Raw genomic sequence first — 269,941 nt, forward strand, 5'->3', positions numbered from 1 at the left:
TGCCCCACAGCGCGTCCCCGTGCCAGGTCCCCACACCAGGTCCCCGCGTCACTGGGGAGCGACGCCGCCTGCCAAGCAAACATCAACAAACGTCTTTTCAGCCAAAACAGATTTTTCAAACAATGTGTAAATATTCATGAAAAAATGTTGGTTTTGGTGGAGATTTTCCTGATCTTCTTGGAACTGGTAATCAAAATAATGTTTTTAAAATTGCGGGGTTTTTTTTTTAAAATAACTTCTTTTAAGTTCTCATTTCAACAACTCTAAATTTATTCCATGAAAAAAACTTCAGTTAAAATGATTGGGTCAGAGCGGTGAAGGAGATGGCTGCTCTTCCTTGGCCGCTTCCAGCACGAGGCCTTTCAGGAGCTGCTGCACAAGAGCCCGAGCACTGGGAGGTCGCTTTTGCTGCCTGCAGCTTCCCAGGGCTGGTGGAGCAGTGTCCCTGTGTCCCTGTGTCCGTGTGTCCATGTGTCCCTGTGTCCGTGTGTCCGTGTGTCCCTGTGACTGTGTGTCCATGTATCCATTTATCCATGTGACCGTGTATCCGTGTGTCTGTGTGTCTGTGTATCCATGTGTCTGTGTGTCCGTGTGTCCGTGTGTCCGTGTGTCTGTGTGTCCGTGTGTCCATGTGTCCGTGTGTCCGTGTATCCGTGTGTCCGTGTGTCCGTGTGTCCCTGTGTCCCTGTGTCCGTGTGTCCGTGTGTCCGTGTGTCCCTGTGTCCGTGTGTCCGTGTGTCCGTGTGTCCCTGTGTCCGTGTGTCCGTGTGTCCCTGTGTCCGTGTGTCCGTGTGTCCCTGTGTCCGTGTGTCCCTGTGTCCGTGTGTCCGTGTGTCCCTGTGTCCGTGTGTCCGTGTGTCCCTGTGTCCGTGTGTCCCTGTGTCCGTGTGTCCGTGTGTCCGTGTGTCCCTGTGTCCCTGTGTCCCTGTGTCCGTGTGTCCCTGTGTCCGTGTGTCCGTGTGTCCGTGTGTCCGTGTGTCCGTGTGTCCCTGTGTCCGTGTGTCCGTGTGTCCGTGTGTCCGTGTGTCCCTGTGTCCGTGTGTCGGTGTGTCCCTGTGTCCGTGTGTCTGTGTGTCCGTGTGTCCGTGTGTCCGTGTGTCCGTGTGTCCCTGTGTCCCTGTGTCCGTGTGTCTGTGTGTCCGTGTGTCCCTGTGTCCGTGTGTCCCTGTGTCTGTGTGTCCGTGTGTCCCTGTGTCCCTGTGTCCGTGTGTCCGTGTGTCCCTGTGTCCGTGTGTCGGTGTGTCTGTGTGTCCGTGTGTCCCTGTGTCCGTGTGTCCGTGTGTCCGTGTGTCCGTGTGTCCGTGTGTCCGTGTGTCCGTGTGTCGGTGTGTCCCTGTGTCCGTGTGTCCGTGTGTCCGTGTGTCGGTGTGTCCCTGTGTCCCTGTGTCCCTGTGTCCGTGTGTCCGTGTGTCCGTGTGTCCGTGTGTCCCTGTGTCCGTGTGTCCGTGTGTCCGTGTGTCCGTGTGTCCCTGTGTCCGTGTGTCCGTGTGTCCGTGTGTCCGTGTGTCCCTGTGTCCGTGTGTCCGTGTGTCCGTGTGTCCGTGTGTCCGTGTGTCCCTGTGTCCCTGTGTCCGTGTGTCCGTGTGTCCCTGTGTCCGTGTGTCCGTGTGTCCGTGTGTCCCTGTGTCCGTGTGTCCCTGTGTCCGTGTGTCCGTGTGTCCGTGTGTCCCTGTGTCCGTGTGTCCCTGTGTCCGTGTGTCCCTGTGTCCGTGTGTCCGTGTGTCCGTGTGTCCCTGTGTCCCTGTGTCCGTGTGTCCGTGTGTCCCTGTGTCCGTGTGTCCCTGTGTCCGTGTGTCCGTGTGTCCGTGTGTCCCTGTGTCCCTGTGTCCCTGTGTCCGTGTGTCCGTGTATCCGTGTGTCCATGTGTCCCTGTGTCCCTGTGTCCCTGTGTCCGTGTGTCCCTGTGTCCGTGTGTCCGTGTGTCCCTGTGTCCCTGTGTCCGTGTATCCGTGTGTCCGGCCCCTGGCGCGTCCCTGCTCCGTCTGTCGGAGCGCGGCGCTGGGAGTGGGGCTGTGCCAGCCCAGCGTTCCCAGGTTCACCAGCTCAGTCCCACTGGCTCTGCCCCGAGCCCAGCCCCGAGCCCTGGGCAGCAGCTGATCCCCTCCACGCCCAGGGAGGACTGGAGGGACCCCCCGGGAGCACCACGGGCAGCGGTTCACGCAGACAAACTGCCAGTGCCACCGGAGAACACCTGCAGGAAGGACCTTGCCCGGTGCCAGGCAGCCCCGGGATGTGGCCCCGGGATGTGGCCCCGGGATGTGGCCCCGGGATGTGGCCCCGGGATGTGGCCCCGGGCTCCTCCAGCCACACTGGACACTGGAGGCTCTCTGAAGGCTGTCAGGGCTGCAGAGGGGGCGGGGAGGGGGTGCTGGTGGCAGGTCCCCACTGGCCTGGCACAGGCACACGGAGCCAGGCTCAGACCGTGCGAGGATCTGGCCTCGTTAGGGCGATAATGGAGTATTCCAAACGCAGCAGCATTAAAACCAAGCTGAACCTTCCCCTCCCCACGCCTCACCCCTGCCCTAAATATCCATAACAAGCTGCGGAAGGCAGCCGGGAGCGCCGTCAGCGGATGTTGACAGCCTTGATGTCTTGGCGGGCAGGATCCAGCAGCATCTCCCACTGCATGGCGCTAGATATTTAATAAAGTAAAACCCCCAGGATCAAGCAGGCTGCAATCCCTCCCAGCTCCTTTCTTCTGCCTTGCTCGAGCTCTTTCAAGCCTGCCTCCCGTCTCTCTCCAGAAAATCCTTTCATGCCTCCCTCACCAGACTGACATTTTGACAAGTTGCCACGAGTGACATCTGATTTGTACAAATTTCAAGACTAATAAATCTACCTGTCAAAGCGGAAACTTTAAAAGGAGCTAAGCCCAGCGGGTATAGTTTAACAGAACTCAAGTTGATGAAACTGTAGGATGGAGAAATTATATCTGTCACAATCCACCCACATTAGTTCTGTAGAGATGTTGGCAACTGAAACAAACGTCTTTCACAGCCTTGAAAAAAAGGGGGGGGAAAAAATAAAAGGAGACTGTTAATACTGTGAGTAACAAGTAACAGTTCTATTTGTAAACTAGCAAATTTATTTATTTAATTTTTAATTTGCCTGTAGACATGCGAGGAAGGGAGGGACCCTGCCTTACCCCACAGCCCTGGCCCGAGGTCTGGGGGCTTTGGGTCCCCCACTCTCTCCAGCTCCTCGCTGTAGTTGTGCCAATGTGAGGCTGTGCTGGGGAGGCTGCAGCTCCCACTGGGGCCATGGGACTCGGTGCTGGCCCACTGGATCCAGCCATGGAAGCCTCTTCTCATCCTGAGTCTGGTGGGATGTGTCACCCCCAGCTCTGCTCTGCTTTGCTGGCATTTTGCTGGTATTTTTTTGGGTTTTGCTGGTGTTTTCTCCTGTTCTTTCTGCCATGGTTCCCCACCCATGCTGGGACACTCAGGGAGTGCCTCTGCCAGACTCACCCCCATCAACAACCCCAAAACTTCCCAAGGGCTCCACTCAACCTTCTTCTCTGTCTGTGGCTGGTGTCCCCAGGAGCTGGGAGCACCCATGGCCGAGCAGAGCAGGGGCTCCCTGAGGAGCTCCGTCCCTCTGGGTGTGTGCAGAGGCGGCAGCAGGACTGAAGGAAAGGCAACACAAACCCTTCCTATTCCCTACCTTGGATCCAAGGATTCGGACCCCTGCTTGAAACTTTGTGATGGGTGTTTGAAGAGGAGATGAAGAGGCATCCAGGCACTCCAAGGGAAGGAAATGTGGTCTTGTACCCGGCTGAATTCCTTTTTTTATTGCATCTCCTCTTTGAGACACACAGACGTGAGCAGCCAGTTCATTCTGCCTGCTGGAAAGAGATTGATTTGGAAGTCACACATTGCATGAAACTCCTGTAGCCACGTCTGCAGCACTGAGAGTGTCTCCAGGTGGATCTAATGACTGAGTGAAACCTCGGAGCTGAATATTTATGACAGCTGGTGTGGTTAGAACTTGCCCATCTCCCTTCATTAAAGGGGAGGCTGCAGTGTGAGCTCTTTCCACTCGACTCCCAACTGGAGAGACTCCGTGCCTGCAGTGCTGCTGCCTCACCCAGCCAGGAGAGCACAGCCACTGCCTGCTGTGGGCTCAGTCCTGCTGCCCTTTGGCACAGCACCGGGCCAGGCAGGCCCAGGGCAGGTCCCCACCCACCAAAGCTCTGTGAAATCCCTCTCCAAGTGATGCCCAAACAGCAAAGGAGGCCAGGCTGTGGCTCCCAGGCTCCCCAGCATGGAGCACTTGGACAAATCCCTGCTGGGAAACACCAGGTTTGGTCTTGCTCCTGGAGAAATCATCCTGGAGAAATCAGCAGGAGCTCTCCCATTTTGCAGACTGGCATTTCCACCATGGATGAAGAAATTACCACCCAGAAAATCCCACCCCTCATCCTCCTGTCCACCAGAGCAGCTCCCAGCACCGTGAATCTCAGGGAGGTTTCTGAAACCTCAGTTCTGCAAAAGTATTTTCCAGCCCAGTAACAGCCACCCTGGGATCATCCCGGGCCATTCCTCACTTCCAGCAAGTCTTATTTAGCAATGTGCTTCCACGGAGAGCCAGTCAATATATTTGTTTTCCTGTAGATTTGCAGCTGCAGAAGCGAGCTGTGCAGGAAGTTTATTAAGCTTGGTTAATTTTCTAATGGCCGCAGTGCTGATGGATGGGAGCCACGCCGGCTTCCTGCTCGACTTAAAAGTCAAATAAAAATAATCACGCTGATGGGAAAATATGTTTCTTGTAGCTGCAGCAGATAATATATGAGATGTGAGTACCTGCCAAGCGTCTCGTCTCTGGTAACATTTCCAGGGTCAGGGTTCGGCCTGTGCTGTTCCATCCCAGCCACCAGGTACCGGGGATTTCAGTGTAAACAACCCGCCCAGGAGAGTTTCCAACATCTGTATTGTTTCTAGTGTAATTCCTACTGTGAGGCTCTGTTGGGATGAGGATGGGACAGAGAGGGTCTCTGCTGCTGGTAGCCAGGGTGGGCACCCTGAGGGTGCTGGGTTTGGGGGTCTCACCTGCAGCTCTCCCACCCAGGGTGAGGGGCTGGGTGAGGAATTTCCTTCCAGCAATCCCTGCCACAGACCCGAGCGCTCCCAGTCTGTCCCAGTCTGTCCCAGTCTGTCCCAGCTCTCAGAGGTGGCTGTGCTGGAGCCCTTGGCCCTCTCACTGCAGCTCAGCCCCAGCTGGAGCAGCCTCTGGAGCCTTCATCACTCTCCACCCCAGAGCCACTCATTTACATGGAAAGGCATCCCAGAATTTCCTGCTCAGAAAACCACACAGGGGATTATCCAAGAGGAATTTAACTCACTTCTCTGCGATAAACTCTGGTTAGGGAGATTACGGCTGTTTACCCAAGAAGTAAATATTGCTCAGTGCTCAGCTGCTGCCAGACACCAGGAAAAGGGCTCGTGGCAGGGCCCGGCTGCCAGGGATCCTGCAGCACCCCAGCCCCTCTGCACCCCGGGAATGGTGACAGACACCTGTCACCTTGTTAATTCCTGTCCCTCCTGCTGCCTGTCCTTGCCTGGCTGCTGCACCCTTCTCCTTGCGACAGAGCTGGCACATTAACACCACTCTGCACATCTGTTTGGGACAATAATATTGCAAACTTGTGCACTGCCCCATGCATGGAAGTGTCTAAGGCCAAGGATAGGACTTGGAGCAGTCTGGGCTGAGGGTTGAAATGGACTTTAGGGTCCCTACCAACCCAAACCATTCTGAGACTCTCTGATGTGCTCAGAGGTTTCTGAGCAAAGCCCTGTAGAGCTGTAAATCAGGCCAAGTTACCAGATCCAGCACTCCCAACTCCTGGTGCTGCTCTGAAGCCACCACACCTCCTCGGCTGTGACAACGGGGGCACAGCAAGGCACAGCTTTGGTGAAGAGCTTTTGCAGCTCCCCAGGTCTCTCCTAGAGAACTGATGCTGGGCTTTGTCCCAGCAGGGAGTGCCGTGGGCACAGGGCACTGCAGAGGCAGCAGGGACGAGCCTGCAGGGATGGCAGCAGAAGACAGATAGACCCCATTGTCTTTCTAATTCCCCCTCCCCTTGTGGTATGGGGGCTCCCCTCCTGCCTGGTGCTCTTATCTCCCCTCTAGGTTTCAAAGCCCCACTAATCAGATCCATCACAGGGCTCACGTTAGCCAGGCCAGCTCCGGGCTGTCACCGCCCTGCATGTGCAGATGTTCCCGCGCGGGGCCGGGTGATTTAGAGGGGACCATTCACGTTCACAGTCATCGCTTCAAATAAACAGGCTGAGAGTCTAATGATTTCAAGGTAAAGCTCTTTTATTAAGACAACACAGAGAACTTTTTTCAACCACAGCTGACATCACTATAATAAATCACCATCATGTCTTGTGGGATTGAAAAAGCCAAAATACTGTCAGAACTGATTTTTCTGGCTACTCGTGCCTCCAGAACAAACCATGTGTTTTTAATCAACAAATCTTTGTTTTGCATTTCTAAGACCCTAGCACTCTTTAAATAGTTAGCATTTACCAGAGGGATATTTTAAATTCAACACACTGCTTCCTTACTGGAGAGATTAGGAAACAGGACACCACATTACAGCCTTACCGCCCCTGTCCAGGGCTCTTGGAAATTTGTTTTTGTTATATCCGAGCAGCATGGAGAAGGGCTTTCCCATGCCTGTCTCTAGCTTCATTAGACCTTTTCTTCCCAAAATCAGAATATTTACTGCTGGTACGAACCAAACCATCTACTGAGACATCATGAAAACCATCTCTGTGCAAAGCTGGGAGAAAAAGTAATGGGAACACCACAAGATCCAGGGAGTCTCCAGCAGGCTGTGGGAGCCAGCAGCCATGAGAACCCCTTTGCCCACCATCCCACGGGCATCCTCACCAGCACTGCCCAGAGAAGCTCCTGCAGAGCAGGTTCTGGGCTGGTCTGAGCATTGCTGGGGCCATCCCCACTGGCACTGCTGGCCCGTGCCTGGGCTGTGCCAGGCGTTCCCACCGTGCTTCCCCCCACACCAGCGGTGTGATCCAGAGGGACTCAGCTCCCTGCTCTGGTTTCAAGGTCAGGCTGAAAGCAGAGACATTGGGATCCTGTTTCAGGCTGCACAGGGACCCCTCCCTCTCCAGCAATGGGGACATGCTCTGCCTGCTTGGCACAAATGTCAGGGCTGAGAATAGCCCAGGCCGGGCCCGGGGCGAGGTGCCCGTGGCAATCACAGGCAGAGGCAGCTGGCAATGCCCACAGGGAATGGCCACAACCCACAGGAGCAGCTGTCAGGGCCCTGGGGTGCTGCGAGAGGCCAATCTGGACCCGATCCCCTGCCTGTTTCCCAGTGGGTTTGGTCTGGAATCCTGCTGGGAAGGGGCTGGGCGAGCCTCGTCCCCACAGAGGACACCTTGGAGTGCTGCTGCCTGCCCTCCTCCTGGTGCCACAGACCTGGCACTTGGGATCAGGGTGTGGCACTCAGGGACATGGTTTAGGGGTGATGAAGATGGTGCTGGGTTGATGGCTGGACTGGATGATCCTGGAGATCTCCAGCCTTGATGATTCTGTGCCTTTGGTTGTGCCAGGCTGGTGACAAATGATCACGGAGCCAGCGGTGCAGGCTCTCAGCAGGACAGTGACAGCAGGGAGAGGTGGGGACACCACCCAGGGTACCCATTGTCTGCCCCAACCTCAGCCCACCAACAACCCTTTGGGCTGGAGCAGGGGGAGGGGGACAAGGTGACCCCTCGGGCCCCGCTGCTCTCTGCAGCAGTGACAAGGCCAAGCATCCCCACTGCTGGCTTGGACACCTTCCCCCAGGACAACAGAGAGTCCCCCAGGACAGCAGCAAGCCCCTCACACCCCTCGGATCGGGGATGAACTTTCCCCTTCGTTCGAACTCGGCTTGGCCCCGGCGGCTCCCGGGCTGACCCCGGGCCGAGCCCCCTCCAGCGCACGGAGCCCCCGCAGGCGGCAGGAAAGCGACCTGGGCACGGGGATTGCTCCAACACCCTCCCACAGAGCCGCCGAGATCAAAGGCTGTGCCGGGAATCAAAGCATGTGACAGGCAGGTGTCCGTCCCCTCGACAGGGCCGCGATTAATCACAGGGTCTGTCCCACAAGGAGATCAAACCGGGCCTCCTGCGGCTGCTGCTTAAAGCCTGCCTTCAAGTTACCCTAATTAAAGTTTTCCCCCGGCCTCCCCCGTGCTCGCCCGGCTGACTGCTGTCCCATGACCGCCCCTTTCACTCCCTAAAACAAAGGCTGCTCTGAGGAGCTCCGGGCCATGCTCGGCCGGCCCTTTCTCCTGGAGCAGCGGCAAAGCCGGAGCCTGGCGGGGACCCTTCCCCACCGCACCGAGCCCTGCGCCCACCCGGCCACCCGACACAGCCAGGGCCGCCTCGCCCGCCCTTACATTCCCCGAAATTCCGAGTATTTATTCCAGGTCCGGGACTCCCCACTTTTTCCTCCTGCTAAACTGGGACAATCAGCTGAAAAGCATCGTTCAAAGTACTTTCAGAACCCATGGAACAGCGGTGGGACCTCATGCTCTCCATCCCCCTCACCGAGATTCTCCTCTTGCCGTGACATCAATAGCGGCATTTTGATGAGAAGCAAAGGAATTGCTCCTCTCCAGCGAGGCTTTGCTTTGAAATGCTGCGGGGCCGCATAAAAGCAATCCAGGGGAGAACCAAACCGTTTCTGTAACCAAAAACTCGGCGAGGGGGGGTTAAATGCACATTTTAGACACGTCACGTAATGAAGTTTTCAAGTTTTCCTTTCCTCATAAATGTGTGCATTAGTTGGCTCACGCAGGGGGGAAAAGAAAGGGGAAGATCACACGGTTGGGAAATCAATCATCTCCATGGCAAAAACCGCTCCGAACATCTCCGGCATGGCCGGGGCTCGTCCCTGGCTGCAGCCGGGGCAGGGGAGGGGGACTCCCGCTGCCGCCCCCCGGGCCGGGCCGGAGGGACGGGCGTGCCCTGGCCGGGGCAGCCGGGGGTGCTCGCTGGTCCCAGCGGGGTCTCAGCTCCTCACTTGTGAGCTCGGTGTGGGCAGCTCCTCATTTGTGAGCTCGGTGTGGGCTGTCCGTGGGCAGCGGGGCCGGGCCGGGCTGTGGGGCCGCGGAGATGGGTGGCGGGGCCGCGGGGATGCGGGGATGCGGGGATGCAGAGATGGGTGGCGGGGATGCGGGGATGGCTGGCGGGGATGCGTGGCGGGGCCGCGGGGATGGGTGGCGGGGATGCGGGGATGCGGGGAGGCGGGGATGGGTGGCGGGGCCGCGGGGATGGCTGGCAGGGATGCGGGGATGGGTGGCGGGGATGCAGAGATGGGTGGCGGGGATGCGGGGATGGCTGGCGGGGATGCGGAGATGGCTGGCGGGGATACGGGGATGCGGGGATGGCTGGCGGGGATACGGGGATGGCTGGCGGGGATGCGGGGATGGCTGGCGGGGATGCGGGGATGCGGGGATGGGTGGCGGGGATGCGGGGATGGGTGGCGGGGTGGCAGGGATGCGGGGATGGGTGGCGGGGATGCGGGGCAGGACTCGGCCGCCGGCACAGGTTGACTCTGGCACCAGGACAAACCTCCGCAGCCTCCCCGGGACCGCTCCAGCACCTGCCCTTTGTTAACTTTCTGAAAAGCAGCGTTTGTTTCCGAGGCCAGCCCGGGAATGCGGTGGCCGTGGCGGGGACACGGCTCGGTGCCGGTGCCGAGCTCCGAGGGGCTCCGGGCAGCTCCGGGCCGGCTCCGCCGGGACCGCGGCTCCTCAGCCCGCGGATCCTCGCACGGATTTGTCAATTTGCACAGCTGCTTCTAATCCCCGCTTTGAAGTGCCCCCTCTCTGTTTTCCTGGCTGACGGCCTCGACGCGGGGTTCCGGGGGTCAGGGCAGCAAAAAGGGTTCGCGGGCGGGTTCAGGGCAGCATCCCAAAGTTCAGGCTCTTCCCAGTCCCCGGCACCAGCATCCTCCCCAGCGGGGCTCCTGCCACGGAGCCGCCGGGAAATTCGGGCAGGGGACTCCCCTGTTAAAAAAAAGGTGGGCAAACCAAGGCAGGGTTGTGGTACAGGTCCGTCAGCCTCACACACACAGAGGCTAATGCAATGGTGTTCTGGTCTTGGCCTTACATTATTAATAATAATAACTGTAAAATTCTGTTACCCACAATGTGGATTTAAGTAGCCAGATAAAGACCTGTGAGCTCCACAATCTGCTCCTGGGGGAGATTGTTATCTAAATAAGATTTTTTTTAAAAAAAGAAATGCCCAAGATAATAATGATAATGCTAATAATAACAATAATAGTAATAATTCCTCTTTTTAGCCTGCTTCAAGATCTAGATCTTATCCTAAACAAGAAAGTAATTCTAAACCCCAGAGAATGCATTGAGAATTAATATTGGTTATTAGGAATAATATTCATACTAGGAATGACATTGCAATGTCTAGGGAAAGGATTCCTCCAGGGCCAGGTAATAATCACGATCATATTTAGTGTCTGCGCTATACTTCGTGTCCTCAAACCTGATTAACCTCTTCTGTGCCTCCTTAATTACCCAGCGTTGGAGGCAGCAGCTGTGCTGGAACACCTTTAACTGGAGAACTCTCCAAACTTGAAACAGCTGCCCCTGCAGCACACCCCGGGAGGGCTGTGAGGGTCCCCAGGAGCCAGCAGGGTCCTGCTGCCCCTCCAGCCACCCCGAGCCCAGCCCCCTCCCCTGCTCCGGCTGTGCCAGGTTCTCCAGGAGACCACACAATGTGCCTGACATGCCATTTAATACAACACAATGAAATATTGAAAAGGCTTTCAAAACTCAACATGTTGAGGCAGAAATCTATGGAATATGTTTAATACTAATTCTATTAGGCATCTGAGTTAATGAATCACAACTGTAAGAAATCATGATAATCCAGCAGGCATTAGTGACAGATTAGCTTCAAAGCCACCATAAAAGTGCCATAATGCTTACCTAGCAGGGTGATTAATGCCAGCAATACATAATGGCATTATGAGGGATGGAGCAGCACGGGCTGACAGCCCCTCTGCTCCGGCCATCGCCCCGAGCACGGCTGTCCCTCAGCACGCACCTCGCTCGCCTCTGCCTGAAGGAGAACCCCCAGCTCTCCTCCCAGAGCTGTGGCCCACACAGTTCTGCTCTCCCCCAGCCCAGCAAGGGGCTGCTGCGGGTGCTGGCGCTCAGGCAGTGCTGGGGAGGTTATAAAGGAGCTCAGCAGCAGCAGTCCTGCTGTGGGAGCTGCTCTGGGGCAGGGCTGGGAGGCTCTGAGGGTCCTGGAACAGCAGGATGTGGTGAGGGAGGTGCTTACAGGTGGCAAGAGAGGCTCCTGTGCTGTGGGTGTTCCTTCCTCTGAGGCATTTCCAGCTGAGGCTCTAAAGTTTGGACTCGATAATCTTGGAGGCATTTTCCATCCTAAATGATTCTGAGACTGTGATTTGGCAAACCCTGCTGCTGTCTCCTCAGGAGCTCACCTGGGCCCAGGGCTGGGGCTGCCAAAGCTGGACTCATTCTCCATTGAGGATCACAGCAGCAGAGCTTGGATGGCTCTCGGTTCCCTGGCACCTGCCTGGGCACAGGACGAGCCCTCCCAGCCAGGCTCTGGCAGCACCACAGTCCTGAGGGTCAGCACAAACCTAAGTGGAACGAGTTGCTGCTGAATGGAACTCCGTGTCTCATTATGGCTTTTCAGGATTGTTTTCTTACATCTTTATTGCTCAGGTTTGCTTAATTCTAGAGTGGATGTCTGCCAAATTGTCTATCAAATTACTTACTGGCAAGTAAACCAAGATTAGTTCACTTGAGTGCGGCCCTCTTATATTTGACTTATAGCCAAGCAAAATATGGGTTTAATCAAGGGATAAATTGGACATGATGTTTCAATGAAAGATAGCAGGGGACTCTCTGCTCAGCGGAAACAGGGGAAGGCAGCACCTGAGGCAGGAGCAGAGGAGGCTCCACAGGAATCAGCTGACAGTGATGGCTCTGAGGCTGTGTGAGCAGCTTGGGGACACTGAGAAACTCATCCCTCACCCAGAAAACTGCTGGACTGTGTTGTCCCTCTTGCTTTCCAGAGCTCCTGTCCTTGGTGGAGGTGAAATGATGTGGGGACTCTAACTGGGCTTCCCAGTCATTTGTTGCCCACAGTCACGTGCCCTTCTGAGAGCCCCAGGATGCTGCTCCAGGTGTTGCAGCTGTGTCCTGCACAGGTCTGTCTTCCAGAAAAATCCCTCCTGTCCCAGGAGATGGGTCAGGAGCAGATCGTGCGATGCTGGCACAAGGTAGAGCTCAAGCAGGCAGAGGCTGGTGAGCTCACACTGACTCAGCCTCAGCTGTTCTGATTTGGTGTCTGAGGGAACAATTCCACCCCGTCCCTGCAGCCCCACAGCTGTGGGCTGCTGTTGGTTGGAAACCGAGAAAGGTGAAGCTGCAGAGGTCTGTGAGGACCATTTGGGGTTTGCCCAGGATGTGGGGCTGGCAGGTTTGGGTGAAATCTCCATCCAGTTTCTTGTGCTTCACTTAGAGCTTCCTGGAAGCAGAGTAAGACAGGGGGATGTTTCTGTGCCCCAAGAGCTGCTGGCTCTGGGATGGTTCTCGTACGGTGTCACTTTAAATGCCCAGCTCCTGGCAAGAGGAATGTGGGCACATTCCTCTTCCTTCTTCCTCCTCCCTCTTTAATTTTAAGCTGTTCTCAACAAGCTCAAAAATTTGATTCCTGAAGGCTAAAAACTGGAAGGTAAATAAAAATAACCCCAAAGTTAATTATATTCTTAACAAGTCATGATTTTTTTTAAACCCATCTCGTTCCTTGTGGGGGTCTGACTCATGGCTCTGAGCACTTGCAGTTGGCGATAATATCTTGCTGTAATTTGAATTAAACCACTTGTAGCAGCGCTCTGTTCTCTAATTTCATTTAGGCCCAGTGGGTGTCCTGTCTTCCTGGAATTTGTTGGCTATCTAATGAGAAGCAGCCCGGCAAAGCCAGCTAATGAACCAAGTCTGGTGGGGCAAGAGGGATGGGCCAGGGGCTGGTGGGGACTGAGGGAGGGGTTTGTGGAGCTGTTGATGGGGGCTCCTCGGGCATCAGGTGCTGGGTGGGCTGTCCCTGTGTCCCCACGGTCCCTCCAGCAACCTCTTGACCCAGAGTTGAACTCGGGCTAACCCTGAGCTCGTCCCTCTGGCTCCCGGCTCCAGAGGTGTGTTTGATCCTCGCCATCTGCCCGAGTTCTCCCTAAGACGGGAGCTCTTTGCTCCTCAGGGCTGTCCCTGCCATGGTGCTGAGGAGCAGCTGTGCCCGAGGGGCCACCAAGCCTGGGGGAGCAGGAGGACACACAGTCCTCCCCCCACAAACCCTGTGATGGCTGTGGGACACTGTGTGACACTGTGTGACACTGTGTGACACTGTGTGACACTGTGGGACACTGTGGGACACTGTGGGACACTGTGGGACACTGCAGGACACTGTGTGACACTGCGGGACACTGTGTGACACTGTGTGACACTGTGTGACACTGTGTGACACTGCAGGACACTGCAGGACACTGTGTGACACTGTGTGACACTGTGTGACACTGCAGGACACTGTGTGACACTGTGTGACACTGTGTGACACTGCAGGACACTGCAGGACACTGCAGGACACTGTGTGACACTGTGTGACACTGCAGGACACTGTAGGACACTGTGTGACACTGTGTGACACTGTGTGACACTGCGGGACACTGTGTGACACTGTGTGACACTGCGGGACACTGTGTGACACTGTGTGACACTGTGTGACACTGGGACACTGTGTGACACTGTGGGACACTGCGGGACACTGTGTGACACTGCGGGACACTGTGTGACACTGTGTGACACTGGGACACTGTGTGACACTGTGGGACACTGCGGGACACTGTGTGACACTGCAGGACAGAGGTGTGTGACACTGTGTGACACTGCAGGACAGAGGTGTGTGACACTGCAGGACAGAGGTGTGTGACACTGTGTGACACTGCAGGACACGGGTGTGTGACACTGCAGGACACGGGTGTGTGACACTGTGTGACACTGCAGGACAGAGGTGTGTGACACTGCAGGACATGGGTGTGTGACACTGTGTGACACTGCAGGACAGAGGTGTGTGACACTGTGTGACACTGCAGGACACGGGTGTGTGACACTGCAGGACATGGGTGTGTGACACTGTGTGACACTGCAGGACAGAGGTGTGTGACACTGTGTGACACTGCAGGACACGGGTGTGTGACACTGTGTGACACTGCAGGACAGAGGTGTGTGACACTGTGTGACACTGCAGGACAGAGGTGTGTGACACTGTGTGACACTGTGTGACACTGCAGGACAGCCCCGTGCTCTGTGCATCCTCTCGCTGTTCGTGCGGTGCAGCCTCGGCTCGGGGCCAGCCCCAGGAAGGGCCCAGGGAGGGGCTGTCCCCGCTCAGCCCCAGCAGCGCTTCCCAAAGGGCTCCTCTGTCCCCCCTGAGCCCCAGCAGCGCTTCCCAAAGGGTTCCTCTGTCCCTGCTCAGCCCCAGCAGCGCTTCCCAAAGGGTTCCTCTGTCCCCGCTCAGCCCCAGCAGCGCTTCCCAAAGGGTTCCTCTGTCCCTGCTCAGCCCCAGCAGCGCTTCCCAAAGGGTTCCTCTGTCCCCGCTGAGCCCCAGCAGCGCTTCCCAAAGGGTTCCTCTGTCCCCGCTCAGCCCCAGCAGCGCTTCCCAAAGGGTTCCTCTGTCCCTGCTCGGCCCCAGCAGCGCTTCCCAAAGGGTTCCTCTGTCCCTGCTCAGCCCCAGCAGCGCTTCCCAAAGGGTTCCTCTGTCCCCCCTGAGCCCCAGCAGCGCTTCCCAAAGGGCTCCTCTGTCCCTGCTCAGCCCCAGCAGCGCTTCCCAAAGGGTTCCTCTGTCCCCACTCAGCCCCAGCAGCGCTTCCCAAAGGGCTCCTCTGTCCCTGCTCAGCCCCAGCAGCGCTTCCCAAAGGGTTCCTCTGTCCCCGCTGAGCCCCAGCAGCGCTTCCCAAAGGGTTCCTCTGTCCCTGCTGAGCCCCAGCAGCGCTTCCCAAAGGGTTCCTCTGTCCCACCAGGACAGGCGGCTCCCGCAGCTCCCCGGGCCAGCCCTTGCAGCGAGCCTCTGTCAGCAGAACCAGAGCTGCTCGGTGTCCCCTGCGCTGCCACTGTCACACAGGTCCTGCTGTCACACAGTGCCACAGTCAGACCCCACTGTCACAGGTCCCACTGTCACACAGTGCCACTGTCACACAGACCCCACTGTCACACTGACCCCACTGTCACACAGTGCCACTGTCACACAGACCCCACTGTCACACAGACCCCACAGTCCCAGACCCCACTGTCACACAGACCCCACAGTCCCAGACCCCACAGTCACACAGTGCCACTGTCCCAGACCCCACTGTCACACAGACCCCACAGTCCCAGACCCCACAGTCCCAGACCCCACTGTCACACAGCCCCCACAGTCCCAGACCCCACTGTCACACAGACCCCACAGTCCCAGACCCCACTGTCACACAGACCCCACAGTCCCAGACCCCACTGTCACACAGACCCCACTGTCACACAGACCCCACTGTCACACAGACCCCACTGTCACACAGACCCCACTGTCCCAGACCCCACCAGTCCCAGACCCCACTGTCACACAGACCCCACTGTCCCAGACCCCACTGTCACACAGCCCCCACAGTCACAGACCCCACTGTCACACAGTGCCACTGTCACACAGCCCCCACAGTCACAGACCCCACTGTCACACAGACCCCACTGCCACACAGACCCCACTGTCACACAGCCCCCACAGTCACACAGACCCCACTGTCCCAGACCCCACTGTCCCAGACCCCACTGTCACACAGACCCCACTGTCACACAGACCCCACTGTCACACAGACCCCACTGTCCCAGACCCCACTGCCCTGCCTCCCCAGCCCTGCTCCCCTCTGCCCTGCTGTGCCCATCCCCACATCTCAGCACCAGCCCCATGGAGCTGCCAGCTCCCCATTACTTCGGAGGAAGGAAAGGGAGGCAGCAGCCATGTAGCCAGTGCTGTTCCTTCAGGGGGGAAAAAAGAAAAAGAAGGAAAAACATTTGGGTTTTTATATGTTAAAAAGAGCAAGGGGAGGAAAGGGAAAAAAAAAAAGGAACAGGCTTCCAAAGAGTTGCTGAGTTGAATTACGGGGGCTGGGGTCGGATGATTAACAACCCTCCCGCATTTCGGCATCGCAGTCATTACTCACTCCAAACCTGAGGCTTCTCAGTTACATACCCCGGCACAGCCCGACCATTTTTTCCATTGACTGAAAACACATTCTGACTGAAAACAAACTTTCGATCCCCGAGGCTTGGCACGCTGCGGGTCCTTCACCGTGTTTAATCAACGGGAAGCTAAACACTTTCAATCTGTGATGGCTCATTTGGAGAGGGAGCTCTGGGCCCTCAGTAGGTGCCAGATATAATAACTCTCCCCTTTTCTTTTCTGAGGCCTACTCTTATAATTTTGCTATTTTTCAATGTCAGACCCATCTTTTGAAGAAATTTTATTGGATTTCCTGCTAGACTTCAGCAAGGATTTTTCTTTCTTTGGCAGAAATATCAAGCAGAACAGGGGAAAAACTCAATCATAATCTTGGAACAAGGATTATTATTAGTTGGGATTTCTTTGTCTGTTTGCACAAACACATTATTTAAGAGCTCAGCAGGTCAGCAAGCCCCCAGCCCTGGGGCTCCAGGCCCTGGTGCTGGTCTCTGCTGGCTCTGGCAGGGTGGCAGTGCCTGTGTGTGCAGGGCACAGCAAGGGGAGGCTTGGCTGCTCTTCCCTCCTCAGCCAAAATGTTTCCAAGGCTTTAAATCTTTGCCCAACCATTCAGCTCTGCGAAAAGCAGGGTCTGGGGGCAGCCAGGTGTGTGGGGGGCTTCTCTCTGGGCCAAACTGCAGGCAGGTCCTGGTGGTGCAGGCACAGCAGGTGCTGGGAGCAGGGCTTTGTGCTGACCCTCCATTCCCAAGGGAGGGATTCGGGCTGAATAAAGCCCAGAGGATCTGGAGGAACCAACTCATGAGTTCTGCAAATGTCTCTGGTCACTGGACGCTTCTCTGCCTCCACCCCGGGTCCCTGCCTGTCCCAGTTCCCTGTCCATCCTGGTCTGGGGGGTCCAGGAAGTCAGGACAGCTTTGGAACTGGTCCTGGATGTGAGTGAGCAAACGCCACCCCTGGGCTCTGCAGGTGTGAAACCCACATCCCACTCCTGCTCCCAGCTCTTCCCAGCAAGCCCAGAGCGAGTCCCCGCTGCTGGACTGGGCTCCTGCCCTCTGAGCTGAGCAGCTTTTGCTGCCTCAAGGTTTTCCAGGGGCTCTCAAGGCTTTCCTTCTTTTTTTCTGCCGGTGTTTGAGGTTAAAGAAGAATGCTACAGGATTCAATAAATTGCTTGGCATGGCGTAGGCCAAAACAAGAAAATGTAATTCAGATTAAAGTCACCCTCCGGCTAAACTGATAGTTTATTAAATAAACTGCAGCGCTGCCAATCAACTCTGCTGGCAAGCAATCCTCTGACATTAATCTTTTCTGATGTGATTTAGGGTACACCTGGGCCTTTGTAGAGTATCTCCCATAATTTCTTTCCCATCTCTCTGGATCAAGCTGCTGTGCTTGGCTCCGTTGACAAATTCCCCAAGTAATCCCTCAAAAGATTGGAGAAATGCTCCAAACGCTCCATTAAATTTATTTTCCGTGCTTTAAGAGCCCCAAAACTATGTCCAATAAATAAGTGTTCGCTGTGATTTATTGAAATGCTGCTCTGATTTAGAGTTATAGGAGGGGGAAATATGTCACCCCTGGGAGCTGGGAGCCCAGCCCTGCAAGCGAGACCAGATGTGCCGGTGCTGGGCGGGGGGAGCCGGCTGGGCCGGGGGGGCTGCACAGCCCAGAGCTGGACCCTGCTCCCAAACCCTGGCCCAAAAGGGCCCCGCTTGAGTTTTCTTGCCTGAAAAATTTATTGTGGTTGTAGTTATTGGGAGAACCATCAAAAGAGTAATTCTGGCCCTTGTTTTTGCACAGGCCTTTTGATAAATATGATACTTAGAAATATGCCTCCCCCAAGACGGGAAAGCCATAGAGTTAAAATGAAGTAATCTGTCAGTAAACTCACTGGAATCGAGGCCAAACCGAAACCTGTGAGAGCAGGAGGGGGAGAAGGGAGCCCGTGCTCCCTGGATTTGTATCACTGCAGATAAAAGTGAGGATTTATGGCCAAAGGGCTCTGTTCTGGCTGCTCTGCTCGTGCTCTGTGTCCTGGGGCCCCCCACTCCTCCTGGGATCCTCTGAGTGTTCTGGGGCACGGTGCCCCACCCGGTGCCCCCTCACTTTGGGGGGCTCAGCCCGGGGGATGTCCCAGCTGGTTCCATGTGCAGAATCCCTGGAAGCCGGGCAGGAGGGAGGCAGGAGACACATCCCGCTCCCCCCGGCCGGGCTGGCTGCAGCACCTGTGTTTACACCGGGGAGCTGCGGTTTTCTGGAGCAAAATCACTTAAGGCAATCAGAGCTCTTTGGACAAGGGGAGCTCCGGGGCGTGGAGCTGTCTGACAGCAGCGATGGAGCCGATAACTCCAGGGCTGCTCCCAGCAGGAGGCAACACGAAAATCCAGTCTGGAGCTCCCGCTCCGGTGCTGTGAGAGGCAGGGAGCGCCTCTGATCCACGGCCAAGCTCTCTGGGTGGGAGGGCACGGGCTGCCTCCCCCTGCCCGGGTGCTCCGGGGTGATGGGCAGTGCCAGGAGAGCCTGTGGCTCTGCTGTCCAGAGCCGGGATCAGGGATGTGGGATTGGCCCCCGGTGCTGCCCGGGACTGCTGGTGTGGGGCACAGAGAGGTCTGTGCCCACCTGCAGCCCCCGCTGCTCAGGAGGTGCCTGTGGGTTACCTGTGCCCCAAAATCAGCATCGTGCCCAGAACCCGGCTTGTTCCACTCTGCTGTCAGCCAAAACAAAGGTGCCATCCATGAGTGATGAGGCCGAAGATGCAGAGGGTGACCTGAACCCTGCCTGGCACCCAAAACGCCCCCAAGTTTGCACCCCCAGGTTGTGCAGAACAGAGGACAGTGGGTGCTCTGGGCACCCTGACCCTGCAGGGGCCCACGATGGAGAAGGAAGGATTTGTTATTCCAGGCCTGAAAGGCCACAGCTGCCACACGGCCCCGGGATGCTGTGGAGCAGAGGGGACAGGGGGAGGGAAAGGGGGTTTTGTGGGGGTCCCGGGACCCTCCCCAGGGTCTGTGTCCTGGTGTGGGGAGAGGGGAAAGGCAACCAGAGGGGGTGAGCAGGGAGAAGGGGGAAGGAAAGGAGCGAGGAGGCGTGTGTGTGTGACTGTTCAGAGAAACAGGATTCATGGTAATTTCCTGCCAGATGCCTGAGCTCCTCCGGCACGCAGACGTTTCACATGAGAAATATCAAAGCGTTCCCAGTAACAAATGTACTTCCTGCAGCTCCTCAGATCTGCCTCGGTGCCAGGGAGCGGGGACGCCCGAGGAGCAGCGCTGCCGCTGCGGTGGGGTCCGGCCCCGGCCCGGGGGGATGCGGGGGATGCGGCTCCGGGACGGGATGTGGGGGGTGGAAAGTGCAAACCTCGATTTTTGGGAAGCGCTACCCGCACCTCCCCGGGCGCTTGTGCGCAGATTGGTCCTGACAGCTCGAATTAATCCGTCAGGGTGTGTGATCCGCGCTGGCCACGGCCCCTGACCCTATCAGCACCGGCTGAGCCTCTCCCGGCCTCAGACTGATGCCGAGTTTTATAAACATCCTGACGTCGGGGCAGGGAAGAGGGGAGGAGGAAAAAAAAGCCCTCACCACTGAGCTGGGATGGGATTTGAGATGGGATTTGAGATGGGATGGGCTCCCCCAGCCTCTCCGTGTCCCCTCAAAGCCACCCCCGGAGCTGTGGGTGCTGCTCACTGGCCCCCAGCAGCCCAGCCTCAAGATGTCACCTCTGTCCCCGCTCTCTGGGTCTTTTTCAGCAATGTTTCTCTCACAGTTTCCCAATTTTCTCTGCAATTCTTTTTAATGCCTTAAAAAGTTGGTTCACAATCCCAGTGTAGATAAAATCCCCCCCTGTGTACTTGATCTGTTGCTGTTTTTCAAGCTCTCCCTAGTCACTGCTCATGGGGAAGTGGAGGGTTTCATCTGATTTAACATTTTTAGTGTGTTGTAAGAGCTGGAAGATGATCCCAGTGTTCTTTCTCCAAGCAGTCAGCGGGCCCTGCCAGATTCCTCAGGATTTGGACCTTGCAGCAAACCTCTCTCCCTCCTGCTTGTGTCTCTCAGCACTAACGAACGTGGGAGCCTTGTGGGCACGGAGCTGCTGTGTCTGGGAGAAACTCATGCAAAAGACCCAAATAATCATAAATCAATATTAACTCTGCATTGCTTATTATTTTCTGTTTATTGTCTCTTGGCCCGAGAAGTTGGTATTGACCCGGTCAGAACAAAATGTCAATAACTGCAGCCCTTGAAGGTCAGGGAAGATTGATGCCAATTAAACTCCCTGGCCACTGGTGTGGGGCAGGGATGAGCCGTGGTGGGACAGAGGCAGCTCCTGATGGGAGAGGCTCAGGCACAGAGAGGCATCTTGGTCCTCTTTAGCTGTTTCAGGGAAGCAGAAAACCTTCCCCAGGTGAATGAGCAGCAGGAGCTGTTTCTGCCCCTCCTGTCCCGGCACTGTGTGGGACAAAGCCATCACCCATCACCTGCCCTGGGGGGGTGTCCCCAAGGTTCCAGCCCTCCCATGGACACTTGGCATGCAACAGGCCCCAAACTGGTGGGATCCAAGGTGAAAACTTCACCCCTTCCCTCCAGCCATTGGTCTTCTCCTTCCCTGCTCGTTCCTCCGTGTGTCCCCGCTGTCAGTGTCCTGCCCTCCTGCCAGATTTCCCAGATTTCCGCCGGTCCTCACAGCGACAGGATCACAACGAAGCGATGTGACTCCAAACACCTCATGTCTCCTTCCCATTCACCCCATCAAGTACAGCTCCATACGGGAGCTTCCCAGGGTGCTGAGGTTTCTCAGACAGGAGCCCCCAGCCCTTCACCACCAAGGGAAGGCTCAGCCACGGGTGGAGTTCCTGGTTCCACCCTGGTCCCAAGCCCTGATGACAGAAGCAGGAGGCTCCTGTGGGCTCGGGTCCATGGTGCCCATGGATCCTCTGTGCCCAGGCCGGTCCCACCACCCCGGCACGGAGCAGAGCCGGGCCGTGGCCCCGGCAAAGCCTCCTGCCTTCGGCCAGCCAGAGGATGGAGCTGGCGCCGAGCCGCCCCGGGAAGGGGGGGACGTGTCCTTGGGGACTGCGGTGTCGTTCCTGGAGCCTGCCCGCTGCCTGTCACGTCTGTCACTTCTCGTTAGTGGCCGTCAGCCGGGTAACACGAGCTGACTGATGTAATCGGGGCCGGCACAGCGGCAGAGAGGGGCTCTGGAAACTTTACACCACGCGCTTTCCCAGCCTGCGCTCGCCCGGCTCGTTCCTGGAAGCCGCCTTGGAGGTGACGCCGTGCCCGGCGCAGGGGACAAAGCGCGGCGATGCCACCACGGAGCTGCCCACGGAGCCCCGGCCTCTCCTCCCCGAACGGGCATCTCCCAGCAGCCAAGGGCGCTCCGGCGGGGCCGAGCCTGGCTGCACTCAGCCAAATAAATCCCCGCTGACTCAGGGGAAAGGTGCAGGCAGAGCCCGGCACTGCCGGCCCCGCGGAGCTCGCTGCGCCCTTTGAAGCCCGAGCTGCGCTCGCACCTCGCTTTGGCCCCGGCAGCTCCTGACGCACCGTCTGCACCATCCCGGCCCTGCGGCACACCTGGGGCTGCCAGCACGGCTGGATTTGGGGTGTTTCTAGCGTGGGTCTGGCAGGGAAGGGGGATGATTGAGTGGGGATTGCTGCCATCCCTCTCACCCCTTCTGCGACCCCGTGCCACGGCACCGGCTTGGGCCCTGGGAGCCCCGAAACTGCTTCAGCAGAATTTTTGCTGGAAGGAGGAATAAAGGCATTGGGATCTGGGCTGAGTCCCACATGTGTGGCAAAAGAAGGTGGGAGAAAACCTCCTCCAGCCGTGCCAGGTTGTGTCCGTCCTCTCCAGCTGTGCCAGGCACCATGGCAGAGCCACCCGGCTGGCTCCAGTCAGAGCCGTGCAGAGAGATGGGGCCAGCATGGGCTGTGGGAAGGGATCTGGGGGGCAGGAGGAAAAGTAAAAGGGGGCTGAGTCACCTGAGAGTTTCTGTGGGGTGGGGAATGGCAGCACTGAGGTCTCCCCACTCCTTCCTCCCCACCCAGGGCTGACAACTGCGGTTCCCACATCTGGAACAAACCCCAACAGACTGAATTCCATTAAAACTGCACCGTGTCAGCGCTCCCAGGGAAATCCCCCCCGGTGCTAGGGGCAGGATGGTGCTGGGGGTGTCCTGGAGCAGGGCAATACCCACCTTGGCACAGTGGGAACGAAGGGATGGCAGCCAGCGTGGGTGGTGGGGACAGCGCTGGCACTTCCCCCAGCCTTTCTGGATCAATTTACATGGCAGGTTTTGGTGGTTTTGTTTGCCAAAAATACTTGATCACTGGAAGTGTCATGGGTGAGGAGCGAGCGCATCCGGCACTTCGGGGAGATCGATACCTCTGTGGTTGTAAATATCCCAGGAAATCAATGGAGGATGTAAAATGGATTTCGTCCATTTTCACTTTTAACATCTCTTTGTAATAAAAATGCTATTTTAATAAATGGAAACGGGGAGATTCACTGCTGGGCTGCAGCAGGTCTCGGCAGCGCTGGGTTTTTGTCATTCCCTGAGCTCTGCCAGTGCAAAACCCCTGGGTGAGGTGGAACTGTTCCATTTCATCCTCTGCCCCTCTCCACGGAGCCAGAGCCTCCCACTGCCCTGCCCCAGCCCGGCTGCAGCAGCCTTGGCTCCCTCTGCTGCTCCAGGGCTGTTTCCTTGTGCGAAGCTCCGTGTTTCCAAACCTCCCAATCCCTTGGAGCAGGGATTCAGCCTCGTGCCCAGATGTGTGGGTGTCAGCCCGTGGCACAGGGTGGGGTTGATTCTCTCTGATCCCACCAGCTCTTCCCTTCCTTTCCAGGTGGGTCCTGACCCCACAGAATGAGGTGCACTGAGGCGGGGATGGGCCTAAACAAAATTTTTTTCTTCCATGGATGGAAAAAGGGCCCTCACTGCACCCTGGGCAGTGATGGAAATGGAATCTTCACCTCTTTGTAATTGCTGTGCAACAGCCACTTGTTAATTACAACATAAAACCTCTTACCATGTGAGAGATGGATTTATGGATGAAATTCCCTGATCAATATGCACAGCAGCGCCAGGAAGAAACGTGTAGCAGGGAATATTTTTTAATTCTTGCTGGTAATTATTTCTCTCTGGCTTAATATTTGCTGACCTTGGAGAATGTAAAAGGAAAGCAGAAAGTCTGAACATGGAGTCTGTCCCGTGGGGACCTGCCAAGGGAGATGCCCATGAAAGAACAAGACACCAAAAATCCCTTGTGGCAAAAATCCTCTCTCATTGCCCAAGCAGATGTGGCTGTGGAAGAGAGGCCAGGGCAGGGCAGCTCCAGGGTCCAGCCGCAGCCCCTGCTGCTGCCGCGGTCCCTCTTCAGGCAGGAAGGCGAGGGCTGTGCTCCACCCCAGGGCTGGATTTGGGAGAAGAGGTTGGGGAGAAGGAATCCCAAGGGAGCAGGCAGCCCTCTGGCATTCCTGTCCGTGGTTTTGGCATCGTCCCTCGCAGACCGGCGGCGTTCTGCCGCAGGGCCGGGGCACAGCAGCCACCTGGGCTGAGCCGCCGCTCCTGCAGCTCCTGCTTGCCTGGATAACAACCGCGTATTTGGGCGGCTTCAGGTGCTTAACCTCTTACTAAATGTTTGTTAACCGGATTTATCCGGTGGCTCGGCGTTAGCAGAGCACGGGCAGGCTGCTGGAGCAGGGAGGGAGCGGGCTCGGTCCCTTTGTCTGGGAACGCGGTGCCGCTGCCCGGGCCGGTGCCCGCAGAGCCCCGCCCGGCCCGGGGAAGGCACGGACGTGTCCGGGCAGGGTCCCAGACATTCCTGGAGACGCGCACCTGAGTTCTGGCAGTTCCCAGGGCAATTAGCATCTCTGTGCTAACCCTGGGTTTCTCCTCTGTCTAGGCAGCTCCTCCATCAAGGTGTGGATCTGCCGTGTCTGGGCGCTGGCAGTGACGCTCGGGGAGTTTAATTGGGGAGTTTAATTAGCGACTTGGCACGACGAGCCAATTCTTGTGCAGCCATCCCAGCGGCGAGGCCGGGAGCCCCGCACTGCCCCAGCGCTTCCTCCCCTGGAGAAAAGCTCTTGGGCTGCCTCCAGCTGTACAGCATCCCTGCTGCTGCCGCTGTGGCAGGGAGGTGTTCCTGGAGCCGGACAAACCCCAGGACACCGCTCCCAGCCCATTCCCAGCTCTCCAGACCCCAGCCTGAGGTGCTGGGTCCCCATCACCGCTGAGCCAGTGGCACCGGGCACAGACACCTCTCAGTCTCCAGGAGTGGAAGTCAGCACATGGATAATTACAAGGCAGAACATCTCCGTGCCCTGTGACTAAGGCAACATGTAGAGCAAAGGTAGGAACGAACCACCAGAAGAGCAAATAAATAAAGAAGGCAGCTTTAATAATGGGGTAATTACCCAGCTTAAGTACACAATCATCTCGCATTTTGCTAAACTTTATGACACATGATGACAAGTTAATAAATGAGATGTCTTACCAGCAGTAAAACAGCTGTTACCAGCCACCTTGTATGTCTGAGTAGCCCAGAGCGAAAAAACCCACCAAGCCAAATGAAAAGAAACTGGTTATTTCTGTTTGTGAAATAGCCTGGGTAATAAATCACCATTAATGATGCTGTCACTTATCAAAGGGAAAGCTCTTGTTGCAAAAGCCTTTGAAGTCATGGCACCTATAATTTCCTAACTATAAAAAGGTACCTTTGTGTGTGTGTCATACCTGGAGCCCGCAGCAGGCAGGAGGTGCCAGGAGTTCAGCACCGCCCTGCCCGGCAGTGAGGAGGGGGTGTCCGGGCTCGGGCTGGGCTGCACAAAGCCCCGGATCTGGCAGGGATCCATTAGTGATGGTTTAAAGGTGGTTTTCCTCTTCTCCCTCCACCTAATAGCTTGTTTACCCAGGAATATTAGGGTGGTTAATTCATATTAATTAACAGGGATCTAATGTGGTTAAAATAATCAACTTGACATTTGCCGTGGCGGGATGGGCCGGGATCAGAGAGGAGCCCCCTCACTGCCCAGCCCTCACTGACCCTCGTGGGGCAGCCCAGCTCTTCTGCCCTCCCATCCTCGTGGGGAAACACCAACTTTATTAATGGTGGCACAATTATCACATTCCAGTGAGAACCCTCATCCACACCATGTCCTGGAGACACAGCAGCAGCATCTGCTGGGCTCCAGCACCACTCTCCCTCCTGCCCCAGCCCTTCACTGCACAGCCACCGAGCCTGGTGCCGGGGTGACGGTGACAAACGTGGCCCTGAAGAGGAGCAGCCTGGCTGTCACTCGAGATGAAGTCCTCTGTCACCAGAGAGTGAGAGCACCTGAGCTAAAGGAACCTCTCTCGCTCAGGTGTGAGGAAGCAGCAGGTGACGAGAGGCAGAGCACGGGTGACAATCCTGTGTGTGTGCTCGGGGCCGTGGGGACACTCAGGACCCAGCAGGGCTCTGTCCAGGGCTGCAGAGGGGATGTGCAGAGCAGGGCAGTCCCTCCTGCCCCAGGGCACTCACAGATGGGGAAGTGGCTTCCATGGCAAGATCTCACCAAACTCGAGGCTGCCAAAGCTGGGCTGGTGGAAGCCCAAGGCTGAGCTCTCCCCAGCATCACATCCAAGAGCCTCCAGACAAGCCCAGCCGGGGCAGGGTGATGCACCCACGGGGTTGGAAGACTCGGGGGTTTTTGGCATTGCCAGAGCCAGCCAAGGTAAGTGGGGCGAGCCCCAGGGGGAGCAGGGTCACAGCTCGGCAGGGCTGGCTCTGCCCTGCCCTCAGCACCTCCAGCACATCCCCTGAACAAAGAGGGGAGTTCTGCTCCCCAGAACACCCCTCTCTTGAGCAGGAATGTGTTTCTTTTCTGGAGACTTAAGGAGGGTTTTTTCCCTCCTCCTTGACTACTAAATGAGGCAGCTCCTCTGTAGCTTTGTCATTTCTCTCCTGCTGAAGACACTTTCTTTTCTTCTCATCTGAGCGGCAGGCACCTCACCCGCCTCACAAGCATCTGCTGCAAGAAGTCTTCACCTGTCACCTCTTCCCAACTGACTTGAGAAAACAGGATAGGAAAGCTATAAATAATTAAGACCCATCCAACACAGGTGCAGCACTAAATATCAAACCTGCCTGAGCATCTCCAACACTCCCTTGATAGCCAAGGGGAAACTAACCTAGTTTGGAAGGAGGAGAAGAGAGGCAGGAGCCACACACTGAAATTGTGGCCAAACTGGTTCTGGCCCCGTCAAGGACTCCTGACCCAGGAATAACCCACGAGAGCTGGCGCAGTGCGGTGCACCAGGCCAAAGGTTCACATCATCCCAAAGGACCTGGACAAGGCATCCAGGAGAGAAGAGGCTGGCCCGGGGGAGGCAGCCTGCCCTTTCCCCTGGTGTCTGTGGGGGGAGAGAGAGGAGCCTCGTGCCTGCCTGTGGCTTCTCCCTGTTAACATGCACGATTTCCCAAGCCCATCCTCCAGCCGTCTCCGAGCTTGTAAGAAGTTAACATCAAAGCTGTGGAAGGGAGGGAATGGCAAGTGCTGGAGAGAGATGTCACATTAGTGTCTGGCTCTCCCAGAGCTTCTGCATTTTAAACTTTGCTCGTCAAGGCTTTGACTCCGTGGCCCTGCTTCAGGGAGGGAAGAGAGGCCACATACAAAGAATTCTCCTCCTGCTCGGGAGCAGCTTCAGGGCAGCCCTGGGATGGTCCTGGCCTGAAAGAGCTGCAGGGAGGGCAGGAGTGCCCCGGCCGGGGCTCCTGGGCGCCTCGGAGGCTGTAAATCTGCTGCCACCAGGGCATGACGAGGCTGAGGGCGAGATAGAAACTTCCCCTTTGGGCACTTCTGTAATTGTTGGTGAGGGCGGCTGCTCAGCAGAGCGTGATTGAATTCCCAAGTGAGCAACCAGGGAGATAATTAACTTTGGAACAACTTACCTGTGAGACAAAGTATCCATCACTCAAGGTCTTTACAGAGCAACCGATACCCTGCTGAAAGCTCCTGGAGGTGACCCCGCAGCCCAAGCGGTGGGAAATATCCTCCTGGGATTGGAAAACGCTGATTTACCTGAATCTAAATGATCTGCAGGAATACTCCTGGCTCCAACTGGCAACAAAAGATAGGTGAGCAGTATAATGTGCTGTCAGCCTGCCCGGGCCTGGGGACAGCAGGGTCACCTCGAGCCAGCGGCTGGGCACGCTCTGCTCCCCATCCCCAGGAGCCACTCGGCTGCCTGGGAAGTGACATTTCAGCTCTCCCACCACTCCAGCTCCCCACAGGCCTTTCCCCACCCACACACAAGCATGCCTGATATTTTATTTATTTTTTATGTTTGATTTTACCCTGGTTCAGTTCGAAATAATGAGCATTTTGGGGGCAGAGTGTGCTGGTTAGAGCTGGGACATCTCCTGTCGCTTCTGAATTCTGGGAGCTTGGGGGCAGCCTGGAGAGGTGGGATTTGTCTCCCCGTGTATGCCAAACACAGAACCAGCAGCGTTTCACCCGAGGATGAAATGCCCATTTGTGTCCATTTGTGTCTTGGTGGGAGAGGTCAGGCAGAGGAGCAGGAGGAGGCAAAGCAGCCCAAAAACCTTTCCAAGTTTTACTGCAAAACTGCACCAAGAAACGAGCTTGGGGCTCTCCCCACACCCAAAGGCCTTCTCGGCTCAGCCTGTGCTGGTCTGTGCAGGGAGGTGACCCCAGCCCGAGCCCCCCTGCCCTGCCCTGCCCTGCCCTGCCCGAGGGACCCTCAGCTGCCCAGGGAGCTGCTTTTATTTGGGCTCCATGGCACAGCCCTGGAGATTTACTGCGGGGCTCCTTTGATGTGGGCCCCTGATAAGCATCAGGAATATTTTGGTTTCATGACAATGTCAGCCCATGGCTCTGACTGGGGGGGTTTATGGGCAGCGATGTTTCCTGCAGCTATTGAGGCTGCCACATTCCTTGGGCAGGCCAGCCAGTAAAAGAGAATCGTAAAACCCCCTCTGGAAGGGTTTATAAACAGAGGGAAGCTTCTCCTTTAAGGGAGAGGAGCGGGGAGTATTTCCATTTCAATCAGGGGCATCTCTGGAACCAGACCACAGCCAGGGCTGCAGAATTTGTCAGGGGATTAGCTGAGGAACAGAGCAAGTGCAGGGTTTTTCCCCTTTGCACTCACTCGCCTGTTATTCCAAATTAGGCTCTTGGTGCCGGGCTTGGGGGAGGGTAACGAAAAGCAGAAGGGAGCTGGGAGAGCCTGGCTGGGGGACAGGGACAGGGACAGGACAGGGACAGGAGCAGGGACAGGAGCAGGGACAGGCGAAGGGACAGCGACAGGGACAGGGAAAGGGACAGGGACAGGAGCAGGGACAGGGACAGGGAAAGGGAAAGGGACAGGCAAAGGGACAGCGACAGGAGCCAGGACAGGGACAGGGGAAGGGACAGGGACAGGAGCAGGGACAAGGACAGGGAAAGGGAAAGGGACAGGGACAGGGACAGGCACTGGAGGAGCCCTGGTGTGTGCAGGGCAGCTGGGTCCTGCTCTGGTGGGGTCTGGCACACGAGGAGGACACGGACACCCAGCTCCTCTCCTTCCCCCCACGCTCCACTGGGAGCTCCTGATGGCAGGAGAAACCCCCAGCTGGGGCACTGACAGCAGGATGGAGGGGGGGTCCCCAGGTCACCCCGCCGAGCGGGGTCCCGGCTGCGGGGAAGCCGCTGTGCCCCGGCCATCCCCCCTCCGCAGCCTCGGCTCCCTGGCAGCTGCTCCCCTGATTTATTGGAGGTTTCAGCTCCAATCTGTAAGGCAAAACCACCGAGCACATTTCCTCCTCCTCCTCCTCCTCCTCCTCCTGGTTCCGCCCCCGCCCCGCCGCAGCTCACACCTGGTACAAACAACCATAAAACCCATCTGCAGTGGTTGGGCCAGGAGCACAGGCGTGGGACAGGACAGGGACAGGGACAGGACAGGGACAGGACAGGGACAGGGACAGGGACAGGGACAGGGACAGGGACAGGGACAGGACAGGGACAGGGACAGGGACAGGGACAGGGACAGGACAGGGACAGGGACAGGAGCAGGGACAGGGACAGGGACAGGACAGGGACAGGGACAGGGACAGGGACAGGGACAGGGACAGGGACAGGGACAGGGACAGGACAGGGACAGGGACAGGGACAGGGACAGGGACAGGACAGGGACAGGGACAGGACGGGGACAGGGACAGGGACAGGGACAGGGACAGGGACAGGGACAGGACAGGGACAGGGACAGGGACAAGGGACAGGGACAGGGACAGGGACAGGATGGGGACAGGGACAGGAGCAGGGACAGGGACGGGACAGGGACAGGATGGGGACAGGATGGGGACAGGGACAGGGACAGGACAGGGACAGGGACAGGACAGGGACAGGGACAGGGCTCCATCAGGCCCTTGGCAGCCTCCAGAACTGAATTCCCATTTCTCCAGGGATTTGGGGATGGATGTTGGGGCAGAAATAGGGACGCCTTCCTCACACACCCCTCCTGGACATGCCAAGTTTTCCTCCAAGGGTGGCAACCCCAGGCCTGAGTTCTGGGCTTTAAAGACAAATGATTAATGCCCAAGATGTTTGAAGTGCCCCGTGGTAGGGAGATTTATGCAGTGATGGTTTCCCTGAACTTTTCCAAAATACCACGGGGTGAGGGCAGTGGGAATAATTCAGTCTTTGCAGACAGTGAGAGCCCCTTGGCCTCAGGTCAGGGAGGAGGAGAGTGGCAGCTCCAGGAGTGCAGGTCACCCAGCCAGAAAGGGACTGGGCTCCATCCTGGAAGCACTGGAGGCTCCATCCCTCCATCCCCCTGCTCAGGAGGCTTTTCCAGAACCTCTCTCTCCGGATGATCTTCAGCTTTCTTGTCATTTCCAGCCTAAACCTTTCTCATGGCTAATTTATCCCCTTTGTCCTTGTGCCAATATTGTCCTTTCACTTAGGCAGCTCACCCCCTGCCTGTTGTTTACCCCTCTGTGTTTACAGGAGCCATCATTTCCCCGCTCAGCCTCTGCCCTCCTGGATAAACAACCTGAGCTTGGATGGTTTGCAGTTGCTCTTCCCTGGCACCACTGCCCCAGCCCCCCTGCCAGCCTGGCACGGGACGAGCCCCCAGCCCTGCATCCTCTGGGACCTGCAGCCCCCAGCCCTGCATCCTCTGGGACCTGCAGCCCCCAGCCCTGCATCCTCTGGGACCTGCAGCCCCCAGCCCTGCATCCTCTGGGACCTGCAGCCCCCAGCCCTGCATCCTCTGGGACCTGCAGCCCCCAGCCCTGCATCCTCTGGGACCTGCAGCCCCCAGCCCTGCATCCTCTGGGACCTGCAGCCCCCAGCCCTGCATCCTCTGGGACCTGCAGCCCCCAGCCCTGCATCCTCTGGGACCTGCAGCCCCCAGCCCTGCAGCAGCAGGGGACAGCTTTAGGGACAGCTTTAGGGACAGCTTTAGGGACAGCTTTAGGGACACTTTAGGGACAGCTTTAGGGACAGCTTTAGGGACAGCTTTAGGGACACTTTAGGGACACTTTAGGGACACTTTAGGGACAGCTTTAGGGACACTTTAGGGACACTTTAGGGACAGCTTTAGGGACAGGTTTAGGGACACTTTAGGGACAGGTTTAGGTGGGAAGGACACCGGGCAGGGCGGTGTGCCAGCTCCTGCCAGCACCAGGGTGAGCCCTGGCACAGAGAGCTGCACGAGGAGGAGATGGGACTCCCCGTGCTCAGAGCTTGGGAAGTTTCTTGGCTCCCCAGCAGGACAAACAGGTTTGGTGAGTGGCGTGGAAAAGAAGAAGGGAAGCTCGGCCCAGTGCTCTGTGCTGGGATAAAAGAATCCCAACCCAGCACTGGGGCAGTCACCAGCCGTCCTCTGTCCCCAGAGGTGTCCCCAGTGACATTTCTTTTTACTTTTCATGGGCTTTCCATGACTCCCATGGCCACAGGAGCAGGACAAGGAGGGGCAGAGCTCCCAGCCCAGCCTCCTTCTGCCTTGGCCCATATTTCACAGGAGGGCAGATACCCATCGGCCGTGTCACGGTGGAAAACCAAGAACTCAGAACAATTTTAAATGAACTTTCAAAATGATGAACAAAGAGCCCTTGTCCATGTTATACTGGAAATAAATCACACCAAACTGATAGTTGTAATTCCCAAAAGTACACAGAGAATTGATTTTCCGATGACATTTATCATGATAAACCGGTACGGCAGCATACAGGCACATCTTAAGCTGCAGCTGGCTGACTCCCTCCCATTTATCACCTGTCCCATCTTGGCCAGCCACATTTGCACTGTTGCACAAGTGATTATTGCTGCTCAGGACAGCAGTCCTGGGCCGGTTTCAGCTCAGCCTGCTTGAGCCCAGGGCTGGCTTTGCCTCTCGCCCCGCGCTGACCCAGGGCAGAGAGGCACTGCCAGGCTCCTGAGCGTGGAAACTCTGCCTGGCTGGACATGAACTGCACCTGGGAACTGCAGATCAAAAAACAGCTGGGGTGGTTTAAGCCTCCCTCCAGCCCTGGGCATTCCCAGGAGTGAAACCTCCCGAGTGAAGCACCTGGAGCAGCTGATCTGGACGTGGGGCGAGGGGCTGGAGGCTCCTGCTGGGACAGGGACAGGGACAGGGACAGGGACAGGGACAGGGACAGGGACAGGGACAGGGACAGGGACAGGGACAGGGACAGGGACAGGGGAGGGAGTGAAGGTGCCAGACTGCTCCTACTGCAGCTCAGCCCTCCTGAGATCACAGATTCATAGAATCATTCAAATTGGAGAAGCTCTCTAAGATCATCAAGTCCAACTGCTAACCTACCACTGCCATCCTCACTAATCCCTGTCCCCAGGTGCCACATCCACACATTTTTTGAACACTCCCAGGGGTGGTGACACCACCTCTGCCTTGAGCAGCCTGTTCCAGCGCTCACCACCCTCTCCATGAAGGGACTTTTCCTAATATCCAACTGTCACCAGCTGGGCTGATACCAGCACGAAACTGCCTTGCTCTGGCTTTGGCTGTGGCCAGGAAAGCCCCTGGGAATGTGCTGCAGTGGGGCAGGGCTGATGCAGAGCACAGCCAGTGCCAGGCCCCAAGCACCCCAAAAGGAGCTGCAGGTGCAGTTGGGCTTTGTAGTGAAAGCCAAAACTCTTCCCAAAAGCTAAGGACACTGTCCCAGCAAGCAAACCAGCTCAATTAGGATAACACTGGATCCCCAGGCAGGTTTTTAAATTCCTGGGGCCGTGTGTCTCCCTTTGTCAGAGCCTCGCCAGCCTCCCCCACTCACCTTAATTTGTCTGAGTGCTGTAGCAGCAGCGATGTATTGGCTTTGCTGTTCCACGTCATCACATGCCCAATTTACAGCCCCATACCCCAAAGAGCAGATGCAATAAAGGCAGCCCAGGAAACAGGGATGTCATAAAGCCGAGCTCCTCATCTGTGTGCAGGGAACAAAACATCACACACCTGCTTTGGGGAGGGGGAAAGCAGGGGGAAGGGGCTGCTGTGCTGGGGGTGGGGGCAGTGTGTCTGTCCCTCAGGGATGGGGTCCATCTGTCTGTCCCTCAGGGATGGGGCAGTGTGTCTGTCCCTCAGGGATGGGGCAGTGTGTCTGTCCCTCAGGGATGGGGCAGTGTGTCTGTCCCTCAGGGATGGGGTCCATCTGTCTGTCCCTCAGGGATGGGGCAGTGTGTCTGTCCCTCAGGGATGGGGTCCATCTGTCTGTCCCTCAGGGATGGGGTCCATCTGTCTGTCCCACAGGGATGGGGCAGTGTGTCTGTCCCACAGGGATGGGGCAGTCTGTCTGTCCCACAGGGATGGGGCAGTGTGTCTGTCCCACAGGGATGGGGCAGTGTGTCTGTCCCACAGGGATGGGGCAGTGTGTCTGTCCCTCAGGGATGGGGCAGTGTGTCTGTCCCACAGGGATGGGGCAGTGTGTCTGTCCCACAGGGATGGGGTCCATCTGCCTGTCCCTCAGGGATGGGGTCCATCTGTCTGTCCCACAGGGATGGGGCAGTGTGTCTGTCCCTCAGGGATGGGGCAGTGTGTCTGTCCCACAGGGATGGGGCAGTGTGTCTGTCCCACAGGGATGGGGCAGTGTGTCTGTCCCACAGGGATGGGGCAGTGTGTCTGTCCCTCAGGGATGGGGCAGTCTGTCTGTCCCTCAGGGATGGGGTCCGTCTGTCTGTCCCACAGGGATGGGGCAGTGTGTCTGTCCCTCAGGGATGGGGTCCATCTGTCTGTCCCACAGGGATGGGGGTGCCCAGGGGGTCCAGCCCTGAAGCTGCTGCCTGGGCAGGAGGTTGTGGGTGGCTCTGAGGGGTTGCCAGACCCAGGGCAGGCTGGGCAGAGGGGGCACAGTTTGGCACCAGACCACACAGAGGTTTCTTCCGAAGTCAAGTCGGCATTTTCTTGTTCTTAGTGCTGCACTGAGCCCTCGGCCCCTCTCTCCAAGGGGAGGAAAAGCGAGGGGGGCTCTTTGGACCCCCGAAACCCCCAGGCCCTGAGCTCTTGAACCAGGACATGCCTGCCAAGAAGAGTCGCCCAAAGCAAAGATTTCTGCTCTGTTATTGTGGGGCTGGGGAGATGGGAACCCTCGGAGGGGGGACAGGATAATCACGGCAGAGATGAGAAGCTGGCTGGGTCTCACCCGTCCCCGAAGGCAGCAGCGGAGATCAGCTCGCCTCATTATCAGAAAGTTTTTGTTTAATAACCCAGGGTAATAAAATGCACCTCTGGAGGGCTCTGCCCAGATAAAAGAATGTTTATGGTGATAAAGAGTTTTGAATTTAGCTGCCACAAAGAACGAATGAAAGCCCTTTGTTCCCCCAGGCTCTGCGGGTGACCTTGGCCGTGGCTGTGGCAGCAGCTGGGCCAGGATGGCTGGACAGAGAGCTCGGAGTCCTGCTGGAAGGACTCCAGGAATTCCTTGGGATCCCCTGGAGCCGGGGCCATGTGTTGGTGGTGACAGCAGGATGCAGGTGAGCATCTTCCAGGGCAATGCGATTTCCAGCAACGGCAGAGCCAGAGCTTTCAGAAGGGGCTGGAGAAAGCCCGGATGCCCCAAAACCGGCTGTGCCAGAGCCCTGGAGATTCCAAAGGGCAGGAGCAGGGGGACCAGAAACAGAGCCTGGCTGCTGCCAAAAAGAAAGAAAAGAAAAAAGGAGTGAACAGCAACAACAAAAAGTCTGATCCCAGATTTTAGATGTAGTTGGGAAACCGATGTTATGCAAATGAGTTCACTTCAAAAGCTAATCACTTTGAAAGGTCAAAACTCACAGTCATAATCGGACTAAACAAAAAGCTAATTAGAGGCCTTTTGTGTGCCTAAATGAGGCCGGGGAGTTCCCCCTGCTCCCAGGGGTGAGGGGTGCTCGGGAGGGCTCTTGGCAGGATTAGTTCTTCCGAGGTATTTGCCTCACGCCGGGTGAATGGAAATAATGATCCAGGAGCGGAGCAGAGCCCTGGGCTGGAGTCACATCAAACTCAGGGATAAACCGAGGGAGGCGGAGCTGGAGCGTGATGCTCTCGGGGTGCTGCTGACACGGGAGTGATGGTGCTTCATCCTCACCTTCATCCTCACCTTCGTCTTCAGCTCCATCTCAGCTCCCTCCTCACCTCCATCTCAGCTCCATCCTCACCTTCATCCTCACCTTCATCCTCACCTTCATCCTCAGCTCCATCCTCACCTTCATCCTCACCTTCATCCTCACCTTCGTCTTCAGCTCCATCTCAGCTCCATCCTCACCTTCATCTCAGCTTCATCCTCACCTTCATCCCCAGCTCCATCTCACCTTCATCCTCACCTTCATCCTCACCTTCATCCTCAGCTCCATCCTCACCTTCATCCTCAGCTCCATCCTCACCTTCATCCTCAGCTCCATCCTCACCTTCATCCTCACCTTCATCCTCACCTTCATCCTCACCTTCGTCTTCAGCTCCATCTCAGCTCCATCCTCAGCTCCATCTCAGCTCCATCCTCACCTTCATCCTCAGCTCCATCTCAGCTCCCTCCTCACCTCCATCTCAGCTCCATCCTCACCTCCATCCTCACCTTCATCCTCACCTTCATCCTCAGCTCCATCCTCACCTTCATCCTCACCTTCATCCTCACCTTCGTCTTCAGCTCCATCTCAGCTCCATCCTCACCTTCATCTCAGCTTCATCCTCACCTTCATCCCCAGCTCCATCTCACCTTCATCCTCACCTTCATCCTCACCTTCATCCTCAGCTCCATCCTCACCTTCATCCTCAGCTCCATCCTCACCTTCATCCTCAGCTCCATCCTCACCTTCATCCTCACCTTCATCCTCACCTTCATCCTCACCTTCGTCTTCAGCTCCATCTCAGCTCCATCCTCAGCTCCATCTCAGCTCCATCCTCACCTTCATCCTCAGCTCCATCCTCACCTTCATCCTCAGCTCCATCCTCACCTTCATCCTCACCTTCATCCTCACCTTCATCCTCAGCTCCATCCTCACCTTCATCCCCAGCTTCATCCTCAGCTCCATCTCATCTCCATCCTCACCTCGATCCCCAGCTCCATCCCCAACTCCATCTCAGCTTCATCCTCATCTTCATCCTCAACTCCATCCTCAGCTTCATCTTCAGCTCCATCCTCACTTTCATCCTCAGCTCCATCTCAGCTCCATCTCAGCTCCATCTCAGCTCCATCCTCTCCTCCATCTCAGCTCCATCTCAGCTCCATCTCAGCTCCATCCCCAGCTCCATCTCAGCTCCATCTCAGCTCCATCTCAGCTCCATCCCCAGCTCCATCTCAGCTCCATCTCAGCTCCATCCCCAGCTCCATCTCAGCTCCATCTCAGCTCCATCCCCAGCTCCATCTCAGCTCCATCCCCAGCTCCATCTCAGCTCCATCTCAGCTCCATCTCAGCTCCATCCCCAGCTCCATCTCAGCTCCATCTCAGCTCCATCCTCTCCTCCATCTCAGCTCCATCCCCAGCTCCATCTCAGCTCCATCCCCAGCTCCATCCCAGCTCCATCCCAGCTCCATCCCCAGCTCCATCCCCAGCTCCATCCCAGCTCCATCTCAGCTCCATCTCAGCTCCATCTCAGCTCCATCCCCAGCTCCATCCCAGCTCCATCTCAGCTCCATCTCAGCTCCATCTCAGCTCCATCCCCAGCTCCATCTCAGCTCCATCTCAGCTCCATCTCTGCTCCATCTCACCTCCATCTCAGCTCCATCTCACCTCCATCTCAGCTCCATCTCAGCTCCATCTCAGCTCCATCCCCAGCTCCATCTCAGCTCCATCTCAGCTCCATCTCAGCTCCATCTCAGCTCCATCTCAGCTCCATCCCAGCTCCATCTCAGCTCCATCTCTGCTCCATCTCAGCTCCATCTCAGCTCCATTCCCAGCTCCATTCCCAGCTCCATCTCAGCTCCATCCCCAGCTCCATCTCAGCTCCATCTCAGCTCCATCCCAGCTCCATCTCAGCTCCATCTCAGCTCCATCTCAGCTCCATCCCAGCTCCATCTCAGCTCCATCCCAGCTCCATCCCAGCTCCATCTCAGCTCCATCCCCAGCTCCATCTCAGCTCCATCTCAGCTCCATCCCAGCTCCATCCCAGCTCCATCTCAGCTCCATCTCAGCTCCATCTCAGCTCCATTCCCAGCTCCATCTCAGCTCCATCCCAGCTCCATCTCAGCTCCATCTCAGCTCCATCTCAGCTCCATCTCAGCTCCATCCCCAGCTCCATCTCAGCTCCATCCCAGCTCCATCTCAGCTCCATCCCAGCTCCATCCCAGCTCCATCTCAGCTCCATCTCAGCTCCATCTCAGCTCCATTCCCAGCTCCATCTCAGCTCCATCCCAGCTCCATCTCAGCTCCATCTCAGCTCCATCTCAGCTCCATCTCAGCTCCATCCCCAGCTCCATCTCAGCTCCATCCCAGCTCCATCTCAGCTCCATTCCCAGCTCCATCTCAGCTCCATCTCAGCTCCATCTCAGCTCCATCCCCAGCTCCATCTCAGCTCCTCCTCCTTTCCCCACCCCTCAGTGCCATTTGGTGCCAAGGTGGGGCTCAGCTCCAGGACTTGTCCTGGGTTTGGCCCCGGGCTCTGTTGGTCCTGGGGGCCCCAGCGCTGCCCCTGGGGACTCCCAGTGCTCCCAGTGCCTTTTGATGCTTCCCCAGGAGCAGCCCCCGGGCTCGGCCGGCTGTCAGCAGCACCGTCACTCCAGCTGGAGTCCTGTTGCCAAGATATGGATTTGGTTTTAATAACAGTTAGTGCAAACATTGTAAATTTACTGCTGCTAGAGAGACTTTTTGAAAATGTCCAACTCTGGCCATAATTTTTCACTCGCTCCAGCTGTTTGTGCTCTGCTCATACCTGACGTGCTGCTTTGAAATAGCAATCACTGTATTTATAAGAAGGGAAGGACTCATAAATATGTCAGGAGTGGAATATACAACGCCATATTTCACCATTTTCTATTTTAAAATTGTGAGTTATGGCTACAGAAATGTGGTCCCATTAAAGGTGATATGATGTATTTTGTGTCTTGTTCAGGAGCCCATCCATCACCCAGACAATAAAGAAAACCGCACTTACTTTTTTTCCCTGTCGTCTGTAATTTATGATGCCCAAAAAGCTGTAACCTTTTGGCAGGCTTTGCAGAAACTGCTGCACTGTTAGCAACTAAATAACCTTTTATAAGGTTTTAAATGTGTTGCTACAGTCTCAATGCACTTGCTGTATTGATCCAGAAGATCCTGCAAAAAAGGGGAAAGGAACATGATCTATAACAGGATCGATAACGGCGTATAGATTGTTGAAAGATGCTTCTAATGATTTTTGCCAGCCATCATCTTTCAACGTGCAGCTCCCCATCTTTGGGGCTTCAGTCTCTGCTCAAATTAATTAACCTTGCTCAGACTGCCTGTGCCAGACAGGGCTGGGGAGGATGCGCTGTGCTCCCAGCCAGGTCAGGCAGGGTGGTGACAATGGGTGTCCCCGGCAGGGAACCGACCCCAAAACCAACCCCCAGGCCCCGGTGCAGCCTGACAGGGTGGTGACAATGGGTGTCCCCCGCAGGGAACCGACCCCAAAACCAACCCCCAGGGTGGCAAGGATGGCAAGAAGTGGGGTGTGCAGGAGAAGCTCTCCCACAGCTCCCACTGCCCCTCCCCACTTTAGGGAAGGATATTTCTGCTTTTTCCCATTGCAGAGCTCTGTCCCTTCATGTGAAGCGTTGGGCATCCATCCTCCTTTGGGCATCAGAACCTCTGGAATGTCCCCAAACCTGGCAACACCCCACACCTGGGCCCGCTGGTGTGTGCCAGCTGCCGATGCTCTGGCTGGTGGGTGCAGGATTCAATCATTAATCCTCATCCCAGCTTTAAAAGTGCTGAGTGGAAAGCAATTCCATGGAGAAGTCGCTGTGTTCAGAGGGGGATTTAATGGAAAATCAAAGGGGAGGGAGCAGAGGCGGGAGGGGCACGGCCGGGCTCTGGAGAGCCCAGCAGAGCTTCCCTCCCACCCGGCCACCTCGCTCTGTCATTGCTGTTTCCCCCCAAAGCAGCCACCAAATCATTATTAACATTATAAATAAAATGAGAGGGCAAGTTATTAAATGTAAAATATGTGGAGTCCTCCTCGAACTCACTGCGTAGTTCATAAATATGATGGCTTAATTTCATCTGTAATCCGAGCGGCTGATGAAGCATTACACAGCTCCCTGTTAATTGAAGTTGTTAACAAAGCTGAAGAGGGAGATTATTATGTATAGACTTTTATCCTTCAGGGGTATCATCATAACAGATCATAAATGGAAATGAATTCATGGCTCCCACGTGGTTTAGTGCCAGGCGTGTGGCCAGCGCAGCCGTGGGGATGGGACACGGGGCAGGTCCTGCCTGGGAGGGTCCCCTGTCCCCTTCCACAGCCCCAGCACTGAACCCTGAGCCCCGGCCAGGCCGCCCAAGCTCCCAGCTCTCCTCGCAGCACCTTCAGGATGAGCTTCCTGCAGCCCAGCTCTGGGTTTGTGGAGCCTCTGGAAGCCTTTGGCTGTGATGTGTGATCATTGCCACGGGCTGGGGCACGCCATTCCTCAGGGGAGATGGAAAATCCATTCCCTGGCCGCTGTATCCCGGCCGGAACGCTCAGGTGCAGGAGGATCCTCTGAGCTGGGGCCAGTTATTTACTGTGGAGCACGAGGCAGCTCCTGCGAGGGCACCTGGGGCTCCATTCATTTCCCAGCTCCACGGACAAAGGGTCGTTACCATCCCAGACAGGAGCATCCACGTTTCCAGCACATTGCTTAAAGCAATATTTTCCTTTGGCCTCTGTTGGCAATGGGTTGTTTGTTATATGGAGAAGTGGCTGCCAGGTGTCAGAAGCTGTCTGGGAGCAGAATCTCCCTTCCCTTGGCATTCTGTGCTCACTCCTTGCACCCCACAGAGCCCTGGGAGATGCTTTCACAGCGAGTGGGTGCCAGTGCCCAGCGCAGGCCCCCGGATCACCCTCTGCCCAGCCAGGGGCTGCAGCCTGCGTTTCTGGGCTGTGCTGCTTCCAGGTGCAGTTATGAAAACACACAATGGTGTTTCCTTCTCCTGGACCCCATTGGCTTTTTCCACCCTGCACGTTATCCAGGAAATTCTCGTCTATACCTTAGAGGAGCTGCCGTGATTATCTGGAACACGTTACTTGCACACAGCAAATGCAAATTAATGTAGTCTTCACATTTTGCCGTGGCAATAAAGAGGAATGTTGACATCAGCCTGAAAGTAGAATTAACTTTTGCATGATGTGGTGTGAGCGCGAGGTGTTGAAACCCGCGGCCGAGACTTTCCAAGTCACAGTAAAGAACTGTTCTGGCAGCGTTTCCAGGAGCAGAGGTGAGCTGAGTGCTCTCTCTGTTCCAGCCTGGATTATTGCTTTGCCGGCCTTTCCAAACCCTGCCATTTTGTCTCGTTACCTCTAATGCGCTCCTTGGTTTATTGCAAGCTCATCTCCTTAGGAGGGGAGAGTTACGGCGCTGTCGGGCTCTGCTGCTCTCGGCTCAAGAGCCGGCTGCTCCCGGCAGCTCCGGCCTCCCCTGGCCCCCCCAGCATCCCGGGACCCCCGAAGCGGAGCAGGCAGGGCTGGAGGGCCGGCTCCTGCAGCCCCCGAATCCCCCCAGCATCCCGGGACCCCCGAAGCGGAGCAGGCAGGGCTGGAGGGCCGGCTCCTGCAGCCCCCGGCAGCCGCAGCCCCTCCGGATCGGTGTTAACACCTTGTCCTCGGCGGCGTCACCCTTAAATCACGGCTGAGGCTCAATGGGAAGGGACAGGGCTAAGAGCCGTATCGATCCCTTCTGCAGCGCACGGGCTCCCAAACCCCACGGCCACAGCAAAACCCGGCCTGGAGCTCGGGCTGCTGCCCCGCAAACGTGTCCTGGGGGCTTCTCAGGCTTGGGCTGAGCAGGGCTGCTCCGGGGCTGGGCTTTCAGGGTGTGCCAGGAGCCAGGAGAGCACCCACAGCAGCCCCCTCTGTGGGGAGGGGTACACAGAGCACCCCAGCACCTTTCCACAGCACCAGGGAGCGGTGGGAGCAGCTCTGGCTGCCCTGGGGGCTCATTGTGGCCCTTGGAGGGGTCAGCGCCTCCCTCCCTGGCCAGGCTCCAGGACAATTCGGGCTGAGTGGGCTGTAAATGGGGAAGAAGGGAAAACAAATGATGCCAGCAGCAAGTGAAGGAAGTGTAGGAGCATTATGTAAAATATTAAATTTAATGCTATTCCATTTTCCATCTCAGTTATTAAATTAACTGAGAACTATGCTTGCACTTAAAAGATTCCTGTCATATTTTATGCACACGATGATCTCAGAGTAATTCGTGTTAGAAATATGTCATGTTAAATTACAGATACCAATAAACCTTACTTAAACTCGGCATTGATCATGCATGGGAGATAAACTCCTCAGGGCCAGATCCCCCCAATCGTGCACCCCCAGCACTTCTCCCCTCCCTGGGATGGGACAGCGAGTGATAGAAGGGGAAATTTCCTCTCTTCCCTCCCCACGGCAGGGCTGGGGCCAGGCAGAGCCAGCAGGGCACGGCAGGAGCAGAGGGGACACGGTTGGTGTTCCTCTCCTGGGGACAGCAGCTGTTGTTTGATGTGCTGGGAGAGCCGAGGTGTGCAGAGCAGGTGAGGGGTGACGGCTCTCCCTGCCGGGGTGACACCGCTTATCGGCAGATTTGGTGTCACCGTAGCAAACGTGGCACGGTGACAGTCTGTCTCCTGTGTGGTGTCACCTCTGCTGGCACAGGCCCATGGTCCCAGCTGCTCCCTCCCCGCAGCAGCAGCCTCCATTCCTTTGCTGAGCTGTGGAAAGCCCCTCTCCTGCTGAGAGTGCTGCTTTTAGGGGTGCCGAGACTTCACCTGCTCAGAGACACCCCTGAGCCTGTAAACGGGGACACTGGGGCAGGGAGGGCACCCCCAAAACACAGCCCACGGCTGCGGGGCGAGCTCCCAGAGCCCCCAGGGCCGGCACGGGAGTGAGTCCCTGGCACGGGAGGGCAGCCCTGGCTTCCAACTCCTGCCCTGAGAGCGAGCCAGAGCTGCATTAGAGGCGCCAGGCTCGGTGGGAGAGGGAAAATGCTAATAATAGGTCTGGGCAGAAGGGGAGCACAGTCCCTCCCTCCTGCACAGCCTCCTGCAGCCTCTGGTCACCAGCCCCCCGGGGGATGCTCCTGCTCTGGGACCAGCTGGGCAGGGCAGCCTCTGTGCCCCCACAGCCCCAGAGGACGGTCCCCATCTCCACAGCCAGCACATGAGGACAGCAGAGCCCTCGGAGGGACAGGAGCACCAAACCCCTTCCCAAAACCCATCCGGCAGCGTGCCCAGGGCTCGCACCGCTCCCACACTCCATGGCACGGCCCTCATGTGATCCAAGGCTTGGCTTTTCCTTTATGAAAATCCTCTGCCTGTGCACAGGAATCACAAGCTCTGGCTGCCCTGAGGCTGCTCCCACGGCGGCTCTGAGGCGTTTCAGGGCAGTTTGGCTCCTGCCTCCCCTTGAACAGCACCGATTGTTGTGGGAGCAGGGTCCCGGCCGCCCCCAGCCAGCGCCGGCTGCAGCGCCCGGCCAGGACAGGCTCATCCCCAGGATGGACTGGGGCCCCTCGCTTGTCTTCACCCTGAGTGACCTGATGGGAAGAGCCAGTGTCCCTGGGACTGCTGCTGCTAATCCAGACCCAAGGAGCGTCTGAAAGCTCAACCCGTTGGTTCCTTTCCTTTTGAGAGTGACCCAGAGGCTCCCCAAGGTCCATCCCCGCTCTGGTCACGGGTGTAAATGTGACCTGCCCAGAGCCCATCAGGGCTGGGACCAGCCCAGGGTGACTGTCCACCCTCAAGGTGTGACTGTGGGGCTGTGTGAGGCCATCCCCGGGGACAACAGCTCCCCAGAGCAGCCGGGAGCCTTTGGAGCTGCTCCCACGTTGTGTCAGAGCTGACCCGAGCCGGGTGCTGAGCTCTGCCTTCCCCACAGCCGAGCATCCCTGGGACCAACACCAGGCAGAGCGTGCCACGACAGCAGCCACGGTGACAGCGGCTGTGACCTCGCAAAGCCGAGCTCCGGTGGGGTCCCCAGAGCCCCGGGAGCCCCGAGCGAAGGCTCCCGCTGCCAGGGAGTGATCGGGTGCTGCAGCACATGCTGCGGGGCTGCTTTCATCCTGCTCCAGGTGGCTGCAATCCAGTGCAGGATTTACAGTGCCCTGACCCTGAGCTGTCAAGAAGGAACAGCCAGATTAATGGGGTGGGCGGGTTCGTGCAATAATCGTTTGTTTGATGTGACAAGCCTGATAGGCGTTGATTTACTTACAGACTGATAGGCTTTTAATTGAGCACCTCCGTCCCAGTCACATCAAAGGCAGAGGTTGACAAGGGGCCCCTTTTACCAAAAGCTCCCAGTGACTGACAGATCCTGGATGCTAATTCTCCCGGGGAGGGGGTTCCCTCTTTTCTCTTGGTGGTTTTTTATTCTCCGGCCGGGCCGGGCCGGCGCAGAGAAAGCTCCTTTTCCTGCAGGAGAGGGTGTCTCTCCTCACCCAGAGCCCCCTGCACGACCCTGCCAGGCTTTTCTTTCCCTCCACGAGAGTTTTGGGGAGCCCCTGCCTCCTCCCGCTGCCAGGATGTCACAGGCAGGGGGGCACCCAGGGACAGGGCTTCCCTCCGTGCTGTCCCCAGCACCGTCCCCAACATGGAGATGTTGCCCCTGGCACCCACCTTGTTCCTGGGGTGCCCTTCCTCCACCCCTTCCCTGCCTTCTGGGCCTTTGGGGTTGCTCTGGGTCATTCCCCTCCTAAAGGAGAAGCCAGTGACCCTCTGGTTGCCACACAGGTCCGGGGGGCACAGCACCTTATCCCTGTCCCCAGGGCCAGCAGGGTGGCAGCCTCAGAGGGCACCACTGGCACCCACAGGAGCATCCCAGGCCAGTCCAGGTGGTCAGGGAGCACCTGCCCGTCACCAAACACACCTCTGGGTCCAGCTGTGCCACTGAATGGACAAGAGCTGGAAGAAATGAGCTGGGAAGCAGAGGCAGAACCGAGCCACAGCCGGTCTGGGGTGATTTTTGGTGTCGGGGTGCATTACCTGCCCTGCTGCTGGGGCTCCTCGTGGGTTACACACCAAGACTTTGTGAATGACCCTGGATGGGCACAGAAAGTCACCTGGAGGTGAGTGTGATCCTCTGTACAGAGCAGGTGTACAGACCCACCAAAGGGTCTGGAAATGCAAAAGCAAACCCAAGTGGCTCAGACATTTTGTGAAAGACTTATAGGGGATTATGCTCTTAATGGGAAATTTAAGGATGTGGGTATAAATCACAGCCTTTTCCTCTAACCTGTGGGGTAGCATTCGCCTGAGCCTTTGGGCTGGATTAGCTCTGTCTATTTATGTTTTAAAGACTGATGTGTTTTTCACTATCAAAATATAAATTATTTTTACTGTATCAATGATTAAATATTTTTCTTTGAGATCATAGAGTCCAAAAAAATAAATGTTTCTGAAGAGGCATTCAAAAAATTTAAAAGAAGAAAAAATCCCTCTGAGAACCCCTTTTGTCATTTGCAACCAATAAAAATGCCTATTGTTATGAAGGGCTCATAAATAATCTGATTTTGGCATGCTTTCATACCATACAGAAAATGAATAAATTAAACTTGATTTACAGCCTTTTTCATTTTTATTAGAGTTGCTCCAAACACTTTCTGTGACGTACGTGCCAGATGAGCTGCACTGAATGGTTTGAGGCTCTGGCCCTGGTATTATAGAAATTAAGTTGGTTTCATTTGCATAGTTTAATTAACTAATACTGGCAAAGAAAAAAAGGAAATGGGGGTGAAGGGGAATTTTTTTGTGGGTGTCTGAGGATTAATTGAACCCAGCGAGGCTGATCCCCCAAAGTGCCAGCACAGGGAAACGTTGGGATCCCCACATCAATTTTGGGGTTGGCAGTGCTGATAGTGATGGAGACTGGGGGGTCACCACCCCCCCCACTTCAGAGACAGGGAAACTGAGGCACGGGAGCTTGGCACGGCCCTGTGGCAGCAGCTCGGGGGTCAGCAGAGAGAACACCCCAAAGTGTCCTGCCTTCATCCCAGGGCTGTGCAGACCCTCACTCTGATGGCACGGCTGAAATCTTGGAGATGAACAGGTAAAGCCCCCCCAAAAATCCCAGTGAAGTGCCTGTGACCCCGGGACCAGCCCCCTCCCTCCCTCCCTGGTGACTGTGGGATGTTCTCCTCCCCCCTTCTGCAATTTATCCCGTCGAATTTCCCACCAGGAAACAGCTTCATTACATCAACAACAGGAAGACCCCACAGCTTTGTCACACAGAAAAGCAGCTCTTAGTCACACATCAAGGGAGCAGGGGAGGGGAAAAAACCCTTCACCTTTTTCTGCTTTAATGTTTGCAGCGTTAATGGCTCTGCGGAGGGAAGAGAATCCCGGCCATTCCATAACTAACCATCACCAGCGAGGATCACTTAATATCCAAGTGTCTTCCTGCTTTTCCTGCTACATGATTGCTTTGGAAAGAAAGATTAATTCCAACTTTAAAAAAGAAAACACTATTTTTATCATTGCCAGGAGTCTATACGGGCTTAAAAAAGAAAAAGCGCTTGCTTGTCGTTTTACATCTTGCAGTTTTGTCAGTTGTTTTAAAACATGTCTCCTGTAATAAATAAGATCATTTTTATGCACTTGTTCTGCAGCTAAAAGCAAGGCCCGGGCTGGTGTTGCGTGGGGAGTGGAGGCACTCGGGGATGGAGCAGGGCAGGGAAAACGCTGACTCGGGAGGTTTGCGTCCACAGAGCAGCTGAGGAGCTGCGGGGTGGGCGAGGGGGGATTTACCTGGGCACGGCAGGTGTACAGCGGGCACCGGGGGACAGATAAAGGCTCGGATTTAGGATGTGCCTTGGATCCTCATCCTGCAGCGGGGGCTGGAGCCGCCCCCAGCTCTCCCCACAGTGCCTGGAAGCTCCGTGGGACCCGTCCAGGATGCACCCAGCACGGGCTGTCCCCCTGGCCTGTCCCTCAGTGCCCTGCACAGCTGGGAGACGGTGCCTGCTGCCACACCCCACACACCCCCAGCTCCCCTTACCCTCTTTTCCCTTAAACTGTGTCCGGCAGCAATGAGGCAGGAGTGATTTATTCCGGAGTCAAAGCCCAGCAGAGTTACAGCAATTTAAATTCGTGCAGGTTGCAGTGCTCAGATGCCTCTCTCCATCCTGCCTGCTCTGCACCCCTTGGCACCCAGGATGCCGGGGCCAAGGGACAGAAAACTCCCTGCTCAGACTCATCCCAAGTTACTGGAAGGTCTTGAAGGTAAACAAAAACCTTTCCCTCTTCCCCAGCCTCGCTTCACAGGTCGCAAAGACGCCAGAGTCCCTGAGCCTCGTTAGGGCTCTGCACGGGAACTCGTCCTTGGAGAAATCAAACGTCCTCAGTGGCAGCCCAGGTGGGGCAAGTCCTGCTTAGGGATAAAAACATCATCTTTCATTGGTGAAAGTGCTCCCCGAGGCTTCTGGTCTTCTTTAGCTTTGCTTCTATTCCAAATGTTTGACTTTTCCTTTGGTGCTGGTGTTGTTTTCGTTGGGCAAGGGTCTCGCTGCTTTTGTTTAAACTTGTGCAATCTCTGAGCAGAGAGGGGTTTGTCACGGAGCAGATCTGGACACGGAACAGGGAAGTTTAACTTTCTCCCCTCTGCTTCTCCTTAACAAAAACAGGACCCTCGTGGGTTTTAGAGCAGAGGATCCAACCGGTGCCGGGAAGGGCACCAGCGTGGAGCAAGATTCATCATCACCCACAGCATCCCTCTGATGGAGCTTTAATCCAGCAAACACAAGCTGGTGCAGAAATGGTCTCTGTGTGCCAGCACCGGGGCAGGATCAGGCCTTGGGCATGACCTGGGCTTTGGGGAAGGATGAACGGCCCCGGGGGCATCGCTGCTCCGTGCCCTCGCTCCGCCCCGGCACCGCCGCTGCTCTTACGCTCTTGTCCCACCTGATTTTAGGTTACTCTGTGAAGGCCGAGTTGTTGTTGTTGGCAAACAACTCGAGGGACTTTGAGGAAAGCCTTTTTTTCTGTTTCCTCCTTCCCTGAATGGCTCCTTTGAAAGGCAGCGCCTCTCCGCTTCCATCCCGCTGTCCGGATTGAATCGATCTCGCGGTCAGCTTTGGGAGAGCGGAAAAAAGAGAAGAAAAAAGCCTCACAAAGAGGAGAAATGGACATGTCTGACCCTGGGTGTGATTGATAGTGGTTGGATAAGCGAGACTGGATGTCAGGCTGCGCTGGGCGATGCCAGCACTCACCGGGGAAATCCAGCAAAGCCTTTTTTCCCAGAACCCAGAGCAGCGGGCTTGGGGAGGGGTGGGCACATGAACTTAATAATAGCAACATTGTTGGAACATAAAGCATCTGTCAGGAGTTAATATGATTAATTAGAGGTGTCTGTCCTTCCCCCTCTCCCTCACTGGGTAGGCAGGAGGGACCTGAAACACAAACCCAGGGGGGCAGAGGTGGGGCTGGAATGGGCACCTGGCCCCACACTGCCAAAGGTCCTCAGTTCTCATCCCATCCTGACTCCCACAATTTTATCTTGTCACTCCACATCCCCATCCTATTGCACATCTCCCCTCAAGCCCCCATTCTCCCACCAGCTCCCACCTGAAGCCCAGGAGAGCCAGGGAAGGAGCTCTCACCCCACCAGGACCCCGCAGCCTCACATGCAGGAATCACTTGGATACAGCTCCAGGATTTATCCACGTGCCTTGGCTCCTCGGGGATAGAGCCTGGCTGAGCTCGGCTGGTTTTCAGCCCCCTGCAAAACTGAAGCCCCGGGGGATTTTGAAATTAATTCAAGGATGTCTGGAAAAGGTAACTAGAAATAGGAAGTTAATTGTTGGAAGTTAATTAGTTATACAGCAGCCTGCACTGGCACCTGAAGATTTTTAAGACTCAGCAAAGCAAAGAAAGGAGAAAATGCCTGGAGAAAAGGAGTTGTAGGTTCATAAGGGAATTGTCACTTTGTGAGAGCCCTGAGTTAAGGTCAGCCCCCTCACCTTGGGTGGCTCTGGGACGGGGCACAGGTGCTGCCTGCAGGGTCAGGGCAGTGGCAGGACACGGGCACTGGGGGCAGGAGCCACTGGCACAGGGGTGCTGAGCTGTGCCGTGCCAGGCTGTGCCAGGCTGATCTTATCGAGGCAGTGCCATGCCAAGGTGTGCCAGCTGAGCCGTGCCATGCCATCATCAGCCACGCTGGGCATGCCGTGCCAGCTGGGCCATGCTGTGCCATTCCAGGCTGTGGCATCTCATGTCAGCCATGCCCAGGTGTCTGAGCTGTGCCAAGCTGTGCCCTGCTAAGGTGCTCCAGCTGCTGTGCCAGCAGTGCCAGCCCATGCCATGCCACGGTAAACTGTGCCAGCAGTGCCAGCCCATGCCATGCCATGGTAAACTGTGCCAGCAGTGCCAGCCCATGCCATGCCACGGTAAACTGTGCCAGCAGTGCCAGCCCATGCCATGCCACGGTAAACTGTGCCAACAGTGCCATGTACTGTCATGTCATGTCATGTCATGTCATTCATGTCATTCATGCCATGCCAAGGTGTGCCAGCAGTGCCATGCCATGATAAACTGTGCCAGCAGTGCCATGCCATGATAAACTGTGCCAGCAGTGCCATGCCATGATAAACTGTGCCAGCAGTGCCACGCTGAGCTGTGCCAGCGGCACTGAGCCGAGCCGAGCCGTGCCAAGCCAAGCCAAGCCGAGCCGTGCCGAGCCGAGCCGAGCCGAGCCATGCCGAGCCGAGCCGTGCCAAGCCGAGCCGTGCCGAGCCAAGCCGAGCTGAGCCGAGCTGAGCCGTGCCCGTGCCAAGCCGAGCTGTGCCGAGCCAAGCCGAGCTGAGCCGAGCTGAGCCGTGCCCGTGCCAAGCCGAGCCGTGCCCGTGCCGAGCCGTGCCGAGCCGAGCCGTGCCCGTGCCGAACCGAGCCGAGCCGAGCCGAGCCGAGCCGTGCCGAGCCGAGCCGTGCCGAGCCGTGCCAGCCGCTGGAGCTCGGCCGGTGTCGCGGTTCTCCCCCGCGCGGCGGCGCGGGGCGGTGGCGGTGGAGCGGCGGCGGCTCGCCCCCCCCACCGGCGGCTCTCCCCGCCCCGGGGGCCCGGGCGGGCGGGGATTGGGGGGGGGCGGCGGCCCCCTCGGGGCGCGGCCGCCATCGGGGGGATTTGTTGCGTCGGGGGGGCCGGGGGAGGGGTTTGGCTCGCCGGGGGCGCCGCCGCCGCCGCTCCGCCGCCCGCCCGGCCCGGCCCGGCCCCGCGGAGCCCGGGCACTCCCCCCTTTCCCCCGCCCCAAATGAGCGGCGCTCCCGGCGGGCCCCGGCCGAGGACCCCGCCGGGCCGCGGAGCCGCGGCCGCCCCGTCGCCCCGGCCGCCCCCCGCCGACCCGCTGCGCCAGGCCAGCCGGCTGCCCATCCGCGTCCTGAAGATGCTCAGCGCCCACGGCGGCCACCTCCTGCACCCCGAGTACCTCCAGCCGCTCTCCTCCACGCCCGTCAGCCCCATCGAGGTCAGTGCCCGCCGCCCCCGACCGCGGCACGGAGCCCCGGATCCGCGCTCCCGGTTCTCCCGGCCGAGCTCTTCCCAGCCCGGCGCTCCCGGTTCTCCCGGCCGAGCTCTTCCCAGCCCGGCGCTCCCGATTCTCCCGGCCGAGCTCTTCCCAGCCCGGCGTTCCCGGTTCTCCCGGCCGAGCTCTTCCCAGCCCGGCGTTCCCGGTTCTCCCTGCCGAGCTCTTCCCAGCCCGGTGCTCCCGGCATTCCCGGCCGGCGCTCCCGGTTCTCCCGGCCGAGCTCTGCCCTCCTCGGCGTCCCCGCTCCCCCCACCCCGTTCTTTCCCTCCCCCGCCGCCGCAGCCGCGCTCCCCCCACCCCACCCGGTCCCTCTTCTCCCCGCCGGGCGCGTCCCCCGCCCCGTCCCCCCCATCCCCGCGCCCTGGCTCGCTGCCGGGCCCGGCCCCGGGCTTTCGGGGGTGGGGGGAGGCCGGTGCGGGGGCGCCGTCGGGGTCCCCCCCTGACGGGCTCCGCTCCGCCCGCAGCTGGACGCCAAGAAGAGCCCGCTGGCGCTGCTGGCCCAGACCTGCTCGCAGATCGGGAAGCCCGACCCGCCGCCCTCCTCCAAGCTGAACGCCGTGGCCGCCGCCGCGCCCGCCGCCGAGAAGGAGCCCTCCGCCCGCCCCGCCGCGCTGAAGCCGCCGGGCAGCGGGGACGCGCCCGCCGAGGACAAGTCCAGCTTCAAGCCGTACTCGAAGGGCGGCGGGGAGCCGCGCAAGGAGGGCGGCGCGGACAAGGCCGGCTTTCGGGTGCCCAGCGCCGCGTGCCCGCCGTTCCCCCCGCACGCCGCAGCCTCGCCCGGCGGCTCCCGCGGGGCCTCGCCGCAGCACCCCGAGCCCAAGGGCGCCGAGGAGAAGAAGGAGCCCGAGGGCGGCAAGCCCAGCCCCGAGGGGACGGGCGGGGCGCTGGGGCGCGGGGTGGTGGAGGCCGGGGCGCACGGCGAGCCCCCCTCGGGCCGCAAGTCGGAGCCCCCCGCGCTGCCGCCCGCCGGCCATGTGGCCCCCGTCTCGCCCTACAAGCCGGGCCACTCCGTCTTCCCCCTGCCGCCCTCCAGCATCGGCTACCACGGCTCCATCGTCGGCGCCTACGCCGGCTACCCGTCCCAGTTCGTGCCCGGGCTGGGCCCCACCAAGCCGGGGCTGGTGGGCAGCCAGCTGCCGGGGGCGCTGGGGCTGCCGGGCAAACCGCCCAGCTCCAGCCCGCTCACCGGGGCCTCGCCGCCCTCCTTCATGCAGGGATTATGCCGGGACCCGTATTGCCTGAGCTACCACAGCGCCTCGCACCTGGGCTCCAGCAACTGCTCCAGCTGCGTGCACGACCCCGGCAGCCTCAAGAGCGGATACCCCTTGGTGTACCCCACGCACCCCCTGCACTCCGTGCACACCACGCTCTCCTCCAGCGGCACCCCCAGCCTGCCCGGCCACCCCCTCTACACCTACGGCTTCATGCTGCAGAACGACCCCCTGCCCCACATATGCAACTGGGTGTCTGCCAGCGGACCCTGCGACAAGAGGTTTGCCACCTCGGAGGAGCTGCTCACCCACCTACGGACCCACACGGCCCTGCCGGGGGCCGAGAAACTCTTGGCGGGTTACCCTACCTCCGGGCTGGGCTCCGCGGCCTCCTGCCACCTGCACCTCCCGCCCGCCGCCCCCGGGAGCCCCAACACCTTACCGGCCTCGCTCTCCTTGAGGAGCCCACACACTTTGGGACTAAACAGGTACCACCCCTACGGCAAGAGCCACTTGCCCACGGCCGGCGCCCTGCCCGTGCCCTCCTTGCCGGCCGCCGGACCTTACTACTCCCCGTACGCGCTCTACGGCCAAAGACTCACGTCAGCCTCCGCTTTGGGATATCAGTAACCACCGCGGCCCCGGCCGGCTCAGCCCCAGCCCCCCGCGCCCTCCTTGGACTGTGTATTTATTACTGTATGTTAGCTTAAAGCTGGGAATATAAGTGCATTATACACCAATGAATCAATGGTATGCAAAAGTCTGTGTCCAAAAAAAAAAAAACAAAAAACCCGAAAAAAAGAAAAAAAAAAAAAATCCCTCTTTACTTTGCAGGTGTGGGGCTTTGATTTTCCCCTTCTGTTTCTTTTGAATTTTTTTTTTCCTTCCCCTTCTTAATTTCCCCCCTGAGAAATTCTTGCATGACTCCTGCCACACATGGAAAAGCAGAAAAAAAAAAAAAAAGGCATTTTCTTCCTCCCCTCTGCGTTTATCGCTCTGGGATTCTGTTCTCTGCATTTGTAACTTGCAGATGTAAATTTTTTTGTATTTTTTTCTTATTTTTAATCCTTCTGGGTTTTCAAAAAATTTTTTTTTTCATTTTTATTTTTTTTCATTATTTTTATTTTTTTTCCCCTTTTTGCGCTGTGTCCGGGGCCGGGGGAGCTGCGGACAGCGGCCGGGTGATGGTCCCCCCGGGCCGTGCTCCCCCCGGGCCGTGCCCCGCCGGGGGCTGCAGGACCCCGCGTGTCCCCCCCCCCATCCCGGGGGGGCGCCGGAGGAGCGGCGGGCGCAGCGGCAGGGCCGGCGGCCCCGGGCGGACGGACAAGCCCCGGTAAGTCTGATTTTGTTAATAAACGCCTCTTGGTTGTACCCACGCTCTGGTCTCGTCTCGTCCCTGCCCGGGGGTCCGGCGGGGGCCGCGGGGTCCCAGCACCATCTAGCGGTGGCGGCGGCGGCACCGGCTCCGGCTCTCCCCGGCTCTGGTTCCCCGCGGCACCGGCACCGGCTCTGGTTCCCCGTGGGACCGGCTCTGGCTCCCCGCGGGACCGGCTCTGGCTCTGGCTCTGGTTCCCCGTGGCACCGGCTCTGGTTCCCCGTGGCTCCGGCTCTGGCTCTGGTTCCCCGTGGGACCGGCTCTGGCTCCCCGCGGGACCGGCTCTGGCTCCCCCCGGGACCGGCTCTGGCTCTGGTTCCCCATGGCACCGGCTCTGGCTCTGGCTCCCCGCGGGACCGGCTCTGGCTCCCCCCGGGACCGGCTCTGGCTCTGGTTCCCCGTGGCACCGGCTCCGGTTCCCCGTGGCACCGGCTCTGGCTCTGGTTCCCCGTGGCACCGGCCCTGGCTCCCCCCGGCACCGGCGCCCCGGGTGCGCTCCTGGCGCTGCCCCGCAGGCTCCGGCCCCGTTCCCCTCCCCGCGTGTCCATGCCCCGGTGTCCCCACGTGTGGCGGCGGAGGGAAGGTTCGAGAAGGCGTTCTAGCGGGATGAGAGCGGTGCCCCCGGGTCGCTGCGGGGAGCGGGTGGTCACCCTGTCTCGGGGGTGCAGTTTTAGGGGTGGAATTGTGGTAGGAGCAGGGTCCCGGATCTCGGTGTGAGGTCCGGGAGCTGCTGGGGTCCGGACTGCTTCCGTTCAATCTTTGTGCCGGGAGGAGAATGATGAGTGGCTCTGAGATGGTCTGGCTCCATCCCCGCCGTGCTGAGGGGCTCTGCCCGCTCCCTGCCCCAAGGAAATCGCTTTTCCTCCAACGGTGGCACCCCCGGCCCAGCCCCTACTGCCCTTGAAACCCTCCGTGCCCCATTGCCCCACATCACTTATTTCTTTCTGCCTCGCTCCTGTTGCATTTCAGTGAGTCACGCAATTAATCCCTGTTAATTGCCTTCTCGATATTGCTTTATGCCCTGTGTTTAGATTCCTTTGTGTCCTTTGAGCTGAAAAATAATGTGCTGAGAACAGGGACTGCTTTTGCCGAAGGGATTTTTATTTCCCTGCCTGTGCCTGGAGCGTGGCTGCGGGCTTGTGGCCGGGGGGAGGGCCCAGCCGGGTTTTCCTGTGGCAGTGGGAGAGGTCGGTGGTCCTGGGGCCAGTTTGGCTCCATTCCGAGCTCCCCAAGGCTGGGGGAGGAGGTTTTGGGGGTCTGTGGCTTCCCCTCGCCCTGCACGGACGCGCCTGGAGTCCGGTTGTGGCCGTGGTGGGATTGCTCCTTGCAGGTGGGATGTTTGCTGGATGAGGGCCTGGGGTGGCACAGGGGGGCTTTGCTGCAGGTGTTTGCTGTCCTGGGGCACAGCAGGGAGGGGGTGCCAGGCCCAGGCTGGTGTCTCCGGTGTCTCCGGTGTCTCCGGTGTCTCCGGTATCCCTGCTGGATGCTGAGCCCTCCGGCGGCCGGTGCTGGCCGAGGAGCGGAATGCCATGGGCAGAGCGGCTCCGGTTCGTGCTCTCCGGTGCCACGGGAGGTATCCAGACCCCCTGGCCCTCGGAGGCATCGCTTCTCCCTGGACTTGGCCCCCACTCCCACCCGCGATGCCGCTCGGTGTCGGCCCCGCTCGGGCACTGCCAGTTCCCATCGTAAATGCTGCCTGTGACTGGGGCCTGGCACAGGTTCCTGCGCTGGAATTCTGTCCCACCGTGCCCGTCCCTGGCCATGGCTGGGCACCTCGTGCCATGGGGTGGGAGGACGATGCCGCAGAACCTCGAGGCGTGGTAGCTCAGTACCAGAATCGGCACACCCAGCACAGCCGCTCCGGGTGTCGGGGCTGCCGGGGCAGTGCCACGTCCAACCACGGAGCAGCCGGGGCAGGGGGCGAGGAGCTGCACAGCCCCCGTCCTGCCAGAGCCCTCTCCCAGGGCTGCCGGGTGCATCCCTCCTTATGGCAAAGCTCCCTCCCCCCTCTCCCCCGCAGCAGGATGGTCCCCGCTCCAAAAACGAGCTCGTGTGCCTTCCCTTCACCCACGGCAGGGCTGGATGCTGCCTGGATGAGTCCTGCTGTGCAGGAGGCTCCCTGAGGAATATTTTTCCCCTCCCTAAGGACTGCAGCAGCGGGGCCAGACCGTGTAAACACTGCGAGTATCATCCGATAGCGGCGGCGCTCGGGCTGGAGCTGCTGGGGAGCGGTTGCGTTGCCAATATATTAAATAATTCCCTGTGTAATGTATGCCCAGGTTATTGCAGAATTCATTTTATAATAAGAGCACTGGGATGCACTTTATTAATCATTCTGTCTAACAACCTGCACTCCACAGTTTCGGTTTGATTTGATTCAATCCTGTCTTTCTGCAAAATATATGGCTGAGTGGGTCGGATAATGTATGGCTTAATTTAGAGTTGTATGGGTTTGAATTACCATTTTCATAATGTGCTGTGCATTAATGTGTTGCATCATTTATACAGAAAAATGTGCAAGGTTTCAAACCTCTCCAGGAGGCAAAAGTCACCTAAAGGGAACACGGAGAGACAGAAAAAGACCTTTGCAAATCCAGCTGGGGCTGGGAGGACAGCGGTGGGTGTCGGACTCGGGGACAGCAGTGCTGGGGCTGTGCTGGTGGCTCCTTTCCCCGTGGCACAGCAGCACCTTCTCCAGCTCGCCCCGAGCTGCCGGGGACCTGCAGCGCTTGACTCGCCGGTGACCCCGGTGCTGGCGCTCGCCGAAGTCGCGGCCACCGTCACTCACCCCGCACCGCGAGGAAAAAGCTCTGATTATCCAAATACAGTCATTAAAGGGGAAATGTGTTTTTAGGACTGTCAGAGTGATTAATGAGGGTTAGCAATCCTTGCAAATGCACTTGTTTAGTCTAACTGGCAGCCTCTCCTCTCCTATTGATTTATCGTGGCAGTTGCCGGGGCCGCGGTGGAAGGAGCGGGGCTGCGCCGGGACTGTCGGGGCACGGCGAGGGGCCCGGCCGAGCGGCACGGCACGCTCTGCTGTGCCGGAGGCAGCCGAACAAAGGCAACATTATACCCTGTGCCGGGGAAGGAATGACTTGGACGCACACGCCGAGCCGCTCCGCGTGCCTTATAAATATCCCCGTCTGTAAAGCCCGAAGCCCAGCTGACCACAGCCACGCCGTCCGCCCAATAAATACGTGAATGAAAGAGCCAGGCCCTATTTTTTTCTTGTTGTTTTCCTTCCTCTCCTGCACAAGAATCCCCGATGTCTTTCAGGTGATGCAGAGGTGGCTGCCCGCAGACGTACAAGGCGTTTCAGAGTCCAGAGTGGAGCACGGCGTCCTCGAGGGCTGGAGCCTGCCCAGGGGTCAGGTCGGGATGCAGAGGCATGGGCCAGAGCAGAGCCACGGTGGGTGGATGAGAAGTTCCTCAGCTGCATAAAGCAGCTTTTCTTTCCACGTGAGCACTGGTGGAAGCCACGGAGAACACAGGCTCTGTTTGTCCTCAAAGCCAGAGTAGCGTGGACACCTCCTGTCCCCCGCCAGCATCCCCGTGCTCAGGGGTTTGCCCTGGGGCATACTTTGTGCTGCATGAGCTGAGAGCAGACCTGAAGGGACAGAGCCGTGCTTGGAGATGGCAGCAGAGGTCCTGTGCCGGGGCTGGGAGCTGGAGCCCTGCAGGAGGAGCAGCTGGAGCAGCCGGCGGTGGCACAGAGCGGCCGGGGCGGCACCGGGCTGTGGAGCTGCCCCTGGCTTGGCACCGTGAGCAGAGCCCCAGCAGAGCCCCACACTGCCCTGGTGTGGGGTTCACCTCCAGCCACCCCCAGCCATGGGACAGCACAAGTGACCAGAGGCCCTGGACGAGGTGAGTGGAGAAGGGCAAAGACCTCAAGGTGCCAAAGCCAGAAGAGTGTGGGCAAGCACCCAGGGCACTGCAGTGACCAGGAATGCCACGAATGGGACTGGACTTTCCTCTGGCTCTGGATAACAGCTGAAGAGCTGCTGCTGCCTCTGCCCTGGCCATGGATTGGTGTGTGGTGCAAATCCCAGCTTCGGCAGCGATACGCTGACATCTTCCTCACCACAGCAGGACACCCGGCCTTGGCTGGCCACCAGCCACCCCATGGGAAGTGCCCAGTGTGACCCATGGCCACAGATTCCCTGTTCTGCAGTGCCTGAGCAGCATGACAGTCCAGCACAGGCCCCTGGCAGGTGACAGGCCCCTCACACAGGTGGCAGTGTGTGTGGCAGTGATCCCGCTCGTCCCTGCAGGGTCACAGTCACCCCTCTGTTTATTGTGGTGAACAACTGAGGAGTGCTGATCCTCAACACAGACCTTTCAGCTGGACCTCACTGGGAGCACAGGGGACATCAGCTGACAGCGTACAGAGCAGGGTCCTGGAGTCACAATAACCAAGATTTACACTGTGTTGTCTGAAGGTGTTCCTGGAAGTCTCCAGGAGCAGCTTTGCCATGACTTCATCCCACCTTCCAGCGTGGTACGGGGAGACAGGACAGGAGGATGTGACCCATAGGAGGTGCCTTTGCCAAAGGTGACAGTGGAACGCTGACCCTGGGCTATCAGAGCTGGCCTTGATGGGCTGAGCAGAGCTGGACAGGACACCCAACAATGTGCAGGGTGCAATGTGACCTCCTCCAGCACCTTGTGGTCCCAAATTTCATGGATCACCCCTCGTGGCCTGGCAAAATTTAGAAGGAGATGAAGGATGCAGCATCCTGGGCATCTGGTGGCGTCTGGGGCTTGATAGACCCTTCCTGCAGACAGCTCCGTGGAGCAGAGAACTGAAATGGCTTTTCTGTGTCCCCCACAGCTACAAAGGGCGGCTCCACAGCAGCACTCGGGGCCGTGCCCACCACAGCAGCCCCTGCATCTCCAGTGGTGCATCCGTGGGAGAGGGAGATGATGCTGCACCAAAGAAGATGGGACCAGTGGGAGCCTGAGGTCCTGGTGCCACCTGTCCACGAGCAGCTCCTGCAGGAGGGGTGGCTGGGAGGCTCCGAGAGAGGACAGGAGAGCCATGGGGACTGTTAAAGATCTTTCTTGATGAACCCTCCCCATCTTCTCTGCACTTCCCTGAGGGAGGAGAGGGGAGACTGAAGCACCCAAAAGATTTGCTGTATTTTTCTCTCTGGGTGAGAAGGATGGGGCTGCTCATCACCGAGGATGGCATCAAGGCCAGGAGTCCTGGTCCTCTGGGCAGAGCTCCTGTAAAAGGGACTCCTTGTTTCTGCTGGAGCAGCTTTGCCTTTGTGGGGTTTTGTTCCTGCTCCCTGCACAACCCTGGTAACAGCCAAGGGGCTGGAGAAGGACAGTCCCCCTCGGAGACGAGAAGAGCCATGTTCTGGGCAAAATGGAAATGGAGCCAAAAGCCCTTCCTTCCTTCTGGGGTTCCCACAGCCTTTTGGACTCTGGTTGGGTTTTGTGTTGGGAACAACTGGGACGGATGGCGCCGGCTGGGTGCCCGCCCCTGTGGCTGCAGAGATGTGCTCTGTCCCCATTGCTGCCTCCATAATTCCCAAACTTTTCCAAGATGCTGTGCTGGCACAGAAATCCTGCAGCACTGGAGAAGCTCGGGGGGTTCCTACCTAGAGAACACCAGGATTTGGCAGCTCTCACCTGCTTTGGTGTGAGGCAGACCCTGAGCCCTCCTGGCCATGGGGGAAGCCCCCGGGGCATTGGGTCTGTGCTGCTGGGTTTGGGGTCTGGCTCTGAGCGCCGGGGCTGTGCACAGCACCCACACTCTGCAGGTGAGTTTGGGGGAGATGGAGGCCAGGGCAGGGCTGGCAGCTCCGGGATGCCAGCAGGGCACGGGGAGAGCTCAGCAAAGCCAGGGGGTGGCTGATGGGCGCAGCCCCCCGGCCTTTGATCAAACCCCAGGGCAGCGATGGGCTCTGGGGGGGTCAGGGGTGCTCTGTCCGTGGGGCCAGCGCCGTGCCAGGGATGCTGTTGGCACCCTGGGCTGCCCCTGCTCATCCCTCTCCCCGTGCCCTTCTCCCGCCGCCGGGAGCAGCCCTTTCATCTGGCGGGGAGGTACAAATGGAGCTGTCAGATGCCATCAGCCCCGCGATATGACAGGTTGTGGGGCCGGGGCCCCTCGAACAGAGCAGCCTTGTCTGTCAGAGCCGCCTGACACTCCCCATAATGGCCAGATGGATGAGACTCTGAAAGTAGGGCCCGGCGCGTTTTCAACTCTATTTTGGGTGAAAACACTTCTTGAAAGATCTTGAAAGGAGCTGGCAGTTTAGTAGTTCAAATGATTAATGAGCACTGGCTCTGCCGGGTGGATTTCTCGCGCTGTGCCAGCAGCTGGGCTGCTCCAGCGGGCCAAGACACGCCGCGCTCCCCCCGAGCCCCCCTGGCTTTCCGGAAATGACACCAACGCGACAGGCCCTGCATATGGAAAAAGTTAAATATAAATTACTGCTGAAAGAGGCCTCGCTGAGCGGAGTTAGTTAAAGATGTTTATGGATTCAGAAACACGGGCCTGCATATGTATTTAGGGATGACAAATGTGATTCAATAAGTCAGGAATTTCTCCGTGGGCTGAGGCGGGACCCGCGCGGCGCGGGCGCTGCTCTGGGCTCTCCAGCTCAGTGCCATAAATCCTGCAGACAGGCTCCTTGTTCCTTCCCTGCCTGCTTGGGGTTGATTTTCGCCTTTTCCCTGGATCAGACCAAGTCACAGAAGATGCTGTGTTTGGGATGTGACAGCCCTGCTCCCTCCACGGGTGTCCCCTGGGGCTGGTCTGGGGGCTTGGGAAAACTTGCTGGAGGATCCATGGGATCACTGGAACTGCACCATCCACACCACCCCCAGTGCCAGGTACATCCCTGTCCCCGAGCTCTCCGTCCCCTCAGAGCTGCTCCAGAGCAGTCAGCACTGCCAGCAGATGATGAACGAGTGACAGCTCCAGAACTGCTCGGCTGCAGGTTTGGGGTTTGAGCCCCTGCTTGATGAGCTCAGCTCTGATCCTGCAGCCCCTTCACGTGGGCAGCTGGGGAGGTCTCACAGAGCCCCCACCCAACCCAGCCCCTGTTCCTGCTGCTCTTGGGGTGCACATCAGGAACCACAACAAACCGAAGCAGGAAACCCCTAAACTGAACTCCAGCAGCTGTGGTGGGGGCCCAGGAGGGCTGCCAGGTCATGGCAGGGGTGCCAGGGCCAGGGATGCCAGGTCATGGCAGGGGTGCCAGGGCCAGGGATGCCAGGTCATGGCAGGGATGCCAGGGCCAGGGATGCCAGGTCATGGCAGGGATGCTAGATTTGGGGTGACAACCCCCAGAAAACCTGCGGCACAGGGCAGTGCAGGAACCACCCCCTTGGCTCCCCTCATCCCACACCTCTGTGAGGCTCAGAGGGAAATGCCTTTCGGGGGGTCAGCGCCCGGCCAGGCCTTGGACCCACATCCACATTCCTTTGTCCTGATTTTATTCATTAGCAACATTTGGCCTGGATATGGAGACAGCTAATGAGGGACGGAGTTTATTGCAGTTTGATTTTTCTGTTAAAACAATACAATAAAATAAATGCACTTGGAAATCTGGTCTGTGTTTGTACGTAGGAGATTTATGGCTCTGAAGGCTTCCAGAGAGACGCAGCCTTTCATTCCCTTCCTTATTGGAACAGATCATGTTGCAGAGTTTAAAGGCCTCTGGAGCTGTGATTTATTTGAAGGGAGAAATAAGGGAAATCCAACTATCTGTTCCCTGGCTCGGATCATCCAGTAACTCCCAGCCAAGGGGACGGATCTGCACCTCCTCCACAGATTTTTGATTTTTTTTCCCTCCTGTCGCTTACATTATCCCGCTCTAAATATATCACCAGACCAGGGATGACTCCTGACCTGGGCTTCAGCACCTCGCTGAGGTTTCCCCAGCCCTTCCCGGAATCCCACTAATAAATCTCCTAGAGCCCTCCCCGAGCTCCTCCACACCACTGATGGACCTGCGTGGGGCCAGCTGCTGCCTTGATCCAGATCTGAGGTAAAGGAGAGGATCTTGGGGTAATCTCTGGAATCGGGTGATAAACTCATCTCACCTGTTCCTGCTCCCCTCCCTTGCTGCTCTCCCAGGCAGAGAAGAGCACAGCAGCTTAGAACCAGGTCAGGAATTGTGCCTGAAAACCTTTTCCATGAACTTGGAAACTCAGCAGGATGATGCTGCAGCTCCCACATCCCAGCAGGACTACGCTCCAGGCTGGGGCTGCCACAGCCGCCTCCCTCCCACCCCCATGGATGGAAACTGTTTTTCCCTTCTCTGAGGTTTCCTGCTGCCCAGGGATGAAGCACCTGGATGGCTCATGCTGCTGTGATGCAGCCCAGCCCATCCCAGTTATCCCAGTGGATCCCACCAGCAGGAGCAAGGTGAGATCATTCCCTGAGCCTAAAGCAGATGTTTTTGAAGCATTTGGTGTTTACAGACCGGAGCTTCGTGGGTTCTGGTGTGACTCCTGCTTCTCCCAGGTATCTCTTGGACTTTTGGGAATGATGAGAGTTGGTCCCATCAGCACCGTCCATCTTTTGCTGTTCTCGTGGGAGGAGGATTCCCTTCTCCATCGTCACCATCTCACTGCAGGACAGGGAAGGAGTGGTTTCCAGCTGGGGAGAGGACCTGGCTCTGGTGGCCACTCTCCTCCTGTCCCAGCCCCATCCCAGCTCCTCCAGCCCACGTTTTTGGTGGGCTGTTCCCTCCCCCTGTGCACAGACTGGCTCTGTTTGCCATTAGCTTCCCCCCTCTGCCCCAGGAGCCGATCCCAGCACTAATTCTCACGCATGTTTCGGGTAAATCTACTTTCTTTCCCGGGATGAATTGTGGTTTCCAAGCACCATTAATCATTTCCCTTTAGAAAACAGCACTGGGGGGCTGGAAACACATTGCTCCTTTATTTACTGGGGGATGACCTGGCACGCTGGCACCCAGCCACGGGGCTGGCGCCTGCGGGACGGCAAGGGGAGCGCAGAGAAGCCTCGGGGAGAGCTCCCCTCCTGTGCTGGGAACCAGCTCCCAGTGGGATCACCTCCCCAGGACAGAGCCCCAGCTCCTGCTCAGGGGCTCACGGAGCGAGGGGATGGTGATGGAGAGGAAAACGCTGGGGAATGCCACGTGCTGTAAGGCTTTCCCAACAGCCTCCTCCCAGAGGGGCTGTTCCCTGGGAACTGGGTTGTCCCACGGCGAGGGCAGGATTGTCTCCCCACTCTCCACCAGCCCCACACGCCTCTCCCAAGGGAATGTGGGTCCAGGACCCTCAGCTCATGGCTTTGAGTGGGCCCAAGGCAGAGGAAGCCCCCCTGCCCCGCCAGCCGTGGGGAGGGGGCACGGCAACCACGTGTGAGCGGTTCCTCCTCCCAGCTCTGGAGTGTCAGGGGATGATTAATGGCCAGCGCCACGGAGCTGCCTGGGCTGCCAAGGGCTGCATTGTTAGAGCTGACACGGAACGAGCCCGGACAGACTCAAACACAATTCTGCCCCGTGATCGGCAGATAACGTTGGATGGACGGAATTCGGGAAGTGTTCCCCCCACACAGCCCCTCTCCCACCCCCTTCCCTTCCCTTCCCTTCCCTTCCCTTCCCTTCCCTTCCCTTCCCTTCCCTTCCCTTCCCGCACCTTCCCGCACCTTCCCGCACCTTCCCGCACCTTCCCGCACCTTCCCGCACCTTCCCGCACCTTCCCTTCCCGCACCTTCCCGCACCTTCCCGCACCTTCCCGCACCTTCCCGCACCTTCCCGCACCTTCCCGCACCTTCCCGCACCTTCCCGCACCTTCCCTTCCCGAGCCACAGCAGCAACGGGGCCAGCCGAGCACCCTGAGCCCCCCAGCTCCTGCCAGGGACTTCCCTTCCTGGGCTCTGCTGCTCAGGGACAGCTGGGACGGGATGGGATCCATGGGATGGGATGGGATGGGATGGGATGGGATGGGATGGGATGGGATGGGATGGGATGGGATGGGATGGGATGGGATCTATGGGATGGGATGGGATGGGATGGGATGGGATGGAATGGGATGGGATGGGATGGGATCTATGGGATCTATGGGATCTATGGGATGGGATCTATGGGATGGGATGGGATCGGATCCATGGGATGGGATGGGATGGGATGGGATGGGATGGGACGGGATGGGGATAGGAATGGGGATAGGAATGGGGATAGGAATGGCGTGGAAATGGAGATGGAGGCAGAATGCAGGACAGGGTTGGAGACAGGATAGAAACAGATGGAGATGAGAGTGGGGTTGGGGCAGGACTGGCAGGCAGAGTTTTCCACCCCACCACTCCAGCTGCACAGGTAACCTTAAACGCCAAAGCAGGAGCACGGGGACAGAGTTTTTCCAGCCTTATTCCCAGCTGTCAGGCGGTGATTAATGGCCAACAGCCTCGGAATTGCCTTTATTGCCAGCCCAGCATTGTTACTTGTGACAGCTAATGAGGGCAGACAGACTTCACACCGTGCCTTGTGCCGGCCCTGCCGGACCCTCCCCACACCCTGCAGGGACCGAGCTGGGCACGGCCCACCCGGGGCTGCCCAGGGGATCCCATCCCTGCCCAGGGGATCCCATCCCTGCCCAGGGGATCCCATCCCTGCCCACAGGGATCCCATCCCTGCCCAGGGGATCCCATCCCTGCCCACAGGATCCCATCCCTTTTCACAGGGATCCCATCCCTGCCCAGGGGATCCCATCCCTGCCCAGGGGATCCCATCCCTTTTCACAGGGATCCCATCCCTGCCCACAGGATCCCATCCCTGCCCAGGGGATCCCATCCCTGCCCACAGGATCCCATCCCTTTTCACAGGGATCCCATCCCTGCCCACAGGATCCCATCCCTGCCCAGGGGATCCCATCCCTGCCCACAGGATCCCATCCCTTTTCACAGGGATCCCATCCCTGCCCACAGGATCCCATCCCTGCCCAGGGGATCCCATCCCTGCCCACAGGATCCCATCCCTTTTCACAGGGATCCCATCCCTGCCCACAGGATCCCATCCCTGCCCAGGGGATCCCATCCCTGCCCACAGGATCCCATCCCTTTTCACAGGGATCCCATCCCTGCCCAGGGGATCCCATCCCTGCCCTCATCCTGACCCAGGCTATGCCCGGGATCCCATCCCAGCTCGGTCCCCACGTGTCTGGAGCCACGAGCACACAGAGATCTCCAAACTGGTTCACTGAACTCCACAGAAAACCCCGCAGGATATTTTTACAGGGGCAGGGGGATGAGGTGGGAATGAAGAAGCTGGAGAGAACTGGGTGCAATAAACCATTTATTCTTACAAAAAGCCCTGTTAAAATCCCAAGCGCTGCAGCACAGACACCGCTGAACGTTCCTGGCTTCGAGTCCAGCAGTAATGATTTTTTTTGGCTTTTTTTCTTTTTTTTTTTTTTTTTTGAGGATTATTACAAATAATATTTACCTTTGTGCTGGTTCACATCTTGATGCTGTTAAACACGTGGCCACAGCTGGTTTCCCGCTCAGGGCAGTGATATAGTGCCGGTGTTATGAAGCAAAACCTCTCCTGCGAGCCAGAACACCCCACATTTAAAAACCTATTACTTTTCAATATTCCATGGATGCATTTTGCTCCAGCTCAGAGCAATTTCCTAGTTTACCCTTATTAAACTGAGAGGGGCTGAGCAGAGGCTTGTGATTTATGAAACACATACTAGATTCATTAAAACCTTTAAAGATTTAATACATTTTATCAAGGCCTTAAATCTGGGCAAACGCCTTTAAAAAAACACCAACTACAGGGTGTTTTTCATCTCTGGCGCCCTTTTGCGCTTATTTAAGAGCTGTAAAATTTGGATTGACAAATATCGTGGATATTTCATTCCTTATTCCTAAATGGCACTGAACCCTCCTGACAGGGTTGTTATATATAACCTCGGAGATCTATCACGAGGAAATATCAAATCATTCTCCTTTATTGACATTTTATACATCTCTCCCATGGTTTTTAAGTCCCTTTCCAGGTTGCAGAGCTGGATGATTCCGGGTTTTCTGGCCCATCCCATTTCCTGGGATTGCACAAACAGCGAACGGGGATCCGTGTGGGGGCAATGCTGGGGGAGGTCAGTCAGGAGATAAAAATCGTGTGGCTGATAAAAATAATTGAAAGAGGGGGGATTTAGGCTGGGTGTTAGGAGTCAGATCTCCAGGAGAATTTGGACAAGGCTGTCAGGGCCACGCTGGGATTGTCGGGGTGTGCAGGGCCCGGGGTTGGACTGGACGGGCCTGGGGGCCGAGGATCTTCTGTGGGAAATGTGGAAATGTCCCGGGCTGGACGGGGTGAGGCTCGATGTCCCTTCCGACATTTACCATTCTATGCTGTGACCCCTCTGCGCCGCTGTCCCGCTCTGTCCCCCCGGTCTGTGCGGGGAGCGGGGCCCGGGGGCTCAGCGGGGATCGCGCTGCGGGCGGGGCCGGGTCTCGAACCCGCGACGTCCGGCGCCACATTCCCCGCTCCTCCATCGCCCTCTGGCGGCGGCGGCGCGGGCGCGCGGTGATGACGTCAGTGGCGCGCCGCCGGTGCCGCCGCCGGTGCCGGGCATGGCCCAGCTCGGCGCCATCGCCGCCCTCGCCCTCGGCGTCGCGGCCGCTGCTCTCCTCTCGGCCGTGCACAAGATCGACGAGGGGCACATCGGCGTCTACTATCGGTGAGACGGGCCCGGCGGGGTCCCCTGCGTGAAGGGGGCCGGGTCCCGGCCGGCTGCCGCCACCGCTCACGGTTCCCTCTCTCTCTCTCTCTCTCTCTCTCTCTCTCTCTCTCTCTCTCCCGTTCCTTCCGCAGCGGCGGCGCCTTGCTGACCTCCACCAGCGGGCCCGGCTTCCACCTCATGCTGCCCTTCATCACGTCCTACAAGTCAGTGCAGGTGCTGCTGGGCCCGGGCCCGGGCGGGGCGGGCTCGGGGAGCCCGGGGCTCACACGGGGCCGGGCCCGGTACCGGCGAGGGGCTCACACGGGGCCGGGCCCGGTACCGGCGAGGGGCTCACACGGGGCCGGGCCCGGTACCGGCGAGGGGCGGCTCTCGGGACGCTCCCGCTGAGCCTTGAGCGAGGGAGCGAGCGAGGCTTTGGAGGGTCCCGGGGACGTGGCTGTGTCGGGATTTGTGCCGGGGAAATCCCTCTCCTAAGCCTCTTTCCTTCAATCCCCTCCAGACCACGCTGCAGACGGACGAGGTGAAGAATGTCCCGTGTGGCACCAGGTGAGATGTTGAGCTCCGAGCGCCCTCCCAGCCCTTCACCCCAGCTGGAAGCTCCTCAGGGACTGAACTTTCCTGCAGCCCCCAAAGTGGAGGCACTGGGAGGCTCTGCAGGGCCTCCAGGACAATGAGCCGGTGCCCCCAGCCCGGGCACTGCGGGGTGCTGGGGTGGGTCCCGCAGCCATCCCCCGCAGGGGAGAGACCCCCTTGGGCCCCTCAGCCTCCAGCAAACGTCATTTTCTGTTTTCTCCCTTTGCAGTGGGGGAGTGATGATTTATTTCGACAGGATCGAGGTGGTGAATTTCCTCATCCAAAGTGCGGGTGAGTCAGAGTTCTGGCCGGCCACACCCCGGGGCTGTGCTGGTGCTGCGCTGACAGGAGGTGCAGAGGCTGTGCCTGTGTTTGGTTGGGAGCCAGGCTGTCCCACAGGTGTGCCCCGAGCACCTGGCAGAGCCCTGAGCTCCGGGTGGCACCTCTGACCCTGCTCTCCCGGGAATTTGGGGTGTTTTTTGCTCCTTGCTTTTATCAGCTGCGTTATCCCGGCCCCCCAAGCTTTGTGCAGCAGAGACTGGAGCCACAGGGTGTGCAGGGGGAGCTGAGGGGCTGTGAGCAAAGGCTCTTCTGCAGCCCAGCAAGGACCACCTGGGCAGCCTCTTCCCAAATCCTTTGGCTTTTAGCGTTGGAGTGGTTGGCTCAGCGGGGAGTTTGTGTGTTTGTGTGTGTGTGTGTGTGTGCAGCCCCAACACAGCCCGAGGCCTGGGGCTGCTCCAGACCCTTCTGTTCACAGAGCAGGGGACAGATATTGGTGAAAGTGTCACAAAATACCATCAGAAAATAAAGCTGCCCTGACCAGAGGGTTTGAGGGCAAGGGGGTGTCCCTCAGTTCACAGCTCCTGCGCTGGCACTGAGCTCCAGGGTTTCCCTGGGAGTGCTCAGCCTCCTTTCCCTGCTCCATCCCCGTGCTCTCTCCTCTCCCAGTGTACGACATCGTCAAGAACTACACGGCTGACTACGACAAGGCTCTCATCTTCAACAAGATCCACCACGAGCTGAACCAGTTCTGCAGTGTCCACACGCTGCAGGAGGTTTACATCGAGCTGTTTGGTGAGCTGCCCCTGGGACTGGTGGTTCTGAGGGTTCTCCCCGTGGCCTGTTGATGCAGAACCCCCAACCAAAGGCTTTTATCCATTAATCCCGTGCTGGCTCTGCTTGGAGCCAGGGTTGTTAGCCAGCTGCCATCGCTTATCCCTGTTATCTTTTGGAGCTGAGTGCTTCAATATGTTGTAACAATAAACTGCAACCCCAGCCCTGCCAGTAGCCTCCCTTTAGGGAAGGAAGCAGGAATTCTGTGGCGTTCTCTGTGTGTGCAGCAGCTGTGATGGATTGAGTCAGTCACAGGATTGTCTAATCCAGATGGAAAAGCCAGGCTGTGGCTCTCTGCTGTTACACAAAGTGAGCAAGCACTCTGTGGCCAGAGGTGTGATGAGCTCTGGGCCGTGCCCGTGGTACCCACAAACCATGAGCCTGCCGCCCTTCCCAACGGGAAACCAGGGACACCCAGGGCAGGAGAGGCCGAGGAAAAGCTGTGGTTTCTTGGTAGAATTGGCCCCATGGCTGCCAGTGCTGAGTGTTTTGTTTCTGGCTCGGCACTGACAGGAGATCCTCCTGGCCTTGCAGCACTCGGCAGCGCTGGCTGTGGGCACGGAGCTGCTGGGGATGGTTTGGGGGCCCAGCAGGACGGGGTTTGTGCCTGAGAGATCATGAGGTGTCTGCAGACTCCTGTCCTCTCTTCAGCCTGGGCTTTCCAAGGAGCCTGGCTTCCCCTTCCACACGAGCTGCTGGCCTGGGCTGGGATCTTCCCAGTTCCTGCTGGTGGCTGGACGGGTTCCTGCCGATGGAGGCTCCAGATGTCGGCAGCTGCTGGTGACAGCTGCTTGAAACGGGCTGAAAGCTCCTGCTCTGCACAGGAGGAACTTGTACAAACTCCCCTGGAACCCCCGGTCTGAGCTGGCTGGGGCTGGAGCTCTGCAGTGGGGCACAGCCCCTCTGAGCGGCCTCACGTCACCCTCTGCCCCCACATCTGCCAGCAGGTGCAGGGAATTGATAACAGCTGCTTCCCAAACACTGCCTGGGCTTCATTAGGAGCCTGAATTCCAGATAGGAAACTGGGACCAAAGCAAACAATCCAGGAGTGCGATGTGATCCCTCTTAAGGCTGTTCCAGTTTGATTTTCCCTCTGCACTTCCCAGCAGGCCCCAGCTGGAAGCACTGCCCTCCTTGGAGCTTTCATCAGAGCAGGGTTTTAGGTTGTATTTCCTTTTAAAATCCTCAGCTACGCTGGAGTTCTGGGACTCTTTGAGCCAGGAGACATTACTGATGATTTTTGCAGCCTGTTAAAGTAACTGATGCTGCCATTTCCCATTTCTGCCTTTCCATTTGCTTTCTGTCCTGCTGGCACAGGTGCAGGTCAGAGTCAGTCAGGATTTACATCGTCACTTCAGGATCTGGTTGGGAAGTTCATTGGGAAATGGGTTGGAGCTCAGATTCCATGTTGTAAAGATGCTGTATCTGGCTCAGGAAGATTCCAGATTGCAGGTTTGGGGAAACTGGAGGGTTTCTCTTCATGCCTGCCACGTTCCTGTGGTGTGTCCCAGGGTTGGTGCTGGGAGAGGTGGGGACCTGCCTTGGGGTCAGCCCAGCACTTCCACATCCAAGAATAAGAAATGTGAGCAGTCCCAGCTCGCTCTGGGTGCTGACAGCAAACTACCTTGAGGGCTGTTTCATTCCCTTTTCTTTTTTCCCCAATCAGATCAAATTGATGAGAACCTTAAACTGGCCTTGCAGCAGGACCTAACCACGATGGCCCCCGGATTAATTATACAGGTAATCAGAGTTTGATTGAGATACCGAAGGGGGAGATTGTGAAGAGGGGAAGGGGCTAAAAGGAAACAACAAGCTGAGATTTGTTTAGGAAATCACTTTACAACACATTTAACTTGAGGAGTGAGAACAGTGTCCTTCCTGTCCCCTCACAGTTCTGATGTGTTGAGTTTCTCCTGGAGTTACTCTGGCTGCTGGTTTGCCCAGGTTACAGTCTCCTGTCCTGTCAGGAGACCTTTCAGTGCTGTTTCTCTGTGGGGTTTGGGCACAGTTTGTGCAGCTCTGGTGGCAGAGGATGCCCCGAGTGCCACCCACTGTCCCCTGCAGCCCCAGGGGCCACTTGGCTGCTGGCCCACGTCCTCTTGTGTGTCTCTCTGTGCAGGCAGTTCGAGTTACAAAGCCAAACATCCCTGAAGCGATCCGGAGGAATTACGAGCTCATGTAAGTGCCTGTGTGCTCCCAGAAGGATCCAGAAGGACGGATTGACTCGGGATCAGGGGGATGGTGGTGCCCTCAGCTTCATGCTGCCCCTCAGGAAGGGCCTGGGGAGGAGCAGCACTGAGCACTGGCTGGGCTGGCACTTGGAACCCTTGAGCACAGGAAGGATTTGCCCTGGGGCTCCTTCCCCTGGGCACTGGCCCTGCATTCCAGAGCCCTCCTGGAGCAGTGGCAGAGGGATGGATTTCACCACTAATCCTCTTGTTTGACTGGGATGGAGAAACTGTTGATTCAACAAGCTGAAGACTTGCAAAGCTTTGAAATAACTTTCTTTGACAGCACTTGAAGTGCTGATCCCTGTGCAGTGCCCTGAGGCAGCCCCTGCTCCCTGAGCACGCTGCCAGCAGTTTGGTCAGCCAGGATAGGATCCCTCTCACCCATTCTGCTTCCCCAGCACTGCATGTCACCTTTTGGGCTTGGGGTAAACCCTGTGTGGTGTGGCCATGGCAGGAAGCCCCAGATCAGCCCGTGTTCCTTTGCCATAAACACAGCAGGACGTGTTGAGAGAGTCTCAGTTCCAGGGTCTCTTTCCTGACTAGGAGCAGAGCTTTTATTTATGTTCACACTTTAAAACTTCATTAATGTAAGTAAAAACCAGTAAGATAGAAAAGGCACCAGGGCAGCCTGCAGGGACTGTGTCACAGAGCCTCACTGGAAAATCTTCCTGCTATGGAGGGGAGGAAAGAATGCTTTCATTTAAGCAAAAAGCTCCGTGCAGGTACCTGCCCTGCCACTGCTGATCCTTCCTGCCCTGGACATGTACTGGAAAGAGGGAAGAGCCAGCAGCTCGCTCTGGGGATGTGGTGTGAGCCCCACAGCAGTGAGCTCCTGTTTTTAACTGGTTTTTCCTGCTCCCCAGGGAGAGTGAGAAGACAAAGCTGCTGATTGCGGCACAGAAGCAGAAGGTGGTGGAGAAGGAGGCAGAGACAGAGAGGAAGAAAGCCCTGATCGGTCTGTGTGGCTGGGCTGGGAGAGGGAACTGGGGGGACTGGAGCAAAGAGACCCCAGGGAGGGAGGGAGGGATGCACCTGCTTCACTCTGGGACCTTCTCTGATCTGAAACTTTCCCAGAGAAACTCAGGAGTTTTTCAGTTGGGTTCCAGCTTTGTTTTCTGTGGGCTGGCAATTCTTCCCACCGTTTATTTCCACCTGAAGTGAGTGATCAGTGAGGATTTTCCAGGGTGAGGCTGCTTCTGGTGTTAGGAAGAGGTGTGATGACAGTGTGGGCATGTTCCTGTTTTCATTTCAGAGGCAGAAAAGATTGCACAAGTTGCAGAAATAACGTATGGACAGAAAGTGATGGAAAAGGAAACAGAGAAGCGAATTTCAGAGATTGAAGGTGAGTGGGGGGTGGGCTTTCCAGTAAGTAAATCCTGAAGCAGGTCACCAAGGAGTTCTTCAAGTGTGTGTTGGCTGTTCTTCAGCCCAGGCTGACATTCACAGGGGTGAAGTTCCTGACCAGCGGCAGGAATGGGAATTTCTTTACAGGCTGTGCTTCTTGAAACTCCCTTTCTCCAGGTGATCTTCGTCAGAGTTTGAACTTGAGGAGATGTTCCCTCACCCATCTGATAAAATGCTTTTCTCAGACAAACTCCATGGCATGGAGAGGCCTCTGCAATTGCAGCTCAGGAATGGCCAGGCCTTTTTTCCCCTTGCATTCATTAGAGGCCCTGAGAAGCTTTGCAGAAGCCACTGAGGAGCCAATTAAGAGTTTTACAGATCAGCAGCTTCTCATTAAGAAGTTCTTTGCAGAAATACAGTGGGGTTTATTTCTTATAACTGTGTCAGCAGGTGTCAGCTCTCAGTCTGGGTCTGTGCTGGCAGAGGATTCCTGGTGACTCTGACTGGGACCAGCCTCTCCTTTTAGCCAAGAAAGGAAGCTGTGGGCCAGACCCTCCAGCTGTTTACAGGATCTTTGAGTGCAGCAGCTCCCAGGGCTCCCTGCTAGGGGAAGTAAACAAATGGTTTATGCAGCTCTCAGCCCCAGATGCTGACGTGGTGCAGTTGTGTGGCTCCGTGCCTTAGGAGGAATGGCAGGAGATGGGCCTGAGGATTCCACTCACTTTATCTTCAATGTGCTGGCCTGGCACCCGTCATTTTCACTGGATGGATGCAGAGGCAGAGGGGGAAGAGGAGTGCAGCACAGAAAGGGGAAGTGCTCCTTTCCCTGAGTGTCTCTGCCAGGAGTCAGGAATTTCAGTATCCACAGAATCAGAGCCTTGGAGCAATTGTTGATACAGCAGAGAAAAGTTCTGCAGCATCTGTGCAAGGGGCAGAGCTGTAAAGGTTAAAATCCCCCGCTCTGCATGCCAGAACCTTCATCTGCATATCCCAAATCCAATCTGGGAATCACATCCACAGGCACAGACCTCATCTGCGGGGTGTGCTGGGCTGGGCAGAGGCTGTGGGTAAATCCCACGTCTGCAGGAGAGCAGTTGCTGCATTTCAGCACCAGAGTCAGTCCTGGCTCGAGAAGAAAGGCTGAGCTCGGCCCACGTGATGGGGATAATCAAAGCCTGATGTTTGTGAAGTTCTTTGAGCTCTGGAGTTGCAGATGGAATTTGCTTCTTAATGCTCTCGTCCTGCAGCCATTTAGCTGTAAATTGAACTCCCATTTCTGGGTTTCCCATTTTGCTCCCTCTTCCCTTGGCTGTACCCTGTGCAGTTTAGATGTGGCACCAGCCACTTTCTGAGGAGTTAGCAGCTGCAAACGGTGCTGACATGGCTGGAAATAAAAACGTGACTCAGAACATGTGTTTGCTTCCAGATGCTGCATTTCTTGCCCGAGAGAAGGCCAGAGCTGATGCTGAGTGTTACACTGCAATGAAGGTGGCCGAGGCCAACAAGGTACTGTGCTTTCCTTTGTGGTGCCTCAGAGCAGGGCCCCTGGCACCAGGCTGTAGGGAAATACTCAGCAGGAGAGCAGGCAGTGATTGATGTTCTACTCAAAAAGCAAAACAAGGCCATCTCCTCTCAGCAGAGCTTTCATCTGAAACAATTAGTCAACAATTAGATCCTTATTTGAAAGTTCATTTTGTTTTCTGGACAGATCAGTGCGAATGTGAAATCTCTGCTCTGCCAGGTGCTCACGGGGCAGTGGCTCTCTGTGGAATATCACTTCCAGTGCTGCCCTTGCACACTGATCTGATGAGAAATGTGCTTTCATTCTAGTCTCAAGCTGGCAGGCAGTGGGAGCAGGGAGATCTCCAGGGTGACAGGCAGGGGTAGAACAAACCACAGTGTGGGGGAAGAACAAATGGAGCTGATCCCTGGAAGAGCCTCGGTATTGCAAAAGTAAAAACAACTAAAAATCCAACCTGGGAGCAGAAAAATGACATGGATAGAATTTCCAGGTGTGTTCCTGCCTGCAGCAAGTTCCCAGGACGTCCCAGCAGGAGGTTTCAGCTCCGTGGTGATCAGTGGGAAGGGGCAGAGGGCTGGGGTGTTTGTGCACAGGCTTTGTGCCAGTTGTTCCCTCCTCTCTGGTACAATATCATTATCTTGAAGGAATGAGCTCCTGTCACCCAGAGGCACTCGTGGATCTGCTCCCTGGAAAAGAGGCAGGGATATTTCCCTCCTCAGTAGCTCTCCTTGCAGGGGCTGCAGTGAGTGATGTGCTCTTGAGCACCTCCATCACATTTGGACTGAGCGTTTCCCCAGCTGCTCCCATCACTTTGCATTCTGCCGTTTGGTCCCTGGGATGCAGAGCTGCACTCAGCCCTGCTGCAGCAGAGCCTGGCTCTGGGCACCCCGTGTTTTCCCCGTGGAGGGCTGGCCATGCCTGCTGGGCTTGTGGAAGTGTGTGCCTTGTGTGCCTTTTCCCAGAGCCGAGCTGTTGTGACCCGTTCTCTCTCTGTGCAGCTCAAGTTAACTCCCGAGTACCTGCAGCTGATGAAGTACAAGGCAATCGCAGCCAACAGCAAGATCTACTTTGGCAAAGATATTCCCAACATGTTCATGGACTCTGCAGGGAGCCAGACCAAATCTGCAGAGGGACTGGCAGAAGGAATCCAAGAGGAGGATGGGGCAGGAGCCAGCGAGGACACAAAGCTACTTCATAACATCAACTGAAGAGAAAGATTTCTATTCGTTTTATATCAAAAAATCATGAACTGGGAAATTCCTTTTCGTTTTCCCCCTTTCCTGTGCTGAAAGAGATGCATCAGATTTAATCCTTTCAATCTTTTGTATGACAATTAGACACAAGGACTTTGGTATTTATGGGGTGGGTTTTCTGGTAATTTCTAAGCTCCAGGTGTGTTCTGTAGCTGCATCTCCCAGCTCTTGGTCACCCAGACCAAGGATTTGGGAGAGGCTGTCGGGGCTATCAGCTGGATGGGAACCTAATTTGGGATTGAGGTGGCTCATAGCAGTTGCAGGTAAAGAAATGTTGAGATTCTGGAGGGAGGGGAATTGCTGCTACAACTTGTTTTGGGGTTTTTTTCTTACTGAAAATTCCAAGTACTTCATTTCAATCCCCTCTGAAAATAAGGTGCTAGATTTTGTACACTACAAGTGGCTGCTCGAGGCCGGGGCCAGGGGCAGGTGGCTGCTGAGCCCACATGAGGTGACCCCATGAGGGACAGAGGCTCAGCTGGAATCCTGCACGTTCCCACTCACAGGGGGATCGAAGCCTTAGACCACATCATGCAGAGAGTGACCCAAACTCCTCATTTTCTGTGTCCTAACTCTGCTTTGTTTTCCATTTGTCATGCTTTTGTAGGGCACAGGAGAGTTTTGTCAGCAGTTCAGCTGCTGGGGAGGACATGGGCAGCATCCTGGAGTGCAGAGCTGGGTGTGATTTTCAGTGAAATGATGGAAATTGTCATAGAAAACCAGGGGGGAAAGAGTTTTTGTCTCAGGGACCCTGACTTTACAAAAGGCCTTGCTGAGGAGGAGCTGCTGGAGTGACCAGACAGTTTTTCAGCTTGTTATCTGCTCTGTGGGAGCAGCTGGATCTCTGTGTTTACAGTGTCTGACTAGAAAAAGGACCTTCAGGTGAGCAGAACTGAGCTGTGGGGCTGAGTGGACCTCGTGGAAGGAAGATTTTGTACTGGCCAAGGACAAACCATGATCCTGAACGGTCCCAGGGCAGAGAAGGGCAGCTCTTCCTCACCTACCCAAGGATGGATTCCCCTTTTTCTCTCAGAACAATGTACCAGAATGTCCCTTCCCCTCCAGAGAGCCAATCAGTTCCTCACATCCCAGATGCAAGGAGGGAACAGGGCTTTGTTTTCCACACATGCAAAATTTGAGGATAAAAGTTCAGGCCTAGAGAGAGCATTTTTTTTCCCCCTACCTAATCCATCTGCATTTGGCAGCAGAGCCTGGTGATGAATTGCTGATAGAATTTGAGGCCAGTATCCTCTTCTGAGATGATGCCAGGGACCAGCCTGGTGCATTCACAGGCTCCTGCCCCAAATTGTTGCTCCCCAGTAGCCCTGGTCTCACCCTTCAGTGTTAAAACCTTCATCAATCTGTGTTCCTGTGAGAGAGCTCGGATGAATCTCAGCTGCTGGCTCCAGGGTTTTTACAGCAGTTTTCCTTCTTGATGCTTGAAAATGCAAAATAGAAATTAAGCGTCAGTTTCTGCTGGAGAAAAGTCCCCTCCTGTTTGTATTTCTTGGAAAACAGGAGCTAAGGGAAATCCCATCTCCAGACCTACAGCAGTCACCAGCACCCCCAGGGAGGCTGTGATATTCCTGACTCGTAAATAGGTCTGTGCAGGCAGATTATAACAGGGAATAGCAGAAGAAGCCACGAGGATGAGCTCATTTGAGATTGTTCTGTGTTCATGCTTGAGGTTTCCATCAGAAACTAACACCTCCTTTTACACAAGTATTTTTCACTAATGAAAGGACCCAACTAAGCCAAAGTGGTATTATAAAGGCTTTTTTTTTAATGTGTGATTTCACAGCAAGAGAATAGCTTGGGATAAAAAGCTCTTAATGATTTTTTTTTTAATTAAAACTCTTGACTGCTGAAGTATTAGTGTAATTTTGTCCAATTGTACTGAGAGTAAAAAAGCAAAAACGAAGTTGAGTGAATCGGTCTGCACAAGCTGAAATCCATCGTGTCTTCATTCAGGTTTCTTCACTCAAAAATGTCCTGAATTTTCCAGAGTGGATCCATCTCTCCATGTAAACCTTTATCCCCTCTGTCTCCTTAACAGGCAAGCTGTACTCTTTCTATAGTCTTGACATGAAGAGCTGAAAAAAATCTGAACAAAGATCTTTAAACCCACCCTAGAGCAAAGGGAGCAGAGGTTTGTGGCACTGCTGATACCTGGGAGCACGGAAATGCTCTGCCAGCGCAGTCCTTGATCTTCTTACGTACTGAACTCAAAGCTTTTTATTTTGGTATTTGCTATGACAATAAAATGGCCTTCAATTTTGGAACGTTCCGATTTTAATGTCGGGGTTTGTGGGTGAGCTGTAGATGTGTTGGGTTTTCCAGGGGAAGGACGAGGCTGGGAGCTGTGGGGAGCTGGGGGAACAGCTGTGCCCCCGCTTCTGCCAGCGAGGAGGGGGAAAGGGGGAGAGGAAGGCTCCGTGTCCAGGGAATCTTCTGTCTGTCTGTCTGTCTGTCTGTCTGTCTGTCTGTCTGAGGAATCTCCTGTCTGTCTGTCTGTCTGTCCAAGGAATCTTCTGTCTGTCTGTCTGTCTGCCCGAGGAATCTCCTGTCTGTCTGTCTGTCTGTCTGTCTGTCCAAGGAATCTTCTGTCTGTCTGTCTGTCTGTCTGTCTGTCCAAGGAATCTCCTGTCTGTCTGTCTGTCTGTCTGTCCAAGGAATCTCCTGTCTGTCTGTCTGTCTGTCCAAGGAATCTTCTGTCTGTCTGTCTGTCTGTCCAAGGAATCTCCTGTCTGTCTGTCTGTCTGTCCGAGGAATCTCCTGTCTGTCTGTCTGTCTGTCTGTCCGAGGAATCTCCTGTCTGTCTGTCTGTCTGTCCAAGGAATCTTCTGTCTGTCTGTCTGTCCGAGGAATCTCCTGTCTGTTTGTCTGTCTGTCTGTCTGTCTGCCCGAGGAATCAATTGTCTGTCTGTCTGTCTGAGGAATCTCCTGTCTGTCTGTCTGTCTGTCCGAGGAATCTCCTGTCTGTCTGTCTGTCTGTCTGTCCAGGGAATCTTGTGTCTGTCTGTCCAAGGAATCTCGTGTCTGTCTGTCTGTCTGTCTGTCTGAGGAATCCTGTGTCTGTCTGTGTGTCCGAGGAATCTCGTGTCTGTCTGTCTGTCTGTCCAGGGACTCTCGTGTCTGTCTGTCCAGGGAATCTCCTGTCTGTCTGTCTGTCTGTCCAGGGAATCTCGTGTCTGTCAGCCCCTGCTTTGCTGTGGAATGAGAGAAAACCACAGGAACCGGCCTGGAGCAGCAAATACCTCGGATTTGGTAAAGTTGGCAGAAAATCCTTGTCATGTTTTACCAGACAAAGGGCAGGAACCTTCTGGGTGTTTTTACCCAGCTGTGTAAACACCGAACGTGCAGCGGGACAGCGGAGTTCTGCACATTAAGACAAATATTTGAGTTAATGTGTTGCAGCCGGCGGTTTCCCATTCTTGCCGAGTTCCTCCATGAAGCCGGGCATTGTCCGGGCCCTGCAGCTGCCGTGGGGCTCTGGCCCCGCTCCAGGCGCTCCCCTCACCCGCCCGGGCCCGCAGGACCAGCACGGCTCCCCTGCCCCGCTCTGTAATAATTCAAATTATTGCCTTTTTTACCGCAATAATTGGAATTCACACCCTTGGGGGACGGCTCCTCGTGCAGGGATAACAACCCCATTGTTGGGGGTCGGGACTGGAGCAGTAGGTCGGGCTGGGTGGCAGCGCTCGCTCCTGTTACTCGGGAATGATTTGGATTTGTCACCAGAGCCGAGGGAAGGGGACAAGCGGGGAAGCCCCGGCCGGGCCCCGCTGTGCCCCTGGGGCCGCCATGGCGCCCCCGACCTTCCCAACATGGCGGCCCCTCGCCCCGGCCCTCCGCTCCCATTGGCCGGCGCTCCCGACCGGAGCGATCCGATTGGCGGAGAGCGGGGGCGGGGCGGGTGTGGCGGAAGTGGCGGCGGGCGGGGATGTGGAGAGCGGGCATGGCCGCCGGGGACGGGCTGGGCCCGGCGCTCCGCGCCGTCACCGAGCAGCTGCAGCAAGCGGCGGCGCGGCGGCCGCAGGTGAGGGGGCACGGCGGGGACGGGCAATCCGCCGGGACCTGCGGGGCGGGGCCGCTGCCACGGCGACAGGCCTCCGTTACCGAAAGGACGGGCCCGCGCCCTGGGGCCGGGTCACCGGTGACCGCGGGGACAGAGCCGCGGTGCCGCTGGGACGGGCCCCTCCGTGGGCTCCGCTCACCGTGGGAGCAGAGCCTCGGTGTCCCAGGGACGAGCGCAGCACGGAGCTGGGTGTCTGAACCCCCCCGGCAAAGGAGCCACTATCGCGACAGGGCCCCTCTCGCTCCACCCGGCTCCCCCGGTCGGGGCAGCCCCTCGGTTCCCCCGGGGGTGCCCGGGGCTGGGGCCCCGCTCACCCCGCGCTGCTCCCGCAGGGGCTCCCGGCCGTGCAGCCGCGGCTCGTGGCCGTCAGCAAGACAAAGCCGGCGGAGATGGTGCTGGAGGCCTACAGGCACGGGCAGCGCAGCTTCGGGGAGAACTACGTGAGTCGGGGGCTGGAGAGGCTCAGAGGGGCTGGAGAGGCTCAGCGGGGCTGGAGAGGCTCAGAGAGGCTGGAGAGGCTCAGAGGGGCTGGAGAGGCTGGAGAGAGGCTCAGCAGGGCTGGAGAGGCTCAGCAGGGCTGGAGGGGCTGGAGAGGCTCAGAGGGGCTGGAGAGGCTCAGCGGGGCTGGAGGGGCTGGAGAGGCTCAGCGGGGCTGGAGAGGCTCAGAGGGGCTGGAGGGGCTGGAGAGGCTCAGAGGGGCTGGAGAGGCTCAGCGGGGCTGGAGAGGCTGGAGAGGCTCAGCAGGGCTGGAGAGGCTCAGCAGGGCTGGAGAGGCTCAGCGGGGCTGGAGAGGCTGGAGAGGCTCAGAGGGGCTGGAGAGGCTCAGCGGGGCTGGAGAGGCTCAGCGGGGCTGGAGAGGCTGGAGAGGCTCAGCGGGGCTGGAGAGGCTCAGCAGGGCTGGAGAGGCTCAGCAGGGCTGGAGGGGCTGGAGAGGCTCAGAGGGGCTGGAGAGGCTCAGCGGGGCTGGAGAGGGCCCCTCTGGAGGCACAGAATCCCAGAGTCATTCCAGTTGGAAAAGCCCTCCAAGGTCATTGAGCCCAAGCTGTGCCCAATGCCCACCTTGTGACCCAGGCCAGAGCTCCGAGTGCCACATCCTGAGTCACTCCTTGGGCACTTCCAGAGATGGGGACTCCAACGCTTTCCTGGGCAGCCCCTTCCAACGTTTAACAACTCTTTCTGTGAAGAAATTCCTCCTGAAGGCTTGGGCCAGTCCAGAGTGGGTGGGTGGCTCTGGGGGTGACAGCATCATTCCCTGGCCTCGTGTTTTTGAGGCTCAGGTTGGCCCCAAGAACACACGTCCCAAGGACACCAATCCTGTTCCTGCTGTGGGTTTAATGGAATTCTCCTTTGTTCTCCCAGGTTCAGGAGCTGCTGGAAAAGGCATCAGACTCCAGAGTAAGCACACAGTTCCCTTCATGTTTTTTAACCATGTGTCCTAAGAGCTGTTCAGTCAAAGTCCTGGGCTTGGTCAGGGATTTGGTTGTATCCTTATCTTTGCAGATAAGTGGTGGGTTATTCTTGGCTCTCACTGCCTCTGCCCCATTCCCCCTCCTGCTTTGCTGGCTCCAGAGGAGTCTGGGAATGCATCTGCCTTAGTCATGATTTGTCTGCTTTGCCTTTTGTGCTCTCTTTAGTAGAAGCACAGTTCTTGTTGAAAAAAAAAAATGTTAACACTCAGTTTGGGGAAAAGATCATTTTATGGCTGTTGCAAAAGAGCTTTGCCTTCGCTGTTCCCATGGACAGCATTCCCTGCAGCCACAAACCCATCCCTCTCCAGGCTCAACCTCAGCAACCACAGGCTGAGTCTTTCAGGGTCAACAAACAAAGAAATTGGGTGTCTGGTATTTGGTTGTGGGCAAACTAAGACTGAAGTGCTGCGTGGGGGAAGAGAGAATTGTTGTTCCAACCTGAGTGTTCCCTCTGCTTTCAGATTCTGTCGTCTTGTCCAGACATCAAGTGGCATTTTATTGGCCACCTGCAGAAGAGCAATGTCAACAAGCTGATCGGTAAATCCCAGTTGGTTTTATGTGGGCAGTGATATTCCAGTGTTCCCATGTGTCAGGGAGGCTCAGGCTGGAGATCAGGACAAGGTTCTTCCCCCAGAGGGTGCTGGCACTGCCCAGGCTCCCAGGGAATGGGCACAGCCCTGAGGCTGCCAGAGCTCCAGGGATGCCCAGGGTGGGGTTGTTGGGGGGTCTGTGCAGGGCCAGCAGTTGGACTGGGGATCCCTTACAGCTCAGGATAGTTCAGGATTCTCTGAAACAATAACCATGAACTCACAAATGCCTGTTGGAGCTACAAACAATCCCATGCCAGCAGAATTCCCTCAGCCTGTGTTTTCTCCCCAGCTGTCCCAAACCTGTTCATGTTGGAAACGGTGGATTCTGTGAAACTGGCAGATAGAGTCAACAGCTCGTGGCAGAAAAAAGGCTCATCCCAGAAGCTGAAGGTCATGGTGCAAGTGAACACCAGTGGGGAGGACAGTGAGTGGCTCTTTGTGACACGTGCATGTTTGTCCTGCTGGACAGGGAACTTGAACGGGCTCAGCTGCTTTGTGCTCTGAAAGCATTTCTGTGGCAGAGCTGGGCAAGGATCTCCCTGTTCTTTTCCAGGCAAGCACGGCCTTCCCCCTGGGGACACCATGGCTGCTGTGGAGCACGTCATCAACAAGTGCCCCAGCCTGGAATTCGTGGGGCTGATGACCATCGGCAGCATCGGGCATGACCTCAGTAAGGGGCCAAATCCTGACTTCCAGGTAAGATTTTCTCAGAGAAAATGTCACTGTGGGCTGGTTTCCTGTCACAGTTTGTCTGTCCCAGTCGAACCAGTCCGAGTCAGGCTGCCAGGATGTGGGAGCACCTTGTGCAGGGTAGTGCACAGCCCTCAGTACCAGTGTTTCTGCAGGGTGTTGCTCCCACCCGTTCTCTGAAGCTGCAGCCAGGATTTTGGCAGGGATTTTTGCTGCTACCTGTGCAGCAGTTGCTGTGCTGGAGCCCCTGGTCCAGGTGAGGTTTCAGCCTCGTGTGTGCTGTCAGTAAATCTGGGAAACCTCCAGATTCTGTTAAGGTGCTTCCGTGGGAAGTGTGGGAATTGCACGTTGTGTGTGAAGGAGACTTCAGGGACAGGCAGGAATCAAGATCTGTGGCACCCTGGAACGAAGCTGGCATGGCTGTCCAGGTGTGTGACCCTCTCCTGTCCCCTCGTGCCCTGCAGGTGCTGCTGTCCCTGCGGCAGGAGGTGTGTGACAAGCTGAACCTGCCCGTGGACAAGGTGGAGCTGAGCATGGGCATGTCCACGGACTTCCAGCACGCAGTAAGTGTGTTCCTGCCCCTTCCCTCGGGGACCAAACGTGCCTGCACCCCAAATTCCTGCCCAGGTGCTGCTCAAACAGGCCTCCCTTTGGATGGAGATCCCAGCGCAGCTCTGCTGGTCCTGGGGGAGATTCCTGGGATCAAAGCAGCCCCTGGTGTAGCTGTGGGTGGTGAGTCCGTGGGGAGCCACCCTGTGAGGGCCGTGGGGTGGTGGCAGCCCTGCCCTGAGCTGCTCCTCTCTGTCTCTTCCAGATAGAGGTTGGATCTACAAACGTCAGGATCGGGAGCACCATTTTTGGAGAGCGGGATTATTCCAACAAAGCCCCCGCTGGAAGTGGAGGCCAAACAGAGGCCGTGACAGTGCAGGGGCACTAAAGGAAAAGAAGTGGCCTCGTCAGAGGAGAGACCTCGCTGTGGGAGACCTCACTATGCATTTTACCTCCCTCCGTGTCGGTGCTCCATCCAGATGGTGGAGAGGGAATTCCTCGGAACAGAGGCCAGAAATGCCTCACAATCATTGTGATTATAGAGTACCCCTAGAAACTGGAAATCTTGATAACCAACAAATGACAAGGAAATTGAGGGTTGGAAGTGGCTGTGGTGTTTTGGTTCCTCAGGGTCATCAAGGACAGAGACTTTGGGGTAACAAACAAGTGTTTGTCAGGCTGGAGTTGCTGCTGAGGAAGGTGGGTGTCGCTGCAGCAGTGCTGCTGGTTGTTTTCACTGAGGACTAAATACTTCATTGAACACATTATGATCTTGCCAGAAACCTGTAAATGTTTCCCCAAACACAAGTTTTGCGCGTGGGGTGGTTACGTAGGAGCTGGGGCCGTGCTGTGACACGGGAGGGGCCATGGCCATGGAAAAGGGGTGAGAGACAGGCACAGGGGACTGTGAGGAGCTCAGCTGCCACTGTGACTTCATGCTGTGATGTTTTGGCTGCACATCACAAGTGTGGGAGTGTCCTTTCAGCTCAATTTTGTCCTTTTCAGGCTGACACTAACTTTTCCCATGGCTCTGTGACTGCCCAAATCTGGAATGCTTTCCCCCTTCCTTTCCCCTCCTCTGTTGTTGGGAATTATTTTCATCCTTCCTAGTAGTTTTGCTGCTGTTTTTTGGTCAGAATTGGGGTTTTCTGCCAAGCCTCTGCTCTGCCACCAGCTTCCTGCTGCTTTCCAAGGTGAGTCCCACATGGTTTGGTGCCTGTGCCATCCCCTTTACACCTGTGTGAGGATAACAGTGCTTGGCTCAGGGCAGCAGGGAGCTTTCCCTGGGAAAATACTTCAGAAAAGGAAATATTATTGTCCCACTGCATTCTGGGTTCCTGGAAAAAAACGTTTGGCCTCTCAGAGAGCTTTTAGGCTGTGTCTTAACATCCTTTCCTGCTCTTGGAAGAGGGAAATGGGACTGTCACTGCAGTAGCTTTCCTTCAGCTGTGAGCAGCTGCTCCTGCGTTGTTGTGTTGCTTGGCCAGCCTCACAACCCGTGTTACAGCTGATTTTTGGGCTTTTGTGTCTGCCAGAGGAGGAGAGCTCGGCTGCCAGCAGGAACATCCTCCCCAGGCTTTGCTCTGTGTGCGTGTGGTTAAATCTCGCTGTCGGTTTCACTCTCTAAAAGCTGAATGTAAGTGAAAAGAGTCAACTCCAACACCAACCTGTCGTAGCTCCGTGGTTTAGAAGCGCTGTGGGGTCAGAGCCGCCCTCCTCGCACTGTGCCATGTGTGGTTCATAGTCTAGTAATACAGTGGTGAGTTTTAATGCCATCTGTGCCAACTCAGAAGCTATTAAAGATGTTATTTTTATGTTCCAGCGTGGTGAATAAACGCCCTGAGCTGCCCTTGGAGCTGTTTCCCCAGCCTGGGGCCGCTCTTGGAGCTGGGGCGGAGGGAGGAGGGTCGGTGGAAAGGCAGCTGAGGCGAGGCTGGCCCGGAAAGCGATGCGGGTTTTGCTCGGGGAGGTGCGGAGTGGTGGTGGCGCTGGGCGAGATGTCGCGTGTCACCCCCGGGTGGCGCTGCCGGGCCGGGTCCCAGAACCGCCGTGCGCTCACCTGGCTCAGGTGCAGAGCCCCGGCAGCGCTCGGGGCTCCCTGCGCGGGGCTGGGCCACGGCGGAGCGCCCCGGTGGCCCCGGGGATGCGCTTTGCCCAGGGACACCTCTCTCCTCCCGCCGGGCTGGTCCCCGGGGCCGTCGGGGAGCAGCCTGGGTGCTGCGCTGGGACAGCCCGAGCTGGGCTGGAGCCAGGCTCTGGAGAGGAGCGGGGATCTGCGACAGCTTCTGCTCCTTCCTCTGCAGCTGCTTCTCCCACCCACGGAGCTTCCAACTGACTCTCCTCGTTGTGTCCAGAAGGTTTTCCACGCTTCCCACGCGTCTGAGCCTCCCCACGACCGGAGCAGAGGGAGCTGCCCACGGGCACCTCCCGAGGCGCCCAGCTGGAGCCGGGGGCGGGCGGCTGCGGACCGCGGGCTCGGTGACACCGGACACGGTGACACCGGACACCTGTCCGGGGCCGTGGGGCGCACACCGCCCGCTCCTCGCCAGAGGTCACCGGAGCGCAGCCAGCGGGCCGCAGATGAAAGATTGCGGGGTCTCTTCATGGAGCACATGCAGGCTCGGCCCCCCGCGCCCCCGCCTTGCTTTCCATCCATCACAGCCCCGGGCCGGGCTGGGAGCGGCGGCGCTCGGGCTCCCCGGCCCTGGCCCTGGCAGTATTTGCCTTGGAGCGAGGTGTCCGGCACACGCCGGGACTCTGCTGCCCCCGTGGCTTCCTGCGCCCGATGGCTCAGGCGTCGTCCCCTCTGGAGCAAAAGCACAGCCCCAGGATTCCCAGCAGTCCCCTGAGGTCACCCCTGTCCCCACATGTCCCTTGGGTGGGGCTGACCCCCCAGAGCCTCAGCACTTCACATGCTGCCTGGTGAAAAACTTCCAGGCGCCTTGGAGCGCATCCGTGTGCAGACTTGGCTGATCCTAAGAAGAATAAATCCGTTGACGATGCTGGACGGGGTGATTTGCTGCTGCTCCTTCTTCTCCGGTTCCTGGGACATGGGTCCTCCTCGGGGAAGTGCCAAAGCAGCAGAGATCAGGAGCTGGGGGTCAGGTGGGAGCCCGGGACACCCAGAGCAGCTCGGCCCAGGCGGATCCCAGTGCAGCCCTTCAAAGTGGAAAGTGTGTTTATTTCTGGGATATCGGCTTTCCGGCAGGAAGGACGGCCACTGCCAAGGTTTTTATTGGATCCCAGTGAAAGGAATTGAGAGTCTCGTGCTTGTTGTCTTTCCCTGCGCCTGCAGTAGTTAAGGAGGTTTTTTACCTTTGGGTGGGAGGGAGGGACGTAGGGATTTGGCATCCAGCACTGTGGCGATGGAGTTTCAAACGGGCTGCCTTGTCTCCCGGGCCAGAGGCATCAGGAGGGGTCGGGGCTGGAAAAGCACAGAGAGGGGCTTGGAAGCAGTTGAAAGAACCTCAACTCTCAGGCTCAAAGCATGTGGAAAGTGTTGCTTGAGCTCCTCTCCTCCAAGCGGGGCTGGGGCAGGGTATTCCACACGTCCCAGTTTGGACAAGGTTCTCACTGTTCTTGGAGGGAATTTAGAGAGTGAAATTCTGAAGAGCAGGCACAGCAGTCTGATTGCTTCAGAGTGTCATGGATGCAATTCCAGTGCTGCTACTGGAGCTCCTGGAGATGCAGATTTCTTAATTTAGGGTTCATCCAGCAAAAGGAGGTTGCTGAGCCGGGCACCCTGAGGTGTTTTGGGGTGTCCCTGTGTGGTGCTGTGTGCCTGAGACAAGGAGTCTCCTTCCTCTCCCTTGTGGGAGTGCCCAGGGGGAGCAGCAGGCTCCAGCCTGGAGGCTCATCCCCTCGGTGAGAGGGAGGGGAGCCCACTCCTGCTCCCTGCAGTGCTGAAAGCGGGAGGTTCTGCTCACCATGGGGGGCTTGGGAGGGTTCCCTGCTGTGCCGGTGCTCGAAGGATCTCAGGGCGGATGCTGGACACAGTTTCCTGTTGCTCTTCCAGCTTCAGAGGCAGGATCTGGAACCGGCACAGAATCAAATAATGCTTTGAGTTGGAAGGGACCTACAAGGATCACTGAGCCCAACTCTTGGTGCTGCACAGGACAACCCCAGGACAATCCCACCCTGTCCCTGAGACCCTTCTCCAGAGGCTCCTGGAGCCGGGGGTGTCCTGTGCCAGGACTCACTCCGGGGGCAGCTTCATTTCACGGTGCAGGATGGACCCAGGCAGGGAAAATTCTGCCCAGTGGAAGAAACGGGAAGGAAGAAAAAAAAATAAAAATAAAAAAGACGGAAATATGTGGGACAACCTCATTGTGCCGTTCACTAGCAGGATGATGCTGGTCTCCAGGGCTCTGGGGTCCCACAGCTGAGCCCCGGTGCCAAGGTGGGAGGTCTGGGAGAGTGTGACTGGCCATGGAACAGCCCTGGGGCCACAGTCCTTGTCCCTGCCCGGGCCGGGAGCTCAGCGGGCACCGGGCTCTGGTGCTCCCGAGCAGAGCAGCCTGGAGTGCGAGCTGAGCGGCTTCTCCGCTCCCCTGCCCCCACTGCCGCGGCCACGGCGTGTATTTATTTGGAGAGAGGAGTAAATTTCTCTTCCCCTCCAGGAACTATTGGTCCTGGAGAGAAACCGCATTCCCAGCGTCGTCTTGTCGTCCTTCCATGACCCTTTTCCTCCGCTCCCTGGCACGGGGTCCTGCAGACTTCACTGCCGGCTTTTGATCCCTTTTGATTTGACGCTGCAGAGAGCCGCAGCCCCGGAGGAGCCGAGCCCCGGGCGGACGAGGGCTGGAGTCAGGCGAGAGGCAGCGGGGACGTGGGAGGAGGGAGCGTGAAGAAAAATATTGAACTTGGTGTGAAAAGCAGTGAAGCAAAGAGGGAAGCCGAGAGGGACGAGCGCTAACTGCAGAGCGGAGGCTGAGAGGGGACAGAGCAGCGTGACCACGGAGTGAACTGTGTGACTTCGTGCAGGGAGTTCCTCCACGGCGCGGGGTCCCACGGAACTGCCGTGTGCGGAACATCTGCCGGGCCCACGTGTGTGTCACCACCCGCGACACGGCACTCCGTGCTTGTCACAGCCGGGATGTCACCCTGAGGCACCGCAGGGTGGCCACACGGACCTCTTGGGCTCTGACCCCACGCAGGGCTCCAGCCCGGCCCGGGGGTGGGAGCAGCCGGAGCCCTCCGTGGGGAGCGCAGAGCCCCAGCTCTGGTCCGTGGGGACCCCACGGGGCTCGGGCTCCTGCCCGCGGGGTCCCGTTCTGCTCCGTGCGGGTCTCCCCCGCTCCTCCGCGCCGGTGCCGTCGGGGGGGCAGGGCTGCTGCCCTCGGCGGGGGCGGGGCGGGCGGGGGGGGGCGGGGGGAGGCGCCGGGGCCGGCGGCGGAGCGGGGCGAGCGGGGGAGGCGGCGCCGCCGGAGCCGCCCCGGGGAGCGGGGCGGCGGCGGGCGCGGAGCCGGAGCCCGTAGCCGTGGCCCGGGGCCGGGGGCAAGCGGAGGGCGGCGGCGCCGGTGGCGCTGGCGGCGGCGCTGAGCGGCCCCGGGGCCGGGGCGCGGAGCTGCCCCGCGCTCAGCCTGGGCTGCAAGTGCGCGGCCGAGCGGGCCAAGGCGGGCGGCGGCCCCGGCGCGCCCCGGCGGAGGGTGGTCTGCAGCGGCGGGGGTCTCCCCGCGCCCCCCGAGCCGCGCCTGCTGCCCGAGGGCACCGTCACGCTGTGAGTACCGCGACCGGCAGCGTCCTGGGCATCGCACCCGGCGCCGAGCATCCCCCCCTGCCCCCGGCATCTCCCCCGGGCATCTCCCTCCGTTCCGGCGCTGCCGCCGCAGCGCTGCTGCCCCGGTGCGGGGCACCCTGAGCGGGACCAGAGCCCACGCGTGGGTCGTGCTGAGCCCTCTCCGTGCTGCAGCTGCGCTCCGGGGAGCCCCCGCATCCCCCGAGCCGGGCAGATGCTGTCGGGGACCAGGGGACGCGGGGACCGGGCGCGATGCCCCGTGGGGTCGGCAGCGCAGTGAAGTTACTTTTTCGTCTCAATAAGCGACTCTGCACCAGAGAAAAGTCGCTCTGCGCTGCGTAGCGTGGTTTAAATCGCCTTAAAGGGGTGTCGTGGCTCTGGGCTGGAGGGGACCCCGCTGTCCCCAGGGCGCGGCGGCAGAGCGGGGCTGCTGTAGACGTGAGCTGGAAATGCAGGAAACGGGCTCTTTCTCCTGCTTCCCTCCGCAGCGTTTCTGCGTGCTGGGGAACATGTTTTTGTTTGAAAGTGACTGCTGTCCCTGGAAATATTTCCTGAGAAGCGATCGGGAGCGGTTAATGGGTTTGGGGTTTGTGCAGAGGTTCTAAAGCTGCTGCTTGGTCCGTAAAGGCTCCTCTTCTTCGCGGCCCCCGTGCCGGCTGGAGCTGGCAGCCGTGTGCTGCTCGCTGCAGGGTTTATTTATAACTCCAGAGGAGATGTTTGAATTAAAATCTGGATTGGAGGCTGGGCTGGCAGCACTGCAGCTGGGGGGAGCGTCGCTTTCCCCCGGAGTATTGTCCTGTGTCAGCCTGCCCATGGTCAGAGCTCCCACCTTGCCCTCCTTGTGTGGGTTGTGTTGGACTCTGCAGAGGATTTGCTTTGGTGGCTGCCTCGTCCTGTCTGCTCTCATGTACCCAAACCCGTGGGTCGTGTTGCTCTGGTTTCCCAAGCTCACCTCACTTTGGGGTGATGGTGACAGCAGAGGTGACCCCGCTGGCACCACTGTCCCCATGTGCAGCGTGGCCATGAGCGCAGCGGTGCTACCGGATGGTGCCACGAGCAGGGTCTGGCTGCATTAAAAGCATAAATTGTCCCAGAAGAGCAGCACTGATGGGTGTCCTGGGCTTCCCTCGCTGGGGGACACTGGGGAGCCTCAGGCAGGTGGCAGCTGGGCTCTCTTCTGAGCTTTGCTCTTTCATGTCTTTCCTCTCATGGCCCTTCCTCGCTCGTCAGCCCCTTGCGAATACTCATGGGGACGTTTAGTCCTTTGTCAGTTTGTATTTGGGAAAAGCATCGCATCCCACTCCCATGGCTGCTCCTGTGCCCTCCCCAGCTGCTCCCAGCAGGGCAGGGGGTTTGTGCTGAGGGCTGCCTTGGAGAGCCCGGGGTGACCGTGCACAAGCATTAGGGCATTACACGATCCCACTAAAACGTGACATGAAACCTACAGGCGTAGGCAGAAACCTACAAATATGCGGTGACCCTGGCTCTGCTCTCGTGCAGTAAACATGATTTATTCCAAACCCTTTCCAGATGGAACAATCAAAACCAGAGGCTCCAACTTTGGGAGCGTCTCCCGGAGCCATTGGGGTGCGGGCAGGGAGTGCAGGGGCCCAGGCATGTGGCAAGGGCTGCACGTGCCTTGGGGACATCCTGCTGGGGACAGCCAAACCTTGAATTCTGTGGATGAGCTGGGTCTGAGCAGGGCTCCTACCCGTGCCCCAGGGTCCCGTCTGTGCCCTGGGGTGCTCAGGTCCCCTCTGTGCCCCAGGCTGTTGCCCCTGCTGCAGGAAATGTGTTTGGGGCAGTAACGCTTCAAAGCAGTCGTGTTCCAGCGCTCATCCGGCCCAGCCTGGAATCGGGAGTGCCTGAGTGCTGAGCACGGGGGAGGCTCTTCCCAGCAGCCGGAGAGACTCTGGCCCAGCGGCAGATCCAGCTGTCCGGGCAGTGGCTGGGGACAGGCGGGTGGCCAGAGACGCCTCAGTGGCTGGAGGAGGTCTGTCACCCTGTGGGTCCCTCATCCCGCCTCCCATTCAGCTTTTTCCCACACTCTTGCTTTATTTATCTTTAATTATTAGGCCAGTGCTGAGGAATCCTGCGCTGCCTCCGCGGCAGCTGCTGCACATTTACCCCCCGCGCCTGAGAAACACGCTGGCATCAACCCTGGGTGGGCAGGGCAGGGATGAGGGACAGGGGACAGGGGGTGAGGGATGCCCGAGGGACCTCCAGCCCCAGCAGATGTTTCTCGGTGTGTGCTCTCCAACACCCACCCCAGTTTACACCCAGCTTTTTCCTGTCCCCAGCTCCCTGCAGGGAGGAAGGAGGGTGCCCTTGGGTTGTCACCCTCGGCTCATGGGGTTGTCACCCCGCTCTGACTCGTGGCCCTGGAGAGGTCACCCGGTTGTTTTGGCAGGGCTGGCACCAGCGTGGCCCCAGCCCCATATCCTGCTCCAGTTAAGAGCAGGGGATTTGGCAGCTCTCGGGCCGTCCCTCCAGCGTGGCTGTGAGGTGCTGGGGGGCTGCAGACAGGGATTAACAAGGCTTTAATCCCCCCCAGCTGACCCCTGCGCTAATCGCCCGATGGAAAAAGCGCCACATCCCTAACGAGAGCCGGAGAGGCTCGGCCAGCCCCACTGTCACACGGGCGGGAGCCCAAACCTCTTCCAGATGTGGAATCCCAGCACAGGCCTCATTTATGTGCACAGCTTGATTGCACTGAAATTACAGATTGTCTGCAGGGAATAGAGGGCTTTGACTTATGACCAATTTCCAGTTCTACTTGAACTCCCCGCTCCAAGGCCGGTCTATCCTCAGCCCTGCAGATGGTTTCTTTCTCAAGCCTTCTTCAGCTTTTTATTTGTTGTTTATTGGGCTGCAGCTCCATCAGGTTTGGGTTTTCCGGGGGCTGCAGGTCGTGGAGCTGCCCGGTGCCTCGGAGCATCCCGGCCCAGGCTGGCTCTGGAGGCTTCGTCCTCTCTCCGGGGCTTATTTTTCCTGTGCTAACAAAAGCCAAGGGTTGGAACAATAATTTTCACCATCCAAAATAGCCCGGTGTGACGTGAGGCTGGAGGAAACGCCTGGGCACGGCACAGGGAGGGGAAGAGCCCCCGAGCACCCAAACAAAGCAGGGTGGGAGGGATCCCCCAGGTCTGAGGCTCTCCAGCCCCGCTGGGTTGGAAGATGTGGGGTCCCCTCTGGAATGTGGGTTCCCCCCTGGGATGTTGTGGGCCCCTCTGGGATGCTGCAGAGTCCCCTGGGATTCTGTGGAGTCCCTCTAGGTTACTGCGTGTCCCCCCCGTCATGCTGCCACCCCCAGAGCCTTTCTCACTGCCAGAGCCTTCAGCACCTCTCACCAGCCCCAGGGCCCCTCTTTTCTCTTCCCGAAATCCCTGTGCAGAGCAGCGAGCCGTGCTCGGGGCGCAGCCTGTGCCGTATCTGCTGCCGGCATATGCTTTGAATTACTGCGCTTGGAGAGCAGAGCGGGGCCGGTCCCGCCCCCAGCGCGGCCCCCCAGGAACCGCTGCCTCCCCTGCCCGGGCTGGGGAGCCACCGGCTCCCCGCGTCCTTTTTTGGTTGGGTCCAGAGGAAGTTTATTGTTTCAGCAGCCCAGTTTCTGGAGCTGTTATTTATCCAAGTGGATTCCAGCACGCTTGAAAAAACAATCTTGTTTTTTTCACTTTTGGCTCCTCTTTTTGAGATGAAAAAAGAGGAGAAGAAGAAGAAGAAGGGATCTATATCTCTCTGCCGGCAGCCTCGCGGGCTCCGAGCCCCCACGGCCCTGGCTCGGGGGGGTTGGAGCACGGACGCTGCACCCCTTGCAGGCCTGGATTCCCCGGGACGGGAGGATGCTCCTTGGGGCTCCCCCCCAAGCCCAGCACGCATCCCCCATCGTTTCCGTTTGACTCCACGCTCCAGTCCTTAATCCCCGCTTTGTCCAGAGGGACTTTTCCAGCCGCCGCTCAATTAGCCGATTATTGTCCCCGCGGCGGGGCTGTCCCCGGCAGGAGCCCCCACGCTCCGCGGCCGGAGGGTCCCAGGGCACCGGGCAGGGTGAGGGAGCCGTTTCGGACGGGAGGATTCTGGGGCTGAGAAGGATCCCCAGCCGGCCCCCCAAGCCGATCGCTCCGGACCGGGCTGGGGGTCACTCTCGCTGAGCCGAGGGGTCCCAGCAAACGGCTCCCGAGGCCGTGGCTCTGCTTCCATCGCCTGCCAAACCTGCAGAAGGGTGCGATGGGAGGGCACCGGGTCCCCTCTGCACCCCCAGACCTCGGTGAGTGTGTGGGAAACCACCGCAAGCCCTGCCTGGATCTCCCACCCCCCGGCAGCAGCTTGGCCTCGCCGAGCTGGGGGCGGTGGGTCGGCTCACAGCCCTGCATCCCCCTCCTCCCCTGCTGATCCCTCCTCCCAGGGGCAGCTCTCAGAGTCTGAAACGCAGTCAGGGGCTCTGGCTCCATCCCCACATGCTGACAGCTGGGCCTCCAGTGTGCCTCAGGGGCTGCTGGCCCCCGTGGACTGGGTCGGGGTGGCCTCGTGGGCACACCGATCCCGTTGTGTTTTGGGGGTTTTCAGTTAATATCCTCTAAGGGGACAGTGCCAAGGACCCACACAGCTCTGCTGCCTGTGGACATGTGGGAATGGAAAGAGCCGTGGAGCCTGATGAGAACTTCCTGGGGGAAAAAAAAACAACAACCAAACCCAAAAAAACCCAAACAAAAAACAATTTGGAACATAATATCCATGAAACTAAAGAAAACAAAACAAAGCCGTGTTGGAGGATGTGGGTTGTAACTGGGGAGTGCGACCCAGATGGCTTCTGTGGGACAGGGAAGGAAAGAGCCAGGATCCCTACCCAGGAAAAGTTACTGGGAAGAAAAGTTTTGGGCAAACTGTCACTGTCACCACAGCCTTTTTGTGCCAATCCCACCTTTTAGTCAAGGATCTCTTCTCCTAGAGAAAGGACAGACCTGGGCAGCAGCAGCAGCAGCTCAGGGTGCCCCGAGCCATGCGGGGGTCCGGGGGTTTTTCTGGAGGGGCTCCGGGGGTGGCTTTGCCCTGCTGGCTGCAGATCACAGGGGCAGCCGATCCTGTTGGAAGTCGGGAGCGTTGCCGTTTAGGGCAGGAGCTGTGGAGTTACGGCAGAGGTGCAGATGGTCCCGGGGTCTGAGCGAACACCCCCGGGGCTCAGCCGAGGGCCGCGTTCCCAGTGGGGTGCGGGTCTGGGGCTGCGGTTCTGCCACCACGCCGGAGCATGGCCAGGGCTGCATCCCCCGTGCCTTCGGTTGGGAAACCTCCTGCCGCTGGAATGGAAAACTCTCGGAGGGCTTGGGGACGGCACGGCCTTGAGCAACAGTCCCCAGCGATGCCGTGACGGGGAACCGGGGCGCGCCGCGGGGCGCTGGGGCCGTGCCAGGAGCGATGGAAACATCCCTGGAAGCTGTGCCCTGCTCTGGGAAAGGTCCTGGGCTGAGCCGGCACCGCCGCTCGCTGCTGGGGCGAGCCGAGCCCTGGCAAAGAGCGGTCCCGGCGGGGAGGAGAGGCTCAGGCGTGGCCCCGGCCGTGGCAGCTCCGGCCGCGGGCGTGTGGAAGCAATTTGCAGCTGTCGGGGCCGCCGGACGTTTCCGCTCCCCGCCGGCCGGGTCGAGGGCCCCGCGGCCGCGGCAGTGCCCGGTGGCGGCTCCTCATTAGCACAGGATGCGGGGGCTGCGCTGCCAGACTCCGGCCCTTCCCTCCCACCCAGCCTGCGGGGGGCTGCGGGTCCCGCTCCTGCCCCGAGCCGAGCGCGGCTCCGCGGGCAGCGCGTCCGGAGGGGCCGGGCTGCAGCACACAGCGGCCATTCAGCTCTGCCGCGGGGCCCTCCCGTGTGTAAACAGCCCCGGCCCGGCCCTCAATGAGCCCTTTTTTCCCCACAGCTCCCCCGGCCTGGGCTCCAGGATGCCCTCCCGGCCCGGCTGCCGCCTGCCCCCGCTCCGTCTCTGGCTCGCTTTGCCGGCGCTGGCGTTGTCGGTGCCCACGCGGCCGCACGGGAGCTCCGGGGAGGCAACGCCGAGAACCGGCTCTGGCTCTGCTAAATGCGCTGACGAGCTTTAATGAGCTCCTGGCTGAATCGCCGGGCGCTGGTGCCCTCCGTTCACTCCCGTCACCCTGTGAGGGGCCCTTTGGTCAGCAAAGCTGTTTATTTTGGGGTAAAATCTCAGTGCTGGGAGGCTCCTGGGATAGCCACAATGCCATGACAGTCAGGAGCTGGGGAGCCCCTCCCAGCTGCAGGTCCCGGGGGAGCCCTCTTGGTGCGGGTTGGGGGTCACCTCCTGCTCGTGGAACTCCCTGCGCCGAGGTGATGCCGCAAGAGCCAGCCCGGGGATCCCGTGACAGTCAGTCCGTGTGGTCCATGGCATGACAGACCGTGCAGAGCATCCCCACACGGCCTTTGCAGTCCATGTTCCCACCCTGCCATGCCAGCCTGTGCCTGGAGCTCTCCGCGGCCACCACCGCAGCGGCACAGCCGGGCCGTGGCTTCTCCTGGGGGTCTGCCCGACCTCACTCCCCAGCAGCTCCTGGGTCACCGGGCACGGCTGGGGGTCTGTGGCGGGTGAGGTAACGGGGCTGACCCTCTCTCTCTGCTCTTCCCACAGGCTGCTGGCCAACAACAAGATCACGGTGCTGGAGAACGGCTCTTTCTTCGGTCTGCGGGCTCTGGAGAAGCTGTGAGTAGGGGTCAGGCAGCAGGGTGGGGGCAGTGGAGTGCGGGCTGGGCTCCCATCGTGGATGGTAGCACCATCACTCCCATTCTGCTCCTGGCGTGCTGCAGCAGGACCAGCACTGCAGCGCAGAATTTGCCACTGGCACCCCCGGGTATCCCAGGGACCCCGGGAGCTGCAGTGGGGCCGGAGGCGCCGGGGGGGCCGCGCTCCGTGAGGGCCGGTATGAAAAGCGACATTGTCCCCCCGAACAAAGTCAACTTTCTTATCTCTCCATGAAAGGCATCTCTATGGAGGGAGCTGCGAGAAGGGGAGATTTATGGCCCCCATATGGGTTTGATCTGTAGGTATGCAGGCACGGGGACCAGCACTGAGGGTGTTTTGTTCCCCGCCGCGGCCCTGCGTGGGTCCCGTGCATTCCTGCGCTGTGCGGGCTCCCGTGGAAATCCCCACGGGACTGTTTTTGGGGTGAGTGGAAAGCAGTCACCTCGGGGACACCATCCCGCGAAGCTGAGTCCTTCCCAGCATGGCTCAAGGTGTGGGGTCACCTCCTGCTGCTGCCGCTGCACCCTCGTGCGGGGGTCGTGGGCCGCGGGGACGGAGTCGTGGAGCAGCCGGGGGAGGACCAGGGCTCCGCAGCCCCCGAGTGCCTGGGGTCCCCCGAAAGGTTTCCATATCCTGGGAAAGCAGCTGCCCCAGGCCACCTCCCGCTCAGCACGGGGTCAGAGGGGGCCTGGGGCGGGTGGGCAGCGCTCCCCCAGCCCGCCTGGCCTCATCGCACAGCGCCGCGCCTGATCGCCCTCGACAGGAGCCGTAATTGTTTTCATCGGGTCGCTTCGGGGCCGTGGGGCAGACGTGGCCCATGGAGAGCCCGTGCTGGCACGGCAGAGACACCGTGGGGACTGCGGGGCCCCTCGCCTCCCATCCTGGGGCTGGCAAGGCCCCCGCCCGCCCCGGCTGCCCACCGCCGGTGCTTTGGGGTCCCAGCATAACGGGGAGAAGCCGTTCCCTGAATGTCAGGGGTGCCCCCACGGACCACCTCCCCTCTGGCTTGGCATCTCCAGTGATTTGTAGCGGCGTAATGAGATTAATGAGTCTGAGCGGGGACGGTATGCGGCGGCGGCCGCGAGCGCTCATTAGCAGAGCCCCGCTTGGGAACGGCCCCGGGGGGATGCGGGAGGGCTCGGTGGGTGACAGCAGGGACAAGGATGGGCTCTGTCCACCCATCTGTCTGTCTGTGCTGGGCTGCAGTGGGTGCACAGGGAGTTGTGGGCTCACCCCACAGTGCTTCGGACAGTGAATCAGGGTGGCTCGGGTCCTCGGGGCCAGGGTTTGCTGCAGTGGGGGTCTCTGGGCACTCGCGGGGATTGGGGTCCCCACGTACACGTGGCACTGAGCCACTGCTGGCTTTCATGACTGCAGCGTCACCCCGCCCGGGCTGGCGGAGGAGGGGGCTCGGCACCGCAGGAAATGCAAAGGCAAACGCGCAGAGAAGAGAAAAAGAGGAGCCTTATCGGAAATCAGCAGCCGCAGCCCCGGCCCTGGCCCGCGGGAGGAAGTGCCTGAGTGAGGAAGGCTGCCTCTGGCCAAGCGCCAGGCTGGCTGCAAACCCCTGGGGCCCAGCACGGTCCCCGGTGGGTCCCATCCCCGGCTGCTGGTCCATGCAGCACCCAGATCCCTCAGACCTGAGCCGGGGGCCGCAAGTTTTGTCACTGGATGTGTTTTGGCCGGCAGGACGTGCTGGGGATGTTCTGGGGGATGGGAATCCCTGGGAAAGCCAGCGGGACAGGGGGCTGGCAGGGGCGGTCTCCCTGGGCACGAAGCAGGGCTCTGCAGGACGGGTGTTTGCGGGCTGGATGTCGGAGATGGGACTCCTGTCGGTGCCGGTGGCGGTGCAGGTGAGCGGAGCTGTTCCTTCAGCACCAGCGCTCACCTGTGCACACCTGCCCGCACACCTGGCTGCGCTGCCGGCCGGGGCAGCGCCAGGACGGGCGTTTGTCCGGCAGGAGCTCTGCGAAAGGCAGGCGTGGGCAGGGCTCTTGCATCAGCCGAGAAGGGCCGGGATGACGCCGGCTGCGTTTCCTCTCCCTGAGGGCCCCTCTCGTCTCCCCGGCGGGACTCGCCCCTCGCAGCCCGGCTCTGCTGGAAGGGGCTGCGCCTCTCCCCATCGCGGCCGCTGCTCTGCGGCCCTGCCCTGTCCCCAGGGCCACCGGCAGAGCAGAGACCCAGCGAGAGACTGCTATAAATAAACACGGATCCATATGGATCCCATTTCCTCTCCCGGACAGCGCCGGTGCTCAGCAGAAGTTGTCTCCCGGCTCCCGGGGGCTGGACAGAGCGGCCGATGCCACCGGTGCTCCCCGCTCTGCCGGCAGCCGCCCCGCGCGGTGTGTGCCAGGGGAGCCCCTGATTAGATGTGCGCCCGCAATCGAGCTAATTGCTCAAACGAGCTTCCCGAGGGCCGCGAGGCCCGTCCGGGACCGTGTTCTTATCCCGCACACGAGAGATAACCCGCCGGGATAGGGCTGCTCCGGAAGCAATGTGGGGCCCTGCCAGCAGCCAGTGCAGGGACACTCGATGCTCCGCGGGGCACCCAGAGCGTGCCCAGGAGCTGCCATCCCCCCGGGAGCAGCGGATGCGCCTTCCCTGCATCCCTCAGAGAGATAACGAGACAGAAATGGGATGGAAAACTGTTGATGAAGCCCTCGCAGGGGTTTGGCAGCACCTGGGGGGTGCGCAAGGAAGGGGATGGGGGCTCGGGGTGGAACGGGTGTGCTCGTGCCCCTGTGCTGGGTCTCCTGGAGATGGGGCTCCCCACAGCACACCCCAAGATCTGTGTCTGTCTCCCCGCAGGGACCTGAAGAACAACCTGATCAGTACAGTCCAGCCAGGCGCCTTCCTCGGCCTCCCCGAGCTGAAGCGGCTGTAAGTGCCGGTGCAGCCCCTTGGACCACCCGGGGCTGGCCCTGGGAACAACGGCGGGGACAGTGGGGCATCCCCAACCCTGATGGCCCCTCCTCTCACCTTGCAGGGACCTTTCCAACAACCGCATCGGCTGCCTGAGTGCCAGCGTCTTCCAGGGGCTCCCCAACCTCCTCCGACTGTAAGTGGCTCCCTGGGGACATCCTGGCCAGCCCTGTCCCCCGTCTCCTGAGATCGAGGGGGTGTGCGGGGCCTGGGAGGTGTCCCCTCTGCCAGCGGCTCCCTGACCCCCTCCATGCCATCTTTCTCTCCTGTTCTGCAGGAACGTGTCCGGAAACATCTTCTCCAGTCTCCCGCCCGGTGTTTTTGACGAGCTCCCCGCCCTGAAAGTTGTGTGAGTCGGTGCCCCGGGATTTCAGCGCCCGGGGGGGCCCTGCCGAGGGTCTCGGGGCTGGTGGGTGCCCCAGCCCTGCGGGTGCCCCGTGACACCATCCCTTGCAGGGACTTCGCCACCGAATACCTGACGTGCGACTGCAACCTGCGCTGGGTGCTGCGCTGGGCCCGAGAGCGCCCGGCGCAGATCTCGGAGCGGACGGCGTGCGCGTTCCCCCGGCAGCTGCGCGGCGTGGCCCTGCGTGGGGCGCGGGACGGGCAGCTCCGCTGCGGTGAGCCGGGGCCGGGGCGGGGGCGGCGGCGGCGGCGGCGGCGCGGGCTCACCTGTGTCCCCCGCAGCGGGAGCCCCGGAGCTGCACACCCACCACCTCATCCCGTCGCTGCGCCAGGTGGTTTTCCAGGGAGACCGGCTGCCCTTCCAGTGCACGGCCACGTACCTGGACAACAGCACCCAGATCCGGTGGTTCCACAACCGCGAGCCCGTGCAGGAGGATGAGCAGACGGGCGTCATCGTGGAGGAGAGTCTCATCCATGACTGCACCTTCATCACCAGGTCAGGGAGGGAGGGGGACTGGGATGGGAATGGGGATGGGATCGGGACTGGGATGGAGATGGAATTGGGATTGAGATGGGGACAGAGATAGGGATCGTATGGGGTCGGCGACGAGCACTCGTGGCCACGGGACTCACAGGTTTGTGGGTACCGAGTGCCGTGGGTGGGCTGCAGAGTGTGGGCACCTTTGGTGCTTCGTGGCGTGTGTCCCGATGTCCCCAAGCTTGGGGGATCGCTGTGGGGTAGCCCCGCCGTGCCAGCCCCTCTCCCGTGCCCGCAGCGAGCTCATCCTCTCCAACATCCACGTCTCCGCCAACGGCGAGTGGGAATGCGCCGTCTCCACCTCGCAGGGCAACGTCAGCAAGAAGGTGGAGATCGTGGTGCTGGAGACCTCCGCATCCTACTGCCCTGCCGAGCGGGTCACCAACAACCGCGGGGACTTCAGGTGGGGCCCGCGGCGGGGCAGGTGCCGCGGCAGGGGGGGACACGCGGGGCCGGTGCCGCACGGGGAGCGGGCGGTGCGTGCGGGGCCTCTCGCCGCCGGTGACCGCGGGTCTGGCAGCGATTACCGGCCGCGGGGAGCGCGGGAGCTTTTGAAGGGCTTCCCGTGCCGGCGGCGCAGCCTGGCTCCAGCAGCAGAGGTGTTGGAATTTCTCTGGCACGAGACGAAAGGTTCCGGGCGCCCGCCGTAACCCCGGAGGGGCCCTTACGGAATATAAATTACTGGCACAGTCAATGTGGCTTAAATTAGCGGTGCCCCCCCACTGCCCGCTGCTTCCCCCTGCGCTGCCGGAGCTGAGCGGGATACGGGGCTGGAGAGGGCGGGGGATTTTTTTGGAGCTTCGCACCAGCCTTCCCAGAGCCCAGGGGCGGCTTGCGGAGGGGGCTGCGGTGCCCGGGGCTGGAGCTGCACAGGGGCCGCACGGGGGGAGCTGCTCGGGCCGGGGCCGCTCGGGGGTGGCCGGTGCCCGGGGGTCACGGTGTGCGGGTGCCCCGGGGTCACGGTGTGCGGGTGTACCGCCGGTGCCCGGGGCCACGGTGTGCGGGTGCCCCGGGGTCACGGTGTGCGGGTGTACCGCCGGTGCCCGGGGGTCACGGTGTGCGGGTGTACCGCCGGTGCCCGGGGATCACGGTGTGTTGGTGCCGCAGGTGGCCCCGCACCCTGGCAGGGATCACGGCCTACCAGCCCTGCCTGCAGCACCCGTTCGCCGCGGGCCCGGCGGGCGGGGGCTCGGCGGGCGAGAAGCAGGCGTGGCGGCGCTGTGACCGCGCCGGGCGCTGGGAGGACGGGGACTACTCCCACTGCCTGTACACCAACGACATCACCCGCGTGCTCTACACCTTCGTGCTGGTGAGTGGGGGGCCCGGGGGCTCGGCTGGGCCGGAGGGGGCACAGCCGCTGACCGTGGCCCCACCGTGGCCGTGCCGCCCTGCAGATGCCCATCAATGCCTCCAACGCCCTGACCCTGGCTCACCAGCTCCGCGTCTACACGGCCGAGGCAGCCAACTTCTCGGACATGGTTGATGTCCTCTACGTGGCCCAGATGATAGAGAAGTTTATCGGCTACGTGGATCAGATCAAGCAGGTAATGAGCGCTGCAGGTGTCCCTGGCCTGCCCCAGCGCAGCCTGGTGGTTTTGAGGTGGAAAAGCACGAATCGGGGTGTTTCCACGTGGGACGGTGGTAGCTCTTTGCAGAGCTGCTTGCTGTCCCCAGCTGACAGACGTGATCGTGGAGATGGCCAGCAACATCATGCTGGTGGACGACCACATCCTGTGGATGTCCCAGAAGGAGGAGAAGGCCTGCAGCAGCATTGTGCGCTCCCTGGAGAGGATTGCTGCCCACACGCTGGGCAGCAACTCCCAGCACATGGCAGTGGTGAGGGGGAACACGGGCTGGATACGGGGAGAAGGGGTGGGTGGGCTGCTGGTGTGGGGTCTCTGGCTATGCCAGGGGGGTCTCTGCCTGCGCCAGAGCTGACGATCGCTCCGTGGTGCTGGCAGAGCTCTCGCAACATCGCCTTCGAGGCGTACGTGGTGAAGCCCGAGAGCTACGTGGGGCTGAGCTGTGTGGCGTTCCAGCGCTGGGACAGGATCCCCCCAGGACGTCCCCCCCAGGCCGAGCGGGGGGCCGAGCCCACGCCCGACCAGCAGCTCCGGCTCCGCTGCACCACGGGCCGGCCCAACATCTCCCTGACCAGCTTCCACATCAAGGTACAGGAACGCGGGTGGTCGGGGGGCTGGGGGTCGGCCCCTGCTCACCAGTGACCGTGCACCCGCAGAACAGCATCGCCCTGGCCTCCATCCAGCTGCCCCCCAGCCTGTTCGCCAGCCCCGGCCCGGCCCCGCCGGGGGCCGACTGCAAGCTCCAGCTGCTGGTCTTCCGCAACGGGAAACTCTTCTGCAGCACCGGGAACTCCTCCCGCCTCGCCGACGATGGCAAACGCCGCAGCGTGGCCACCCCCGTCATCTACGCCGGGACCTGTAAGGGCAGCACGGTGGGGTATTTGGGGTGCCCTGTGGGGCTCCCTGGGGCACTGTGCTGGTGTTCCCGCAGCGCAGGGCCGTCCCTGGGGTCCTCACGGGGAAATGGCAATGTGTCTGTGGGATATGTGCAGGGTTCCCTGTGTCCAGCCCCTCTGGGGTGCGGGTGGAGGCGGCTCCCTTGTCCTGCTGAGCGAGTTTCTCTGTGGCTGCAGATGGCTGTGGAGTGGAGAACTTGTCAGAGCCGGTGGCTGTGTCCCTGCGACACCCCGGGGAGGGCACCGACCCCGTGGCTGCGTACTGGAACTTCGAGGTGCTGGGGGGCATGGGGGGCTGGAGCGCTGAGGGGTGCCAGCTGGGCACCCGCGAGCCCAACGTCACCTCCCTGCACTGTCGGCACCTCAGCAACGTGGCCGTGCTCATGGTAGGTGTGGGGTGAGCAGTAGGGTGGGGAGCAGGAGGGAGCTGGGGAGGCTCAGGGGCGCGGGGATGGGTCTGTGGGGTCTGACGGGCTGTGCTGTGCCGTGCAGGAGCTCAGCGGGTTCCCCAGCGAGGCTCAAGGTGCTGTGGAGGTGCTGCACCCGGCCATGTACACCTGCACGGCTGTGCTGCTGCTCTGCCTCTTCACCACCATCATCACCTACATCGTCCACCACGGGTGAGGGAGCGTCCGGCGACTGTGCTGGGGGTCTGGGGGCTGTGCTGGGGGTCTGGGGGCTGTGCCGGGGGTCTGGGGGCTGTGCCGGGGGTCTGGGGGCTGTGCCGGGGGTCGGGGGGCGGTGCTGGGGGCCTGGGGGCTGTGCCGGGGGTCTGGGGGCTGTGCTGGGGGTCTGGGGGCTGTGCTGGGGGTCTGGGGGCTGTGCTGGGGGCCCGGGGGCTGTGCTGGGGGCCCGGGGGCTGTGCCGGGGTGGGGTGGGTGTCTCTGTGGGCAGCGGGAGGAGCTCCCCAGGTGCCATCAGCCAGGAGAAGGTGTACGGGGACGGCCCTTTAGGACACGGGTTCTCAGGAGTTGGCCCTCCAGGAATGTGCTGCCCGGCGAGTGGCCCTGGCTCCTGCTCCTTTGCCCGTGTGCAGGAACACAGCTGTACATCTCCTCCTCCAGCCACACTCCGTGGCCAGGGACAGGCTGTTGGTGCCTCCCCGATTTGTGCCAGAGGGAGCCGTGGCTCTCTCGGGGCCGGGCAGGAGCTCACAGGTCCCCGCTGTGCCTCTTGCTCTCGCAGCACCATCCTCATCCCGCGGAAGGGCTGGCACATGCTGCTGAACCTCTGCTTCCACATCGCCATGACGGCCGCCGTCTTCGCGGGAGGCATCACCCTCACCGGCTACCGGGCCGTGTGCCAGGCCGTGGGTACCGGGCACGGCGGGCCCTGCGGGACGGGCGCTGGGCCGTGTCTGCAGCATCCCCTCCCCAACCGCGGCCTCCTCCCGCAGGTCGGGATCATCTTGCACTACTCGTCCCTCTCCACGCTGCTCTGGATGGCGGTGAAAGCCCGGGTGCTCTACAAGGAGGTGACCTGGAAGGCGCCGCAGCAACCGGACAGGGACACGGCCCAGGCAGCCCCCAGACCCATGCTGCGGTGCGGAGCCTCCTTCCCCCCGCTCGGGCCCGCGGGGCAGCTCAGGGGCTGGGGCGGGACCTGCTCTCCCTCGGGCTCCAGGTGTGCAGTGACACTTCCTCTCCCCACAGGTTCTACCTGATCGCCGGCGGGATCCCCCTCATCATCTGTGGGATCACAGCAGCTGTCAACATCCAAAACTACCACGACAACAACCCCTAGTAAGTGTCCCTGCTCTACTCTTCCTCCCTCTGCCGCGGCCGGGGAGCTGGTGGCACTGGGAGTCTGGAGAGGTTTAGGAAAGTGAGATTTTTCCTGAGAGTTATCCATACACTGGGGAAAAAATTGTCCAGGCAGCCGGCAAGGCTCCACAGAGCCCGTGCCATCAGGGCAGGGGTGCCGAGCAGCTCCGTGCCGCCCCTCAGAGCCCCTCTCCTCCCGCACAGCTGCTGGCTGGTGTGGCGGCCCAGCCTGGGCGCTTTCTACGTCCCCGTGACTTTCATCCTGCTCGTCACCTGGGTTTATTTCCTCTGTGCCGGGCTCAGCCTCCAGTGCCGACCCTCGCAGCAGAAAGACATCCCGGAGCCGCTGGAGCCACCGCCACGGCTGGGGGGTACCAGCGACCTCCTGACAGACTCTGGGTCCATCTCAGTGACGCTGAACTCGGGGCCATCCTGTCCCGAGGGGGACGGTGTCCACTCCCTGCGGGTGCAGTTCTGGGCGCTGCTGGCCACCCACGGCCTGTACGTGGCCCTGTGGACGTTCGGCGCCATGGCCGTGTCCCAGCGCTGGTATCTGAACATCGTCTTCAGCTGCCTCTACGGCGTCACCGCCGTGGCGCTGGGGCTCTTCATCTTCGTCCATCACTGCCTCCGGCGCCGGGACGTGCTCAGCTCCTGGTTCTCCTGCTGCCCGTCGTACCGGAACGCGCTGCCCATGCAGGCCTACGTGCACCCCGGGCTGGGGCCAGAGGACGGCTCCCAGGTCTTCATCGGCTGCGACCCCGAGGCCGCTCGCTCCGGAGCCTCCTCCTCCCCCAGCAGCGCCGGCTCAGCCGGGGGCCGCTGCAAGCTCACCAACCTGCAGGTAGCCCAGAGCCAGGCGGACGCTCGCCCGGCGCCCTGCCCCGAGCCGGACCCGGCCGACGGGAAGCCCGTGAGGCACAGCAGCAACCTCCACGGCCGCAGGAGCCACAGGGGCAGAACTAAGCCGTGCCGGGACGGGAAGCACCACCGCTTGAAAATGCTGCGGGGCCCCTCGGAGCACCTGTCCAGCGAGAGCGGGAGCCTCCACAACAGCCACTCCGAGAGCTACCCCAGCGGCAGGACCAGCCCGGGCAGCGGCGGCCGGCCGCGGGTGCCGCAGGATGGAGAAGCGCTCCCCAGCCCCTCGGAGGGCAGCGACGGCGGGCGCCGGGTGCCCGAGCTGGCCGAGGCTCGCCGGAGGAGCGGCAGCCGGGACAACCTGCGGCCGGGCGGCGGCGCCGAGAGGGAGGCGAAGCGCCGCTCGTACCCCCTCAACGTGGGCAGCCACAACGGCGGCTTCAAGGGCAGCAAGTACGACATCAACCTGGCCGGCGCCGACAGCGTGGCCGGCATGAAGACCGGCCTCTGGAAGAGCGAAACCACCGTGTGAAGGTGGGGAAGGACCGACGGGCGCAGGGTTTTCCTGCGGGAGCCGCGGCCGGAGCTGCTCGGGGCACGGCGCTGCGGGAATCACCGCGTGCACTAGCAGGGATGGGCCGGGGGCTCCGAGCACAGCACGATCCCGAGCCCACCCATCTCCGCGGGGAGGCTCCAGGCAATCCCTGCCCGCCAGCAGCCGGGATTGCAGCCGTGCTTTAATCGCTCCTGCATGTCACTTGAGATTGATCCTAAATGCTATTTTATATTATACAGAGGAAATGTCTATTTTTCAAAGCTATATTATTGAATGTATATATGTATAGACAGAGCCGTAGGTGACGCGAGGGCCCCGCTCCCGTCCCTGTGCCACGACTGCAATATTCCCCGAGGGACCACTCCAAGTGCCCTATACGTCCAGGCACCGCAGCCCCAGCCTGAGCAAACTGCATCTGGAGAGGGAGCAGCTGCTCCCTCTGGAACGTTCCTACCTGCCTGCCGGCCCTGGGGGCTGCACGGTGCCAAAGCCATACTGCAAAGCCAAGCGCAAGGTAAGAGGAGCCTCAGCTCCAAGGTGAGGTGATTGTCTGCACTGCTTTAATGCCAGACACTAAAATAACGGCCAGAAAAGGCTCGAGGCATTAAAACCACAGCCAGAAAAGGCTCCCAGGCCCTCAGAGGCTCAAGCCATGCAATGGGGTGGGCTGGAAGATCTGTGCTGCTGCCGGAGCCAGGACTGACCCTCTGTGCCAAAGAACCAAAGAACCAAAGAACCAAGATGTGGGAGAGGCCCAGAGCAGCTGTGTCCTAAATCCAAGTGTTCAAGCTCAGAAAATACTTGGGTTTGCTCTCAAGAAGGCAGAGACCGTTCCTGGGAATGCAAGAGAATGATGCTGAGGAATGAGGGACCTTCCTCAGACAGACAAAAGGCTGGAACCTGGATAAGCACTTACTGTTCCCATTAAAGAACAAGTTTCCCCTTTCCCCAGCACATGTAAAACAGCCAGGCCAGAGAGGCTGCAGCAAAGCACAGGAGGAAGGTGGGAGCCTGGTACCTCCCCTGCCCTTTCCAGCCTCCCCTGCCTCAGTTTCCCCCGCCTGCAAACGAGTTTAATGACGTAGCTACCTCCGAGGGGTTGTGGGGTTGGCAGGACCACGAGCCAGGGGAGGAAAAAGCACTTAGTGGGGATTGGTCTCACCTGGAAACCTCTCACCCTAGGAGGCTGGGGCACCCCTGAGCTTAACCTGCCGCTCCCTGCCTGCCTCGGCTTCTCTGCCCAATGAAATGTTTAAATATTTCACTGTCCCTGGTATTTAACACAGTTTGAATTGTTACTGCAGCTCCTGCAGCCTCCCCAGCCTGGCTGATGCCCCGTGTCCTATTGCTTGCTGCATTGTGACAGTATTAGAGAAAAAGCTTTGTATTCCTAATTACACTTTGTTTTGTCTGTTTACAAGCGAATGACATATCAACAGAGCTTCCTGCAATATCCGGGGGGAGGGAAATATGCCAAAGAAATGTCTTTAAAGGGGTCTTTTTGCATTTTTATATGAATAGAATGTTTCTAGCAGATATGTTTTGTTTAATATATTAAAGATATGCCAATCTGCCAAGATCTACTGTTATTTCTCTCAGACTTCATGTTCAAATACAGCCTGGCTTGCAGTTTTTTGACCCTCACAAAGTCATTCTGCTGAAGAATGAGAAATCCAAGGTGAGGCTACCCCTGGAAAAACTGGCACTTGCACTTTTATTTATTTTTAACAGAAACGTAATGTGACCTGAAGCAGTGACTCCCTAAAAACCCCATTTTGGTCCAGCACATTAAGGAGGACCCAGGCTGCTCCCTCCCCACAGCCTCATTCCCTGGGTGCCTGTCTCTGCAGCACAATCACTCTGTCCCTGCTGGGCTTCACACTTTTGGTCCCCAAACTGTCCCTGGCAGCACCGTCCTCTGGGCCACCATCACAGCCAGGCCTTGGCCTTCCTGAAGGCGCGGATCTCGTCGGGGCTGCGCAGGTACTGCTCGATCTCGCTGTCCGAGATGGGCTCGTCGCCCGTGAGGGCCGAGGCCGGGGCGCTCGGAGCCGCCGGGCGCAGCCTCTTCCTCGGGTGGATGAGGCAGGGTGGGAGCAGCGGCCTCAGGGTGCCCCCACGCCGGGGCTTCCCTGCCGAGGGACAGCCCTGCTCCTGTGCCACTGGAGGAGAGCCCTGGCCTGGGGAATCCTGGCCTGAGGAGTCCTTATCTGGGGAGTCTTTATCCAAGGAGCCCGCAGGATCCGGAACTGGGGAATCCTTATCTGGGGAGTCCTTATCCAGGGAGCCCCCAGGATCCGGAACTGGGGAATCCTTATCCAGGGAGCCCACAGGATCCTGAACTGGGGAATCCTTATCTGGGGAGTCCTTATCCGAGGAGCCCACAGGATCCTGGCCTGGGGAATCCTTATCCAGGGAGCCCACAGGATCCTGGCCTGGAGAGTCCTTATCCGGGGAGCCCACAGGATCCTGGCCTGGGGAATCCTGGCCTGAGGAATCCTTATCCAAGGAGCCCCCAGGATCCTGGCCTGGGGAGCCCCGGCCCGGGGCCGTGTCCTGCTGCTCCTCCCCGTCCTGCTGGCTGAAGGCGTTTTTCAGCAGGAACACGCGGTGCTGCAGCAGGTCCCCGATGTGCTTCACCACCATTTTCTTGTCCAGGTCAAAGCCGCGCAGCCAGGAGAGCTGGGAGGCCATTCCCTGCAGGATCTCCAGCAGCTCCTTCAGCCTGAGGTGGGCCGGGGGCGGCAGATCCACCCCGGCCAGGCGGCAGAACCGCGCCAAGGGGCACGAGAGGCGCGGGCTGGGCCGCAGCGACTGCCAGGCCAGGAACGCCGCAGCCGTGACGATGGGCACGGGGTGCCGGCCCGTCACCAGCCACGTCTCGCTGGCCAGCTCCACAATGGCCATGGTCCGGGCCAGCAGCTTCTCTTTGTCCTCCAGGAACGGCACGGGGACGTTGGCCGAGGGCTGGAGCAGCCGGAAGCTGCTGGAGCAAAGAGGCCACGGTCAGGGGGAGCCTTGGGGACAAACACACCCTGCTCTCCCCACAGCTGCTGATCATGGCCAGCAGGAGGAATTGCTTCATGGAAAGGCCTCCCAGGCACTGGAATCGCTGCCAGGGAGGTGGTGGAGTCCCCATCCCTGGAGCTGGCACTCAGTGCTCTGGGCATCGGGCACAGCTTGGACTCCATGGCCCCAGGGATCTTTTCCAGCCTCAGTGACTCTGGGATTCTGGTTCCTCCCTGAGCACCTCTCTGCCCTCTCCAGACTGCGGAGAACGGGGCAGGGTGACAAGCACAGCCCAGCTGTAACAAGGGAGGGACAAAAGCCAGGCCAGCCTGAGCACACACATCTACATCACAGCTCAGCCCTGCCCAGGGCCACATCCCCGCCTCTCCACCCAGCCAGGGCAAACAAGGGCTGCCCCAGGGCTGGAAGGGATCCCATCACCTGTTGAGGTGCGTGGTCACCAGGTCTGCCAGGCTCAGGGCGGGCACCGAGAGCCCCAGCTCCTTCTGCAGGCTCAGGTAGACGCTGGCGAACAGGTCCTGCCTGGCGTACAGGAGGGAGCAGATGGTGCCCATGGTCAGGGGCCAGTTGTGCTGGCGGCACGTCACGAACACGCAGCAGCCCCCCAGCAGCTCCTTCTTCTCCAGGCTGACCAGGTGGAAGGCAGGGAGCTGCAGAGCCCTCTGGAAGTAGGACACGGCCGTTTCCTCAAACACCGCCGGGAGCTGCAGCACCTTGCAGAGGTCCTGGACCCGCCGGATCCCTGCGGGAAGAGGCCACCCTCACACACGGGGTCAAGGAACTTCTCCTGAGAACCCCAGCAGGCAGCATCCACCTGGCCTGGGCACAGCCAGCCCCACAGCTGGCACTGAAACACCTCCCAGCCCCACAGCTGGCACTGAAACACCTCCCAGCCCCACACACGGCACTGAAACACCTCCCAGCCCCACACACGGCACTGAAACACCTCCCAGCCCCACACACGGCACTGAAACACCTCCCAGCCCCACACACGGCACTGAAACACCTCCCAGCCCCACACACGGCACTGAAACACCTCCCAGCCCCACACACGGCACTGAAACACCTCCCAGCCCCACAGCTGGCACTGAAACACCTCCCAGCCCCACACACGGCACTGAAACACCTCCCAGCCCCACACACGGCACTGAAACACCTCCCAGCCCCACAGCTGGCACTGAAACACCTCCCAGCCCCACACACGGCACTGAAACACCTCCCAGCCCCACACACGGCACTGAAACACCTCCCAGCCCCACACACGGCACTGAAACACCTCCCAGCCCCACACACGGCACTGAAACACCTCCCAGCCCCACACACGGCACTGAAACACCTCCCAGCCCCACACACGGCACTGAAACACCTCCCAGCCCCACACACGGCACTGAAACACCTCCCAGCCCCACACACGGCACTGAAACACCTCCCAGCCCCACACACGGCACTGAAACACCTCCCAGCCCCACAGCTGGCACTGAAACACCTCCCAGCCCCACACACGGCACTGAAACACCTCCCAGCCCCACACACGGCACTGAAACACCTCCCAGCCCCACACACGGCACTGAAACACCTCCCAGCCCCACAGCTGGCACTGAAACACCTCCCAGCCCCACACACGGCACTGAAACACCTCCCAGCCCCACACACGGCACTGAAACACCTCCCAGCCCCACACATGGCACTGAAACACCTCCCAGCCCCACACAGGGCACTGAAACACCTCCCAGCCCCACAGCTGGCACTGAAACACCTCCCAGCCCCACACACGGCACTGAAACACCTCCCAGCCCCACACACGGCACTGAAACACCTCCCAGCCCCACACACGGCACTGAAACACCTCCCAGCCCCACACACGGCACTGAAACACCTCCCAGCCCCACACACGGCACTGAAACACCTCCCAGCCCCTCAGGGCAGGGGAGGCTCCGGCTGGATCCAGCACCGAGTGCCCTCCCCGGGCCCCAAGGAGCTTCTGAGGCTTTTCCAGCCCCAGAACCAGGTCAGACAGAGCGAGGCAGCAGCCAGGGAGGATCAGCTCGGTGGGAACTGCTCTTACCTCGCTGCAGGCAGCGGCTCAGCTGCTCCTTCTGGCCGGTGCTCTGGGAATAGGCGACCTCTGGAAAACAGGGTTGGATCAGTCAGTCCTGCAGGGAATTCTGCGGCAACCGGAGAATTCAATCAATTCCTCCAACAATCAGAGCTGCTGGAGGGCACTGATCTCCTCTGAGTCAAGGATTTCCTACAGACAGAGCCAGGCAACAGCCTCGAGGCTGCTCCGCTGCACTTAAAGCTCTCCTAAGAGATTTAAACGAAATTTGAACAATCTCTTTTAACAATAAGAGATTTCACAGTTTAAACTTGAAGCTCATCCCGGCTCCCAGCCCAGACCCTGGCAGGGAAGGGCCGCAAGTGCTGCCCTGTGATGGGAAATGGGGCTGGGGGACGGAGGGAGGCCTGAGCCGACCCGGCGGGCACAGCGCGGACCGGGCGGGCACAGCCACAGCTCGGGGAGCGCTGCGCTCCCCGGACCGACTCGGAGAGCCCGAACGGCCTGTTCCGCAGCGCCCCTCGCTCCCGGTGCCGGGGCCGCACCCCGCAGATGCTCCTCGTCGGTGTAGGTGGTGGTGAGGAGCCCCTCGGACAGGACGCAGCCGCAGGCGGCGCAGACCAGCTGCTGCTGCGCGTAGTGCGCGTCCTCCACCAGGGACCCCGAGCCGCACTCGGGGCAGCGGCCCCGCGCCGCCATCGTCCCTCAGCACTGGGGGAGCGCCGGGGCGGTGCACCTCCAACAGCCAATAGCGGCACAGCCCGGCCCGAGCCAACCAATAGCGGCACAGCCCGGCCCGAGCCAACCAATAGCGGCACAGCCCGGCCCGAGCCAGCCAATAGCGGCACAGCCCGGCCCGAGCCAACCAATAGCGGCACAGCCCGGCCCGAGCCAACCAATAGCGGCACAGCCCGGCCCGAGCCAGCCAATAGTGGTACAGCCCTGCCCAAGCCAGCCAATAAGCGGCACAGCCCGACCAGAGCCAGCCAATAGCGGAGCCGCCCGCGGTCCGTCCCGACGCCCGTCCGGCCGATGCACCGTCCGTGCACTCTGCGTTCCGGCCCCGCCGGGGATGCCCAGGGGAGGCGGCGGCGGCGCCGGGAGCTGCGGAGGGAGCGGGACCGAGGGGACAACGCGTCCTCCTCGGCGTGGAACCGCACATCACCCCGGCTCGGAGGCCCCGGGCCCATCGCTGCGGAGGATCAGGGCGATATCCGCGCTCGGCAGCCTCCAGGGAGCAGCGCCGGGGCCCTGGAGCGCTGCGGGCCCGGGGTCTCTCCCCCGGTCACGGGCAGGTTCCCGCACCCCCTGAGTTGTTCAGCAGGAAATTCCCGCAGGGATGACACCAGCCCCAAACACCTGGAGGATGAGCGGGGCACAAGGAGGGGACGAGGCCCTTTGGAAACTGCTCTTTCAGAACAGACACAGTGATCACAACACCGGCTTTAAGGTGTTTTTATTTTAGTGTTCCATAAAAGCAAAAGCTGTTTAAAAACAAACAGTAACCCTGGGCTAAAAGCAGAGAGTAAAAACAGGGAACATGCACTCAGATCCTTCAATAATAAAACAATACATTTGATTCTTAAGGCCCTTGAGGATGTAAAATGCCAGTCCCCTCACACCAGAGGAAGGCTTTAACGAGTATTGCCAATAAAATGGAGTTATGAGGGTGGGGTGATGCTTTTGGGGCTGAGGAAGGCGAGGATGAGGATGCCCCAGCGCAGCCACCCAGGGCACAAAAAGGCTGCCAGGGGAGCCTACTCCAAGTTTTAAGGCTTTATCTCTGCTAATATTGTTTATTGCTTTGGTTCTGTGCAGGTCACTCTTCCCAGCGGAAGACAGTCTAAAATGCAAGTTTATCAGAGAGGTGTGGGATCCTCTGTCCAGAGATCCACAGAGGCACGAGGAGGAAACAATCAATCCTTCATCTTCCTCGCTCGAGAAGGCACAAGAGGCAGCAGCAGCACCCAGAATCAAACCAGCACCTCCACCAAGGCCACCTTCAGAGCCTTCGTTCAGAGCAGAGGGGACAGGAGAGGAGAGAGAAGGCCCTCGCTGCTCAAGTAACACTAAAATGAGATAAAAGTACCTGAAGTCTTGCAAGACTCTCAGCTCCTAAGGCTTGTTTGAGGTCAGGCTGCCCATGAGATACAGCTCTGCCAGGAAAGTTCCAGACTTTGGTAGCAGCAATAGGTCAGAATAAAAATGTTATTAACAGAGTTTCTTGGATTTTTTCTAATAAATGTTTACATCTCTGTGCAAATAAATTAAGCTGCTCCTCCCTAAAGAAATACAGTATTTGAGATCTCCAGTAGTTTCCAGTGGTTTATGACAATTGTAAGCAGACTGCTCACAGGTGAGAGTCCATCCAGCCACTCCAGTCCCTCAATAAAGTGCTTTGCTGTAGAAAAACCGAGTTAGGAACTCACCCCTGAGCCAGGAGTGACCCAAAACCCCAACAGTTTCCAAAGGTAGGAGTGTTTATTTCCAAAGAATTAAGGCTGGAAAGTTTTAAGCTTTGGTCCTTATGAAGCTTTGGTCCTTTGCTTCCTGCTCTTTCCAACTTCCCTCTAAGCCTTTTACGGACTCTGTCTACCCTGGTAAATCCCAGAGGTGCAGAAAGGCGTCTGATTGTTTTGATCTTTGCCAAGAGCTCACCAAAATAAAGCCCCCTGTAGTTTCCAGTGGGGGCAGCTGTGGTGGCAGCTCAGCAGCAGTGAGCTGTTCCTGCTGGCTGACGATGGGGAGAACATCCCTGCAGCCACCCAGACACCCAGGGAGCTCTGCAGTGCCCAGCAGCCCTCAGCTACACTGCGAGCAGCAAGGAACCAGAGCAGGTGGGAGCCCCAGCACTCCCTCCCCTCTCTGGAGTGACAGGAAAAAGCACTGCAAGACTGATCACCTTGCAGGGCCCTTCAAGGTGAGCCCCAGCTCCAAAACACAAAGTACTTCTGTTTCCTGAATGCAGGGTAAAAAGGAAATGGTCACAGAACTCACAAAGATGTGAGAGCCAGCCCTGCTCCAGAGCACGGGGCAAAGCCAGGGGAGCCTCTGCCTCCTCTGAACAACCTCCAGAGCAGAAATTTTAAGACACTAAGAGAACAACTTCTGATTTAAAATGTACCTTTGGCCCAAACTGATTGATTCCATTCCTATGGTAGAAACGTCCTGTGAACCTCAATGTCTCCTCCTAAAAACCTGTAAACTTTCCCTTGAAGGACTCTTGGGAATATCCACATGGGGAGATGAACTGAGATTTGGTCAACTTATGGTCAACTTTCAATTAATTCCTTTAAAATTACAGTCCAGGCCTGAAGCTGGGACATCTTTGGGCTTCTCCAGTGTAGCTAATTATTATTTTAAAAACAATCAAATCCTCGAGCTCTACTGTACAAGGATTTATATTGCACTACAACTTCAGATGTGGAAAGAAAAGTAACTGATCTATCAAAGCTGCTACAAAACAAAACCATTTAAAAAAATCTTCCTAAAGGATCATCAGCGCCTTGCTGGGAAGCAAAACACATCAAAAACCCTCCTCCTTCCCATCTCAACTAGCCTTTGGATTAATGCCTGATCTTCCCAAAGAATGGGAAGAAAACAAAAAATAAATATGATAAGGCGAGTTCATTACAACACCTGATGGAACTATTAATCACTCCAAGAGTTGCTCAAGGCAGAAACAGGAAAAAGGTCATTTTGTGTGAGCAGCACAACCGGCACCACCAGCTCCTCACCCTCCTCTGGGGGAATTCAGTCCTTGCTCACCAACACCCCCAGACCCTTCACATCTTCCCAGCTTTTCTGTTGCCAGACATGGAAACACGGAGGATGTTTGGGGTTTCTTCCATGACTCTGACAAGCAGGTTGTCGATGTAGTCCTCGAGCTCCCGCACCTGGAGGTCCTTCCTGGTAATGGTATCCTTCTGTTTCAGCACCAGCTGGATCAGCTCATCGTGTGTCAGCTGAGCATAGGCATAGGCAGGGTCTGAGGGATCGTATTTCTTGGGGAGGGAGGGAAGGCAGGGTCAGAGCAGACACAGGACATTCCAAACCAGCAGCAGAACACACAGACCAGCACACTGACAGCTGCTGCTTAAACAAACCTGGTCAAGCTTACACTGGCTGCCTAAATGCAGACTGGTAAAGCCAAATTCGGGTTAAACAGCAAGAAATGCCCGCCCAGAGCTTTGCTGTTTCTTCCTATTTCTTTGGAAAGTCTGTTTTGAACCCTTAAACAGCATGAGAGGTACTGGGCAGCTTCTGCTGATTCCTGCTGCTTCCAGAACGCTGCCCAGGCAGGCTGTGTGAGCACAACAGGCTCCTGTGGGGCATCACACACAGTTTACGTGGAAGCAGAACACCACAACACCCACTGCAAGTTTTCAACCCCCTTGAAAGAGCAGTGTCAGTTTGAATCACTCAGCTCACACCAGGAGGCAGCACTGCTGTTATTTCAGTTCTAACTTCTCTATTTCCCCAAAAAAACCCTGTCAGGCAACAAGGGGAGCTGTGATTTTCCCTGCTGACCCAGGGATGCTCCCAGCCTTTGGGATCAACGTGGCAGGTAAGCTGTGCCTGAAGCCTGGAGATCTCTTTTGAGGCCAGGATTATGCTGAAAGCTCCTCTCAATCCCACTGCTGGTCCCAACTGCACGACTGTGCTCCAAGGAAGTGGTTGTGCCCAAGAACCTCCACAAAGCATGAGCCCCAGCTCTATTTTAGATCAGTTTGCAAGAAAATAAGCATTTAAGGACTGTTCCCTTGCTTGGGGGCAAAAGGAAGTTCATGTCCCAGCTACCTGGAATACACAAACTCTTTAATTAAATCAAAGCTTGGGCAGTGAAAGTGCCACTTCCCTCCATACCTTCACACTCATTTCCAGCAGCTTTTCATTCATGGTGCTGATGACATTCAGGTTCTTGCTCTGAGGCTTGTTTGCCATGGCATTCATTGGCTTCACAGGATGGAGTCTGCAACAGGAAAAAAAAGTTCCTGTTGTTTAGGCAGAAGATGTAACAGCAGCATGACACAGATCTTTAGACTAAGAACAAATACAGCAAGAAACTGGGGACGATTCCCTCCCTGCTCTATCTCCTGAGAGAAAAGAGATTCAGCTTCAGGAAGACAAGGTATTTCTAAGCCACAGGGGTTTAGTAAGTATTTTTCAGTTCTCTACTATCTTTATTGACTTAAGGCATTGGAGATAAAGGAGCAGCAGGAAGGGAAATACATCCTGTGTGTGTCATGGAAGAAAAGCCAGGTCAGGCTACACGAGGAGACAGAACACAGGGCAGCTACTCTGATCCCTCAGGAACTGGTATTTCAGCCTGACTTTCCTAATCAGAACATATTTGTGATCTTACAACATATCAAATACTTCTGCTGTCCTGAGACAAGTGTTAGGCTTTGTCCAGTCTGAACTGACACCACAAGCTGAGCAGGACTCACAGTACCAATTTTAACACAGGAAGAAAATTTTCCTTCTTTCAGCAAATGCTGGCCCAGAGGTGTCCTAGACCCCAGGCAGAGCTCTGCAGGTGAAGTCTTGAGAGCTGACAGGTCAGTGGCAGCAGTCCCACACAGCAGGAGCAGCCTGAGCTGCATCAGTTGTGATCCCTGAGGAGCTCAGTTCAGGCAGGGAATGAAGCATCCCCTTTCTCAGGGTGACCTTTCTCCCGTGTCTCACACACAGCTCAGTCCCAGGCCATTCTGCCAATGGGATGAAATGACTCCATTCCACCTGCACTGCCCCTGAGAGCTGTGATGAGCAGCTGCTCCCCTGGGCACCCTGAGGAGCTGCACAGATCCTCCTGGAGCCAGCAGCAACCCCACACTGGCTGACAGCACCCAAGCCCTGACAAATGCAGGTCCCAGAGGAAGCCAGGGCTGTGCGGTCCCGGTCAGATCCAGCAGCCAGAGGGACAGATCTGCACCCAGAGAGCAAAGCAAAGCTCACACCTGCACAGAGGTGCCTGCTGTGATCCCCACATGGTCTCACCTGTGCTTGGGAGACACGGTTTCACCACCCCATGGGGTTTGGTTAGGGAACGTTTCAGAGGGTGAAACCCGTGCCTGGAGAAGTTTCTTCTTGCCCGAATTTCCCGCTTTATCTGCGAAGCCCTCGGCTGTTGGCTTTTTCGGAGACTCTGCTCTACGACTTGGGGTGTCAGAGAGAAGGGAATGAGAGGAAGAGTGGGGCTGGCAAGGACTTGACAGGGAGGAAGAGAAAGCAGAAGGCTCAGAGAACTCACACTCTGCACGCTCCTCAACACCTGCACTCCTTTCCAGCTCTTGTTTCTCAAAATGACTGTCACATTCCCTGGAATGAGGTGTCACGCCTAAGCTTGAGTCAGCTCCCTGGACACAGACCCTGGGAGCACCCACTGCAGCAGGCAGCACAGCCAAACTCCCTGGCTGACAAGCACCAGGAATAGCTCCTCCTCCTCCCGGAGCAGCCAGGATCACCGGCTGCTCTCTTGGTTCTCCATGCAAAGGTGTCAAACCTCGGGGCTGCTCTCCAGTCCCTAAAACCCCTTTGTCCCCTGCAGTGACCCCACAGCTCTCCTGACAGTCCCCCAGCAGCTCGTCATCAGAGCCTCCCTCTGGGATCACTGGAAGACTGGCCAGTGCTGAGCCCCAGCCTCCGGGAGCAGCCATGAGAGACCTGACATTTGTGAGACTGACAGAGAAACCATCATCACCTTCCTTTCCTAAAGGCCTGTCACTGCTGTCACCCCTGGCTGTCACTGGAGGGGTGATGGTCTCCAAGGAGCCACCTTGAGGGAGGCACCCACGAACAGCTGAGGCTTCAGGGAGCCCTGGTGTGGATTTTACATCACCTGAAGCAGGAACATCACCCCTCAGCTCAGCCTGGGAAGTCGGTGGGGATTTCCTCAGCAGTACAGCTAGTCGTGGGGCTGGCTTTGGGGGGACAAGGATCTCGCTACCAGCCCTCCCTGAACCCCCTTCCTGCGGGGACACTGTGCAGGCTCTCAGGGTTGGCTGGACTTGAGAAAATGATTCATTTCCAGCAGGTGCCTGGGGCTCTAACATGGGCACACATCCTGCCCACTGCTTTCCAGTGCAGGGCTCCCTGAGCTGCTCCTCCCTGAGCTCGCTCTCAGGGAACGGTGCCTGGTCAGCCTCTGGCACGAGGCTGGCACTGGACTTGGAGAGAGACACAAAACCTTTGTGACCCTTGGTGCAGGGCTCAGTGCTCACACCAGTGACCTCCACAGCTGTTCCATCACTCTTCCAGGTGGGATGTGTGCTGTCCCCAGAGAGTTCTGTCGATGGGTCACCCCCTGCTCCCAGCTCATCCCCAAACCCTGCTCGCTCTCCTGCTGCCCCTGAAGCCATCTGTAACCTTCCCCTGGAGTCCAGGTGCTGCTCTCCACCTTCCTGCCCACCCAAACCCGCATCAGCTGGTGGAACACCCTGCCATCCCCCAAGGACAAAGGACACAGATCTCCCGTTGCCTGGCTCGCTGCTTTCCAAAGAATCCTCAGGCTGAAGCCGGGCAGAATCAGAGTGCAGCTCTGGAGCCAGCCCAGGGGGGGCAGGAGGGGAGTCAGACAAGGTGCTGAGAGGATCTGGCACAGCTGTGACATCACTGGTTACAGCCACTTCCACAGAGCCCCCTGAAGCACCACGGGCAGGGTGTCCTGCAGAGGAACAGTCCTCACCACCAGAAAGGCAAGAAGGGGAAGAACCAGCAACAGCCTGGACACCTGGCACTGCCTGTTCCCCACGCTTGGACACGAAGGGATTGTTGCCATTGAAACGACAGTCAGAGGGGACAGAAGGTGTGGGTGGGCCAGAGAGACCCCGGGAAGCCCCCATGCCAGAGCCCCCAGGACCCTGGCCCCAGTCAGCAGCAAAAGGATTATTGACCCTAGCAGAGACCTGCCCAGCAAGAGGTGCTTTGGGAACGGAGGCTGCAGGGTGATGGGATGAAGGGAAACGGGCAACGCTGTTGGGATCCAGGGCTCTGGATGCCCTGTCCCATCCAGGAGTAAAGGGGTTCTTGTCATTCCAAAGCTCTGCAGTTAACGCAGGAGAAGTGAGAGAGGCAGGAGAACTAGTGATGTTTTCAGAGTCTGGCACTTGGACTGTCTGCCCCACTTTAGAAATGAAAGGATTATTTGCACTGCTGACACGGTGCACAGAGAGAAAAGCAGGGAGGGGGTCAGGTGCAAGAGTGGGAAGCGTGGCTTTGGGTTCCTCCTCTGGAGACAGGCCCAGTCTGCAAAAAGGGACAAAAAACTCGCATGTCACTTGCGGATGCAACACGAGGCAGGAACAGACAAGCTTGAGCAGCAGCCTCCATCAGCTCTGCCACTGGAGATGAGCTATACTTTAAAGAGACCTCAGAGAGGTCCGTGAGACCTGATATCCTTAACTGCACCTTTACCAAACACTGGGCTTATGTCAGAACTCTTCTGCTGCAGAGCTTGTTTTTGCTGCTTTAAGCACCCCAAGCAGGTTTATTAGTATGTAAAACACTGCACAGGCAAGAAACTTAAACTTGAGAAGCACTGAAAATGAGGAGTTAGGGACACACACAAAACACAGCCGTATTAGTAGGACACACCTAACCCCAAACACAATTTATATATATACACGTGTATGGAGGATAAAGGAGCAGAATTTCCGAAAAAGCCTTGTGTACAAATCCACACAACATCCCTCTGTGCTGCTGTGAACGATGCCAAAAGCAGAAGGGCTCCAAGGCCACCCTTTGGAAGACCACAGCCAAGTAGGGAAGAGGAAAGCAGAGATGTTAGAACAGGCATTCCAGACCCTGGGGAGGCTGCAGCCACACAGCTCAGACACAGTTAGTTTGTGCAAGAGATCCAGCAAGAAAAATCACCCCACAGGTGCCTGTGCTAGAGAACCCCTATTTCAGCATTGCTTACGAGGAGCATCCCTACATCCATCATTTTTCCTACTGAGGAAGAACTCGGGAGTTGTTATTTGCTGTCAAAGCACCCAACACCAGGTACCCACAGAGCAGCACCTGAGCCCAGGTGTGGCAGGACACAGCCTACTGCCACCTGCCACCACCACTGCCCATCCCAACTCCTGCCAGCAGCTGGGACTCACCTGGGTTTCACAGCTTTGGTCTTGGCTGGTGCAGCTTTCTCAGGTTTCCGTTCCTCCTCAAAAGGGCTGAGCAGCTGCTTGTTTGTGATGGCCTCCTCCACCTCTGCATGGTGAGCATCTCCTGACGGGCTCCCTCTGCCCAAATCTGCTGGGACTTCAGGGCATTTGGCCTCCTCTTCACTCTTCTCTTCTGGAATTGTATTTTCCTCACTCTGCAGGGTCCTGTCAGGAATAATCTCAGCATCGCCAGTCTTCACCATTTCCTTCTTCCCAGTGACCAGGGAGAGCAAGGCAGACTTTTTGTGGTCTGTTTTTTTTGTCTCTCTAACAGCCTCTATGCTTGGTGGAATGCTGGTGTCCAGGTGCTCCTCACTGCTGAGCAGTTTGTATGACGGCAAAGTCATGGATTTGAAAGTCTCCAAGGACGTGGACCCGGAGACAGCCTGACCAGGAGAGGTTCTTCCCATCTCTTCAGGTGATTTAGTGGGCCTGGAGGACAGGTTCTCCTCTGAAGCAAAGAGCTGTTTCCTCCTGAGGTTGTGAGGAGAGGGGGACGAGGCTGGAGTCTTGTCCTTGGTTGTGGTCTCTTCCATATAGACGTGACTGCCATTGATGCACAGACTAGACTTGGACACAGGATCGCTTTTGGATTTAAGGCCACTGAACAAAGAGAGCCCATCCTTTTTGGTGTGGTTAGAGATTCCTTGGCTTAGCTGCCTACTGTCCAAAAAGGCTGGTTTACGAGATTTAAACAATGGAGAAGGAGCTGGCTTCTCTTCCAACGCATTTTCAAAGGATCCTGGAAAAAAAAAAAAAAACAGAGAGAAATTCAAGATGCAAAAACAACCTTTTCTCTGACACTACTGACAGCATCAGTGCCAAGAGGGACTTTCCATGGATTTGTGCAGAAAGAAGAATTTAACCAGTGCTGTGAAAAGCGTAAGCAACCCTTTGGAGGAAGGTTTTGTGCCAATACTCACGTTCTGAGGCAGGAGAGGTCTCAGACTCCTCCTCATCCCACTGCGCCTGGAAGTCACTGGGTCGCAGCCGAACCCTCTGGGTGAGGGGCTGCTGAGTGGGCAGCACAGACATGGACTGGGACAGGGATGTCTTCTGCAGGCCAGGCTTGGAGAACAGCGCTTTGAACTTGGATTTCTTCTTCTCCTTCTCGACTGCCTCATCCTCGCTGTCGGCAGGGGAGTGGGAGGTGCTGGGGACGATCGCCGAAGCCGTGTCCGAGAGGCCGCTGCTCCTCTTGCCCTTGAGCTTGTCTTTGAGCTTCCCAAAGGGAGAGCGGGGCTTGTCCTTCATGGACAGATCAAACATGCTGGCTGTCATGTTACTCCTCATGAACTGGATATCCACCTCGATCTCCCCTCTCTCCTTTTCCTTCTTCCCTGGTTTGGAGCGAAGCTTGTACCACCTGCAGCAACCAGGAGATTTCTTTAACCACCGGTAATTGAGAACACAGAGGGTGCTTATGGCTGAAAAATCAAATCAGCCCACAGTGTAGGAAAAGAAAGCCTTTAATCTTATGGTGACGTCACAGTCAGGGCCCCAGGTGCCAAGGAAAACATTTCTTATCGTAAACAGAAAGTTATTAGTAAGATTTGGTTTAAAACCCAGATCAGGAAGGGTTAAAAAGAGGGAGAAAAAACAGAAACACAACACCACATTCCTGTATTACAGCTCAGCCACCCTCCTCTGCCCTTTCATCTCTCCTCCTGACACTGGCAGGGGCAACGGCTTTGAAGTGGAGCGGGAGCAGCAGCCCCAGAGCTGCACGCGTCCCACGCCCTCATACCTTTCATTCCAGCTTCTTAATTCCTCTTAAGCCAAGGAACCCCTAATCAACGCCAGAGAGCCAACCCCAGCCTTACAGACCCTGGGGGATTTCCACTCACCTCTCCAGGCTCGTGACTGGCACGCACCAGGAAGGGCATTGCTCAGACAGAGCCTTCTCCCTCCCCAAACGCAGCTCCCGAACATCGAGCTCTGTGTGGGGAGTGCCCAGGGCACCCCAAACCACCATCCCACCTCCCACACGCTCTCAGCCACCCCTCTGTGACACTCAAACCACATCTGAGCCAGCAAAGAGAATTATCAGCACTGCACACCAGTACGGTTTTGTTTGTTGATGGAACCACGGAATCCCCGACCCCACAGAACCCATAGGAAAGGCTGCCTGGAAACTGCTTTGTTTCTTCCTCCTCACCAGCTGGAATGGGAAAATAAAGGAAGCAAACAGAGCATGCAAATGTGCCCTGCCATCAAATTTGCACTTCAACCTCCAAAGGTATACTGGAAGGAACAAAAGAGAACAAAGGAAAAAGGAAAAAGGTGATTTGCTCCAGTGAAAATTCAAAACTAATGGGGATAACCGAAGGAGATGGATTCAGGAATCTGCTACAGACACTTCAGAGGGAAATGCAGAAGAAATTCTTCCTTCTGAGGGTGGTGAGGCCCTGATCCTGGAGAAGCTGTGTCTGTTCTGTCCCTTGAAGTGCTCAAGGCCAGGCTTGAACCAATGGTCACGTGGAATTTGTCCCTGCCCAGGGCAGGAGGTGGAACAAGATGGGTTTTAAGGTCCATTCTGGGATTCTAAATGAACACTTTACCCAGTCCCTGAGACTGCAGCAGCCCATGAAATCACAACCCCTTTGCCTTTAACATGAGCCAGCACTGGGCACTTTTGTTCCAAACCTGTGATTTCTAGGAGCATCCTGTGCTCGCAGGGCTTCGGTGCCACAAACGATCCCGTGTGTCCCGGGAGCCACAGGCAAACACCGTGTTCAGCAAAGGCAGCTCAGCCTGGCTGAAAGCAGCATCCCAAACCACAAAAAATCTCATTAATGGCATTTGTAGTGTTAGTGAGCACCTGTCAATCAATATGTATCTATTTTCCAAATAAAACTAGCCCTTTGTGGCTACACATCACCGTGGCAGCAAGAACAAAACAGACTTCACACAGGAAACCGAGTGCTGGAAACAACTGAAAATATGAGAAATTTCCCCAGGAGTACCAAAGCTGTATTTTTGTTTCCTCTCCCCCTCAATTTTCCTTTGCCCAGACACAAAGGAACGCGCCCGGGAGCCCGAGGCACCGGCCCTGAGCTCTGCTGACCGAGGGGCTCTGCAGTGTAAACACAGCAGCGTCTGACACAGCCTTAATGAACCCACGGCCTAATTAAGCCTTGACAAGCGGGACGGCTCCGTCTCAGGTGAGCCAGGGGAGGAAGGTGACTCACCAGCACATTACAAGGCTGCTGACTCCCAGTAAAACCCTCCCGGGAACCACCCCTGGGTTTCACCGTGCCCGTGTTTGTGTCCAAAGCAGCGAGTGTGACACAGAGCTGGCGCTGGCCCGGCTCGGAGTCCTGCTGACAGCAGCGGGGTCAGCCCATGGAACACGGAATTATCCACCCTGACACGCGGAAAGTGGTTATTAGGAAAAACAAATAAACGGCCGCTCGTTCCCTGCTGGAAGGAGGCAGCATTCAGAGGACATCGGGTTTCGGGGGTCAGGCTGGCTGTCTGCTCTGTACAGAGCCAGCACTCACACGGGAACGTTTAAAAATCAGACCCAAGGACCAGGCAGGACTGGCTGGAAAAGCTTTCCCCGGGCCCCCAGCCTCTTCCAGGGGAAGGCACATCCCAGCCATGGGCTCACCCGCTCCAGGACGGACCCTGCTCCCAGCGCTCACCCCGTGGGCACTTACGGGGCTCCAGGGGTCCCTGCGGGGAACAGGAGCCCCCAGCAGAACCCCCCCAGTGCTTTGGGACACAGGGTGACCCCCAGTCCTTTGGGACACACGGATTCCCTGGGGGCACAGGGGTCTTCCAGCAGATCCACACGTGCCTGAGGTGCTCAGAGGTTTCCATGAGGAACGGGGACATCCCGTGGGGAGCTGGGGCTCCTCACAGCACTTCTCCCCTTGAAGAGCACCGAGGCACCCCTCAACCGCCTCCCCAGCCCCCGCGGGGCACAGAAACCCCCTCATCACCCTCCGTGGGGCACACGGGTCCCTTCCAAACCTCTCCTGGCCCCCGTGGGGCTGAGAGATCTCCCGCAAAACCTTCAAAACGCGGAGGTGCCTCTCCATGCCTGTCCCCGGTTCGGCGGGACGCGGGAGCCCTGGGGTCCCTCCCGTGAGGGTGTCCGGACCGCGCTCCGCGGCCCCGGGGGTCACAGAGCTCCCCCCGCCCGCACCTGCTGTGCCGCCGGCCGCCGTCGTCCCTCAGCGCCGCCAGCTCCACCTCGGCGCGGCCCAGGAACTTGTCGGCTCCGGCCAGGGCTCGGTGCAGCACCGTGAGGCGCAGGGCGGCGGGCCGCGCCGGCAGCTCGAACGTGGCCTCCTCCCGCCACAGCGGCTCGCCCCGGCACCGCTCGGCCACCGACGTGCGGAACTTGTCGCGGCCCAGCGCCATCACCGCGTACGCGTCGCTGCCGCCCGCCGCCGCCTTGGAGCGCAGCCCCCGCGCCCGCAGCACCGTCACCCGTACGTGGGTGGGCGCCCAGCCCGCGGCCGCCATGGCAGCGAGGGCAGCGGCGGGGCCGGGAGCGGGAACGGGAACGGGAGAGGGGCCGGGAACGGGAGCGGGAGCGGAGCGGGCCCCGAAGGGCGGCGGCAGCGGCTGCTGAGCCCCGCCCCTCTCGCGAGAGCGCGGAAAGGGCGGGGCCTGAGAGGGGCGGGGCCTGGGCTGTGCAGGTGTGCACAGGTGTGTATGTACAGGTGTGTACAGGTGTGTACAGGTGTGTATGTACAGGTGTGTACAGGTCTGTATGTACAGGTGTGTACAGGTGTGTATGTACAGGTGTGTACAGGTCTGTATGTACAGGTGTGTACAGGTGTGTATGTACAGGTGTGTACAGGTCTGTATGTACAGGTGTGTACAGGTGTGTATGTACAGGTCTGTATGTACAGGTGTGTACAGGTGTGTATGTACAGGTCTGTATGTACAGGTGTGCACAGGTGTGTATGTACAGGTGTGTACAGGTGTGTATGTACAGGTGTGTACAGGTGTGCATGTACAGGTGTGTATAGGTGTGCACAGGTCTGTATGTACAGGTGTGCACAGGTGTGTATGTACAGGTGTGTACAGGTGTGTATGTACAGGTGTGTACAGGTGTGCATGTACAGGTGTGTATAGGTGTGCACAGGTCTGTATGTACAGGTGTGTACAGGTGTGTATGTACAGGTGTGAGCATGTGTGTATATACAGGTGTGCACAGGTGTGCACAGGTGTGCATGTACAGGTGTGTACAGGTGTGCATGTACAGGTGTGTACAGGTGTGCACAGGTCTGTATGTACAGGTGTGCACAGGTGTGCATGTACAGGTGTGTACAGGTGTGCACAGGTCTGTATGTACAGGTGTGTACAGGTGTGTATGTACAGGTGTGAGCATGTGTGTATATACAGGTGTGCACAGGTGTGTACAGGTGTGTATGTACAGGTGTGTACAGGTGTGTACAGGTGTATGTATGTGCAGGTGTAAAGGTGTGCACAGGTGTGTACAGGTGTGTACAGGTGTGTATGTACAGGTGTGTATGTACAGGTGTGTACAGGTCTGTATGTACAGGTGTGCACAGGTGTACAGGGGTGTGCAGGGGTGTACAGATGTGCACATGTATGTATATACAGGTGTGTACAGGTGCGCACAGGTGTGTATGTACAGGTGTACAGATGTGTACAGGCGTGTACAGGTGTGCACAGGTGTGTATGTACAGGTGTGCACAGGGGTAGTAGTGTGTGCCTGTGTGTATGTACAGGTGTGCACAGCTGTGTACATGCGTGTACATACAGATGTGCACAGGTGTGTATATGTGTGTATATACAGGTGTGTACAGGTGTTCGCATGTGTGTTTGTACAGGTGTGCACAGGTGTGTGCATGTGTGTACATACAGGTGTGTACATGTGCGCACAGGTGTGTACAGGCATAGGTAGAGGTGAATTCAGGTGTGCACAGGTGTACAAGTGTGTACACACAGGTCTGTACAGGTGTGTGCAGGTACAGATGAATACAGGTGTGTACAGCTGTGCAGAGGTGTACAAGTGTGTACATGTGTGAACACATGTGTGTGCAGATGAGTTCAGGTGTGTGCAGGTGTGGGTACAGATGAGTTCAGGTGTAGGTACAGATGAGTTCAGGTGTGGGTACAGATGAGTTCAGGTGTATACAGATGTGGGTACAGATGAGTTCAGGTGTGGGTACAGATGAGTTCAGGTGTGTGCAGGTGTGGGTACAGATGAGTTCAGGTGTGGGTACAGATGAGTTCAGGTGTGTGCAGGTGTGGGTACAGATGAGTTCAGGTGTGGGTACAGATGAGTTCAGGTGTGTGCAGGTGTGGGTACAGATGAGTTCAGGTGTAGGTACAGATGAGTTCAGGTGTGTACAGGTGTGGGTACAGATGAGTTCAGGTGTGTACAGGTGTAGGTACAGATGAGTTCAGGTGTGTACAGGTGTGGGTACAGATGAGTTCAGGTGTGTACAGGTGTGGGTACAGATGAGTTCAGGTGTGTACAGGTGTAGGTACAGATGAGTTCAGGTGTGTACAGGTGTAGGTACAGATGAGTTCAGGTGTGGGTACAGATGAGTTCAGGTGTGGGTACAGATGAGTTCAGGTGTGTACAGGTGTGGGTACAGATGAGTTCAGGTGTGGGTACAGATGAGTTCAGGTGTGTACAGGTGTGGGTACAGATGAGTTCAGGTGTGGGTACAGATGAGTTGAGGTGCAGGTTTGGTGCAGGACCATGTGCAGGCATTTCAGGGTGCACAGGTGCCTGTGAGTGCCACCAGGTGTACCCAGGTGTGGGGGTAGCGCCTGTGGGGTACCGGTGCGTGTGCAGGGGGGTGTGTGAGGTCTTGACCTGTGCTGGAAACCCCCAGGTGAGCTGTGTCACAAATCCGCACAGCCCCCTGCAGCTCCAGCATCCAAATTTGGGTTTTTAGACCGGCTTCCCCACTCCCTGCCTGCCCCACAGCCGTGTCCGCAGGGTGCCCGCCGATAAACTCGGACACCGGAGTGCGACAAACTCGGACATGGGAGTGAGATAAACTCGGACACGGGAGTGCGACAAACTCGGACACCGGAGCGCGACAAACTCGGACACCGGAGTGCGACAAACTCGGACACCGGAGTGAGATAAACTCGGACACCGGAGTGCGACAAACTCGGACACCAGAGTGAGATAAACTCGGACACCGGAGTGAGATAAACTCGGACACCGGAGTGAGATAAACTCGGACACCGGAGTGAGACAAACTCGGACACCGGAGTGCGATAAAGTCCCCACGGTCAAACATGTGCTGCTGAACCCGAACCGCAGAACCAGCCAGAGCCCCGCTCTTTGCTCTGCTCAGGGGGGCACTGCAGCAGCCCAGCCGCAGCAGGGAATAAAAACAAACCAGAAATAAATCCCCATTCGCCACAACCTCCTCCCAAGATAATCCTCAGAGCCCACCTCAGCTGGGGGAAGTTTGACTTATTTTGAGCCATTGCAATTAACACAGTAACTGTGCTATTTACCGTGGTATAGGCGTTGAGACAGCAGAAAATGTAAATAATTAAAATGTATTTGGGGGAATTGCTTCCTCCTGCCCTTTCTTTGTTCCTGAAATAACAGAGGCTCAGTTGGGCACCCGAAGACCTTACTGGGGTGCTCGGGTCTGCGTTGTTTAATCCTCCCGTGATGACTTGGGTGCTCGTGGCTGAGCTGATGGGGTGCTCATGCATCAAATAATCGGTCACTTATGCACAAAAGGGCATTCCTGCATTTATTAATTGGAATTTGCCTACACAAAAAGGCAGGAGAGGCTGAGCTGTGCCAGGGGAGCTCTCAAGCAGAGAGGGGACAAGGCACGGCACAGTTTGTGTCCCTCTGCGAGGATGCGCCGCCCTTGGCACGGGCGCTGGCAGCTCCCAGCACAGGATGGCCCCTTCTCCACCTCACCAGCTCAGCTCCAGAGCCAAAGTCTTCTCCAATGTTCTATGAGGCTCCATCATCGTCCTCATCGCCCCTATCTTCCTCCGAGAGCTCTTCCTCGCGGGCTTCAGACACGGCACCATCTTCCACTGGGGCGAGGAGAGGCAGGGCTGCAGCAGGGGGGCCCCGAGACCCCGACTGAGGGTGAAGCGCCCCCGCTGCAAACCCCACCCGGGAGTGGGAACGCTGCCACTGTCGCACCTCATGGCCGCAGAGCACCGTGTCCATCCCCCCGAGCAGCCCCCGCTCCATCCCCGGGCCGGAGCGGCGAGCCCGGGCTGCCGGCAGCGCCCCCGGGGGACCCGGAGCACCCCCGAGTGACCCCAGAGCCCACGGCTTGGTGACACTCACGGGTGACGCGCTGCCCGCTGAGATAGACCGGCCCAGCTCCGCACTGGAGCACGAAGGTGACGGGAGGGACGAGCTCCAGACCTTTGAGGTTGATCTGCAAAGAACCGCAGCTCAGAGACCCCCGGCCCCAGGTGTCACCCCTGGGCAGAGACTGCGAGCGGGCTGCTCTTACCATAGGGAGCAGGGAGCTCCTCAGAGCCGCGATGGGCACCGGCCTGTGCTCCCCGGAGGCGTTTTTGGAATCCACAGCCACCACGTGCAGCTCGTCCCTGGCCTCAGCCCCCAGGCAGATCTGCAGGGCCGAGCACAGAGCCCGTGGCAGGGAGCCGCCGGCCCAAGCTCCGGCAGGGCCCTGCCCAGGGCTCGGATCTCACCGTTCTCAGCAGCACCAGGTGCTCCAAAAAGTCATCGTCCTCCTTCACCACACAGCTCCGGGCGCCCGTGGCCAGCCGGCAGCCTGGGAGAGACGGCGGGGTCTGCGCACGCACAGGCTGCCCCCTCCCAAGAGCAGAGGAAAGATGCTCCCCCCACCCAAAACCAGAAGGGAGGCTTTCTCCCGTGGGAAAGCGGGGGTCACAGCCAGCCCGGCTGCCTGCAGAGCAGAGCCGCCATCTCCCAGCTCATCCTGGGGCTGCCAGCTCCGTACCCCAGAGCGCAGCCACGGCCCGATCCTCTGACAGCGACCGGGAGAAGTAAAACGAGCTGTTCATCCTCCAAGGCAAATGCAACAGCCGAGACCACAGCAGCCGCAGGGCAACGAGCCCCCGCCCTCACAGCGGCTGCTAATAAAGGAAAGGGGGATCCCAGGAGGTGCAGGTGGGGAATACAGAGCAGGTGCGGGGAGCTGGGGGCAGCATCAAAGCACCCACCACCCCCTCACGTCCCTCAGCAGCACCCACAGCCCACCGGAGCACACTTCAGCTTGATTAGAGATGAGGCCACCAGCGAGACCCCTGCCCCCCGGGACCCCTGTTCTCTGGTACCCCTGCTCCCCGGGTCCCCTGTTCTCTGAGACCCCTGATCTCTGAGACCCCTGAGACCCCTGTTCCCCGGGTCCCCTGTTCCCCGGGTCCCCCGTTCCCCGGGACCCCTGCTCCCCGGGACCCCCGTTCCCCGAGCCAGCCCACCCCACCCACCGCTGCTGGTGAAGTCACCCGTGAGCACAGAGCTCCTGCGGCCGGATGAGCAGCTCATGGGCTGGGTTGGGCTGGAACCCTCAGTGCAGGACCAGCCCAAGGGGGACACGCGGGACCTGCTGTGCTCAGGGTCGGCTGCCGGGACCGGGGATGAGCCGCCCAGGTATCACTAGAGCCGGGTCTGAGGCTCTGAATTGGGAACACCCCGGAGCTGCATTTCTTCTCTTTATTTACTGATTTCATCGTTGCAGGGTGTTAAAAGCAGAACAAAGACCCTGCAGCATCTCAGGTCCAGTTCCTGTGCAGGAGCTGGGATTTCCCTGGCACCAGGAGGTGGCACTGGGAACCTCTGACAGTTCTGCCTGCCCTCCTGGGGTGCGGGCTTAGGGGCAGGGCTTAGGGGTAGCACCGTGGCTTTTCCCTGCTAGCCACAGCCCCCGGAGGGGGCACGGATCCCCCGAACCTCGGGTAGCCACCCGGGAACAGCTCATGGAGCGGCACCTTCTGATCTGGACAGATTTGGAGGCACTGCAGAGATCCAGAGGTTTATTTCACATGGCAGGGGTGACACAAACCAGGACAAAAATTGTCCAGGCACTGAACATACTGACACCGACTTGTGCCCAAAGGTGCTGCGGGGCAGGGCACGCGTGTGAGATGAGAATCCACCTCCCGTTCCCGAGCAGCACGGACACCGACATCTGTCCCAAACGAGAGGGAGAAACTGCCAAGAGATCTGATAAGGTCCTGATTCCCCGGGTTTGGAAGTCCTCCGTGCTCGGAGCTCCCCTCATTCCCCTGAACTTTTCCTTTGCTGAAGGCATCGCTGCAGCTCCTGGAATTGCACTCAGCCCTGGAATGCAGCAGCTGGGGCAGGGATGGAACCCCTGGGATGGGCTTGAGCCTGCAGGAAGCTCTTCTCTCCTTCTCGACAGACTGTCCAAAACTGGCCAAGCCTGGGAAGACAGGTTCCTTTGTCCTTCAAGAAAGCAGACCTGGCAGTCTCCACATCCCACTGCCAGCCGTGCCAGGAACACCCCAGACAGGAGTTTGTCCCCTGTGCACACATCCCTGAGGCTGTGCTGCCCCTTGGCGAGCAGCTCCAGAGCTTTTTCCCAGCTCCAGGTCTCCAGCACCACCGGCACGAAGGAGCTGGTATCGTCCCAAAACCACCAGCGTTCCCACAGGAGATCCTCCTCCTCTTCGGGTCGGTGCAGGGTCCCGCCACCACCGTCACCCCTGGTGCCGCTTCTCCAAGCCCGGCCCTGCAAGGAGAGGGTGGGAGGTGACACAGAGTCACCCACCGGGCTCAGCTGGGGACAGGGACCCACAGGCACCACCTCAGCCGGCACAGAAGGGATCCAGGAGCACCACTCGCGAGGTGTGCAGCTCCAGCGAGCCGAGGAGGCAGCAGCCCAAGGGGGTTCCAGCTCCCGGGGCGGTGTGGAGGTGTCGGGAGCCGTGGCCGGGCTGACACCGGACTCACGTGCCCGGAGCCGGGCAGCAGCCAGGGGCTGCGGTCCCCGGGGAGGGCGGCGGCCAAGGCGGGCAGAGGAGAGGCCGGAGGGGTGATGAGCCGGCCGGGGGACATTCTCCTCCCAGCTCTCGGCTGCTCCCAGTCAGTCGGACGGACCCGCGGGCGTCTCTCCGCCAGCAAACCTGAAATGGGGGAGCGCAGGGGGTGAGAGCCCAGCCCCTCCCACCATCCACCGTCCCGTGTTCCCAGCGTGGGTGAATCCTTCCCAGGGAGCACTTCTGGCACTTCTGTCTACGCATCCCTGCTGCCCTCGGGCGTCAGGAGGGAAACACGGTTAAAATCCACAGTAACCAGAATAACTCCAGCTTTGTCATACTAATTAAAAAAAACCTCAAGGTGGAAAAACCCCACCCTGCTATTTGGAGGTGTAAATCCGTGTCAGGGTGCCGGCAGGGCAGAGTCACAGCACGGCCGTCCCTGTCAGCCCCTGCCAGCCCCTGCCAGCCCCCTGCTCTGCCAGCGCGCTGCCGGCTCCGGGAGCGCATTTCCCGTCAAGGGACGGAGCGGGATGAAATGAATTCCCTTCCCAGATTTACACCGCTGGAGGGCAAAGCAAGCTGCAGAGCCCAGAGTGGCGACGGCAGCCGCAGTGCCTCGCTCCGGAGGGGGTCCCCGCGTTTTCCTTCTTTAGCAGCAGAAAGTGGGATAGGAAAGAGAAGGGGGGGAAATTCCAGGCTTTGGGACACATTCCCGCTCAGCTGGTTGGCTTCCCTGTTCACCACCCGTGTTTCCTTCACCCAGGAACAGCGGACCAGGTCCTGGCGGGCTGGAGTGGGACTGGTTGGGACTCCAGTTTTGCAGCCCAGTGGAGGGGCCAGAGCTTTAGGGGAACATCAGGGAAGAGGGCAGTGGTGCCCGGTCCCACATCCCAGAGCCTCTCCCGTGTACCCCGGGATCTGGCGGCTCTCCCAGCTCTGCACTGCACTGTCAGAGCACAGTCCCACCATTGACAGCCCCACCAGTCACAACCCAGAGGGACGGACCGGACCCCCCGAGCCCCTCCCGAGCAAACACCTCCAGGTACCTACTCATCCAGCTGTGAACTCAGCCTGCTCCGCGCGTCCTGCAGCCGGGACTCGCCCAGGGGCCGTTGCCGGTGGCCACTGCCCCGGGGCGGAGAAGTCTCCTCTGTTCTGCTGCCGCTGCTCCGAGCCTCGCCGTCCTCCCCGGGGCGCCCGGGGGCCGCCTTGCTGTCCTCTGCAGGCCCCCCCCGAGGGCTGAAGGCGCAGGGGCAGCGCTGCAGGTCCTGTGAGACGGCGTGGAGCCGGCGGTCGGCGCGGCGGGGGCAGCACAGCAGCTTGCGGAAGGCGCTCCTGAAGTCGGGGCTGCGGCAGTAGATGATGGGGTTGAAGGCTGAGTTGATGTAGCCCAACCAGTTGAGGAAAAGAAAAAGCTGGTCCGGCACCAGTGACCGGCAGAAGACCTTGATGATGTTGGCCACAAAGAAGGGCAGCCAGCAGAGCGTGAAGATGCCCATGATGATGCCCAGGGTTTTGAGTGCCTTGTGCTCCTTGATGGCGAGCAGACGGGAGGGCCGCCTGCGCCGGCTGCCCCCGGCCGCGGGGCTGGGGGACTCCCGCAGGAACCTCACCTTGTCCTTGCCAATGAGCTGGACGTGCCGCGTGGCCACGGCGAAGACTCGGATGTAGACGAAGATCATGACGAGCAGGGGCACGTAGAAGGAGATGGTGGAGGAGATGATGGCGTAGGTGACGTTGGTGACAAAGTCGCAGCAGCGCGGGTCGTCGTAGCAGCGTGCCGCCTGCTCGTCCGCCCCGTCCCGCCACCAGTGGTTCATGATGGGCAGGAAGGAGATGAAGGCAGAGATGGCCCACACCAGGCACACCACGGCCCGCGCCCGGCCCTTGGTCATCAGCGCCTCGTACTGCAGCGGGGAGGTGATGGCGAGGTAGCGATCCACGGCGATGGCACACAGCGTCTCGATGCTGGCCGTGACACACAGCACGTCCAGCGAGGTCCAGAGCTCGCACACTGTCGTGCCGTAGGGCCAGTGGCCGCTCAGCAGGATGGTGGCCCCTGGCGGCACCACCAGCAAGCCCATGATGAGGTCGGCGCACGCCAGCGAGGTGATGAAGACGTTGGTCATGGTCTGCAGCCGCGGCGTCCTGGCGATGGCCGCGATCACCAGCAAGTTACCGGCCACGGTGACCAGGACGGTGAGGCTGATGGCGGTCCCCAGCACCCACTGCCGGCCCAGGCTGCCGGCCCCGCTGCAGTTGCCGGAGCCCCCCCAGGCGCTGCCGTTGCCCGTGAGGAGGGGGCTCATCTCGGCCGGGCTGGGGGCACCGGCCCCGCGCCCCGCCGTGCGCTCCCCGCCGCGCTCCCGGCGCAGCCCTCGGGGCGGACCGGCGGGGCCGGGTCCCCTCCGCGCCGGAGGAGGAGCCTTTAAAGGAGCGGGGCGGCCCCGGGCTGCCCGCTCGGGAGGGCGAGGGAAGGGGAGCACCTCCTCCCCCCGGACGCGCTGCCCCGGCCTGCCCCGCTCCCCCCGGCATCCCCGCCGGACTTCTCAGACCCTCGCCGAGCCCTCCCGCCCTTCTCCGTGCTCTCCTTCCCTCCCTGTGCCCTCCAGTCCCTCTCTGAGTGCCCAGTCCCACAGATGTGTCCCTGTTCTCCACTCACCCTGCATCCTGCCGTGCTCGCCATCCCCTCCCCGTGCGCTCTGCTCAGCCTCTCCCTGTCCAGGAGAGACTGTCCCCCTCCCCCGACATCAGCACGGGCTTGGCAAGGTGACAGCCCGCTTCCAACCAGGGTCACAGTCACCATTTCACTTCCATATTTATTGCCTGAACCTCCTTCCCGGTGGATGGAGGAGATCTTTCTTGCTTCCCTTCCTGAGTTTGGGTGGGTGCTGGTGTTTGGAGACCCTCAGCCACGCTTCCTGCCCCACTCACTTGGCACTGGAGAACTGCCAAAACTCTGGGAGGCTCCACAGCCTCATCACTGCTCCCAGGGGCCCGTGGCAGACTCCAGAGTGGATCATCTTTCCCTATCAGTTATTTATACAAATACTGGAACTTCTAAAACAGACGGTCTCCAAATGTGGCAGTTTGAAGTTTCAGCCAAATGGGGGAATGTTGACAAAGACGGAAAAAATATGTGTAAAAATGATCTGGTTGGCATTTCTTCCCATTCATGAGCTACGAAAGCAGAGTCCTTTGGTTTTACGAGCTTGATCTTTACAAGGCTGTTTTGGATTTTCAAAGCCCTTGGCCAAAGGCTTGATCTGATCCCACTCAGCCATTTTCTGCTGGCTGGGACCGAGCTAGGAATTATTGTTCACAGAGCAGTTTGTGCTGGCCCCAGAACGGCCCAAGGCAGAGACACAGCGTGTGCAGGGGGCTGCACACCCAGCTGCAGAGGATGTCAGCACACGGGGCTGGATTTGTGTCCGAAAGTAAAGCAAGAGCATCCGTGGGAACGTCCCTGGATAATGAGGGCTTGGGAGTCGGCTGTGTGGAGTCACCAAAGGCCAGGCGTGGGGCAGGATGCCCAGCCCTGCCACCACCCTGCAGTGACCAGGGCTGCTGCTGGCTTCCCACCCTTCCCTGCGCTTTGCATCCTCACCTCTGCTTCCCATCCTTTCCATCCTCACCTCTGCTTCCCATCCTTTCCATCCTCACCTCTGCTTCCCATCCTTTCCATCCTCACCTCTGCTTCCCATCCTTCCCATCCCTGCCTCCTCTTCCCATCCCTGCCTCCTCTTTCCATCCCTGTCTCCTCTTCCCATCCCTGCCTGCACTTCCCTGGCAGCCCCAGCGGCCCTGCAGAGCTGGGCTGTGTGCTGGCTTCCACACACCAAAGGGGCTGCCAGACCCCTCCCTAGCGATTTTACAGCCTGTTTTCCTGCAGACGGTCCCTCACGGCATTTTCTGGCCTTCCTCACCCTGCCGTGCCCAGGAGGGAGCTGCCCCTGCATTCTGAGCCATGGACAGACACACTGCCCACAGCAGGACAGACAGCCAGGAGCTCCCGAGGGGCCAAGCAGGCCCCAGCCCCCCATCCCGACGGCTTCTCCCTGGAACTCACATCAGTGCCAGTCCCGGACAGGGCTCCACGTCCTGCCCCATTCCCAGGGATCAGACAGGACTGGGGAGAGGAAGGGAGAGTCCCAGGCCTCCCATCGCTGCCAGGGAAGTAACGTGGCCCCGTATCTTTGTCCCAGTTTTACAGCTGGAAAAGCTGAAGCACAGAGGTACCGGGTCTCACCCAGCCCTCAACGCCATCCCTGCTGCTCCAGAGCCTGGATCCAAGCCCCCACAGGGATGGAGACTGTCCAGACTGGGGCTCTCCCCAGGGGAAGCATCCTCTTCCCTTTCCCATCCCTGCCACGGGCCAGACCGCTGGCTTGGCTCTACCTGCACGGCCACTGGCAATGGGAGGGGCAGAGCCAGCCCTGGCAAAATGCCACAGGAAACCAGCAGGTCAGGTGTTGTTAAAAAAACTCTGGAAAAATATGTTTATGCCATGGATCAGTGCAGTTCCTTTGGCTGTTGCTACAGGATAAACAATGGGTATTTAAAAATACTTCTTTACACACAGAGAATCAGAATCATTTAGGGGAGATCCCAGCTTGGGGAGACCTGGGATGCAGGGAACAGACATCTCCTTGCTGGGCAGCACATGGAGCTCCTGGTGCCCACGGATGTGTTCAGAGAGAGGAAACAGATGCCTGAGCTGATCCCAGACACATCTGAGGGCACATGGACTCTGCTTGCTCACAGAGAGTGAGGCTGAGAGCTCAAGTAGCAGCTATGGATAAAACAAAAGCTTTTTATAGCTGAGAACTCGCTCCCTCGCTGGCATGTGGCCTCATACTCGCTGGTACAGGACACGAGATAAACCCATCACACGGTGGAGTCACGGTGCTGTCACTGCCCGTGGCCACACCGACAGTGGGGACACCAGCGTCCCCCTCTCCCCTGCTTCAGCTTCCTCAGCTTCCCATCACAGCAGAGGGTCCAAAACCAGCCCCAGTGCAGCAGGTGATGGCACCAAAACCGCCCACCCTCAAGGGCTGTCACCTGTCCATGCCAAGGGAGGACACCTGGGGGGAGCACAGGACGTGGATGAGGAGTGAGTGCTGCTCCTCGCTCTGCCTAAGGAGATGCACAGGGAGCAGCACTTTAGCCCAAATTCCCTCTCCAGGGCAGGAGCTGTGGGCTCACTGGGGTGGGCACAGGGCCAGGCTGGGCTTTGGGAATGGGTCCTGCCCTGGCTGTGCATCCACACAAGTGACAGACTCTCCTGGACTTTCGGAATAGTTTCCATATCAGATCCACAAATCTTGCTTTGAAGTTGTTTGGGATTCTCTGTCATCACATTTCCTTGTCAGCACATAAACAGGCTGTGATGAAGCTTTAACCCCTGGGTACTGTCTGTCCCAGGAAGCCTGCAGGAAGCTCCACATAAACTCAGGTCTCCATATAAACCCTTCTCCCCCAGCAAAGGCGGGCACAGCTCTGGGAGCTGCAGCACTGCCAGCCAGGGCTTGGGCAGGAAGTGAAAAATCTCTCTCAGAAAAACAAAAAATAATAAGTGTGCTGTTTCACTGACTCTCATGCAAGTTCTGGTTTTAGCACGCAGGTTACCCAAGGCATGCTCAGTCTCCCGTGGCAAATATCCCATGGGCACTGCGTATCCCACATTTACGGGGCTCTGTGCTGTGCATCTGGGGTGGTTCATACCCTGCTGCGTGTCCAGGAGCTCCCCTGAGCCGGCTGCTGTCCCAGCACAGCTCCCCCATCACCCAGCAGGACAATCCCAGTGCAACCCCAGTGCTGCCATCCCAGCCCAGGCCGAGCCCAGGATCCCGAGGGCCTCCAAGCTCCCAGGTCTCAAACACTCCCATCCTGTTTTCCAAGTGAAGCTCCTGGGAGCTCCTGCCTCCATGGTGATGGAAGAGGCATTGTGGGCTCCCAGAGGTCGGGGTTGGGGTCTCTGCTCCCTTTGTCAGCCCCTTCCCACAGTGGTTTGCCCACGGACACACAGCTTGGAGGAAGGAGCCGTGCTGCCCTTCAGGGGCTGGGCAGGGCTGGTGGGATCCCTCTCCTCACCTGGGGAGAGCAGGTGGGGCTGAGGGGAAAACCTCAATGGAGAATGCAGCTTGTGGCCACTGGCAGGAGATGGAGGCACGGGCTGGCCCCAGAGCCATCCTGCCCTGCCCAGAACAGGCAGCTGAGAGCAGGCACAGCTGCTCCTCAGGGCTGCAGCTCTTCCTGGGAGCATTGGGAGAACGAGGGAAAGGGGCACCGAGATCCTGAAACGCAGCCAGTGGCAAAGGCTGCACTAAGGCAACGCCAGGTCCTGCCCCCAGATCCCTGCACAATTATGCTTTCAAATTAAAAAATAAATCACAGTAAAGGTGTTTTCTTTCCTATGTTGCTGAGAGGAAAGCCTGCAACAGCAGCAGGGCAGTGCCTGCAGCAGTTATTCCTAATTTCTGACATTTTTATCAAGCCTTGCAGGTGTCATTTCTGACAGGTCCCATCTCCCTCCAGCTGCAGGTACCCGGAGAAGGGAGAGTTCTCATGCTGCCATCAGGGCTGCAAAGGTTTTAGAGATGTTTTCACAGCTCCTTTCCCATTGTTTCTGGTTTTCCTTCAGCTGTTGCTAAAGCAAACCGGAGTGGGGGAAGGAGGGAGAAGTTTGCAGTAACACGGGTCCAGATTTCACAAAAAGTGTGGGAAGTGTCGAGAAAAAACGTCAACAACAGAAATAACCTCAGAGAGAGCTGAGCTCTCAGGCAGGGCTTTCCGAGGGACAGGAGCATCCTGGCCGTGGGATTCCCAGCTGTGCCCCAAAGCAGGGTGGGAGGGGAAAAAGCAGGGTGGTTTGGGGAAACTGGCAGGGATGAGGAGCAAGTGCCAGCAGCCTCACGTGGAGCCGCCTGCCAGCCCAGCCCCGGCGCGGGGACACCGGCAGAGCCACCTGGCTGCCTCCCCTGGCCCTCCCCTGCCCCCTGCACGCCTGGGCAGCCTCTGCCAGAGCTCCCGGCTGTGCCCCACTGCCAGCAGCGCCCATCCCTGCTCCCCAGCCCCTCCTGGGGCTGCCAGCGCGCTGTGCTCGCTTCCAGCCCAGCGTTTGCAGGGAGGAAAACCAACAGCAGGGAGAAGGAGGAGGAAGAGGAGGAGAAAGAGAAGGAGGACGAGGGAGTCAAACTCTCCCCCTCTGTCTCTGGCCGTGGGTACCACGGTGAATTCTGTGCCACCGAGGCTGTTTCTAGCGCGTGTCAAGAGTAGGACCCAAAGGCCACGTCCCAGGGTTGTGTTTTGGGGTGCTGAGCACCCCCAGCACTGCCAGGGGCGTCCCAGCCAAGGTTTCCTGATGAGGGCTGGGGCCAGCGGAGATGCCCTTCCCAAAGGCAGGATGGGCTTGTTTACGGGGCAACTTTTATCTGCACAAGCAGCCCTCGGGCGGGCAGCAGGGATGTGGCTCTGTCCGGGTCTGTCCTTATCGCCAGCCGCCATCGGACGGGAATGTAAACACAGATGGATGGGGTGGAAATGCCGCGGCACAGCGACATCCTCACTGGGATGGGGTCCATCGTCATCCCGTCCTTCAGGGGGCTGCAGTGCGGTCCCCAGGCCTCCACGAGGGCTGGGGTGCAGAGAGGGCCGGGGATGAGCCTTCCCACGCGGGGGCCACACCGACAGGAGGTGATGGATGGGGCAAGATGAAAGCTGCCAGCCCAGCAGGCAGGAGTTTATCCTTCCCTCGGGTCATTTGCTTCCCGTCTCAGCAAACCTCCCCCTAATCACGGTCCAGTCGGGACTGCTGGGAGTGGGGCCGGTGATGGAGCTGCCCCTGCTGCCATCCCCCGGGGCTGCTCTCACAGGGGCATTTCACGACTTACAAAGCACATTTTCTTCCCCAGGACCTGCCAGCAGAGTGAGTCCTTCCCCAAAAGCCGCCCCTGCTCCCGGTGATTCAAACCAGGTCAGAAGCAAGGACAGTGCTGGTGGAGAGACGGACACCTCGGAGAGGCACTTCTGCTCCCGATTTAGAAGGCAATAATGCGATAACTTTGTATCACATGGGGATGACGAAGGGCTTTCCAGCCCATGGAACGGGCAGCAGATAAAATGCCCTGGAGAGGAACACGCTGTAACCAAAGGGTGCTGGCTGTGTGGCTGGAGAACTCCCGGTGCCCCTTCCCTGCCTGCAGGCAGCTCCCGGGCGGCTGGAGCTCTTGTCCTGGGGCAGGAGTGTCCCTGTCGCTATCCCGTGTCCAGCAGGCCCTGGCATGGTGGCACCGTGGCAGGGCTGGCCCTGCTCTGCCACAGGATGTGCCCTTAAACCCTGACCTTCCCCCGATCCTTGACCCCACATCGGTCCGTCCTCCAGCAGAAGGAGGAGGAGGAAATGGCCGTGGCTGCCTCTCTGGGTTGGGGGTCACTGCTGATGTCATTCCATGCCGGAAATGTTCTTTTCCTTCCCCAGTGCCCACTGATCGATTCAGCAGCTGGCATAGGGCGAGGGCTGCCTGCCTGGCACCACAGCCCTCCTTAGGGGTCCCACAGCCTGCCGGGGGCACCACAGCCCTCCTTAGGGGTCCCACAGCCTGCCGGGGGCCCCGCAGGACCTTGGGGGGCAGAAACACCCCTGCCCATATCCCACCCTGGCAGGACACCACTGCCCGGGACACCGGAGCGCTGCCCTGCAGAAAGTGCTCCGAGCTCTGCTGGGGACCCCCGGCACCCCAGGGCGGGACCGCAGCTCCGCGGGGACGGGGCTGGTCCCGCCGAGGGTCCCGAGCCGTGCGCGGCTGCCGAGCTCCATCTGTTGGAGCCCCGGGATGGTTCCTGCAGGCCGGGCTGGCCGTGTCCCACCGAGCCCGGAGCAGAGGAGCAGCCTCAAGCCCCGGAGCAGGGACAGTCACTGCCACAGCCTCGGTGACCCCGCGGTGCTGCGGCACAGGCGGGGCGCTGCCGAAACACCGCTGGCATCTGCTGGAAGCCAGCCTGGCTCCCGGCATCCCGGCCGTCAGCAGATGTCAGCACCGGCCCGGTGTCCGGTGAGGGTCAGCAGAGCCCCGTGGCCGCGGCTGGGGGAGCAGCGAGGGATGAAGGGCTTTTTCCAGAGGCTACTCGTGAGCAGGGTGCTCCCAAGGATGCTCGGAGGGGTTTCATCCCTGGATTCCCCAGCCTCCCCCTGCCCAGCCCGGGGGTCCCGCCCAGCCGACCCTGCGCCCCTCCCACCACGCTCCAGCTTCTCTTTAAATCTTTTCTTTAATAAAGTATTAAGACAAACCCTATTTTTCCACAACTTCGGGCAGCCCCAGGCACACGGCGTGGGGGGCGCCGGGCCCCGTGTGTGGCCCCCGGCTCCTCCCGCGTTTGTTCCCGGCCCCTCGGGGGGGCGAGGCCATTTGGGATGGGGGCTTGTCGCCCAGCCGGGCAGACATCTGTCCCTGCAGCGTTCCCACCGGGACCACCCGCACCTCCCGGGGCGCCCACCCCGCCCGGCCGGGGGAGGGCACGAAGGTGCAGCGCTGCCTCCGGGGACTCTGCGGGGTCCCCGCGTGGCGAAGGGCCCGCGGCACGGGGAAACGCCACCCCAAAATCGGGAGGAACAGGTCGGGGGTGCCCCGGGAGGTAAAAGGGGAGAAAAAGGTGGAAAAATACGGGGGAAAAAAGGGGCAAAAGGGGACCCGTGGTGGGTCCCACCCAGACCCCGCCCATTTTCCGCTAAGCCCCGCCCCTTTCTCGGGTTAAACCCCGCCCCACGGGGCTTCTACTGCGTAACCCCGCCCCCTCCAGCTAGACCACGCCCACATACGGTGCCAAACCACGCCCACCCCCCCGCTGCGAAACCACGCCCACCCCGCTGCTAAACCACGCCCACCACTGTGTATGCAAATCAGAGCCCCGCCCCCGCCCCGTGCCCGCGGCGGAAGGGGCGTGGCCCGGGCCGGAAGCGGCGGCGGCGGTAGCGCCGGTCCCGGTCCCGGTCCCGGTCCCGACATGTAGCGCCGCTGCTGCCAGGGGCAGACGCCCAGTCGCGACATCCCGGGCCCCGGAAAGTGCCTCGCCCTGCCCGACGGGGCCCCGCTGCCGCCCGGCGACTACAGCACCACGCCGGGGGGCACCGTGTTCGGGACCACGCCGGGCGGTGAGCGCCGGGCCGGGCGGCGGGGCCGGGCTGGGGGACAGCGGGGAGGCCTGGGGGGCTGGGCTGGGCTGGAGCCAGCTTTTGCGGGGCAGGGGAGCGCTCCCCTTTTGTCCCGGGAGGAGGACGGGGAGCCCCCGCCGGGTCCCGGGGCTCGGTGCGGGTTCGGGGGACCGGGACACCGGGACCGACCCTGCCCCGGTGTCCGTGCTGGGGAACGCGGCAGCGCCTCGGGAGCTCGCAGGGAGCAGCCTCCCCATGGTTACTGATTAATTCTAACCTCTAATATTTGCTGTTTTCTCTGGCAGTCAGCAAACCCTGGGGCTTTTTCTTTAATTTCTATTCCCAAATTGCTCCAAGTTCTGAAGGCACCGTGCTCTGCTGGTGCAAACACGCCCTGGGCTGCTTCCCTCTGTTTGCTGCGGGGTCCCGAGGTGCCAGAACAGCAGTCTGGAGGGGTTTGAGCCCTTGTAGGAGTAACAGAGTGATTATGCTCTGGGTGCCTCTATCAGAGGAGTTTTGTGTCCCCATCTCCCCCTTGGGAGTTCATTTTTGGCGCTGTGGCCGCATTTCCAGGGGTTCCACAGGGTCAGGGTGGGGAATTGCAGCGGGCTCTGCTGCCCCTGAGCCGGACCGTGGGCTGAGGTTTGTTCCACTCCTTGTGGAATTTCCCCCCGATGCCGCTGCAGATCGCTGCATCCCGGAGGGATGGATGTGAGCAGCGGGGTGGTGAAGCCAAAAAAACAGACTGTGGGAGGGGATGGAGGGACTGTTATCCCTCGGATGTACCGCAGGATTCCAGGGGTTAAAACTGGGAGAGAAGGGGAAGTGACACTGCTGACTCACCGGAGTCGGGGAGCGCAGAAAAGCTGAGGTTTGGCCTTGTTTTGGCCGTGTGTTCCCTCCCCCGAAAGCAGCAAATGCTGAAGGCTCCAGCAGCACCTGCAGGAACCGTGGCGAGGTGTGGGAGCAGGAATGAGCAATTAGCGGCACTAATGAGCCCTCCGGGGCTGCCAGCCGGGGAGGGAGGAGAAGCTGGGACGGGTTTGTGGCCGGGATGGTGACACCGCGATCTGCCCGGTGACACCCTGAGCTGCCCGGTGACACCGCGTTCTGCCCGGTGACACCCTGAGCTGCCCGGTGACACCCTGAGCTGCCCGGTGACACCCTGAGCTGCCCGGTGACACCGTGATCTGCCCGGTGACACCGCGATCTGCCCGGCCCTGCTGCGGGAGCCCCGCGCTGCTGAGGGAAGGGAACGTTCCGAGCTGCTGCAGGAGACACACGGGGCTGTGCGTCTGCCTTGAAGGGCTTGCAGGGAGCAGAGCATCCCGTGGTGCCTGGGTTTTCCTGTTGAATACACCCTGACAGCAGCGGGGAGCTGCTGGCAGCGCGGCTCTGGGCGTGTGAAGGAGCCTGTGTGACAGCCCAGGCTGGGTGTCCTGCCCACGGTGTCCTGCTCCAGCTCCCCTGGCTTTCGGGAGCTCTGGGCTGTTGGAGGAAGGTGGAAGCTCCGTGCTCCCAGTGCTGGTACACGAGCTGCAGTTCCAGGAATCCCTGTCCTCCTCCGTGAGCTTCCCAGGAATTTAACACCCCTCTCCCAGCCAGCTGACTGTTGGGTTGGATCCTCCTCCCGAAACAACTCGAGTTCAGAATCATTAGTGAAATGTTTTTCAGTGTTTGGAGAATTCCTCGGCAGAACCTCACTGGAATACAACACCCAGACATGTTATTTTATCTATTTATTTTATATCTATAGTGTTCAGACCAAAGGGAGTTGGTTGTTCCAGGACAGATGGTGGCAGGAGCTGTTTGCCCACACGTGTGTACTTTAGTTAACGCTTTTGGGGAGGGCACAAGGACAAGTCCCTTTCCCTCTGGCTGGAACAGGAGCAGAGCAGGACATCCCTGATCCAGAGGGGTGTGCAGCCTCCTGTTGAAAGCAAACACTGTTTTCCAGCACTTGTTGGGTTAAGGCTCTGGGCTGTTTGGAGGGATCGCTTTTCTGCCTGTGGTTTTTGAGCTTTTTCCATGAAATTCCTTTATAAGGAACAGGGTGTTCAGTGGTGTTCCTAGAAATCTGTGCCTGGAGGCTCAGCGTGGTAGGCTGGAGCTGGGTGGTTCCTGGTTAACCCTCAGAGCATCAACCATCTGTGTAAGCCTTGAGCAAGATGTGTGTAAGTGCTGCTCTGCCAAGGGAGGTGTCTGTGCAGGAATTCCCGTTGGGCAGCGCTCAGAGGGACCCAGCCCTGCCATGTCCTGTGCCCTGGTCTGTGCCCACCTCCAGCTTCCAGCTCCAGTTCTGGTCACGAGTGGAAATGGAATTTGATTTTCTGTTTGCTTGGTGAGCTGGTGTCACCTTGAGTGAGGTGGAAGGAGCTGGATCTGCTGCTTCCAGCCCCTGTCTGGGGTTTGGAGCCCTGTGCTGCCTCTGGCAGCGTTTGGGTACCTGATGTCTCACCTTTAGTGGCAGGTACGGTGTCAGTGCACCTGGAATTGTGGCAGGGTAACCCAGACCGAGCAGTGAAGTGCTGCATCACAGTGACCACTTAAATATCCAAGCCCTGAGTGTTTTGGGTTGCAAGGGACCTTCAGGATGATGGAGTTCCCTGGGCAGGGAGGGCTGACCGTGTTGCTGTCCCCCCTCAGGTACCAGGATTATTTATGACCGTAAGTTCTTGATGGAATGCCGCAATTCTCCGGTTGCCAAAACACCCCCCTCCGACCTTCCGGACATTCCAGGCGTTACCAGCCCCAGCGTGGAGGAGCTGAAGCTTGAGAACCACCATGTCCAAAGCTGTGAGGAGAAAGTGAGCGCAGGTAAGTGCAGGCAACAAAAAAACCCCGACAGCCTGTGAGGTGCACTGCTGATTCCTAGAAATTGCAGAGCTGGAGTGGAGCCAGGAGATTCCCAGGAACTGTGGTCAATTCTCCAATAACTTCTTGGAAAGTCAGAGTGGGCTCAGTGTCACAGGGTAACAAGGTTCTGGCAGTTGTTTGATCCTGCTCTGGGCCCCAGCAATGTGACTTTTGCAGTTACTGGGTGTAATGGGATATAATTCCCATTGATTCAGCATTTGGGAAGCTGCTGTTGGATTAGGAGCCCTGTGGAGAGCAGAGCAGAGGGGCAGCTGCTGCTGCCTCTCCCTGAGCTGGCCGTGCTGCAGCTGCTTGGAGTTTCAAGTTACAATTCAGAGCAGGATTTACTTGGGTTTTTAATATCAGCCCGAGTTGTAAATTCTGCCTGCCTGTTTCTGACCCCGTTTTGTGACAGGGACACTTCACTGAGGCCCTGCTGCAGCAACCTGAGCCAAAGTTGCCCCTGAAGAATTATTTTTAAAGTTATTTGAGGTTATTTCTTGAAGCAACCTGAACCTACTAAGTGCAAGTATTTATCTTCTCTCTAAAAATAAAGATCTGAATGCTCTTGTGTGCTTGCTCCAAGTAGAATCTCTCCAGAGTCAGGGTTGCCTCATGCCTGACACGCTTTGTGACCTGAGGTGGCTCACTGGACTCCCTGGCACCCTGAAATGCAGTCTGGCTGCTGGGCTGTGGCTGTCCCAGAGAATTCCTGTCCTCAGGAACAGCTCCTGGCTGCCCTGTGGTTCCTGTCAGGCTGTGGGAGCAGCCCTTGGGGTGATGAGTGTGAAATGTGCCTCAGTGTGGTTCTTTACATTCCTTGTTGCAAGGAAATCCAGGGGTAAGGATAAATCATTTAAAGGGCATTTTCTCTACCTCCGCTCTCGTGTGTCTGAGGGAGATCCCCCAGTGCTGACACCTTGACCAGAGCTTCACGAGATGATTTTCACACCAACCCTGATGCCTGAATGCAGATTTTAAGCCCAAACTACCCCATTTCCGAAGCACAGCTGCCAGATTCACTAAAATCCTTGGTATTTAATGTGGAACTCAGGACTCAGCTGTGCTTTTGTCCCTCCCAGCAGGTGAGGAAGAGCAGTTCGACATGGACATCTAACGCACCTGCCCGGAGAGTGCTGATCCAGTGAAGCACCAGGACTTGCCTTGAGGATTCCCACCAGCCAGGCTTACAGCAGCCCATGCCTTGAGTGCCTTCCTGCTCCTGGGAAGGGCAGATTCCCACAGGAGAGCAGAGCAGGTCCTGTTCCAGGGGCCGGGGCTCGGGATGCTGGAGGAGACACTCTCCCCCTTGGTTTCGGTTCCAGTTTTATGCTTTTGTTAATCATTTTAATACTGTAACAGTTACAGAAATGCAATATAAGGGAGAAATAAAAATCATGTGGAGTCTCCTGGTGTGGAGATGAATGCAATAAATGTGGCTTCTGTCCCTTATTCCAACAAGAAAGTGCCGACCTGAGGCATTAAAATGGTGCCCCCTGTGCTGCTGGGCCTGGGCCAAACTTCCCTGGTCCCACCTGGTCCTCTGGGGAAGTTTTGGTCTGCCAAATCTGCCTCCAGAACAGTGACAAAAACCATCCCCTGAGACCTTCCAGAAGGTTCTGTCACAAGTTGTGTTCTCTTGCCTGCCTCAAGGGCCAGGCTCAGGCTGCAGGTGGGAATATTTGGGATTAGTTCACCTGGAGGGTTCCTGACTGAGCTGCCTTCTGCCCTGCCAGGGAGAGGAAGGACTCTCCAGCTTCTCCACTGCAATTCTTTCTTTCCGGCGTGTGCTTGCCCGAGTTTGTGATCCATGGTGAAATTTCCATGCTGCTTTACCCCTGCTTCTCTTTTTCATCATGTGGTGGGCAGGGAGAAGAGCTTTGAGGGAGAGGGCTTCACAGGGAAGGTTAGAAACAAAATACCTGGGTTTGAGACAGGGTTGAGACAGAGAAGGTTAATTTCGCTGTGGGAAGATTCAGTTTGGGTCCCCAGAACAAATATCTTCATTTTTAGCCTCAGTGAGGTTTGATAAGTGTATGTAAGGCACGTTGCTGTGTTACTGCTGGGGGGTGGAGGCATCTGAGAGGAGGAAAATCCTTATGGGGCACTGCAAGCCTGAACTGCAGACTTCCCAAACCACAAGGAGTGTCTGTGCAAATCAGGTTTGGGAGATAGCATTTAAATATCTGCTAATGAAGCTCAGTGGTGACATTATGATATGCAAACCCTCAATAAAGAACAACAGAACAAAGCAATTGCTGCAGATAAACCTGCATTTCTCTAAGATAAGATTTAAGGGTTTCTCTGAAGCCTTAATGGGAACAAATCCAAATTTATTGCCTTCAGGTGTGACTTTATCAGTCTCAGCTGCACCAGTTAGGTTCTGAAGATGGTTTAGAGAGGAGCTGCTGCAGCTGGGACTGACTTTTTCCTCTGCTAAATTTGTGGTTTTGTTTTAAAATGGCACTGCTGGACTGTGGTGCAGCTGCAGTTTTTGGTTCAGCAAAATTTCCCATGTTGATGGTAATTTCCCCAAAGTTCCCCTGTTCAGGGAAGACTGAAATAGCCACGACAGGCTGGGTAGGGTTTGCAGGGACTGGATCCCTGCACTTGTGCTGGGGCTCGTTCTGCTGTGCCCTAACCAGAATGTTAGGAATTCCATGGGAATTCCCTGCTGTGGGTTTACAGTGGAAGGGTTGGATTGATGGAACCCTTGATGAGCAGGACAGGGAGCTCAGCAGGATCTGGTGTCACCCTCCCCTGAGCTGTGTGGGCAGTGTCCCTGTGTCACCCAGGAGTGTGGTTTCAGAGGGACACAGGGTGCTGGTGGCCCTGGGACGCCCCAAAGGTGCCGTCCCAAGCTGAGGGCTGCACATCCAGGCAGTTTGGGGAGAAATGAGCTGATTTCAGCTCAACCACCCGTGCCTGTTGCAGGAGCCGTGCGGGGTTGGGCTTTGGTGTCAGTACAAAAGCGGCTGCATGGATTTTGGGGTGGCAGGTATTGCAGGTAATGCTCCTAAATGCCATTCCCTCCCACCTGTAGGAGAGGTAACACGTGCTGGAGGTGTTAAGCACTTTGTCTGTGTCCCCCACCTTGGGCAGCTTTGCATTGGTATCTGCTGCTTATGCAGATCTGCGGCAGCATCAAAGCACCAGGTGCATCTGACACTGATAATTCAGAGGGAGGGAGGAAACGCTTGAAACACCTGGCCAGGTGTGAGCAGGGGTCCTGCTGGGTTCTTGGTGCAGGGCCCTGGGGCCATGGGGAGCGTTGTGGGGGGCAGAGAGAACAGTGACCAAAGCAGTGGATGTGATGAGGTGATGGGGACATCTGCTCTGCTGCAATTTGTCCTAAACCCGTTCCTTAAACCTTTTCACCCGTGGTGTGGGACCAAGTGGTCTCAGCATCCCGTTGCTCTGGTCCTTCCCTCCCTTCCCTCCCTCCCAGCCCCAGCTGCTGCATCCTTCAGCCAGACAGTTTTAGATCCGTCTCTTGGTGCGTTCACGTTTGCAGCTCCCCAAACTTCCCTGAGCCTTGCAAGGAGCAGCTCAGCATTCCAGGGCACATCCCTGCTTCCCCAGGGGGTGTTCCCCACCCGACACTCGCACTCCCAGGCCGAGGAGCTGCTTTTTGCACAGGCTGAGCCCAGTTGTGCACAGTGGGAGGGAGGGAGGCAGTCGTGGGTGGCTGAGGCACAGCTGGGATGCTCCAGGGAGGTCTTAGGACAAGTTGGCTTTGTCGTTGCATTTCCCATCCCAGCCCCTTTTTGTCTCAAGCAGGCAGAGCAGCACACACACGGTGTCCCTGTGTCTTGCCCCACATCTGTGTGTCCTGCTCTGTGTCCCAGTCACGGGACAAACACCACCTGCCCGGCCCAGCTCGTGCTCTAATGCACCATTTGTACAAATATCACCCTCGGCCTGTGATAAGCCCCCTCAGTCTGTTTGTTCTTGCTTTTTCCTTTTTATGTGTCCAAAGTAATCGGTGCCTGCAGTCCCCCCTGGCCAAGCCAGCCCTTTCCAGAGCAGAAACCTGCCTGCTCCCCCAGCTCTGGGATGCTGAAGGGGCTCAGGCAGGACCCCGTGACAGGACTGGGGCTGTCCCCCACTTTGTCCTGCGTGTCTGGACTCCTGTGTCCTCCAGCCGATGCAGATTGGGGCAGGAGCGGGGCCAGAGCTCTCCCTGCTCAGTTCAGGTCCTCCCTCACAGCCCGAGCCTGGCAGAGCTCGGCTCGCCAGCAGATCCTTGCCTAAACCCGACTTTATTGTCATTGTCCACACTTTGATGTTTTCCTTACAGCCCTGGAATCCCAGCCTTTATTTTTCCACCCTGCTCTTCCCAGGGAACGGCTGCTGCCTCCCCCTGCCCCGGCACAACTTTTGAACCCGCTGCTGGATTCCAAGCAGGCGTGACGGAGGGGCAGAGATGGCAGAGATACAGAGCTCGGGGGGGCTCGGGGGGCGCTGGGGGAGTGAATCCTCCTGCTTTGGAGCACTTTGTGAGGAGGAGTAACGAAACTGCGGAGAAAGAGGCAAAATAATGTAATTTTACATCACCCGGAGCGCAGATGTGCAGGTTCCTGCTTTGCCTCCTGCCGGGGGTCAGCCCCGCGCCCCCGGCCCAGCCTTGACAGCTGCTGCAAATGACCCTCGAATGACGGGCCAGCGGCGGTGTGAAAGCTGCTGGAATATGTAAGCGGCCCCGGGGAGGGTCTGCTGGGGCGGGGGAGCAGCAGACACGCTTTGTTTATCCGCCGGCCGGGATGTGGATTGGGGATAATCAGGCTGGGCTGGGATGTGGAGTCGGGGCTGCTGCTGGGGAGGGGCGGGATGGGGGTGGCCCTTGTCCCGTCCTGCACGGTTCCGCCCGTGCCCGCTGCTGCTGGGGACCACCAGGAGCTCCCCACGCGTGTGTCCCGTCCGTGGAGGCGGCTGTGAAGCGGGGCTGCAGCTCGGTCACACCCGGGGACTGAGCCTCGCTGCCTTGCGGGAGGACACGCTCGGGACCCCGCGCATCGCCCCCAGCCCCATCGCCCCTCCCGATGGGTGACCCAAAGGAGTTGTCAGCGCCACATGGCTTAGAATTCACTGCTCTTACAGGGCGCGGCCCTTCCCTTAGCGCCCGAGGGTTAATAAAGGAGGAAAAATCCCTTCAGCCTCCCCTCCCACGCCTGCAGGTGCCTCCCTTGCTCCCTCCCTCATCAGGATGGGAACAGCTTCGTCCTTATCTCATGTGAGCTTTGGAGCTTTCGAGCATCCTTTGCACTCCTGGAGGGACCCCCTTGCTCTGGTAGCTTCAGGAGCAGCCAGAGTCCACCTGCCCTCACGCCCTGGCAGACCACCAACATCAAAACTCAGCAGAATCCAGTGGGCACTTTTAATATATATAATTTATTGGTGAATTGTACAGCTGTGACCTTTTCGTACCACCCCATCCAGCGAGGGGGAAAAGGCTTGAGCAGAGCTGTGGTTCCTTGTTTGTAACAGCTGCCCACCTGGATCTGCCAGCTGGGGCTCTGGACGCTGGGTAATACATTAACTTGTCTGAGTTGCAATAGAAATCTGATAGTTTTAATAGACATATAATAGAATTCTTAGGAGAAATGCCTAAACCCTAGGGGAGATGGAAAATCCCAGTGGCGTGGATGTTCAGCATGGCCAGACACTGGAGCTGCAGGGTCCTGAGAACCTGTGGCTCCTGGTGATTCCCGTGTCTGGGAGAAGCAGCATTGCCTGAGCCATGGCAGGGAGCGACGCTGCAGTGCCCCAGTCCTGCCCCTCAGCTCTGCCTCTGTCCCACACATCTCCTCGGTAAACACAGCACGAGGCACCCACAGCTCCAGAGCTGCTCCTCTCACAGGGAGGTGCCTGGTGGCCTTTTCCACGTGGAGCCCGGATCCAGCCAGGCACTGTGGCCGTGCAGTGCTGCAGAACTGCCGGGCACCCGATCCTCCCCAGCTCCGGCCAGGGCTGTGCCAACCCCAGGAGCGCGGGCTTCAGAGACACCCTGCTCTGTGCAGTGCTCCTGCCTTGGGTGGCTGGTCCTCGGGGCACTTTTGGGCACAGATGTGCACCTTCCTGGCAGGGAGCAGGGTGGTCTCAGTTGCAGCCACACTCCTCGATGATCATGTCCTCGTGGTGGCGGACAACGATTTCACCCTTCTCGTAGTAGAGCATGGAGAGGGGGCTCATCTTGACTGGGGAGCAGGCGGGACACGGCACCTGGTTGGGCTTGTAGAGCTGCAGCAAACTCTGTGGGAGACACGGGAAGGGCAGAACATTCCTGTGCTGCGGGCAGGGGGTGTGGGGGATGTGGGGGATGCAGGGGCAGCATCCCCTCTTACCTGTATGTAGGCGTGGTTGGTGGGCTTGAAGGTCTCGTCCACGGGTGAGGGGCACAGCCCTTCACAGCGGTAGGCGTTGTACTTCTTGGGGTAGACGATCCAGCTTCCCCAGCCCGTCTGCTCAAAATCCACCATCATGTCCACCCGCCTGCACAGGGCCCTGCCCTGCTCCCGCGGGACGGCCGCGGCAGCGTCGCTCGCTTTGATCCTTTGCCTCTCCATCCTATTCCTGCGGTGCCGGCGCGTTCCCGCGCCCCGCGCCCCGCCGTCACGCATGATGTACTTGGAGGTCTCCGCGGTCCTGATGAGGCTGTGGTCCCCCGGAGACTTGTCTTTGGAGAAGACGAGCAGCAGGACTCTGTCTGCCACGTCCTGGGGCGGCGCTGGGTCCCCGTGGCCGGTGTCTGTCAGGGCAGCGCTGGCCGGGGCAGCCAGCCCGCTCAGCTCCCACTGCCCCCTTCCCGTGGGACTGTGGTGCCCAGCGACCGCGGCTTGGTGGAGCCAGGACCGCAGCAGGTTGGTGACCTCAAAGACTTTCCAGGAGGCCTGGGTGGCAGAGGGGCTGTCAGCCACGGTGCCCAGGAAGAGCTGGTGGGCGCAGGTCCCATCTCCCCGGCACCTGCGCCGCTGGCTGTGGTAGATGTCCAGGGACACGTTGTGGGCACGGGAGAGGCCGGGCAGGCGGACACGGAGCTGAGCCAGGTTCACCTCCTGGCTGCTGGAGAGGGAGGACATGTCGAAGGAGAGCGCCCAGCGGGAGCCGTTCTGCAGGGAGCCTGAAAGCCAAGGGCACGGTGAGGGGACCTGGTGCCAGGGGTGCCAGAGCTGGGGGTACGGTGCCCTCGCCCACTGCCGGGGAACCATCCCTGCCGTGGGAGAAAGCAGCTGGATCCACCTGAGAGCCAGCGAGAGCCACAGGCAGGGCTGGGAACAGGGATGCCCGGGACTGCGGGGATCCCTGGACAGGGTTTCATGGGAACCGTGCAGGTCCCGGGGATGGTGCTGGTCCCAGGACAGGGGAGCTCGGGGACAGTGGCAGTCCTGGAAAGAGGGACAGTGCTGATCCCGGAGACAGGGCTGCCCGGGACCGGTGCCCGTCCTGGGAATAGTGCGGGTCCCAGGACAGGGATGTTCGGGGACGCTGGGAGCCCCGGGGACGGTGGCGGTCCCAGGACAGGGATGCCCGCGGCCCCACTCACCGTGTGGGGAGAGGCTGAGAGCGGCGGCGGCGGCGGCGCGGAGCGGGGCGGGAGGGGCGCGGAGCAACTGCAGCATCAGCGCGGGGCAGCGCGGCGGGGAGCGGGCCGGGGCGAGGGTCGGTGCCCAGGGGAGCGCCCGGGTGGATGCTCCGGTCGGTGCCCAGGTGAGTGCCCGGGTGGATGCTCCGGTCGGTGCCCAGGTGAGTGCCCGGGTCGGAGCGCAGCCCAGGCAGAACAGGGCTAGGGCGCAGAGCGCCAGCGCGGGCACGGAGAGGAGCGGGACCCGCATGTCTGCCCGGGCCACCCGCGGCCGCCCTATTTGTACGGCGGCCCCGAGCGCCGCCCCGGGCGGCCCCGGCACCCCCCTCCCTGACAGCCCCCTCCCCTCTTCTCCCCGTCCCTCTTCCCATTCCTCCGTCCCTATCTCTATCCCCCCTCCCCTCCACCCCCATCTACCTCCCTGCCATCCCTCTCAGTTTCCATGTCCCTCGTCTCCCTCCCTACTCTTTCTCCCTCTCTCCTTCTCCCCATCCTTCTCTCGTTGCCTTCAGCCTTATCCATCATTCCATCCATCCATCCATCCCTGCCTCACCCCTGCATTCCTCCGGTTCTTCTCTTTCTCCCGGTCCTTCTCTCCCTGCGTCCCTCCCGGGGTCGTCCCCACCACCGTCCCTCTCTCTCCCTCCCTCCGTCCCTGTGGCCGGGGGTCGGGGGGGCCACCCCCGCCTGCCTCTGCTGTCCCCAGAGCCGCAGAGCCCGGGGCTGCTGGGGACGAGTGACCCGGGGGCATCCCCAGCCCAGCCCGTCCCGTCCCGTTCCGTGGAGAAGGGAGCGGGACCTGGGGCACCCGTGCGCCCCAATCTCTCTGGGGTGGGGGTGCCCACGCGGGGACCCCCCCGCCCGCCTCTCAGAGAGGAGGCGCTCGTCCCTCCCGGGGGGAAACCGCCTCCCGCGGGGCACTGGGAACCGGGGACCTGCTCCCGGTTTCTTCCGCCGCCGTCAGACCCGCGCCTCCCGCCCAGGCTGCGGCGGGTGACGTCACGGCAGTGGAGGGTGACGTCACGCCTCCCCGCGCTGTGCTCCCGGCGGCCGCCGCCAGGGGGCGCCCTCGGCCGCGGCGGGGCCCCCGAGCCCAGCGCTCCTCCACGCGCGAAGTCCCGCGAGATCCGCTCGCTTCTCGCGGGAGCGCGCGAACAGGGCGGCGGCAGCGGCGCCTGAGGGCCCCGAGCCCCCCCCGGAGCCGCCCCCGGCCCCGGAGCCCCCGGCCCCGCCAGAGCCGCCCGCCGCCGACGCCGAGACCGGGGATGTCCCTCCCTGGGCGGGCCCCTGGGACCCCCGCACTCCCCGTACCCTAAGGGCTCCGCGGGACCTGCCCCGTTATCAGGGGAACGGGGATGGGGGTCCCTCGGCCCGGGCGACAGCGGGTCCCGGCTGTGCCCCGCTGCGGGCTCCGCTCTGACCCGTGTGCCCTGGCAGGGCCGACGCCGCCGTGGTCGATGTCAGCGCGGGCCTGGAGACCGAGTCGGCCCACGGGAAGGAGCCGCTGGTAGGTGCCGTGGGCAGGGAGGGCTTGGTGCGGCCCCGACGGGAGCGTCCCCCAGCGCCAGCGCTGCCTCCTTAAAAACTTCTTCTGGAAATTAAATCTTCACCCGTGTGGCTCATCCTCACGAGCTGCGTGTACAGAACAGCTCCAGCCTGCTCGCAGCGAGGCCGTGGATCAGGGGAAAGGATTTATTCCCTCTGAAATGCCATCGTGGCACGCTGCTGCCCGAAGCCCGTGTTGCCTGCCGCGGGCACGCTTTGATTCCCAGCCCTGCTCCGCTTCCAGGACGCTGCTGGGGACGGCGCCGAGGCCATGGATGTCCAGGGCGGCTCGGGGGACGAGGAGAACGTGCGGCAGCTGGGCGAGATCGAGCTGCAGTGTGGGATCTGCACCAAGTGGTTCACAGCTGACACCTTCGGCATCGACACCACGTACGTGACCGCTGGCAGGGGCAGCACGCCGCTTTGGGAGCAGAAGTGGAGTGTTTGGAGTCTGAGTTCCCAAGGACCTGTCCAAGGACCTTGAAGGTTCCCAAGGACCTTGAACACTTGGGAACTGGTGTGTTGTGTAAATAAAGCTTTGTCCATGATAAAAGCACCCCCACTGAGCCTCTAAGATATTTCTGGTTTTAGGGAAGGAAGAACTGATTGGATTTTAACCTGGAATAATTAGTTTCTTAATGCAGTGTAGTACAGAATAATTAATTTTCTTTCACTCCAGGAAGGACATTGAGGGGCTGGAGCACGTTCAGGAAAGGGAACAGAGCTGGAGAAGGGTCTGGAGCACCAGGAAGTGCTGAGGGAGCTGGGAAGGGGGTTCAGCCTGGAGAAAATGAGGCTCAGGGGAAACCTTGTGGCTCTGCACAACTCCCTGACAGGAGGGGACAGCTGGGGGGGTTCGGGCTCTGCTCCCAGGGAACAGGGACAGGGCAAGGGGAGGTGTCCAAGGAATCGCTGGAGGTGGCACTCAGCTCTCTGGGCTGGGGATAGGGTGGGGATCAGGCACAGCTTGGATTCAGTGGTCTCAGAGGTCTTTTTAAACCTCAGAAATTCCGGGATTCTTTAACCTGATATAATAACTACGCTGTACCCACCCCTAACAAAGCTGCTTTCTCCTAGGTCTTGTCTGCCCTTCATGACCAACTACAGCTTCCACTGCAATGTGTGCCACCACAGCGGGAACACGTACTTCCTGAGGAAACAAGCGAGTGAGTTTGGGAAGAGCACCCTGGGAGATGTTTTGTGCAAGATCAGCCTGGGGGGGTTGGTTTTGTCTGAAGTCGGTGGGAGGGCTCTGCTGAGACTTTTGGAAAATGACCCAAAATCCCATATTTACACCCATGTGTGGCTTCTTCAAGAAGTGTTTCACTACTAATTTATGAGGTGATGCAACTGGTTCAGTGAGGGCTGAGTCAGGACAGAATTTGGGAGGTTTTGCAGTTCACTGTGTACACACAGTGATCTTCCCACCAAGTGTAACTGTAGCCCTGGGGTGTTTGGTTTCTCAGATCTCAAGGAAATGTGCCTTAGTGCTCTGGCCAACCTCACGTGGCAGTCGAGGACACAAGATGAGCACCCCAAAACGATGTTCTCCAAGGATAAGGTTTGGCTGTTTGGGAACCGCCCGCGGGCTCACGTCAGTGATGGTGTCAGTGAGGAGGAGCTCACACCAATGTTTTCTGTTCTTGCAGGATATTATCCCGTTTATTGATAAATACTGGGAGTGTATGACAACACGGCAGAGGCCTGGGAAAATGACTTGGCCCAATAATATTGTCAAAACCATGGTAAGAATTGAGGGTAAATCTGTGGAAGAATTCCCACAAATTTTGGGTTTCTGACGTCTGTGTGTGCTGAGGGCTGGGCTTGGAGCTATAGGGTGAAGATGCTGATGCTTCTTCAGCAGCTGATTTACCTAATACATAGCAGTAGGAACTGCTGGGATTTAAACTCTTGTTAATGAATTTGTTATGATGTTACCCTGTGTAACTCAAACTCCTCTGTTTTAGTGTAAAGAAAGAGACGTGTTCCTGGTGAAAGAGCATCCAGACCCAGGCAGTAAAGACCCAGAGGAAGATTACCCCAAATTTGGGCTTCTAGACCAGGTATGTGATGGGAGACAGGAGGAAAGTGGGGAGCTGAGAGGGGAGTGGGGGGTCCCTCTGGTAGCTCTCTGCTCAGTGAAGGGGAAGATCTCTGCTGTGAGCCTGTGTTGTGCCAGCAGTGGGTGGCAGCCCCGGTAGCTGGAGTGCCCTGCTCAGACTGGGAGTGTTCCCTTTGACCAAGGCTGTACAGCAGATTATTTGATCTCTTGCAGGATCTTGCCAATATTGGTCCAGCCTATGACAACCAGAAACAGAACAACACCGTGTCCACGAGTGGAAGCTTAAATGGCAAGTTCTTTACTCAGCAGGGGTCTGGGTATTTGAGACTATGCTGCATTTCCCATGGGCATCTGTGCAGTTAAACTGTTAAACTGTCCTGTGAGCTGAGCTTATGCTCAGAACAGTCTCACTGTGCCTTTTCATAGAAGGATTAATTTTATATCTTGGGAAGGTTCAGCTGTTTCTTTAGTGTGACCAGGTAAATCAAGATGCTCGCTGAAAGCTGAGCTTGTCACTTTGCTCTTAGAATGGTTTTAAATTATGTCCTTGAGTTATTGAGATTTCCCATCTTGCTGAGGGTAGTCAGGGCAGCCTTGCTGTAGTAAATGAACTATTAATGGGTTTATATATCAATAATCTTTATTGAGCACATCCCAGTAGTACAGACAGGAGGTATTTGGGTCTTTTTAAAGCAGGTTATAGATGGCTCAGGTGTGTTGTTTCCATGTCATGCACTGGTTGCTTTTTATTTCATTTCTGGGAGACTGACAAACATGTGGTGCCACTTCTGTTCTTGCAGGTGGAGCCTCTCTGGGAGGTGAATATTTACCTTTCAGCTTCTAAAACTTAAGTATTGCTGTTTGCAAAGCTTTCCTTGCTCGATTCTCTTAGAAGCCAAAGTCAATCAAAAATTAAAGCGTGCCCTGATGTGATTGCAGTTGGACTTCAATACAAACCAGCAATTCCATTCTTTTATCTTAGTAGTTAGAAGCTTTTAATTGCCATATTCTGCCCTACTTGGCTGGTTTTGTTTATTTATTTTACACTTATGTTTATTTTTTCTGTATCAATAGACCTGATGCTGTCATTCTAATGCTTAAACAATTGGTCTGAAATTTACAGTGCAATGGTTTGGGCAAGTCATTGTTGACAAACTGGAGATCCTGAATGTTTGTCTGCACTGAAATCAGGGCGTGCAGCTGGATCAGGTCATGTTTGTGCAGAATATGGCATTCCCTGGATGGTTTGGATCCCTTACACCATAAGGGAATGCTGGTGATGAAACAGCTGACTGGATTTTTAGTTACCACGCAAATGTGGTTCGTGAAGGTGTTTATCTACAGTACATGAAATTTCCATAGTTTTCTTTATAAATCAGCAGTGATATATCTTTGGAAATAGCAGGATGATATAATACCTGTATGATTTAATTAATTAAAACATGCTGATATTAGTTGAATTAAATTTAACTTGTAACCTTTCCTAACCTTCAGTTTTATAACTGAGTGCTGAGTTCAAACTGATTTGCTGCTCAATAATAATAATAATAATAATAATAGAACTGATTTCAGTAGTACTGAAGAGAAACACCTCTTGCTTTTCATTGTTCCTCAATTTAGGTGTGTTTTATTTTGTAGATGGAATTGAAAATTGAGTGCTTATTGCTGGTTGGTGTCAGTGTTCCTCCAGCACAGGGTCACTGGGTTGGTGGCTGTGCTCTAGGATGGGATTCTGCTGCTCCTGCAGAAAGATTTGGGCTGTGACTGGAGTATCCATTAATAGCAGTAGTAATAATAATAATAATAATAATAATAATAATAATAATAATGACCCTGAAGTGGATCCCTGTGCTGCTGCCTGTAAATCTTCTGATGACAGAAAAGATTCTTAATTCTCACCTGAAAAGCTCAGATTGAGCTTGTTTTGCTGCTCAGTCTCCTTTAGCTTCTGCTCCAAATTCAGACACCTCAAAAACTGACCAGAAGCCACATAAAGCTGTGGATTTTGCTGTGCTCGTTGGCAGCGAAGTCTGGTTCACATTAACTGTGGACAAAGGCACCTGAGCCCACGGGTTGATTTTGGTTTGGCTGCTCTGCCCCTCTCTGCCTGGAGATTCCGTGCGGGCGAGCGGCAGCTCCTGAGCTGCCTGCTTTGTGTGTCCAGGGGGAATGGCTGCCGGGGGCAGCGGGAAGGGCCGAGGGGCCAAGCGCAAGCAGCAGGACGGAGGGACCACGGGGACAGCCAAGAAAACCCGGAGGTGAGAGCAGGGGTGCCGTGAGGGGACAGGGGTGGGCACAGGGGTGGGCAGAAGGACAGGCACAGGGATGGGCACGGGGGTGGGGACGGGGTGGGCACAGGGATGGGCGCGGGGGTGGGGACGGGGTGGGCACAGGGATGGGCACGGGGGATGGGGACGGGGTGGGGACAGGGATGGGGACAGCGGTGGGCACAGGGATGGGGACGGGGATGGGTGCAGGGGTGGGTGCACGGGATGGGTGCAGGGGTGGGCACAGGGGATGGGTGCAGGGATGGGGACAGGGATGGGCACGGGGGTGGGGACAGGGGTGGGTGCGGGGACAGGCACGGGGGTGGGCTCGGGGCTGGGCAGAAGGACGGGCACAGGAATGGGTGCAGGGATGGGCGTGGGGATGGGTGCAGGGATGGGCGTGGGGATGGGGACAGGGGTGGGTGCGGGGATGGCTGCGGGGATGGCTGTGGGGATGGGTACCAGTCAGGGACAGCAGCACTCAGATGCTCTGAGCTGCCTTCCAGCTATCTCTGCCCTGGGGGGGTGTCTGGGGATCACTCCAAAGCCCTGTGATGTCACTGATGACATCACAGATGATTGATGAGTCACAAGCTATAAATGATTTGCAGTGGATGATTGTGCTCGTTTCACACAGACACGAGTGTGTGTCCCCTGAGCACAGGGACAGCTCTGCAGGGGGGTGTCCTGGGCTGGCATGTGACAGCAGCTGGAGATGCCAGCGTGGGGTTTCTGTGTTTCAGTGACCCGTTGTTCTCGGCTCAGCGCCTGCCCCCTCACGGGTACCCTCTGGAGCACCCCTTCAACAAGGACGGGTATCGCTACATCCTGGCCGAGCCTGACCCCCATGCACCTGACCCAGAAAAGCTGGAGCTGGACTGTTGGGCAGGAAAACCAATTCCTGGGGATCTGTACAGAGCCTGCCTGTATGAACGAGTCCTCCTGGCGCTGCATGACCGAGGTACAGAGCCCGTTAATCTGTGCAGGTCGTGTTTCCTCACAGAGGCGTCTCGGTAACCTCTCGTTACCAGGCAGAGCTGCTCTCAGAGGTGCAGAGGTTAAATCCACCTCTGTGTGTTCACTTGCCTTTTGACACCACCACATTAAAAATCACAAATGAGTGATCGTGTGCTCCCCTGCAGCTCCCCAGCTGAAGATCTCTGATGACAGACTGACTGTTGTTGGTGAGAAGGGCTATTCCATGGTGCGAGCCTCGCACGGCGTGCGGAAGGGAGCCTGGTACTTCGAAATCTCCATGGATGAGATGCCTCCAGACACAGCTGCCAGATTAGGCTGGTCACAGCCTTTGGGTAAATCATTCTCCAAAACACTTCTCAGTAGCTGCCCCTGCTACACTCCCTGTGTTCACCATGAAACATTTGTTTCCACAGGGAACCTTCAAGCCCCTCTGGGGTACGACAAGTTCAGTTACTCCTGGCGCAGCAAAAAGGGAACCAAGTTTCACCAGTCCATAGGGAAACACTATTCCTCTGGCTACGGACAGGGCGATGTCCTGGGATTTTACATCAGCCTTCCAGAGGATACTGAGACAGCCAAATCCCTGCCTGACACCTACAAAGACAAGGTGAGGTGCACATTCACTGTTGGATTAAGCATTGGCAGGTGGAAAACAGGAAAATGAGTGGCTGTGGCCTCACTCGTGCCCCTTTCCGTGCATCCTTCCCATCCTGCCTCTCAGTACCTCTGTGGTTCGTGGGGGAGAGGCCCAAAGTGTTGATCTCAAGAAAGGAAAATTCTCCTGGATGGGATTGCCCACATCTCCTTTCACCTTCCCCTCCTGGCTCTCAAATCTCTGAGCTGTGGGAGTCACTCCTCACAGGTACTCTGACACCAGGCATGCCTGGCCCTGAGCAGGGCAGGTGACAGGTAACAGTTCTTCAGGCTTGTTCTTGATGTTTGCTGCTGATGTTGTTTCAGGCTTTGATCAAATTCAAAAGCTACTTGTACTTTGAAGAGAAGGATTTTGTGGACAAAGCAGAGAAGAGCCTAAAGCAAGCCCCTGGAAGCCAGGTGAGTTGTTGCTGTCACTTCAGCACGTGCCTGGCCTGAGTGAAAGGGAGCAGGGACTAATTCTGTCAGGGTTGCTGTGTCCTCACAACCACCATCAGTGGGAAAACCCTTCATTTTCCAGATCATATTCTTCAAGAATGGTGTCAGCCAAGGAGTCGCCTTCAAGGACATCTTTGAGGGGGTTTATTTTCCTGCCATTTCTCTGTACAAAGGCTGCACGGTAAGTGAGGGGTCTCTGAAAGGGAATTCCTAAATCCATCAGTTTCAGTAATGCACAAAGTGTGGGCACTCCAGGAGTGTGCCAAGTGAAAAGGAAAGATGGGAATCACTCTGGAACAATCTTGCTGTTCACATGTGTAATGAGATTATCAAATTGCTGAAGTAACATCAGCAGTGTTTGTTCCTGTGGGCTTGCACAGGGTGTGGGGAGGCTCAGGAGTAGGAAGGGGTGAGGACAGAGCACTAGAGAAATTTTCCTAGATTTTTAGATTTAATGAAAATGTACATTCCACAGGTTTCTATAAACTTTGGGCCATATTTCAAGTATCCACCGAGGGACATCACTTACCATCCTGTAAGTAGAACTGAAGCTTCTCCCCCTGTCTGAGAGCCTCATTGTTTAAATCAGAGATATTTTGGGATGATTCATACCACACCTGTAACTGTCCTTCAGTCTCAGTACCTGGATAGTGTAGCCAAAAGGATCGTGTTTAAAAATATGTGAGGACAGATATCCGCATAAATCGTTAAATTTTAATTAAGTAATAGGTGCTGTTATCTTGTTCCTCTTGACAGATTGTTGCCTGCATTGGCCTTATTTGTCAGTAAGGGAACTGAGTTGTTGTTCAAGGAAACACTTGGAATTCCCCCCCTGCCACTACTGTTTTGAGGAGGGAAACAGCCCTGGAATGTCCTGGAACTGTCCAGGAGTGGAGCTAACTCTGCTTCCCTCTGCAGATGAGTGACATGGGCTGGGGGGCCGTGGTGGAGCACACGCTGGCCGATGTCCTGTACCACGTGGAGACAGAGGTGGATGGCAGGAGGAGCCCACCCTGGGAGCCATAAACGCCCACCACTGTGGATTTACTGCAGAGGAGCATCCATCTCTCTCAGTGACCAGCCAAGGACCCGACAGGCCGAGGTGGATGCAGCCCTGGCTGGCAGGTGTTTGTGTGTGTGTGTGTTCACAGCTCCCCACTGCCCCTGCCAGGCAGTTCTGGGGTGTTTGGTGCTCGTGTGGGGCCTTTCTGGGAGCCCCCAGTACCATTAGACTGTCACTGGCTGGAGAAGGGGGTGTAACAGGTCAGGGTGTAGCTGGACCTGCCAGGTGTGGGTACAGTGACCCCTGTGCTCAGGTGTGTTTGGCTGATGGTGACCAACAGCTCCCAGCCAGGACGGCTCTGTTGGAACGACACGGCTGCATGTTAGACTGAAATTTGGGCTTCTGTCCAAACTGTATTTTTTTCCCCACGGACTGGAAACCACTTTAAAAATAAAGGCTTTAACTCTTCTTTTTATTCTTGTCTTGTAAATTGTTACAAGTGACATTTGTACTTAAAGTAGCTACAGGTGGAGATCTTTCGAGTGCACAGGTGTTAATGGGGCCTCTTGCTAATGATCATCATTGCAGAGTTTGGGGTGAATAAATTATTTGACACTTCTTATGTGTTGGTACAGGAAAAAATAAATTAGAGCTGCTTTGAGGGGAAGAGAAAACAAAAATAAGTGCTGTGTTTGAGTTTTGGGAGAGTAAAATTTGAGGTTCAGTCAGGCCTGTGTTTGCCTCACTGAGGATGTACCTTCCCAGCTGTCTCCCTAATAACTAATTAGTCCAGAGGTTTAAATGTAGACAGCACTAATTATAGCTTTATTTATTCACTGAAAGTAATTAGGGAGGGTGGAGTTGGCTGACTGGGCCAGCACATGCTCAGTTAAGGGACTGCAGGAATTAAATTTGTGATCCTGCACTTACACAATGAGCTTCAATAAATAAACCTTTCTATTTACTGGTTGTAACTGTGCATTAATTAGTGGAGTCTGCTGCTCAAGGCCGTGGTGAATTGGAGTGACAGGGTTCCATACTTTGCCCCTGAAGGAAGCCCTGCACAGGGTGGTCAGCAGGTCACAGGCACCGGCCGGGCCAGGCGCTGCCGGAGGTGTTTGGCGAAGTCCACCTGTGTCTGGGACAGGACCTGGTTGATGATGGTCTTGGGCAGCCAGCCCTGGGGAGGAGCAGACACAGCCTGTGAGCAGAACCTGCCCCCCGGCTCCCCCCAGCCCCTGGCCCCAGCCCTGGCCCCAGCTCCCCCCAGCCCCAGCCCCCAGCTCCTCCAGCCCCAGCTCCCCCCAGCCCCAGCCCCGGCTCCCCCCAGCTCCCCCTGGCCCCCCGTACCTTGAGGTCGATGCTCAGCAGCCAGGTGAGCCTGGTCTGGGAGGGGCTGCCGGGCAGTGGCCGCAGGACCATGCAGGTGGGACCATTCTCAGCCCTGGTGGGGGAGAGGCCCAGCTCAGACCCAAACCTGAACTTTTCAGCCTCAGAACTGCACTTTGGGGTTCCAGCAGCAGCTCCTGCTGCCCATAGAAACCCAGCGACAGTGGGCCCATAGTAAAACCCTTCTGCCCTGCAGGAATCTCCCTCCCTGCACACACAGAACTGGACTGTGGTACCTTATGAACCCCTCCTGCTCGGGCATGGCCCCGTAGGTCGTGGACATCCCGGCCAGGACACAAGTGGAGCCGCGTCTCTTGGAGCACCGGACGCTCACGAAGTCCCGAGGCCCAACAATGTTCCCAGGGGTCGCGGCTGCCTTCTCATGGGTGATCACCGTGTCCTTCCCAATCTTCTCCAGAATCTGCAGTTTAGAATTAAACTTTCATTTCAAGTGTTTACTGCAAGCACAGATAAAAGCTGCCTTTGGTTACCAGGTGTTCATACAGGGTCTGACAAAGACTTGGTGTTTACAGTGACAATAATTCCAAATACTTGCTCGCCCCCAGGTGCAGAACTGTTTACAATTCCTGGGTGAAAAGCTATTCCCTTACTGCTTCTCTCATTCCTTGTGCCTTGGGGCTATTTCTTCCCCAGATCTGCCCCAATTTCCAGCAGAACTGGCTGCTCCTTGCAGGAAAGTGCCTTTCCTGCAGAATTAGTCACACAGAAGCTGCTCCAGACTCACCTCTGCTGCAGCAGCGACACAGATACCACAAAAACTCCTCTACATCTGCAGCAGGAAACAGAACACAGGCTGAGTGTGACAGGTCTGACACACATTTCCTACCCTGACTTCTTTGACGTTGGGGTTCCAGTCTCCCATCTGCTCCATGTTGTCCACCAGCTCTCCATACACTGTGTCCAGGGGCTGGTCCACCACCACCTCCAGCCGGAACACCTTCCCCACGTCCGGCAGCACCTTGCTCAGCACTTTATCTCCATTGCCCTGGGGAGGGGATGGCAGAGTGAGCACCAGAGCTGCTCACAGGAGGAGGGCTGCAAGGCAGGACCGCAGGGCAGAGCACCCACCGCCACCGTCTCCGTCTTCCAGTCGTCCTGGTCCTCAAGGATTCTGAGCGATTTCTGCAGCGCTTCCTCCCCTTGCTTGATGTAAGACATTTCCATCTCGCTGAAGGGTTTCTCCTCCAGCCTCGAGCCTGCCAGCAGCAGACAAAGGCAGGGCTGAGTTCAAGGACAGAATTGAGTGCCAGATGAGCTTTATCTACACCAAATTCCCTTCTCTGTGCCCAGGGGATGGGGATTAAACCCATTTCCCGCTCTGCCTTTGGTTCAGCAGAAGCACAGCCCACCCTCAAGCAGGTTTTTCCCCAGCTGCTCTCTGGAGTCCCAGCCTGTGACGGTTTCCCCACAGCAGGAAGGAACAGACCCCTGAGGTGTCACTCACTGAGCAAGGAGCTTCTCCTGCGCACCTGGTGGATCCAGGTGCCGGGTCCCGGGCTGCGGCTGGCCAGCCTGCTCAGCTCCTGGCTGATGGCCACGGCAGCTTGTCTCCTCAGACCTGGGGGAGAGAGCGTGTCACCCGCTGGCACCACCCTGCCCGGGCCTTGCCGTGGGCTTTTCCCCAGTTTAAACATGGACAAGTCCCTGCTTGTCACCATCTCGGTGTCCCTACAGGCACAGGGGGCAGGTGGATGCCATCGCACTGCCCTGGCACAGGTTGGCCTAAGCAATCCTGGGTTTGGTTCCAGCTCCGAACCACTCAGCAGCAAAAATACTGAGGAGCATCCTGCAGGTGCCCAGGAAAGAGCATGGAAATGGAGCACAGAGGTACAAACCCCTCACAGCCAGAGGGAGGGTGACCCAGAGCTGCTCACAGGGACAGGAGCCAGCCCCTCAGGCCCCAGTGACAGGTCTGGTAGCAAAAAGGGTTTTAGGGACAGTAAATCCCAGAACCCAACATGCCACAGAGTGGGGAGAACATCCCTGAGGTCCCGGCCACCACCCTGAGGGGTACAGAGAGAAAGAGGGTCCTTTCTGGAGCCTGGGACTCAACAGGAGCTTTTCTAATAAACTTTTGTCAGAAACTCCCTCTGTGCTGCCCGTGACAGCAGGGAGAGAATCCCTGAGCCCCGGCCTCATCCTGCCCCAGACAGACGGACAGGAGCTGTCCTGACCCCATCCCACCCCAGACAGACGGACAGGAGCTGTCCTGACCCCATCCCACCCCAGACAGACGGACAGGAGCTGCCCCGGCCGTGCTCACCGGTCATGTTGCGCAGGTGGCGGTAGGAGATGGCAGCGCAGAGCTTGGATGTGGCTGGCAGCATCTCCCTGTGGGGTGGGAGCTGTGGGCTGGGCAGTGGCTGTGGTGGCCTCAGCGGTGTCTGTCCGTCCGTGCCGGCGCTGCTCTGGCCCAGCCCTGCCGTGCACGGCCTTAAGTAGCGGGGGCTGAAGGATTCTGCCCCGTCAGCCGGGAGATAAGAGCGTCAGCCCGGGCTGGGCCCCGCGGGCCAAGGCCAGCCCCGGCTCCCCACGCATCTGCGGCTCAGCCGGGCACGGGGCTGGGAGTGTGCTGGACACGGCAGAGCCCCGGGCACCGGCAGCTCCCGGGGCTGGGAGTGTGCTGGACACGGCAGAGCCCTGGGCACCGGCAGCTCCCGGGGCTGGGGGAGGCAGAGCCCCCAGAGCCCCCTGTCCTGCCGGGACAGACCTGTCTGTGCCAGGGACAGACCGCACAGCACACGGACCTGGGCGCCCTCGCAGGGACCACACGCTGTGACAGGCAACATCCTCACAGTCACACCATCATCACGGCTGGAAAAGACCTCCAAGGTCATCGAGTCCACCCTTTGATGGGTAACAATGGATAATGAGGGGTAACAAGGGATAACGACGGATGGCGTCATCTCACAGCACAATCGTCGCGGAATAACGAGCCAGGCTGGGCCCCTGCAAACACCGTGTACAAGAACCAGAAGAGCCCACAGAACACTGAACATTAAATACACCGAGCTGCTGAGCCTGGGACTGAAGTGAGGGGCAGCCCCCTATTCCCAGGCCCCGTTATCTGCCCCAGGACACGGCAGAGCAGCGATAACGCTCAAGGCTGAAATGACATTTCTGGGATGAATTACGGCCTGGAGATCAGCAGCCCCAGGAACCTGTGAGTTACAGCTGCTTCCTTTGACGTCAGCCCCTGCACCCTCCTGCAGGGAGCCTGACCTTCCTCCCCCATTCCAACAAGCTGGCCCAGGGGGAGGTCACCCCCTCACTGTGCCAGCAGCCTGGCCCAGGGAGCCCTTTGTCTCCCCCCACCTGTCCCCAGCTTTCCTGAGATGATTCAAGTCCCGCCTGCCATGCAGAACGGTCCTGCTGCTCCCCGGGCTGTTCTCTCTGCTGCCACTCTCCACTGTGGGCCAGAAAACACCTCAGGTCAGCGTGTGGGGTTAGACCGAGGTGCTGGATGGACAGCAGGGAGCCCGAAGCTGCACTAACCCTTCCCAAAACGTTTCCTGGAAACCCCTCTTTGCAGCCATGCTCCCACAGGTGTGACTCCCAGGTGATGGCACAGCTCTCCCCATCTCTGTTCTTCACCCACCTGCTCCCCCCTCCCTGCCCACAGCGGGGAGGGAAACCCAGGGGGGTTTGAAATCCCCGAGTCCCAGCCAGGAGTGTCCGGCCAAGCACACGCAGAGCACTGAGAGCTCGGGGACACCAGAGACACCCCAGAACTGCCCCCAGCCCTCAGTCCCCCTCCCTGAGAGACAGGGGGACACCAGGGAACAATCCAGGACTGTTATCCCAGATGGAGCAGCCACTCCCAGCACAAGGCCTCGGCACAAGGACACGCACTTGTTTGTGAGGAGAGCCAAAACAACCCTTGCAGAGCTGCCCCTCTGGCTCCGGGCTGGGGGGCAGGACCCCATCTGTGCCCTCAGGAGGGGACACAGCCACACTGCCACAGCACCTGAGGAAACGCTGCAGGTGACCAGCCCCCAGAGCACGATACCGACCCCAGAAGGCACCCAGAACCTTCAGGGGGATCTGGCTGACTGGGACACCCCAGCCCCCCCTGGGACACCCCCAGGCTCCTGCACAAAGTCACCACACGGCCCCATTTGCATCCACTTAGCAGGGCCTGACACACAAACCTTCACAAATGCACAAAATGTACAAAACCAGAACCATGCCAACCAAAGGCACTGGAGATTCACCAGGGCACCTGAAGGACCCAAAGTTCCTGGGGCCACCACGGGTCCCCCACCCTGCCCAGCCGAGCCACCTTCGAGAGCATTCCCCTCCCAGCCCCTTTCCCATTGCAGTGCCTGGAGCAGGGGGCTCTGGGGGGTGGCTCTGTCCCTCCTGCTGCAGCACAGCTGGGGATGTCCCCCCATCCCACGGCTGCCTGTGGTGATTTGGAGAGTGCAGACAACCCACAGCCCCCGGTGCCCACAGAGGTCACAGCTGATACTGTGATAAGATAATGGGCTCAAAAGCAGCCAGAAGAGCTCCATGTCTTGACCCCCACCAGCTCTTCACAGCCCCCAAAACCCTGGGCTGCAGGGCTGGGACCCCACCTCTGGGACTGGCCCTTGCCTCTCCCCAGCCATCACTGCCCTGATCCTCCTTCACCCCAAAACACCCCCCAAACAACCAGGGACAGCAAAAACACCCCCAAAGAGCCATCCCCTCTTGACAGAGATTTCCAGCCACAGGAGCCAGCTCCATAAATGCTTTTTATTAAATTTTGTTAGAACAAGAAATAGTGTTTCCTTGTTTAAACCTTTGCTACTCCCAAACCCACAACACCCACTCAAGTCCAACGGGGCAGAAATGTTTCCCCCCAAAGTGAGTGGTCCCTGGGCCAGTGAGAGGGGGTCAGCACTGGCCACAACAGCTGTCAGCTCTCCAGGACAGTTTTGTTCAGCCCCAGCAAGCAGAGCTGGGTTTGGCCCCTGTCCCCCAGCACAGACTCTTCACCCAAAGAACTCCTACTGCCCTCAGGGGAGCAGCCTGAGGTTCCACAGGGATTGTCCCTGCCAAGGTTTGCCCTTCCCTGCCCACACCCAGGAGGCTCCTGGAGCCTGGCAGCTGCCCAAAGCCAGCCCCGAGGCCAAGGACTCTTCCACCTCCAGGAGGGCCGGGACACACCGGGGACAAAGGACTCTCCAACCTGACCCAGCTGTAGCGGCTCCCCCTGAGCACCGAGTGAAGAGGGGCTGGAGGTCCAGGCTCTGCAGGGCCCCAGGTGCAGCAGCTCTTCAGCAGCAGGTAATTAGTGGCTTCAGCTGGTAATTAGCAGGCTCAGCTGCAGGGGAATGGCACAGCCTGGCCGGGGGGTAGAGGCAGTCTTTGTTGGGGTACAGGGGTACCCAGGTTCTGCTGCCCCTCCCAGAGCAGGATCTTGCCACAGGCTCCAGCATCCCCTCGGAGTGAGCCCAGGGCTGGGCCAGGGGTCCCATCTGTCCCTGCACAGCACAAAGAGGGGACAAGAGCTGGCCTGAGGGCTGCTCGTCCTGAGAGAGGGGAATGGTCAGGACCAGAATACTGGAAAACCATCGATGTCAGGATCAAGGATTTATTTACATGTCAAGGAAAACTCTCACCCAGTCACGTGAGGAGGAGAAAGCAAACAAACCCAAGGAGCAATGATTTGCCTCCCAAAAACAAATGCTTGCACTCCCAGTGCGCTGGGCCCTCCTCGTCTCCTTCTCCTGAAGGAGACTAAAGGCATGATTTGTGTACAGTTACCAGCACCATGGAAAATACAATCTGAAAATGAAAACCTGCCTTTCCACGGAAACCTGTCCCTGCCCGGGCGGGTGACGGAGCAGCCGTCGCTCCCTGCGGGCGAGGGGCAGCAGCTCAGTACTCATCCAGCGTGTCCGCCCGCGGCACCGAGAGGCCCCGCTCCTTCAGCGCCTGCACCTTCAGCTTCTCTGACTCCTGCTTGGCCTGCTGCTCCACCCGCTGCTCCTCCAGGATCTCCTCGATGGACACCTGCTGCAGAGGTGTGTCGCTCTCCTTCTCCAGGTCCTGCAGGAGAAACGACCCCTCCAGCTCTGCACGGCATCCCTGGAGCGCGGGGTGCCTGTGAGCCACACACCTTCTGTGAGTCCCAGCAAAGGGTGGGGGTGACAGAAAACTGGAAACACTCTGAGGGGTGAGGAGCTGGGCAGGGATCCCCAGCACAGCCCTGGGAAGGGGCTCCTGGGGACCCCAAAGCAATCAGCGCTCAGCTCCTCCCGAGCCATGCCAGATGGTGTCCCCTGGTGCAGAGCCAGCAAGGAGGTAAGGGACAGCCAGCAATGACACTCCTGCCACACAGGCTGGAGCTTCCCCACAGCTCCCTCTGCATTGTTCTTTGTCCCTCATGTCATCCCAGAGGGGCTGTGGCAACAGGAGGCACCCCTGCCCTGCAGGCTGGCGTTTCCGTGATGGTTCAGCCTGAACCGGCCCTGGAGGCGGCTCCAATTCCAGCCCAGCAGAAGAGCAGACAGACAAACCACGAACACCCCCAGCTCAGGCCAAGACTGCAGTGGGAGCTGGGCACTTACAATTTCCCCCAGCAGCACCACATTCTCGCCCCTCACGACGAAGATGCCCCGAGGGATGTCCCCGTACTTCTTGCCCACGTGGATGCGCTCCACAGTCTGGTGCAACACCAAGTTTGCTGCAGCAACGAGAGAGACAGAAAATCACCGACTTTCTACTGTGAATTGCGGCTGAGCAGCGTCCCCCATCCCACCAGGCACAGCCCCAGAGCTGGTTCTCCATCCCTCGGTGGCTGCTCTGAGCAGGGTCACTGAAGCCACCGACACTCCCCAGCTCAGCACCCCCAGCTCCCACCGGGCAGGAGCTCAGAGCCCCGCGCCGAGCCCCCCGTGCCCGCGGGAGCTCGGAGGATGACGGCGATGCTGGTGCTGCAAGTTCTGGTCAAGGACCGAGCGCTCGATTAGAGGATGAACATCACCCGGCTGCTTCTGCTCCAAGAGCGATGCCGGAGCGCCAGCGCAGGATGCAATCGCGGGAGGGGAGCTCCCAGGCGTGGGAGAAACCTCCGTGAAGCACCAGCTCCAGGGGGACACGAGCAGGGGCGGGTGTTTAACCCCCAGCACAAGCACACTCGGAAACTCCTCCTGCCCGGCCGTACCGAACTGGTCGATGCTGCGCAGGAACCCGATGAGCGTCCGGCCGTCCCGCAGCAGCACCAGGTGCTTCTCTGCGGGAAACGAGAGCGGCGTGTCGGCCTCGGCCCCCGCGGCTCCGGGAGCCCCGCCCGGGGCAGCGCCGCGCGGGGCCGGAGCCCACGGGGGGCGGCTCGAAACGGGAAGAGGGGTCCGGGCGCCGCACGGGGAACCGCAGGGTGGGACCCGGGGGAGCGGGAGTCCGGACCCCGGGGCGGGGCGGCACCGACGGGGCACGGAGGGGACGGGCCGGCCCTGGAGCGGCGGGGGCCCGGCCGCACTCACTGTCGATGTCCTGGATGAGGCTGGCCGTGCCGGGCATGTAGTTCATGGTGCCGCCGCGCCCGCAGCGGAAGCGCCGCCATGCGCCGGTGCCGCCGACGCCCCGGAACCGCCCGCGCCGGGCGGGGCCCACCCGGCGCTGCCCTTTTAAGGCGCGCAGGCCGTGCGCGCGGGGCGGCCGCTGATTGGCCAGCGCGGGCGGGCAGCGGCCGCCGATTGGGCGCGGGGCGCGCGGGGGGGCGGCCTTGGCGGCGGCCATGGAGCCCCGCGCGGCAGGGGCGGGCCCGCCGGCGGCGGCCGCGCAGGTAACGGGACATGGAGGCGGGCCCCGGGACGGGCACGGCCCCCGGGGTGGGTGCGGCTCCCGGGACGGGCACGGCCCCCGGGGTGGGGGCGGGCCCCGGGGCGGGGCCGGCCCGCGGGAAGGGCGCAGCTCCCAGGACGGGCACGGCCCCCGGGGTGTCACGGCCGGTGGGGCGGCGCTCAGCCCGGCCCTGTCCCGGTAACGGGCGCACAGGACGGTCCCGGGTCACGGGCAGCGCCCCCAGCCCCGAGCCCTGCCCGCCGCCTCCCACGGCCGCCGGTTTCTCGTGGCTCTGCTCGCGGGCTCCTCCGGGCACGTAACGGGGCAGGAAGGAGCGCGGGGAGCGCTGCCGGCGGAGCCGCTCCGCGCTCCTGGGGCACGTGGAGAGCGCGGGGATCCCGGGAATGCGGGGATCCCGGAGCGGTGATCCCGGGAATGCGGGGATCCCGGGAATGCGGGGATCCCGGAGCGGTGATCCCGGGAATGCGGGGATCCCGGAGCGGTGATCCCGGGAATGCGGGGATCCCGGAGCGGTGATCCCGGGAATGCGGGGATCCCGGGAATGCGGGGATCCCGGAGCGGCGATCCCGGGAACGCGGGGATCCCGGAGCGGGGATCCCGGAGCCGTTTCCCGAGCGGCAGGGTCACGGTCCCGTGGCTGGGCATTCCCGGATCCGTTGCCTGCGGGATTTATCGCAGCTGGGTTTTGGGCTCCTGTGCGAGCTCCGTGTGACGGGAGCGGCTGTGCCCTGCCAGAGCCGGCTCTGCTCTCCAGCCACGGCTGTAGTTTGGTTTATCCAGTGGGACACCCGACTGGTCTGGCTCTTCCATAAATCCTGGCACGCAGGTTGTACAGTCTGCGCTCCGGGAAGCAGCTCAGGGGAAAAACTGCTTTGCCCTAAGGTACAGGGAGTCATTCCCTGAGCTCCTGAAATCCTGGGCTTCAGTATCCCCTCTGCAGTCAGGTGGAAACTCATGTTCCCTACACATCAGTTTTGGGATGGATCCAGGTAAATCCTCGGATGTGCCCTGGCTGTGCAGACCTTCCATACAGAGACCCACACAACCTGCAGCTCAAGGAGCTGAGCGCTGGCTGGTGGAGCTTGTTTGAATCGTGTCTCTGTGAGAATGAGCAGGAAAATGAACTTTCCTGGAGCGTTTTCTGTGCTCTGGTCGGGGATGCAGTGCTGGCACTGGATCCTCTGGGAGCTGCTCGCTGTGAGAGGCTGCACACCTGCCCCTGAACCAGACCTGCTTAAGCTCAGTGTTAGACCTGGTACAGCCAGCTTAGACCACGAGAGCCTCAAACTGGGGCAGATCAGCTTGAGGGCAAAGGAACCCCCTAGTTAAATACTGCAGGAAGGGCCAGTTCTCGTTCCTGGAGCGCCTGTGTCCGTGTCCGTGGCCCATCGCCTTCCCTGTGCTCTTCCCTTGTTCCCAGGCAATGGATTCTCCCTACGCCAACGGAGCGTACAGCCCCCCGTACCCGCACTACGCCAGCCTGCCGCAGGCACGGGGCTTCTGCTGCTCGGGGCCCCCGCGCAGCCCCTACCCCACAGAGCCCGCCGGCTTCTACCGGCCCCCATCGCCCGCTCCCGCCTGGAGCTACGGCCCCCCGGAGTGTCCCCCCGAGGGCTCCGCGCTCCGCAGGCAGCAGGTCCCCGGCTACTCCCCGCCACAGGTAAGGGGTGCTCCCAGCCCCGGCTCGGAGCCCGCGGGTCCTGGCATGGGGGGTCCTGGGGCCGTGGAGCTGGGGGTCCCCGTGGCTCTCGAGCACCTTGTCCTGCCTGGTTTTACTCGTAAAAAAACTGGTGGTCACCCTGTTCTCTGGAGACCCTGAGCTCGGGCTAGGAAAGCAGGAATTGGGCAGCCAGCCTGAGCTGCAGCTGCTTCCCAGAATCCCAGGATTGCTGAGGTTGGAAAAGACCTCCAAGATCCCAGAATCCAACCTGTGACCGGTCCCACCTTGTCACCCGGCCCAGGGCACTGACTGTCACGTCCAGTCCTTCCTTGGACACCTTCAGGGATGGGGACTCCACCACCTCCCCAGCCATAATGTTCCAATATTTTACAACCCTTTCCATGAAGAAATTCCTGATGTCCAACCTGAACCCCTCCCCTGGCACAGCTCGCGGCTCTCTCCCCTTTTCTTGTTCCTGGTTCCCTGGGAGCAGAGCCCGTCCCCACTGCCCTGTCCAGCTCCCAGGGCTGTCAGAGGGTGCAGTGCTGGGGGTGACCCCAGCTGTAATTCCTGTTCCCCCCATCCTTTCAGACCCCTGGAATGCCGATGCCGCAGTACCCGTACGGAGACAGCAGTGCAGGGCTCCCGGGGCAGGGCCCGGTGCCACAGCCCCGAGCCCTGGAGGACACGTGGGGCCCCCACTCTGTCTTTGGGGTGCAGCCGCGTTACGCCTGGCCCGCGGCCTCGGGGCACGGCAGCCTCTACGTGTCCGATTCACAGCCACCCTGGAGCGGCAGCGGGGCTCCTTCCCACCCTCCCACCTGGGAGTCACAGGGACAGGTGAGGTCCTGTTTGCATGCAGAAGGCTTAAATCCGTGGCTGTGATTCCGTAATGCACTGGAAGGACAGGATGTCCTGGGGTGGCTCTTGAAATGGGTCTGACAGGCTTTGTCTGGGTTGGATCAGGAGTTAAGAGACTCCACGTTTTTGGTCCCCAGGCAGCAGCAGCCCTGATGGGGGTTTGGGGGCTCAGACTCCTCCTCTGGACAGGTGCCCCTTGCTTTCTAACATGGGGACCAGGGCACAGGTTCCTGTCCCCAGCATCCCCAGCACTGTTCGGTGCAGGATGAGAGCAGAACCCTCCGTGTTTAAGGGAAATGCACTTAGAGATGTTCTCTCCCTCTGACTGCAGGACTCTGTCTACGACAGACCTGAGCAAAGCCCCAGCCAACGCAGTTACTATTCTGATGTCAACCAGAGGCACTCTGGGGTGGGGAATGAGCACAGGATAGCCAGGGCTGCCCCGTCCCAGCCGCGGGTGCAGTACAGTGCCCAGCCCCAGCTCTATGACCTCGCTCCACGGAAGCCCGTGGCCGGGAGCCGGGAGCTGGGCTTCAAACCTGCTGAGCAGCCTTCCACAAACCCTGCAGCCATGCAGCCCGAGATTCAGAGGATCCTCCATGTGATGGGGGAGGCTGAACAGCTGGAGGAAGAGGTGGAAGAATTTGTAGGGAAAAAGACAGATAAATCCTACCGGCTCCTGGAGGAGATGTTGACCAAGCTGCTGCTGGAGCTGGATTCCATTGAGACTGGGGGCCAGGACAGCGTCCGGCAGGCCAGGAAAGAGTCCGTCCACAGAATTCAGGCCATACTGGAAAAACTGGAAAGAAAGGGGCTGTGAAAGCACATGAGCCACAACACACAGCCTGTTGTTGAGGTTCCAAAGAGTTTCAGTTCTCTTAAATCTCAGCTCTTTCTGCTACGCACTATTGACAATGGAATAGCAATAAGCCCTGAGTTAACAAATCAATTCAAACCCATCAAAAATCCAGCCCAGAAGCCCAGCCCTGACGAACAGCTCAGCAAAGGACAAATTGCGAGAGGTTTGAAGCAGCAAAAGTATTTAATGAAGATGTTGAAGAGAGCTGGGCCAAGGATGGAGCCCTGTGGGGTTGTGTACAGTTCCCCAGAGCAGGCCCAATCTCTGGGTGTCTCCTACAGTCACAGCCAGTCTTTCAACACTCGTCAGATGTGCTGCAATGTGCAGCCAGCAACCAAGACTCTGGGTTTGTCCTCACTGCCTGTAATTTCAGCTTCAGCTCCCTTGCCATAAACCCCGTGTGTCCTCACAGGGGTTGTTTGGGTTTAGTGCACTCAAGGAGCAACACTGAGGTTCTGGAGGGAGGGACTGTGCTGGCACATGTCACCTTGTGCTGTTCCTCCTGTGGTGCAGAGCCAGTGTGAGGTGTCCCTGTGGGAACAGACTGGGAATCCCGGTTCTGCCACTGGAAAGGAGAAGTGCAAGTCAAGGAAAGAACAAATGCAGGATGCTTGCAAGTGATTTCCAGGTCACTTGGTTCAAAATCCCCTGTTGAATGTCCCTCTCCATCCTGCGAGTTTTGTGTCCCACTGTGCAGCACCACGGAGGGAACAGCTCGGCCTGTTCCAGCCTCCTGGTTACCACCTGCACAGAACTCACTGCTATGTGTGACACTTAATAAACCCTGACAAGTTTTAAATGTTATTTTGTAATTGAGATGTCTCAAAGCCTCTGTTTCTTTAAGAAGTCGTTGGGGAGGTTTTGTAACTCAGACTTAAACTCCAGCCCAGTTCCATTCAGAGGTGAATGGAACATCTGAGAAGGCTGTTTTGGGGTGCCAGGGTGCCCCATTGCCTCCCAGGCAGTGCAGATGCTCCAGGAGCCTCCAGCTGTGGCTCTAGGGCCAGTGGCTGAGTTGTGGAAGGGTCTGGAAGGGATTTAGGATGCCTGAGGCTGAGAGACCATGCACCCTGCTGACAGCCAGCCGAGGCACCCGGCAGCTCCCGCATTCCCAGCCAGGGCTGTGGGCACAGGGCTGACCTTTGGAGCTTGTTGGATGTGTCTGTGGTCAGCCTGCAGCCACGTCTGAGCTGGGGGGAGGTGGATGTCCTGGGACAGGGAAAGGCTCAGCTGCTCTTCCATTTCGTGTCAGGCAGGGAGCAGCCAGGCCGGCTATTCCATGCTTTTCCAGCCTGGAATTCCATCTGCCTCCTGGGGCTGGCTGGCTGTACAGGGAGATCAAAGCAATTCACAGTTCTCGGAGTGCTGCCTTGTCACTGTGCTGGTGAAGCAGTGGCCCAGGCCCTGTGAGTGCCACCCCTTCCCCCATCAGCTGAACCCATCCAGGTAACATTCCTGAACAATATTTCTTGTCCCTGCCTCCTTGGCAGAGGGTTATGCAAATGCCTAGAGAAAAGCACAGGAGAGAACATGAAGAAGTGGGCTGAAATGACAGGCTGTTGTTGCAGGGCGTGGGGATCCGAACAGCTCTGTGGTACAGTGTGGCTGCCTGAGACATTTTGGCATCCCTGGGTGGGTTTTGTGTGTTTCCTCCAAAGCTGAGCTGGGGTCAGGGATTAGGCACACGTCCCACAGCTCAGGCAGCAGGAAACTGCTCTAACTGCATCCCTACCTGCTGCCTCTGCCGCTTTCACACAGGACCAAAGAGCATCGCGGCTCGGCCGGGTGGAGATGGTTTGATGGGGGCAGGAGCTGTGTCAGCAGCGGCTGTGCGGGCTCTGCACGCTCAGGGTTTGCAGGTGTTTGCTCTCCAGCTGCACAACTGCAGCACTGAGCACCCTGAGCCTTCCCTTTTCCTCCCCAGTCCCTGCTGTGGCACGGTGAGCGCCGGGACAGAGTTCCTGGCAGCTGCTTTATCTTGCAGCATCCACCCACATCACAACACCCAAATTAGAAAGTCTGTCTCTGTTTATCGCCGGGCTCCTCTCTACAGAAACCAAACTCTTCCCTGGGGTTGCCCGTTGCTTCTCCAGCAGTGCTCGCCCTCGGCAGAGCGTTTCTCAATCGCCACGGAGGCTGAAGTGTCACAGAGGGACTGAAAAATAAACATTAAATCAGCACCGCGTGCTTTCTGCTGCAATCATCCCGTGCTGGAAGGTTTGTTCGTGCCGAAGTGGGCACGAGGGTGGGGTCTCCCTGCACCCCAGTGCCCTGCATCCAGCTCGGGGTCACAGGGACTCCCACCCGAGCCACTGCCGAGGGCAGGGAACACGAGCAGGGAACACGGGCAGGGAACACGAGCAGGGAACACGGGCAGGGGCAGGGAACACGGGCAGGGAAAAGGGGCAGGGGCAGGGAACACAGGGAGGGAACACGGGCAGGGGTCACAGGCAGGGAACACGGGCAGAGAACACGAGCAGGGACAGGGAACACGGGCAGGGGTCACAGGGATGGAACACGGGCAGAGAACACGGGCAGGGGTCACAGGGATGGAACACGGGCAGAGAACACGGGCAGGGGTCACAGGCAGGGATCGTGGCAGGGATGTGGGCAAAGGTGACGGGCAGGGATCGGGGACAGGAGCTGCAGGCAGGGCAGCAGTGGCAGGGCTGCAGGGAGGGGCTGAGGGCAAAGGCTGCGGGCAGGGACGGCGAGGCTGCAGGGAAGAGCCCCAGCGGGGACTGCGGGCAGGGACTGCGGGCAGTGATTGCGGGCAATCCCCGCTCCTCCCCGGCCGTGACGGAGGGGGCGGGCCGCGGGCAGCACCGCCCCGGGCTGGGCGGTCCGGGGGGCCGGAGCGGAGCCTGCGCTGCCGCCCGGGCCGGGCCTCGCCGCCGCAGCAGCCGCCGGGACAGCGGGGCCGGGGCCGCTCGGGGCCGGGGCGGCGGCGCACGGCGCGACCCGCGGAGCCCCCGCTGGCGGCGGAGCCCCGGTGGCGGCGGAGCCCCGCTCCCCCCGCAGCGGCCCCATGTCCGCGCAGGGGCCGCCGCGGCCGCCGCCGGCCCACGCCGAGCCCCCGGAGCCGGAGCCCGGCGGGCGCTACGAGCCGGTGGTGCCGCACTGGTTCTACTGCAAGGTCACGGAGCCGCGGGAGCGCTGGGTGCCGTTCAGCGCGCAGGACTCGGAGCGCCTGGAGGCGGCGCACGGCGCAGGTAGGGCGGGGGTCCCCCGGCAGCACCGGCCCCCGGCTCCCGCTACCGCCATCCGCCCTTCGCTTCTGCATCCGCGGCCCCGCTCTTGCACCGCGCTAAGGAACGGGCCTGGGGAGGCTGACGGGGGAGCAGCAGGTGTGCGCTTGGGTACCGGGGAAAAAAAAAAAAAATTCCCCGGACGCATCCGTGGCTTTCCAGCTGGGATGCTAGATTTTCGCTCGAGGAATTTTACATTGGGACTTCTTTGGCCGTGTGCCTGCTCCCAGTAACTGAGCTGTTTGGATGCATCAAATGGTCTGACCCCATTCAGCTGATACTGTTCTAAATTATATATAATCATACTGCAGAGCATCGTCTGGTGAGGCTGGGAGAATGCTAGCAGGATGGCAGGAATTCCGCTGGGAGAGCCCCCCACGGCACGGAACCGTGCCTGCTTTGGGAGCAAGGATTGGAGGTCAGCTCCAAGCCCTGTGCTGAGGTCCTCGTGTGCCACATGTCACCATCTGTGCCACCTGCTGCCACAGGCAGAGCTCCGATTGCCCAAGGCTTGGCTCCCGTCCTCCCTCGCCCAGGAAGTTTGGGATTAGAGGCTGTGCTCCCCATCCCCGGAGCTGCTGCCTGACCCAGCCTGGCACGGGGTGCTGTGCCACCAGCCCAGCCCGCAGGCAGACCCAAAAAGCACCGAAATTCACAGAGAAAATACAGAGTTTGAGGTCTGTATTGGGGTCTGCAGATTTCTCTGTTTCAGAGAGGAACGGCTTAGAGACCCTTAGGAGGCCCTGGTGCACCCCCACTGTTACACAATGTGCTTCCCAGGGCCACAGTTCCACTTTTACCCTCCAGGTGAGGCAGGGAGAAGCCACGTGAGCACGTGCCTGAGCTAGAGAGAAGTGTAGTGTAATGTTTTCATCTCACCTTCTGCCTCTGGGGGAAGTCTGACTTGGGGCGTCTCGCCCAGATGCCCCGGCACTGCTCTCTGAACTTGGGTACAGAGGACATTGGCATCTGCTGCCGTGGCTGTGCCCAAGGGGATGCTCCAGCCTCATTGCTCCAATGGCAAGATCAATGGGATCTTGCCATTCCAGGCCTCTCCTGGTTAACTGCAGGCCTCGCTTTCCCCAGGGAAGGAGCAGGACGGCGTGGTTGTCCCCACGTCGGGGGGCAGGTACGATGTGCACCTGCGGACGCGGCAGCGCGTGGCCGTGTACTGGGAGGAGGAGGTGGCTGAAGTGCGACGCTGCACCTGGTTTTACAAGGGGGACAAGGACAATAAGTTCATTCCCTACTCGGAATCCTTCAGTGAGGAACTGGAGGTAAGCACACCTTTCCCATTGGTTTCCATCTCAGCCTTTCCTTGTCACATACTGTCTCTGGTGTCCCAAACCCCATCCAAGGCCACTGGCACCACAGTCAGGCCTGAGGACATGAACTCCAAAGAGGCTTTGGCACAGCATTCCTGCAGCTGATTGATGTAACTGTGAGCACTGCCGTGGCCTCCCCTTCCCCTGCCCTCATCTGGCCTCGGTGCCTCCTTCCATGACACCTTGAAGTGCCAGGCTCTCCTTTGGGGTGAGATATAGATACAGAAAAATACTCATCTTTGCAATAACCTCTATTCTGATGTAACAAAATCATTCTAAGTTGATGGGGAAGTCTGATGCTGCTGCTGTCAAAGCAGGGAGTTCTTAAACACTCTCAGCAGGTGATCCTGGGATGACCCTGCTTCTCCTCCAGCTGATTTCTCTGCCTCTTTTGCAAAGTGTTCATAAGAGATTCTGAAAACTGGGTGGGGAATGTCCCAGGAGGTTGAGCATTGATGGGCACACTTCCAGCTGACTCACAGTGGGTGTTCTCTTCTGTAGGAAGCTTACATGATTGCTGTAACCCTGGGGGAGTGGAAGAGGAAGCTGGAGTCCCCCAACAGAGAAGTCATTATCCTGCACAACCCAAAGGTGAGCAGGGCCTGGTGATCTCTGTGGTGACCAGTGAAGACATCCCCTTGGGTCTCTTTGTGCCGGTCCCTCCAAATGGGTTTGTCCAGGGGAATTCCACTCAGGCTGCCTGTACCAGAGGAGAGGGCAATGGCAGCCAGGTCTGTCAACAGCTTCACATTTCTTTTCAACACCTCTCTGGGCAAAGGGCTCAGCCCAGCACAGTCTGGTACCACCCCGTGTCCCCCGGAGCTGCTGTGGCTGTCTCTGCTCTGGGATCACTGACAGGCTCTTCTTGTTCCCAAGCTGATGGTTCACTACCACCCCGTTGCCAGCTCCGACGACTGGGTCTCCACCCCCACGGAACAAGGTCGGCCCCGGACTGTGAAGAGAGGAGTGGAGAACATCGCTGTCGAGATCCCCAACGGTGAGCTTGCTTCTCTCCTCCACCATCCGAAGCCCTGTGGAGTGTTTTCCAACCTGATCGCTCAGAAAAACCAGCAGAAGCTCCCATGATCCTTGAAGTGAAGTGCACGTCAAAACATTTTGTGCCAAAAGGATCCAAATGGTTTCAGAAACAGCGAGCTGCAGCGTCAGTGAACGCGCAGAACTGCACATCCAGGGGAGAGTGGTGAGCTTCCAGCCCCTGTACAGAGACACAGCTGCTGGGAGCTCTGCAGTGCCTAAAATTACCCCTGAGGTCTGGATGTCTGCATTGGTACAAGAGGAGAGTTTCTTTCCCTGCTAGGCACACAGTGGTTTATCACTTACCTACGTGCTGGTGACATCTCTGCAGCCAGGTGTCAGCTCTGTCCCCTCCCACTGCCCTGAGCTCCCAGTCAGGCCTCAGGGAGAGAACATGGGGCAGTTACTCCATTTTCCGTGGGTGCCTGCCCTCAGGAAGGCGCATATGCAAACTGAGGTGTGTGGGAAGCGGAGAACAAGCCCTGACTTCACCTGTGGCCAGCTGGGACATGCAGCTCCACGGGGCTGATAGGGTGGGCTGGGCATGGGGCAGCTGCACTGAGACCTCCTGACCCTGCAATTCCCAGTGCTGAACAATCCCCGTGGCTGGGCAGGGATGAACTGCAGTGCCACCAGCCCTTCCTCCACTGTCCTGCTGGTCCAGATCCATCCCAGGCCAGGCAGCTGAATTTAGCAGGACTAAGAGAAGTGTGAGAAATGCCAGCACCCTTGAGGTGTAAGCCCAGGCACTACCAAGGGTTTTCATGGGCTGAGCGAGGGTGGGAGGCTCCGGTCCTGCACAGTCCGTTCCCTGCTGGGCTCTGTCTCCTCAGCAGCCTGAGCTCCCCTCCCCTCCTCAGGAGAGCCGCTGCAGATCGACCACCTGGTGTTCGTGGTGCACGGGATCGGCCCCGCGTGTGACATCCGCTTCCGCAGCATCGTGCAGTGCGGTAGGTGCAGGCTGGGAGCCCCGGCAGGGAGAGCCTCCCCTGGGAAATGGGAATCGCTGTCCCTGAGCCTCAAACCATCCCCACACGCTGGCAGGCTGCACGGCCAGACCTGCTGACTGTGGGCAGCGTGAGCAGAACACGCACTGAGCCGCCAAATCCCTCCTTCTGAAAAGGTTGAGGCAACTGCCGTTCATCAGTTTTGCTTCACAACAGTTCTTTTTTATAAATGTCTAAAAGTCCCTTATCCTGACTGCCAGACTAAAGTCCTGCCCTGTGAAGGAGGTACAGATGGGGCAGTGAAATCCAGTAAACACACGTGGCAGGACACGGAGCCTCCCCTGACCTGACTTAGGGGAGCAGCAGCAGATTAAAGACCCCGGTGGGATTTCTCCGTAATGATCTTTCATCGTATTAAGTGGTGTTGGTGCCATGGGCTGGCCCCAGAGCCTGGTGGATCTCCCTAAGAGTTCTTGTGTTTTGCAGTGAATGATTTCAGGAACGTCTCCCTCAGCATGCTGCAAGCACACTTCAAGAAGGCCCAGGAGCAGCAGCAGGTCGGCCGGGTGGAGTTCCTGCCTGTCAACTGGCACAGCTCCCTGCACTCCACTGGTGTGGATGTGTAAGTGTCCCTGGGCCGTGGGGATGGCACAGGCAGCTCCTGCCCTGCAAACTCCACTTCTCCTGGTGGGAAAGCAAAGGGAAAGCTGGGAGGGTTTAGGGCAGGGGTGAGCAGGACACACAGGGACCCCCAGAGCCCCTCCCCACGCAGCACACAGCCCGCTCCCATCAGCATCCTGAGGACAGAGGCTTTCCCTGGCTGATCTCAGGAGGGACCCTGGACATCCACACCTCGCTAAAGGCCTCTGAGAGATGAGTACCCAGTTCCTGCACTGCAGCACTGCTCTGCAGTGCCCCAGCGAGGGCAGAAAGCAGGCCAGGCTCCTGGGGAAGGAAGGACAGGCTCTTTATTCTTGGAATGGAAGAGCACAGGCTGTGCTTTGCCTTCAGTCTGGGCATAAGCTGGGGGTCTGGATTACAGCATACATCCTTGGAGACTCTGTCAATCCTCTTCTGAACTTACACTTCAGAAGCGTGGTGGGGTTCCGTGGCTTCCCCAGCTGCAGCCCCCACTGCCCTTTCCCCCGCAGCGACCTGGAGCGGATCACGCTGCCCAGCATCAACCGCCTGCGTCACTTCATCAACGACACCATCCTGGACGTGTTCTTCTACAACAGCTCCACCTATTGCCAGACCATCGTGGACACGGTGGCCTCGGAGATGAACCGCCTGCACCGGCTCTTCCTGCAGAGGAACCCGCAGTTCAAGGGCGGGGTGTCCATCGCGGGGCACAGCCTGGGTGAGGGCTCACACTCCTGCGGGTGTCAGCGTGCCAGGGGAGCAGGGAGGGCAGCCACACAACTTGGGTTACAAGGAACACCTTCCACTAGAGCCTGTTGCTCCAAGCCCTGTCCCAGCTTCCAGGAGTGTGGCAGCCACAGCTTCTCTGGGCAGCCTGTGCCACTGCTTCAGCACTGAGGAAATAATTTCTTCCTGACATCTAATCTAGCCTGTACTCTGTCAGTTTAAAGCCATTGTTCCTTGTCCTGTCACTATCTGCCTGTAAAAAGTCCAGGGTGCAGCTCTTCCATCCCACAAAGGAGGTGGCTCGGGCTCTTCCCCTCCATGTGCTGATCTCTGCCCATGCCTGGTTTCTAGGGTCACTCATTCTGTTTGATCTCCTGACAAACCAGAAGGCTGATCCCGAGGAGGACGAGCACTGTGAACAGGTATGGGAGGTCACTGACCCCTCCCTCCTGCAGCTGCGTGGGGATGGGGCACAGAAAACAACATGTGCAGGAGCAAACTGGTCAGCAGAAAGCATGATCCCTTCTGGGCCTGTTCACAGGGCTCCAGGGCAACCTCAAGCACGGGGGGTATTGAGGAAGTAAAAGAAATCCTGAAGAAGCTGGAGCTGTTTGAGTATTGTGATGTTTTTGAGAAGGAGAAAATGGACAGGCAAGCACTGGTAAGAAGTTGCCCTGTTTTACTTGTGACTCTTTGCTTTTCTTCCCCATCATCCCAGCACTGCACATCTTCTATTACTGAGTCACACGTGAAACGTCTCCGAGGAGGAGCACAACCCCAGAAAAGACACCTCACCACACTTCTGCTTTTGGACTAACACCAGCCTTGCTTATTTTCCAGTTCTTGTGCACAGAGGAAAACCTTAAAGAAATGGGAATTCCCTTAGGGCCAAGAATGAAAATACTCCATTACATCAGCTCCAGGACAGAGAGGAAGGTTTGTTTTCTGCATGGCTTGTGCTCATGCCATCACATCCCATTCCATCCCTCTGACACAAGGATCCCTTTGTGCTGCTGCAGGATCAGAGCTCAGCAGCTCCTGGGCACAGTGACCGTGGAGCCGAGCCAGGGTCCCCATCCCAGCATGGGGACGGCTCAGAGGATGTCAGGAGCTGCCAATACCGGGACGTTGGCTTGGGACAGGTAACAGCTGAGCTCTGGCTGCACCCACAGAGCCCTTGTAACAGCAGCACAGAGATTGTCTCATGAACCGATGTGAACATCCCCCTCTCCCAGGTCTCGGCAAACTACCCCCAGCTGAACTACAAGCCCACCATCTTCTTTGCCTTTGGCTCTCCCATTGGGATGTTTCTCACAGTGCGAGGAGTGAAGCGGATCGACCCAAACTACAGCCTGCCCACCTGCAAAGGCTTCTTCAACATCTTCCACCCCGTGGGTATAAGAGCCAGAGCTGTCCTGCGTGAGGCACGTGGAGCACGAGCCCTGGCCACTGTCCCCCTCTTGTGTGCAGTTTGACCCGGTGGCGTATCGGATCGAGCCCATGATCGTCCCAGACCTGGAGTTCGAGCCGATGCTGCTGCCCCACCACAAGGGCAGGAAGAGGATGCACCTTGGTATGGCACAGGCAGCCCCTGTCCCCCAGCCCAGGGCTGCTGCTGCAGCCCCAGCCCCACAGCCACCCCGTCCTGCCTTGCAGAGCTGAAGGAAGGGCTGACCCGCATGAGCGTGGACCTGAAGAACAACCTGCTGGGCTCGCTGCGGGTGGCCTGGCAGTCCTTCACCCGCGCCCCGGTGCCGGCCCTGGAGGCAGGGAGCACCGAGGCCGAAGCAGAGGCAGAGGCCAGCACTGAGAAGCAGCCAGGTCTGTGGTGGGGTGCACAGGGCAGGGGAGCCAGGGATGCGGCCTCAGGAGCTGCCCGTGGTGTGCCTGGACTCCCACAGCCACACTGCCCAGCAAAGGGATTGCCTTTGGGCTGTGGAGGCACCTGGCTCTCCCCAGATGCTGTGGCCTTCCCCTGTTAGCACCTGATGAAGCTGTTTTCTGGGGGGGGGTGTCTCAGCACACCACACCACATTTTGTCACCCCTGCACTGCTGTTTCTGAGCACTTTGGCTGCCTCTCCCCTGTGTGAGCTGCAGAGGGGCGAAGGGAGGGAATGGCCCTGCTGTTGTATTGTCATGGCTGCTGGTGCCCTGTGGCTGAACCACGCTGCTCTTCCTCCCTGCAGACACAAAGCCAGAGGAGCCCCCAGCAGCAGTGAAGGAAGAGACCGCCCCCATCAACGTGGGGAGGCTGAACGGAGGGAACCGCATCGACTACGTGCTGCAGGAGAAGCCAATAGAGAGCTTCAACGAGTATTTGTTTGCACTCCAGGGGCATCTCTGCTATTGGTAAGTGTCTGTGTAGTGCTCAGGGCTTCAAATTTACGTGTGCTGGAAGCAGAATGGCATCAGTTTCAAAGCCAGTGCAGTAAGGAAAGCCTCAGCCGATGAAGGGAACAAGATCTTCTCCTGTCTGTGACACAGGGTGGGCATGGACAGAGGGAGACTTGTGCTTCTCCTTGCCTTGTGCTCCCTGCATCTGCATCTACCCCAGCAGATGTCCTGACAGAGTGGAAGGAATCAATTCCCTTCTGATTCCCGTGTCCTCCTCCTGCAGGGAGTCAGAGGACACTGTTCTGCTGGTTCTGAAGGAGATCTACCAGACTCAAGGCATCACACTGGATCAACCTTTACCAGGAAGCCAGTGACCAACCTGTGCTGTTCTGGCTGTAAGTCACCTCTGCCTAAACCCCATCTGGATTTCTTAGGACACCTCAGAGGAGATCTGCTTTGTTTGAGAGAGTAATACCCAAGGCAAGGAACTTGTGTCAGCTTTCTTCTTTGGCCTGCCAGCACCTTTGGCTTCTCTTCCCTGCACACGAGCACAATCAGACAAGGAGGGTGCAGGAGGCTGGATTCTGGCTGCCTCACTGCAGCTATTCCTGTTCTCCTTTTGCTTTCTTAGGTGCAATCCCACTGAGTACTCACCAGGAAAGTCCAGATCTCTTCTCTGCCTTCCTCTCTCCTCTGCTGCCGTGTCCTGCATGCTGCTTCCCAAGTACCTGCTGCTGCCTGGAGATAAGGACGGATTTTCCTCCATTTTGGGTAGGGGGAAAAAACTGTCAAGGGAAAAACACTTCTGCTCAAACACACATAACACCTGTAGAGAGACTCCCTGTGGCAATGTTAACCCTCCACCTGTGAGTCCCCACACCAGCTCCTCCAGCACTGCAGCAGACGAGCTGTCCAGGCTCAGAACCTGGTCCTGACCCTGTGCCTGGCCTGATGAGGACACTCACAGCCCAGGACCTTGAGGAGGAGAAAAAGCCTTAAACACAGAGTGTGGAAAGAGCGACAGCAGCCTGGGAGCAAGGGAGATTTCTGACTGCTAACAGCAGCAGCCACGCCAGCGCTGCCGGGAGGCGAAGCCCAGGGCACAGGGTCTGACCAGCAGCCACCCCCGTGTCCCTGCACTGCTGCTGCACGTTTGTGCAGCCCTGGGCCAAGCCAGGCAGGGCTGCCCCGTGCTCCTCCCTGCTGTGGTGTGTTGGTAGTGACAGCTCTGCACCCTCACCCAGCCCGTGCTGGAACCAAGGGGCTCCGCACAGCACTGAGCGAGCCATGCCCAGCAGTGTCCCTGCCCTGAGGAAAGCTTCACCCCCAGCTCCAGCCAGCCTGGGGAGCAGCAGCTGCTGCTGGCAGTGCCAGGACAGTGTGAGCCCCCTGTGCCCCACAGGGACACAGAGCAACAATGTTGTCCCACAGGGCTGGTGGGTGAGGATGGAGATGTTGTGCTCACCACGCTCCAAGTCCTTGTTTTCAGCTTTAAATGTACAAAACGCAGCCAGCAGAGGTGGAGCCGGGATCCAGCAGGGTCTGGACACTGCAGGAATGACACCAGCTCTGTAGGCAGCTCAGTCTGCACCTGCCTTGAAGCTCTTTTTTGGGGGGAACAGGGCTGGAGAGCCTCTGTGATCCTTCCCTGGCCACCAAAGCCCCTGGGCTGGCTCAGTGCCTGGGCTGGGGCTCCAGTGCTGTGTGAGGTGTTGCTGTGCAGCCTTTGGAAGAGCCAAACCACTTTCCTTCCTGCTGACTTTTGCCCTGCATGGGGTAAGGAGCCTTTTTTCCCCACAGCCTGTTGGTTTGTTTTTCCTCCATTGTCTGTTGTTTGCACTATTGGAAGGGTTTTGTTTGCAGCCTCCATCCCTCCCTCCCCTCCCAAGGAACAGAAGCTGTTCTTTACCTGACTGCAGGAACAGCCAAGCTGCTCAGTCAGCACCTGAACTACTGCTGGCTAAGGTCTCATGGGAGTAGGAAAGGAAAGTCTTAACATGGGACACTAATGATCAGCTTTTTAAGTTACGCACTTTGTTTAAAAAAAAAGAAGTTAAATACATTTTAAATGTTAATGTCTTTTCCAGTAAAAGCCAAAATAAATAAGTAGATGACTGTGGTGTGTGCATGTCTGGGGGGAGAAGGAAGGGCTGGAAAATTCACATGTGCAGTTTTAGGGGAAGTGAAAGTGAAGCTATTTCTGCAATTCTGTTGAAGCTGCAGAGTTACAGAGGGTCCAAACTGCAGCTGATGGAGTTCACTACTGCCTCACCTGTGGTGTTTGCATGTACACACACTGGAAACTACAGCTGTCTTTGAAGGGACCAGTGACAAACTGCTCACAGAGCTCCTGCCAGGCAGCTGGCCCTGGATCTCAGCAGCTCTGCCCTTCCTTGTCTGAGACAGACCATGGGAAGGGAAATGAGCACCTGTGCAGGATGCTCTCACAGAGCTGCAGGGATGCTCTGACACCATTTCATTTTCTGCTGTCATCTCCTTAAAACTATACTACAGCTGCAAGGAAAGAGCACCCACCAGAAACCCTTGCAGACACCAGAGGAAATGGCTTATAAAGCAACAACCCAAGCCTTGAAATAAAGTTTTAGTACCACAGCTCATTACAAAAATGAAACTCCTTTATTTGGGAAATTAGAAAAACTCAGGTCCTGCATTTGATTTCCCAGGAGAAGGGCTGGGACATCTTGGCTGGATTGCAGGGAGGTGACCGGTGGTGCTTCCTAGACTGTACACAAGAACTCCCACCAGACTGGGCACACTGGGTTGTCACGTTTTCCCAGTTCCTGTTCAGGACCTTCAGAGCCCTGCAGGTTGGCACCCCGAGTGCCTCCCTCGCTCCACAGCGAGCCTCAAGAGGGGGTGGCCTACAAAACTCAGTGAAATGAAACACGAGGGCCAGGGCAGGAAACTCACCGGCTCGGCAGGGAACACCTGCCCAGGGGTTCATCCTCATCAGAGCCTGCCCCAAGCCTTGCCCTGCCCTGGCATCCAGGGAGCAGGCAGGACAGAGCTCAACACTAGACGTTCATGTGGAAGTTGGGAGCTGGAGGCTTCTCCTCATGTGCTGGCAGCGTTTTGGGCTTGGCCAGAGATGGTTTGTGGCACGTGGCGTCGGTCAGGGGAGGGTAGTACTGCCTGTAGCACAGGTACGCGAGCACCAAGCCCATCACTGAGCCAACCAACACATCTGTGGGTGAAAGCAGAGCAAAGTTAATGGCCCTTCACCCTCCCAAGCCCTGGGATCAATTCCTCAGCAGCAGCTTTTCTGCTAGATCCATAACCTGGCTGTAAACCCAAGCTTGGCAGGGATTTCAAAACCACAGAGCAAGGCATCAGTTCCCCACAGGTGGCACCAAAATTGCCACTGGAGGAGTAAAAAAAACAGAAACCCCAAGCTGCTCTTAGAGGCTCTGAACACTTCTGTGGCACCACAGCCCCCATGCCTGGAGTGCCCTGCTGAGGTGCTGAGCCCCCCCAGCAGATGCTCACCCACCTTCCCAGTGGTGCTTGTAGTCGCAGGTGCGGGACACGGCGATGAGGGTGGCCAGGAAGAGGGGGAGGAGGAAGGCACAGAAGCGCAGGGCCCGGCCCCCCCGCCCCGGAACGAAGCTGTGCAGCTTCCCCGCCAGGTAGAAGGCAGAGAAGGCAAGGCCAGCAAAGGCAACTGGAAGAGAACAGAACAATGTTGGTTCAGAATAGCTCCAGGCTTTGCTGCCAGACCCTCACCCTCTGCTGCTGCTGTGAGAGGTGTCTGTGTGTCCCCATGAGCCAAGGGAAGCACCAGCTGGGAGTGAGAGATCCTAGAAGCAGGTACCTGGCACACATCCCTCCTTCCAGGGTTACAGACAGCTTTGGACCACATTTCTCACCCCATTGCTTTGCAGAGTCCCCTGACCACGCCAACGAATGCAGCCAAAGCTGTGGGGTGCAGGAGAGCAAATGCAAGCTGCCCTCCCCACGGGTCCTGCTCCCCACAGCTCCCTGCCCAGGGCTGCAGCAGGAAGGAGCCATGGAGAACTCACAGGACGCGTGTCCGCTGGGGAAGCTCTTGCGTCCCTCTGTCACTCTGCGGCTGTCCCCCGCGCACAGCAGCTCGGCGTTGGCTCGACCGTCAGGGAAGCAGCGGTAGAAGAAGTCAGGCCGTGGTCTGGGACAGGGAAGTGAAGCTCAGGGCCCTGAGGTGTCAGCACTCCCAGCAGCCACGGAGCAGCAGGGAGCTGCCCGTGCCAACGCGATCCTCCCCAGCTCATCTGAATGATGGCTGGGACAGCTCCCCAGTGTTTTTTCAAATTCTAAATTGGCTTTACAGCCAGAAAAATGCACGTGTGCTGAGCACATCCAAGCTCAGCTCCTGGCCCTGATCTGGCTATTGCAGACCTGCTTCCCCCCACCCTCCCCGCGCGGCGCAGCTGGGACCCAGCCAGAGCTCACCTCCCCACAATGAGCTTCAGGGCATTTGTAAAAACCCCGTTCAGGGCAAGAGCAAGGCTGGCAGCTGAGAGAGAGCAAAAGGGTCACATCAGCACCATCCCCATCTGAAAGTGCAGCGCATTCAGGCACGGGCAGGGCTCAAGCTGCCTCTCTCTGGGACAAGGGGGAGCTCACCAAGGCAGGCTTCCCTCGAGTCCTCGCGGTCGGCACCCATGAACAGCCTTGCCAGGATGATGAGCAACAAGGGAGACAGAAACGCGATGAACTGCACAAAATGGAGAATTTTAGGTGTCAGTGAAGTAGGTTTAAGTTCTCAGCAGAAGACAAGAGCAGTTACTAAGGAGACTCTGAGTACATTTCCCTTCCCCAAAACCAAGCGGCAATCTGTCCTCTGCAGTTCCATCAGAACACAATCCCCCAGCCCCTGGATTTGCATCAGGCCCTGATCAGCCCAGCATACCCTTTGGTTCTCAGACAGCTCTTCTGGCAGAGTGCTGCTCTGGCTGGTTATTGGGGGTGTCCCCAGGCACAGCACCTCAGCTCTCCCCTCCCTGCAAGCCCCAGCATCAGCGCTCTGTCAGCAGCACCCGCGCTCTGTCAGCAAAAGCACCGGAGCTGCTGATTCAGAGCAGCCAGTTATCATCATCCCCATCTCAGCCCTGCGGGATTTCACCCCGGGACATCCCCACCACGGCTGCCAGGCTCCCATGGAGTCTGTTCCCACTTCAACTCTGGCACATGTCCTGCTTTACAATGCCTGTTCCAAATGCTATGCCAAGGTTTTGTCCTTAATGGTCAGCGGCCACCTCTTGCAGAAAATCCCACCTGCCCTTTGCCAGCTCAAGAGCCACAGCCCCTCACCTCACACCTGTGACAGAGGGAGCCAACCCCTCTGGCACACTGCTCTCTCCTGGAAATCCAACACAGAATTAGTCAAACTCTTCTAACCAATCCTGGAGCCCTTGGGAAAACATTTGACAATAAAATGATAATAAATCTCTGCTAAGAATAGCTGCTTGCAAAGGAAAACACTCCCTGATAGCGAGAGCTGTGCTATCTTCCAGGCACCCAGGAATTCAGACGTGGAATGGATTATGAACAACAGTGCAAAGTCCTCTTAGTTTATGAGCTTCAAATCCCAAAGGCAACCCTGGATGGGAAAGTCTCAAAATATGACAAAAATCCCTGTTTGTTCAGCCTAGTTGGTACTAACCTCACAGAATGGGTAGAAAGGGACCACTGGGGACCAGCAAGTCCAACCCCTCTGCTCAGGCTCCTCAGAGCACATCACCCAGGACTGTGTCCAGATGGACTGTGAGTATCTCCAGGTAAGGAGACTCCCACTGTCTGAGCAGCCACAGGAAAGTTCTTCCTCGTGCTGAGGTGGAAATGCCCATGGTGCAGCTTGTGCCTCTCCCCCACTGAGCAGAGCCCGGCTCCATCCTCGCAGCCCCTCCCTGCGGCTGTTTATCCACACGGATGCGAGATCCTGCACTTTCTGCAGCGTGCACTAGGAGCTGCAGGTACTGCAGCACTTCAGCCAGCAGCCTTGCTTTAAAAGGAGAGCTTGTCATTTGAGAATAAACCAAAGTAAATGCAGGACACACGGGCACAGGCTGCCCAGAGAAGCTGCGGCTGCCCCAGCTCCGGAACTGTTCCCAGCCAGATGGTGCGGGGGGGCTCGGGCTGCTGGGAGGGGAGCATCCCCCGTGGTGGGAGGGACAAAACGATCTCTTAAGGTCCCTTCCGGCCCAAACCACGGCACGAACCCACTGAACTTACAAACATGAGGACGGTGGGAACATGGTCCGCTTCGACGTAGGGGTTTTTGTAGAGCCACATCTCCTCGGGCTGCAGCACGCGTCGGAAGGGCGGCAGGAACTCCATGAGCCTGGAAGGAGAGCAGGCGGTGAGCGGGGCCGGGCAGGGCCGGGGGGGGCCCGGGGGTCCCGCACACACCCGAAGGTGCCGAGGAGCAGCGCCCGCAGAGCCGCCTCGGCCGCCAGCTCCGCTCGCCGCATGGCCACCGCCCGCAGAGGGACCCGAGCACCGCTGTCCCCCCGCCCCGCCCCGACACGGAACTGACTCATCTCAGCAGTGCAACATTCACAACGATTTATTGAAGTCAACCTCAAGCAAAAATTTCAGATCAGTGGAATGTCATTAAAAACCTTTCCAAAGGAATCCTCACGGAAAAGCAAATGGGGAAAAAAAAAAAAGTAAAACAAAAACAAAAGAAAAAAAAAAAACCCACCAAAACTCAAAACCCAAAAAAACGACATCTGAATTCCAGAGTATTTGTAAAATAAAATTAAAAAAAGGCAACATCTCAGTAAATAGAATGTACAAAAATTACATGTTCTACCATCACACACAGTCAGTAAGAAGCTAAAATATTACAGGCAAGTCTCGATACGCTCTACCTAGAGGACAGGAGCTATCTATGTACAGGGAACCAGCTTTACAGGCTTCACACTATGCAAGAGGACAGAGGCCAACACAAACCCCCCAAAATATCGGATATCTCAAAGTCTATGCGGCAACATCAAGTCATGATACAGTAATGCCCCGTGGAATCAGACACTCCTCGGTAGTGTCAGGGCTGCATCTGCGTCCAAAAACTCCTCGGTATCGACTTCGGTGAATATCGATGCTTTGCTATTAAAGACTCGAGTGATTTCCTTAAAATAACATTTCACAGAATCTACAAAGTTTGTTACAGATAAACAAAGTCTACAGAAATAACGACTCTACAAAGGTCCATCTTACAGAGCACGTGGGGATGGAGACTGATCCGTGGGGATCTGTGTTGTGCAACATCACTCGCGTGGAGACAGACGGCTCGGGGTCCTCGCAGCACCCCGAATGCAAACCCCCAGACCCCCACCCAAACGGGACAGGATCAGCCCGGGGGCTGCGGCAACACCACTGGGGACTGGGAAAGTGACACCAGAAATGAGACACAGATCCACCTGGAACAGGGAGCGGAGGGGCTCGTCCAGCCTGGTTAGGACCCAAAAGCAAGAGAGAACTGTAAGGTGGGGGCTCCAGGGACCCCACACAGCCGGGATCTCCAGAGGGACCCCAGGCAGCCGCCTGCCCCTGCAGCTGGCACAGGGAGGGAACAGCCCTGGGGCACAGGGAGTGGTGAATGGCTTTGGCAAATTCTTACACGTTTTCCCTTTTTTATTCACATTAATCACAGAAATCCCCTGCGCAAAGCACAGTTCCAGCTCCCTACCTCCTGCTCTGGAGCGGCGAGACCCCTCCCAGGGGAACACAGACCTAAGCTGCTCACGCAGTATCACAGTGAACAGCTTTGCTTTTCTTCCTGTTTTGCCTTGTTTTTTTCTCCTTTTTCCCTCAGAACAACACTGGGAACACATCCAACGTGTAGGAGTGTATCGTAAGTGCAAATGTTTTTGCTACACAAAGAGAAATGGTGGGGAAAGCTGATGGGAACGGGAAGCAGAGGGACAGCATCGCTCCAAGGTTGCCGTCTCCCACGCGACACCTGGTGCACCTCCGAGACAGCTGCTTCCAAACCCTCCTGTTTGCCACGGATCCACTGTACAGCGGGAGCAGGAAAGAACTTGGGGGAAGTCAAGGACATTTTCAAAGCAGTATACAAAAAATCATGTATAAATAAAAAAGCTGTAAAAGGAACCGCAGAGCTTCAAGTACATTAAACCCTGAATTCAATGAGGCAGAGGTTTCCATGTTAAAGTGACTTCTCCGTACCAGCGTCGGACACCCCCATCCCACCCTCCCCCCCACTTAATTCTGTAAAGTTTCAATATATACAGATTTTATGCTCATTGATAATTATGTCTAGTAATTGTGTCTTTCCCATTCTATCCTGAAATTAAGATAAAAGAAGGGGTTTTTTTTAGAAGAAAGGCCAAAAATCCACGTTCCAGCCCTATTACTCCATTTGAACTGATTCTCTAAGACCATGTGGTGACCAGAGAAGGTGATTTGCCCACAAAATTTCCTTCCTGAGCTGCAAACGCCTTCAACACTCTATGGACAGGACAAGTCTATACAATAATCTGACAGCTACAACAGCTTGCACTATGTGTTCAGGAATGGTGGAACCAGCCTCTGCACCACTGGAATCACAGAATCGTGGAATTCTTGATCCTAGATTCCTCTGGCCGAGGGCTGCAGGATGCCTGCACTGTGTCCAGGTGCAGCTGCAGAGGACAAGCTCCAGTAAACCACAAATGTTCCCTGGGCAGGGCAGCTCAGGCACTGCCCAGGTGCCAGAGCTGGAGGCAGGAGGTCACCAGAAGTGTGGGGCCACCCCAAAAATTTAACACAAAAGGGAGAAACGTACCGGTCTGTTCCCATGAAGGAACAACAATGTGCTGGGACAGCACACTGCAGTTCTCCACCAAAATCACCAGTTCTGTGGATTTCCTCTAGGTCTCAGCATGAAATGACCCAACTATCCAAGATTCCTTATTTTGGAGCCCACACAAATGAATTCAGCAGCTGCCTCCCACTCTGCTGAAGCCAATCCATCAGAACAGCTGTGCAATCTTTTCCTTACAAAGGAACTGCACTAAGCAACTACAATCTGGTTACGCTGTTCACAAAGACATGGTTAAAATGTGCATTTTAACATCTGAGTCTGGCGCTCAGCACAGCCCCTGCAGTCACCAAGATCCTCTGAACTGGCCTTTTCTCATCTAACATTAAAGCTTTTGGAAAGACTCACCTTCAGTTCAGAGGTTTGCTCACAAACTGAACAACCTCTCCTGTTTTTCCTTCTGAGTCCAAGCCCAGCTATTGGCTGCTATGAATCCTTTCTTGGTGGAAAAAAAGAAGCATCTCTAAGAAGTCTGAACACAAAGTGTACAAGGACAGCAGGTGGCACAGGAGCAGCAGTCTCTATCACAGCATTTGACAAGTTTTAAGCCTTCTGTGCCCTCCCTGTGCCCCGGCACAGCTCTGTAGCATGACCAGGGTGGCCACTGGCAGTCTGTGGCTCCTGTCTGATGCTCCCAAGGTGTCCTGGTGCTGCCACAGCACGTCCCCCTGCTCAGCAGGTCACCACAGACACGGAATGAAGGGAGCAGGTCAGTGCACTCACACAGCAGCATGATATCAGCAACATACCTGATATATATATATATACAAACACACACATATATATATATATAATATATCAGCTGATATCTGCAATATCAGAACGCTCTGACTTCAGAGAAAATCACTGAACATTATCAAGCCTAATATAAAGTGAACACCTCAGGTCCTACAGAGTGGTAGCAAGAGCTGTGTTTGGAATTTGAGAAGGTTAAACATCCTCAATAAGAGCTTAAAAAAAGACATTTCTCACACAAAACATTAAGAAAAATAAAATCCTTTTTGTAATTTTTTTTTTCTTTAAAAATACCAAAATCCAGCACTGCTTTCCAGCAGGGTTAGTGTTGGACCCTACTGGAGCGTGGCCCACAGCAGGAAGTGCTTTAGGGATCCCAAGAGCTGCTGCCCCAGGAGTGCCCCAGAACCTGCGGGTTCTGTCACCCCAAGAGAGGTGTGGGCAGGAGCTCTGGGCAGAGCCCACAGCACAGCAGCTGCTCAGGGACTGTAGTGTATCACTCTACCATTGCACACACAAAAAACTCCACCTTTACATCAATTTGAGGATGAGGACACCAGGCAGAGGCAAGACATTTTTGAATTCCACAGAGACTTTTTCAGCCTGTTTTTCTAGATCTGAGAAGTTTCCGTGTTCCCACAGGTTTCTGTAAGCAGTTTTCTAGAGAGAAAGTTCTTAATTCCAAGGCTCAGTTCAGCCAGATGCCAGCAACACTCAATTATTTTCAGTACCCATGAGCAAAGGCTGGCAGGGAGTAGCTACTACCAGTACACAAGTCAGAAGTACTTGCTATACCAGGGCAGGAGGGGAGACACAGTGCTTGGTAAGATCATGGGCTGGGGGGAAGAGTCACCAAAACTAGCTCCAGCCTGAGGACACCAGTGCCCCGTGGCTCCTTGCACAAAAAAATGGAGGAATATAGATTTCCTAAAAAAATTCTGGAGCGAGAGCCAACATAAGCCACTTTGAAAGCCTCACTGAAGGAGTCTGTCTCTCTGATTAACAGAGGAAATCCAAGACAGAACCACTCCTGAGGTATCAGCTGGCTGCTGGGATATGGCCCCTTACCCAGACACAAAATACCCTGTTCATTGAGGAAGTGCCAAGATGTTCCTCAGCTCCATTAACAATGAAGATTAAAGTTAGAAGCTCTCTCTCAGCAAGAAAATCTTAACATTCCATCGAAACCAACGTGGACATGGGTCAGGTCCCTCTCGTGCCCACGTCTCCCTGAAGCCAAGGGCAGCCTGAGAAGGCAGGACTGAAGAATCACACTCAGTAACTGCCACCAAACCAGCGCAGATGTGGCAGATGATGAACCCACTGGCAGGACTGACTTCAGCTGTGACTGAGGCTGGGAGCCTCTCCTGCTTGGGATGGGCTTTCAAAATAGGTGGGATAAAGGAATGACCACTGTGCAAGTAAACTCTGAATTTCTGCACGTGTCTGCAAACACCCAAGGCAGCTCTGGAGCGAGGAGCCACCGTTTTTCCCCACTGCCAGACCTTGTGTTATATGCACTTCCCAGAAGTCACACACCTGATTTCTCACAGGAAAAGCTTCACAATAATATTCGTAAGTAAACATGAGAGACAACCTACCTTCTCCAATGCCTTTAACAATAAGTACTGGAACAGAGGCATTTCAGAGCCACCTGGTCTGACACCCACACCTGTCTGTTTGGCATCTCAGTGTTACAGAGGGGGAGAGGCTTTGCTCTTTCCATAAACTAGACACAAAAGTTACGTTGGCTTCGCTGTTTTGTTTTTAAAGACACGATGACTGATCAAAGCCAGATCTTCAAAACCCTTTCAAAATTAAATAAATAAATATGTGGCTATGTTTTGCTTTCTACACCCAAAGAACATTATTTTAAACAGAATATTCTTTTCACTGTCAAAAGGTTTACGGTTTTCTTCAAAGGCCAAGATGCTCCTTGTTTCCAACAGTAAGAGCTGCTGTAGCACATTCAAGGGTAAAAGAAAGACCAAACAAAAACCAAACACTACTGCCTGGTCCTTCTCGCTCAGGTCAATGGTCCCGTTCCAGCTCACACGTGCTGGCTCCAAGGACAAGTGTGGCATTGCAATCTGAGTTCATCGCCTGTTGCCCCTCTTCTCTCCTCCCGTGTTTGTTTTTAACCAAATTCACTCCTTTGCCTCTTCCACAGCATTCTGTGCTTCCAATTTGCACTTGATCTTGCTCCAGTACTCGGGGGCCACAGGAGATTTGGGGTCGTGTGCGGAACAGCAGAGGCGGCCGTCCAGCGCCGACGGCACCAGCGCTCCCTTCTCGTGATCCTTACAGAAGGAATGGGGGCAGAACTCACAGAAGGACACGGCAGGATTGCTACAGATGTCACACTGGTGCCACGGACATTCCCACTTTCCTGAGGATGAGAGGAGAAAGAGGAAGGAAGCTGGAATTAGTGCACTTCACAGACAGCACCGGCCTTTAACCCTCACTCTGTGTTGGATTGCGCAGATGAATGCAACCAAAGTTCAGAAAAATCAACTGCTGTTTCTGCTTCTCATATACAAGAACCTGACTGAACACAGATCTATTTTGGATTTTCTAGGCCTCTCTTGGCCCAGAACATTACTGCATGCACAACCAGACCTTAAAACAGTCAGATCTATCTCCCTGGGTGTCAAGGCACTGAATGTCCTTGCAAGACAGAGTTTGTGTTGTACATTTTCCTGATTTGTGAGCATCTCACGTTGCCCTGCACACTGTGCTCCTCAGAGGGTATCTCCAAAGGAAGCTTTAGGTCAGCCCTACACATTCTGCTGACTTTGTCATTGTTTGAACTGTCATTTGCTTGTGCTAGGACACCAAGATGATGCTCACGTTTCAATCAAAATAAGAGGAAGTTTGACTCAAGGAGAGGAACAAGAACAACATAAACAATATGACAAAGCCTTTGCCCACTGGTTCCATTCAGGAACAGTCCCCTGATGTACTGCTAAAAGTGCATGGTATTGCAAAAGCAAATTTGGTGCATTTAGTGCAAATGAATACTGCATTTAATGCAAGTGAACACTGTATTTTATGTACGTGAACGCTGCATTTCACCTCCAACACTGTCTTGTAGCAGGAAGGAAAAGTTGAGCAGGAGGAGCCATGTGACTGCTCTTACCAAAAGGTGGTTGAGTCAGGTTAAGGCATAGGAGGTGGTATGCTTTGGGACAGTCCTTCTTATCACACATGACCAGTTCTCCCCCATCTCCACACTGGAAACAGTTATCTTCATGCATCTGCTTCTGTTCTGTTTTTATTTTCCGTTTCTTTTGCTTTAATTTTGCATTTTTCACCTTTTCTTCATTTGCCGTTGCAAATGCTGTCTAAGAAGGAGAAAATCACAACACAGAGTAACTTCTAAACCCCTGGCATTTAAGTCAGTTTTGGGTTATTATTTGCATGAAACTCTCCTTAAATGAGATTAATTTAAAATAGCTTTTAAGCTCTAAGAGCCAGAAGTGCTCATTCAGACGTTTCTGAATTAACTTCCCACCAGACACAACAGCATGGCAGGCCATGCTATAAAATCTTTGGAGACTTTCAAGGGTAAAAGATGTTGGATAGGTTAAAGAGTGAAATAAATCAAAACCCTATTTGCCCTATTTTTGATTAGGGAGGAGAAGCTCCAGTTTCATCCATGTACCTTGGGACGCACTCCCAGGAAGCCGCTGCAGTTTTCTGCTCCGCAGTGACACTCGGTCCTGCCATTGCCCAGGCAATCCAGGTTGTAATTGAATGTTAACTCCATTCCTAAGATTTAAAGAAAAACAATTCACCCAGAGGGACACTGAAGGAAGACAGGCCTGTGACAATGACATTTCATTAGCATTTGTTACCATGAGACCCCTGTGAAAACTGGAACCTTATGTATCATCTCCACTCCCATTAATGACAAAGTTCCTAAACATTTCACTGGTATTAACAACTTCAAAGCAAAAACTCTAATTCTAAGTGAGGAACTTGGCCACTGCAAGAGAAAAGCAAACATGCCAAATAGTGCCATCCTTTTACCTGCAGGAATGTCACAAAGAGCAAACAGTCCAACTCTAATGTCACCATTCACTGTCCACTTCTGTGTTTCACAGTTTGGGTTACAACTGTGGTTCATAAAACGAGAGTAGTTCCCCTTTGGGCCAGCATCTATTATTCGGTCCTTCAAGGAAAAAGACAAAGATGTGTTTATTATTTACAAAGCAAAGATATTTCCTGCTGCTGAGTGACATTTGCTATCGAACAAGACACGATATTCACCTTGGTTACAGTTAGCATATAAAAATTGGTGACACTGTTCTCGTGAGCACGTTTGATCCGCAGCCGGCACTCCTCCTCATCAATCAGCTCCCCAACATATTCATTCACAAATTCACCCTGCAGAAGAAATGAGAGCAAATAAAACTAAGAAATCTATGCATCCTAATCCCAATGATAAAGGGAAGCAGCATAGAAAAAAGCATTTCCTATAAAAAAGACTCTAATCATCACAAAAAGTCTTACACTTTACTGATCTAGTAGGCACAGTGTGAATACAAGCACTGGCGCTCTATTGGGAATGGAGAGAAGCAGGACACGGACTCCCTTGTGAGCTGAACAGGAGAGTGAGGTTTATCACCTCAGTTCTTCTTTATTGACCCATGCATGGAAGTACAAAAAGGTAAAACTCTTATTGGTCAATGAACTAACACATCACCATCACTGGTCAGTGGGGTGCACCACCCCTCCACCTTCTCTTGCAAGAAAACAAAAAACTGACAAACAGCACCTGCAAGGCTGTCTCCTGTCTCTGAGGGTTGTTTTAATTCCTCCTCATCATTTCTCAGGCCACCTTCTCAGGTGAGACTGAGACAGTTATGTGGCCTGCTTTCCACAGACACTGTGCTCCCTGCTTTTGCTCATATTTAACATCCACACATGCACCAGGTAATTGCTGCCCAAGCAGTACACCCATGCAGAATAAAAGGCAGCCCTGTTCCTGCATTCAGTACACAAGACAGTTGTCTTCAACCTTCTTTCACAGAAAACAATGTGACAATATTCATGGACTCCTCAGGAAACAGGAGCTGTTACAGTATTTTCGCTACATTCTTCACTTTTATTAGGACTTCAGTAGTCAAACTCAGAACATTTGCAGTAACAGTGTTTTCATGAAAAGCAGATTTAAAAAGTTCTGAATTTAATAAAATTAATGGCTAAACCCATTAAACTTAAATAGTTGAAAAGCAGCCCTCCAGATCCATAGTGTTTTCTAAGGAAAATCAGAAAAGCTGGGGCATATCTGACACCTCGATACCAGGTGACCAATGCATTGCACACTGCTCTGGCAGCTGCTGAGGTGTTAAAACACAGCTCATTCTCTGCAGGTGCAGAGTGCAATGCTTTCACCCAGACCCACCCTGATGGCTGCCAACAGCCTTGTCCTGGGCCACTCTACCTTTTTAATGCTCCTTTTGGTGCGGAGGCCCCAGCCGCGGCGCTCGGTTTTGATGATCTCGGCGTCGGGGTAGAGCCTCTTGGTGAAGCACTGGTTCTGGCAGCGCTCCCCAGCCGGGCACACCTGCGGGTGGCACTCGTACTGCAGCATCCTGTTGAGGCACTCCGACTCCAGCCCGCACGGGTTCTCGTCCGACGGCTTGCAGTTACAGCGTGGAATCTCCGACAGGTCGGCCACCTGGATCTGAACCTTCCCAATCACCTTGTTGGACTGGGGAACAAAGGGGGAAACAAAGGATGAAGACGTCGCACTGGGAACGCAGTCAACGACTGACATGAAAAGGCAAAAAAGCAATTATTTTATCCTGTGTTTTATGGCACTGTAAAACACAACACCAGATTAGTGAAAAGAATGGCAAAATGATTTACGTGAATTTCTTTAGGCTCCCACTGTTGAACACCTTGAACTGAGAATCACAGAACAGTGTGGGGTGGAAGGGACCCTAAAGACTGTCCAGTCCCAACCCCTGCCACGGGCAGAGACACCTTCCATTAAATCAGATTGCTCTGATCCCCAGCCAGCCCATCCTTGAACACTGCCAGCGAGTGGGCAGCCACACCTTCTCTAGGCATCCTTACTCATGCACAGGGCAACTTCCTCACACACTGAATAAAAATAAAAAAGAAAGAGGCCAACTCACTTTAATGTGTTTATAGGGTGGAGGTTTCCTTGAATTCCTTTCAATTTCCAATGCCTCTTTGCTTTCTCTTTGTGCTTTCAGTTCCTGGAAACGCTTTGCTGCTTCTTCAAGTGCTGTGCAAGGAATTCAGAATAGAAAGCAATCAACCCCAGCTGCTGCTAATCAAATATGTACTTGTACATGTAGCTATTTAATTTTATTTTTTTTTAAGACTAGGAACAGAACTCTATTAACAAAAAGACAAGCTAAAAATTAGTTATTGCAATTTATCATCAGGTACTTTCAGCAGGTACCAAAATACTGAACAATGATCCCATGCAGCAGAGCCCAAGAGCCATCTTAACATTTCCCCGTTTGTGGAAGCACTGAACTGGCCCACAACAACACACAATGAGTAGGCACTTAAACACATTTTTATCTGCAGTCAAGGGATCAACACAATGCTTGGATTTCACGTGAACACAGAACACTAGTCACATAATATTCCCATGCAGGTTAAGTGGTGATGGAGACACAAACACGTGGAATTTTTGTCATAAACCACTATAAACTTTGTTTGATTTTACCTTTCTTGAAGGTCTTGTTAATACTAGTTTGCCCCTCAGCAAAGCTTTTATCTCCTTCAACATAAGGGAAAACTCTGCCCTGGTGTACCCAATAGTAGTCATGTGAACCAAAGAAAAATACTGGGAAGTCCCCGATATCATGTTTGAGGCCCTGTATGTTGAGAGGCACAGACCTGGGATTGCAGATCTCTGCTGGCCACCACCTGCAGAGTAGGAGAGAAAAGAAGAATGTAAGTTCCCTGAACCAAAGCTTCCCAGTTTCCCTAATGGGATTGAGAAATAAAAGCCAGTTTTCCATTCTTAAGGAAATTAATTCCTCCCTCATGCAGCCAAAGTTCCCACTGGCAATGCCTGGGAAGCTCCATGCAAAACACAAGCAACATTCTTACTCCAAATTCTGGAAAAGCCTTCTAAGAACATCCATGGCCTGAGAGTGGGTTTCCAGGATCGCCTGTAAACACCTGTACTGCTGCAGCTGACTGAAGCAAACACCAGCAAGGACAGCTGGGCTCTACCAGCCCCTGCTTTTCCTGATCAAGCTCTGCAGAGCAAAGGTGTGTGTGCAATCCAGAGTCCAGCACTGCCTGGGAGAAGCAGCAGCATTGCATTTCAAGGGTGACATCTGTGTCTGACCCCAGGCAGAGGAATTACTGTGTTTCTAACTCTTGTTCATGATGATTGAACTGCTTTATCTTCCTGCAATTCCAGAGCACATTAAAACATCCATCAGAACCCCCAGAAGGTGAACTTGCCTGTAATTCCCAAGCTTGACCCAAACGATCTGCTTGTACCGCAGCTTCTTGCCAGCTTTACAGTCATTGCAATTCCAGCATCCCTCAGGCATTTCTATGCTGAGACACTCGGGGTGGAAGGAAGCTGGGCAGGACTCACAGCACAACAGTTTGCCACCTTGAAACAAAGAAGCCCTGCTTGGTTTGTAGAAGTCAGGATTTGCTCCCCCCGTGCACAGCAATTGACATTCATTTTAAATCATCCACTCCAGATTCTCGCTGCCCCACAGAAAAACGGCAGAAGAAAGGGATCAAGTCAAGCTTAACAATGTTGGTTAAAAAGGACTGTGCAGTGCTTAGTCTAAGCTGGGACTCTTAACTGCATCAGACAAAAAGGCAGCTGAGGACTCAAACACAAGGTGAGTTGGCAGGAGCAGCGTCGTTCCCAAGGGAAGCACTGCAGCTGGGAATAGTGCTACCAGCTTTTAGTACTTTGGTGATGGCCAAAGCAACCACAAAACTCCACAGGTTTAAAGAATCCTTTTCAATCAACATTGCTCTGACTGAACCCCCAGCGATCATTAGCGAGCACCAACCCCGCAGCCTATAGGTTGATCAATACTTTTCTGCTGCAAGGACAGGAAAAAAATTGTAATAAAAGTGTTTATTCCACAAAAAGTTTACCAGGATGAGCCCAGTACATAAAGCAGAATGAGACACACATGAGTTGTCCCCATCCCGAAAATTCCTGGTGCACAGAAGGAACCTCAGCGCCGGGGTTCACATGAATTTCTCAAGTTTACATTAATTTGGGCAAAAGTTATTTTGGTTGGTTCACATTTTCGATGATGTGTTACATGTGGAGAGCCACAGCACATCTCTAAGCCACCCTCAGCAAAGCAGCTTGTGTAAGATGACTTGATATGTTACACATACTGTAGTATTTTATACATGTAGGTATATAATACGTACACATATATATATATTTAAAAAATTAACAAGATTTTTTTGTCCCAGATGGAAAATCTGGGAGAGACTTGAGAGTATTCAAACCAATTTTCAATCACAGTATCAAAAGAAGTGCAGTCCATTTCAAACCTTTATCAGAAAATTTTGTCCACCTATAGACTTCCCAAAATACCACTGTATTAATTGATCACTGCATGTTACAATGAGCATTCCTTAAACAATTCAGTTGCAGACCAACACTGTATTTCCTCTGCTAAAACCAGTAAAATCCAGCCATATGTATCCTCCAGAGCTCCCAAACCCATAAGGAAATTTTAAAGTATTTTTTGCAAATGTAATTTCAGAGGAAATACAGACAAATTACTGAAACATTATCCAAGATGAGAAAAAGCCAAGAGATGCAAAAATCAAACAAAATCAAACACAAAACTGTCAATGCTAAGCAAGAAAAACCCAACATTGCTCTTGGGATGCATTAGGCAGATATGGCTCAAGCTAAGCACAGGGCTCAAAATAATTCTTGTTTTCAGGAATTACAGGACTACTGCAAGCCATTGATGTCACAACGCTCAAAGCGACCTAACTTGGGCTGGGTAATGGGGCACTGGCTCTGAACGCTCCCAGGGAAGCAAATTTCTGTGAGGAATGAAATATCACATCTGAGCACTGCACACGGACAGCAGAACTGCCTCGGGAGGGATGTGGAGAGCCCCAGCCCCGCTCAGCAGCAGCAGGAAGTGCTCCCTGTCCAGAGCTGCGGGGTCAGAGCCTGGCTGGGGCAAGGACCCGTCCCCACGGGAGGGGACAGGGATGGGGCACTGCTGCTTCGGTGGCAGAGCTGGGACACGAGGCCCAGGGGACACACACAGGCCAAACCTCACTGCTCCCTGCTCTGGAACCCTCCAGAAGGACACGGCACCCACCCCTGTCCAGCCCCAAACGCCCTCTCTTCTCTCAGGACCTGCACAAGATCTGAAGCAGCACATCCCCCTCCGCTTTCAGCCAGTTTAAGAAGTGGTTTTACATCATCCAGGTAAATACGGAACTGCAGCAATATCCAGATCCATTGGCCTCTTCTTCACATTGCTGTGCAAACAGCTCCCTGAACCTGGAACAGCCCAGGCCAGATAGAGAGTGACCAAATCTCTTCCAAGGAGAATTTAGTGACAGCAATTATTTTAAGCCCTTTTATAATTAAAAAAAAAAAAAAAAAAATTGCCAACAACATGAACACAGGCTCACAATAACCATGAGTGAAGGTCACTGAAAGCAGTCAGTGTGGGGACAAGCAGACATTTCTCCGTTGATTTAGAGAGTAAAATATAGAAAAAGCGAAAGTAAATTAAAGAGAAAGAAACTATTTTGGTTACCTTTCTCACATTTCTTTTTGGAAGCTGACGAAGGAGGAGGAATCATAGGTAATTTCATCAACTCAGCACGATTTGACTCATTCAGTAGATAGTGGGACTTATAGGCATAGGAACTGAACAGGGGGTCTGAATGGTCCTGCACTACCAGCCCTATACGAAACAAACAGAAAGAGATGAGCTGCAATGAAACTACCCATGATTCCATGAAGGAAAAATCAAATAAACCCAATGAACACCTCTAATGCGTTATGTGGGAATGAAAAAAGGATAAAATGAAGAAAAAGGAAAGTCTGACAAAGTTTCTGCGCTATCCAAGAGGTTGTGCTGGAGAGACTCAAACTTAACTGGAAAATCTTGCAATGAAATAAGCTGCTTCTAAGTGGAATTTCAATTGGTGTTTTACCCTTCATTTGTGCATTTATAGACAAGCACAAGAAAAGCAACAAAGCTTGTTTTCAACAAAGGAGAGGATCCCCTCTCCTTCCCACAGAGCAGAAGGAAGCTCCTCTGCAGGCCTGGGGTGATGGTCACGGCAGCAGGGTCGTGCTCTTAGCTGGGGCTAGACAGAACAGACATTGGGAATGAGAACTCACCGTCCCACTCCCTACAAATCTATCCCTGAGATCTTGTCTACAGAAGCGTTTTGCCTCTGCAATTGTGCTGGAAAGCAAGGAGGAGGTCAGTGTTCTGCAAGGCACCAAGGGGGAAGCACAGATGGAGGTTCTGCCCTAGGCTGTGGTGGTGAAGCTCCCCCACCCAGCCCTCCCAGGGCTGCTCCAGAACAGTCCAGCACTCAGTTACCTACAGAACTCCATTCCAGGCCTTTGCAATTCCCTCTCCTGCACCAAGAAGAGCTTTTCCTCATTAATCCAAAGAGCCAGGCAGCCCAGCTGAGAGCCCAGAGCTGCGGAGCAGAAGCACCTGGCCAGTAACTCATGGGAAGAGCAGAGCAACTGAGCCCCAAAGAAACAGGAAAGATGAGCTACCAAGAGAGGCCCCAGTTCTTCCCCTGAGGGACAGACACACAGCTGAGGGCTGGACAGAAGCTCTTGGATGGTGCCTAAAACACTGCTGTAAGAAGACTGGGGTCAGCCCATCTGGATACACATCAGTGGGAGGATTCCTAAAACAAGGGAACACATGCAGCAAGGTGAACTGTAACATGCTGACTGGAGGGTATTGCAGGGTGCTGAATAAGAAGTCTTTAAGTATCTCCTATTTCAAGTACCTCACTGTAAGCAAGTTTGTATATTTTATAGATTGTCTCTCATCTACATTTCTCACTTCAGGAACTGCATCTAAATACAAAATCACTGCTTCTGATAGTGACTAACACTAATTAAATCACCATTCTCACAGAGATGTCCAAGGATTTCTAAAGTGTTCAGCTCCCCATTTCTCTCTGAGCAGGTGGCTTAGTGCTCCTGCCCCAGGTACTGTCCTCGGCACTCTGGCTCCTGATTCCAGCCAGGCCTGGTGGACACAAGCCCCATAAGAATGCTCTAGATGAAAAAGCAGAGAGCTGCTCTAAGACACAGAGGATTCAGGCAGTGGCAATGGTTTGTAACTGTTCAAGTTCTCCTAATTAAGATCCTGGGAATACACAGGACAGGGAATTCCATCTGCCAGGGCTCAGGACGTTATTTAGATTGCCAGGAGAAAATACAGACTTGTGCAGTTTCGTCTCTGATGGAGTCAGATTCAGGTATAAAGAGAATCACTAAACAAATGTAAAGTGGGAAAAAAAAATAAAAAAAAGCATGAAAAATTCCTTCTGCATTTCTTGTCATGCTGAGATGTGTAATTACTACTCTGCTCTTGCAAAGTCAAGCCAAACTAAACTTCCACCTGAATGAACACAAATGACAAACAAGTAACTTCAGGATCCAGCTCCCTTTCATTTCCCTGTTAGTGACTCTCAAAACTGCTGCAGAGTACACGTTCAATATAAACTGCTGGCATTCTGTAGAAGGTACACATTAATATTATTCCAATGCCTAAGAATAATGGTACTTTTGAATCTTGGGACCAAAGCAACTGCTGCACCGCCAGTTTTTAAGCCGCTCTCTGGCAGAACCCTGGTGACTAAAGAACCATAAAAGTAACAAGTGGGGAAAAAAGTTAAAAAGAAAAAGAAAAAAAAGAACTCTGATACATGGAAAAGCCCAGCATGAAACCTGCTCATACAGTACTGCTAAAGGTTTTCTTTCACAGTTCTCAAATGTGATGACAGTTATAAATTGAGTTTTTCTAATTCATGAGTAAATCCCACCTTTTAGTCTTAAACAATTTTAAATTTGTATCAGTGAAAGAATCCCCTTCTTCTTAATAGAGTGATTAACAACACAGCAGCCATTCTCAGCATGAAAAGGCTGGAATGAGGGGACTGGGATCTGCTTTTCCCTACTGGCAGAACAAGTTGGCCTGAGTGCCTACTGCTGCTTCTGGCTATCAAATGTTATGGACCAACAGAGCAATCTCATGAGAATTGCCGACCAAAATAAGATAAAAAATCTCAGGCAGCATTTAACCCCAGCAAGACCTAAGGGAGGAGTTCCTCATGAAACACTATTTTCACCACTAAACTGCACAAATGACAACACAGCTGTAAAACGGGGAAAAACCAAGTGTCTCACCTCTTGCACAAACGAAACAAAAGCCTACATTTACAGCTGATGAGGAGTGAGTCCTTTTGGAATGGTTACTACAGATGAGGATATGGGATGACACAAACAAGCTTCCTGCAGCGATGCAGCCGTCTCCTGAGTGATAGGCAACGGGGCAACGCAGACATCTCGCCATGCGACCTGCTCAACAAAACACAGCAAAGGCACGTGTCACCCGGGGCACAGCATCACTCGGGCTGGAAAAGACCATTAAGGACAATCGGTGCTCACGTCAGGATAGGGCAGAATTCCCCACAGGCAAAGGCAAGGCTGGGTCTATTTCAATGGCAGTACAGGGTAAAAAAAGAAATAACTCTTTTCTCAAAAACGTTTCACAAATATTACCCCTTAACTTTCACTTTAAAACAACCTTCCATCATTCTAGAGTCTATTTGTTTGGTTTAAACATTTTGGTTAATTTCTAAAAGGATCTTTTTCCTTGAAGAATAATTGTTCACAATACCACTGCAAACTGTCTTTAAGTGGCCTCGTATTATGAACCCTTGGCTTCCCTTAAACCCAGCACCAAGAGCTGACCAAGGGTGTGGATCCAGGTACACCCCACAGTGTCAGGCTGCCAGCTGCTTCCCACCCATGAGCTGTTTCAGTCGCTGAGCTCAGTGAGGAGGAAACCCTGGTTCCCTGCCGCGAGCTGTGCTGGAGTGGAACAGGACGAAGCATTACCGTGATGCTGCAGCTGCCCTCACCTTTGCTGGCTTTGTGCATGTCCTTGTCCATGGAGCAGGCAGTGCAGCAGTGCTGCGGGCAGCGGAAGCCCCGGGACTCGAACAGGGCCGTGGCAAACTTGCGCACGCAGGCCTCGTGGTAGAACTTCCCGCAGGTGCTGACAGAGCAGCGCTTCACGTCCTTGCCAGGGAGCTTGCAGGAAAAGCACGTGTGCTCTCCTTGGAAGAGAAGGAGTAAGGAATCCCAGCTGTAAGAGCCAACTCTGACATACAGATATTGTCCCAACAAATTCTGAAGCCAACGGACTGTGAGCAACACGGGATCCTTCCCATCCGACAGGCTGGGTGGTTACTGTGATCCACAGTAACACTGAGCTAGGTGGTCACATCAAAATCCCTTATTCCAAGTAAAACCCTAAGCAGCTCATTACTTTTTTTTCTTACAAGGAAAAATGAGAATCTGGTCTCAGAGGTTAAAAAAGCAGCAGAATAACCCAAGCTTACTGAGAAATCCTCAGAAAGCACCATCTTGGTTTGCTTTGACCAAAATGTGCCTCCTGAGCAGAGAAAATCCCTCCCAGTTTTCCAGGCACAGGAACACACTCACCATTCTTACACTCGGTGCAGATGAACTTTTCCTCGGGCGTGGCCTTCAGGCCGAGACACTCCAGGTGGAACATGCTGCAGCACTCCCCCTCGCAGGCCAGCAGCGACTCGCCGGAGCTCTCGCAGATCTGCAAGAGGCAGAGAAGCTCAGCAGGAACAGGGTACCCTGACATGCCAGTGGCTGCCAGCTGCTAACAACAGCAACTGCCTGCAACTGCTTCAGAATTACAGGAAGGCAGGAGAACTGAACCTGGCAAGTCTCAGGCCGAGGACAATCCCAGCACTCCCTGCACCTTGCTCTGGGGAAACAGCGTGAGCCAGGACAGAAACAGGACAGGCACCACAGGATCCACCTGCACTCCCCTCCATTTCCCAGGAACAAGCTGATCTTGTTCTTCAGGCCCTTTACTACTGACCAAGGAACTGGACTGAAGATCCCAGGATTTTTTTTTCAAAACACTGAAAAATTCTCACTCTGCCCTGTCCTGACCAACCATCGTGAATCTTCAAATGGAGCAGAAAATGGCATCTACTTTTTCTACTGATGCTGGCAGGTATGGATTAAACATTACCTTACAGCTACTGAGCTTTCTGCCCTGCAGGAGGGCCCAGGAATCATTTAATATTAATCATTTCCAGAACATAAAAATTCCTAAAACCCTGGATATTTTATCTGAGAGGCTGAGTTATGAGAACTAACAGAAGTAGGGGATACATATTTAGTCCAGCACTTCCCAGTATCACCAGTTACCTGACAAACAGTGTCTTTTTTACTTGCTCCAGTTCCTCTCCTGGATAAGCTGGAGTCCACTGACTGCACATCTGAGGCATCGGCATCAGCAGTGGCCGAGGGACTGTCTGAACGCTTCCCAAAACTGCCCTGCAAAGAGGAAAAACCCACGGCACTCACACCAGACAATTCCAGAGGACAACCACACTGGGGGAAATATTTCTGTCACTGTTGATCAAAAGACCATTTGGTAGGTCAAGAGACACACAAAGGTCCTGGAAAGGTGCTGAACCGCACTGGGCTGACACAAGCGCTGCCTTCTTGATATACTTCACCTGTACAAGCCAAACACCATAAAATCTTACTTTTCCAGACACTCCTTGGAGTTACACCAGATACAGCAGCATCTCCCAATTCCCCAAGAATTTCAAACCTTCCACAGAGCAAACCATGATCTAAACCAAAGCTTTGCCAGACAACAGGAAAATCTGGAAGTAAACACTGTATTTTCATACCAAACCAATGGAGCAGATTAGAAGCAAACAGAGGCTTTATGTCTTCACACAATACAAGACTCAAAGTCTGTAGAAAACAGTGTTCACACATTTAGCAATAATGAACTGAAAAGTCTCTTGTACACTGAGAGCTTGCTCAGGTCCCTGTGAGAACCAACACACCTTTACCTGTAAATCATTGAGTCCTCTGGAATCAGAGTCAGACGTGTCCCTGTAGGCTGAGCTGGTCAGTTCCATGTCTGTGGAGGCACGACTTCTCTTCTTTAAGGGTTTACAGGAGTCTGAAATCTCACTGGCACCTTAACACAACATGCTAAAATTAGTTTAATATATGTTCTCAACTTTTTGCTTCAACTTAATAAAGGAAAGAAAGATGAGAGTTTGGATTCCATTATTTGCCTTAATTTTCAGTTTGTAATTTTGTTACTAGTTGAGTTCTCCCTGAAAATTAACTGGAAATCAGCTTAGGCAGAGCTTTTGACAAACTTTTGAACATGGTGTCACAGTGGAGGAAGGCAATAAATTGTCTCTGAGGGAAGATAAATCCTTAGGAGATTTCCTCTTCATCATCCACCTTTAACTGTGGCTAAGCAGAGACTTTTAAGAAATGCCCAGAAGGACTTAGGGGCTTAGAGCACATGAACAAACACCATGAACAAACCCCCAGCAGGGCACAAGGACCAGAGTCCCAAACACAGCCCGTCCCCAGGGAAGCCGAGCTCAGCCCTACAGAGCACCAAACATTACAGCCCACACGGAGCAAAACTGCTGCCCAAGGGCCACGAACCACCGAGTTCAGTCGAGGGAATTTCCACCTGGCACTCACCTTTCTGCAACCCCGTCTTCACTGCTGCCAGTGGGACAGTTTCAACCTGTTTGAAAGGAAAATGCACAGTTAACACCAGAGGAAAGTTTCTCCCTAGTACCAAAAAGCAAACAGGTCAGTTCAAGGGGTTAGAATTGAGGTGGGAGCTGCCATCCCCTCCTCAGCCCGAGCCTCCGCGTCCCGCTGGATCCACTCCTGCCTATGCTGGTGCCCGCAGCCGGGGCAGCCCTGGGGCACCAGCCAGGTCCTTCCGCTCTCCCCTGGGGCACGAAGGTGACAGGAGCGCTGTATCCGTGTCCAGCAGGCAGGAGCGGGGGCCTCGGGGCAGCCACCCCTGGTGCTGTGCAAACCCCACACCTGTGTGAGCACACCTGCCCCGGCAGGGCCGGCACTGGGCTACTGAGCCACAGTGTGGGGCCGCTCCCAGCAGCGCTCCCCGGAGCTCCTGGAGCTCTTCCTCCCCGTCTAGAGCTCTGCACGGGCCCGCCCGGGCGCCCTGGTGCAGGGCTCTACACAGCTGGAACTCGAGGGCACAGCACTTCAGCAGCCAAATGTAAAAGTTTACAACCTTGCAAAAGCACTTCCAGTCCTTGACCCTAGGGAGAAGTTTAGGAACTGTTCTGCCAACATACATGGAAGATGTGGGAATTTGGTGACTGGATATTTACAGAAGAAAGCTGTTGCCTAAAATCCTGTTTTCAACCTTAAGAATTACAAGTTACTTCTTTGCAATGTGGTTACATATGCATGGAAAAACACATTTAGTAAATATTTAAGGATTATTCTATAATTTTTTTAAAAAATATTTTATTTTGTTGTACAATAGGTAAAAACATACAGTAGAAGGATTTGTATAGGATACATTTTGTAATACAAATATAAAATCTAAACAATCACTTTTATTTCTCCACTAGTCACTGTAACAGTAGCATCAACATTTTGTTTTTCCCATTAATTGTACTCGTTCCAGTTATAATTCTATACCAAGTTGTTGCAGACTAACTGGGGAATCAAGAAAACTTGACTTTGGGTAACAAATATTGTTGCATAATTGTAAGAAGTTATTAAGTTTTCTTTTTTTTGAATTTAACTTAATACATTCAAGGTTTTGCGCATTACAGTGCCCCTGGGTTTCACTTTAGTCAGACACCTCTCCTGAGAAAAGCACTTTAATTAATGTCCACAGACTGAGTCAGCCAGGTCAGAGAAGCACATGAAGCTACCTGGCATCCATGAAGTTCATCTTGTTGGTTCTTATACCTTTGTTAAATTAAGAAACCTTTACAAATATAAAACAACTCTTTTGAAAGGGGGAGGCTGCAACAGCTCGTGCCAAGAGGCTCCATGGACCACATCAGGTGTCACACACCCAACACTTAAATTGCTTTAAAGTTTTAGCAAGAAACTGCCTCGAGCTGGAGCACTCCTCTGCTGTACAGCAGTGCAGAAATGCTGCAGCATCAAAGGAAAAACAAGGGGAAAAAAAACCCAAAAAAGCAATTGAGTTCACTTTCAGTCTCTGAAGTGAAGGAAGTGCAAAACAAAGCGCAAAGGGCAAAGAATAAATTAAAGACATAAAAATATTTTCCCCTTCCCATATAAATCTTCATCCTGACTGTTCCTCTTTAAAAATTCTCACTGGGAAAAGCTAAACTATGAAACATTTATATAAAAGTTCGCAGCTTTCAGACAGAGGTCCTTGAAGAGGGAAAAATCAACCATGCAAGAGAAGAACCAACAACTTTGACAAACTTGTTAAAAGTGTGTGCAGGTTTTGGTATTTCTGTCCATCCACTGCACTCTCCTACTCATTTCCATGCAGAAATCTTTTATCATTAAAAGTTTTTTAAAGCAACAACATTTGTCTATCTAACATCCAGATTAAAGGAATGCCCTGTACACGTGAGAACTGTTTCAGGAAAAAATGGTATATTCCAGAACTGTTTTACTGATGTCTGCCAACATGAAAGTCTGACTATTCATCTTTAAGTGAAATCATTCTTGAAGTCCATTTTCAGAAGTGGTCAAATTAATCACTCTAACTTCATTTGAAAAACAAAACCTCAACACAAACCAGCAGCTAAATCAAGAGCCAAAGGAAGGAACCTGGCGGCAATTCCATCCAAGAGAAATCACTGAAACAAACCCATTTTGCTCAGAACAGAAATCTCAAAGGAAACATGGCAGGTTCATTAGGAGTCATCCATCACTGCGTTCCCACTTCCATAGCCTGACTGATACTGAGAAGATGCCAGTAGCAGAGTCACAGCAATGGCATTGACAGGGGGATTTCATGGAGGATAGTCCAAACCGAAACCCGATGGGGAAAAATGGAGAAAAATAAAAAGGCACCAATATAAGCCACAACATTTATGAATACGATATATTTTAACTCTCTACATGGAGGAAGCCAACCTGCTCCTTTTTGATCTTCTTCTTTGGCACAACTTCGGCAGATTTCTCAGACTCAGAGCGGGTTCGAATCGATCTTCTCTGTTGCTTCTTTTCTACAGAACCTGAAGAAGGAAAAAGGTTTCCATTATATGATTCCTTGTATTTCTGAGGTACACCAAGATGTGCAGCATCAAAACAAGAGGTAAAGGAACGAAACCAAGACTTTGTCCTCTTTTGAATATTTTATTTTTAAATTCAGTTCCAAGCTATTGACCAGCTGGTGCGGTGGCTGCAGACACACATTCTGATTCCAGAGACAGATCAGCTTCAGAAAACAGGCACAAGTAACAGGAGTGGAACAAAAGGCTGGAATTCAGCTTAGGGCAAACAGATTTCCATAATCCGTAACACACCTCTCAGGCAGTCTTCACTTGGGTAATTTTGAACCAAACAGTCCATCTTTGGTGTTTTGGGAAGGTAGCCACAACCAACTCCTTGAACAAAAACAAACTAGAAATTTCATTCACAAAGCACAGCTCCAGGATTTCCCCCAAAATGCCAGACCTGTGCTCCCCTCTGTGGGGTGACAGCCTCTGTCACATAACTGGAGCCAGCCTCACCCTGTACCTCCTGCAGCCACACCAGACCTCAATGCTCACCTGAAGGTTTTGAGGTGAAGAAAAACTCCGCACAAACAGAAGCATCGACCACAATGTGTTACCGTCATTAATGAATGTGAAAATCAGGTTTTTAAAAGTATTACCATAGAAAAAACCCTCAGATTAATGAAGGTTATTGTGACATTTCAACAGATGAAGAGGGAGCTACTGGGTTTTTGGCAACTAAGGCTAGCAAAATCTAAAGACCTTTCTGTGGTCCAGCACCTCCCAAAAAGGCACACTGAGAGCCACAGACATGACAATCAACACCATGGGCAGCTGTTGGAACAAGCACACACTTGGAGCTGACAGAAAACTGGCACCTGAGGATTTACAGTGAGCTGCTGGGAAGCATTATTCTGGGTTTTCAGTCCGGGAGGTTTCACCTAAAGAGGACACAACTGTGAAGTACTTTGTTTTCTTCCAAGCAAAACTGCAAACTCCTGGGAGCTGACTGAGCCAGATGGATGCACTGTTAGGAGCTGTAAACCTGCCTGGTCTTGTCAGTAGATCAAGTATCTAGAGACACACACGGGCTCGAACCAGACTGAAAGACAGCCTTGCAAAAGGACTTCAGAGAAAAAAATGAAAACTCCTCTTGGTCCATTGGATGAGCATTTTTCCCATGGCTGCATGGCTCGGGAATGTCTCAGTAACTGAACTATCCAGCTGGAAAAGTTATCGTGTTACAACAATTGGATTTCTGAGGGGAAAAATTCTTTTTCTTCAAGGGAAAGAACTTTTACAGCATATGAATTAATGAATAATAGCAATTAGTTATTAATCATTTAGAAATTAATTACTCGGGTCAACATCCATCATGTCTGTCCACGTGTAACTTCTGGTTCCAATAGGCCCCATGCCACGAGGAACTCCCACAGCTGCAGTGGGTCACCACATCAGAGCTGGGGAACATCTTTTGTCACTTTGCTGTGTGACCAAAATCCCCTGAAGCAGCTTCAGATGTGACCAACAGTTACTTTCACCAAGAATGGATTTTCTCCCTGTGCTGCCCCCACTGAAGCCAAGGAGATAAGAACAAGCCCTGGATCAGAGAATTCCAGAACCAGAGTGCCTAATGTTGGCTGACAGCAACACTGACCACTGCAATGGGCACCTTCTCCTCTTCCTGCTTTCCAAGGATCCAGTCATCACCTTCACAATGCTCCCATTCCATCTTCAGGTATATTTTCATCCAAAGTTTCAGGACAGATGTTGGACCAGCCCTCCACCTCGCTTGAGATAAATCCTAGTTCAGTGTCTGCAGGCCAGAAGCAGCAGGGATTCTCAGGGCTGCACTTGCAGATTTCAATTAAGGGACTTATCTTTCCAGCATTAGTGAATTCTGGGCATCTGACTGCAGGTTATCAATAAGGACTCCCAGAGTCAGACTGGCAAATACTTTACCGTAAAGGGATTCTGAAGTTCCACTGACCTTACATTTGAAAAAAGGACTTGGCAGTTATGTTCCACAAGAGGGGACCAATAACTGGACTTTGGGAATGGCTTTGAGAGTGACTGGAGTGTGCACTGCAGGTAAGCTCAGGCACTTACAGCGTGTTAGCAGGTGGAGTGTTACGTATCCAAAAAGCCTAAGAAAACGAAAAAAGAGAGGCTCAGAATTCTCACCCCCTACATCTGAGGAGCCATAGGGAAGCTGAAGCCTTTAGATCCCAGGTGAGAGAAGCAGAACGGCAATGGCCTCTCCTGCTGCAAGGCAATTCCAGTAGCCACAGCAACCACAGCTGGGAAGAACCACCGCTGTCAACAGCAGGGGAATCCTCACTCACAGCAGGAAATCCGGAGTGCCTGGCCGAGTGCTGCAGTCCCAAACACTCCATAAACCGACACATCAAATAACCCTGCCTAAAACCATCACACAGACAGAACCTGAAGCGTGTTTGCAGGACTCATGGATGCTGTCCACTGAGATTTCTGACTCTGGTTCTCATCTATTTCATGCTTGGAAAGGGAGAAATAATCAAATAGATGGATAGTTGAAGCAGAAGTGACACCTGGCTACATTATGAAATTCAAATAGCTCATTCAAGGTTTTCCCATTTCAGGCCCAAGTTCTGTTATTTGCTTCAGTGGTTCTTCTCCCTCAGAGCTGATATTTCAAAACTCAGTGCTTTATGATGTGCCCCCTGAGATGGCTTCAGAAGACAAGCACTACCTCATTTGGTCGGTGGAGTTAGTTGAAGCAGTTTTTTAAAAATCCCTGTTCTTTAACAGGTCATGCAAAAACTCAGCAACAAAGCCTAGGGAGTCTCCACCCTGACTCAGACATTCCCTACTGAAATGTGCCACTCCTGACTCTTTTGCTTTCACCACAGCTCCTGTACTTTACATTTGAGGCCAAAAGCCATGGCAATACCCTGCTAACACACATCCACTGGGTTGTCTTCTAAACCAACTTGCCATTGCTCTGCACAGGACATCATCCCCTGATGACTCGGGCTGTAAGCTGCAGACAAAGTTCAGAGGCCAAACCACCAATCCCCCCCCAAGCCGTGCTGTGTGTGCTGGCTCACCATGTGTGACACCAGCCATGCTCAGTACAATTATTATGTAAACAGAAAGATGTTAATCATTTTTAAGTAATGAGAAAATGCTGGGTTTGATATTTGAATTTTCATGCTGAGGGCTCAGGTTCAGACCAGGACTGCTGTTTCCCTACCTGCTGCCCCAGAAGTCGTCTCAGGAGAGGATGTGTTTTGCACCACTGCTTTTTCACTTCTCTGAGCTGATGAAGAATTAAGTTTCTCTTGTCCTTTGACGCTTATTTCTGTTTTGTTACCAACTCCCTTGAAAAGAAAAGAGGAAACAATTGTCTTCCCCTGTTATAAAGGTGTGTTGCTACCAGGTAACAGACCTGCCCCTGAATTTCAGAACAGAAAAAATCAATGCTCTCCAACCCAACACACGCACAGGATTAATCTACTACAGAGCTGCTTCCCTGCAGAACTTTCCACCCCTCTCGATCTCCCCTTACACACAAGGAAAACATAATTCCAGTGACTTTTCTAAACATTACCTTCTCTATAGGGCTTAGGATGAAATAAATACTCTCCAGGTAGAGAGGCAGAAGAAGGAGGCAGAGAAATAGTCCTAAGCCTTTTCCTTAACACTGACTGTGGGAAGCTGCTGTACACCTGAAGGAAGCTCAGAGGCAGAACTCAATTTAGAAGTCTGTTACACAAAATGTAGTTATTACTTTTTAGTACAATATTAACAGTTTTCTCATCTGTTTCCCACAAAACCACTGATTTTATCAAGAATTTTGGAATTCTTTCAACTAGGAAGCTGAAGTTAAACAGCTTTAATATTTTTAACATGTTATGAACAAAAATATGGCCATCTGTAGGGAGCTGCTCTGCCACCAGCAAAGTTACTGCCAGAGCTGCACTGAAAGATTCTATCGTCACATCTGTCTGTTAATCTCTCCAATGAAAGGAACATGGATGGTGAAAGCTTGGTGGACACAGCTGAAGTTCCCCGGTAAGGCAGGCTCGGGATAACTCTGGAGCAAAGGAGGGGTCACTGCACCAAACATGTACCTTGGTGGAATAAACAAATTGGTCGATGAGTTTTCCATCCCCAGCAGCATTCTGAAGGGCAAAAACCTGTTCAATTTTAACAACTGGAGACATGTTACACTTTTGCAGATCCAGGTTGTGCATGGTTATGGAAGCTGGTAGGGACTTCCTAGCTGCAGCTGTTTTCCAGGCGATTTTCACAGGTGGTGCCTCCTCCTCCTCCAGGCTGGGCTGCCGGCGCTGGCCCAGCCTGCGCGCCTCGACGTGCGAGGGCGATGACCCTGCCGCGCCGCCGGCGTGCTCCGGCTGCGTGCTCGGCGCTGGCCTCGGCCGCCGGTTCTTCCTGGCCTCTGATTTGGAAGCAGCAGTCTTTTTGGCCTTGGCCAAAGCCTCCTCTGGCTCTTGGTCTACGTAAATGAAGGTGTACTGTTCTATCCTCTCTTCCCGGGTCATTTTCAGCGCCTTCTCGGCGTGGGCAATGCCAATGTCCCACTGCGCTCGCTCCCTCTGCGGCCGGGGCTTGCGAATCTTAAGGGACAAGACAAGCACTTGGTTACACTGAAGATTTTGCCACTACAGCCCTTAAACACAGTCCTGAGGGTCTCTGCATCTCTCAGGCAGCAGATTGCGGTCTGCTCTCCGTTTACGGGGTATTTTTGGCACTGAATGTGGACACTGAATTCCCTGCTAGCGAGATGCAGCCAGTCCTTCCCAGGGCAAAGCACTGAAGAGTTCCAGACCTGCCCCAGAGCACCTCCCTTACAGAGATGATCCCCCCAGTGCCCCCTGTACCTTCTGTTTCTCAGAGTGGTTGCTGGCTTGCTTGGCTGCCTCAGCCAGTAACTGCTCGTACTGTTTGTGCCCTTGGTACTCCCGGACGCGCTTCTCGTGCACCCAGGCCCGCTCTGGCTGGTTGCTGAAGAACTGCACGTGGTATTCCCGGGCACCTGAAACACCAAACACCAGTCAGCAGTTGCATCAACATCGCTCTGCCTGTTCAGCTCACACTGTCCTCCTCCCAGCACTCCATTCCTGAAAGTGGAGGTACCTGCCTTAAGTGCAGAAATACAACAGGCCAGATCCAGAACAGTTTAAGACGGAAGTTCAGGAGCTTGCCCACACTGAACACTCTCACACTGATTTGAGAAAAGCAGAAACACCAGTGCACAAGCCCATTCCCACAGCTCCACCTGCCCAGGTCACGTACCAGGTACTGTGCCTGTCAGGACTGTCCTGTTCAGCACACACAGAGCAGAATTCACACCGCAAAGGCAGTTTAGAATGAAGGTATTTTTAACAAAGGAACAGCTACAGACACCTGACACTCTGGCAAAGAGCTTCCTCCCTTACCTCTTGTATTAATTTTGGTATGCACGTCAAGCTGCGGATCACACGACACCATGCAAGGCCACCACGGGTACGTCCCCACCTTGGACCAAACCAGATCCCCAACCTGGAACTTGACGTCGTGGGTGACCTGCACTGGAAGGGACGGCACGAGCTGCTGCACCTGCAAAGGAAACACCAGGTTAAAGCCACGGGAGAGGATTGAGAGCACTTGGAGATGCACACACCATCCACAGGGACTTGTTGTTCTCTCAGAGATCCCTGTGGTCTGATAGTCCAAGATGAGAAAAACATTTCTTAGAAACATGAAAGAAAGGAGCTGCACACAGCTGGGATTTATGTAACAACATCACCGACAAACTGAGACACAAAAGAGCAACTTCCACCCCCAAAAACGATTCTGCTTCCTAAGCTGATTAAAAATACTGCTTTTAGGATAAAATAAAGCAATAAATCCAGTACAATAAGAGATGCATTGGTGCAGCAATGAGAACAATGAGAGTTTAAAAGAAATTACAACTGATTTATCAGATAAATTAAAGAATCAATGGAAGAAACAGTCCAGAAATAGTGACATTCACTAAGTTCGAAAAGTGTTAATTGGTGCATGTACTAACCGGGGCTTCTTCCAACACTGCATCTTCCCTTGGTTTCTCAGAGAGTGTGCTAAGCCTCTCGTTTGGTCTCTAAGAAATAGGTAACAACGAAGAGAAGAAAGGAAACAAACACAAACAAGGTAAGGGGACAGTAAAACAGCAGAAGATTACAGTGAAACCAGGCAGAAAAATATAACTTGCAGAGAGAAAGGCAACCATGAACCCAGAAAATATGAATATGACTACTTCTTGTACCCAATTAACATAGCAACATCACAATAAAGAAATATCTCCCCTACACTATTTACATTACTATCACACCTGAATATAACTATGTTCTCCTGTAACAGATGACAGAAGAACATACATTCAGAAACAGCAAATTCAAATAACTTTCCACCTAAAATAGCACACAATTTCCAAAAACCAGAGAACCCCATGTGAGCATATCCACAGTTGATGTGGTGAATCTCCCTGTACACCAGTTATTTGCAAGAACTGCAGTACATAAATTATGCTAAATATACAACATGACAATTGTAAAAATGATGTTAAACTGCATAGTGTTGACAAATATATTTGGAGGATCCAAAGTCCACAGCGCAGAGCAGAATCAGCCCCGACCAGAAGCTGGCACTGACGTGGGGTGGCCATGCCAGCGGGTGTGAGGGTCAGGGGCTGAGATAAGTGGGGCTGGGAACTATCTCAGGAGACAGATGCCACACACTTGCTTTTCCTGCAGCAGAGAAGTGTCAAAGGACTCAGACAGCAGCAAAGGGAGACATCAGACACAAGCAGCGAGGAACTAATAATGATGGCATCCCCCGTTATTCCCAGGCCACTCCAAGCCCAGACCCCACATCAGTCCATGCCGTGTGCACCAGAGAGCTGGGACACAAGGAAAGGGACAGAGCAGCTCAGGTCAGGGGTGGCACAGCCCAGTGTCCCATTTGGAGGTGTCTGTACACATCCACCATTTAAGACTAATCACATTGCTCTTTGGTGGGCAGAAATTCTTCCTCTCTGTACAGCAGGAAGCACAGCACTGATTCCTGCCTTTCTTTCACTACAGGGAGTAGGTGAAACCTCCCCTCTGCCAGGAGAGTCGAGCTGAGCTCACAGCCTGCAAGCTTCCAGCTAGCGAGCAGAGAGGCCAGTTCTTAAAACAAGGATTCAGAGCTTGACATTCACCAGTGTTCTCACAACATTTCCATTCTATATCAGCCTCTGCAGTATGGCCATCCCCTCACAGTCAGTGGATTTCCACCGAGATTACAGTGTCAGAATAAGGAACAACTGGTGATCATCTGATTTGCCACAGCCTCAGTAAAACTCAAAACTTTACACTCAAAACTCACAGTTTTGAGTGTAAAACTATAAAACAACTGTAGTTGTACCAAAAGTTGTTTGTTCCTATGAAGATGATCCCAAGTCACAAGTCTCACACCATTAACACTGAAGATGACAGAAGAGTACATGAAGATGAAACTGTGCAGTGGAAAGCAAAATGATGGGATGATAAACTTGAGACTGCCCTGGCAAACTCATACCGAAAACCACCAGCACAAAATCCTGTTCCTGTCAGAGCAGGCCGTGTCTGAAACAGGGCTGGGTAACACGAAACATTTATTGCAACACCACCTTCAGAAAGGGAAATGGAAGCAACAAAGAAGACAATAGCAAGACTAAGATTTCTGGTGAACTCTGGATGACACACATGACTAGGAACTTGGAATTCAAGATGTAAGGTTTTAGTTCAGTCTGTGAGAGACAGAAGATTCCATTCCTGTGGTAAGCAGAGGGAGAGGTACAGCTGAAGCTCCAGGAGTAGAACAGGAGTCACTGGTAAGAAGGGAAACAAACTGACAGCCTGATGTGGGGGTGATGGAGTCTGGCCAGAAAACAGGCACAGTTCATGAGAGGCCCTGCTCATGGAGTGCCAGCAGGACACAGCAGCTCCTCCAGCCACCTCACAGGGGCTCCAGCAGCACCCCCATGGAGCACAGAACCCACTCCACTGGATCAGAGCTGATCCCTGCAGGACAGGATCTTCTGCCTGAAAGCAGCAAGCACCAAGGGCTTTTTACAGACCTTACAACAAACTCAGCCACATTCTCTAACAGCCCAGCCTCTGCTGGGCGATTTCTGTCCTGGCCAGATATGGCAACTTCCCCATTCCTGGCACTACCAGCCTCTCTGCCACCCATTCCCTCAAACTGGGAGAGGCAGAAAGCAGAACCACAGAGGTGGCAGGAACAAGCACGAGAAAAGGAAACAGAAGTACTGGAGTGGCTTATGAAACTGAAAGAAAAAGAATGCGAGGGCACCAACATAATCTGGGTCTTTGCTTCCCAGAATCTCAGTTAATACCACCTGATGTACATCCTCTGGATATGGACGATACGGTACAAGAATAATTAATGTTTCACTGCTGAATACCTCAAGCAGCCTGACTTTCCACTCAACAATCTCTTGTGAGAGGCAATTTTAGGAATGTGTGAGCTTTTATCCAGAAGTTCTATCTTCAACACTGGCCAGAGTGTAGCAAACTCTAAACATGCTGTAACACTAAATAACATTTAAAAAACACTATATAACCTTTTCTAAAATTTGTTTTTCATATGAGCCTCTAAAGCAACATTGTGTTACCTACAAACACAGCTCCTGGCAACCTCATCCTGAGGCTCTGACGAGTAACTAAAGCCTGGTGACTCAGCGTGCACACAGCCAGAACAAGGACAAACCCTGCTGGACACGCTCTCCATCAACAATACCAGGTGTACAGATGGCTGAAATTACCATTCCACTTACATTTTGCTCTTCTGGTTCTAATTTTGGAATTTTGTGTGACTTGCGCTCTTCCGATCGGGAAGAGTCATGCTTGCTACTTTTTTTCCTTTTCTCTTTCCTCCCTTCATGTTTTGCCTTAGCATACTCCCTCGCTTGGACTTCATTCAACAGGTCCCCACACAGGGAGGACTCAAACAATTCCCTGCCATTCTGGATAGTTTTGGTTATTTTGAGTTTGATCTCTGGTGAGCCAGTCTTCTTTGGAATCCCCACTTGTGGAGCTGAAGGTGGTGGCGGAGGTGGCAGCTGGGGAGGGGAAGGTTTTTCCAGAACGTCATGCGGCCTCGCATTGGAGTTCTCCATGGGGTAATACTCTGGGGGACTGAAGTTCCTGACTGTCCCAAAGCCATTGGCCGATCCATTGGGATACTGAGTGTACGTCTGGTATTTGGCTTGGGGCTCGTACATGCTGATGGCCGGGGGGTAGCCGTTGGTGAGCGGGGGCAGCTCCTCTGCCGTGGGCGTGGGGTACTGGAAGCCTTGCTGCAGCGCAGCCTCGTACGGTGTCCGGCCCCCATCCTCAGCAGTGTCACTGCTGCCATCAAAGGCCTCCTCTTGGCGGATGTTGGCGGAGTCAATGAGTTGAGGTGGTTGCTGAATTGTGTTTCCCATGATCCCTTGCATGAAAGAGAAAGAGAAATCCATTGTTCTGCTCCAGCATCCTTAGCTTTCCCTTTTTCTCATAGGGCCTAGAGGCAGGGGAAGGGAAATAAGAAGTCAGTGTAAATTAAAAAACAGTAATTAAGCAAATTAAACAGTTGAGGATAAAAGGGATCTCAAGAACAATTTCCTCCTCCCTATTCAGCAGCCACCCTCGCATCAATTTAGAGGACTGGTGTTACTGAGCCTTTACAAAGGGCCGAATTGTCTTTCATATGGCAAATTTCTTCTTTTCCAAGACAGTTCAGAAAATATCAGAAGCACCTATGAGTGCCCAAGCGTTACAAAGTCAGAATAATGGAGCTGAAATCCCCAGCACTCTACAGCCTTCCTAGTGATGCCCAAGCCATGGAAGGGTTATTCCAACCTGAAACAGCTGGACAGCACTTCACCCTGCAGCATGTAAGAGATACCAAGTTCTCCTGACACAGTCACTGTAAACTGCACAAGCCAGGAACACCACAGAAAGACAAACAACAGAAAAACCTCTCCTCCTCCTCCCTCCCCACCTCCCTGCCAAAATTCGAGACATGAGCAGCCTTTGGGCAAGCCATAGGATGTTCTGAATAACAGCACGATGAAAACAAGTGGGTCATTCCACCTTGATCACTGGGAACCCAGTGCCCTGCAGCAGGCTCACAGGAGCTTCCCAACCTCTTCCTTCCCCAGAAAAGCAGGGTACAGTTTGCTTGCACTGGCTCTCAGTATCTGTGTGAGGAGGGTTATTCTGCCCCTCACACCTTGTTTTAATATTAAGCACTGCATGCTTCTGAGCCTCAGCATCAACAGATCCCCAAACCCTGCGGTTACTCACTGAATGAGATTCCAGCTGAGCACTGGCCATACACACCTTCAACTTTCCAGTGCATATTAAACCACCAAAATCAGACTCAGTCAAAGTTAGACTTCCAAAACTCAACTGCAGGCTCAGAGAAGGCTTTGGCATTCACGTAAACAGATCAATGATCAACAAGAAGCAACACACAGTGACCTGACCTGCAGGTAAGAAACACCAGTTTGCTTCCCACAAGGTTAGTTCAGCCCTTCCAAAGCAAACACGGCCCCATGGTATTTGTTCTGCCTGTGTGGGCACACAGAAGGGTTACTGTGCCCTTTTGCTCAGGGTTAGAAATGACATTAATGCATCCCACAGACACTTCTTCTAAAGGGAATCTCCATTAAACCCTGCCCACACACAGTTCTCACCCTCCCAAAGCCAAGCATCTCAGTACTTCAGCTAAAAGCTTTCTTAACACTGACAACTTCCTTCCTCCAAGACTGCAAAAAGTAACTGAAGTTCCAGCAGGAACAAGAACTTGACCAGATTTGTGCTGTTTTGGGGTGATGTTTTTCGATTATCTTCACACTTAGATTAAATTTATGTTCGTCCTTATCTTCACTGCCCTGTGAGATCGACTCAGGCATGTCTGTCACTGTAATTAAGCAACTCAGGGCAATAACAGCACAAGGCTCTGCAGCAGAATTTTCTCATTGCAGGAACTTTTAAACTTCAGGGCCATGAAACCATGCCTCCCTCCACAGCTCTGCACATCAGCCAGCAAACCAACACAAGTGTCACTGTCGGGGGATGCAAATCTGTGGAGCAGCACGTGGGATTGCACAGCAAGGTCAAAAACCCCAACCCACTCCTGTTCTGGGAAGAGGAAGTGGGACTGTTTGTACTATTTACCACCAAATTGTTACTTTTCATTTGCCAAACTGAAGAGCAAACAGTAGATTCTCCCACTAGGCTGAGTTCAATCTTTTCTTCTGAATACTTATTAAAAACTCTTTGGAAGCTGTGGCAGCACTTCAGGAACATCCACAGCTGGAAGGGCACAGTCCCAGCTGCACAGGCTCTGCAGAGGTGGCTGTCATTGTGCTTTGTTTTGTTACATGACAGAAGTGTGGATTAATGACCTTCAAAGCACTGCATTTACAGCGGATTTAGGAGCCACCATTGAAGAACAGAGCTACGATTTGTTTCTTTTTCATTTGTTCTGGAGCTCACCTGTGTCACTCAGCCTGGGTGCCAGCCTGTGCTGCACAGCTGGGAAGATCACACCCCATCCCAAATTCCTTCCTCAGTAACTCTGTGCAGGCTGAGGAGCAGGGTCAGGGCTCCATGGAACTGCTCCCAGCAGCCCCAAAGCACCGAGGCTGTTCTCTGTCCTCCCACAGCACCAACATCACTGCCAGCTCCTTCCTGCCCAGCCTCTCGCTGTCATCATTGTTAACACACACAGACTTTCCCACCCTCCTTCTTGCCCAAAACTCTGCACCAGTGGATCAGGCCCCACATGCTGTCCATATCTGGCTATCTGGGCAGCATTACAGTGAGAGGCCCTAGAATGACCTACCAAAACAGGACACAATGAGCAATCCTGAGCATGACTGATGTTGAGGAATCTCAGCATCCAAACCCAAGGAAGGATTACACTGTGTATGTCCCTCCTAAGCACAAATGTGAGGAATACCCCACAGTTACCACAGAGCCATCCCTGCCACACAGCAACACCATCCCAGACCACAGGGCAACAGCATTTCCAGCTGATCTTGCAGAAAAGTATTCCAGAATAAATTCTTCTCACTATGCTAGTGATTACTCTATTAACCCACTGTGTCAGCCTCCTGTGAGCTGCACAGTTTGGCTTCCAAATATGACCCATAGCAGATACAACACTGGAGATCAACAAATAGAGAGTTTCATCATTATAGGAAATGGACACTTCACAGTGACTGCAAACAACTTGAAATCAACAATGAAACAATTTGAAATTAACACTTTCAAAAGTGCAACTGAATTTTCTAATGAGAAAAGAGTTTCCACTTTAAAAGTGAGTGTCCACCATTCTGTTCTAGTCCTTTCCCAGGGCAGACAGGGACACAGGGCCATTTACAAACATTGAGACTCTACACACCTTCAGTAAATATTTTCCTGTCATCCATGGGAGAGTCACAATTCAAAGTAACAGAGGAAAAGGTAAATGGAAAAATAGAAGCAGTACAGAATAAGGCAAGTCAGCCTAGTAAGGCTCTTTCTAAGTGAACACTGTTTCAGTTCCTATCCCATGCTTCTCAGCTCAAGTGAGCATAACTCAGAAAATCAGCTCCACTCCAAGAGTGAGTGCTCAGTGAAGGGAAGGTATTGCAGAGACTATGGATCCTCCAGGTCCAACTTTTCACCAGCAATTGGACTTATCTATAACCAGTTTTAGCATGAGTACTTTTCAGCGTTGCTCTCAGAAAACAAGACTTGAAGTTCTCAAACCTTGCTTCCATGCTGCATTAGACAAAATAACAATTGACCTCAGATTATCAAACAATTCCAATCCCATGTGACCACAGCTTTTCTTATTCCCAATCAGAGAGTTCTGTAGGTTTGGCTGAGACTGGCTGTGGCCACAGCAGGGAAAAACACAACAGCTACTGATAAAAGTACAGCATACACATATTTTTAAGAGAGGCTTCACAAAACCTTTTGCCACCTTTTTCTGTTGACAATCCTCACACAGGGCTAGCACAGAGGTAAGGTGTTTTATGGATGGAAAGTGTGTGCTGTGAGACAGAAGCTGGCCTGCTGGCCTCCTAAGGGAGCTGGAAGCACTGCTGTGAGTCAACTGTGTGTGCTCAGAACGGTGTCACCGCCTCGCCACCCTGAGCTGGGCTTTCTATCAACAGGCCCAAAAGCAGAAGCTCCAGGACACCTTTATGTCCAAATACCAGCCCAGTTCCTGTCCACACAGGCCTAAATCTCTCTAGACGCAAACCTCTGCTCACATCCTACCAACCCCTCCTTACCCCACAGATGTTTACTGCCACTTCCTGCGCTGTTTCACCCCACAGTATCCAACCTGCGCTGGGGCTGGTCTCCTCAAGCACCCAACCAACAAACACAGCAACTGCTCTCAGTAGCTGTTCACTGCTGCAGGTGTTTGACACAGACAGAGCTGGACAGGCCAGGTGTCTAAACTCTCTGACCTCTCAAAACCTTATGCCTACAATTCACACACAGCCCCTGCCCCTCACTCCTCCCCAGAGTTGAGCATACCCACTGCTTCTAATCACATTAACCATGTCCCAGAGGGACATCTCTGTCACCTGGAACATCATCCCGGTGGGTCAGAACTGTATGAACTGCAGATAGAAATGAAACAATTGTTCCTACTAATCCCTGCATTCAGTCTGGGCAATCTGCTTTGTCCCATTCATCTCTGCATGTCCTTAACAAATCCCCCAGCCAAAACTCTGTTTGCACACGTTAAGGCAACACCAAATTTTCACCTGCACGTGAGTCTTTAACAGGAAATCTGCAGCCTGTGGATTTTTCCTGACTCCAGCTGGACTGAGCTGTTCCTCCTGGCAGACACCAGCGGTGAATCAGAGGCCTCTTGACAAACTTTAAAGCATGAGGTGAGGCTGCTTCCCTGTGCACCTTTGTAAAGGTGTTTTGTATTTGGTTTCTGAATGCCAGAAAAAACAGTCACGTCTGTAACTGGGCTTGATAAGCACATTTGGAAGAAGTTTCCCACGGTGCTGTGGAAAAAAACAACTTGGACAGCAGAGAAGAGGGGTTTGCCTAAAAAAGGAGCTCAGAGGCTCATTTGTTTAGAGAGCTGTGGGACTCAAATGGAAATCACGGAGCAAAAACTTTGGATCTTCAGGAAAAGTCAGGGGCTAATACTGCTATGAGGCCAGAAGTCAGATCTCTAGCAGTATCAAACACTGTAATCTCATGACAGGAAGCCACATATCACAGCCAGGGCAAGAACCACAACATGTCTCAACAAACCCCCTCAAACACAGGTGAAGTCGTGAAACTGGAAAATGCAAAATATGTTTGTATTAAAAAGAAACAGAGAGTCTTCAACCACCATCCTCCATCCTTACCCCGTACCTTCATAAAGCACATACTCAGGTTTTGGAGCAAAATCTTTTCAAGCAGTCCATAAAAATAATTAATTTTTAAAAAATTACATATAACTACCAAGGCGTTCACTGTGCACCTCTACAAAAGGTCACTGAAAGACTTAAACACTCATCAAAACACACTAGTTTTTCCTTCAACTATAACTACTGGCTACTTAATATTATCCTTTGGGCTAGTTAATATCTGTACAACTATGTCATCATTAAGACTTTTAACAACAAATTGCACTGAAACGACCGAGTGTATCGACAGCGAAATGAAAGCACCGTGAGACCACAACAAAGTGCAGCACAACGCAACGGCACTGCAAAAAAATAACATCAGAGCAACAACAAACGCTGAGCTGACGCGCAGCTCTTCCCGCGCGCAATAAAACCCTTTTCCTCGAGCTGGGGAGGCCGAGGCACGGTGACACCGGGGTGAAAGCCCGAGTTTCACACCTGCAGGAGGTCGGGGCTGGGCCCCGGCGGGAGCAGGGAGCGGAGCCGGCCGGGGGGGCGGCGCGGGGGTCCCGCGTCACGGCGCCGAGCCCGGCCGAAGCCGGGGCCTGTCCCGCCCGGGCTCTGCCCTGCCCTGCCGGGGCCCTGCCCTGCCCGGGGCCCGGCCCCGCCGCTCCGGTGCCGCCGCAGCTCCCGCAGCAACATGGCGGCCGCGGCCCCTCCGCCCCGGGGCCGCCGCGGCCCCGCGCTCACCTTCAGTCAGTTCCATTCTCACGGCCCCGCCGCGTCCGCCCGGCCCCGCGCAGACAAAGGCGGCGGCGGGGGCGGCGCGGGGCCTCCGCCTCCTCCTCCCGCAGCACCAGCAAGGCCGCGACGGAGCCCCGGCCTCGATTTCCGCGCCCCCGCCGCTGGCGCCGGCTCCGCCCCGGGGAGGCCGCCCGCCCCCAGCGCCCGCCGTGGCCGAGGGAGGCGCTGGCGGGGCCCGGCGGGGCCGGCGGGGCGGCGGCCGAGGGAGACGCTGGCGGCGGCGGCGGCGCTGGAGCGGCTCAGCCAGTGCGGCCCCGCGGACGGCCTCCGCCTCCGCCCGCCCCCCGCCGCCGCCGCACTGCGCAGCCGCACGCGCACGCGCCGCCGTCAGCCATTGGCCGCTCGGGCGGTGCCCGCCGCGAGGCACCACGGGAGATGTAGTTCGGCCCCCTGTGGCGGATGAGTGACCCCCGAGGGGACCCGGAGACAAGAGAGGATTGGGTGCGATTTGTGTCCATTTCGGGGCTCCTCGGACAACAGGGACAAGGGGCTGGGGTGCGAATAGCTGTAAGAAAGAAAATTTTAAAAGTTATTGTGCTCCTCACTTTAGGGACGTTTGTAAAGGCCCTTGCACAGCGCAGCAGCACCCATGGATGAGTTTCCTCAGGAACAGGAGAGGAGACTCATCTATTTCCCTCATTCCCACAAGAAAAGCTCTTTTAGACATAATCTAAATGTGTTTAAATCCCAGTTTTGTACTCTGGTAGCAGACTCGGGAGCTCTATCCCCTTTTTCACCTATTTCACCCATTTATCCGATTTATTTTTAAAATACTGTTTATCTGTTTGGGCATCCATTAGCCAAAGGGTTCCAGACCTATTTTTCATTGGGACAATGAAATGTTTTCTCCCCTCTAGTCTCTGAAAACCAGGTAGTATTTTATGGAATCTCAGAATTACTATGGTTGGAAGGGGCCTTAAAAACTTCAATGGATCCAGTCACCTGTCACCTGCTGTTATCCGCTCCTCAGACACACAGGATTGGTGTGTTTGCCTGACGGGTCAGGGCTGGATTCTCCCCTCTGACACCTCATTCCGAGCACAGCTGCTCCCCTGAGAACAGAGGAGTCTCTGCCCTGCTGCTCCCGAGGAGCTCTGTGTGTCCATGGAATGAGCCTATTGACGAGGGCTGCGGTGACAGGATGGGGGAACGGCTTCCACTGCCAGGGCGATACTGGGGAAGGCAGGGAGAGGCCCCGGCACGGGCTGCTCGGGAAGGGAACTGCGAGGGTGGAAAGGCCCCGCACGGGCTGCTCAGGAAGGGAACTGCGAGGGTGGAAAGGCCCCGCACGGGCTGCTCAGGAGAGCTGTGGCTGCGCCATCCCTGGAGGTGTCCCAGGCCAGGAATGGTGGGAGGTTCCCTGCCCACAGCAGGGGCTGAGACTGGATGTGCTCTAAGCCCCCGTGACCGGGAGCGGCGGGTCCCGTCCCGGGCAGGCCCCGGTGAGGCCCCGCAGAGGCTTCAAGGCCCCTCAGCTCGGCCACGAGGGCCCGCCATACACATGACGTCATGCGCTTCTCGAGATGACGTCATGCGCTTCGCGAGATGGCGTCACGCACCGGCACGTGACGTCACCGCCTGCGCGCCGCCGCCGTTCTCGCACCCAATCAGCGCCTTTTCCCGAGGGCTCCTCGGGTCAGGCCCCGCCCCACTCCGCTCCCATTGGGCGGACCTCCAGGAGGGCCGGGATTCTGACGTCTGATTGGCTAACGTCGAGGAGGCGCGGCGCGGTGACGTCAAGGCGCAGGTACCACAGAGAGGCGACGGGTGAGAGCGGCTCGCGCGGGGCACGACGGGACGGGTGGGAGGGGCGGGAGGAGGGCGGCCGGCGGTGAGCGGAACCGGAACCGGGATCGTGATCGTGACCGGGAGCACGATCGGGGGGACCGGGACCGGGAGCGGCACCACCGGGCTTGGCACCAGCACAGGGACCGGAGGAGGGCAGCGCAGCTCGGTCGGCTCAGCCGGGGACCCGTGGGGACCTGCGGTGCGGCCCCCGACGCGCCCGGCAGCGGCTCGGGGATGGCTCCAGCCGGGGCTCGGCGCCCCCCGGCGCCCCCCGGAGCTGCCGCCGCCCCCCGCCGCTGCCGGCGATGAGGTCCCAGCCATGGCTGCGTGCGGCTGTAACGCGCTCCTGGCCGCGGCCAGGGCCAGGTGAGCCCCCGGTGCCCCGGGCTCTGCTCCGCCTGCGGGCTGGCCCTGAACCCCCGGGGGTGTTTGCAGCTTTATCCCAATTCTCGGTAAAACCACTCCCGAGAGACGCTACCGAGCTTCTCCCGCAAGAGATGAGCTGCTAGCACAGGACGGGTTCCCAGTATTTCAGCCGGTGCTGCAGGATCAGGATTTTAGCCGCAAAACCAATTTTACGAGGTTGATTTGGTGCTGAAAAGGTTCGCTGGGGTGTGATGCGCGGCACTTTGGCCTCACTGCTCTGTTCTTACTGAAACAACTCTCCAGTTTCAGGGGCTCCCATCTCCTGGCGCACTCCAGCCCTCTGTGCTCGCCAGCCATTGCTCTTGTCCATCTGGTGGATTCCCAGTTAACCTGCACTTCAAAAAGCCAGCCCTGGCCACGCCGTGCCTGCCTGGGCGCTGCCCTGCCTCGCTCACCTGCCCACGCCTTGCACACCTCCACCAGCTCCTGGCAACAGCTCCCGGGTGAATCCCTGCCCCACCGAAACCCTGGAAACCAGGGAGCTAAACCCGCCAAAATTCTGACAAAGCAGATCACAGAGGCTCCCGCGGGAAAAAAGTCCTTGCGGCAGAAAGCTGTGGATGAGCTGAAGCATTACTACAATGGTTTCCACCTGCTCTGGACTGACACCAAGGTGGCTGCCAGGATGGTGTGGAGGCTCCTGCACGGGCAGGTGCTCACCAGGAGGGAGAGGCGAAGGGTAAGTGCCACAACACCTGGATAAAGTGATGTAGTAAGGGGCTTTACCCCTTCTTTGGGCACGTTTTGTGTGTCTGAGTGATAACCTCTGGGGCAATTTCTGCTGTGCTCTTCTCCCTACAGCTGCTGAGAACTTGTGCGGATCTCTTCCGTCTGGTTCCCTTCCTGGTGTTTGTCATTGTCCCCTTCATGGAGTTTCTGTTACCTGTGTTCCTGAAGCTCTTCCCTGAAATGCTGCCCTCGACATTTGAGACAGAGTCAAAAAAGGTTTGTGTCCTTTCTGAGGCTGTGGAGTGTCCATAGCTCCTCAGAACATTTGTGCAGGGCTGCTGTTCCCTGCCTGCTGCTGCAAGTGAGGATCAGCCTCACCCAGTTTGTTCCTGAGCTGAGTGGGACAGTTGGAAGGCTGTAGACAGGGATCAGAAGGAATGTGCACAGCAATTGCATTTCCTACGTTGCATTTTCTAATTTATAATTTTGTATTTCCCAAATGAAGGAAGAAAAGCAGAAGAAGAAGTTAAATGCAAAGCTGGAGTTAGCCAAGTTTCTGCGGGAGACCATTACAGAGATGGCCAAAAGGAACAAAGCAGACACAGGACAAGGGAAACAATTCTCCTCTTACCTGCATGAGGTGGGACTGGCCGTGCTGGGGATGGCAGCCATGGCACAGACACACCTTTAGTGCTGCTGGTTTGGGCAGAGAACACGGGATTTGTACCAGGATTGTGGAAACATCTGGCAGCGTGGAGCTGTTCCCTGGGTGCCTCCCTGCTGACCCTGCTCACTGCAATTCCCATCCTGGAAGGGTGTATCTTTCACCCTGTGAAACTTCCAGTTTCACTTGGACTTTTAACTGTGTCATCCTGTCTCTGTCAGAGAGGGAGGAGTGGGAGGAAGGGGAAGGGGGGAGGAGATTCCAAGGCGGTGATCCCGCTCAGGTTTGCGTCTGTGCCTTCGTTCAGATCCGTCACAGCGGCCACCAGCCCAGCACGCAGGAGCTCGTGCGCTTCTCCAAGCTCTTCGAGGACGAGCTGACCCTGGAGCACCTGGAGCGGCCGCAGCTGGTGGCTCTGTGCAAGCTGCTGGAGCTGCAGCCCATCGGCACCAACAACCTGCTGCGCTTCCAGCTGCTGCTCCGGCTGCGCAGCATCAAGGCTGATGACGAGGTGGGTCTGCAGGAACACACGGGAACTGCTCAGGTGGGTCTGCAGGAACACACAGGAACTGCTCAGGTGGGTCTGCAGGAACACACGGGAACTGCTCAGGTGGGTCTGCAGGAACACACGGGAACTGCTCAGGTGGGTCTGCAGGAGCACACGGGAACTGCATGGTGGGTCTGCAGGAACACACAGGAACTGCATGGTGGGTCTGCAGGAACACACAGGAACTGCTCAGGTGGGTCTGCAGGAACACACGGGAACTGCTCAGGTGGGTCTGCAGGAACACACAGGAACTGCTCAGGTGGGTCTGCAGGAACACACGGGAACTGCTCAGGTGGGTCTGCAGGAACACACAGGAACTGCTCAGGTGGGTCTGCAGGAACACACAGGAACTGCTCAGGTGGGTCTGCAGGAACACACGGGAACTGCTCAGGTGGGTCTGCAGGAGCACACAGGAACTGCATGGTGGGTCTGCAGGAGCACACGGGAACTGCTCAGGTGGGTCTGCAGGAACACACGGGAACTGCTCAGGTGGGTCTGCAGGAACACACGGGAACTGCTCAGGTGGGTCTGCAGGAGCACACAGGAACTGCTCAGGTGGGTCTGCAGGAGCACACAGGAACTGCGTGGTGCTTACACCAGACTCGTGTCCCTGCCCGCACACCCTCACAGCAGGGGAGTCTGATACTGATGGGAGACACATCCTCCCCGTGAGAGATTCCAGAAGAAAACAGAATGAGGGTTCATCTCCCCGCACCGTTGCACTCTTTGCACTATTTGCACTGCAGATATTGTCAGTAGAACATTTTGTTTTGGAGTCATGCTGACTTACCAAAAAGAGATGTTCCTTGATGTGCAGTGGGGTTATTTGGAAAATGGAAGCAGACTTGCACGTGCAGAGTGGAGGAACAGCAGGTAATTGCCATAAGTTGCAGCAAGGGGAATTTCAACTTGATAAGAAACAAAATGAAAATCAGTGAGTGGGTAAACAGTGGAACAGGTTATCTGGAGGCTGTGAAATCCCCATCCCTAAAGAGGCTTAAAGCACAGGTGGAAAATGCTGAGCAATTTTGCACAGGAGATTGGACTGGAGGCCTCCAGAAGTCTGTTCAGCTGCAACAGGGTCTTGGCTTCTTCTGTGCCTGTGTGGGAACGCTGCTGTTCATTCCAGATGATTGCCAAGGAGGGGGTCAGTGGCCTGAACGTGTCAGAGCTGCAGAGCGCCTGCAGGGCCAGAGGGATGCGGTCACTGGGGCTCACTGAGGAGCAGCTGAAGGAGCAGCTTGGGCAGGTGAGTGTGCCCTGGCCTGGGCTGCTGTGGCTGGGTTCCTCAGGGGACAGATTCGAGGCAGGCACGGCTTCCTGAGAATTCATGCATGAATTTCAAGCTGGATCCTCACTTGCAGAGCTCAGCTCTAAGGCATGAAGGGTCCAGATTATGTCCTAGGCTAAAGAGAAAACCAAATAGAACTGGGGCCAGATAGAAGCAAGATGAAGTGGGGGGTATTCCTAACTCCTCAGACCCATTTCTTCTCATTATGGAAACTTATGACTGTGTTATCCAAACTCAAGATTGCTTTAAGGACAAAGAGTGTTGTATTAATAAATACCCACACAGAGCCAATGTGAAGCAACTTTTCCTTCTGTTTTCTTCCAACAGTGGCTGGATCTGCATTTAAAGGAGAACGTTCCTTCTTCTCTCCTCCTGCTTTCCCGTGCCTTGTACTTAATAGATGTAAAGCCACAATCTGTTCCCATTCCACAGAACAAGGCAAGTTGTTTGAATAAAACTTTTAGGTTAATAGCTCAACCATTACACATTATAAAAATGAAGGACTGTGATGGGAATCTTGATCCTACAAGTGGACTGAAGTTTTGACTCTGTGTTCTGCAGACAGGTGAAGCTGCTGGAGTGGTGACATCCATGCTTGAAGGTCAGGAGACCCTCCTGGATCCTGCCCCTGTTGTACAGGGAAGAAAGGTTAGAAATAACAGTCTGCAAGCAGGAAAACGTGCTGAAATCGTTGGGAATTGAAAGCTGGACAAAACCAGTGTTTGACACCGTGGCACAGAGCACGAGCAGTGCCTGTTCTTGCACTGTGTTTGTTTCCCCCCTCAAGAGCCCCACAGTTGTATGTTCTTATTTAAGAGGCAAGGGAATCCACAGGGATCTGCTGTGGCACAACTGGTCCTGTTGCTGGGAGCAGCTGGTTACTCAGTGCCACGCTACTGGCTCCCAGCCAGGGAGGACTCGATCTGAATTGCTTCAGGCCTCAGCCCAGGTACATTCAGCTCAGAGAAGCCAGTTAAAGAGGACTTGTTTTTAGCCCTCCTACTCAATTTGGGTTCAGCTGTCCAGGACAAAATGAGCCAAAATATCTAGAGTAAGAAAGCCAAGAGCATATGGTTCTCAGCATCACGCTGCAGTGAATTCCTTAGATTAGTCCCAGCTGATAAAAGCAGCAGCAGGAATCAAAGAATATTGTATCAACTTCCAGAAATATTTCCACATAGTTAAATTGTGCTGGGGAAACAATGGAAATGCCAGCACAGCTTTCACAGAGTGAGCAGGGAGCAGCCTGGCTCAGAAGGGAGAAGGAGCTGGGGGGTTTAGCCCTTTCCAAGAGGGTTCTGTGACTTACAGCTGCTTTTTCCTTAAAGAGTGAAGAATTTGTGTCCCAGCCAACAGAGAAATTGCCATTCTCAGAAGCATCAGTGAAGCCTCCCCCACGAGAGGTGAGTTTGTCAGAGTTCTTAGACTTCCCAGAAGAGATTGTTCTTCACACAGCTTGCAGCCAAACCGTGGAAGTTCACAGTACAGGATGCTGTGAACGCTGAGTTCAAGGAGCAGCTGGAGGAACTGGATGAGAACTGGGGGCTATTCAGTACAGAAATACCACCCATGACAGAGAGCAGTCAAACTGGGGGAATTACTGAATCCTTGTACTCTTCCTTAATAATCTGCCTTGGGCCACTGGGACAGACCAGCCTTCCCTTGGAGTCGCCAGGGTGTTAAGAGCCACTTTGTATCTGTAAAAATACTTCTGCAGTGATTGTGTTTGTTTTGCCCATTTTCTTCCCGTGAATATTTGATTTCAGTTTAGGTGCTTATGTGTACACCTGGGATGCTGCTTAAGGCAAGTTTGGGAGTCCAGACTCCTATCTCCTTTAACTTTCAGAACTTTGCTCCTCATCAGCTGTTCTCTCCAGAGCAGCTTCCCATGCTAAATGGGAAGACACCTTCAGAAAATATTCTGAATTTCAAGAAACATTTGTACTGCCTAAAATCTGCCCTTTTCTTTTGCCCCTAGACCAAAATGGAAGCATCCCAGAGCAGCAAGGCCGGTGCCAACGGAGCCTAACCTGGAGCCAGCCCTGGGAGGAAGCAGCTTCCATCTCCACACCTCCTGCAAAGGGAGCAGGGATTTCCCAGGAGCCTGCTCTACACAACAAGGCAGTAGCCCTAAGGGCTCTCTCTCTGTCCCAGGCTTGTTAGCAGCTAGGCCACTGCTGTCTGGATGGCCCCAGACATCTCTTTTGTGCTGGATCCTCACCCTGCTACTTTTAACTTATGGTGTAAATATGTTAATAATGGTGCTGCTGTCTGTGCTGTTCCTGAGCAGGTGTTTGTGCTTAGCAAAGGCAGCTTTTCGTGTCAGAGTGGCCTGTGCACAGAACAAACTGGGCTGGGGGTCCAGCAAAGCTCATTCTGCAGCGTGAAACCCTCTGCAGAACTATCCCCACGCACCCAGGGCCAGCACCTTGTCCTGAGTGTTGCACCTCAGGCTCGTGGTCCTGATTAGGGTGTTTTAACCAGTGACCAGCCCACAAGGAGCACGTGGCCACAGTTTTACTGAGGAGGGTAACCCTGGGAAGGAGGGAGCAGTGATAGAACTGATCAGAAGGACTTCAGACCTTGCTGGGCAGGAGCAGAGCAGTGACAGGAACAGCCTGCACCTGTGGGTGTTGGCTTCCCCAGTGAGAGCTGTGCAGGTGCCACACACTGTGACAAAGTCAGATTTGCACTTTCAGGATCCCTCTGGGTCATGTGAGGGAGCAGCCTGGGACCTGCACAGCTTTCCCAAGTGTGGTTAATCCTTACCAGGCTCAGAATACACTCCAAGCACTCTCCATGCTTTGCAAAGTGACTCCTCACATGCTCCAGTGGTGACTCAGTTTTTGCCAGACTCAGAGGATACTGAGAAGCTGTTTTTAGCATTTGTTAATTTTTTTACTCCGTCCTTTGTAAATGCTGAGAAATTACTCACATTATGGATTTTAAATATGTATATTTATACTTACTGTAAAATTAGATTTGGTGCTAAGTAGGAATGACATGTCTCTTCCAGAGGTCAGACAGCCTTTAGAACAACCCGACTGAAAGCCAGTTCTCCAAGGTGAGAGCAGCACTTTAAACCTGAGGCTTCAGGCTCCTACAGCCTCACAGTCAGCTGTCAGGGGTTCTGTGCCCTTAGCTCTGTACCTGAACCTCTCCTTGTGCATCCAGCCCGTCCACAGTGCCGGATCTGTGTCTAATAAATGGGAGCAAATGTTATTTCAATAAAATAACACCTTTGCTGTGGTGTCACTGCTGCCTCTTAGCGCCGTAATGAGGGAAGGCATCTCCTCCTGCCTGCTGTTCCAGCCTGTGCCTGCTCCTGCTCCCAAACCCGGCTGAATTCCTCCTGGCAGCCTCTGGGACCCCGGCAGGTTTGGGGTGAAATGATCGGGTAATGGATGGCTCCTTCGTTTGCCTCCAGCAGCCCGGAGCGTCCTGCTCCCTCCGAGCAGCGAGCAGTGCCGGCTCCCAGCGCTGCTGCCCCGCAGCCCCTGCTCCAGGCCGAGGGAGAGGAGGAGGCTGGCGGCTGTCCTGGGCGGGAGGAAGGCAGAAGCAGCCAGCGCCGGCTGCCGAGGGAGCAGCACATTCCTCTGCTGAGAGCTTTCACAGATGGGGAGGGAAGAGGGGCGGGCGAGGAGCCCGGACATCAGCTGGGCACTGCCCTTCCGTGGCCGGGCTCTGGGTGGGCTCTGGTTCCTCCCATGTTCCCATCCTCCAGCCCTGCAGCACCACGACCCCGTCACCCTGGGGTGTGTGCAGGGCTCGTGTGTCCAGCTGCCTCCTGTGGTTCCAGTTCAGAAAGATGTGGAAGCTGGGACTCGACTCGCTCTTCCTTGGGTGCCCCGCGGTGACCGCCGGCCCCGCACCCCTGCTCAGCTGAAGCAAAGCCTCCCTCCTGCCAGGGGAGCCGGGCCCTGGAGCGGGCCGAGGGGGATGAGCCCCAGGCACTCCCTGGTCCCTTACGCACCTCTGAACAAACCCATTTCCAGATCAGAAATACCCTTCTTCCCCAGCCTCACGGGTCAGTGCTGGGGCACCGAGTCTCACCCTGCCTGGGACCCCGGGCACCTCCCCAGGACCCTGCAGGCACCCAGAGGAGAGAGGCAGCAATCCTTCATGACCTTCCGAGCGAGGGAAGGAAACGACCCCCGCGGAGCCCCATAAATCACGGGATTCTGTTCTGCAACACTGGGCAATGAAACGCTGCAGAGATCCAGGGCCGTGTGTGCTTTGGCGTGGGGAGAGCTTTTCCAGCCACGCCGGTGCCAAACACCTTCCAGTCTCCCCTCAGCCTGGAGAAGCGGCTCCTCTGCTGTTTATCCTTCCCCAGGGCATCCTCTCGCTGCTCCAGCCTGGAGCCGGGTGTTGGGCCTTGCCCGGGAGCTGGGGATTTCTGCTGGATGCTGCTCCTGTGCCAGCGCCAGCCCTGGCCTTGCGTCAGCCTCTTCCCCAGAAAGCTGCTGGGGAAAGATGCCCCGCTCAGCACTTTTGGCGGAGATCGGTATTCAGAGGGAAAAGCAGTGATTTAGTGCGGCCCAAGCACAACAAAGGCTGGGATTTACAGCTCCCGGATCCCAGCGCCACATTCCTGCAGCCCTTCTGCCTCTGCTATAAACGTGTAACAAAGGAGTTGGAGCTTTATCCCAGCCTAAGTCATGTGGGACAAGGGCTCCTTTGTCAAACCTCGCCTGGAGCGGGACGGGGTGCAGGTGGCAACGTCCCCAAGGTGTCCCCATCCCACTGCCCGTCATGCTGTCCATCCTGCTCCTCCTCGTGGTGTGGGGCAGGGCCCAGGACAGCCAGGGTTTGGGGAGCCTCGTGCCCCAGCTGCAGCTGCACACATCTGGCTCTGGCTCTGCTCAGCTGCGCGGGGCTGGAGCCCGGGGTCCTGCTGACCCCACGGCTGGGGGGGACTCAGGGGACAGAGGGGGCTGTGGGCAGCCACGGCCCCCAGGCTGGGGGGGATTGCTCCCCACACTTCTGCTGAGCCGTGCTCCGGGCCGTGGCATCCCGCACCAAGGTGGAACAGCACAGGAGCAGCGGGCAGAGCCCAGCTCAGCGCTGGCAGAGCAGCCACGTCCTGGGCTGGGGCCAGGAGATTGTCCCGGCCCTGCACAGTCCCAGGGCTTTAAAAGGAGAGAACGAGGAACCCAAGGAGTGGAGAAGACAAAGGATGCTGTGAGAGCCAAACGTGCTGTAGGCCAAGCACTAGTTAGTCGCTGATGCCCAACACACCCCACCCGCTCAGGGGCTCCTGGGGGCAGCACCTTTAGATCTGCTGTGGTTCTGGAGCCATTTCCCACGGGACCCTGTCCCATCTCCCTGCTAAGCAGAGATCTCGGTGCTGGGCAGTGCTGGAGGGGCTGCAGGCACCCCCTGACAGGGTCCCAGCTGGGGGGTGCTTTGGTCCTGGGGGTCCCCACAGCGCTAGGTGGGGTCTGTGGGGGGCTGAGATCAGGTTTGGGGAATGCCCCTCTCCCAGACTGCCCACATGGAGAGGATGGCTCACCAGGAAGAGCAGAGAGGAGCTGAATCTTCCTGCTGGGGTCCAGCACTCAGGCAGCCCTGTGCCATCACCTCCGTGGTTTCTGCTGAGCTGCAGCCAGGGCAGCACCCCAGGGACCCTCCACGCCTGTGTCCCCACGGGACGCAGTGGGCACCCAGCTGCACGTGCCCCTTCCCCAGCCCAGCCATGAGCACCAGCAGCTCTGCTGCAGCTGCTCTGCTTATTATCATATTTAATTGCCCTCCTGGTAACCCCAGGAAATGAGCAGGAGATGGTGAGAGCTGCACTTTGGGATGATGTAAACACGAGCTCCAGCTCTCCCTGTGCCTCGCCAAGCTGGGCCCGGAGAGAGCAGTGATTTATGGAGCTTCCCAGACCTGCTCCCCCCCCCGGGCTGCAAGTTTAATCCAGGGCCACAAATTCAACATAAATCACTTGATTAAAAGCTCTACTTAATTTAAAGGGGGCGGGGGGTGGGCAGAGTGCAGCCGATCGATTTAATTTACACCGGGAAATAGCAACAAGCAGATGCATTTAAAAAGGCCGGGGAGGCCGGTGATGCTGCAGCTGCTTCAGCCACCTCAGCTTAACCATTTACGGGCCCTGGAGGGGCCAGCAGCCCCTCTCACCCTCTCCCTCCATGCACAGTCAGCCACCTCCCACACCACTGCCCACGCCCTGTGGGGTGTAGGGTGATCAAATATTTTTATGGGGAGTGCAGGAGCCGTGGAAAACAGAATTCCCACAAAAACCAGCTGCCATCACAGCTACTCCCTGAGCATCATCTTCCCAAACTGCTGCTTGGATGAACTCGAGCACCCAGAGCCCCCACAGCCCCTCCCCATCGCCCCCCCGGGATGGGCCGTGGCTGGCGACGTCGCGGTTCAAGTCTTTAATAATTACAAGAATTCCAGATTCATTACAGAAGAGTTTACAACAAATAATATTTCTCCATACAAAGGCAAAATAAACTTTTCAAGTAACAGTGGCCTGGCTCCAGCATCTTGACACCAGCGGCAGGGAGGGAGGGCTTTAGGCGGCCCCAGGGCAATGCCAGCTCTGCCCAGGTGCCAGCTGGAGGGAGCAGAGCCCAGGCAGGAGCAGGAGCAGGAGCAGGAGCAGGAGCAGGAGCAGGAGCAGGAGCAGGAGCAGGAGCAGGAGCAGGAGCAGGAGCAGGACAGGCAGAGCTGGCAGGAGGCTGCTGCCCTGCTAAGGCACTGGCAGGCACTGCCCGGGGAGCGGGGGCTGCTGGGGGGGCACAGCGGGGCTGGCACCGAGCCCCGCGTCCCCTGCGAGTCCCCAGGGGCAGGTGATGGCCGGGCAGGGTGGCAGCCCCTCCCCAGGGCACTGTCCCCCCCCCGAGGCCGGCCCCAGCCGTGCCCGAGCCCCGGAGGGAGCTGGGGGGACGCAGGGCCAGGCCAGGGCCAGGCACGTAATGACAACAGATTCCCAAAAGGCATCGACACATTATTATTATTGTTTAATACAACCCCATATAAAACTGAAGCAGCAGCAGCAGCAATTCTTATCGAGGGACCTAAACTGAAATAGGTTTAGAACATAATTTAAAAAAATAAAAACAGCAAAAATAGCAAAATATATGAATTTTTTTTTTTATAGCAACTGATATCTACCAGCCACTAGTACCTTCCTACCAAACTGGTATATCTCTGGTAACAACCCTTTTTAAAAAGACATGTAAATATATATTCATATTTATACATATTTTTCGTTATGTACACGGGACTCTGGGTTCAGCACAGGTGGGTTTGGTCACCTCTCAGCAGTGCAGGGCTCCTGCACCACATGTGCTGGCTGTGGCTCAGCAAAGCCCACTGGTGCTGGCCCTGGGGGGCTGCAGGACTGGCCCTGGGGCATCCTGGGCAGAGAGGGACCCCCACACCACGAGGCTCTGGGCATACGGAGGCTCCTGGCACCCCAGAGAGACTCCTGGCACCCCAGTGAGGCTCCAGGCACACCCCAGTGAGGCTCCTGGCACACCAGTGAGGCTCCTGGCACACCCCAGTGAGGCTCCAGGCACACCCCAGAGAGGCTCCTGGCACACCCCAGTGAGGCTCCAGGCACACCCCACTGAGGCTCCTGGCACACCCCAGTGAGGCTCCAGGCACACCCCACTGAGGCTCCTGGCACACCAGTGAGGCTCCTGGCACACCCCAGTGAGGCTCCCGACACCCCAGTGAGGCTTCTGGCACCCCAAGGCTCTCAGAATTCCAAGGTTCCCCCTTGTGCAGCCGCAGGATCCAGGTGCTGCTCCCGGCCTGGCAGGTTCTCCGTGTGCCAGCCCAGCCCCTGTGCCCCACCAGGATGTGCCACCCCAGAAGGCCTGGCCGGCTCTTTGGCCACGCACTGCCCACGGGAGAGGATTTCAGCTCAGCCAAGTGGGAATACCCAAGCACAGGATCCATGGAAAAGAGGTTTAAAAACAAAAGGAGGAAATGCCATAAAAACCCTGGAGCCGAACCCCGTGGGCTGTGGAGAGCTGGCACGAGGAGGCAGGAGAAGCTGGCAGGACGTGGCTGCTTTTGGTTACGTGAGATGCCACGGATGTCTCTGAACCCCTTCTGCAACAGCCCGGCACGAGCAGGCTGTGCAGGCAGCGTCCACGGGCACGGCACGGCGTGGCACGGCGTGGCACCCCCGGCAGTGCCACCCTCAGTGTCGCTTCAGGCCACCGTTGCTGTGCTGGGGGGGAAGCTTGGGAAGGCACGGCTCGTCCGGGAGCGGGTCGTGGGAAAAAACAGAGTCCTCCCCCGAGGAGCAGGTGGAGCTGCGGGTGTCTGGGAAGCCGGGAGAATACTGATCCAGCGGCATGGAGAGGTCCAGGTACTCCTGCCAGGGACAAACCCCAGGGACGGGCTCAGGAGCGGCCCCAGGGAGCGCCGCACCCAGGGGCCACCAGTGCCACCTCTCCTACCTGGTTGGAGGTCATGGCCACGATCCTGTCCAGGTCCTCCACCAGCTGCTTGAAGGTGGGTCTCTGGGAAGGGACGGCGTGCCAGCAATCCCTCATCATCATGTACCTGTGAGGGCAGGGGCAGGGGGGCTCAGCCCGGGGACCCCCACCCACGGCAGCGCCAGGCTGGGACCCACAGCCGACGGAGATGTTCCTCCAGGGACTGAGGGTAATCCCCTGTGTCCCACCTGCCCTCATGAGCCAGGGATGTTCGGGGAGGAGGATGGACACAGTCTGGGCTGGTCCCTGTGCTGGGGTCACCCTGGGATTCCCTCCCATCAAGGGAGATGCTCATTATTGGATCTGCCTGTCACCCTCCACACCCCAGCCCGTGTTCTGGGCCTAGCACTGGCACTCAGAGACTTCAAACCCCTCTTGCCCATCCCAGCACTGCACTCACAGCTCGTTGGTGCAGTTGCTGGGCTTGTCCATCCTGTGACCTTCCTTCAGCAGCTTGAAGAGCTCTTCAACGGGCACACCAGGGTATGGTGACCCACCCAGCGTGAAGATCTCCCACAGCAGCACCCCAAAGGACCACCTGGGAACACAGGCAGACGCTGGGGCACCGGCTCTGGGGTGCTGACACCCAGTTTGGGTACAGCTAGAGGCTGGTTTGCGGGGAGGAACAACCACCCACAGCTTTGATTCACTTTGGAGTCCCAGCACCAAACACAATTAGGATTCAAAATGTTTGGTTGGCCGACACCAATTGTAATTCCATTAATTCAAGAAGAATACCATCCATGCATCTCCCCAGCAGGCCCCACTCACACGTCACTCTGGTGGGTGTAGATTCGGTCAAAGAGAGCCTCGGGGGCCATCCACTTCACTGGCAGGCGACCCTGAGACACAAAACCCCACAGTGGCTCCATGGCTGCGAGGGAACCTGGGCCCTGCATGTGTGTGGCACTCCCAGCACAGGCTGGAGCGTCCCCACCCCTCAGAACCCCCCGCACACCACTCACGTTCGTCGTCTTCTTGTAGTAATCGATGTGGTGGATGTCGCGGGCCAGCCCGAAGTCAGCGATCTTCATCACGTTGTCCTCTGTCACCAGCACGTTCCTGGCTGCCAGGTCCCTGTGGATGCACTGCCCAAGCACGGGGCTGTCAGCCCACGGCCCCGGAGGGTTCCCCACGACGGGACGGGTGGCAGGGGAGGGTGCACGCCCCAGGCCCGGCTGCTGGGCTCCCCGTCCCACCACAGCCTCCTGGCAGCTCCTCACCTTCTTGGAGGCCAGGTACTCCATGCCCCTTGCCACCTGGTAGGCACAGGAGACCAGGTCCTTGAAGGAGAGCTGCTCCTCGGGGACGCGGCTGGGGTTGTAGCAGTACTCCATGCCCGGGGGCCGCCGTGCCTGCAGGTACTCCCGCAGGTTGCCCTTGCTGGCGTATTCCACGATCACATAGAGGGGTCCTGAGGGGACGGGCTGGTGAGGGGCTGGAACACGCAGCAGGGTGCCAGGCCAGCCCCTCCAGGGGACAGCAGCTGGAGGGGTGGCACAGGGGACGCCTCTTCCCCGCCATGCACCCTCACCGTCCTGCGTGCAGGCTCCCAGCAGGTTGATGATGTTCTTGTGCTTGCCAATCATCTTCATCATCTCCATCTCAGAGATGAGGTCAGACAAATCCTTCTCTGTGGCATCGGCTGAAGTGGAGAAGGCAGTTAGGGGGTGTGCCAGGCCGGGCTGCACACCCCAGACCCCAGCCAGGGCTGCGGCATCATGCCAGGACCAGCCTTCTTGCCGCCACTTACACTTAAGCATCTTCACGGCCACCTTGGTCACACGGTTGGGCTTGTCCTTGTCAAGGCCGATGGCTTCTGCCAGCACCACCTGGCCGAAGCACCCTTCTCCCAGAGGCTTGCCCAGGATCAGCCTGGTGGGAGAAGACCCCGAGGCAGGGGCAGCAGGTTGGTCCCAGCATCGGCAGCACGCTCCTCAGCCAGCTCCCAGCGGGGGCAGAGCGCAGGGCTGGAGCTCACCTGTCCCGGGGCAGCTCCCAGCGCGGGTCCTCGGGCAGCTCGTACTCGGAGACGCCGGCCAGCATGGGGGTGCCGCTGGAGGAGAGGCGCGAGGGCCGCACCAGCATCACGCCCGAGTTCATGGAGGAGCTGGAGTCAGCCGACACCTGCAGCGGGACCGTGGGTTACCTTCACGCAGTGCCCGGGCCCGCAGTGCCTGTCCCCGGGGGGAGGTGGTGATGGGAGCCTTCGCACCCTCCCCTGCCTGCAGCCTCCTGCCCGCAGCCTCCTGCAGCCCCCTGCCCACAGCCCCCTGCCCGCTCCCCTGCCTGCAGCCCCCTGCCTGCAGCCCCCTGCCCACAGCCCCCTGCCCGCAGCCCCCTGCCCGCAGCCCCCTGCCCACAGCCCCCTGCCCACAGCCCCCTGCAGCCCCCTGCAGCCTCCTGCCTGCAGCCTCCTGCCTGCAGCCCCCTGCCTGCAGCCCCCTGCCCACAGCCCCCTGCCCACAGCCCCCTGCCCGCAGCCCCCTGCAGCCCCCTGCAGCCTCCTGCCTGTCCCCCTGCCTGCAGCCTCCTGCCTGCCCCCCTGCCTGCAGCCTCCTGCCTGCAGCCTCCTGCCCACAGCCCCCTGCCCGCCCCCCTGCCTGTGTGCCTGCCACTGCTGCTCCCTTCCACAGATTTTTCCATTAGTCTCCATCGTGCTGCAGCCCAAAACGCACAGCCTGGGAGCTCCTCCATCTCCTCAGAGTGCACCACGCTCCGCTCAAACCTCACACTTGTAAATCCTGCTGGTTCTCCTCGTGAGCCCCCAGGGGAGGGGTGAGGGGAGCTGTGCAGCCCCCACCCTGCTCACCGTGCTGCCATCGGAGGCACAGCCTGCACAGTCCCACCCCTGCCACCGGCGGGCACAGGCTGGAGCGGGTGGCACACGGAGCAGGGTGAGACCATCCTGGGTCCTGCCACCCCTCCTCCCCCACATCCCCTCGGAAAGGCTGGGCTCCAGGAGAGGCAGTAGGTGCAAACAAACCCCCTCTCTACTTTCTGTTACCTGTCTGCGCAGGGGGATGCTCTTGGCCAGCTTGTGCACGGCCAGCTGGCTGTTGAAGTCTGTCTTCTTGGTGGTGCTCTTCAGCTTGTAGATGATGATGGTCACCACCATGCAGGAGATGAGGAAGGCTCCGATGCAGTAGATGATGATCTCCAGGTAGAAAGGAGACGTCATCATGGCTGGGGTGTCTTCAATAGCTGGGTTGGCGTGAACAGGGTGTTTGTCAGCACCTGCCAGGCCCCAGGGAGTGGCACTGGGGAGCCCTCGGCTCCTCCCCAAGCTCAGTGGGGACGTCGGTGCAGCAGGGACCGGCAGCTGCCCACCCACCCTTGCAGGGAAGGCGTGCAAGCAGCCCCAGCTCATCATCCCCATGGCCAAGCAATGCCTTCGCCACCTCTGCAGGCGGTGGGATGGGTCATCCCAGGGTGGGATGGGGTCAACTGGGACAGGCATGAAATGGGGGAACAGGGCCCGAGCCACCCCACAGGGATGCAGCACCTCTGGGAACAGGTTTCTGTCCCAGCTGAAGTGCTCTGCCCCTGCTTTGGAGCTGCAGGTGCCTCAGAATCTGGGCTGCCCTGTGCACGGTGCAATGGAATGGGGGCTCTGGCAGCGGCTGGGGCTGTGGGACTCCAGGCCTTACTGGTAATGACTGGGGAGAGCCTGGAGCAGAGCAGCCAGCGGCACTCCAGTGTCAATGACCTGCCTGAGCTGGTGGGGAGAAGGGACCCACAGACCCTGCTTTGGTGGCTGAGGTTGTGCTGGAACCACGATCGGCTCAGAGCCTGCAGCCACGTGCCGCGGTCCGTGGTGAATCCGGCAGGACGGGGCTGCCACTTCACCTTCTGCACCCCCAGCCTGACACCCCCAAAGAGCAGAGCCTCAGAGAGAGGTGTAAGAGGGAGCTGAAGATTCCTGTCCCACCTCTGAGCACACCCGGCTGACAAAGCACTGGCTGATAACTGGGAAAGTTTTAGCTGGAAAGCAAAAACGACCACACAGCACCCCAAAAACTTTCCCATAGCTGTTATCAGGCTTTGGTCCACGCACTGATGCTGAGGAGCAGCATCACGGGGACGGGGCAGCCATCCCCACAGTGCAAGCACACACAGCCCCCGACAGCCCTGCACCACAGGGCCAGGCCCTGGCAGGCAGGAGGGCAGCGCTGCCAGCACCCCCAAACCTCCCCTGCTGCCCCTGAGCAGGCAGCGCTGGCCTGGCCTGGCCCAGCCGTGCGGGACCGTCCTGCTCCCGTGGAACAAGCCCTGGTTAAGTTCCCCAGGTATGCATTGCCTGGGCCAGGGAGAGAGCGGGGGCAGACCCCAGCTGGGGTGGAGGGGGACACAGAGCCGGGGGGACGCTGCCCCACAGCAGCCAGGCTGACCCGCTCCAAGGGGGCTGGGAACTGCTCTCTCCCGGACCACGATGCATACATCGGAAAGGAAGGAAGAAAGGGAGAGGAAGAGGAGTATATACCTTCGAGAACTGTCAACCATGCAGAGTGATGGGAGATCCCAATAGAATTACCCGCCAAACATGTATACTCCCCAGCATCCTCAAATGAGACATTCCTTAAGTGAAGGACTTCCATTTCTTTGTCTGTCGTGTTAACGCCAGCCGTCTGGAAGGAAAAATGGAAGCAAAAAACGGAGAAGCAAACGACATGAGATCTTCTGGGAGGAGGCCAGAGAGGAGGGAGAGCCCAGTCTCATTTGGCAGACCCCCGGGGAGCAGACAGAGACCACTGCAGACCTGCTAGAGAGACCCTCGGGATGACCACTCATCCCGGTGGACCGAGGGAGATGCCGGTTAAAACCCTTCACCAAACGGAGCGTCCTGCCCATGCCAACATGCTGGCGATGGGCTGCATGGAGAAATCAGCCCGGGCAGAGCCGGCCCGCTGGCTCGCTGGCAGGGGAGGCACAAGGACAGGGATGGGAGGATGGAGACACAAGGATGAAGATGAGAGAATGGGGATGGGAGGACAGAGACAGGACGGAGACGAGAGGATGGCGACAGGAGGACGGAGACGGGAGGGCAGCACAGACAGGGAACGCAGCACCGTGCCGGCTGGGGTGCCTGGAATGGCCTGATGGCAGCACCCTCAGACAGCCAGGGGCCAGGCCCAGCTGCGGTGTCTGCACGATGGGGAGGGCAGCACACAGGACAGACAGCAGGACAGAGACATCAGCACACGGTGGAGACACTGGGACACACACACAGAGCGCAGCGCCCTGCCGGCCCCGCCGGGTGTTTTTCCATGGTTGTTGCACCAGAAACACAGCAGAAACAAGAGAGCCCAGAGTTTTGTTTTCCACCGCCAGGCATTCTTCCGATTACCTGTGGCCAGGGGCCTGGTGACTGTGAGCCACGCAGACTGGTTGGCCTCGCCAATATAATTGGAAACCTTACAAACATACTCCCCGCTCTCCGCCTCTGTCACATTATACAGGGTCAGCACCTCCGCATCAGAGCTATTAATCCCCGAGTGCTGGAACAGACCAACAACAGGGAGTCACACGGATGTGCTCAGGAACCGCCCCGAGGGCGCCCTGCCAGGCAGGGGCTGCTCCCCCACACCCACAGCTGGGATTCAGGAGAAGGAGCAGACAGGAATGGGGGTGTCACCCTGCTCCCCCCTGCTTCCCAGAGGTCAGGAGCACAGCTGGGAATGGCTGCATGGAATCACAGAACGGGTTGGAAGGGATCTTTACAGGCCACCCAGTCTGACCTCCTGCCACAGCTGGGCCAGTGCTGAGTGGCACTGCTGGGGTGCAGAGGGAGCTGCTCTCCCTGGGATGATCCAGGGCTCCCAGCTCCAGCACCGTGCTCCTGCCCAGCCCTGTGCTGTGTGCCCCTGGGGCTCCCACGGGGCTGCAGAGCCAGCACACAGCGTGGCATGACAGCCCTCCCTGCTCCCTGCCCAGCAGGCTGCTGATGGCTCTGGGGCTCCAGCTGCCCCAAGGCCGGCGGTCCCCAGCCCCAGGTAACTCTTGTGGCTGCCAGTGCCCTGCTCCTGCCCCTGGCACAGGGAAGCTGGGGGCCATGGCTGGCACCAGCCAGCGTGTGGCTTTACCTTCAGGATCTGCACGTAGGGCAGGTTGTCGGGGCCGATCTTGCTGCCGTTCACCTCAATGTGCTTCAGCCACTGGATATGGGGCTGAGGGTCGCTGTAGACCTTGCAGACGAACTCCACGTTGCTGCCCAGGGCCACTGTCTTGTTGGCAGGCAGCCCTGCCTGCAGGATGGGCCGGTGCGGGGACCGCTCTGCAGGACCGGAGATGGGGCACCTTACAATGGGGTTAGGGGTGCCCTGCTGGGGTTTGGGGCACCTTACAATGGGGTTAGGGGTGCCCTGCTGGGGTTTGGGGCACCTTACAATGGGGTTAGGGGTGCCCTGCTGGGGTTTGGGGCACCTTACAATGGGGTTTGGGGTGCCCTGCTGGGGTTTGGGGCACCTTACAATGGGGTTAGGGGTGCCCTGCTGGGGTTTGGGGTGCCCTGCTGCCCACCCTCGGGTGCACTGCAGCCCTCCATGCCCAGGATCCCCGCCTGAGGTGGGCACCAATGCACCCAATGCAACATTAGTGTCCCCCAGGACCCGGCCTGCAGTGGGGTGAAGGCATCCAGGATGGGGGACAGGTGGAACCCCAGTGTGGGGACAGGGACATCAGTACCTATCAGGCAGGGCCAGAGGTCAAACAAACCTGTGCAGGGCCCTGGCCGTTAACAAAGTGGCTGCCACTCTGGTGAGTCAGCATTAACAAACCCCTTTGTTCACCTCGCTGACTGTTCCCTTCAGTTTGCTCAGTGTAATCAAATTAAATCACATTTTTAATGGTTCATTTACTGGCATTTAGAGCAGCTCCACATGTGGAACTGCTCAGACCAGCCTTCCCAGCTGGGAATTATGGCTAATAAGGCGATTAGAAAAAGTTTCTGTCTGGTCTATGAAATTATCTTCACCACAATTAAAAATCCCCAGGACAGGGTGGGGTGAACTTTCCGCCTGGCTGGCTGCTGCCCGCTGTGCTGCACACCGGGTGAGCCCCTTCCCTGGGAGCACAACCCAGCAGCCATTCCTGCCTGGGGAGGCAGAGGGGGACAGAGGAGCCCCAGCGCTGTGCTGCTCACCCACGACATCCAGCTGGTAGGTGTGGTTGATGCTGCCGTACTTGTTCTCCACAATGCAGGTGTAGTTGCCCTTATCGGACGGCACCACCGAGTCCATGATGATGCTCCAGGTCGCCTGGCGGACCTGGGGGCACGGGGAGGACAGAGCCAGTTACGGGAGAGCCCCCAGGTCCCGCTCATGTCGGAGCTGGTTTGACCCCTGGCACAGGGAGGACGTAAATCTCTCTTTGAGATTTTCTCCTTCCCTACAGAGGGGCTGTAATTGCTGCCAGCTGTCCCAGGACAGCCCGGCCACGGAGCCAACTGTGCCGAGCAGCAGATGTTGCCAGCTCCCCTGCGGCGTGGGGACACCCCTCTCTGCTGGCCCACGTGTGTGGAGGGAACAGACCAGCATTGTTCCTCCTGCAGGAGCCTGGGGCTCAGAGCTGCAGCGCTCCCCACGGACAGCTGGCCCTGTGCTGCTGCCCCAGTGCATCTCCTCTGGGAGAGTCTCAGTGGCTCTGCTGGGAAGAGCACTGCCCAGGTCCCTCTGGCCACGGGGCACCAGGAGGCTCTCCAAAAGCCAGCCCTGCCACTGCTGGCTCCAGCTGGGGCTCCTCATGGCCAACCCTCCTGGAGCCCTGCTCATGATCGCATTCCTCCCTCCCAGCTGGAAACTGGTTATTTCCACAGTCCTGCATTTCAGCCCCACTGGCTACCCAGGGCCCTGTGCTGTCACCAGCAGCCACAGCGCTGCCAGCAGCCCCTCTCCTCCCCACCCCCGAGCCCACGTCCTGGGCGAGCCTGTGTCCCTCCCCAGGACACAGAGCACAGAGCTGGAAGCTGTGACGTGGATCCCTGCTGCTGCCCCTGAGCCCTGGCAGGAGCCCTGGCATGCAGGGCCACGGCTGGAGCTGCCTGTGACACGTGGCATGTGACTCAGTGGTGATGGTGGCCCCACAGCCCCCCAGCCGGGCTGGTTCAGGGCTCCCAGCCTGGGAGACACGGAGGGCTCTGAGCCCCAGGCAGGCTGCAGCCCTGCTCCTGACAACCGAGAGATGCCAAAAGGGGACAGTGCTGCCTCTTAGCTGCCAGCAGGACAGCAGCTCTGGCCAGCCCCTCCCTTGGGGAGAAAAGGAACTCAAGGATGCTGCCCTGGAGCTGTGAGGAGGGGAAAGCCAAGCTGCCATCACACCCAGTGGCATCTGCAGCCTGGCTCTGCTGTGAGCACTAGGAAAGCAGCACTGAGCTCCTCCCCAGCTCAGGGAGCCAGTGTGGCCCCCAAATACGGGCTGGAGTACCCCACGGGCTGGAGCAGCCCCCACCAAACACTGCTGGGAGCCCAGGGCCCCTGGGGATGCCCAGACCCCTCTCCTTGCCTGGGGGATTAGGCGGAGGTGTGGAGCCAGGCTGGCTGCAGCACAAGCCCCCTCCCCCAGGGCTGAGCTGGTACAAACATGACCCAGAAGCAGCTCACTGCCCTAGGGCGACTCCCAAACAGCAATGTCAGAGGGGCCCATCTGCCCCTGCTGGGCTGGCCTGGATGGGCCTTGGTGCCTCTGGAGCCTCGGAGCCCCTTCCCAGTCCTCCCCCCCAGGAGCCCCCAGCCCTGGAGGTGCACAGAGCCAGGGGCTGCTCCCCAGCCCTGGAGGTGCACAGAGCCAGGGGCTGCTCCCCAGCCCCGTACCTTGTACCCCCCAATGCGGTGGTCAGGTTTGAACTCTTTGCCGTTCTTCAGCCAGCGCAGTGTGGGGTTGGGTGTCCCGCTCGATGGACACTTGAATTTCACTGTTTTGGCAGCGGGGACAGCGTGGAGCTTCTTCTCCATCTTCTCGGGATAGGTCCAGTAGGGAGCGATGGCCTCTGGGGAGCAGAAGGAGGGCTCAGCACTGCCAAACCCAGCAGCCTCCTGCTCCTGGAGTAACCCCAAGGATTCCCAGAGCAGGGCTGGGACAGGAATCAGAAGCCAGCAGCCAAGCCTGGCTAAAGCAGGGAGGGATCCTGGGACAGGGCTGGGACACGGGGCATTGCCCACGAGTCACAGCAGCCCTTTCTGCGTGGGGTGGATGCTCAGCTCGTGACCCCAACGCAGCAAACCCCGTGCTCTGACCCAGCTGCTGCACCCCCTGCACCCAGACCCGCTCTCCCCACTGCACCCCTGCCGCTGCCAGGTGCCCTGGGCTCCTGCCCCATCCTGATGCTCACGGGTGCCCAGCCCGCCCCTGCCTGGCCACGGGGCAGCGCCGTGGGCAAAGCCAGCTCGCACGTACGGTTCGGTTTGGTGTTATCCGCCTCCTTCTCCTCCGACGAGGAATCATCTTCATCGTCATCATCCTCTGCCGAGGGGAGAGCGTCTGCAAGAGAAGCAGCGGCCCTGCTGAGTGTCTGTGGGAGTGCACTCCCGTGGCTGGCGAGGCCTGGAGCATCAGGGGTGGCTGCTGGGGGCTGTGCCCAGCGAGGCGGGAGGGCAGGGCGGTGCTGATGCCCGGCAGGAACGTGGGCAGGGAAATGCTCTGCACAATCCCCAGCGCAGCCAGGGCTGGCAGAGCCCAGCATCCCGTGCCTGCAGCCTCGGGCATCGTGAAGAGACGCGCTGTCACAGGTGAGAGCTCCTCTCCCCGTGTCCGGTGCCACCAACACCCTCGGGGTGGCAGTGAAGACCCCATGAGCACAGACACGTCCCCACCTCGAGCCTTCCTCCCTCTCCAGCCTTACACTCCATCAACAGCGATGCTGAGCACGGCTCCCCCCCAGCACGTGCCCCTCCTGCAGCCCCCTGCCCCCTCAGATCAGCGTGAGATGAATTCCGGCTGCTTCTCCCTGCACTGCAGCAGCAAGGAAGCCACAGCACCACCCTGGAAACTCCTCTGGCCACCTGCAAGCTGCAGGTGGGCCCCAAACTCACCACGTGTGGCCAGTGTGTGTGCAGGGGTGTGCAGATGTGTGCAGATGTGTGCAGGGGTGTGCAGGAGTGTACAGAGGTGTACAGATGTGTGCAGGGGTGTGCAGGGGTGTGCAGATGTGTGCAGATGTGTGCAGAGGTGTACAGATGTGTGCAGAGGTGTGCAGATGTGTGCAGATGTGTGCAGATGTGTACAGGTGTGTACAGGTGTGTGCAGATGTGTACAGATGTGTACAGATGTGTACAGATGTGTGCAGATGTGTGCAGATGTGTACAGATGTGTACAGGTGTGTACAGATGTGTGCAGATGTGTACAGATGTGTGCAGGGCTGTGCAGAGGTGTACAGAGGTGTACAGATGTGTGCAGGGGTGTGCAGGAGTGTACAGATGTGTACAGATGTGTACAGAGGTGTACAGAGGTGTGCAGGAGTGTACAGATGTGTACAGATGTGTGCAGGAGTGTACAGAGGTGTACAGATGTGTACAGATGTGTACAGATGTGTGCAGGGCTGTGCAGATGTGTACAGATGTGTGCAGATGTGTACAGAGGTGTACAGATGTGTGCAGAGGTGTACAGATGTGTGCAGGGGTGTGCAGAGGTGTACAGATGTGTGCAGAGGTGTGCAGGGGTGTGCAGGGGTGTGCAGATGTGTACAGATGTGTGCAGGGGTGTGCAGAGGTGTGCAGGAGTGTACAGAGGTGTACAGATGTGTGCAGAGGTGTACAGATGTGTACAGATGTGTGCAGGGGCACACTGCTCCTGGCTTCACAGCCCGGCCCCGCGGCTGCCCCTTCCCTGCGCGGCCGGGGCCGCTACGAACCTGAGATGTTCACAGAGAAGTAGGTGGTCTCGCTGCCCGAGGGGCTGTTGGTCATGCAGGCGTAGAGCCCCGAGTCCTCGGGCACCACGTCCCTGACCTCTACCTCGTCCCCAGTGATGCGTGTGCGGTTGTTCTCGGCCAGCTGGATGCCATCGCGCACCCAGTTGATGCTCTGGACGTCGTCCCGCAGCCGGCAGCGCAGCTGGAGCAGCTCACCGGGGTGGGCTGAGTACGACTCCACTTCAATTTTTGCTTTGGCCAGAGCTGGAGGAGTTAGGGGAGAGAAGAAGAGAAAAAAAAGGAGAAAAGGAAAGAAAAACCATGCTGCTGCTGCTGCTGCTGCTGCTGCTGCTGCTGCTGCGGCCTGGTTAATGAGGGAACATGCGCTGCTGGGATGCTCCCGCTGCGGCACCGGGGACCCCAGCACCCCGGGGATGGAGCCTGCGGCAGCAGCAGGGCACAGCAGAGGCAGAGGCAGAGGCTGCAAGCACCCCAAGCAGCACCAAGTGCTTCCCTCCACAGCAGCACCTGCTCCGTGCCTCACCCTCCTCGGCTCTTATGGAGCGTGACAGGGCAAGGGTGGCAGGACGGGGGAGAAACAGGCAAGCTGTGACAGCTCAGGGCTGCTGTATGGCAGGACCCAGCCTCTCCCAGAAGCATCCCGAATCCCTGCATGGCTCTGCCACCTCGCAGGGGTCTCAGGATCCTCACCACCACAAGCGGGCAGCCAGCAAAGCAGGCCAGGGCGCCCATGGCACCAGAACCCCCACCCTGGTTAGAGCACGGCGCTGCAGGGATGAAAGGGCAGGGGCTGGGGCTGAGCTGAGGCAGGACAGCAGGCAGGGAGCGAGGTCAGCCCAGGGAGCTCTGGCCAGACAGGTGCTGGCCACGGCGTTCCCATCCGCAGCGTTCCCATGCAGGGGAGCCGAGCTCCCCGAGGTGACACTTGTGTGAGCAGCACAAAGTTCCTTTCTCTCCGTCCTGCTGTGACATGATCTCATCTCTCCCAGCCCTGAAGTGTCCAGGGCTCTGTCCTCAAGTCCTGCCCTCCACGGTGGGTGGTGCATGAGCAGCTTTCCTGCTCCCAGGCTTGGGGAAGATGCTGGGTTTCAAATCACCTCTTCAAATTCCACAGCCCAAGGAAGGGTCCAGGCTGCTACAGCTCTGCAGAGCCTCACTGTGATGATGTGGCTGGACACAGTGTGATCTTCATCCTAGACTGTGCTCTACAGGCTGGTGGGCATGGCTCCAGAGCCCAAATCTTCAGGCACCCCTTGACCTCTGTCTCCTCCCTGATAACGTGTGTCCGGGTGTTCTTGGCCAGCTGGATGCCATCGGGATGCTGTGGGAGCAGCACGGAGGGGCACAGGGCACTGCTGCAGATGCTGCTCTCAGGGGCAAGAGATTGGGCTGGAAAAATCCCATTAAACTCAGCAGAAACAGCCAGGAGATGTTCAAGCTTCAGCTGATCCGTAGGTCGAGGGCTGAGCCCCCCAGGATTTCTGGGTGCCCAATGAGCCAGACAAGAACAACCTCTTCTCCTCCTTCTGCACACGAGCCCTGAACAGCACAGAGCAGCTCACCCTGGGCCAGCGGCTACAGAGTGGCACAGGGTCTCTGCTGGCACAAAACGCCCCAGAGAGCAGCCAGGGTGTGCAGGCAGCGCAGGGCCAGGACAGGCAGCGAGGCCTCGCTCCTCCCTGCTCCTCCCTGCACCCAGCAGCCACTCTGTACGGCCAAAAATGAAACCTTGGCTCTCCAGAACTCTGCTTCACCGCACTGTGACCTGCACTTCACTCTCTGGCCACTTTTCTTTGCCTTGGAATAATGAGAAGCTTCATGGAAAAAACATTCATGAGCAGCTCCAGAGTTTCTGCTCTTTCTTTTGCTCAGCACTTGAAGGAAAACAGTAGGATGGGGAAGAATTCTCTTTCCTCAGTTGCTGTAATACCAACGCCAGGGCTCCAGTTCATCCATGAGAGGTTACAAAACTTTTTAATGTGGAAGGGCAAGACTAATGGGAGTTCCTCTGGTGGTGGGGAAGGGTCTTGCTTTGCAATCCTGTTTTCCCCTGATTTTCTCCCACAGGATGGGCACTTCTCACAGCTCTGATTTGTGTTTCAAGTGATTAGTCACAGGCATCGCCAAAGGCTCACAAAGCAGCAGTGACATCCCATCCTGTCCGTCTGAACACGCTGGGTCTGGGTAACGCCACATCCTCCTGCCTGTCCCGACTGCCTCCTCACACACAGCAGGGCCAGTGGGCAACAAACAGCCCTGAAAACCCGAGCCAGCCACGTCTGCTCTAACCTGGCTCCCAGCTCTGCCCCTTCCCACACATCAGCAAACTTCCCTATGGAACAGGAAAACCCCGCAGGGCTCCCCAGCACCCCGCACCGTGGAATGTGAGGAGGTAGCCTGGGGATGGAAAAGGTCTTTGGCAGAGGGGAAATTTCAGGGCACCCCAGCCTGATGCCAGGGCTTGAGGAAGCAGTATTCCAGGTTCAGCAGGGTCCTTCCCAATGGCCACAAGTCCTTGGGTATGCTGTGCAAGTGCTTCTGCCTCTTCAGAGCCTTGGGCGTGGGGCCAGACTCCTTTCCAAAGCTTCCAGCGCCCTCCTCCAGCCCCACAGCAGAGCCTCCTGGCTGGCTGCTCCCTTCGGCGAGCCAGACCCACATGGGCCACCTCTCCAAAGGTTAATCAGCCAGAAAAATGCTTGGCTCTCATCCCTGAGGCTCTGGGTGCTCCGGGCACCGCTCAAAGGTCGGTTAGCGGAGTCCTCAGCTCAGCTGGGTGCTGTGGGAATGGTCACAGCCTCTTTGAGCAAACAGGGTGACAGGGTGAGAGCACAGGAACAACAGCCCCACGGGCCTTGTCCCATCGCAGGGGACAGGAGGGTTCGTGCCCACGGGGTTCCCAGTGAGGCAAGGGGCAGCTCCAGCCCGTGCTGGCTCCACGAGCAGCGCAGAAGCCGCGCGGTGCCACGGCAGCCGCCGGGGGTTTATTGCTTGATTCCAGCTTTGAAATGGAACCGAGGGCAGAGCTGAGCACAGCCAGATTAGAGAGCATCACCAAACGCCTGTAAGTGTCACCGGCTCCCCCGGGACAGGGACGTGGGGCAGCCCTGCGGACAGGAGCTGTGCTGTTCACCGTGCCCCCCAGGCTGGGCACACACAGCGGGGAGCCCGGGCTGCACCCTCCGAGCGGCAAAAGCCACGGGCTGTGCTGGCCAGGGCGATGGTGACGATGGCCATAAAGGGGCCAACAAAGCGGCACGGGGACAATGCGGGCGGGGGGCGCGGAGCCGCAGGCGCCGGTTGCCCTGGAGACCCCAGCGGGGCTTTCCGAAGGTATTTCCTGAAGAAAAGCACACACATGCCCGGCAGCCCCACTAATCCCAACAGGAAGCGCTCATCGGGACGTGCGGATTGGCTTCTTTTTGATTTCGAAAGCTCCTCACCCTGCCGTGTCCCCGTCCCGGGGGGCGACATCCCGGCCCCGCAGCCACCCCCAGAGCCCGCACGCCCCGATCGCCTGCTCCTGGACAGGCTGCCGCGGGGAGATGCCAACACGAGCATCACGGGCTCAAAGCACACGCGGCTGGCTCTTGGAGTGCACCCCCAGCTCCTCCTGCCCGAGCCAGCCCGGGGGGCTGCGGATGCTCCACGCCCCCCGGTCCCCGGAGGGTTCCTCCGCAGGGAGAAGGGGATTTATGTCCCGCTCCAGGCCCCCCTGCTCTCCCAGCCTGCACTGCAAATAAAGCAGCACTTAATTAACAGGCGCGTTGGGAGTTTGCAAAGCTGTCGGGATGAAGCCAGCCCTTTCCCCCGCCGGGCTCGGAGCTCCGCAGCCGCTCGGAGCCCCGGAGGCAGCGGCTCGGGGCACAGACATCCTTCCATCGGCTCCCACTGGCCATGGCACAGACCGGGGCCACGGGAGAACGCCCCACCCGCAGTTTTTGGCTGGCTTAGCCTGGTCCTGGCTCAGTGCCGGAACTCAGTGGCCGTTCCCCTCCTCTCCTCCCTCCCACACAGCCCCAGCCCGGGGGGCTCCACACCCGGCAGCCGCAGACACTCGGGGACCCTTCTGCTCCCCCCGGCATGGCTCCGCTCCCCCTGCGACAGCTCCTCAGCCCAGGCTCTGGCTGCTTTTCCCAAAGACTCGTATTTCTTTTTTCCTCCTCAATTAAGGGCCAGAGTGACAGCATCCGAGTGGAGAGGCGGGAGGACGGGACAATGAGGACTGCGATGGCCCGGAGGACACGGCCACGCCTCGGGACTGGGCAGCTGCAGCCCTGGGGTCTGGCTGGGCCCCCTGAGCTCCGGGAGCACTCCTGGGCTGCTGCCATCCACAGCACAAGGGCAGGAGCTGCAGCCTTGGCAGGGAATCCCCGGCTGCTTGCGGGGCTCCAGCAAGGAGTCAGCTACACCAACCGGGATCCCTGGGGATCCCCTGGGGCTCCCCGAGAGGCTGCGAGACATCTCGAGCTGCGAAAACAAGGAGGGACAGCGGGGAAATGGGGAGGGGGACGGAGCCGAGGGTCAGCAGTGCCCTGGGGAGCAGTGGGGACAAGCTGAAGAACCTGGTGGTGCTGCCCGTGGGGAGGCTGGGCTCCCCCAACCTCCCTGGGCTGAGCACATTGCCTGCCCCGGCCCTCCAGCTCCTGTAGGTCCGGAGCAAGACCCCCTGAAGGAGCTGGGGACAACAAAGCCCCGGGAGCCAGGGCCCCTGCTGGCCCCGCAGATGGCCGGGGGGGTTAAGCCTGTGGCCAGCTGGGCAGCCCTGGGAAATGGGGCAGCCCTTGGGCCCTGCCCCACGGGGAGGGGGCTGCAGCCAAATCCCCCCTGCTTTGCAGTGCAGATGCACCCCCGGGCAAGTATCCCCTGCGCTGGGGCAGTCTGGGGCTCAGGGTGTCCCAAAAACAGCTGCCCAAGGCAGGACCCCCCTGCCCCAGGACACGGCTCCCCACGAAAATCTGCTCGGCCACTTGGCACCGCCTGCAGGGCCATGGCAGCCCCCTGTCAGGAGATGCCTGAGCAGCGGCTGGGACAATGGCAGACAAGGAGAGAGGGAAAAAAAACCTTGGCAATTTTCTGCAGGTTTCTATTTAACCTGGAGACAAAGAGCGGCTTTGTGCAAGGGAGGGACAGAGGCTGCGCATGGAAATTTCTTGGTTTTTCCCCTTAACCAGGGTTTTTTCACCACCTCCAAATTTAGGTAACTGTAAAACACAGTAAGTGCCTGTTAATATTTTATTTGCTCCAGATTTTTGGTACTGGGAGGGAGCCCCTGACAAGCAGAGCTCCCAAACTCCCTCCCACACCACAAGGAGAGGGGGGCCAGAGCTGAACCTCCCTCCGCATGAGGCCGGGCCGCTGACCGGCCGCGGGGGATTACTCCTCCCTGAGAAGGGAGCTTAGCTGCCTCAGAACCGGGAGTAAACTGAAACCCCATAAACAGCCAGAACAAAGTCTGGGAAAGCTGCTGCCTCCACCACAGAGGGGACTGAGTGTGGCCCCCAAGGTGATGGGGGGATGCTCCTGGGTCACGGTGCTATGGAGGAAGGACAGAGACCTTGGCCCCCAGGACACAGTGGCCCTGAGCACGGGAGCCAAACCCCATCCGCACCCCATGGCACCCCAAAACCCCTGGGCCTGGGTCAGAGCCTGCCCCTGAGAGGTGCTGGTGGCTCAGCCCTGGCTGCAGGTCCTGGCCCAGCACTGGCTCTTCCCATCACACACGTCCTGCTGGGAACATTTTGTTCCCACCAGTCGGCTCCCGAGCCAAGGGACGGATTCCGCCCCAGCCGGGCTCCTGCTGTGGCACTAATTGGGCCGCCCTGGTGAGAACCGTGTCGGGAAACGTTTCCAGAGGTTATTGTTAGCCCTGGCATGAGGCTGGCGAGGAACCAGCTCCCTCCTCTCCAACCTCTCCTCCTCCACTGCCACGCCTGACGCTGCTCCCAGACCCTCCAGGGGCTTCAGGGCTCCTCACGCACCCCAAAATTCACCTGTGCTCAACCACCTCCCCTCAGCCCGAACACCCCAACTTTTCTCAGTGCCACAGCCAGGGCTGGGGCTGCAGGTGGTGCTCTCCTGGCAGCACAGAGCCATCCTTTCCCCAGACACTGCCAGGAAACCTCTTCCAGGAAGAGCAATCTCCTGAGAAAAACATGTTTACTGCTGTCAACCGCATTGTTTACAGATGCGGGGAGCAGGCACGCCAGTGGAAAAATCTCAGCAATGGTCCCTGTGAGCGAAGCTCTGCCCGCGCTCCTCTCCGGAGCTGCAGCTCCCCAGGGACCACACGTGGCCCCGGCTGTCTCCTGGGGTGTCACCTCACAGGTGTGACCTGTGACCAGGGTACCTGCTGCAGCCAGAGGGGCCATCCCTGGCAGCCAGCGGCATCACCCAGGCTCTCGCAGCCAGGCTGCAGCAGGGCTCACTCCGCGATTCCCCCGAGGGAACCCCGGGGCACCGCGCAGCGCCGTGCCCGTGCCGGCCACACCGGCACTCTGCCTCTCAGGGTTCTGCTGGGAGGAAGGGGGAAGGGGGAGCGAGTCTTAAAAAGCAAAGCAGTGCCCACAGACCAGACATTCTTGGGTAATTAGAACCAAAAGGAGCGAGTGGAAGTCCCGCGCGGCGCTGCTGGGTCTGGTTATTCTCTGCCTCGCCGAGGGCCGAGGCTCTGACGTGCCGGAGCAGGGCTCTCTGCCAGAGCCGGCTCTGCCCAGGGCCGGGCGACCCACTTGGCCCATCCCTGAGCCTTGGGGTGCCCCCACTCCAGAGCTGAGGCAGGAGCACCCCTGGCCACTGCCAGCAGCCCTGCTGCTGGGACACAGCAGCGATAACAAGGGGGGATGTCCTGCTCAGGGGCTGCGCTCCCCAGGCCCAGTGGAGCAGAGATTTGGAGTGCACGAATCACCTGAGCTAGCTCTGGCTTTGGGACTCCCAGCTGGGGGCAACACTGGAGCATCCCGAGAGCTTCTGAGGGGTGCATTCATCCCTAGCACCGTCAGCTGGCAAAAGCTGAACCAGGACCCTGCACCCAAACCTCCATCGCCCCTGGCTGAGCCCAGGATCACCCCAGAGGGGCCAAGTCCAGGGGTTGCAGCCTCACACACAACCCAGATTACAGATTGTCACACGGGCGCAAGTGCCATCACATGGAGCGACTCCAGAGGGGGACACAGCCCCCAGGGCTCCTTATCTTCCTCCAAACCCTCCAAACCAACACATCAGGGTTTGCCACGATTTTTCTCCAGGTTTCCAACGTCCCCAGGCACTGCTGGAGCCGCATACCCCCTTTTGTGCCCACACACACCACCCTGGGGACAACAGGTGCCGTGTCCCGAGGCACCAGCTCGCAGGCTGACACCTCCGGTGGCACTGGGGACGTGCCGGCGGCCCCACAGCTGGAGCACACACCAGTCTCTGCCTCTGCTGCAGGGAAGAGCAGCTCGTGTTGCCCGAGAGGAACGCAAAGGACGAGGGAGCGGCGGCTCTTACCTTGGTCGGGCAGGGTGGGGGCCGGCCGGGCGGCGGAGAGCGCGGCTGCGACCAGCACAGCCCAAAGGATGAGGCACCGCCAGGTAAACATCCCACTGCTGCGGCTACTGCTCGGCAACTGGGCTCCACAACTCCCACTCCATGGGGGCCCCGGGCTGGCCCCAGTCTCCGCAGGGCTCTCAGCCCCTACAAGCTGTGGAGGAGGAAAGCAGAGTCAGGGCAGGGCCAGCTCCCCCCCATCCCACCATCCATCACAGGCCACGTTCCTCCCTCATCCAGCTTGGACAGCAGGATGTCCCTGGATCAAGGGATGTCCCCAGACTGCAGCAGCAGGTCCCCACAGACCCCTCAGCAGCCTGACATGACCTGGCACTGACTGGCAGGGTTATGTTTCCCTGTGTAAAAGCGCTGATGTGTCAAGAGTGAAACGGCTGCCGAAGCAGAACCAAATGCAGCAAGATTTCCCCGAATGGTGAGAGAAACATTAACGCCGGTTTAAGAAAGGGAGATTCCTGCTCTCCTCTTCCTGTGCTTTGTCAAGTGTTGCTGACCCATGGCTTCACTGAGGGAAATCCCTTATCCAGAGCAAAATGTGACGTTGTCTGTGCCACCCCTAGCAAAGCAGCTCTCACTGCAAGCTCCAGCCCCCCCCATTCCCTATAGGATCTATAGGGCTCATAGCAGGCAGCCCCATGGCAAGGCCTTCCTGGAGGCAGAGGGTCAGCCAGCTGCAGCAGATCTCTTTCCACCAACAGCTGTTTTTGAAGTGGCTGTGTGGGGAGAAATCCCCCGGCATCCACGGCCAATTCTGCAGCTCGCTCTCGTCCCTGCCAGCTCTTGCACTGGGCTCCCCAGCCCACCCATCCCCTCAGGTCCCCATCCCTTTCCAGGGGACTGCTCCATGCAGGGCAGCCCCAGAGCTGGGTTCTGGCACAGGGAGGCCCAGCAGAGCCTGATCCTGCCTCAGGGGGCTGTGGGGGTGTGCCCTCCATGGCCCTCATTCCTCCTTCCCTCTGACCATCCCTCCATCTCTCTGTGCCAGGAGCACCGAGCTTTTTCAAGTCACGTTCCAGGGGGATTCTGGAGCCCGAACGCAGCCACCCCCGGCAAACCGCCCCGAGCCTTGCGGATGGGAACAAGCCCCTGTGCTCCACCCCCGCGCCCGGACACATCTGCACCTCGGCAGCAGCCTGGGATGAGGTCCCGCCGCCGATGGCCCCGCTGGGCTCTGCCGAGCGCTGATCCTGCCCAGCCATTGCACAACGCGCGCAGCCCCGGCCAGGGCGCCGCTGGCAGCGGGAGCTCTGCGGCCAGGACAGGGCAGGGCCATCCCACACACCCTTCCCCAGGGCACCTCCCGGGGTACAGCTGTGCCTCCAGGCCCCGCAGCCCCTGCCGAGCATCCCAAGCTCACCGGGCTCCTCTCCGCGCTGCCGCTTGCTGCGCCGTTCCCAACCTGCCACGGGAACAGGCGCTTCCCTTCGCCCAAAGGCGTCAGGCCGAAGTACACACTGTTAGAAACAGTGAGTAATAATCGCAGTGAGTAATAAACCTCTACTCATCCTCCCCACGCACTCGCTCCACGGAGCTCTGGCCTCTCCCGCTCCAGTGTGAGACCCTGCGCGCCCCGTGCCTGGAGTGGCGGCTCCCCCCAGGGATGGCTGAGCAGCCACAAGCTCCAGAGGGCTCAGATCCTCCAAAGAGCCTCTGCACCCAAAGGAAGCCCGGCTGGGGTGTAGCTGTGGGGGCTCCAGAGGGCTCAGATCCTCCAAAGAGCCTCTGCACACAAAGGAAGCCCGGCTGGGGTGTAGCTGTGGGGGCTCCAGAGGGCTCAGATCCTCCAAAGAGCCTCTGCACCCAAAGAAAGCCTGGCTGGGGTGTAGCTGTGGGGGCTCCAGCTGCCTCCTTCCTGCCCAACTGCTCTGGCTCTGGCTGGCACAGCAATATTTGGGACCCAAACTATTGACACAAGGAGTGGGGCAGGGAAAAGGGAACCCAGCAAACACTGGTGTTATCTCCAACACCAACGCTCCCAGGCACTGGGTAGTGCTTGGAAATAGTTATTGAATGTTCAGGATTTATCAGGGTTTGGAAGGGGAGGTGGAATTCTTTGGGGGGGGGTGGGAGGAAAAAGTCTTTGGTATTTCTGGAAATTATTTTCTGTCTCTCAGTGGCTTTGTTTATGGACAGCACATGCTCCCCGGAACATGCCCTAATGCGGAGCGTCTGCGTGGGCCTCCCGAGCCGGCCCCGTGCCGAGGGGAGGGATGGAGGGATGGAGGGGAGCCCAGTGCCTCCAGTTCCTGAAAAATGAGTCAGTGCTGGCTCGCACACAGCAGAGCCCTTCTCCAGATACACCTCGGAGCGAGTGCCTTCCAGCTGATGCAGGGGCTTGACAGCAGGATATTTCCATGGCGTAGGGATCACTCGGCAGCATGGAGCTGGGAGGGAGGGAGGGAGGGAGGGAGGGAGGGAGAAGTGTGCCAGGAGCACACAGAGATGGTCGGCTTCCCAGGGCAGGGAGGGAAGGCGCAGCAGCCACGGCTTTGCTGGAGGGCAGCAGGACTGGGACACATCCTGCCTGCTCCTCCCGGACAGGTTCAGCAGCACCCGAGGGAGTCTCAGTCCTCAGAGATGCTGAAGAGGTAGCACAGACCTTTCTCTCCTTCCCAAGGGAAAAGGGGAGACTAAGGAACCCCAAGACACCTGCCCTCCTGACTCCTTGGTGTGCACACGGGAAGAGGCAAGGAAGTGGGGAGCGCACTCCTACCTGAGCAAACAACAGCATGGCTCTTCTCCGTGTTTATACAACTTTTATATAAATCCCAACAGGAAACCATTTGCTCTGGAGGATGGCAGCTCGGGCAGGGTGGGTCCCTGGCTCCTGCCGGGCACTGGGCACCATCCCCACTCCCCGTGGCCCCAGCACACAGTAATTTTCTGCTCCAGGGTGGATTCAAACAACTAAAAACAGAAGCAGTTAGAGAGGAGCCAGGGCTAAGTGTCCCTCGGAGATCTGCCTCCAAACTGCAATTACCACTGGCCATTACACCCACGGAGCTATTCTGGAGTGGTGATGGAGCCCTGTGCCCATCCATGCCCCCTCAGGGGGCACGTGCTCTCTGTGTACCAGAGAAGATTTCTCACGCTGCCTTTGCATGCCAGTGTATCCATGAGGAGTCTTGTGTAACCTGTCCCCCACTGTCCTCAGGGACCCTGAGGGCTGCACTTTCACTCCTCGCATCTCCCACACCCCTGAGTCACAGGGCTGAGCTGTCCCAGGGACGTGGCACAGACAGGACCTTTCCACTTGGACAGCAGATGCACCCCATGGTTGTGAGCTGAGTGGTTCTGAGTGGGGAAGCCCCTTCCTGTCCCGTCCCATGGCTCATTCCTGTCCATTCCTGGCTCATCTCTGGAATGCATCTGAGGTGCCAAACACAGGAGCTGGTGCTGGAGCAGGGGGTCCAGCCAGGGTCAGAGCCCTGCAATGCTGTGACATCTGCACGGGAGCCCCGATCTGACCCCTGTGTGCCCATGCTGCTGGATGTGATGGGGGCTCAGTGTCCTTTCCTCTGTCCCCCTGTTGGGCAGAGATGGCCCATGGCATTCACCACATCAGGAGGTCCAGGGTACCTTGGCCCCAGCAGCCAGGGGGTAACACAGCAGGCAGGAACAGAACAGAAATTGCCAAATCCAACAGGGACGAGAGTCTGAGCTCAGCTCAGCTCCTGGGTCTGCACAGCATCAGGAGCCTGAGGTGGGGGGCTGTGCCCAACCAGGCACAGTCCCTGTCCTTCAGGAGGGGAGGTGGTGACTGCCAGCAGACCACCCTGCCTGGCACAGATGCCCCCCAGCTCCAAAGCACATGAAAAGAGACTCCTTTTCCTCTGAGGCACAAAAACAAGGCAGCCCTCCAGCTGCCCTTGGGGAAGAAGGACACACCAAAGGCACAATCCGTGGGCAACAGGAGCAAAGCCTTTCCCTTGCCCAGTGCTCCGTGCCCCAACCTGTGGCTCAGGTCAAGAACCAAGTATTTGCTGAAATAAAAAGCAAACACAACTGCAAATGGAACTGTAGGGAAAAACTATGATGCTTAAAGCAGACACATGCTTGGAAAAATAAATATCCAACTGTGCAGCATACAGAGCACGTTAACCCTTCCCAGCTGGCTGCCAGGACTTAGGGCTACCGGGGGTATCTCCAGCACTGAGCTGTGGGCAGGAATCCAGAGGTGGGAGAGCCTGGGACATGGGGTAGGAAGGACAGGAAAGGCCCAGCCTCACCCACAGATCTCCATAAAACCATCTCAGTTCTAGAAGCATCCTCACACTCAGGGATCACTCCCTACCTGAAGATTTGATTTTCAGATCTACAAAACAATCATTGGTACCCGAAAATCTATACTGAGCTGGTCCCCCTGACTGCTTTGGGAGGAGACTGGCCAGGGATAGGGACACTGGGACATGATCACAGCCTGCCATCCCCTGGGAGGGACAGAGACCCATTACCCAGCCTCGGAGGGAGCTGGATGGGGTTTTCACTACATGCAGTCCTCCAAGGAAAGCCATCAGGACGGGAAGGACACACATTTGCCATCATGCCCAGAAGCAGAAGGTCCTCAAAGGGGCAGAAAGTTGGATTTTCAGGATGGGATGAGCATCTGTGAGTGGCCCCTTCCAGCAGCCAGGATTTTTGGGGCTCGACCCGGGGCTGGAGACAATACGGCTGCTGGCTCAGGTTATGTTTTTAGGTGGGTAAATAAAGAGGGAGCTCCAGCTGACATCTGGAAGTGACCCTTGTGTGGAACACCGCGTGTGTGGAACAACCCAGACGATGCTCCCGCCGCCCGCCTTCACCCCGGCACCACTCGTGCCCGCACCCTGCCGGGCCAGGGGCGATTTATTTTAATCCTCTCGGAGCAACACAAGGAAGAGGCAGCAGTGCATGCCAGCCAGCCCAGGGATTAAGGGAGGAAGTGCTCCTGAGTGGGGAAGATGGCTGCTAGCCAGAGCAGGGGGCTGCGGGGCCCTCGCTCCTGCGGCGTCCCCGGGCTGCTGCGGGGGGGGCTGGCCCTGCGCCCCGCTCCTCCGTGCTGCCATCCCGCTCGTCGGCACCCGGAGAGCTCCAGCCCGAGCAAAGCAGCACCTCCACCTGCGCCGGGACCCGGCAGCCTCCGAGCCCGACCTCCCATCCCCGAGAGCCGCTGGCTCCACTGAAGCGTTCGGGTTTAAACATTGCCGGGGAGGGAGCTGCCCCGGCCAGCTGCGATCCAGGACACGGGGCAGGAACTCAGCAATCCGGCCACAGAAGGAGCGGCGAGGCAGCCGCGGAGCTCCTCGGCGTCACCTGAACACGGAAAGGCTTCGCTCCGTCCTCACATGAGGCCAGGGGCCACCTCCCGGCCCCAGAAGCCACAGAAACCACAACCGAGCCCCTCTGCAGTCGATCTCTCCGGGTGCCAGGGCCACCGCGCCGGCCCGGCGGTCACCAGCCATCGCAGGTGCCGCCGCCGCCTCTCTCCCGGCGCCTTGGCGAGGCTTCCAGAGCCCGGCACAGCGCTGGGATGCGGCGGCTCCGGGAGCCCCAGCAGCGTGGACACACAAAGGGAAGCACCGACCCTGGGACGGCGTTATTCCAGCGCCTCCACTCCCGCCCCGGGATCTCTGAACACAACCAAATCCAGCTCCTTCTCCATTTCTTTCTGGAAGCCGCAAGGCTCCCTCTCAGGTACTTTTCGGGAACAAGGGGCTAGGCAGCGACTCGGAAAACGAGTCCCACCAGGCTCCCCCGCGGCGGGGAGGGGTTTCGGGGTCGGGACGGTGGGGGGGGGGCTCCAGTCTCGGTTCGGCAGATGAACGGGGTCGAACCCGCCGCCTTCCGAAACTGCTGCCCCCCGAGCGGCTCCGGCCACCGAGCGGCTGCAGCCGGGAACGGCCCCGGGGCCCCCGAGCCCCGCACACCGGAGCGCCCCGCTGTCCGCAGCGCCGCGGGTCCCTCAAGGCGGAGCCCCCCCCGCCGCCAGGGCAAGGAGGCGTACCTGGGGTGTTCGGCCGCCACCGAGCCCCGTCCCCCGATGGAGCCCCGTCCGGCCCCGCGGAGCACAAAGCGACGCCCCGCGGTGCCGGGGCCCCCCCCCCCCCGGAGAGCGGCCGCCGTTACTCACCGGAGCCCCGCGGGCGGCGGCGGCGGCGCGGAGCCGCCGCTCCCGGGAACAAGGGGGGGGAGCCCGGGCGGGGGCGAGAGGCGCAGCCCCGCCGCCGCCGCGCTCACAGCGGCCGCCCCATGGCAGCCCCGGTCCGGGCCGGCCGGCGGAGGCGGCGGGAGGCGCTCCCGGGGCCGCTGCCGGACGCGCTCCCGAAGGCGCGGCCGCCCCGACGCTGCCGCTGCCCGCCCGCCGCGTCCCGCCGAGCGCCCGCCGTCGCCGAACTAAGGCGCTCCCGCACCGCCCCGCCGCGACTCCTCCTCCGCCTTCCTCCTCCTCCTCAGCGGCCTGATGGGGCTTGTAGTCACAGCCGGACCGCCCCCCCAGCCCGGACACCCTGCTGGCCTCCCGGCAATGGGATTCCAGACGTGCCCCGCGCTTTTGCGGGCGGTGGTCGCAGGCTGCGCTCGGGGCAGAGCAGGGATGCTGGCCGCGATGCTCCCCTCACCTCTGCACTCTTGCCCTGTCGCTCTTGCTGGCACCGGGGAAGCCTCAGGCCCCGTGGGTACACGGGGACCGCCTGCACCCCCTGTTACCCCTGTGCAACACCGGTCTGGAGGCAGCAGGGTGGGCAGAGCTCCAGGCGGCCTGGAGCCCCCAGCTACAGAGCAGATGTTTAAAGGGTCCCTAGTCATCAGCCCCACGTCCTCCCCAGGAGCCACTGCTGCTGCAATCCCTGCCCTTCCCAACTGTTTTCACTGGGCTTTAGAGCAGGAACATGGCAGCTCTAACACAGAGCTCCCCAAAACTCTCAACATGTGCTTCTGGCTTAGTCTCAGCTGGGACCACACTCAGCCCCTAAGCCAAAGGGCAAAATGGGATATTGTCACACCAGTGAGCCCAGCCTGACTCCTGTACTCCCCAGTATGGAAGCCCAGCTCACAGAGCCCCAGGCTGGGCACTCAGACGAGCTCCCCCAAAGCTGGACTGGCTCAGGGTAACACAGGTGGTGCAGGGCATTCAGCCTCCATGCAGGAAGCGCTGTAGGAGCAGCCAAGAGTCCAAGGCAGGGCATCCCAGGATGAAGACATCTCCAGTCAGCAGGGAAAGACCTGCCGAGGCAATGTGTAAGTGATTAAGTTATAAGAGAGAAGAGGACAGGCTGAATTAGCCCTGTCAGTCACTGGTGTTAGATTTGAACCAAATGCTGGGCATCCATCCCCAGGAGCAGCCTCCTCCTGCTTCAGGCAGCCGTTCAGCTTCCCATGCCAAGACCTACAGAATATTTCCTTTTTAGATTTGACAGATTTGTGGACAGGGAGAAGGGGGGGAAGGTAACACACCTGCTGTGATGCTCTCCCAGCAAGCTGGAGGTGGGGAGTGTTTCAGTGATGGCAGATCTGACCCTGGCCCTACCAAGCACAACTCACCCAATGCATATGTAGGGTGCAGTCACTCATCCCCTGCCCTGCCTTCCTCACTGCCCAACAGCCAGGAGCTTTGGGCTGAAAGTGCCAAGGCTGCTGGGGAGCCCTCACCTGCTGGACCCTGCTGTCCATGGGCTTCTGTCCCAGACTTATCTATGTTGGCTCCAAAACAGACCTTACAAGGCTACACCATAACCCCTCATGATGGACAGGCAGCACCTCTGTGGCTGCTGGTCCTTTGGCATGGTTTTCTGCACGATTGCATCAACAGGCCACAAATTCTCGGGCCTTTATCAATAAAGGTGCTTGGAAATGGCAGAAAATAGGAAAAAACATCCCCTGCTCATGGGAGGCTCATGGATCTGGCTGCATCCTTGGCTGCATCATGTTGGGGCTCAGCACAGAAGTGACCATGAGCTGTCACCATCTGGTGGCACAAGTTGTGCACAAGCAAGTCTTTCAGGGTGGACAGGGAGAGGAATGACCTCCTGCAGCAGGTGGGGTCTGCAATGGGCATGGCTGCGACTGAGGAGCAGCAGAGACCACGGAGCAAGCAGGAGCTCGCTGCTGGCACTGAAAGGGATGTGCAGGGCCCGGGGCAGTTCCTTGGCATCAGCAGCCAAGCTGAGCCCCTGCCCTTCTGGACCAGGGCAGGAAGCCTGTGATGTGCAGGGCTCTTCCACAAACACATTTGCATTGGTGATGCAATTTTGAGGCTTGCGAGGCCGGAGCTTGGAGAGTTTTGTCTTGGCTGAGGAGGAACAAAAGCATTTTGGGAGCAGCTTCCCTGGGACACGGCTCCCGGAGCCCACAGTTTGCACAGCCTGCTGCAGACCCCCCTTCCTCCCGCTGCACAAACAGGGGCTGGACCTGTTGGCGTGCACCCGTGTCTGCCCTCCCACAGGAGCGTGCAGGTCCCTGCATGGGACACACACGTGTGCACACATGCAGCCCCACCAGCTGCACACTCAGCGCTGTCAGACTGCCTGCCTCCTCCACTCGCCAGCCCAAGGCCAGGGGGTGGCCTTCATCCTCCTCCTCCTCCTCCTCATCTGCTGCCTCCACATGCCGGTTCCCAGCTGCGGCGTCGGAAGCAGCAAAACGCACCAGAGGCAAAGCTGAGCCGTGCCCGCAGCCGGAGAGCAGCCTGTCCTGCCGGGCTGCTCTCCCCAGGAGCAGCCTGTCGTGCCGGGCTGCTCTCCCCAGGAGCAGCCTGTCCTGCCGGGCTGCTCTCCCCAGGAGCAGCCTGTCCTGCCGGGCTGCTCTCCCCAGGAGCAGCCTGTCCTGCCGGGCTGCTCTCCCCAGGAGCAGCCTGTCCTGCCGGGCTGCTCTCCCCAGGAGCAGCCTGTCCTGCCGGGCTGCTCTCCCCAGGAGCAGCCTGTCCTGCCGGGATGCTCTCCCCACGGCCCGGAGCGCTTCCAGTGGGAACCGGACTGTGAAGAGGGGGCACAGAAAGGGCTGAGCCGGCAGAGGAGAGGCCCCGCACAATAGAGCGGCTCCCCCCTGACCTTGCCTTCCCCGTGAAAGATCTGCAGCTCTCCCCTCCTCCCCACTACAAAGGGGCTCCTTTCAGTCCCTAATTCTGCATTTAGAAAACAAAAGCAGATGCATCCAGTTTAGGTTTGGAGAGGGGGAGGCAAGAGCAAATGCTGAAGAACAAAGAGCTTTCCCTGACAGATCTGACTGACAAAGACTTTGTCAGCTCCATCTCTGGCTGAAAGGGCTGGAGCCCATCAGGGTGCGGGGATGTGGCAGGCAGCTGCCGGGCTCCCAGCCCGGCCAGGCAGAGCAGGGCGTGCGGGACGTGCCCCGGCCCCGCGGGGCACAGCCGAGTGTGCAATGCACGCTCGTGTTCCCAGACACGCTCCTGGGGCTCGGGCAGGACACGCCCGTGTGTCCCCAGGTGGGAGGCAGCACCGAGGGCAGGCTGTGCCCGTGTCACCCTCTGTCCTGCTCCCCGGGACGTGGCTGCTGTTTCCCACTCTCCTCTCGCTGCCAGGCCGCAGGGTTTGCTCTGCGCCCTGCCGGGATTCCAGGTGCTGCCCAGCCTTACAAACCACTTCCCATCCTCTGGAACATCTGAGTCACGGAGAGCGACTTGGCACACTGTCCCAGGGCCGGCAGCTCGGCATTGGGGTGCAGGGATGGGGTTTGCTCACCCCTGAGAGAACTCGAGCCCCTCTCACACGCCACTGTCTGGCCAAGACTTTTGGACCCAAACTGGCTTTTTCTCTTCTTGGTTTCATCTCAACACCGTAACCTCCCCCACCTGCCACTACTTGACTGCTTCTCTGGGAAACATTTTTTAGGAGCCCCGGCCTGCCAAACTGCCCAAACATCATCTTCCTCATGGAGGTGAGGACCTTCTTCCAGGACCAGAACTGTGGGGCACCCACAGCTGCAGTTTTAGGAGACCTGGCAGGAGCTGATTGAACACCCAGCCTTGCCTTCAAAGCACCCAGCCCAGCTATTTTTGCCATTTCCTTGACATTAGTGTGGTATCTCATTTTCAATCACAGCTGATAAAAGCTCTCTGCCCCTGCCCCATCACAGGGCTGAGAGTCCTGGCAGCCTCTGCTTGGGCCAGGGCAGCTCCTGCTGGTCCTGAGACCCCAGCATTGGGACCAACCCCTCCAGGCAGGCAGGAGCTCTGCTCCCTGCGATTGTCACATGCCGAGGGGCTCGTTAAGACATCACATGATATTTTATTGTCTGCAGACTGCAGTCAAGGCAGGCAATTCCACAGCAGTGCTTGTAGGCAGGCCAGCACCACAGCATGTCCCCAGTCTGCCCAGGACAGGCACCTGCCTCCTCCCCAGACAGAAGGGAGATGGGGGTGAAGGGTGCTCAGGGCTCTGCACCCCCACAGGTGCTCGTGGCACAAACACAAAGCCTTCCCCACACTGCCAGAGCTGCCAGGTAAAGGGCTGAGCCATCCATCCCAGAAACCAAGAGTCCTGCCAGGCTCAGCTCCCTGCCCTGGGCTGTGCAGGCAGTCACTGCTGATCCATGGACAGAGCACAAGAGATCCTGCCCGAGGGGAGGCTCTGATTTGCTGGGAGGTTTTTGCCCTTGGAAGTGCAGTGGGGATCATCCCCATGGTACAGGATGATTATCTACTGCAGTGCATCTCCTGTACTGGGAGAGCTTGACTTCTGCCCCCGATTGATTTGCAAAGGGAAATTAATGATGTTTGCTTGACATTGCCCCTCTGGCAATGAGGCTGAGCTGCTGTGTGAATGTCATTCTGTTCCAGCCTGGCTTGCTGGCAGGGCTGGGATGTTGAAAAAGCTGTCCCAGGGGACCTCCAGCTCTTCCCATCAGCTGCCCTGATGCTCCATTCCTGCCGAGGCTCCTCGGGCTCCGTGGAAGTGCCCACACACCCAGACAGGTTCAGAGACCTGGGGATGGAGCAGTGCATCCCTGGGCTTGTTGCCTGTGGCTTGGGCTCTCTGGTGGGCAGATGCTGCTCAGCTGCCCTGGTGACATCAAGACACCCCGATGGGACAGCCACTCTAGAGCCTGGGCAGGGCCAGGACACTGCCCATCCTGTCCCCTTGGCTCTGGCCCCTGGGAAATCCTCCTGCTATCTTTGGATTGGCCCCAAAAGATCTCCAGGGGCAGATAAGGGTGCTGAAGTCCATTAGAGCAGCAACAGCCGCCTCCTCAGGCTGTTATCTTGTCTTCACATGGGGAGGACACTCCAGATAAGAAATGCCAGTAATTTACAGCCTTTATTGTGATACAGGCACAAGACAAATCACATGGGGGTTCTCCTCAGGTGAAGACTCCATCCCCTTATCACACCCCTCCAGCAGTACCCACAGCACCCATACACTGTTCCTCTCCCTGCTGGGAACTGGGGACTGGTCCCTGGACCTGCTGGGATCCCTGTCCAGGGGAAGAACAGCCTGGGCTGGTGCAGAGATCTGTACAGATGTGGGATTTGCCTCTCCCATTCCTGTGTGCAATGGTGCTGGCAGCTCTTGCTCTCAAGGCCAGATGCATTTCACCTTCTCATTACTGCAAAGACAGTTGGATAATCTACTAATGGCATTTTCTGCATGCTGTCACTTGGAAGCCCAGCAGCAGCTCCTTCCAGTGGGAGAAGGGCTGTCATTACCCACAGGCCGTGGTTCCTCCCCCACTAGCTGGAGCTGTCTTTTCTTTCAAGTACTACTTGGATGTTTACAGGGAAAAAAGCCACAGCTGAGGACAAAACAACCAGGGTGAGAACTTTCCCCTGCAAGAGTATAAAGTGAAAGCAGTGCAAAACAAACTCAAACAGGTTTAGCACCTGGAAGGAAGGACCCGACAGCTGGATCCCTGTGCCCTGCCCAGGCTCTGATGAATGAGGGATCCAGTGGATCCCATCCCTGGAGCTGCTCTGGAATGGTTGGCATAAGGATGGGAAGCAGGGAGGCCAGAACAAGACAGAGGGGTGGTTGTAACTTCATGGTGTAACTATGCTGCCTCCTCCCCATCTTCCTCCACCTCATCCAGAGCCTCGGAACCCCTGGATTTGGAAGCGAGTAGCCAGTTTTCCCTGCGCTCCCAGCACAGTCCCAGTCCCCTTTAACTCAAGGAGTTTTCTCCCAGTTCTTGGGCTGTTTCCTGTCTAGACAGCCCTGGAGAAGCCACTGTATTTATAGAGCAGGGCAGAGAGCTGTGCCCACTTGCTCTGCCAAAGCCACACGAGCCTGATGCTGCTGGTGAGGCCGGATGAAGATGCCTCCCACACACTGGAAACAGGAGGAGGAGGAAGGCAAAGGAAACCACAGACAGACCCTAAACTCTCTCACCCCTCCAGATTTGTAAATGGCTCCTCTTACCATCCAGGACTGCTTGGATCCTCTTGCCCTTCCCCTTGTTCTCTAACAGCCAATTTCCTCCTGCATCCCCCGGTCCCTGCAGCATCCCCAGGTGGGCAGGGGGTGGGACAGGAAAAGAATGACTGCAGGGCACCGCCAGGTACAGGTGGCTCAGTCCCCAGCTCTCCCCAGGGTCTCATCCTGACCAGCAGCTCTGGAGCAGGTGGCTGGTGTATATATAGAACAAGAGCTGCACAAGTGCATAAAAGCTTTTAAAATTTGACTCACTGATTAATTCATTTGGGCTTAAGTTGCTGGGGAGGAGCATCCTCTGGTACTTCCACCTGCCAATGTTTGACTTAACTCACCCTTGTCTTGGCTCCTGAGCAGTGGAGGAGGCATTAGAACCTGTTTTAGCTGATGCTGAAGGACACAGAGCACAACCTGGCTCCGAGGATGGCCCTGACACAGGTTCCTGGCTCACAGGGGGCTGTTGCAGGGGGGTTTGCTGCCCAAAGGGTGGGCTCTGAGCACTGAGAGGTAACTCAGAGATGGGACGTGGAAAGCCCCTTCAGCATTCCCAGCCTTTCCCAGCCTCTGAGTCCCAGAGGCTCTGAGCATGGGGAATGAGAGGAACAGAAGCCAAACTGGGTTTCCAGGAAGCTTTCCCGTGATGGATTTATAGACACGGTGCCCTTTTTACAGGAGTTCATGCTGAAAACAAGCTGCAGATGCTCTCCTTGGGGTCTCCAGATTTACGGCTGCAGCCTCACAGCTGTGCTCCGGCCCGGGGGTCGGTGGCTGTGCCCACCCCTCCAGTGCTGGGGGCAGTGGCACGGGGCTGAGTCCCAGTGCCTGGGGCAGCCCCCTTGTCTGTCACCCTGCCCCAGCCTGTCCCTGTGCCAGGAATGGGACCAGCAGGTCTGGGCGCTGCCCTGGAGCCGAGTTCCCTGCCCAGCCGGGGACAGGGGTTCCCCTGTGGCTCCTGGGAGATGCCAAGATGCAGGGAGAGTGTGCTGGGCAGCTTTGGGGCTGGATTTGGCGTGGGACACGGGGTGATGGCTCGGCAGTGGGGGGTTACCAGTGGGACTTGATGATCTCAGTGGTATTTTTCAACCTAAAAGATTCCTTGATTCTGTGAATTCACCAGGGAGCTCGGTGGCCAAGCTTGTGTAGCTGTGGGGGAGGCAGGCGATGCTCCAGCCTCTGGAATGCCAAGAGCCCCATCACACAGGGGTGACCCTGCCGGGGGTGCCAGCCCCACTGCTGCAGCCCCATCCTGAGAGCTTCAGACACGGCAACCCTGGCTCGCTACCAAAGGCAAATTCAGGCCAAATCATCACACAAATCTCTCTCCCAGGAGCCCGAGGGCAGTGCCTGCCCGAGGGGCTCGCTCTGGCTGACAGAGTTCTGGGCAAGACTCTCTCTACCCTCCAGCAGGGCAGCTCCCAGCCTGGAGATGCAGCAGGCAGCACTGCCTGCTCTGTGGCCCTCCCTGTCCTGGTCTGCCCCTCCTTGGCTCTGGGGCTCACCCTGTGCCCAGCCACAGGATTTTGGGTGGTCCCGGGGACCGGGAGCTCCACAGGTGCTCTGTGTGTGTGGACTCCAATGCTTGGGAGGTGTTCCCTGAAGTACCTGGGGACAACTTTCACCCCAGCCCAGCACTTCCCATGTCTCTGCCATGCAGTCAGCAGCTTCAGCCCCAGGAAATGCTGAGCCGCTGGCAACTCCCAGAAATTCCCCAGAACTGCTGGTTTGTCCTGTGGCGAGCAGAGAAGCCATGGAAAGGGTCTCTGGAGCATGCCAAGTACTGGAGCAGGGCTTGCAGAGTCTCCGGCTTGCCCTGTCACAGCTCCAGCACCACCAGCACATCCAGCAGGCCCCGGAGCTGGATAAGGTGGGGAAGATTTCAAGGCTGGGGCCAGGAGCATCCTGCCTGCCCTGCCTGTGTATGGAGCTGTCAGTGCACTGGGCAAACTAAGGAGATTAGCCCTGGGATTGAAGCCGGTGTGAAAAGTGACTCCCATTTTGAATGGCTAAAGCTGCTTTTCTCTCCTGTGCTGCAGGACTGCAGAAGCAGATTCGAGGTTTAATCTCTTCCGCCTGATCCTGCTCGTTAGACATAATGTAATTAACAGGCAAGGAGCTGCAGCGCTGTTTGTGCTCCAGGGTCACACTGGAGAACAACAGGGCACCAACTGCCGCTAGCGCAGGGCTGGCAGCTCAGGAATTTGGGGGGCTCGGCTCGTGTGGAGGGCTCCGTGCAGGGGACACGGGGGACACGTGGCATGAGGGGAGGGACCCTGGCGCAGACAGATGGGAGAAAGAGCCACCTGCAAGCCCGAAGGCACCTCCCGTTCCCGTCCTGCTGCTGCCTCCTGGCATATGGCCTCTAGGCTGCGCCACCAAACCCTCCTGGGGCTGGGGCTGGGGCTGGGGGGGTCCCAGCACCAGCACCCCCTTGGGGGGATGCAGTGACTTCTCCCCCGACAAAACAAGGGGGGAGAGGTCTGGGCCGGGCAGGGAGCCCCCGGGCTGTCTCCATCGCCCCGGCCCCTCCCCACCTGTCGCACTCCAGCTCTGCTGGAATAAAAGGCCCCATTTATTTGAGTTGTGCTAAATAAGT

General features: G+C 57.1%; 19 protein-coding genes across 38 annotated transcripts; 9 read left to right on the forward strand and 10 right to left on the reverse strand.

Annotated features, from left to right (window-relative positions):
- The first annotated feature begins 49,106 nt into the window (after positions 1 to 49,106).
- On the forward strand, positions 49,107 to 51,732 carry ZNF703 (zinc finger protein 703). Its single transcript, XM_005530847.3, has 2 exons — positions 49,107 to 49,319; positions 49,844 to 51,732. The coding sequence occupies exons 1-2, from the start codon at positions 49,107 to 49,109 to the stop codon at positions 51,218 to 51,220; spliced, it is 1,590 nt and encodes a 529-aa protein (XP_005530904.2). The 3' UTR covers positions 51,221 to 51,732.
- Positions 51,733 to 64,509: 12,777 nt separating this feature from the next.
- ERLIN2 (ER lipid raft associated 2) lies at positions 64,510 to 74,961 on the forward strand. The gene is made up of 11 exons (XM_005530815.3): positions 64,510 to 64,640; positions 64,775 to 64,856; positions 65,143 to 65,189; positions 65,446 to 65,507; positions 66,165 to 66,290; positions 67,996 to 68,069; positions 68,449 to 68,507; positions 69,424 to 69,515; positions 69,813 to 69,902; positions 71,331 to 71,410; positions 72,425 to 74,961. The coding sequence occupies exons 1-11, from the start codon at positions 64,534 to 64,536 to the stop codon at positions 72,632 to 72,634; spliced, it is 1,029 nt and encodes a 342-aa protein (XP_005530872.1). The 5' UTR covers positions 64,510 to 64,533; the 3' UTR covers positions 72,635 to 74,961.
- A 1,658-nt stretch (positions 74,962 to 76,619) lies between these two features.
- PLPBP (pyridoxal phosphate binding protein) lies at positions 76,620 to 81,869 on the forward strand. Of its 2 annotated transcripts, XR_015774706.1 has the most exons (9): positions 76,620 to 76,718; positions 77,090 to 77,197; positions 78,117 to 78,152; positions 78,688 to 78,763; positions 79,106 to 79,240; positions 79,370 to 79,512; positions 79,971 to 80,069; positions 80,321 to 81,248; positions 81,591 to 81,869. XR_015774706.1 is itself a non-coding variant. In XM_005530816.3 (8 exons), exons 1-8 carry the CDS (start codon positions 76,623 to 76,625, stop codon positions 80,441 to 80,443), a joined length of 816 nt encoding a protein of 271 aa, XP_005530873.3. In that variant the 5' UTR covers positions 76,620 to 76,622; the 3' UTR covers positions 80,444 to 81,869. The 2 variants fall into 2 exon arrangements, 1 of the variants encoding a protein (XP_005530873.3); XM_005530816.3 differs by having other exon boundaries at positions 80,321 to 81,869.
- A 134-nt stretch (positions 81,870 to 82,003) lies between these two features.
- Positions 82,004 to 103,632, forward strand: ADGRA2 (adhesion G protein-coupled receptor A2). The gene is made up of 21 exons (XM_005530846.3): positions 82,004 to 82,123; positions 82,410 to 82,673; positions 85,557 to 85,774; positions 92,419 to 92,490; positions 95,338 to 95,409; positions 95,516 to 95,587; positions 95,729 to 95,800; positions 95,908 to 96,071; positions 96,139 to 96,352; positions 96,633 to 96,797; positions 97,502 to 97,703; positions 97,789 to 97,938; positions 98,069 to 98,230; positions 98,356 to 98,565; positions 98,634 to 98,835; positions 99,051 to 99,259; positions 99,366 to 99,493; positions 100,059 to 100,182; positions 100,270 to 100,415; positions 100,526 to 100,615; positions 100,841 to 103,632. Exons 1-21 carry the CDS (start codon positions 82,004 to 82,006, stop codon positions 102,027 to 102,029), a joined length of 4,245 nt encoding a protein of 1,414 aa, XP_005530903.2. The 3' UTR covers positions 102,030 to 103,632.
- A 110-nt stretch (positions 103,633 to 103,742) lies between these two features.
- Positions 103,743 to 107,849, reverse strand: BRF2 (BRF2 general transcription factor IIIB subunit). 2 transcript variants are annotated; one of them, XM_088068254.1, is made up of 4 exons: positions 107,685 to 107,849; positions 107,149 to 107,208; positions 105,504 to 105,825; positions 103,743 to 105,036 (listed from the first exon to the last, which is right to left on the reverse strand). In XM_088068254.1, the coding sequence occupies exons 1-4, from the start codon at positions 107,836 to 107,838 to the stop codon at positions 103,983 to 103,985; spliced, it is 1,590 nt and encodes a 529-aa protein (XP_087924380.1). In that variant the 5' UTR covers positions 107,839 to 107,849; the 3' UTR covers positions 103,743 to 103,982. The 2 variants fall into 2 exon arrangements, with proteins under 2 accessions (XP_087924380.1, XP_087924379.1); XM_088068253.1 differs by having other exon boundaries at positions 103,743 to 105,039.
- A 748-nt stretch (positions 107,850 to 108,597) lies between these two features.
- RAB11FIP1 (RAB11 family interacting protein 1) lies at positions 108,598 to 120,861 on the reverse strand. Of its 5 annotated transcripts, none has more exons than XM_088068421.1 (7): positions 119,270 to 119,375; positions 118,950 to 119,061; positions 117,227 to 117,669; positions 116,247 to 117,045; positions 113,140 to 115,386; positions 112,006 to 112,111; positions 108,598 to 111,143 (listed from the first exon to the last, which is right to left on the reverse strand). In XM_088068421.1, the coding sequence occupies exons 3-7, from the start codon at positions 117,594 to 117,596 to the stop codon at positions 110,925 to 110,927; spliced, it is 3,741 nt and encodes a 1,246-aa protein (XP_087924547.1). In that variant the 5' UTR covers positions 117,597 to 117,669; positions 118,950 to 119,061; positions 119,270 to 119,375; the 3' UTR covers positions 108,598 to 110,924. The 5 variants fall into 5 exon arrangements, with proteins under 5 accessions (XP_087924547.1, XP_087924548.1, XP_087924545.1 ...); XM_088068422.1 differs by having other exon boundaries at positions 118,950 to 119,057; positions 119,270 to 119,300; XM_088068419.1 differs by lacking the exons at positions 118,950 to 119,061; positions 119,270 to 119,375 and adding an exon at positions 120,457 to 120,861.
- A 3,137-nt stretch (positions 120,862 to 123,998) lies between these two features.
- On the reverse strand, positions 123,999 to 125,543 carry LOC106628589 (nucleoplasmin-like). Its single transcript, XM_014259560.2, has 5 exons — positions 125,231 to 125,543; positions 124,959 to 125,041; positions 124,757 to 124,876; positions 124,585 to 124,678; positions 123,999 to 124,322 (listed from the first exon to the last, which is right to left on the reverse strand). The coding sequence occupies exons 1-5, from the start codon at positions 125,292 to 125,294 to the stop codon at positions 124,237 to 124,239; spliced, it is 447 nt and encodes a 148-aa protein (XP_014115035.2). The 5' UTR covers positions 125,295 to 125,543; the 3' UTR covers positions 123,999 to 124,236.
- A 685-nt stretch (positions 125,544 to 126,228) lies between these two features.
- Positions 126,229 to 129,623, reverse strand: ADRB3 (adrenoceptor beta 3). 4 transcript variants are annotated; one of them, XR_015774729.1, is made up of 3 exons: positions 128,286 to 129,623; positions 127,061 to 127,379; positions 126,864 to 126,985 (listed from the first exon to the last, which is right to left on the reverse strand). XR_015774729.1 is itself a non-coding variant. In XM_088068424.1 (2 exons), the coding sequence occupies exons 1-2, from the start codon at positions 129,542 to 129,544 to the stop codon at positions 126,568 to 126,570; spliced, it is 1,677 nt and encodes a 558-aa protein (XP_087924550.1). In that variant the 5' UTR covers positions 129,545 to 129,623; the 3' UTR covers positions 126,229 to 126,567. The 4 variants fall into 4 exon arrangements, 3 of the variants coding, with proteins under 3 accessions (XP_087924550.1, XP_014115032.2, XP_087924551.1); XM_088068424.1 differs by lacking the exon at positions 127,061 to 127,379 and having other exon boundaries at positions 126,229 to 126,985; XM_014259557.2 differs by having other exon boundaries at positions 126,847 to 127,379.
- Positions 129,624 to 137,240: 7,617 nt separating this feature from the next.
- EIF4EBP1 (eukaryotic translation initiation factor 4E binding protein 1) lies at positions 137,241 to 141,678 on the forward strand. Its single transcript, XM_005530814.3, is given in 3 exon segments — positions 137,241 to 137,388; positions 140,035 to 140,205; positions 141,330 to 141,678. Coding segments are annotated over 3 exon segments (351 nt in total). The 3' UTR covers positions 141,362 to 141,678.
- Positions 141,679 to 145,766: 4,088 nt separating this feature from the next.
- On the reverse strand, positions 145,767 to 148,076 carry NODAL (nodal growth differentiation factor). Its single transcript, XM_088068430.1, has 3 exons — positions 147,788 to 148,076; positions 146,589 to 147,364; positions 145,767 to 146,496 (listed from the first exon to the last, which is right to left on the reverse strand). Exons 1-3 carry the CDS (start codon positions 148,074 to 148,076, stop codon positions 146,344 to 146,346), a joined length of 1,218 nt encoding a protein of 405 aa, XP_087924556.1. The 3' UTR covers positions 145,767 to 146,343.
- Positions 148,077 to 149,027: 951 nt separating this feature from the next.
- ASH2L (ASH2 like, histone lysine methyltransferase complex subunit) lies at positions 149,028 to 157,248 on the forward strand. Of its 2 annotated transcripts, XM_014259556.2 has the most exons (17): positions 149,028 to 149,088; positions 149,263 to 149,333; positions 149,616 to 149,761; positions 150,449 to 150,537; positions 150,838 to 150,932; positions 151,021 to 151,116; positions 151,339 to 151,434; positions 151,647 to 151,722; positions 152,234 to 152,251; positions 153,598 to 153,691; positions 154,444 to 154,661; positions 154,843 to 155,010; positions 155,092 to 155,285; positions 155,639 to 155,731; positions 155,853 to 155,951; positions 156,246 to 156,305; positions 156,689 to 157,248. In XM_014259556.2, the coding sequence occupies exons 3-17, from the start codon at positions 149,643 to 149,645 to the stop codon at positions 156,794 to 156,796; spliced, it is 1,623 nt and encodes a 540-aa protein (XP_014115031.1). In that variant the 5' UTR covers positions 149,028 to 149,088; positions 149,263 to 149,333; positions 149,616 to 149,642; the 3' UTR covers positions 156,797 to 157,248. The 2 variants fall into 2 exon arrangements, with proteins under 2 accessions (XP_014115031.1, XP_087924351.1); XM_088068225.1 differs by lacking the exon at positions 152,234 to 152,251.
- A 321-nt stretch (positions 157,249 to 157,569) lies between these two features.
- On the reverse strand, positions 157,570 to 160,588 carry STAR (steroidogenic acute regulatory protein). Its single transcript, XM_005530841.2, has 7 exons — positions 160,447 to 160,588; positions 159,628 to 159,741; positions 159,252 to 159,379; positions 159,010 to 159,168; positions 158,399 to 158,583; positions 158,124 to 158,217; positions 157,570 to 157,953 (listed from the first exon to the last, which is right to left on the reverse strand). The coding sequence occupies exons 1-7, from the start codon at positions 160,508 to 160,510 to the stop codon at positions 157,846 to 157,848; spliced, it is 852 nt and encodes a 283-aa protein (XP_005530898.1). The 5' UTR covers positions 160,511 to 160,588; the 3' UTR covers positions 157,570 to 157,845.
- A 2,334-nt stretch (positions 160,589 to 162,922) lies between these two features.
- On the forward strand, positions 162,923 to 170,173 carry BAG4 (BAG cochaperone 4). Of its 2 annotated transcripts, none has more exons than XM_088068215.1 (4): positions 162,923 to 163,454; positions 167,398 to 167,637; positions 168,229 to 168,477; positions 168,830 to 170,173. In XM_088068215.1, exons 1-4 carry the CDS (start codon positions 163,017 to 163,019, stop codon positions 169,316 to 169,318), a joined length of 1,416 nt encoding a protein of 471 aa, XP_087924341.1. In that variant the 5' UTR covers positions 162,923 to 163,016; the 3' UTR covers positions 169,319 to 170,173. The 2 variants fall into 2 exon arrangements, with proteins under 2 accessions (XP_087924341.1, XP_005530897.3); XM_005530840.3 differs by lacking the exon at positions 162,923 to 163,454 and adding an exon at positions 165,901 to 165,957.
- Positions 163,748 to 165,768, reverse strand: LSM1 (LSM1 homolog, mRNA degradation associated). Its single transcript, XM_005530811.2, has 4 exons — positions 165,656 to 165,768; positions 165,337 to 165,405; positions 164,741 to 164,856; positions 163,748 to 164,219 (listed from the first exon to the last, which is right to left on the reverse strand). The coding sequence occupies exons 1-4, from the start codon at positions 165,699 to 165,701 to the stop codon at positions 164,049 to 164,051; spliced, it is 402 nt and encodes a 133-aa protein (XP_005530868.1). The 5' UTR covers positions 165,702 to 165,768; the 3' UTR covers positions 163,748 to 164,048.
- Positions 170,174 to 172,360: 2,187 nt separating the features above from the next.
- On the forward strand, positions 172,361 to 181,730 carry DDHD2 (DDHD domain containing 2). Its single transcript, XM_014259525.2, has 17 exons — positions 172,361 to 172,569; positions 173,692 to 173,882; positions 174,432 to 174,521; positions 174,807 to 174,927; positions 175,826 to 175,915; positions 176,399 to 176,534; positions 177,064 to 177,272; positions 177,632 to 177,702; positions 177,822 to 177,941; positions 178,121 to 178,216; positions 178,300 to 178,422; positions 178,516 to 178,671; positions 178,751 to 178,853; positions 178,937 to 179,101; positions 179,468 to 179,630; positions 179,899 to 180,010; positions 180,247 to 181,730. Exons 1-16 carry the CDS (start codon positions 172,386 to 172,388, stop codon positions 179,987 to 179,989), a joined length of 2,109 nt encoding a protein of 702 aa, XP_014115000.2. The 5' UTR covers positions 172,361 to 172,385; the 3' UTR covers positions 179,990 to 180,010; positions 180,247 to 181,730.
- A 526-nt stretch (positions 181,731 to 182,256) lies between these two features.
- On the reverse strand, positions 182,257 to 190,897 carry PLPP5 (phospholipid phosphatase 5). 4 transcript variants are annotated; one of them, XM_088068228.1, is made up of 7 exons: positions 190,776 to 190,897; positions 185,847 to 185,955; positions 184,300 to 184,329; positions 184,065 to 184,113; positions 183,656 to 183,780; positions 183,127 to 183,297; positions 182,257 to 182,820 (listed from the first exon to the last, which is right to left on the reverse strand). In XM_088068228.1, the coding sequence occupies exons 1-7, from the start codon at positions 190,815 to 190,817 to the stop codon at positions 182,651 to 182,653; spliced, it is 696 nt and encodes a 231-aa protein (XP_087924354.1). In that variant the 5' UTR covers positions 190,818 to 190,897; the 3' UTR covers positions 182,257 to 182,650. The 4 variants fall into 4 exon arrangements, with proteins under 4 accessions (XP_087924354.1, XP_005530867.2, XP_087924352.1 ...); XM_005530810.3 differs by having other exon boundaries at positions 184,065 to 184,128; positions 184,239 to 184,329; XM_088068226.1 differs by lacking the exon at positions 190,776 to 190,897 and adding an exon at positions 186,024 to 186,115 and having other exon boundaries at positions 184,065 to 184,128; positions 184,239 to 184,329.
- A 418-nt stretch (positions 190,898 to 191,315) lies between these two features.
- On the reverse strand, positions 191,316 to 222,808 carry NSD3 (nuclear receptor binding SET domain protein 3). 3 transcript variants are annotated; one of them, XM_005530809.3, is made up of 24 exons: positions 222,656 to 222,808; positions 216,335 to 217,062; positions 213,545 to 213,613; positions 212,931 to 213,090; positions 212,373 to 212,527; positions 211,602 to 212,108; positions 210,722 to 210,848; positions 207,404 to 207,504; positions 204,989 to 205,034; positions 204,331 to 204,461; positions 203,669 to 203,797; positions 202,919 to 203,045; positions 202,333 to 202,530; positions 201,596 to 201,766; positions 198,960 to 199,109; positions 196,642 to 196,798; positions 195,890 to 196,092; positions 195,324 to 195,436; positions 194,624 to 194,893; positions 193,447 to 193,563; positions 193,207 to 193,348; positions 192,839 to 192,945; positions 192,314 to 192,518; positions 191,316 to 191,563 (listed from the first exon to the last, which is right to left on the reverse strand). In XM_005530809.3, exons 2-24 carry the CDS (start codon positions 217,016 to 217,018, stop codon positions 191,322 to 191,324), a joined length of 4,311 nt encoding a protein of 1,436 aa, XP_005530866.1. In that variant the 5' UTR covers positions 217,019 to 217,062; positions 222,656 to 222,808; the 3' UTR covers positions 191,316 to 191,321. The 3 variants fall into 3 exon arrangements, with proteins under 3 accessions (XP_005530866.1, XP_014115028.1, XP_014115029.1); XM_014259553.2 differs by lacking the exon at positions 213,545 to 213,613; XM_014259554.2 differs by lacking the exon at positions 198,960 to 199,109.
- Positions 222,809 to 224,462: 1,654 nt separating this feature from the next.
- On the forward strand, positions 224,463 to 231,415 carry LETM2 (leucine zipper and EF-hand containing transmembrane protein 2). 2 transcript variants are annotated; one of them, XM_088068217.1, is made up of 10 exons: positions 224,463 to 224,476; positions 225,167 to 225,602; positions 225,725 to 225,868; positions 226,098 to 226,232; positions 226,564 to 226,767; positions 227,933 to 228,052; positions 228,422 to 228,536; positions 228,660 to 228,742; positions 229,423 to 229,497; positions 230,073 to 231,415. In XM_088068217.1, exons 2-10 carry the CDS (start codon positions 225,549 to 225,551, stop codon positions 230,121 to 230,123), a joined length of 981 nt encoding a protein of 326 aa, XP_087924343.1. In that variant the 5' UTR covers positions 224,463 to 224,476; positions 225,167 to 225,548; the 3' UTR covers positions 230,124 to 231,415. The 2 variants fall into 2 exon arrangements, with proteins under 2 accessions (XP_087924343.1, XP_087924342.1); XM_088068216.1 differs by lacking the exon at positions 224,463 to 224,476 and adding an exon at positions 224,736 to 224,863.
- Positions 231,416 to 235,651: 4,236 nt separating this feature from the next.
- FGFR1 (fibroblast growth factor receptor 1) lies at positions 235,652 to 261,156 on the reverse strand. Of its 3 annotated transcripts, none has more exons than XM_014259583.2 (18): positions 261,099 to 261,156; positions 254,933 to 255,125; positions 247,424 to 247,687; positions 245,971 to 246,054; positions 245,388 to 245,563; positions 243,722 to 243,845; positions 242,664 to 242,854; positions 241,064 to 241,208; positions 239,588 to 239,784; positions 238,562 to 238,707; positions 238,334 to 238,455; positions 238,115 to 238,225; positions 237,804 to 237,994; positions 237,546 to 237,668; positions 237,352 to 237,422; positions 236,981 to 237,118; positions 236,542 to 236,647; positions 235,652 to 236,456 (listed from the first exon to the last, which is right to left on the reverse strand). In XM_014259583.2, the coding sequence occupies exons 2-18, from the start codon at positions 255,021 to 255,023 to the stop codon at positions 236,280 to 236,282; spliced, it is 2,457 nt and encodes an 818-aa protein (XP_014115058.1). In that variant the 5' UTR covers positions 255,024 to 255,125; positions 261,099 to 261,156; the 3' UTR covers positions 235,652 to 236,279. The 3 variants fall into 3 exon arrangements, with proteins under 3 accessions (XP_014115058.1, XP_087924337.1, XP_087924336.1); XM_088068211.1 differs by lacking the exon at positions 241,064 to 241,208 and adding an exon at positions 241,928 to 242,078 and having other exon boundaries at positions 238,562 to 238,706; positions 239,581 to 239,784; XM_088068210.1 differs by lacking the exon at positions 247,424 to 247,687 and having other exon boundaries at positions 235,745 to 236,456.
- Between the last annotated feature and the right edge of the window lie 8,785 nt (positions 261,157 to 269,941).

This window comes from Pseudopodoces humilis, chromosome 30 (genome assembly GCF_049639895.1).
Source record: "Pseudopodoces humilis isolate 2021_Gansu_Grassland_sample_001 chromosome 30, ASM4963989v1, whole genome shotgun sequence".
NCBI lineage: Eukaryota > Metazoa > Chordata > Aves > Passeriformes > Paridae > Pseudopodoces > Pseudopodoces humilis.

Coding starts and splice junctions, on each gene's coding strand:
- ERLIN2 (XM_005530815.3), top strand. CDS start 64,534: ATGGCCCAGCTCGGCGCCATCGCCGCCCTCGCCCTCGGCGTCGCGGCC. Junction 65,190..65,445: donor AATGTCCCGTGTGGCACCAG/GTGAGATGTTGA, acceptor CTCCCTTTGCAG/TGGGGGAGTGATGATTTATT. Junction 65,508..66,164: donor TTTCCTCATCCAAAGTGCGG/GTGAGTCAGAGT, acceptor CTCCTCTCCCAG/TGTACGACATCGTCAAGAAC.
- LOC106628589 (XM_014259560.2), bottom strand. CDS start 125,294: ATGAACAGCTCGTTTTACTTCTCCCGGTCGCTGTCAGAGGATCGGGCC. Junction 124,877..124,958: donor ACCTGGTGCTGCTGAGAACG/GTGAGATCCGAG, acceptor TCGGCCCTGCAG/ATCTGCCTGGGGGCTGAGGC. Junction 124,323..124,584: donor CAGCGGGCAGCGCGTCACCC/GTGAGTGTCACC, acceptor TCCTCGCCCCAG/TGGAAGATGGTGCCGTGTCT.
- NSD3 (XM_005530809.3), bottom strand. CDS start 217,018: ATGGATTTCTCTTTCTCTTTCATGCAAGGGATCATGGGAAACACAATT. Junction 212,109..212,372: donor ACCACTCTGAGAAACAGAAG/GTACAGGGGGCA, acceptor TTGTCCCTTAAG/ATTCGCAAGCCCCGGCCGCA. Junction 207,505..210,721: donor GACGACTTCTGGGGCAGCAG/GTAGGGAAACAG, acceptor TTCCTTCTTCAG/GTTCTGTAGAAAAGAAGCAA.
- NODAL (XM_088068430.1), bottom strand. CDS start 148,076: ATGCGGGTCCCGCTCCTCTCCGTGCCCGCGCTGGCGCTCTGCGCCCTA. Junction 147,365..147,787: donor TCTCAGCCTCTCCCCACACG/GTGAGTGGGGCC, acceptor CTTGGCTTTCAG/GCTCCCTGCAGAACGGCTCC. Junction 146,497..146,588: donor CCAACCACGCCTACATACAG/GTAAGAGGGGAT, acceptor TGTCTCCCACAG/AGTTTGCTGCAGCTCTACAA.
- ASH2L (XM_014259556.2), top strand. CDS start 149,643: ATGGATGTCCAGGGCGGCTCGGGGGACGAGGAGAACGTGCGGCAGCTG. Junction 151,435..151,646: donor AATTTGGGCTTCTAGACCAG/GTATGTGATGGG, acceptor GATCTCTTGCAG/GATCTTGCCAATATTGGTCC. Junction 155,732..155,852: donor AGCAAGCCCCTGGAAGCCAG/GTGAGTTGTTGC, acceptor TTCATTTTCCAG/ATCATATTCTTCAAGAATGG.
- ADGRA2 (XM_005530846.3), top strand. CDS start 82,004: ATGCGGGTTTTGCTCGGGGAGGTGCGGAGTGGTGGTGGCGCTGGGCGA. Junction 95,801..95,907: donor CTCCCCGCCCTGAAAGTTGT/GTGAGTCGGTGC, acceptor CATCCCTTGCAG/GGACTTCGCCACCGAATACC. Junction 98,836..99,050: donor CGTCATCTACGCCGGGACCT/GTAAGGGCAGCA, acceptor CTGTGGCTGCAG/ATGGCTGTGGAGTGGAGAAC.
- LSM1 (XM_005530811.2), bottom strand. CDS start 165,701: ATGAACTACATGCCCGGCACGGCCAGCCTCATCCAGGACATCGACA. Junction 165,406..165,655: donor CCTCATCCAGGACATCGACA/GTGAGTGCGGCC, acceptor CGTTTCCCGCAG/AGAAGCACCTGGTGCTGCTG. Junction 164,220..164,740: donor TGGTGCTGCTGGGGGAAATT/GTAAGTGCCCAG, acceptor TTTCTCCTGCAG/GACCTGGAGAAGGAGAGCGA.
- STAR (XM_005530841.2), bottom strand. CDS start 160,510: ATGCTGCCAGCCACATCCAAGCTCTGCGCTGCCATCTCCTACCGCCAC. Junction 159,169..159,251: donor GGAAGACGGAGACGGTGGCG/GTGGGTGCTCTG, acceptor TCCCCTCCCCAG/GGCAATGGAGATAAAGTGCT. Junction 158,218..158,398: donor GAGCAGGAGGGGTTCATAAG/GTACCACAGTCC, acceptor CTCCCCCACCAG/GGCTGAGAATGGTCCCACCT.
- BAG4 (XM_088068215.1), top strand. CDS start 163,017: ATGTTTCCCCCCAAAGTGAGTGGTCCCTGGGCCAGTGAGAGGGGGTCA. Junction 167,638..168,228: donor CCGGCTACTCCCCGCCACAG/GTAAGGGGTGCT, acceptor CCATCCTTTCAG/ACCCCTGGAATGCCGATGCC. Junction 168,478..168,829: donor CCTGGGAGTCACAGGGACAG/GTGAGGTCCTGT, acceptor CTCTGACTGCAG/GACTCTGTCTACGACAGACC.
- FGFR1 (XM_088068211.1), bottom strand. CDS start 255,023: ATGTTTACCTGGCGGTGCCTCATCCTTTGGGCTGTGCTGGTCGCAGCC. Junction 238,707..239,580: donor CCTGCGCAGACAGGTAACAG/AAAGTAGAGAGG, acceptor TCCCGCTGCAGG/TGTCGGCTGACTCCAGCTCC. Junction 237,423..237,545: donor ACTACAAGAAGACGACGAAC/GTGAGTGGTGTG, acceptor TTTGTGTCTCAG/GGTCGCCTGCCAGTGAAGTG.
- BRF2 (XM_088068253.1), bottom strand. CDS start 107,838: ATGGCGGCGCGGGGCCGCTGCCCCGAGTGCGGCTCGGGGTCCCTGGTG. Junction 107,209..107,684: donor CGACGAGGAGCATCTGCGGG/GTGCGGCCCCGG, acceptor CCTGTTTTCCAG/AGGTCGCCTATTCCCAGAGC. Junction 105,826..107,148: donor GAGCCGCTGCCTGCAGCGAG/GTAAGAGCAGTT, acceptor CTCTTCCCGCAG/GGATCCGGCGGGTCCAGGAC.
- PLPP5 (XM_088068226.1), bottom strand. CDS start 186,085: ATGCGGCGAGCGGAGCTGGCGGCCGAGGCGGCTCTGCGGGCGCTGCTC. Junction 183,781..184,064: donor CTGAAGCTCATTGTGGGGAG/GTGAGCTCTGGC, acceptor TCCCTGTCCCAG/ACCACGGCCTGACTTCTTCT. Junction 182,821..183,126: donor CTACAAGCACCACTGGGAAG/GTGGGTGAGCAT, acceptor TTTCACCCACAG/ATGTGTTGGTTGGCTCAGTG.
- PLPBP (XM_005530816.3), top strand. CDS start 76,623: ATGTGGAGAGCGGGCATGGCCGCCGGGGACGGGCTGGGCCCGGCGCTC. Junction 76,719..77,089: donor CGGCGGCGCGGCGGCCGCAG/GTGAGGGGGCAC, acceptor CTGCTCCCGCAG/GGGCTCCCGGCCGTGCAGCC. Junction 79,513..79,970: donor GGCCAAATCCTGACTTCCAG/GTAAGATTTTCT, acceptor CGTGCCCTGCAG/GTGCTGCTGTCCCTGCGGCA.
- ZNF703 (XM_005530847.3), top strand. CDS start 49,107: ATGAGCGGCGCTCCCGGCGGGCCCCGGCCGAGGACCCCGCCGGGCCGC. Junction 49,320..49,843: donor CGCCCGTCAGCCCCATCGAG/GTCAGTGCCCGC, acceptor CTCCGCCCGCAG/CTGGACGCCAAGAAGAGCCC.
- LETM2 (XM_088068216.1), top strand. CDS start 224,817: ATGGCTGCGTGCGGCTGTAACGCGCTCCTGGCCGCGGCCAGGGCCAG. Junction 226,233..226,563: donor TCTCCTCTTACCTGCATGAG/GTGGGACTGGCC, acceptor GCCTTCGTTCAG/ATCCGTCACAGCGGCCACCA. Junction 228,537..228,659: donor CATTCCACAGAACAAGGCAA/GTTGTTTGAATA, acceptor TTCTGCAGACAG/GTGAAGCTGCTGGAGTGGTG.
- RAB11FIP1 (XM_088068419.1), bottom strand. CDS start 120,779: ATGGCGGCCGCGGGCTGGGCGCCCACCCACGTACGGGTGACGGTGCTG. Junction 117,670..120,456: donor GGCGGCCGGCGGCACAGCAG/GTGCGGGCGGGG, acceptor TGGTTGCTGCAG/GTGGTACAAGCTTCGCTCCA. Junction 112,112..113,139: donor ACCGTGTCTCCCAAGCACAG/GTGAGACCATGT, acceptor TTCCTGTTGCAG/ACTCCATCCTGTGAAGCCAA.
- DDHD2 (XM_014259525.2), top strand. CDS start 172,386: ATGTCCGCGCAGGGGCCGCCGCGGCCGCCGCCGGCCCACGCCGAGCCC. Junction 175,916..176,398: donor CCGCAGCATCGTGCAGTGCG/GTAGGTGCAGGC, acceptor TGTGTTTTGCAG/TGAATGATTTCAGGAACGTC. Junction 178,217..178,299: donor GCTCCAGGACAGAGAGGAAG/GTTTGTTTTCTG, acceptor GTGCTGCTGCAG/GATCAGAGCTCAGCAGCTCC.
- ADRB3 (XM_088068424.1), bottom strand. CDS start 129,544: ATGAGCCCCCTCCTCACGGGCAACGGCAGCGCCTGGGGGGGCTCCGGC. Junction 126,986..128,285: donor CTGAGTTCACAGCTGGATGA/GTAGGTACCTGG, acceptor CTCTCCTTGCAG/GGCCGGGCTTGGAGAAGCGG.